Source organism: Bos taurus, chromosome 18 (genome assembly GCF_002263795.3).
Source record: "Bos taurus isolate L1 Dominette 01449 registration number 42190680 breed Hereford chromosome 18, ARS-UCD2.0, whole genome shotgun sequence".
Classification (NCBI taxonomy): Eukaryota; Metazoa; Chordata; class Mammalia; order Artiodactyla; family Bovidae; genus Bos; species Bos taurus.
Window position 1 is genome coordinate 4984301 of NC_037345.1, and position 288358 is coordinate 5272658.

Sequence of the window (288358 nt, forward strand, 5' to 3'; positions counted from 1 at the left end):
AAGGGTTAAAAATCGGGACTGAGAAGATCAGAGCATCATTGAAGAGTTGCCTTTCTGGCAACAGTGTTGAGACTATTTTGCAAAAGCTCGGCACAATTAAATTAACTTCTCAGTTCATTGCAGGTGTTTCAATATATTTCCACTCATCATCCCTCTCATGCAGCTTCACACTCGAACTGCTGGAGAAAAAGGGACCCAGAAAAACAAGGTGTTTTATTCCAATCAGATGCCACTCTGGTCTGAGCTGGGACACAGCTGTTCAGTGATCATCAACACACCAGCTGCTGTTTCAATCCTTTTTAACCAGGGAGGGGATGCCAGATATGAAATGGCAAAGAGAGCTCTGGGCACAGCATGCCTGGAAGGCTTGACTCCTTCAAGACAAGCCTGGTGTGTCTCAGATTCAGAAGGTTCCTGCAGATCTTAGTCATCTGCCTTTCGAATGGGCATCTCCAGGCAGTTCTGACAGTCAGCAGGATTAAGGAGCATAGCCTCAGCCACCTGAGCTGTCCTCTGGTACTCTGAGGTCAATGGACTATTGGTTCCATGTAGATGGATGGCCCATGGATTTTCCTGGCTTCCCTGGACATGGAGGGGACAAAGAGGCAGCTGGTCACAATGATCATTTGACCACATACTATGTGGGTAGGCTTGCCTTATCTTAACTATGTCTAATCTTTATAACAGAGTTTTTGAGACTACTGAATTTCACCCACAGTAAGAAATCATTTGATGTTGCAGTGCATGGTATACATATATGCGGGGGCTGTCCCATCACAGTGCACACTGAGTGTAGGGCACCAAAGCGTTTTCTGTTCCGTTCTGCTCTACTTTATTTCATTTTTAAAATGTTGGTCATCATGCTCTAAATTGATTTAGTGATCTGCAGTTTAAGACTAAATGGAGAGTCTGGTTGTCCCATCATTCTAGCAAAACAGTCAAGGGTGAAGTGACTTAAGCAACACACCCAAGGCAACATGAACCCCAGTCAGCTGCAAACTCCGCATCCTTCCCTCATGTCGTCCTGCCTCCCAAGTCACAGAGCCTCTGCCACTGGGACGGATGCCCGAGTGCGGCAGAGAAGTGATGATGACAGCCGCAACAATTACTTAAGAAATTATATAGCCAACATCTTTTTTGCTTTTTTAAAGATCTTTTTAATGCGGATCACTTTTGAAGTCTTAATTGAATTTGTTATAATATTGCTTCTGTTTTATGTTTTGGTTTTTTGGCCTCAAGCCCCCCAACCAGGATCAAACCCACACCCCCTGCACTGGAAGCCAGTCTTAACCACTGGACCACCAGGGAAGTCGCTAGCCAAAGTCACTACCCAATACCTTTTAAGCCCCAATGACATGGTCACCACTGCACTAAGTGGAAGGGTTATGTGCTTTCTAATTTAATACTTTGGCCACCTGATCCAAAAAGCCAACTCACTGGAAAAGATCCTGATGCTGGGAAAGATTGAGGGCAAGAGGAGAAGGGGCGACAGAGGATGAGATGGTTGGATGGCATCACTGACTCAATGGGCGTGAGTTTGAGCAAGCTCTTGGAGACTGTGAAGAGCAAAGAGTCAGACACAACTTAGCGACGGAACAACAATTTAAGTGAGGGAGAAATAGCACCAGAGACAACAGGATATAATGCAACATGTGCTGACTCAAACACAGGAAGTTTTGCATTTGCTCAACCCTCATCCCCGACTCTTACTAACCAACTCCAGCCTCAGATCACTCAGCTGTACCCAGGGCTCAGTGACTCGCTTGACGCCAGTGAACATGTGTCCCTCCGATTAGTTACATGAAGGATCAAAAGTGCTAAGTCCCTTTGTAAACTGTGCAAACATTACTTCTTATTTCCCATTTTTGAAAGGCCCATGCTGCAAAGAAGATGGAAAAATGGAAAGCTTTTAGCTTTGTCCTTTCATCAAAGAAGGCAAATAGGAAAATCAGGATGTTCCTAGCTTCAAAAAAGAGGGTCTGATACAACAGATTTTTGCCATAAAAAGAATATTGTTTCTTTCCAATATAGGAAATAGAACTGTCCGGTTACCTGGCTGAAGCGTGCCCTGCAAGGAGGGGCTTGTCCCTTCCAGGGTCACAGGGGATGTCCATGCTGGGCCCTGGACATCCATTCCCATCACTGCTCACCAGGAAAGATAGAATGAATATTAGAAACAAAGCGTTTCCTGGCTGGGAGTTGATTGTCCCTCTATTCATGCGACTTCTACCTGCTCTTAGCTCCCCCAGTGAGCTCTGTGTCTTGCAAACTGGAGGACAGAGGGGCAGAAGACGCGTGTGGCAGGTGGCTGTGAATTGAGAAATATCACAGTCCAGTGCCAGAAGGGAGATCTCTGCAGAATCCTGAAGATTCTTGTGCTCCAGATGGACACAGACCAGAAAGTCTGCCAGCAGGGCCGGGTGAGAGTGGCGTGCAGAGGACACACCAGACACGACCGTGCCCCATGCCGTCCCCTCACTGCCAGGCTTGGCCCCTGAAATGTCCTTCCGCTGCAACGTTGGCTCCACGCAGCCGCCCCGCCCTGCTCCTGGCCGGCCTTCACAGCTGCCTTACCTCCGGTGATCTTTCTATCGTGCTCTCTTTCTCTCTCATTCTCCCCCTTTCTCTCTCTTTTGTTCCATGGCACTTTTCGGGTACTTTAACTCAGTGCAACAGAAACATAGGTGCCAAGGTTTTAACACCCTGCATTCCTTAAGAAATATAATTGTGTAAGAAACAAAATGTGGATTCAAATCTCACTCTTCCTCTTTCCGGCTTTATGAGCAAATCCCTTTACCACCATTGCACAGGGCGCCGATGGGATACAACCTGGGGTCTGGGTTTTAATCCTGATTTGAGCAGTCACAGCACATAGCATGTGGCACATGTGGGCAAGACACCAACTAAGTCTCAGCCTCCACAGCTGGATGTGAAGGCAACGCTAGCCCTGCCAGCCGTGTGGGTGGAGGCTTTCACAGTACGCGCGTGATGATGCCAGCATCATCGGAGGCTTTTTCAGCATCTCAGGGCTCTGAAGATGGTGAGGGTGGAAGGAGAGGAGGTGTGGGAGTCCCTAGCTCTGCCAGGTACGAGCAGTGGCTTATAGCTGCTCTCCCTGTCCGGGGCTGGGGAAAAGGGAAACCCTCATTATTTCCTGTCCATTCCTGGGGGCTCAGTCTCTCTGCCTTACGATGCGCTTTGAGCCTAGTAGGCTCCTGGCTGGTATTTGTGCTGTGCTGCGCTTAGTCGCTCAGTTGTATCTGACTCTTGGCAACACCATGGGCTGTAGCCTGCAGGGCTCCTCTGTCTGAGGGATTCTCCAGGCAAGAACACTGGAGTGGGTTGCCATGCCCTCCTCCAGGGGATCTCCCCAACCCAGGGATCGAACCCAGGTCTCTCACATGGCAGGCGGATTCTTTACCATCTGAGCCACCAGGGAAGCCCAGGCAAACCAAGATCAGGCCAGATCTAGCCTCCTAAGGTAGGTTGCAGGAGGGGAGAAGATGCCACAGGGTTTCAACTAAAGCTGGTTGGGGAATGTTCAGGAGATGGGAGGACGGGGACTGCAAACAGTTTGGCAGGTTGACACTCCCCTCTCATTTCTCTGAATTCATTCATCTATCCATCCACTCATTCATTCATTCACTAGTGAATGAGGTCACGCTTTCCTTCTTTAAACCCAAGGGGAAAAAAATGGGTCTTCAGCATCTCCCTCTGAAATAACAACTTGCCCAGACTTAAAGGCCTTCACTCCAGCAATCCAAAAACCCAGAGTCATGAAGTCAGACTGCTCTCACCAGACAGACTGCAGAGTGACGAGCAGGGTCAAAGCTGACGCGGCGTTTCCTCGCACACAGCGCAGCCGGGCCGCTGGTCCTCTGGTCACACTGGGCAGAGGGCCAGGTGCCTGCCCTCTGCTCTCAGATGTCCCCCCACTTGCTCTGTGCCCATGGGTGAGTAGCTTGACGTCTCTGGGAGGCTGACGGTATGCACCTTCCTTGTATGTAAATACAGTGCTGCTGTGAACAGGGGCCCCACACCCAGCCCAGGCCTTTGCATTCCTGGTCTCATCTCATCTTCTCAACAACCTCGTGTTGCTGGAATTCCAACTAGAGTTGGTCTGAGTCCAGACGCCAGGCTTTTCAGCTCTGAGTGTTTCCTATAAAGCCAGCCAGCTTGTGTACCAGCTCCGTGTTGTTTTGTCCTTGCGGTGTCCCATTTGCAAACTGAAATACACTTATCTTAAAGGGAAAATATATTTCACTGCCATGAAAGGAATACCAATATCACTTGCCGCCAAGAGAAGGTAAAGTCAAAGTGAGAGACAAAACAGTGGTATAAATTCCAGCCAGAGAGCAGTGTTTACCAGGCTGCATCCAGGGCTCATCAGAAAACAGAGGACACCCTCCAGTGGGGACACGAGGAGAGTTACTGGAGAAACTACTAACAAAGATGTGGGCAGGGTTATGGGAAACTAACAAGGGGCTGCAAGAGTTGAGAGCAAGGACCCTCTAGGGTAGCTTTAGTATATTGAGCCAATAGAAGTATAGACTGTCCAGTTAAAACAACAAATAATTTGATGACAAAGGTCTGTATGGTCAAAGCTATGGTTTTCCAGTAATCACGTATGGATGTGAGAGTTGGACTATAAAGAAAGCTGAGTGCCAAAGAATTGATGCTTTGAAATTATGGTGCTGGAGAAGACTCTTGAGAGTCCCTTGGACTGCAAGGAGATCAAACCAGTCAATCTAAAGGAAATCAACTTTGAATACTCATTGAAAGGACTACTGCTGAAGCTGAAGCTCCAATACTTTGCCCACCTGATGCGAAGAGCCGACTCATTGGAAAAGATCCTGATGTTGGGAAAGACTGAGGGCAGGAGGAAAAGGAGATGACAGAGGATGAGATGGTTGGATGGCATCACCGACTCAATGGACATGAATTTGAGCAAACTCTGGAAGATAGTGAAGGACAAGGAAGCCTGGCGTGCTGCAGTCCATGGGGTCACAAAGAGTTGACACTACTTAGCAACTGAACAACAGCAATTTTCAGAAAATAACAAATAATTTTTAATATAACTCCACCTAAGGAAATATTTGGTATCTACTTGCACTGAAATTGTTTGTTGCTCTCTGAAATTCAAATTACCTGGACATCCTGTATTTTTCTGGCAACCCTCCCATTAGGAGGGAAAGAGGAGGAGAAGCAGTTGCTGAAACACACAGGGAGAGTGAGGTCTGCAGAAGGAAGGCTGCCTGGAGAGAGCTGTGGCTTCTGTGCATGACAGACAGGGCAGCAGAGGTGCTGGGGAGCAAGGATCCGGAATGTCTCTCCTCCTCCAGGCTTCCCATCACCTGCTGGCATTTCCTGTTATTAAAACCTAACAATCAAGTAAGCCTGTTATGTCTTCCAGTGGTTTCCATGAAGATCAGCCTCCCAGGGCACAGAGCTTTGGTAGAAAGAAAAGGAGAGTGGACACGCAGGGCAAATAGAAGTTACTAGCACACCTCCAGTTATTTGAGCCCAAAGTCTAATCACTTACTGCTAAAAGATTAGCAAGTGTTAGAAAAGTATCAAATTCTTGCTGGCACCTGACCTTCACTTTCCACTTAACTTGGTCAAAAGGTTTGGGGAAAAATGAGAAAAGGAAAAAAAAAATCCCTTTCTCATGAAAGGCTAGTGTTATTTAATGTCACGGCCATGGACAACCCAAAATGATACTGTGTGTGACCTACGTAAACCTTGGGAAACCTTGCTATAGGTAAGCCACCAATGGGGTGCAGTGAGGGAGGCACCCTCCTCAGATACAAGATTTCAGGTGACGGCAAAGTAATCAAGGGAAAGAATATTCTAATGCATTATCTCTAGACATCACAGTGAACACAAAAATCCACAATAACTGAAACGTCAGTATCTTGGTAAAGACCAGATCCATCCCTGGCTTTGCAAAGCTCAGCCCCGCTTGTCCCACCCTAACCCAGGGCCTGTCGGTGGTGTCTGCACTTGGCGTGTGGGTTAGTCATGGTCCTTATCACATCTAGAGGGTCCTCTTATTCCCAAGGCACACTGGCTTGTGTAGCATTCAAAGACACACACACACACACACACACAAACACACTTTTCAAGTGTGGCCAAAGAAAGGATGTCAGCATTTAAATTTGTATTTAAAATTAAATGCTTCTGGCTTACCAATTGGAATAACCTTAAATAAGTTACTGCCCTGTCCAGATTGTCTGTCTTGGGCCTTTTCCATGAGTAGGGATGGTCTTCTCCTGTGAGCTGTGTTTATCTGAAAACGACTTTCATTTCCGAGCATATGCCTTTCCATGAAATCCCAAGTGAATGCCCAGATGCCTAAAAACACAGATGGAAAAATCTTGGATAGATTATGCAGCCCATCTGTTTGCAGTACTCTTGTCATGGGAATAATTTTATTTTTACATAATTAGAGAAAGTTGGTAAAGTAAATTTACCTGGGATCCTAGGATGTTTTATCAAAAATAACAAAACTTCATCCTCTCTACCCTGCAGAAGCTCTAAGGTGTTAACTGAAGTCACCCAAAGCTACTTCTCAATGGGTCTTGATGAGGAGATTTCCTTTGAGTTTCATCTCCAGGGCAAAGACTGTGGAGAGCCAAGTTACCCTTGAGTGTTCCCTTCAGCATGTTTTTCTCTAGAATATTTGGGATTCTTGTAAGTGCTTTGGTTTTACACTCATGGATCTTTCTTCAAACCATAGCTGAGCTTCAAAATACCTTTTCTTAGTCCCTCTTCCCACATCAAGTGGGATTCTCTTCTGTTCTGTCCTAGAAACTGCACTTCTCAAAAGAGAAAGGGCCAAACGGTGCCTTCTAACTCAGTGTCCCAATCTACTCTGTTTAAGAGCTTAACACCTAATGCAAGCTGTTTCCTTCCCCTTCCCCTCGCTACCTCCTTTCCCTCTTTTAGTCAATGCCCATTCTTTTGTGTGTGTGCGTGTTATTGCAGAGAAAAAGCATTTAAATGAGAAATTAATATCAAAGATACTTTTAAAAAAATCCCATGTATTTGGAAATTGAAGGTCCACTTTTAAATGATAAGTATGTCTAAGGAGGCATAACAAGGAAAATTAGAAAACATCTATAATAGAATAAAAATGAAAAGAGAATTTACCAGAAATTGTTGCATGGGGCAAATTTGTTGCATACCAGAATTTGAAGCTGCTTAACCCAATTAAATACAATGTGGAGTCTTGAGTAAGGTATGAAAACAAATAATGGACACCAGCATAAAATTTTGTGAAATTTAAACAAAATATGTAATTTAGTTAGTAATGTTGTATCACATGTTAATTTCCTGGGTTTTTTTTTTTTTTTTTACATCAGAGCATTTCTTTATATGCTCAGAATTGGATTAGAAGTTTCACGCCTAATTCAAAAAACATTAAAAAAAATCACTAAGATAATAAACTTCCTAAACTTTTAGCAGTAATAGTAGATACCAAAATACATGGAACTGTATCTAAGTTTTGAGTGAATATAGCCAATGTCTCGGAGAAGGCAATGGCACCCCACTCCAGTACTTTTGCCTGGAAAATCCGATGGACGGAGGAGCCTGGTAGGCTGCAGTCCATGGGGTCGCTAGAGTCAGACACGACTGAGCGACTTCACTTTCACTTTTCACTTTCATGCATTGGGGAAGGAAATGGCAACCCACTCCAGTGTTCTTGCCTGGAGAATCCCAAGGACAGGGGAGCCTGGTGGGCTGCTGTCTCTGGGGTCGCACAGAGTCGGACACGACTGAAGCGACTTAGCAGCAGCAGCCAATGTCTATCCTTATCCACAGAGAAAAAATAAGACATAAGCCTTTCCTTCTAGGATGATACATAGTAACAGGTACGGAGTTGAGACTAGCCCTGATGTACTGAGCACTTTGCATTTCTCTATTTTGGGAATGTTAAAACAGCTTTTAACAGTTTGACCACTTTGATAATCTTTTGGAATACTTTCAGTGGACTGTGACCAGCTCACCAAGCTTTTCTTCAGCCTCTCTAATTGTGACATGTTAATTTTAAGACTGACAGGTTTGATCTCCTTGCTGTCAAGTCAGTCTATCTTAAAAGAAATCAACCCTGAGTTCTCATTGGAAGGACTGATGTTGAAGCTGAAACTCCAGTATTTTGGTCATCTGATGCAAACAGACGACTCATTGGAAAAGTCCCTGATGCTGGGAAAGGTTGAAGGCAGAAGGAGAAGAGGGCATCAGAGGATGAGATGGTTGGATGGCATCACTGGTGCAATGAACATGAACTTGGGCAGACTTCGGGAGATGGTGAGGGACAGGGAGGCCTGGTGTGCTGCAGTCCACGGGTTGCAAAGAGTTGGACACGACTGGGCAACCGAATAACAAATTAGAAAAGGAAAAGAAAAACCTGTAGTGCACACTGCTCAGGGGCTCAGTCATGTCCGACTCTGTGCAGCCCCATGGGTTGCAGCCCGCCAGGCTCCTCTGTCCATGGCATTTTCCCAGCAAGAATACTGCAGTAGGTTGCCATTTCCTGTTCCGGGAGACCTTCCCCACCTAGGGATCAAAACAGCATCTCCTGGGTCTCCTGCATTGGCAGGCGGATTCCTTACCACTGAGCCACCTGGGAAGCCCAGGAGGACACTAGTCACACTTTTTTGGCTACCTAGCCTCTGAACTTTCTTCCTATGTCTGGGGTGTACCCCCACCTTGAACCTGGAAGTAGGCAAACCTTGAGTCCCACTCTAGAACCTGAGGATGCAACATGTTTGCTTTGCCAGGTGCCTTCCCAGTGAGGGTGCACGCTCATGGTCCAAGCCACCAATCAGACTCACGCCCAACCTGGGCTCTGAAGCAAGGTAGCGGAGATTTGATTCATGTGGTGGCTGGCTGGAACAGTGTCAGCAAGGTCAAGATTTTAGTGGCAACAGCATGATGGAGTGGCAGTGGTACCCAACATCTGTTGGTGGTAATGCTTACACAAACAAAGTGGTCCCACATTTATCAGAAATGGCCAGAGCAGTGCCCTCACCAGACAGATTCTGTGGCTTGTTGTCAGCTGGGGTCCTGGCTGCTCACCATCCTGCATGGTTCTACAGCCTCCCCAGGGACCTTGTGAGCTTCCCAACACCCTCCAAATAATCCCTTTTCTTTCTATGTTAAATCAGTTTCAAGTTTTATACTTGACTGATACAAAGACAACATAAAATAATGCACTCATGTCCCGTGGAGGCCAGATGACCTCATCGCTGCAGGACTGACTTTTTGTAGCGACTAGAATTTAGAAAAGTTGGAGGGAAACTCTAGTTATTGCAAGATGTAACTGGAGTTTAGAGTCCCTTGGACTGCAAGGAGATCAAACCAGTCAATCCTAAAGGAAATCAGTCCTGAATATTCACTGGAAAGACTGATTCTGAAGCTGAAGCTCCAATACTTTGGCCACCTGATGTGAAGAACTGACTTATTGGAAAAGACCCTGATGCTGGGAAAGATTGAAGGCAGGAGGAGAAGGGGATGACAGAGGATGAGATGGTTGGATGGCATCACCCACTTGATGGACATGAGTCTGAGCAAGCTCCGGGAGTTGGTGATGGACAGGGAAGCCTGGTGTGCTGCAGTCCATGGGGTCACAAAGAGTTGGACTGAGCAACTGAACTGTACTGAATTGGAATTCTGGATTCAGAACAACCTACTGCTTTGGAAGTCAGGATCACATTTGTATTGCAAAGCTCGACTTTAGTTGACCAAACACCACCACCCATCATGCGGAGTTACCGTTATCATTTTGATTTATATTGCTTTTTACTGCTTAAAGATATAATACGTAAGCCTATTTGGCTTTTATGGAGTTGTTTATAAGAGCTGTAGGCATAAGGATATTACAGTTGGCTTGCATTCATGTAAGTGGTAGGATGATAATAATAATTTAAATCAATATGTTACAGCAGCTGCCAGCCCTGCCCACCCTCTGCCCTGGACACTTAGCTCTGCACTCCTAAAGCTGCTGCCAGTGAACACCTGCTGCTCTCTGCCCGAGGGCTTTTGCTCTCGGAGCCTGACTGGTCTGAAAGCAGAGCAAGCCAGCCGTTCTGAAAGTCAGTGCTTCTGAAAGCGGCTCGCAAGAACTTCCCAGTGGACAGATGCCCCAGCTTCCTCAGTGCCCGTTTAGAACAACTCAAAAGCATGTTGTGTGCTGCTTTCTGTAATGCCCCCGTGGGGATGAGTCCCAGGTGTCACTTGATTGAAAATGCACCCATTTTCCTGTTTGTCCTCAGTCCCTAACCCTCCCAACTCCATTACCAGAGTTTCCTGGGTTCTTCCCCCAGACAAACTGCTGGGATCAAATCCTAGGGTCAAGAGTCTGTGTTAGGGGAAAGCATAACCAAGACGCCTGCACAGCAGTCAGCACTGTGCCTTGACCTGCACGTCAAGTGTGTTAGCGACGGGCCGGGGTTCTGTGTATTCACTCTTATGCCTGCCATACAATTAGATTGATTTCCTATAGGAAATAGGCTAAGGAGACAGGAAGTTATTGGAAGAGTGACTGACACCCAGAGAAGGGTCAGAGGGAGCACGTTTGGTGCAGTTCCTCTGTCCCCCAGAACCCCTAACAGGGCAGGGCTGCAGATGACACTATCCATCACAGCGAGGTGGGGGGGGAGTTGGCTTGGCCACTGCTCTTGTATCCTCAAGCTCATATCATCCTTCCAGAAGAACCTACTCTAACAATCTCCATGCATTGCTGTTAAAGAAAATGTTGCAAGCACTTGGCTCCCCTGGTTCCTGAAGTTCAGCACCATCAAAGGTCACAACTTCCTCTCTCAGGACCATGGGAAACAGGGTCAGGGTCCAGGAAGCCCTAAACAATATCCCAGCCTCTACCTCTCCAGGGACGCAGAAAGCCCTTTTTCCCTAGTAATTTATCTCTTTGAGAAACCCTGCAGTGCCTTGTGGGAAGGGATGATGTCACACCAGGCAGACTGCGCAGTGGCTGACTCAGAGTCTGGAGATAGGGTCAGAGATGACTTTAGCATTAATGTGCTGAGTGTATTTTTGGAGACTCCAGCCTTCATTACCTTCATTGACTCTGTCCCATCCCCCATCCGTCACTACTTATCCTGGTCAAAGCATCCAACCCCCGGGCCCAGAACCTCATCCTGCAGCCTGCCTCAATTCCACTGCAAACTTGATTGAATTAAACCCTCAAGATAAAAACAAAGAACCAAAAAACTTTGCTCTTGATAACCAACTGGATAAGCAGGCTCACGCGACGCCAAAACCCCAAATCAATATCCACTGGACTATCTTTATTTGGAAAGGCAGTGGTATATTAAATTAAAGTGTGTCCTTTGATTTTTTTTCCTTCAATAAAATATGAGCGATCTCTACAACAAAATTGCCCAGGATGATTTAGCAGCCTTCTAAAATCAGCTTCCAATTTACTCAAGTGTCTGGACTGAGACCTGCAGGAAACGGGCTTCTGAACTCATCAAAAGGACAAACAGTATCCCAGGCTGGGAACAGTCTCCCAGTGTGTGTCATTTCGGGAGCTATCATTTCTGATCAATGTCGTCTCTGCAGAGAGAGCCCGTGTGCCAGGCCACTGCCAACATTGATGACTGATGTGACCTCGGTCCCCTGGGCTGGAAGGTCCCTTGAGCATCAATTAGTCCAAGTATCTTCTTTTACCAACAGGAACAAGGACATTTCCAAAGTCACACAGGCAGCAAGTCAAAACCATGGGCTGCCTCGCTTGCGGGGTCTAAGGAGTCATGATTTAGAGCAAGCTTTATCAACTTTCGCATGATTGACCATGGGTGGGGCTGAATAATCCTTTATTTGGGGGGCAGTTCTGTGCCTTGTAGGATGTTTAGCAGCATACTCACCCTCTGCCCCTTAGACATCTCTAGCACCGTTCATGACAACCAACAACGTCTCTAGACATTGTCAAGTTGTTCCCGAGGGGGCCAAAATCACCCCTGGCTAAGAACTCAGAGCTTAGGGCAAAAACTACAAATTGGTGCTGCTGGGCTAAATCCGGTTCACAGGTATGCTTTGTTCATTCTATGTGATATTTGTCAGGATTTTAAAAATTGGGGCAATTTCACATAAAAACCCAGACTTCTGGCTTCTTTTGAACATTTAGAAGACCTGCCAACATGGAGCACACCCCCTCACATGGCAATACGAGACTGAAGTTGAGCTGATGGCCTTTAGAATGACCACCTGTATCCCTCTTTGCCGCAGTCCCCACCGCTCCCTATTGTTTCCCTCATCAGACCCACTGTATCAGTTTTGTAATCTTTCTGGACCTCAGCTTAGTGTTTTAAGTCTTTTCCCTCAAGTACGGCTCTCAGCTCATTGAGGGCAGATCCTGCTGTTTTCTGCTATCCCTGAACAGACACTCAAAAATAGTTATCCATTGATTTGTCTAGGGCATCTTTTCCCAAAAGACATCTGGCAGAATGCTAGTCTTCAAGGTAAAAAGGCTGGAAGTCAAGAAAATGGGGTGAAGCTGCATTCTGTATTTCCATTTAAAGAGACCCTAAAAGGCCCTGTACTGAAGAAAGCTGCTGAACTGAACTTGACCTAGAGTGACTCAAGACACTTTGGTCATCACAGAACTCTCTTTTACCCTGGCACCAACCGGTATCCCAAGAAACTACAGTTCTATAGAATACAGTTCAAAGTATGACAAAGCCTGTATTGGAACTTTATGAATTAAACACAGTCACTGAAATACTAAGTGCTGTGACAAAGGCAGACGAGCCCAGTCCATGGGATCTCGAAGAGTCGGACACGACTTAGTGAGTGAATAACAGCAAACGACAAAGGCAGCTACAAAGCACTAACGTATAAAGAGTAATTTTTCTAAGCACAGACATTAAATATGTAGGATAGGTGTGATTACTATCCATACCTTACAGAATAGACAATAAAGCAACAGAAAAGGAGTTAGCCCATGGTTACCCAGCTGGGAAGAGCTCACGCTAGGAGTGGGATACAGCCCACCCAGCCGCACAGCCTAAGCACTTATTCTCCATCTACACTGTCCCGCCTCCCAGAACATCATCCCATGCTGTTTGTGTGTCTGCTTCCCTCTCAGGATAAGTACCAGGCCTCACTCGTGAAGGAAGCAGAGAGGAAATTATTATCCATTGATCAAGTGCTTCAGATAATGCTGGGAAGAATTTGACATAGAATGGCATGCGGTTCTTCACATCGTGCCTGAAAATTAGGTCTTCTGACTCTCATCCGATTTGGGCAATTCTCTCAACCTCTTGGAGCCTAGAAGCCAAATAGTTACGGAAAACTGGGATATGAACAAGTCCTGGAAATAAGGTATGTGTTCCTTCCACTTTGCTTATTGTATAGTAAGAATATAGGAGCTGGATAGATGATGGGTGGGTGGATGGATAAATGGATGGGTGATGGATGGATGATGGGTAATTGATGGATAGATGGATGGATGTACATGTGAACGATGGATGGCCGACGGAAGGCTGGCTGGGTGATGAATGGATGTGATTTCTTGCCCACTTACTCTGTGTGAGGCACCCTACTAAATTTTGTGGAGAGGTATTCTAAAAGGAACAGGCTAGGATGCTTGCTCCTAGAGAGCTTTCCCTATTTCCTGGGGCTTGATCCTTTAACCTCGGAAGAGAAAAGGCAAACTGTGCCCTTCTCACATTGCGTACTTTCAGTTTACATGGAGATCCTGCAGTTTCACGCAGTCATTGCTCTGAGAAAGCTCCAACCAACTGGATATGGGCCAATCCAGCAACAATGGAAACAAACTCTCAGGAAAAACAGCTCCTAGCCCAAACCAGAGATGTTAGGGAAACAGAGACTGAGTTAGCTGGAGGGTGATTTCATTCCTGATTTGTAGCGTCAGCTTGGAAGCAGAGAAATGGTGAGGCTGGAGCAGGGGAGGGAATACTCCCTCTTCTGCATTTCTCTTGGACTCCATCTGAGGAGTAAATGCTTTGTTTACTTCTGAACCTAAATTTTACATCCCCATCCCATTACCATTATTCACAATGATCTATAGCAAAGTACTTCAGGGAAAACACAGCTCTCTGCAGCACTTGAAAGAAGCAGACAGCATCATTTTGGTGATGATACATGCAAGAAATCATAAAGTCTCACACTAGGGGGAAAGCCCTCGATAAAATTCAGGGGGAGGGGTAAAAGAAACCACTCACAAATGTTTTAGGGTGAACAAGGCTTCAGAAACATAAGCTACTTGATTGAGATTCCTGACTCATGATGGATAGTATACTCAGTCCCGTGCAGCGTATTGTTCTCCTCACTTAGCTGATTGTGTTTACCAAATAATACTAACAATCGATAAGATCTTGTCTCCGTGGATAGCAGCGACTTATGGATAAATGAGTAAGAGCAGGTGAAACACTACTAATTGTATTCATACGTGATTGGGCTCACAAAGAGCTAAAATGCTCTCAGGAGCAGCATCTTTTGGTTACGGGAAGAGAATTGAGTGTTCTATTAACTTTCATTATAAAATTACAGACAAGTCCTTTTGAAGAGAAACATCCAAGAGGATGAAAACCTCTCTAAAAGGAGTTGTTAGGAGAGCAAGATTGAGTCACAGAATTGAGATCCTTGGACAATGTTGCCCTTTCAGAAGTTATGAGCATTAACCTGTATTCTTATCATTCATTTCTTGAAGGCCTCTCAGTGGCCTCTCTATATACCCCTGCTATACCTCCCAATAGAATCTCTCCTCTTCCCTATCAATGATAGAACTTTGACTGTTACCTCCGGTGTTGTCACTTAATTAAGAAAAAAGCCTGCATCTCCCAGTTTCCTTTGCGGCAGGATATGGCCATGTGACTAGGCTCTGGTTAATAAGAGGTAAGGCTTCCCTGGTAGCTCAGCTGGTAAAGAATCTGCCTGCAATGCAAGAGACCCTGGTTCAATTTCTGGGTCTGGAAAATCCCCCGGAGAAGGGATAGGCTACCCACTCAAGTATTCTTGGTCTTCCTTGGTGGCTCAGATGGTAAAGAATCTGCCTGCAATGTGGGAGATCTGGGTTTGATCCCTGGGTTGAGAAGATCCCCTGGAGAAGGGAATGGCTACCCACTCCAGTTTTCTGGCCTGGAGAATTCCATGGACAGAGGAACCTGGCGGGCTACAGCCCATGGGGTCGCAAAGAGTTGGACACGACTGAAAGACTTTTACTTTCAGATGTATTTTGGCTGTCTCCTCATTCTTTAAAAAGAAGCATGTGGATCTTTCTCCCTCCTCCCACATGTCTTGCTCTCACTACCTGGAACATGGATGTGAGGGGTGTATTTTGAACCATGAGAATGAGGGTCAGTCCCTCATCTGGGTGAAGTACAGAACTGGAAGGAACATTGATCCTTTGAGGAGACTCCACACCATCCTTATGTGTATTCTGTCTTCTTTAAGCCACTTTTTATCTTGAGGCTTTTGTTATTCGTAGCTGAATATTACAGCCTTCCCTGACCTTCCAGAGAGAACATTCTATTTCTTCTTTACAGTGCTTATACTAGTAAATGATTAATTATCTGTGTGATTTTTTGGGGGGGAGTCATAGCAATAGGAGAGATTGCTTTGTTCCACGTATACCCTCTTAGAACGCACCGCTGCCACGAACAGTGATCCAATGGGTTTAAACCAAAACACCTGCAACTCTTTCAGAATAGCTTGGTTAGCTACCAGTTCCAAAACATTCATGTACAGGGCAGACCAGAAAAGGATAGATGCTTAGCACCCCGGAGAAACAGCCCTTGGCCAAGGACTGACAGGAGTTGGTAGTCCATTTACCTTACCTCTCGACTGTGACGCCTTTGAGGTGTGTTCTATAGTGTCATGCAGAGTTCTCCAGCACGATTTAACCTGAGTCAATGACAGAGGTAACCTGCCAGATGGTGTACCTTGCACTAACTTCTTTCCATTCCCTATATCAATTCCATAGACCCCTATTTCCCAGCATCATCACTCAAATAAGCCATTTACACTCAAATCTTTAAATTATAAAAGGTTTGCTTCTGGGGAACTCAAGCTAGACCAATATATGTCACCTCTATTTGTTCCACTGGTGCTGAGAATGCGTGCATGCTAAGTAGCTTCAGTCATGTCTGACTCTTTGCGACCATATGGACTGGAGCCTGCCAGGCTTCTCTGTCCATGCAATTCTCCAGGCAAGAATACTGGAGTGGGTTGCCATTTCCTCCTCCAGGGGATCTTCTCGACCCAGGGATCAAACCTGGCTCTCCTGAGTCTTCTGCATTGCAGGTGCGTTCTTTACCACTAGCACCACCTGGGAATCCCAGTACTGAGAATATGTTTGTCTTATTCCCCATTCTATCTCCAGTACTTAGTAATAGTACAAGGTCAGCACTCAAAAAGTGATGAATATCAGTTCACATTTTCCCTCTGACATGTCTAGAGTTAACCCTCTATGACTAATTCTATGAGATATAAATAGGAAGTTTATTCTGCCTCTTTCAGGATGGGCTGCACACTTATTCAGTACTTCTCTGAAGATAATGCTGTACTTGTGGCAATCATGCTTCATTGACTTTTAAATTACATCAATACAAACTATAAGAAATTATAGCATACATCCTTTAATATGAGCTCTTGGATATTACTAAGATCTTTCAATGGCCATCAACCATTAACTGTTCTTCATTACTGACCTTATGAATTTGTCTTCTTCCTCAATCTCTTCTATGGCATTTTTGAAACCCATAACAGCTTATAAAATCATAAATATTATGCAGGGTGGTTAAGCATCCACACTTTAGAGTCAAATGCCTTGCACTTCAAATCCCAGCTCTGCCAGACTAAGTAGGTGACCTTGGAGAAGTTACTCAGTTTCTATTAAATTTTTTCCTGGGTAAAATGAGGATAATCGTTTCTGTCTGTGGGTCGAGACTATCCCTGAAGTAGGGAATACTGGAACCCACTCCAGTATTCTTGCCTGGAAAATTCCGTGGGCAGAGGAGTCTGGCAGGCTACAGCCTATGGGGCCACAAAAAGTCAGACATGACTGAGCAACTGAGTACACACACACATACACACCGTACCTAGGGCACAGGATTATTTTTTAGATTAAACAATGTATTATAATAAATGACTCTAATTGTATTGAGGACAATACAATAGAAGAAATCTTATTAAAGGATACATTTGAAGACATTGACTATTCACCCCAGGTAATGTATTGCTCTGGAAGATAGATACTTTTCAAGTATTTTAGAAAACCATTCAGAAATCGTACTAAGATTGTTTCCCATATATTATTGCCCAAAGATCTCACTTCTTTTGTGTGGCACTCCCCTAAGATGGCTTATATTGTGAGGGGTTCCTATTTAGACCCCCTACACCCCTCCCAAGGTACACACCCCTGTTCCTACCTCATATACAAGTTAATAGAGAATGAGGTGGATGAAACTGGAGCCTATTATACAGAGTGAAGTAAGCCAGAAGGAAAAACATAAATACAGTATTCTAACGCATATATATGGAATTTAGAAAGATGGTAACAATAACCCTGTGTACGAGACAGCAAAAGAGACACTGATGTATAGAACAGTCTTATGGACTCTGTGGGAGAGGGAGAGGGTGGGAAGATTTGGGAGAATGACATTGTAACATGTAAAATATCATGTAAGAAACGAGTTGCCAGTCCAGGTTCGATGCACGATACTGGATGCTTGGGGCTAGTGCACTGGGACGACCCAGAGGGATGGTATGGGGAGGGAGGAGGGAGGAGGGTTCAGGATGGGGAATACATGTATACCTGTGGTGGATTCATTTTGATATTTGGCAAAACTAATACAATTATGTAAAGTTTAAAAAAATAAAATTAAAAAAAAAAAAAATAGAGCTGAGTTGTAATACTGCATTTCACCAGCAGTGGCCGCTGTGGTGACATTGCCCTACAAAATAAGGTATTTCGCAACCGAAGTTCTAAAGCCAGTGCCCAAGGAATCAATTTTATAAATTGAAAGCAGATTTATTGTGTTTATTTGGACAGATGCCTTGCCGCATAGCTTTTGGCACATTCCACCAAAGAGGAGAAGATTTGAGAGTACTTAACCATCCAGGTTAAGCACAGGACTCAGAAGAAGGTATTCCTCCAACAGCAGTAGACTGTGGTGTGTTTCCTCTTAGCTGTTGTGACAATCAGCTGCAAACCAATTATAATCTGGTGTTTATAAACAGCCAGAAGATTCCCTTGGAGGGAGTAATTATATTCCTTTTAACATATTATAAGGCAAACACTTCTCTTAAACATGCTGTGTACTGAGTGCAAAGTAGATTAACTTTCTATTCTTAATGAAAGCCCTCAGAATCAAGGCAAGGGGTCCTAATGGGACAGAAATATTAGGAGGCCAACAAAGGGCCAGAGAACATAAAATGCCGTGGAGTATTATCCATCCAAACAAGCATGCATGGTGAGAAGCTAAGCGCATCCATTTGGAGCTGGTTATGTATCCCACCACAGTCACTGTGTTCCTTTGAGCAGGATAATTCACCATGTTAAGACTCACTTTTCTCTTCTGTAAAGTGGGAACAATGATGCTTACCTAATAAGGTTTATTCTGAGAATTAAATTACAAAAGATACATAAAGTCTAGATGAGTAGATACCCGCAAATCAAGACCACACCTTGAAGATGTTATCAATGCCAGTCCCAAAGCCCGTCTGAACTCACCATTCCCTGTCTAAGATAACGGCTTTCTATGGAGAGCACCCTGCCTGGAACATCTCAGCACAGGTACGAGGGGCAGGATGAAAGCACCAGGGAGCTAACACTTCCAGGACAGCCCTTAGCGGATCAGCAGAAAGCTTAGTTTAAAGCACCCATGTTCTTACTCCTTGGATGAGATGGTGCTGAGCGTGTCCCACACTGTCTCTGGGCCTGGGGCCCCCATGTTCCTGCGGTCACGCTCCTTGTGTTGGCTTCAATTGCTTCCCTGATCACTTCCTGACTTCCTGATGGAAGCTTCCTGGGAACACCTCCCAAATAAAGCACTGGCACTCCAATGCTTGTTTCAGGATAGAATCCGGCCTGAACACTATACTGCACAATGTCAACAGACTTAATGATTTGGGCAATTTGGTTTACAATCAAATGTTCGATCCACTAGCCAAGTCTTGTCTCTTCAGCCTCCTTCTAATCTCCTCTCTTCCATCCTACAGCCATTGCCTCAGCTGAGGCTCTTATTTACTGACTGATTTGTCGATTGATTGATTTTTGTCTGCACTCGAGTCCCTAACGAATCTCCATGCTTCCAGTAATTCTATTGTCCAAACCGTCACCTGTTTACCTCCAAACTTGTTATCCTGAAATGCAATCTGGTGATGCCATGCACCCCCCCCCCTTTTTTTAAGACTCCAGTGGTGCCCACTGCCTTCTGTTGAGTCAGGGCTGATTATGTCTTAACTTTTATAACACAATATGTAAAAATCCTCAAAAGCTGGTTCCAACCAACTTTTCAAGCCTAGTCTCCAGCAACTGTCAAACACAGCCAATGATCAGCTCACACAGAACAAACCAGTGTCTTCCCAGTAGTACTTTCACCTGCCACCTTGCTATGTGTTTTAAGGTGCTTGAGATCACCTATCTGAGGAACCTGGTTCACCTTCAAGGTCTGGCTCAAGGCCCCTGCTCCCTGAGGTCTTCTTCAAAGACCTAGGTTTTTTGGCTCATAACCAGAATATACACCTATCACTCCTCAACTGCATCTTTCTTTAAACTGCTGCAAGGGAATACCCCATTTTTTTCCTTAAAAAAAAAAAAATCTAAGTGCTTCTATGAGCTTTTTTCAAAAGGGCTCGCTAACAGAAGACAAGAAGCCAGGTATTGCTTGGCGTGTTTGTGTGTGTGTACACGTCTGCGTTGCAGGTGTGTGTGTGTGTGTGTGTAAACAGTGATCTGATCTTCTGTTGAGTCAGATCAAGAACAGAACCCCTTTCTGGTACTGAACTCTATTTTGGAGCCTCTTCAACGGCCCCAAACGGGTCAGGTGGTGAGAGTTAGCCATCGTGAGATGCTCCTCGCGATCCCGGTAAGGGGCATCGCTGCAGGTCCCAAGTGCAAAGACCTGGATCTGGACTCCTCAGGGCAGCCAGTGGGATTTCCAGTTTCCAGTTTCCCGAACCTCTCCGTCCTTCTAACCCGGACCGGTGGTTTGGGAAACAGCGCGTTTCCCGTCAGTCCCCCGGCCCCCGCACGTCGGTGGGAGAGGAGGCCACCTTGGGGAGGGGAGGCGTCCTCCAGGCCCAGACATTCATCTCTGTCCATTTCAAGGCACCCGGCCCGCGCCGTATATAATGAAGTATTGCGTCCACGGCGGAGGACAAGGCGTCCTCTCTCTGTGTGTTTTATTCACGAGTTTTTTTTTTTTTTTTGGCGGATCTGGGCTCTGGGTTCTACGATCAAGAGCTTGGTGTGAAACTGGCTGAGAAGCGGGAGCTGAGGCTTTGCTCGGGCAGGACAGAGAGGAGGGCAGTGAGGCAGGGTGCGCGGCTCTTCGGAGGATTACGGCGGAGTCCGTGGACCGCGGCGCTGCTAGCAGAGGCTGCAGCCATTGCGCCGCCGAGCATCCCGCATTCAACAGGAGGAACCCGCGAGCGAGGGTCTCCGAGCCCCCCAGCGCCGCAGCAGCCGCAGCCCGTGCGCCCCGCGCCCCCGCGCGCCATGGCCAAGGAAGGCGTGGAGAAGGCGGAGGAGACGGAGCAGATGATCGAAAAGGAGGCAGGCAAGGAGCCGGCCGAGGGCGGCGGCGGCGGCGGCTCTCACCGCCTCGGGGACGCCCAGGAGATGCGCGCAGTGGTGCTGGCCGGCTTCGGGGGGCTCAACAAGCTGCGGGTCACCAGGAAGGCCATGCCCGAGCCGCAGGACGGCGAGCTCAAGATCCGCGTCAAAGCCTGGTCCAGTATCCGCGCGTTTCTTGCTTTCTTTCTCTCTCTCTCTTTGCGCGCTCAGAGCTCCGGGGGAGCGGCTGGCAGAGCCTCGGCGGGCACGCTGCCCGAGGGGAAGAGCCTCCCTGGGCGGCCCCCCGCGCGCCCTCACCGGCTCTCCGAGCCTCCCCCGCCGCCCCTTGGCCCGCCGATGCTGGGAAGGAGGCTGGCAGGCAAGCCCTCGCTCTCCCCAAGCCAGATCTGGGGGTGACCGGAGGAGATGGTGAGCTCCGGGGAGGGGAAGGGTGGCCGGTGGCGCCCAGCGCTCAGGGTCTGGATGATCGCGCCACGGGAGCTCTCCGTGGAGTAGGACAGCTCAGGGGCCAGGAGAGGAAGGTTTGATGGTAACATGGTTAGAAAATCGTAACCGTCGGCTCACTGCGTACCTGCCATCGGTTCTTAAAAGAGTTTTATGTGTGCGATCTTATTTAATAGTTCCCGGGACCCAGAGAGTTAGGCATCATCGTTGTCCCCTTGTCACAGGTGCGGCAGCCGGGGCTCAGAGAGTGGTTTGCCCAAGATCAGCCGGCTGCCACTAAGCAGCATGGCCAGGATTTGATATGGCATCTTTTTCAACCTCTAGGCAGTTTTCCCTTTGGGGCTGGGGTCGGAAAGCCTGGCTGGGGAAATGCGTCCTTCTTCCTCACCGCTGTACACTCCCTCCTTGTGGTCTCATACTGGGAAAGGAACTGGGAAGGAAGCATTTTAGGTACCCAGCATTTAAGCCTGGTGAGAGGGAAGGCCGGCACTGCTACTTAATCCCCCTCTTGCCCCCCAGCGTCCTCTGTGTTTCTCTGAAGAGGAAAAGCACAAACAAACAAAACAGCTGAATCTTCTAACTCCTGCTTCCATCTCCTTAGTACCCTTCCTGTCCCCACCCCGCCCCGGGGAACGTCAGACCCTCACCGGGCTGGGATTCCTCCTGGAGTGTTTAAACATCGCTTGTGCTATCACTGTATAGTCATTTCCCTGGAGTTCCAGGGAGAGGGCTCGCCCCGGAGGGCTCACTGGACCAGCGCTGGGAGTCGTATGCTGCAGCGTGGAAAGCTTTCCTGGGGGACTTGCTGTTAGCACCCTGAGATGGGCCCATCCCTTCCCATCACCGTTCTTTAAAGCCCCCAACAGACCCAGCTCCCTAAAAGCAGCAGCCAGCTCACTGGTTAGCCCCCCAAACTCAGCATCTGGGAGCAGTCTAGAGGCAGGAAGAGTGCAGAGGAGCTTCCCCTCTGCTTTGCCACTTTGAGGGCAGGTGCGGGTTTCATTCTTCAGACTGGAAGGTGGCTGGAGAGAGGCAGGCACTGGTCTCTGGCTCACTTCTCACACAGGGGGCTGGGCGCATTTGACTCTAAACACAGGGGCCTCTCCCAGGGGAATTCAGGGTGGCAGAGGCGGCTTTGGCCAACTAGGGGACCCTATACAGTTCTATCTTGTTAACTCTTGCTGAACCAAGCTGGCTGATCCAGAAGGCAGAGCGTGCCTCTGATACATGCTCACTGATAAATTCCCAATGCCCAGCACAAAGCTTGGCACCCAGTGTATCTTGCTGAATGACTCAGTTATTGTTGGATGGAAGGATGGGGGAAAGGTGCCTGGAGGGAGATTGTTGAGTCATGTCTGGTGGAAGTATATCTACCTAGTAAAATTAAACCTGTGTATTGATTAATTCTCCTTCCTCAACCACCAATCAAAAATATTACGTGTGTGTGTGTGTGTGTGTGTGTGTGTGTGTGATTTATGACCCTTATTCAAATTGAGGACTGGGTTCTAGGACTCTTTATCAGAGTGTATATACAGAGAGTAAAAATGTTGAAGCTACTTTTTTGTTAAAAGATCATCATCTGCAGGACAAATAGACCTGGGTTCTCCAGCCTTTTGCTTCCTGCATAAATGCCAAGAGGACCTGAAGGGTTTGGAAATAATAAATGTCAGGATGAAGGCTGGGAGATTGATTTTCAAAGCCAGACACAGAAGCCTGCTGTTTTGGAGCCGCACACACACACAGACACACGCACATACACAGACACAGAGAGAGAGACACACACACGCTGAGTAGAATCACCGCAGATCCCCCTGCCCCAGTTGTTTAGAAAGCCAACAAGCCAGGAGGGGTGGGAGATGATGCTGGACGAGGGAGGAAAAACAGTACTGCAAAGGGCCCAGGTTGATTTTCATTTCACCCAAGCTGGAAGCAGAGTTAATCAGTTTTGCAGGGAGGGATTGGAATAGGTTTGTGAGGATTGCCCGCTGGGCCCTTCTTTCTCCACTGGGCTAGGATTGGCTGGCCGGAGATGCCCATTGATTGTAAGATTAGCCTTGGGAGCCAGGCTGACTCATTCTGTAGCTTTATGAATCAGCTGATGGCCTCTTGGATGAAGGTTCCCCTCTTATCCGTTCTCTCTCGGTTCTCTATTTTTAATGGAAACCTTTTATCATCAAATAGGATCTGCTTTTTGCTGGAAAATAAGGCATAGTCCATCTGAACTAGTATCATTCAGACCTGAAATGAGGGTCCAAGTTGATTACCATATGAATTTTGTGGAAATGGAAGAGAGAAGGCAGGGGGACATACATATTTCATCTCATTTCCCCACTCTCATCTATGGTCTAACACAGTAGGTATTATGGTAAATCAAACTGAGACTTGGAGATGTTGAGCAATTTGCTAAAAACACCACACAGGTAATGAAGCTAGGATTTGAATCCTAGTTTATTTCTCCTTAAAGCTCTGCTCTTTTCCTCTTATTTTGTCTCCCTCTGTTGAAAAGCCAGAAGAGGTGTAGTTTACTTCTCTGGACTTTTGACACATGACCTTGTTTTCTCCCCTTTCTTCAGCGAATGTGGCTTTGATCTGTTTGCACGGGTGCTCAGTCACTTCAGTCGTGTCTGACTCTCTGCAACCCCATGCACTGTAGCCCGCCAGGCTTCTCTGTCCATGGGATTCTCCAGGCAAGAGTACTGGAGTGGGTTGCCACGCCCTCCTCCAGGGGACCTTCCTGACCCAGGGATGGAACCCGCATCTCTTATGTCTCCTGCATTGGCAGGCAGGTTCTTTATGTGCCACCTGGGAAACCCTTTTAATCTGTTTATGTCTGGCTTAAGGAAACGTTCTCTGGCTGTCCCAAGAGTAATCCAGCTTTCTCCCTAAAGTGAAGGCTTGATGGTTAAACATGGCTCAGAAAGAAGCACTGTGGGCTGTACAGGGTGGGAAGGGTAGCCCAGTCTTCTATCTGAATTATTACCAGAACCTCATTGTTTATAGGGAACCCATTTCATCAGCCATTCAGTGAACAATTTGCACAGCAAGTGATTTAACTGGCCAGGTGGAAAAAGCGTGTGGCCTTTGGAGAAAGATAGATCTGTGTAACCATGGTGAGCATCTCTCTTAACTTCTCTAAGCTTTTCCTGCCTCGACTGCAAAATGGAGTTAATAAGATGAACACTATAGTGTTCAGAGGTTCAGATGCAAGAAAGAGATGGGCTCAAGGTTAGCAGCAAGAACTGTGGTGTTGGAGAAGACTCATGAGAGTCCCTTGACACTGAGGAGATCAAACCAGTCAATCCTAAAGGAAATCAACCCTGAATATTCATTGGAAGGACTGATGCTAAAGCTGAAGCTCCAATCCTTTGGCCACTTGATGCATTGAGCCAACTCATCGGTAAAGATCCTGATGCTGGGAAGTATTGAGGGCAAGGGGAGAAAGGGGGCGACAGAGGATGAGATGGTTAGATATCGTCACTGACTCAATGGACATGAGTTTGAGCGTACTCCGGGAGATAGTGAAGGACAGGGAAGCCTGGCGTGCTGCAGTCCGTGGGGTTGCAAAGAGTCTGACACGACTCAGCCACTGAACAACAACAGCAAACAGTAGTTGTGATTGTTGTCACACTGATGCCTGTATGATAGACCCGCTGGCAACCTGATGACTTGGAGGCCATCATTTTAATCATGTATGTCATAATACAGGCAATGTTGCATCACATCTACTTAGAGATGAAGAGTGAGACCTTCCTAGACATGAGCGTAGCTCACCCCCTGCTACCCGGCTGTCCTAGGACTGGTCCCCTGGAGGCACAGCCTGAGACAGGAATGCTGTTTGAAGAGGTTGATGGTTGGGGGAGGAGGTGTCCTTTCAGGAGAAGGGGAGCAGGATAGGACAGGGGAAGGAGTGAAGCAAAGGTTGGTCTCATCTGGATCCCTCCAGGAGTTCTAGAGCACAAGTTGCACCACAGAGTCAATCTGACCTTGTAGCAGTGGGGGGAGCCTTCTGGGCTCCCCGCCCTGTCATCGGTCGGTGATGGGCTCTGGGCTGATTCCTGAGTGGGGGTGTGGAGCCTCTGTAACTCATGGAAGGAGGAACAGGGCTTCTCTGAGCTCCGACAGCCAGCTGGGGGACGGGTGCGTTGCCTGGTGACAGAGATCTGGGTGAGGCGTGAACAGTGTCTCTATACTGGCTGACCTTGACCCCGTCGCTTACTGCTCTAACCATGGGCTTCCCGGTCTATAGAATGGAAAGAATAATAGCACCGCCCTTCAGAGCCAAGCCAGTCATTCCTCAAGATCGACCCTGAAGAACTTCATTGGAAGGACTGGTACTGAAGCTCCAGTACTTCGGCCACCTGATGTGAAGAGCCGACTCATTGGCAAAAACCCTGACCCTGGGAAAGACTGAAGGCAAAAGGAGAGGAGGGTGGCAAAGGATGAGACAGTTAGATAGCATCACTGAGTCGATGAACATGAATTTGAACTAACTTGGGAGATAGTGAAGGACAAGGGAGCCTGGCGTCCCGCAGTCCACGGGGTTGCGAAGAGTCAGACGCGACTTAACAACTGAACAACAAGTGTAGAGTGTTGTAAGGGGGTTTCAATGCGACACGGCGCATCAGGACCTTTGTGGTGATGCCTGACACAGAGCAAGAGGCCAACAAATGCTAGATGGTGTTGTTCAAACTGCTTTCTTGGTTTCCACAGGTTCCCCTTTATAGGCTATCATACCAGCACTCTGGAGAATGAAAGGGACACTGTTGATAACTGCTCTGGGACAGCAGGGACAAACTGGGACTGTTCTAGACAAACCGGGGTTTGTGGTTTCTCCTCCCCCAGTCCCGTCAATTGCTCAGGGTCCTGTCTACACCTTTGCTGCCAGGGGTCTTGCCACAATGGCGCTTCTCTTGGACAGGAGCTGGGAGGATTTGAGGCTGAGGGTCTCCAGACTGTGCTGCAGGAACTTACTTAAGTGGCCATTAACAAGCCTGTCTGTTTGGCTTGTGGTGGAAAGGCTCTAATGGACTGGGGACGTTTATTTTCCCAGACTGATTTACAGCAAGAGGCCACGTGAAGCTGCTGGAATGAGACCAATCGGATGAAAAATAGTTGCAGCCAGTCATGGCTCCATTGGCTGATCTGAAAATGGGCCGAGGGCGGGCCACGCTAGAGGAAAGCTAGGAGATTGGTGGGATCCTGATACATCATGAAGGTCAGGTGCACTGCAGATGGGCTGGGAGCCCAGCCATTGGCTGCTGGTGATGAGGCAGCCACTGAGTTGCCTGCTATATACTTTGCTTCATTTTATCCTTATGGCCACTCAAAAGCATCAACAACATCAGTGTTACAGTCTCCATTTTAAAGATGGGGGAACTGGCATTCAGAGATATGTTAAGATTGCAACTTTTTAGGTGGACAAGCAACATAAAAATCTAAGTCTGCCTTGTTCTGGACTCTATGATCTGAGGGACACAGTGACAAACACAGAGTAGAAAGAGAGAACAGACAGAGGCAGTGAAAGACCCAGGGACTCAGAGAGGCAGACAGACACAGAGACTGGAATTGGAAATACAGAGAAAGAGCCATGGGATGCACTGGACTGACTTGAAGCATAGCTGGTCACCCTCAGAACTGCATGATGGGGCTTCCCTGGTGGTCCAGCGGTTGAGACTCCATGTTGCACTGCAGGGAACACCAGTGCAATCTCTGCTCCGGGAAGATCCTACATACGGCGGAGCAACTAAGCCTATGCACCGCAGTAGGCAACCTGTATTCTAGAGCCTGTGCTCTGCAACCAGAGAAGCCGCTGCAGTGAACAGCTGGGAGCCACGACAAGAGAAAGCCCGTGCGCAGCCACAAAGACCCAGTGGGCCAAAAATAGTTAAAAATAAATATATATTTTAAGTTGCATGCTGTCATCTTGCCTCCCAAAGCAGCCATTGTGGTTCTGGGCCACATCCACTTCCTCACCATTTCTGGGGTCTGGAATGCTTTTGGGATCCACTTAGAATCACATTACTACGGTTGACCCAGAATACCCATGCTGATTAAACATGATCACCACTCAAGACATTTAAGTTCCTTCCTCTGCCGCATTTCCTCCACTGGTCTATGGCTACACCAGCAACTTGAGCTCAGGGTATCCCAAACAAGACAGCATGAAAGGTTAAGCCAGTGAAACATGGCCAATATGCTCTTCCCTGTGTCTGTTCGAATAAATAAGTGGGGTGTATGAGGTCAAGTTGCAAAGAGCCAACTCACTGCAAAAGACCCTGGTGCTGGGAAAGATTGAAGGCAGGAGAGGGGGGATGGTGACAGAGGATGAGACAGTTGGATGGCATCACCCACTGAATGGAATGAGTTTGAGCAAGCTCTGGGAGATAGTGGAGGACAGGGAATCCTGGCGTGCTGTAGTAAATGGGGTCATAAAGAATCAGACACGACTGAGCGACTGAACAACAACAATGCTCTTCTCTGTGTTTATTGAAATAAATAAATGGACTGTATGAGGTTAAGCAATGCAGGTGTTTGTAGAACTGAGAAATTGTTTGGAGGGTCCCAGTACCTGAGCTGGGAGCCACTCTGGCACAGAGACTGGAATAAAGTGCTCTGTGTTGGACGGGGTCATCAGGATTTGATGGGAAAGGGTGACTCTCCAGAGTCACACTGAGCCCCGTTTGGGGATGAGAAGGTGGAGGCGCTGCATCAGGGGTCTTTCTTGTCCATCTGAATTTGCATTTTTCCGTTAACTGTGTCCTCCCCAAGGAGGGCTGGTGATGGTGACAGTATCTGCTCTGATCCAATAACGGAATGGACTTCCCGTCTCCCCAGCACTTTGAGGGAGAAAGGAAGCCCAGGATCAGAGTTTCTTCTACTTCATAGGTAGAGGAGGCACAGAACATCTCATCAGACGTCTGACATAGAGCAGGTTCCCATAAACAGCAGCCTGATCTTCATTAGATGGAAGCCAAAGGCAGGGGGCTCACGGTGGGCAACGGGAGTGAGGACTCAAGTTCACCCTCCCCTGCACCGGCAGCGTCTTTGCAGCAACAAAGCCTATCATCCTTGTCATTTCCCATCCGACCCTCACCCATGAGGCTGTCATCCTTAATTTCTAGGTAACGAAAAAGGGACTCAGAGATGAAATGGGAAGAGTAAGGACCTACAACAGATCTGAGTTCAGACTCTAATCCTGCCTCATGGTGGCTGGGTGATGGTGATGCCCAAGAGACACCTTGCCCATAGCCTCCCCTTGGTACGAATAACACCCTCTCTTTGGTGTTACCGTGAAGACCGGCTGAGGGTCTCTGACCGTCCTCACTGCTCCTCAGACATAGTGAGTCAGTTATTTCCCTTCCTTTATTACTGGACTCGACCCCCATCCTCCGGTGCCCTGTCCTGATCACCTCCCATCCAACAACGTGCACAGCTGGAGTAGGGTGCTGGCTTTTGAGTCTTATGCCCAGGGTTGAGAATGGACTAGGATGAATGTATGCTACCCTGACACCAACTCTCTGCACACCCATCCATGGGTGACAGCACAGATTTCTCTGATAGCTGGGCGTGCAAAATGGCTCAACCTCTGGAGTCTGATTTACACCCATCTAGCAGAACCAAAATCCCATGACATTTGGGCAGATCACTGACATTCATGCCAACAGCAAAGCTCACCCAGGCATGGGGAAGAATGCCCTCGTGACCCCAAGTTCCTGCCACTTCTTATTCTTCATACAGGTCTTTCTTGGCATCTTGGCATTTGTCATAGAAGAAAAAGTTTAATTAGAAACAAGAAGAGGCTCTTCCTAGGAAAGGGCAGCAGGCATGTAATCTCAAATTAGTCTGATTCCTCTGTATGTGATCTCACACAGAACATCAGTTGCAGCCACGGTATTAAAATGAGTAAATTTAATGTTTAATGTTTGAAGGCCCAAGAGACAAAATAGATGCTCCAGTGAAAGGAGCTGTTTCATCTTTGAACGTGATGTTTTTCTAGATGAGAGCCTGCAGGGGAATTCTGTTCTCCAGCTCCTTGGCCCCTAAGCCTTAGCCCCTTCCCCAGCAGTGTCCAGGGGGAGAAACATGTGAGCCACTGCTTCCTCTGCAAATTAAAGCACCGAGTCCTCTTAATGCTGACTGCTCCCCTCCTCCAGAGTCCCTTGTAGGATAGTTCTCTTCTGCGAAAAGACTGATAATGATTCATTTTGGGGGCTGGCACTGACTAGACATCCAAACTGGCTAGGAGGCAGGATGCATTGGGGTTATAAAAGGGTTAATGTTTGGGGTGAAACAGATGTGGTCAAGTCCTTGAAGTGGATCGTTTTTAGCAACCTCTGTCACCTTGGGAAAATGACTTCCTCTTTTGAAACCTCAGTTTGCTAAGCTGTAATATGGGTATAATTATAGTCCTTATGGGGTAATTTTAGATCGTGTCTAAAGTATTTGGCAATGATGTTGGCACATTTCATATCTGTTGAATGAATGGAGTCCTTGTCGTATAGTATATGTTTAATATATATTAATGGTGGTAAGGAGATGAAAAAAAAAATAGGACATTAGAAAGTCCCTCCTTAAGTCATAAAGTTTTCTGAATGGAGTCCCTATTCAGACTCTACGTGTCTCCCCTAAAGGGTATAAGACCCTAAAATCAAAAGTAGCTGAGGGACTTCCCTGAAGGTCTAGGTGGCCAAGACTCTGAGCTTCCAACGCAGGCAGCCTGGGTTTGATCACTGGTCAGGGAACTAGATCGCAAGGTAACTTGAGATGACGTGCCATAACTAGGAGATCCCACCGCATCTGAGACCAAACGCCATCAGATTAAAAAAAAAAAAAAAACAACAAAACACAGTAGCCTGGACAGGCTGTGCCACTATGGCATGACATAAACACGAACATCCAGATGTGTTCCCGAGGGAACAAGAGTGTGAGTGGGACGGTGCTCCGACTGTGCTGCAGGGGCTGGGCCAAGCTCAGGGACCTTCAGGAGGAAGACCAGCCCACTTCTGCTCCCACCTCTCTGTCCTTCCTTTCAGCCATGCTGAAGGAAGTTCACCTTGGTGAACTAGTCCCTGGACTCCTAGGCGCTCCCCTTCCCTTCCCCTTCCCTCTCTTGTCTTCTCTCTCCTCGTGGGTACGATCAGCTGCCTTCCCGAGACCTGGAAAGATGGAGACCTTTCACCCCAGCTGCCTCCTGAGAGTTTAGCAAGCCCCGATGCAAACAGAACTTTCTTCTCCCAGTTTTCATACGTCAGGGAAGGGATCCAATTGACCCCTCATAAATCACAAACCAGCCCTTGGGTCTCTCTCTGTCTGGCCCGAGGGAGTAAGGCGTAATGATTGGCCACATTGGTGTCTCACGCCCTCCTGTTCTGACCTAAAAGAAGGGAGCACTGAGATCAACAGCCCAGCCAGGAACTCATGAAGCATGTGCACGCACGCGCGCGCGCGCGCGCGCGTGTGTGTGTGTGTGTGTGTGTGGTGAATGTGGGGTAGATGCTGTAAATGGAATGGAGGGCAGTTATCAGATGACGCAGGTAGGTAAAAAACACACTGGACTGATCAAAATGGTAGCCATCATGGTGGATGGGAGATGCTTCTTTGTCCAGAAAAAAGTGAAGGATCAGAGGGGGCACTGGGGAAGGCAGCTCCATGCCTTCTCTTGGGACTTGACGTCCCTCAGCACCGAGTCATTGAATCATATTAAATAACATATATACTGTTTTCAACTTTGAGGCCCATCACCTTTTGAATCTCTGGTTGTCTTGGACCTTCCAGAAGCGTTCTCTATTCTCTGATAACTGGTGAATACCATGCCTGGCGCTTCTGTAGCAGTAGGCACACAATCAGTGTTTGGGGGAGTGAATGAATGTGTTACCCAGAGGGTTGGGTGTACATTTCGGCAGCAGTGGCTGTGCCACTTGTAAATGTGACTTTCCTAATACAAACAGTGGCCCGTCCGAGCCCGTGTTCCTTTGTGCTCTCCTCCGTCATCTTAGCTTTCTCTGAGTCTACCTCCCTCCAGCATGCAGGTCTTTGAACAGGGATTTGAAAGAATGCCAAAGGAGCTGTGTTTGGGGGAGTTTTGCTTCTCCCTGACACAGTTTGTTCTCTTGAAGCCAGAAGGTCGCTTCTTGAGCCCTCTCATAACCACTCCGCCGAGGCGGGGAGATGTGGGTCTCTAACTTCTCAAGACGCTCTGTGGTTTCTTCCTCACTGTCAGCCAGCTCCACTGGGGGCTGCAGCCAGCACTCTCTCCAAGAGCCCAGTGTGCTGCTTCTGGCGAGGTTTACTCCAAGAGCAGTAACTCAAGTGTTCCTGCCATGCTCGCACACCTGGGGACCTGAGGTTCCACCAGCCTGGCTGGCGTTTCCCTAAAGTAAACAGTGACGTGACAATCCTTGTGTAAGATACGCACACATCAAATCATTATGCTGTACACCTTAAATTAATACAGTGTGTCAAATACAGCTCAGTACAACTGGAAAATAAATGAATAAATATTTCAAACTATTGGGGGGAAATAACCTTTTAGAACAAGTAGTATGTCCTTGACTCTGTTCTGACCTTCCTTAGTAGGTATCAGGACCCCCACCTTCAATGCCTCCCACATAGTTGGCAGGGTATCTTAGCTGCTGTGGCCTGGACTCTCAGAACACAGTTCTGGTTCCCCTCGATTGTAACCGTCTCCTGTTGCTCTGCTGTGCTCCTCCCAGGACACTGAAGCCACCCAGTGTGCTTCCCGTTTCTTCTCCATCCCGGGTGGAGCCTGGCTTTCTGCTGAGGTGGAGCCTGGCCTTCTGCTGAGAATGTGGCCCCCTTTCTACCCAATACAGGTTCTAAAGCAGCATGTGCCAGCCTCCTTATCAATGTTTCTGCTGTTTGGAGCTAATAATAATGACACTCTTGTCATTCATTATTTATCATCGTTATTATCACAATGACCCTTACTGAGTGATTTCTCACAGCACCACGTTAAGGGTTTTATAGAAATTTCCCAGGTGGTGCTAGTGGTAAAGAACCCACCTGCCAATGCAGGAGATGCAAGAGATGTCGGTTCAATCCCCAGGTCAGGAAGATCCCCTGGAGGAGGGCATGGCAACCCACTCCAGTATTCTTGCCTGGAGAATCCCATGGACGGAGGAGCCTGGTGGCTGCAGTCCATGGGGTCACAGAGTCTGACACAACCCAAGCGACTTCGCATGCACACGTGCACTTAGCATGATACCCAACATTTTCTGATGAAGGGAAAGGATCAGAGAAATAAAGAACTTGCTAAAGATGACGAAACTCTTGAGACAAGAGCTGGGATTTGAGCCAGGGTTTTCTTCACTCACTTTATACCCACTCGTCACGGGCCCTTGAAGTTGAAGGGCTAAGTTGTACCAAAGCCCACATTCAGAGTCAAGCTTCCTGCTTGCATTACCATAGGCTTCTTCATCTAGGCTCCTCTTCTCCAACTCACATTTCCCTTAGCATGAGTGTTTCTCTTCTTTCCCAGGCTTATCTGCTCTTCATGCAAATAGATACGTAGTGGGACAACCCCAGTGGCTCAGTCTAAATTCTACAGTAAGCTCTGATGAAGCTTGCAAACTGCAAAGCCCTCTCCCCACCCTCCCGATGCAGACACATCTCCTTCTTAAAACAGACTATCCATCAAGTAACAGACTTAAAAAAAAAATCCCTAAGATCAGAAAGAATTGCTTTTCATTTATCTATGCTATCCCTAGGTCAATCAGCTAATGGGGAGCTATTAAATCCACTGTTCCTATGACTGGTCTCAATGATTTCGTAATTGGATTCTCTTTATCCTCCAGCTAAACTGACTAAAATTGTTCCGACTGGGGACCTTGTAATAAGCTGTGACTCAGTGTTTCTGCAGCCAGAACCCGGGATGTGTAATACAGCTAAAAACATGCCCCCTCTTCCCAAAACATTCTGTTCAGGTTTATCTGCTTTCAGATCCTGGAGAACCGTTCTCTCTGATCACAGAGGAGATGGTCCGAGCCCTGGGACTGCTCCTTCCTAGGAAATAAATAGGAGAGGCAAATTTGCACCCTCTCACCGGCTTGGGGTCACCATCTCTGCCCTCAGCCTATGGCGCTTACAGGACACTCTTCCTTTTGCTCTTTTAACGTTTTTCATTCCTATTCCTGTTCTGTTTTCCCTTTTGTAGCCCAGATTTAGCTGGGATGATTCACTCTTGAATAGAAACCCAATTTTTCAATATAATTGAGAAGCACTGTCAAATTCTATCGAGTCCTTTAGAAAGTGCCAAAGCTGGAACTATTCGTGCTGCAGAGGAAACATCTCGAAAATTTCTCTTCCCATTTAGACATCCCCCACCGCCCCCGCCAATGCCTCCTCTCCCTCCAAACTCTTCTCCCCATGCTCTTCAGACTCTCCCAGACTCTCAAACCCTGCCCTCGCTCTCTCTTGTCTTTTGCATCTATCTTTGCTCACCTTTCACATCTCTTCTTTTATCTTCCAGGATAAATATTTGCTCTTCCCAAAGCACATCAATCAAGCAGGTCTTTGATCTTCTCAGTTTTACCCTGCCTACTGACAAGGCTGCCAACCAGTAACTCCCTTTAGCAGGAGGAAGGAAAGAGCTTGAATCACTCCTCGGTATTTTCCTACTTAACACCTTCAGTGGAGGAATCCTTGTTGGCAAGGCTAGAATGTGCCCTGGGCTAAGCAGTGAACATCGAAAGATGGATTTTAAGGGCGACTCCCCCTTTGAGTTGTGCATAGTCCACCGGGAAGACAGCAGGGTAGTGATGTTGCTACTGTCTCCTTCTTAACCAATTAAATTTTGTACTGAAGTTTAGTTGATTTACAATGTTATTAGTTTCTGATATACAGCAACACAATTCAGTTTTGCATATATATATATATATTCTTTTTCATATTTTTCCCATTATGGCTTTAGTATATTTTATTTTTGGTTGCACTGGGTCTTCGTTGCTGCATGCAGACTTTCTCTAGTTGCAGCGAGGGGGGCTCCTCTCTGCTTGTGGAGCTCGGGCTTCTCACTGCAGAGGCTTCTCTTGCTGTGGGGCATGGGCTCTAGGTCCACGGGCTTTGGGAGTTGCTGCACGTGGGCTCAGTAGCTGCAGTTCCCTGGCTCCAGAGCACAGGCTCAGGAGTTGCAGCACACGGGCCTAGCTGCCCTGGAGCACATGGAATCTTCCCGGGCCTGGGATTGAACCCACGTTCCCTGCATTGGCAGGCGGATTCTTAGCTCCTGAACTACCAGAGAAATCCTTCCGTTTTGGTTTATCACAGGATTTGAATACAGTTCCCTTTGCTCTAGAGTAGGATCGTGTCTCTTATCTATTTCGTAAACAGTAGTTTGTATCTGCTAATTCCAAACTCCCGACCTGTCCCTCCCTCACCCCCTTCCCCTTTGGTACCCCCCAGCTTGTTTTCTGTGTCTGTGAGTCTACTTCTGTTTCGTTAGTAAGACTGTTGGTGTCATATCTGAGAGTCCACATATCAGTGATCTCATACGGTATTGGTCTTTCTCTGACTTACTTCGCTTGGTTGATAATCTCTAAGCCCACGTGCTGCTGCAGATGCCACTGTTTCGTTCTTCCCTGTGGCTGAGTGGCATCCGTTGTATATGTGCACCACATCCTCTTTGTCCATGTTGCTTCCCAAGCTTTGCTATCGTGAAACTCAGTGAACACTGTGGTACATGCGTCTTCTTAAATTAGAGTTTTCATCTTTTCCATTTATATGCCCAGCAGTAGGATTGCTGGGTCATATGGTAGTTCTATTTTTAGATTTTTAAGGAACTTCCAGACTATTTTCCATAGGGGCTGCACCAATTAACATTCCAAGAAACAGCATAAGAGGGTTTCCGTGCTCAATACCCTCTCCAGTGCTTGCTACTTTTTAATGGTGGCCACTCTGACAGGCATGATAGCTTTGATTTGCATGTCTCTAATAAAGGTTAACTACATTTAAATACTAATTAAAATTAAAAATCCAGCGCCTCACCCACACTGTCCACATCTCAAGCATTCGGTAGTCACACGTGGCTAGCGGCTGCCACGTTGAACAGAACACACACAGAATATTTTTGCCATTGCAGAACGTTCTATTGGACTGAGTTGTTCTAGTCTTAGCCTACTTGTTTCCCTACTGACATAACTGTTTTATGGAGCAAAGCTTTTATCAGCATCAATGACAGGAGATAACTGTCACGTTGTGGCAAAAATGGAGTGTTTCTCTGGGGGAGCCCTCCTCGCCTCCGGGGCTGCAGTGAGAGGTCAGGCAAGAAGCAGTCTGCACTGTCCGGCGATACCGTCTCCCTTCTGCGGTGGGATGACGCCGGAGAGCTCGGGAGAACGGGAGCAGAGGGCGCCGCCACGCCTGAGTGACGCTTTGCTGTGGGATCTGCACGACTGCTGCATGGTGGATTATAACTGCCCGGCCTGTGCCAGCTGTGACCCACGGCCTGCAGGGCAACTGTCATGCTGTGAAGGCACTTATCTTGTTGGTCTCCGAGCTCTTGGGAAGCAGAGGTCCCATTGTCACTGCTGTCACATTAGTCCCGAGCCAAGCCCCAAGTCGTGAAAGGTCTGTTGAATTTAAATTAAATGCGTTTGAATGCTCTGCACAACCCGTCACAGCCAGGCACCTGTTTGAAGTCAGTGACTCCATCAACATCTAACCCGGACGGCAGAGATCTTAACCTTTCTGGGAATCTCGTTGGGAATAAACACCTGCTGTGTTCCCAGGATAGGCTGAGAGTAAATAAATTCCTCCAGGTCCAGAAATCAAGGGGTCCGTCTCAGCATCAGGGAGAATTTTTCCTGGACACACTCATGCCGCACTTTTCGGTTTCTGCTGAGAATGGCTGTTCATATTTAGCTTCTCCGTGTATCTCCTTGGCCATTTTGTTCTGTGTTTGAAATATTAAACCGACATGTGTTTGGAATACTAATGTGGACCTGTGATGGGGACATGTTTCCTATCTCTGAGGAACAACAGACCCGTGCAACCTCAGCTCAAGCTCTGTCAGCGCACCATCAGTCCCTGTGTTAGAGATACAGGCGTCTGGGCTGGGCAAAAACAGCATCGTTCACTTAATAAGTGGTTGATGACAAAACACATCAGATGTGTCCGAGAACTTCAGGCCTCACGTCTAAAAATAATGGTTAAACAAGGTAGGCAGGAATACAAGGACCCAGACATGGAGGAGACTGCTGTCAGGAGCCATGGCCAGGGGTGGGAAGAAGGTAGCCTGAGCATCCATAACACACTTAAAAAAAAATCTTTATATTTATTTTCTATGCGGACAGAAGGAAAATGGTGGAGTCGTAACTGAAAAGTTTTCTGGTTCTGTGGGTTTTGTTGCGTTGTTAAGTAGAGGAGTCAGATTTTTAAGCCAGGAAGTTCATTTTAGAATTTGGACTCTTAACACTATCCCATGCTATGTTTTAGCAGCAAAGATGACAGTCTGTTTAGAAAATACGGTGGAACTGAATATTTTTTTAGTTGAAAATTTCCCTTCTGTCTCTTTTGCTTACATATCACTTGAAATCATTTAGTCAATTCAAATGTCATATTTTAGTTGTTTATTCTTGGTTGAAGGATTTGAAGAGCAGTCCGCATGCTAACTGACTAAGATCTTAGCAGAAGCAAAACTATTTGTTTGGAGGTTACTCCCTCTTTTCTATAATTTTTTATTTTTGCATTCCTTTTTTATTTAGGTATAGTTGATGTACAATATTATGTAAGTTCCAGGTACATAGCATAGTGATTCACAGTTTTAAAAGTATACTTCATGTATAGTTACTGTGAACTGTTGGCTGCATTCCATGTGTTGGACAATATGTACTTGTAGCTCATTTATTTTATGTGCTGTGTGTGCTAAGTTGCTTCAGTCATTCCCAACTCTTTGCGACCCTATGGACCATAGCCTGACAGGCTCTTCGATCCATAGCGATTCTCCAGGCAAGAGTATTGGAGTGGGCTGCCATGCCCTCCTCCAGGGAACCTTCCTAACCCAGGGATCGAACTCGTGTCTCTTATGTTTCCTTCATTGGAAGACGGGTTCTTCACCACTAGCACCAACTGGGGAGCCCGTTTATTTACACATGGCAGTTTTTACCTCTTCATTCTCTACCCCTTCCTTGCCATTCTCCCTTCTCTCCCCACTGGTAACCACTAGATTGTTATCTGCATCTGTCCTAACACACTCTTCCCAACCTCAGATGGAGCTCAGGTGGTTTCTCTCTCCTGAGGTCCACCCAGGACAATTCTGTTTGTTCTCCAGTAAAAGGTGCCATTTGAGATGTGCATGAAAGTTTTCTTTGCTTTAGACATGAGTTTTTCCTTCCGTAGCAGATTTGTATCGATCTCTTTTCATAGTCTTGACATAATAAAATGGGTGCTTTAGTTCAGTTCAGTCGCTCAGTCATGTTTGACTCTTTGCAAGTCCATGAACCACAGCATGCCAGGCCTCCCTGTCCATCAACAACTCCCAGAGTCCACCCAAACCCATGTCCGTAGAGTTGGTAATGCCATCCAGCCATCTCATCCTCTGTCGTCCCCTTCTCCTCCTGCCCTCAATCTTTCCCCAGCATCAGGGTCTTTTCAAATGAGTCACCTCTTCCCATCGGGTGGTCAAAGTATTGGAGTTTCAGCTTCAACATCAGTCCTTCCAATGAACACCCAGGACTGATCTCCTTTAGGATGGACTGGTTGGATCTCTTACAGTCCAAGAGATTCTTAAGAGTCTTCTCCAACACCACAGTTCAAAAGCATCAATTCTTCTGCACTCAGCTTTCTTCACAGTCCAACTCTTACATCCATACATGGCCACTGGAAAAACCATAGCCTTGAGTAGATGGACCTTTGTTGGCAAAGTAATGTCTCTGCTTTTAAATATGCTGTATAGGTTGGTCATAACTTTCCTTCCAAGGAGTAAGCATCTTTTAATTTCATGGCTGTAATCACCATCTGCAGTGATCTTGGAGCCCAGAAAAATAAAGTCAGCCAGTGTTTCCCCATCTATTTCCCATGAAGTAATGGGACTGGATGCGATGATCTTTGTTTTCTGAATGTTGAGCTTTAAGCCAACTTTTTCACTCTCCTCTTTCACTTTTATCAAGAGGCTCTTTAGTTCTTCTTCACTCTCTGCCATAAGGGTGGTGTCATCTGCATATCTGAGGTTATTGATATTTCTCCCAGCAATCTTGATTCCAGCTTATGCTTCCTCCAGCCCAGCGTTTCTCATGATGTACTCTGCATAGAAGTTAAATAAGCAGGGTGACAATATATAGCCTTGACATACTCCTTTTCCTATTTGGAACCAGTCTGTTATTCCATGTCCAGTTCTAACTGTTGCTTCCTGACCTGCATACAGGTTTCTCAAGAGGCAGGTCAGGTGGTCTGATATTCCCATCTCTTTCAGAATTTTCCACAGTTTCTTGTGATCCACACAGTCAAAGGCCTTGGCATAGTCAGTAGAGCAGAAATAGATGTTTTTCTGGAAGTCTTGCTTTTTCGATGCTCCAGCGGATGTTGGCAATTTGATCTCTGGTTCCTCTGCCTTTTCTAAAACCAGCTTGAACATCTGGAAGTTCACAGTTCATGTATTGCTGAAGACTGGCTTGGAGAATTTTGAGCATTACTTTACTAGCGTGTGAGATGAGTGCAATTGTGCGGTAGTTTGAGCATTCTTTGGCATTGCCTTTCTTTGGGATTGGAATGAAAACTGACCTTTTCCAGTCCTGTGGCCACTGCTGAGTTTTCCAAATTTGCTGGCATATTGAGTGCAGCACTTTCACAGCATCATCTTTTAGGATTTGAAATAGCTCAACTGGAATTCCATCACCGCCACTAGCTTTGTCCGTAGTGATGCTTTCTAAGGCCCACTTGACTTCACATTCCAGGATGTCTGCGCACGGAACAAAGGACTGAACAGAGATAGCCGGCTGCAGACCTTCCCCCTCCGGTGACAGGCAGCCAGAGCCGGAAGGGGGCAATCGCAGCCCCAGAGAGACATTATCTATAAAACTGTAAGCAGGTTCTTTGCTAACTAAAACTTCTTGGGGGTCGGGATGGTCAACATCTGCCTGAGAAGGTGCACCGGTTTTACACCCAGATAACTGAGTGGCGGGGAGGCGATAAGTCGCAGCATTGGCGCTCGCCAAACACCTCATCACCTGAGCTGCTCGGACCTGGGAAGAGCACAAAACGCAGGCCCAACTGAGTCTGCGCCTCTGAGGACTACCCGAGTGCCTGAACCTGAGCGGCTTGGACCTGGGAGGTGCATGCAACCCAGGGCCAACCTCGGATTGTTCCCGGCGGAACAACCTAGAGCCCGAGCAGTGTGGGCAGGGTGGCTACACGCGCCGTGAGCGGGGGCAGACCCAGGGTGGCTGAGGCACTGCGAGCCCACGCCAGTGTTATTTGTTTGCAGCATTCCTCCCTCCCTCCCCTCAGCGCGACTGAACAAGTAAGCCTAAAAAAAAAAAAAAAAAGTGTCCTGAGTGATCACAGCATCATGATTATCTGGGTCATGAAGATCTTTTTTGTACAGTTCTTTGTATTCTTGCCATCTCTTCTTAATATCTTCTGCTTCTGTTAGGTCCCTACCATTTCTGTCCTTTATTGAGCCCATCTTTGCATGAAATGTTCCCTTGGTATCTCTAATTTTCTTGAAGAGATCTCTCAAATCTTTCCCATTCTATTGTTTTCTTCTATTTCTTTGCAGTGATCACTGAGGAAGGCTTTCTTATCTCTCCTTGCTATTCTTTGGAACTCTGCATTCAAATGGGTATATCTTTCCTTTTCTCCTTTGCTTTTCACTTCTCTTCTTTTCCCAGATATTTGTAAGGCCTCCTCAGACACCCATTTTGCTTAAACAAAGCCAAAAAAATAGGGCTAAAAAAAGACGACGAAGAAGAATTGGGAGCAAGATTTTCTGAGATCAATGATTATGGTCCTAGATGTTTTTAAGCTATCAGCTGTGATTAAGAAACAAAACCAAAATCTTGAGTTCCGGGGAAATGAGGGAATGACTCAAACCTGTGTTTCTTTGGCGCCACCCCCTTGGGTTCAGAATTCAGTGCTTTGAGGAATATCGCAGCAGCCAGAGGAGAGCTGAACAAAGGGCAAAGCAGTTTGAGGTAACCACCAAATAAATAAAAATTAAAAATGTTAAAAAAAAAAAAAGCAAGGGCACAGCTTCCGGGCTGCTGTGGCTCAGCGCAAAGCCACACATTGGGAGCCTCCGGGCCAGGCTGCAATGGCTGCTGGGCAGTGAGTTCACCAAGCAGAGGGAATTCTAGACTCCCCGCGTGGCGTCTGACCGTGTTCCCTCTGGTGTCTGGGTCTCTACCAGTATCCAGTGATCCCCGCCTTCTAGACACAGAGAAAGCCCCGAGCTACTATTTTTCATGGATTTCCCCAAGCAGTTCACTAACCCTGCGTGTATGGTTTTCATAGCTGAAAATAATCTAGTAAACCCTGTGGAAGACTGTTTTCCCTTTGCCCCAGCGTCACTGAGAGATGACTGATGCATAACATTGTGTAAGTTTAAAGTGTTGATTTGATACGGTTGTGAATTGCAAAATGATTACCACCAACCCATTAGTCGCCTCCATGCTATCAGAAAGTCACCGTTTCTTTTCTATAGTGAGAACATTTAAGATCAACTCCTGCGTGTGTTTTGATAGTTTGTCCGCCTTTCCCCTTCTCTTTTTTTCTTAGTTTGTCGTGTCCTTGACACTTTGATCTCTTCAAGTCCTCCCTTTCCCTTCCCTCTTTGCCTCTCATCCTCAGATCCCAGTTTGAAGATACCATCCTCTTCTTCCTTCCCAGCATTGGTTGTAAGAACCCTACACCTTTCCTTCTCAGAAACCACCATGCAAAGGACACCTCTGTAAATTCTCACCATCAGTGACCACTGCTCTGGGCCAGCAGAGGAATAAAGCCCTGCAAAGGAAGGCCATAACACCCCTCTCATGGTGGATGCTGGGGTATACCACCCAGGACCCCCTTTTAGGACTGAAGAGCGCCTTCCCCCAGCTACAGTGAGTGCTGGCTGCTGGGGGCTCGCAGCTAGGTCCCTGCTGAGGAGTTGCCCTCAGCAGAAGGAAGTACCCTTGCCTGAGATCAGAGCTCCTCCCGGGGACAGCTCTCATCCAATGAGCAGTTGACATGAGGTAAAAAGGTCCAGCCCCCTTGCCTGGATTCATCATGACTTGAGGTCCCATCCTAGCTCTAGAACTTTCCACGGATAAATCGTGTCCTTTTTTACTACCACGTCAGTGTTTCAACCTCTCCATCCACTCAGTCCAGCTTCCCTCACCCCTGGGTAGGTGTTGTTCTCTGGGGTGCCTCCTATCGACCCTCCTGCATGCAAAGCTGAGTCTCGCAGTCTGCTTCCCAGGGAGCCTGACCCATGACGCCTTCTCTGTGTGCTGATGACAACGACAGCAGCTCACGCTCACTGAGCACTGCGGTGTGCGAGGCACCCCGCTTCACAAGGTCCTGTCACGTGCAATCCACACCAACCCTGACAGCGCGAGGCTGCTACCGACGCATGTTTGAGATGAAAGAACTAAGATTCAGGGAGATTAAGCAACCCCCTTGTGGAGAAGCCAGAAAGCAATAGCTAAGGGTTTACGTTTAGCTCTGACTATAGAACTTCCCTGGTAGCTCAGTCGGTAAAGAATCCGCCTGCAATGCAGGAGAATTCCATGGACTATATAGTCCTTGGGGTCACAAAGAGTCATGACTGAGCGACTTTCACTTTCACTTTCTTATGGAAATTGCTCATTCGTGTCTGACTCTTTGTGATCCCATGTCTGACTCTATACAGACCATGGAATTCTCCAGGCCAGAATACTGGAGTGGGTAGCCTATCCCTTCTCTAGAGGATCTTCCCGACCCAGGAATTGAACCAGGGTCTCCTGCATTGCAGTCGGATTCTTTACCAACTGAGCTATCAGGGAAGCCATCACTTTCACAGAGGGTGTCACCAAAGCTAAGAGTTCTTTGAGAAAACCTTGTTGAGGGTCCTTGTTCTGACTCCACGGTTATCTTGTCTGTGAGTCCGTCTCCTGGTGGCCAGGTGAGCTCTCTGGCTACACTTCTATCGAACCACTCATCCCACTGTGTTGTGATCAGCTTTCACGATTCTGTTTCCCCATGAGAAACTGAGCCCCCAGTTCTTAGACATCCAGTACTAAGTATCTGCTCAGGACATAGTAAGTGCTCAGTGTGACATGTGAGTTGAGAAGTCCCCTCTCTGTAACTGGAAACATTGAGTGATGGTCTCTTGAAAGGAAAGCAAAGGGCAGTAGCCTCTGGAGACATCACTTGCCTTCACCTCTTGGCTTTATAAACCTTAATGTGCCTCCGTATTGATCTCTGTAAAATCTGGGCAATGTGTATCTCTCAGCCTTGTTATGGTTGCTGTAAAAATTAAGTATCACACTTACAGACATTTAACACCATGTCTGATACATAGTATGCACCCCATAAATGTTATCTATTACAAGACTTAGCCACAAATAATTCCTTTTCTCCCCATCCCTATCATCTGAAGAATTAAAATAAGGGTTTCTAGAGATCTGCTAGTTTATTGGGCCCCTCAAACCATCACAAAGCCCTACATGAGAACCCATCACAGAAAGGACCTATCTCTTCTTAAAAAGTCTTCTTGTGGGAACAGCTGATTTGAGGCTACTTAGAGCAATTTTTCTCAGTGCTGATCACACATGAGAATGTGTGCCTGGGTAAAACACTCTCAGAGCTAGGACCAGAGTGTGCATATTTGGGGATTTGTGGGCCGGGGAAGGGGGATTTGTGTGTGTGTGTGCACGGGAGGGGGGAGCTTTGATGGTCATGACATGCATCCAGAAAATTACTGTACCTGAAACTTGCTCAGACTGCGCCCACGTGGTCAGCAACTTCTGCTGGGAATGGGGAGGGGGGTTGACTGCCTTGGCTCACGAAGAGTGGGGCTCACTAACTTACACAGATCTTGTTAAACATGAATTCAAAGTATTGGGTTGGCCAAGAAGTTTGCTCTGGAAAAACCTGGAAGGACTTTTTGGCCATGCCAGTATCTTGGAGATGTTTCAGAGAATCATAGAGTCCATGAATTGAAGAAACTTAAAACATGTCCACTGGTTCTATATCTTGAATTTCCTCCATGACATCTCGTTGTGGTCTTCACAGATACCCTTAGTAACCAGGAATGTGACAGCCAGTCCAAAATTTTTATCAGCAATTTGGACAGAAAAGTCAATGGCTTGATATCTGCATTCTCAGAGGCTACATATCCAAAAGGAAGAGCCAATTTTTTGGATGAAAGAATTAGGATCCAGGAAAGAGCCAGACAAATCAGAATGATGAACCTAATCTAATAAGACCACATTTAACAAGAGTAATATAATTCTTTGGACTAGGATCAAAAAATTCAGCTGCCTTAGAGGACTATGAGAGAGCTTTTCATTTTCTTATCTACTTAATCATCATCTATTAATTTTTACCTTGTCTCATCCCAAAGACAACTTGAGATAGCTTTAAAAGAAATGGTACAGCAGCAGCTCTCTAAGTGTGTTTTTTAGAGCAGCGGCGGCAGCAGCAGCTGGAAGCTTGTTAGAAATGCAGATTCTTTTTTTTTTCTTTATTTTTTTAAAATTTTTTTTAAACTTTACAAAATTGTATTAGTTTTGCCAAATATCAAAATGAATCCGCCACAGGTATACATGTGTTCCCCATCCTGAACCCTCCTCCCTCCTCCCTCCCCATACCATCCCTCTGGGTCGTCCCAGTGCACTAGCCCCAAGCATCCAGTATCATGCATTGAACCTGGACTGGCAACAGGTTTCATACATGATATTTTACATGTTTCAATGCCATTCTCCCATATCTTCCCACCCTCTCCCTCTCCCACAGAGTCCATAAGACTGTTCTATACATCAGTGTCTCTTTTGCTGTCTCATACACAGGGTTATTGTTACCATCTTTCTAAATTCCATATATATGCATTAGTATACTGTATTGATGTTTTTCTTTCTGGCTTACTTCACTCTGTATAATAGGCTCCAGTTTCATCCACCTCATTAGAACTGATTCAAATGTATTCTTTTTAATGGCTAATACTCCATTGTGTATATGTACCATAGCTTTCTTGACCCTCGCCCTAGACCAGCTTAGTCAACAGTGCAGGAGTGGGACCCGGCCATCTGTTTTAATAAGAACTCCTCAGAATTCTGGTGTACAATCAAGTTTGAGATCTAAGATAACAGAGCCTAAGACTTTTAAAAATGGCAACCCCAAAGCATTCAGAAAGTTAAGATGATGGTGAGTGTTAGAATGACATAGAGAATGAATTCCAGAAAGCGCTGCTGTTTCAGGGAGGGGTGCTACAACTTTGGCCTGGAGCTTCCTAGTAGCCAATGAAAAGAAACAAATATGATCAGTTTCTAAACTGTGCTGGGCCTGTGAGACCCATGTAAACTAAACCTCTGTGTTGAAATTTGAGGGAAAATCCCCAGTCTTCATAAAGAAGAGAACGTATATTGTAACAAATGATATGTTCAACAATCCCTCAGAAAGTAAAACAGGGGGTTTCTGAAGGTGGTTTCTGTGACCACGTATCTCTCAACTGAACCAGATGGGACAAGATTAGGGATTCCTATTGAGTGTGAGGTCAAAATATATGATTGGGGTCTATTGAGGTGCATTAGTAGAGAAGTAGGATTCTGGAAGATTTTCAAGATTTTCATCACATTGTCCTTTGTCTAGTGATCTGTGCCGAGGACACTGATGGCCTCTGGGAAGAACAAGACGGCAGGAAATCCAAAACCCTTTCCCATGAGCAACCTTCACCTTATCTTCACCTGGAAAATAGAAGGGGACTTTCTCCACATCTACTTGCTCTTCTTTGCTAAATCCCTCTTTGGGCCAATTTTCTCTCAAACTGGAAAATTAATAAACTATAGCTGGGCATCTGGTCCCATAACTTCATGGGAAATAGATGGGGAAACAGTGGAAACAGTGTCAGACTTTATTTTTTTGGGCTCCAAAATAACTGCAGATGGTGATTGCAGCCATGAAATTAAAAGACACTTACTCCTTGGAAGGAAAGTTATGACCAACCTAGATAGCACATTGAAAAGCAGAGACTTTACTTTGTCAACAAACGTCCATCTAGTCAAGGCTATGGTTTTTCCAGTGGTCATGTATGTATGTGAGAGTTGGACAGTGAAGAAAGCTGAGAGCCGAAGAATTGGTGCTTTTGAGCTGTGGTGTTGGAGAAGACTCTTGAGAGTCTCTTGGACTGCAAGAGATCCAACCAGTCCACTCTAAAAGAGATCAGTCCTGGGTGTTCATTGGAAGGACTGATGCTGAAGCTGAAACTCCAGTACTTTAGCCACCTAATGCAAAGAGTTGACTCATTGGAAAAGAGTCTGATGCTGGGAGGGATTGGGGGCAGGAGGAGAAGGGGACGACAGAGGATGAGATGGCTGGATGGCATCACTGACTCGATGGACACGAGTCTGAGTAACTCCAGGAGTTGGTGATGGACAGGGAGGCCTGGCGAGCTGCGATTCATGGGGTCGCAAAGAGTTGGATACGACTGAGTAACTGAACTGACTAACTGAACTGATAGCTGGGCTGATTTTTCAGTCATCCACTTACTGGTGTCCTTGAAGAAATAACTCAGAAGCTTTTGCACGGCAAAGGAAACCATAAACAAAATGAAAAGACAACCTACAGTCTTGGAAAAAATATTTGCAAATGGTACAACTGACAAGTGACAGATTTCCAAATTATACAAACAGCTCATACAATCCAATATCAACAAACCAAGTAATCCAATCCAAAAGTGGGCCAAAGACCTAAACAGACATTTCTCCAGAGAAGACATTCAAAACAAGCAACAGGCAGGTGAAAAGATGCCTAACATTGCTAATTAGTAATGAAATGTAACTCAAGCCCACAATGAAGTATCAGAATGGCATCACTGAAAAACCTACAAATAATAAATGCTGAAGAGGGTATACAGAAAAGGGAGCCCACCTACATTGTTGGTGGCAATGTAAATTGGTACAGCCCCTATGGAGAACATCAGGGAGATTCCTTAAAAATCTAAAAATAGAGTTGCCATTTGATCCTGCAATGCCACTCCTGGGCATAGAACTATACTTTGAGAAGATACACACCCCTATGTTAATTGCAGTGCTGTTTACAATAGTGAAGACGTGGGAAGAATCTAAATGCCCATCAACAGATGAATGGATAAAGAAGATGTGGTACATGCCTGGGCTTCCCAGGTGGTGCTAGTGGTAAAGAACCCGCCTGCCAGTGCAGGAGACATAAGAAACATGGAATCAATCCCTGGGTTGGAAAGATCCCCTGGAGGAGGCCATGGCAACCCACTCCAGTATTCTTGCCTGGAGAATCCCACGGACAGAGGAGCCTGGCGGGCTGCAGTCCATAGGGCTGCAGAGAGTCGGACGACACTGAAGCGACTGAGCACACACACACACACCTGATACATGCATACGTATGATGGAAGATCACTCAGCCATAAAAAAGAACGAAATGACGCTATCTGCAGCAGCATGGATGAGCTCACAGACCATCATACTAAGTGAGGCAAGCAAGACAGAGAAAGACAAGTATCATACAGTGTCATTTATATGTGCAATCTGAAAACTGACACATTTGAGCTTATTTAAAAAACAAAAATAGACTCACAAAGAAAACAAACATATGGTCACCAAAGAGGAGGCGGGGGGTGGAGGGATAAATTTAGGAATTTAGGATTAGCGGATATACACTACTGTCTATCAAATAGATTAAAAAAGGGACCTACTACAGCAAAGGAGCTATGTTTCAGTTCAGTTTAGTTGCTCAGTCATGTCCGACTCTTTGCGACCCCATGAATCACAGCACGCCAGACCTCCCTGTCACCAACTCCCGGAGTTCACCCAGACCCACGTCCATCGAGTTGGTGATGCCATCAAGCCATCTCATCCTCTGTTGTCCCCTTCTCCTCCTGCCCCCAATCCCTCCCAGTGTGGCCAAAGTACTGGAGTTTCAGCTTTAGCATCAGTCCTTCCAAAGAAGACCCAGGGCTGATCTCCTTCAGAATGGACTGGTTGGATCTCCTTGCAGTCCAAGGGATTCTCAAGAGTCTTCTCCAACACCACAGTCCAAAAGCATCAATTCTTCGGTGCTCAGTTTTCTTCACAGTCCAACTCTCACATCCATACATGACTATTGGAAAAACCATAGCTATGTTTAATATCTTTTAATAATCTATGGTGGGAAAGAATCTGAAAAACTGTGTGTGTACATATATATATATATATATATGTATATATATATACACATGATATATATGTATGTATACATATATAAAAAACTAAATCACTTTGCTATATGTCTGAAACACTGTAAATCTCAGTAATAACACTTTAAGCCTCTTATTTGACTAATAATTCAATATGGGAGGGAACAAAAGCCTTACCTTTCTAACTGTGTCAGTCTTGGAGAAACACAAGGTTGCATTTTTGCATCGAGCACCTTGCAGTACTATTTCTTTTTGCAGTGCCCTCAGATGTTTAAGGACTTCCCTGGTGGACTTCCCCGGTGGCTCAGACAGTAAAGCATCTGCCTACAGTGCAGGGGAGCTGGGTTCGATTCCTGGGTCAGGAAGATCCCCTGGAGAAGGAAATGGCAACCCACTCCAGTACTCTTGCCTGGAAAATCCCATGGACAGAGGAGCATAGTAGGCTACAGTCCATGGGGTCGCAAAGAGTCAGACACGACTGAGCGACTTCACTTCACTTCACTTCAGATGTTTAAGAGAGTCACATAAAAAGTCAGCAAGAAAGACATCTGATGGTCACCCCTGGTGTGGGCCCGAATCATCAGGCATAGTCATTGCCCCCCCGCCTCAGAATTCCCAAAGGGGAAAGTGAAGTGGCTCAGCCGTGCCCGACTCTGCGACCCCATGGACAGTAGCCTGCACCAAGCTCCTCCGTCCATGGGATTTTCTAGGCAAGAGTACTGGAGTGGGTTGCCGTTTCCTTCTCCAGGGAATCTTCCCGACCTAGGGATTGAACCCAGGTCTCCTGCATTGTAGACAGGTGCTTTACTATCTGAGCCACCAGGGAATTTTAGAGAAAATTAGAAACTATTATAATGATGATGCATGGCTTGATATGCCCCTGTTTTTTCCTGAGGGAGTGGGAAGAAAAACGTGTTTGACAGACCCAAGTTTAAGTCCTTTCCTTCACCATTCACTGTCTGTGTGGTCTTGGGCAAGGAACTTATTATTGCTAAACAATGTTACTTGTTTTGCTTGGGGGGAAAAAATGAGGTCATTAATGGTTGTCCAGTGAGTGATTTACGGATATTGATTCTAGTATTTGTTTTCATTTGTATTTTGGGTTCATGAGGCAGAAACCACACACATAACCCAACGAAGAGCTCTGTTATAAACACGTATGTGAAGTATCCAAGGACCCCTTAGGTATCTGACGACAGGGGGCACATGGGGCAAGGAGGCACCACAGGTCGAGAGTGGGCTCTTCCATCCTTGGTAATTCAGCAGTGAGGTGTGTATAGCTGACCCTGGTGGAAGCTGCTGGGTTGGCTCTGCGACCTGGCTCAGTCCTATCTTTTGACATCCTCTCTGGTACCAAGTTGTTCTCTTGATGCATGTTTTCCAATTCATGGTTTCTGAGATCCAGTTCTTGGACCAGCTCATTTGCTTTATGCTGCATGCGCTCCTGCTCAAACTAGGATTGGCCACTCCTCCAACACTGGGTCCAACCATTGGTACAGTCAGCTGGCAAAGAGATAGGAAGTTATAAATGTGGGCCCTGGATGTGCCCCCCTTCATCAAGGGCAGTGGATGGAGTCCCTGTGAAGAGGCACTAGGGTGTCATCTGTGAGGTCCCAGGTTCTGGACTTGGCTTGGATTTGAATCCTGACTTCGACAGTTTCCACAGATGAGACTTTACACAAGTAACTTGTTGAGCCTAAGTTTCCTCATCTGAAAAGTGGGTATGATAGTTCATACTTTGTAGGAGTGTTGTTGAGTCTTAAATAACAAAAGGAAAATGTTTATCCCAGTTTCTGCCCCAAATGAGGCCCTCAGTAAATGCTGGCTGGCTCCATTTGAGGAGGAGGTGTGGGCAGACACCATGAAACAGGTCTGATGTAGCATAAAGGTGCTTCGTCACCACCTCGTCACCTCCTCTCTGCTGAGATAAACAACACTGACCCATCCCCCCTCACGTGGGACACACCTCCTTCATGTTTCCATCCTGAAGGTGACTGGCTTCCTCCACAATCCTGAGTGCATGCCTCACTGAGAAAACGGGGTGCTCCTGGCTCTGTAAGGTCTTGGCCCTTATAGAGGCTAAGCCCTTATATAAGGCTCTATAAGTCTTGGCCCTTCTCTCTGGCATTGAGTAGCTGCCTCCTCATTTATAATCACTGCACCCACCTCATGCTGGATGGAAACTGAAGGCTGCCCTACAGAGCAGTGTGACAGGCATCTCGGCTGAAACCTTGTCCAAGGGGCTGGCGCGTTTACAGCACTGTCAAGTCATCTCTTCTGCCATTTCTCCATCAGGGGTCTTGGGAAATCATAAGTTTTCACATGGAGGATATAACACGGTGAGCTGAAATATGTGTGACATGAGATGGAGTGTTTGATTTGGGACGTAGAAATTCCTTTTATTGTTATACAGTGATGTTTTATTTATTTGATTGTGTCGGAAAATGGGCTATTTCACAGAAGCAAAGCTTACAGATAGCTCAAGTTTTCCCATTTCAGCTCTGAAACGATTTTTCACTCTCATTTAATGGCAATCTTCCCAAAATATATCTCACACTTCAGCCTTCTTAATAGAAGACACAGATATTATTATTATTGAATACGTACTTTTTACTTGGCACAATGCCTGACTCTCATCAGTTTTCCCAACAACCCTGTGATACGGGTGCTCTCATAACTCCCATTTCACAGATGAGGAAACTGAGGCTTAGAGAGGTTGCATAACCGACCCAAGGTTACCCAGGGAGAAGTCGTGGAATTGAGACTTTATTCAGCCACATTATTGGAGAACATTTTGGTTACTAAGTGGCCCTAAGAACTATTAAACATCGAAACAGGATCGTTGGAAGTCTACACACACATTTCAGAAGGGTGTCCATGACTCTGAGCATCCCTTGGCTGTTTTCTAAAAGGTGTTAGTACTCAACCTGGCAGCACGTGTTTTTGAATATTCATGAATATTCTTTGATTCAGTGTGTGTTGCTTGAGTACCTACTGTGTTGCTGTGGGTATGAGGCATGCCAGGTATTCTGGGAGCCAAGAAGTGTGAGGCATGCAGCTGTCTTCAGAAAGGGCACACGTCAGAGATACTTCGGTGGGGGGAATATGTGAATCTGGCCTCATTTGTGACTAGAAAAACCTTGAGAAAGGGGTGACTCTAATCCGCCTTTCAAGGAAGTCACCCTCCTTGCCCCTGTCCATTGCTAGGGATGAGACTGACAAGTGGAGACCAGAGGTGGAAGGTAGATGTCCTGTGTCCCTGGCTGCAAAGAGGCTGAGGAAGAAATGGACAAGCTGTGTTTAAGAAAGAGTTCAAGTCTTCTGCTTGCGAGAGAAGCTGTGGTCAGAGGCCAATAGGCCTTGGGCCAGACCGAGGACTTTGGTTTCTCCAACCCATGTCTTCCTTAGATGGCAGCTTGTGAAAACAGGAAGTACGTTAGAGCCACATGTGCGAAAAAAATACATGCTCGTGTATTTCACATACATGCTTTCTCACTTCATTCCTTCACAGCTGTTAAATGCAATTCTCAATTGTAGCTCTTAAAAAAACAACCAATAGTTTGGAACATTGGTAGCATCATTACAATCAAGTATGTGGATTTCCAAGGCAATGACTTTGATATAGTTTAATGATAACTTTCTTACTTCAAAAGTAATATGTCTATAGAGAATACCAAACAATTTCTCTCAGCCAGAGACAACTCAGGTTTTTGAAACAAGCCTTCCAGTCTTCCCACACCCACTGGCCTGTCCCTTTGACCTCTCTCTTTCGAGTCACCGTCCTGCAGGCGCACCCAGCCTGGTCTCTTGATGGCTCACGGTCACCATTACGGCTGGCCTTTATGTCGCGGTGCTGGTGTAAGTCTGTGAGATGGTTGAAAGTGAAAGCGAAAGTTACCCAGTCATGTCTGACTCTGTGACCCTGGAATTCTCCAGGCCAGAGTACTGGAGTGGGTAGCTGTTCCCTTCTCCGGGGGATCTTCCCAATCCAGGGATAGAACCCAGGTCTCCCACATTGCAGGTGGATTCTTTACCAGCTGAGCCACAAAGGAAGCCCAAGAACACTGGAGTGGGTAGCCTGTCCCTTCTCCAGAGGCTCTTCCCAACCCAGGAATGGAACCTGGGTCTCCTGCATTGCAGGTGGATTCTTTACCAGCTGAGCTACTTGTGACAGTCTATTTGAGACCTTTTAAGTTAGATCTTTTCTTCTCTTTCTTTTTCATAGATAGGTGGGTGGCCATTATGTCTGGCTGCTTTCTGTGTTTCTTCTTATAAGCTCTTCCTAGTATTTTTTTTCCCCTCAATTAAGTGCTAGAATGGCTAATGACCAGGTTGGTCAATACATTTTTAGAGTTAGAGTAAGGAGGCTGTGAGTGGGGACAATGAGGCTCTCTCTTGGAATTAGAGCGTGAACGCTGCAGATGCCATTTGAAGGGCTAAGAAAGCATGAGTTGTCTAGAGAGGTAATTGTTTTGCTTTCTTGGTGACATCTAGCTAAGTAACGTTATTATTAGACACATTTTTCCAGAAAGTTAAAAAAGAAAGAAGAGAGGAACTGGGGGAGGAAGGGGAGGGAGGGGATGGGAAGGAAAGAAGAGTCAAGCCAGTGCTTTCTTTCCATCTCATCGTGAATTTCTCTCTTTTCATTTTGCTGTTTACAGTGGTTTAAACTTCATTGACTTGATGGTGCGCCAGGGGAATATCGACACCCCTCCCAAGACCCCGCTGGTGCCAGGATTTGAGTGTTCTGGGATTGTTGAAGCCCTAGGGGACAGCGTTAAAGGATTTGAGGTAATGTTTTGACTTCTGACTGAAAGGGTGATATTTATCTGGAATCTATTGAAATAATACAAGATTAAACAAAACATTATGCAAAATGCATTTGAAATCATCTGTAACATGTCTTCTTGTTATTTGCTTTTTAAAATTTATTTCAATTGAAGGATAATTGCCCGATAGTAGTGTGTTGATTTCTGCCATACGAGTGAATCAGCCGTGGGCACACATATGTCCCCAACTCCTGAACCTCCCCCAGCCTCACCCCACCCCTCACAGAGCATGGCCTGGAGCCCCCCGTGCCGTCAGCGGCTCCCATCAGCTATCTGTTTCACACACGATATTCATAAGTGATAGGACTTTCCCAGTGTCTCATGCCTTTCTCAGGGACCATCTTGTTACAACTCCTGGCAACAGTCTGATGAAGTGGCCAGGGGAAACCTTAACATCCCCTTTATTCACTTTATAGCTATTAAAAAGATTTTTAAAAAGAAAAATGTTTTTTTAAAAAGATTAAAATGAATACAACTATGGATTTGGCCATGGGTTAACCAAGCGTACACCCCTCCTCTCTCTACTCGTGGCTCCCATTTCGCCATCACATCAGGCTCAGAAGTTAATTACAAAATGCAAAGGTTGGTGAGAAATAGCCTCTGTTTCTTCTAATCACTTATAAGTCATTATTTCAGACATTGAGAAAGGGCATTTTTGGATGAAAAATTTAAAGACAAAGGGTAGAGTTATCTGACAATAAGACAGAATTGGCTATGGGTTGGTGGCTTGGGGAGTAAGACAAGTCTACAAAGGGTTATTATATAATTCTGTTTTTGTACATGTACATAACTCCCAATAACAAAATTTTTAATCACTGAAAATATCCTATTTACCATTACCATGCAAATCAAATAGGATCTGGTCTATGAAAACTGAAAAACCTATGGGCAAATCAACTATACAAAATTGTGGTAGTTGAGAGCAAGAAAAGCCATTGGAAATCAGGCATAAGAGCTCTCATTAAACTTTAGTGCTTCCCCACGGAGAGACAAAGAGACCTCACACTTGAGAATCCATCATAACCAGAAACATGGGCAAGTTACTGTTTTTCAGCCCCATCACAACCCTGCAACGTAAAGATTATTATCCCCTTAGAGATGAAGTTCAGAAGGGTTTGGTAGTTTTCCATGCGGTCAGAATGAGAGCAAGTAGAAGGTGAACCTGAATTCAAACCACTAGAGAGTTTTGATTCTTCCTACAGTCCCACAATCTTTACCCCTCCTCCCCACCTGCAAATGCTGCATTGGATGGTTAATACAGGAAGAAAAATCCTGTAAAAGGCAATGCCAAAATCCCCTCGGAATCGATTTTGAGCCTGCTGCTTGGTCTCAGTGCCTCAGAGCCTCAGTATACTTTGAAAATATCAATATGCTCCAAATTCATTATGATGAATGTCTGGACCCCTCAACCAGCTCATCTGTCTTTTTGTCAGTGGTTTCCAGATAACACGGCAGAAAAACGTTCAGAGAGAAGTAATTGTGCTTTTTCTTTTCTTCTCTATGACTTTACATTTTCTGTCCCCAGGTAGGCAATATAACCAGAGGCAGCACCGTCTCTCCCTGAAAATGCTGCGTATAAGAAATACAATCTGTTCTTCATTCCTCCACGTGGTCCCAAAGGAAAAGAGCATACCGTTTGCTCTATCAATCCTGAGCACTGGATAAACAACCCATCATTTTAGGGATGGGTTGACCTTGGTTTATAGGGAGGAATCACTGTGCCTGTTTATATATATTTTCCCTTATGTATGATCTTTCTTTTGCTAGTTAGCCCTGGCTTGCTTATTGTCAGATTGATCCATCATCTCCTCCACCCCTCCTCCAGTCCTTTCAGCTGCACTAATAAAAGAAGCCACCTACGGGTTTCTAGTCAGGGCGTGATTGGGGAGAAAAACCAATACTAATATGCCCTCTATAAGTCTGACTTATGATTTTCAATCATGTTGGAGATAGAATTCCACACAGCAACACATGGAATAGCTAGCTGTCTTGGCTTGATCGATTACAAGGAAGCCTTGAAAAATTATTGCCGGGAGCACTGCAGAAAAGGAATCATTTGGGCTGCGTTGCCAAAAACTAATTTCTTTTCCCTAACAGAATCAAATAATGAGGTGAATTAGATATTTTTTAAAAAGTTTCCCACCTCTGGACTCTGAGATTAGGGTTTATCTGATGGCTGACCCCTCTTTTTGACATTTTGATAATGAAATGAGAGGCCTGGAGCAGACAACTCTGCTGGATGGCACGACCATTACTGTCAGGGTGGTCTGGGGTGGTATGACCATCACTGTCACGGTGGTTGAGATACTCTTTTCCCACACTCTGTTTACACCGCACGTCATCAGCTACTCTGTGGTGCTACGATAGAGCTTTAGGTTTGCATGACTCTGAAAAAGGAGGATGCCGGTATTAGACCTGAGCGATCCTCTGGTCCAAGCCATGATGTTCCTGACAGCATCCTTTGATTCTCAATGCTTCCAAGGATTGACCCTCACTGCCCATGAGACAGCCTCTCCCACCCATCAGTTTCCTCACTAGACAGCTCTTCCTCTGCTTCATGAAACTCAGTGGGTCACAGATTTAGCTTTCGATCATTAAAGTGTGAATTCCATGGGAGATCAGGAACCAGGCTTCTTAAGAGCTGGCACTGACTGTTCTTTGCTCAGTTTACATGCACCATGCCATGTAGGTTGCTTGCTTATTATTTTATTTAATCTCATAAGGAGCCGTTCCTAATATTAAACCCATGTAAGAGCCAAGGAAACTGGAACTTAAAGACCTTAGACTAATATTCCCAGACTTGGTGGGTTTCCCCTGTTGCACACTCTTATATAACTCAGTGTCTTCTTTGTAGCACTTAGGTGTAATGAATGAACTATTTGTATCTGGAGTCAGCCTCGCTATGTTCGCATCCAGGTCCAGCTGCTCTCTGGCTGCATGACTTTTGGGTCAGATCAGTGACGTGATCTTCTCTTTGCTTCAGTTTAAGTGTCTGCAAAAAACTCTCATCGTTCATCTGTAATATGGAGCTATAAAAAAAACCAGTCTCATGGGAGGCTTTTGTTGTAGTTTGTTGAACAGAGGTAAAAGAGAAAGGCTAAACTAGAAGAAAACAGTAGAATCAATTACTAAAAAAAAAAAAAGTAAACTAAAACACAGATATATGGAAGCCATTAGTTTACTGAGAAATCACTATGACAGTAACAATTTGAATATTGCATTGAAGAGTCACAGTACAAGCCTAACGTCATATAGCAGAATGGTTCCATTGAACTACCACTTGGCAACTCATAAGCTGTTCGTGATGGTTTACTTTGTATTTCCCTTGAATAATGATATGTTATGGGGGGGGGGGAAACTTAGCACATGATTATAACCACTTTAAAGGGAAGACCACTCTTTTCTTTTCTGCCTGGTGTCTGGCTATGTAAACCACTGATTAAAAAAAACCGCAGTCTTCAGCCCTGCCTCATCCGATCAGGAGGTAAACCACGTGACAGCCTTAGGACAACGCCTGCCGTATAATACGTGTGCTCCTCACACCCGCGGGCAGTCTCCTATTTCTCTCTGAGCCTGGTTGCTTTTATTCAATTCCCTGCACTCAGATTTACATGACTTTTCTGACGCACCACGTTTCACATCTAATGCCATCGGTAATCCGGTGCTAACCTTTGACGCAAATACTGCAGTGAACTAGCCTGGCAGGGAATCAATACGGGCTGGGAGAGAACCAAAGAGAGCAGACTGACTCCCAGCCCTGCCCCTTTGACCCTCCACGTCCTGAAACAGGGAGATTAGATGAGAGGTCGGATCGGTAATGTGACCTTCTGACGCTAACATTCCAAGGCGTGCAACGTGGTGCACGTCGATATTTATGCTCCGGAAGAGGGATACAGACCGGGGCTTCCATGGCCTCTGGGAAGCTTGCAGAGATTGGTTCAGAGCATCCACAAATGCCTCAAAAGGCAGGTGAGGTGAAGGTGTGCATATTTTAGGGTTTGAGATTTCTTTTTTTTCCCCCCTGGGAAGGACTCTACAGTTTTTGCTAGATCATTAAGTGTACTTGAGAAATCTCTCAAAAAGACTAAGAAACCTCCACTCACGCCGTGCTTCCCTCTCGCCAGATCGGGGACCGCGTCATGGCATTTGTCAATTACAGCGCCTGGGCAGAGGTAGTGTGCACACCTGTGGAATTTGTCTACAAGATCCCCGAGGACATGAGCTTCTCTGAGGCCGCTGCCTTCCCCATGAACTTCGTCACCGCCTACATGATGCTCTTCGAAGTCGCCAACCTCCGAGAAGGGATGTCTGTGCTCATACACTCGGCTGGCGGCGGCGTGGTGAGTGGGCTGCTGTGCGTCCTCCTCCCCGAGGTCAGGGTGGAGAGAGTGGAGTGACACGCGGTTGATGATGTTTCTTTGTGAGCTGTGTCCATTCGTAGAGATGATCACTGTGGTTCTCCTGAATCTCACGTGCGTGGCAGAGTTCATAAGGACGAATGTGTTGGGGTTAATGTGAGCCTCAGAGATGGTTTCTCTGGAGTTTGGAAAGATCTCTTAGATGGTGTGTCTCAGTGGTGGATTCTGTAGAGAAGCACTCACTCTCAGCCTTGGCATCCCAGTGAACCTTCATGTCAATCACTGTGAGATGCTCCGTAGGTCATGTACTACTAACATTATCTGAAATGCCAAAATGGCGGAGGCTTTACTCTTTTCAGTAAGTTGCCACAAATTCGTGATACTTCCCAGAGTAATGGTGTCCTTGTTCATTTGTGTTCTGATATATTTTCTTGAGTGGCAGGGAGGCAGATGGAGATTGTACTAGCACAGTGGGAATGGCACTTTAACCTAAGTCTACCCATGAGAGCGGTTGCTTGTAGGAATGTCACCTGTAAGGCATGTTTTGACAAGGGAAGAAATAAAGGAAATTAAAATTGCTGCCCTGGAGCTCAGGAATGGCAGAGATTTCTTTCATGGTTTGGATGGATCTCAGTACCAGTCACATCATATGTACTGCCAACCTGCCCCAGGGCAAGCACTGTGTTCCCCTAGGTGTCTTGGGGTTGGAGGAGAACTCCAACCTTTGAGAATGAGAGGTACTTGTGCTCAGTCACTAGTCATGTCTTGACTGGAAAATTCCATGGACAGAGAGTGAGATGTTACTCACTAATTCAGTGACTGTGCATTGAATACATACTACGTCTTGGGCTCTATGGGGATAGAGATTAAAAAGAGAGGGTCTGGATACACTGTCCAGTAGGGCGTGAGAGGTTCTTGGGGTTGAGGATTCTGTTGTTTTATGAACTCAGAGATGAACTCTTAGGTTGCGTATATCTTAAAGATTTTTTTCATTGGTGGTTCTACTAAGGTTGTTTTTTTTTGTTTTTAATCTTGGCTTTCTACAACTACCAAAACCTTATATACTGTACAACTCATTTCTGGTTTTCCTTTCCAAGAAGACAAGGAATGCCTTTAAGAAGAATATCTTCAATCACTTTAGCAAATTGGCCAATGTCTTTTGACCATGAGTAAAGATACAATAAAAGTTAAATATCCCCCAGAAAAGAAATGGATTTCAGTGCCAGTGAATCTGTTAACAGCAAGCAAGCCATTTAGAACGCTGGTATTTATGAGCTCGGTGTGCTCGGCACGTAACGTGTGAGACCTGTTTTCCTTTTATCAGCCTCAGTGCCAGGCTTTACAGTGGAGCTGGATTCAGTTCTGCTGAGAGTCTGTGTCGAAACATCGGCATTGACGTTGTTTGGTTATATGTTTTGATTTTTTGTTTTTCATTTGAGTTTGTTCTTCTTGGAACCAAGAGAAATGTATCAGGGACCTGGGTCTCACAAAAGAGAAAAAAACGTCTTGGGAAATAACAGAAGTTCTTACCATGCCTTATTCTGGGCTCACAGACACGAAAGGACTAAACTCTGAACTAAACTAAAGGACAGTAAGAAAAAAAATGTGAAACAGGAAGGAACTGGGGGAAGGGGACAACGAGGGTAGATAACTAATGGGGCATATAATGCAGGCTTTGATGTCTTATAGCTTTGCTGAAGCTTCTTGGCTTCCTAAGAGTGGGTTGTGCAAAGGGAGAAAAATGATCAGCCATGTGCACTTGCGTTCACTTGATGGAGATAAACCAGTCACCAGGAAAACCATAACCAGTACTGGGGTGTTTGTTAGTTACTTTGCTTTTGGCCAGGCCATGCAGGCTGTGGGATCTCAGTTCCTCCACCAGGTATCAAACCCATGCTCCTGCAGTGAAAGCCCAGAGTCTTAACCACCGAGCCACCAGGGAAATCCCAGTGCTGATTTTAAGGCCAGGGATAATTATCTGTCGTTTCTCATAAGAAATGTATGCTGACATGTAATGAACATCCACTCACAGAACAGTTACCATAAATGCAACTTCTCCTGTGATGCTGCTTCTTATGGTGTGCTTGTTTCATAATCTAATAGCACTAAGTAAAGCAAAGTTTAGTGAAAGTGAATAGCCTGGGGCCAAAAGGATGTGGTCTGGCTAAACCCAAGGACACTTGAAGGGTGGGGTTGGACTTCCAGCTCTCAGGTGCTTCGGTCTCTAAGTAGCATTTTTCCCAATCAAGATTTGATGGGTGGTATGTGGCATGGGGGCTTCCCGGGTAGCACCAATGATAAAGAACCTGCCTGCCCATGCAGGAGACAAAAGACACGGGTTCGATCCCTAGGTTGGGAAGATGCCCTAGAGAAGGGCATGGCAACTCACTCCAGGGTTCTTGCCTGGAGAATCTCATGGACAGAGGAGCTTGATGGGCTACGGTCCATAGGGTCACAAAGAATCAAACATAACTGAAATGACTTAGCATGCACAAATACGCATGCAGCATGGAGTTCAAGGTTACCGTGAGAGGAAAGTCTTTTTGCCAAGCACGTATCCACATATGTGAACACTCAAGTGAGATGGGGTGGACTTGACACAGTCTTAAAAAAACCAACAGGTTCTGAAGGGAGCCCAGACCATGTCACCACCCCATGGTGGAAAGACCAGCGGGCCACCTCCAGGGCAGACCTAGATTCCTCCTGAGAAGACAGCCAGCCACTGCCCTCATGATGGGGGGGTGGGCTCCCTGGGGAGTACTTTTCATGTGCTATCTGTGATGCTCTGGAAAGGTACAGGGTGTTGCCCATCACCATTGGATAAATTTGGCTCAGCTGCAGTGGGCAGCAGGAGACATGAGACATGGGTTCAACCCCTGGGTTGGGAAGATCCTCTAGAAGAGGAAATGGCAACCCACTCCAGTGTTCTTCCCTGGAGAATCCCATGGACAGAGGAGCCTGGTGGGCTATGGTCCATAGGGTCACGAAGAGTCAGACGTGACTGAAGCGACTTGGTGCACAGCACAGCTGTGGTAGGCAGGGTGATTCTCTCTTTCTCTCTCCATCCCTGACTCCCCCCACCCCACCCCAGACATCCACGTCCTAATCCCTTATACAGCAAAAGGGATTGTGCAGATGGGATTAAGGAAAGGACCTTGAGGTGGAGAGACCCTTCTGAATTATCCAGGTGGGTCTGATAAAAAGAGTCAGAAGGAGATTCAGAGATGTTACACTGCTGGCCTCAAGGATGGAGGAAGAGACCATAAGCCAAGGGCTGTGGGCAGTCCCTCGATGCTGAAAGAGACAGAGAAAGGGACTCCCCTGGAGCTTCCAAAAGGAACACAACCCTGCTAAAAACCTTGATTTTAGCCTCAGGCAACCCATTTTGGATTTCTGATCTCCAGAACTGCAATATAAAACCTCTGTATATAATGTAATATATATCCTATTACAATATAAAACTCTGGCAGAATAAATTGGTTTTATTTGTTTTTAGCCATGGAACTAGATGGTAATTTTTTGTAGCATCAATAGGAAATGAATTCATAGAGCTACTTTCTCTGGGTTGTTTCCCTTTTCATGGTGAAAAGCCAGTAATAAATTGCAAAACTAGGATTCACACCCTCCTCTGGCTGATTAGAACACACTTCTCTTTCCACTCAACAGCTCCATCATTCATTCCTTCATTTATTCATTCATTCAACACATATTTGTTCATCTTCTACTTTAGTGCCAGCTATAGACATTTCTAAGAGCCAAAAAGGCTGTGGCCTGGGTATATGTTTCCTAACTTGATGATGATGAGATGACAAATCAGATTCAACCTAATTAGGATAAAGTTTGCTTAACTGAGTTTATATAAAGTGTGCAGTCCTCATGGTACCAAGACTTCTTCTGTCTGACTTTATCAGAGGCTGTGGAGCAGAATTTGCAGACAGGAAGTGAGAAATGCCAACCTAAATGTGATTTGGAAAGAAACTTTAATATCGTATAGGGAAATAATTCAATCCAGAGCCAGTCACTTTCTCATCTAAATTGCCCAAGTCTCCACTGCTCTATCCGATCTCTGAAGATGCTGTTGATTTCCTCTGACAGTAGCAGAGTCAGATGGTCTGAGAAGATAACACACCTAATCAAATCTCTGTGTGTACTCAGTCACTCAGTCGTGTCCAATTCTTTGCAGCCCCTTGGACTCTAGCCCGCCAGGCTCCTCTGTCCATGGAATTTTTCAGACAAGAATACTGGAGTGGGTTGCCCACTTCCTACTCCAGGGGATCTTCCCAACTCAGGGACTGAACCACTGTCTCTTGCATCTCCTGTGTTGGATTCTTTACCAGTAGTGCCACCTGGGAAGCCCCAATCAAGTCTTTGTCAGTCGCTCAGTCATGTCCGACTCTTTGTGACCCCATGGACTGTAGCCCGCCAGGCTTCTCTGTCCATGGGATTTCCCAGGCAAGATACTGGAGCGGGTTGCCATCTCCTTCTCCAGGGGATCTTCCTAATTCAGGGATCAAACCTGTGTTTCCTGCATCGGCAGGTGTATTCTTTACCACTGATTTGTTACTGCGACATCATAAATGCAGTAAACACTTGTGAACCAAAACGCTGTTGCAAGCCATTTTTTATGGCCTAGAAAACGTATATGCTGAGCTAAGGAGAGTCCCATCCTTGATTTAATCTCAGAAAAAAAAATCACTCCTAGGGATCTTGTAAATTTCAGCCTAGTAAGCTGTCTTTGGCGGTCTTGCTCATGCCATCCCACATTCTGAATATTGTTCCAGGTTTCCTCTCTGCATCTGGTGTGCATTATTAGTTGAATGAGGCCCCCTCTTCAAGGCCCTGTGGCCGTTTCACCCATATCCCCCTCCATCATCCCATGGTCCGGCCATGCTTAGTCTGTACTCGTCAGCACGCAACTAGAGGGTGCATGCATGAGATCTCAGAGCCAGAAGGAGACAAAGACATCCAGTTGTGTCCCACACCAGTTGTGTACCAGGGTCACTGTAAACAGAATTCATGTAGCCCTCGTAACAACCATCCCCAAGAGAGAGTACGTAGCAGGGAAGACTTCAGACCATGAGTTCTAGAGCTGGGCTCCCTGAGCTTAGTCCCAGCTCCATCTTCCAACCCCTTGGAGAGTCGACTTTCTCATTTGTAAAGCGGGGTAACATTATGGCCAGCCTCAGGCGGTACCTCTGAACTTGAAGCAGTATACTTGCACATGATAAACACCCAGTAAAAATGAGCTATTGTCATTTCCCAGATCCAGAGTTTCAGAGTTGTTTCCAAGCCCATAATCGTTCATTAGATGGAAGGATCAAATTTGAACTCGGAATTCCAGGGCCAGGAACTCCCCCATCCATCGCTCTTGAGATTGCCCCACAGAGCCGGCCTCAAAACTGTCTGCACCGCCCCTGTCTTCTGTCTACCCCCTACCCTATGCCCTGGATAAGAGGGTCTACACCATAGCAAGACCCCCGAATCCCCAGGAGCCTACAATTCTTGGAAACGGAATCTCTGAAAATTTTAAGAGGATAAAGTGCCTCTGTCATATCCTTAAATATCCATGTCATATCCATGAATAATAGAAGAGATGATGATTAACTGCATCTCAGCCATCAGCAGGAAGGGCTGTGGCCTGGGGACCCCCTGGGATGCATAAGACCCTCATTCTGTAACCGCTGACCCCGAGAAACAGGCCCTCACCCTCCTAAATGTCAAAGATGCTGCAGAGATGTGTCGTGGCACCAGGCCCCACCTCCCTGCTTCTGGAAACCTCTGATGCTGGCTGCCACTGCCTGACTTTCACAAGTCAGCAATATACCTTAGGTTAAGAAAAACATATCTAAAAACATTTCTTCCAAGCTGGGTCTATGTCTGGATAAGCCTCACTTGATCTTTATTTTTAGTTGCTTTTAACTTTTTTACAGTAAGTCATGAGTGAGCCAAAGAAACTATCTTTATTATAAACATTATAAAGGTTAAATTTGGCCTCTGAGACAGAGGCTTTGTTTATTCAATATTCGTTGAACATATATATCACATCATGAGGGAATAAGAGCTGAAATAGAGTCCAGTAATTTCCATACAGTGGCTGTGAGGTAGATACTGTTTCATCCCCGTTATAACAGAGGAAATTAAGACACAGAGAGGTTGAGTTACCTCTTTCAGGTCACCCAGCCATAAAGAGGATGGGCTTGCATGTGTACTTGGGTCTCTTTGAATATAGAGCTCATGTTTTTTAAGTACTGGGAGGCCATGTGCAGAGAAACCCAGCTTCTGCTTAGAATGAAGTGGAATGGATTCCTCTCTCTGGGTTTTGTCGGTGAGCTTTCCCCCCACCCCAGGAGCTGAGGACAGCCTGGGGGGTTACTCAGGAGAGTTGAGCTATCTTCAGGAGGAGGAGGGGGCCATCCGTTGATACAACCAGCCTTCCAAGAGGCAGGCGGATTTAGTGCTGGAGCATCTCCTCTTGTTAATTTCCCAGCTGGAAATAAGCTGTAGGTTGCCGTGTCCCTGAAGGCAGGGATGGTGTGAAGTCCTCAACACTATGTCCTGAGCACACAGCCCAGTGCCCAGTATACTGGGGTTACTTGCTGAGTATTTGCAGAGGGAATGAAGGAAGAAAGGGGCAGAAGGAATGAAGGGGGAAAAGGCAGCATTTATGTTAGTTATAGAGACAGTACAGAACTTCAAGTGCTCAGATTCCAAAGTTTGAGCTGGTTTTCATCCTAGCTTCTCTGTTTTCCAGGTGAGAGACCTTGAATAAGTGCTTTAACTCCCTTGGATCTTACTTCTTCATCTGTAAGAATGGATATAATATCGATCTCAGTTTTTGTACAGCATTTTAAAAGAGGTTTATGGAGTGGGCTTTGCAAGCTAACCGGCATACAGGAAAGTCCAGTGTCAGCTGCTATTATTACTATTATCATCATGTTATTATTATCACTCTCTGGTTAGAAAATATTACTCAGTGCCACTGTGGCACTTAAACAGCCAGAAGCAAGAGAGCAACAAATCATACAGTCAGCGGGCGGCTGGTTGTTGGAACCTGGAGCAAGGGGCAGGTAAAGCCGATCTCAGCATCCTTCGTTCATCCTCCCAGACAGGTGTCTGCACAATGATCTCATGAATTAGCGGGGCTGTCACACAAGCCCCTTTTCAAGCATCACTTTCCTCAAACACATAAGACATAATTAGACATGAAGAAAAATGTACCTCCGTAGTTCCAGCCCCTGGACATGTGCTGAGAACTCCAAACAGACAGACTAGTCTTGCTGAGTTTATATAACCCCAGGGACCCATCCACTTCCCAGCAACACACTTGAAAGGCCACACTTGCTTTTCAGAATATTATTGCCCATATTAAGATGAAAAAAAAAAAAAAAACTGTTCAGCTGGGAAAGTGTGCAGTATACAGCAAGAAGCAGCCTCGCCTGTTCTCATGGGCACCCACCAGGCTGTCAACCGTTGTCCCCGCCCTCTACCCATCCCCGGCTGGCCACTGGTCCCTCTGACAGTGTCCATCCTGTGGCTCACTCTATGAGAAACTCCAGAGAATCCCCCACGTAGTCCCTGTTCAAACCGCGCTTGGGCTCCTCAACCGTTTGACTGGATAGAGAGATGAACTCTCAGCCTCACCTTTGCTCACACAAGCCCGAGTCCTTCTCGCACCCCGCTCCCCATTGTTCCCACCCTCCACCCCACACTTGCTCGTAATCCCCTGCCCTCCCCACCGCCAGCCCCTGCCTCTCTCATCTCTCTGTGCCTGGCTCTGCCTCTGTCTGCATCTGTCTTTCTCTGCATCTCTATCTCTTGCTTTTTTTTTCTCTGTATCTTTCTGTCTCTGTTCTTCCCTCTCCATTTCTTTCTCTCCTTCCTTGCTTTTATCTTTTTCTCGTTCCTTCTTTTTTCTTCTTTGCTTTGTCTTTTTCTCTCTCCCCTTCCTTCCATCTTTCCTCCCTTCTCTCTCTTTCCCTTTTCCTCCCTCCCTCCCTCTCTCTTTCTTTCTTCATCTATCTAGTACAAGCCCTGAGGATAGGTAACTGTGTCAGTCTCTGGGTGTTATAAAGTGAGCAACATTAACCCAATGCCTCTGTCCTGAAGCCTGCAGTCTCATGGATATAATACATCTTTACCAATCATCAATGGCAGTGGTGATAGGCACTAAGCAGGGAGTAAATGGTGTTGTGACTATAGAATACAAGGTCTAAGCACCTAGTCTAGGGGATCAGAGATGACTGTACTTAGGAACCAAACTTAGGACTGCTATTTAAGGATGACAAGGAGCTGGGGAGGTGTAAACAGTGAAGGGAAGAGGTTAGGAGGTTACAAGAATAATCAACAATGTGGAATCTGCATATGTTCCGGAAACTGACCAGAATGTGGCAAGAGAGGAGAAGAGAGAAAGAAGGGACAGTGAGTGAGTGGCAGGTGAATGACCACATGGCAGCATGACGACCATTTTTTTAAAAATTTTTTTTAATTTTTAAACTTTACATAATTGTATTAGTTTTGCCAAATATCAAAATGAATCCGCCACAGGTGTACATGTGTTCCCCATCCTGAACCCTCCTCCCTCCTCCCTCCCCATAACATCCCTCTGGGTCTTCCCAGTGCACTAGCCCCAAGCATCCAGTATCGTGCATCGAACCTGGACTGGCAACTCGTTTCTTACATGATATTTTACATGTTTCAATGTCATTCTCCCATATCTTCCCACCCTCTCCCTCTCCCACAGAGTCCATAAGACTGTTCTATACATCAGTGTCTCTTTTGCTGTCTCGTACACCCGGTTACTGTTACCATCTTTCTAAATTCCATATATATGCGTTAGTATACTGTATTGATGTTTTTCCTTCTGGCTTACTTCACTCTGTATAATAGGCTCCAGTTTCATCCACCTCATTAGAACTGATTCAAATGTATTCTTTTTAATGGCTGAGTAATACTCCATTGTGTATATGTACCACTGCTTTCTTATCCATTCATCTGCTGATGGACATCTAGGTTGCTTCCATGTCCTGGCTATTATAAACAGTGCTGTGATGAACATTGGGGTACATGTGTCTCTTTCCCTTCTGGTTTCCTCAGTGTGTATGCCTAGCAGTGGGATTGCTAGATCATAAGGCAGTTCTATTCCAGTTTTTTAAGGAATCTCCACACTGTTCTCCATAGTGGCTGTACTAGTTTGCATTCCCACCAACAGTGTAAGAGGGTTCCCTTTTCTCCACACCCTCTCCAGCATTTATTATTTGTAGACTTTTGGATCACAGCCATTCTGACTGGTGTGAAATGGTACCTCATAGTGGTTTTGATTTGCATTTCTCTGATAATGAGTGATGTTGAGCATCTTTTCATGTGTTTGTTAGCCATCTGTATGTCTTCTTTGGAGAAATGTCTATTTAGTTCTTTGGCCCATTTTTTGATTGGGTCATTTATTTTTCTGGAGTTGAGCTGTAGGAGTTGCTTGTATATTTTTGAGATTAGTTGTTTGCATGATGACCATTTTATCCTTATCCTAAAAGCCATGCAGGGTCATGGGAGGGTTTTGAGCAGAAATTTAACCTGGGGTTGACAGTTTTATAAGATTCTGTATTGCTGAAGGGTGAATAGATTTGAGTGGGTCAGGGTGGAATCTGGGTGATTGAGGGATAGCCAGAGTGTCCTTCAGCTTCTCTTTAGAGTAATTAGAGCTCTGGATACCCGAATGCCAGAGATTCAGGCATGTAGGGCTCTATCCTTTGGTCTGACAACATCACAGTGTAGTCCTAGGTAAGCCTTTTCCCATCTTGTGCCTTAGGTTTTCCTGTAAAATGAGGTAATGCAATGCTGCTTCTGTAAAATAAGGTAGACCAGATGTTTCTCCTGTAAACTGAGATAGACCCATTGGTTTCTAAGGCCCGATGTCATGCTCTCTTGTGATGTGGCCAATCTTTACCTCCTAGATGAAAACTTCCTTACCTATCACTCTCACCAGCGCCAACTCCCCTCCCTATTCATCCACTCTCACCATGATTCTCTTCTTTAAATTCGTAAGAGTCAGAGGAACAGTTAACAGTTGTTAAACGTTCAGTCTTTGGAACAGACTTCCTGGGTTTGAGTCCTGCTTTCTATGACTTACTACTTAGCTGTTTGTTAGTTTCCTTGTGTATAGTAGAGTTATTATACTTATCTCATAGTGTTGGGAGGCTTGAATAAATTAATATATGTAAAACATGTAAACAGTGCCCAAACCTAGTAAGTACCCAAATGTTACCTAATGAAACTGTAGGGGATGCTGTGCTGTGCCATCTAGAACACCCTTCAGAACAGAGGTACACATTTTCCCGAGCTGCCGGAAGCTTTGGCTACTGATGACTCACGGCTGTGTCCCCTCCCCAGTAATAGCTGTCGAGGGAGGGAGCTGCCTTGCTCAAGGTTTCTGCCCCTTGCTGGGGGCACTGTTGGACGCAGGGCTACAGAAACCCGGCCCCCCTGCATCCATGGAGACAGCTCTGAAGGACTAGAGACAGCTCTGAAGGACTCACCCATCTTTGAAACAGTTGTGGGACTGGCATGATCATCTTTTGCAGGTGTGCCACAGCTCAACTTCTCTCTCTGCCCAGTTCTGCTTCCCTCACTCCTTTGCAGATGCTGTTCCCATGAGTACTTCCCAATAAGCACTCTGCACGCAGGTCTGCACTCAGAGTCCTTTTTCAGAGAACCTGGCTCTCGACAGTTATTGTGATGACCATTATGAGTTATCATCATCATATCATCATACCCCACTTGCCTGCCTGGTTGCTTGGTTGAATTTCCAACAATGATCATCCTTTAGACCTTGCTTCTCCACCCTGTGCTTAGTTCTGGAAGCTTATCTTCTCTCCTTTCTGAGAATCCTTCCTGTTGTCTGGAGCACTGCTGAGTGCCCAGAAGCAGCTCGTAAGTGCTGGTGGGCTGAATAAGTGTGTACACAATGGGGCTGGTGCATACTTTCTTTCTCCTAAACCATTTGGGCTCCACTTGATATTACTAAACCCAGGATATACACCAGACAAAACATCAGAATAACTTTGCAATATGGCCCCAAGCTGGGAAAACTGGGCCCTGGGCTTTCAGCTCTTATGGTGGGGTTTGCTTTTAGTATCAGGAAGAAAGAAATAAAGCTATTCTGGGCTTGGCTTAAAGAAGAGAAGCTCAGATTAAAGGCGTATTTCTCTTTATTTGGGCAAGCTACTTAACCCTCAGGACCTTGGTTTCTTCATTTTTGCAATGAGGATGAAAGTGGAGATGTGAGTAGTCAGTGAGTAAATTCATATAGAGCTGTGGTTTCCCACAGCATGGCTCCTAGACCATCAGCATCACCTGGAAGTTGTTAGAAATGCAAGTCCTTGGGTCTCACCCCAGACCAACTATGGAGTCTGAAACTCTGGCATGGAAGCCAACAACCTGAGTTTTAACAAGCCCACCAGGGGACTCCAATGCAAGGTCAAGTTTGAGAATCAGTGATACGGAACTTCTAATAAGCCTGACACTCGGAAGAATTCACTAGGAATTAGATATCACTGTCATTTGGGTGGTGGTGCATTGTAGTGGGTAATGCACACGAAATGTCATGCATTAAAGAAAGAATTAGTATTCATTTCAGTCTTCTGTATTAGTGTATGCTAGTTTAGGTTTAGGGCACAGAGGTTTAAACTCAACCAACCTGTATTTGCGTCCCAACTTCGACAATTTACTGGATGATCTTAACCAAGGTGCTTAATCTAAGTCTCAGTTCTCCGTGTGTAAAATTCACATCACAGCACAACCCTCCTCAGACTGGTATGCAGTTAACAAGAGAATGGAATCCTTAATACAGCGTCAACCCCAAGTGAGAGCACGGTAAATGGTGACTGTGATTCTATCCAAGTCACGCCCTACGTCAAAGAGAAGACATAACGGCATAATTATCCTGTAACATTTCCATGTTTGCTCATAAAAGCAGATGTAGGACCCAGCTTGTCGTGTGTGCAGGAGGGAAGTCCTCATGAAATGGTACCCATCTGTGTCACACCGGAGTGAATGGTTATTTTCAAAGTCTCAAAGCTGTGAGCTCTTCCACTGTCGAGCTTTTCTCAATCCCATGTTGCTGGGCTGCGTGCCCGCCTGGTGGAAGGACTGACTCTTGATAGGAGAGGGAGTCTGTGGTCTGAGAGCAAGGGACGCAGTTTAGTGTAAAACAGCAAGAAAAATAGCCCACAAGGAATATTTGGACGCTAAGGATGCTTTTTATCCTCCTCGGCTTTATTGCTTACTTTGTATCCATAAAATCTGTCTGGCATTCGTGTCCTGTTCCTCTGCCTGGAGCAGGCATTCATTTTTGTGAGCTGGCAGAAGAGGTTCAGACCAAATACTCAGCCACTAAGGAAAGAATATGTCTACTCATGAGGTTAGGGCTCTGGCCTTGGCACCTGGATGTGGGTTCAGACCCCAGCCCTGCTACTTGCTGATTATGTATCATCTCTTTTACAAGTCTCATTTTTTCCCATTTGTAAAATGAGAAAACTCATTCAGTATTTATACAAGTAGTCAACACAGCACATGACGCCCACTTAGTTATTTTTAATTGTACTGTTGGAAATGATGTTAGACTGTCCAGCATGGATTTAAGGAGACAGATATTCAAATTACATAAGCGTGCTTGTTTTTGTACTTTTTTTTTCTGCCTTGTTATTCTCAGGCTAAATCGGGGTTACGATAACTTCACTTCAAACCGGGAGTGAGCTATATGGATTCACATTGATGAATGGCAGAAACCAACGCAATACTCCAAAGCAATTATCCTTCAATTAAACATAATTTTTTTTAAAGTTAACCATCAACTCCAAGCCCTCTTGCATGACGATGACACGTTTCCCCAAGCATCTCTAATTGCTCACGTGTAGCTCTCACATCAGCTGGTGGTGGCCTTTTACTCCCTCCTTGCTGACCAAGGACCATCACCCCCACCAACAATGGTGGTCCTGGGGGCAGTGGAGGCCACCCAAGGGCCCCCTGTTCTCTGTTATAAACGTCGAGCCGTGGTCAGGCTGAGTCAGGGGTATGGGGACGCCAGGTATGTCAGCAAGCTGACAGCAAGTTCCATTGGGCTGTCAGCCTGTCTCCTGAATACCCTGCCTTTCCGAGCTGCGGCTTCATTGTTCTGACAAGAAGACAGAGGGAGGGGACCTTGGTGATGGGAGGGGCCTGGAGGCTTCTTCCTTGGGAGGTGACAGTGCTGAGCTCAGCCTGGGGCTGGGATGTGGTGTCAAAGTAAGAGTCCAGCTAATGCAAGGTCAGGTCTGGACTTGGCTTTTGTGGAAAGAGGGAGTGGTACCTTGAGTGTTTTGCACTGCAAGGAGGTCAAACCAGTCCATCCTAAAGGAAATCAGTCCTGTATATCCATTGGAAGGACTGATGCTGAAGCTGAAGCTCCAATACTTTGGCCACCTGATGTGAAGAGCCGACTCATTGGAAAAGACCCTGATGCTGGGAAAGATTGAGAGCAGGAGGAGAAGGGGATGACTGAGGATGAGATGGTTGGATGGCATCACTGACTCAGTGGACGTGAACTTGAGCAAACTCCAGGAGACAGAGGAGAATGCTGCAGTCTATGTGGTCACAAAGAGTCGGACACAACTTAGCAACTAAATAACAACAACAGCAATAAAAAGTGATACCCAAGACTGTCCATCAGGGGATGCTATCAAGGGCTTTCGAAATCAGGCTAGTCACGCTTTTCCAAGGAAGGAGAACTCTTCCCTGGGGCTGAATAAACCTGAGAGTCCATTGAAACAGAGTGACATATACAGGTGCCCGGCCTGTGCTGGGTCCGGGAGAGGCCTCTGCAGGGACAGAGATGCATAAGACAGCTCCTGCCTTGTGAGGACTCCCAGCTCTCTGGAGGAGATGGATAAACAACTGCATACATGAACTAGAATGTGGAGTCTGCACTAATCGAAGCACTTGGGAGAAAGAAGGGTTAATTCTCTATGTGGGAGGGATGCTATGTCAGCAGAATTCTTACAGATAAAGGTGAGTTTTCCAGGCTGCCGGGAAACATGGCACAGAAGGTCAGGGAAAGCGTGGAGCTAGCTGCAAGTAGTGTGTGGGCAGTGATGAGTGAGGAAGGAAGACAAGGCTCCCTCACAGGGGCCCTGAGCTGCCTGTCACGCTGGTTTCCCAAGACCCTCCCCCACTCGTACTCTCAGCACCACGATTTGAGTTTTATTCATAACTCTTTGAACAGACAAACTGATGAATAAATGAGATCCAAGATAATACCTAGTAGCAGTTTTGAAATTTAGTTATAAAATTTCAATTTTTCAAATTTTGTGAATTGTAATGGCAACCCACTCTGGTATTCTTGCCTGGAAAATCCCATGGACAGAGCAGCCTGGCAAGCAAAGAGTCAGACCCAACTGAGCAACTTCATTTTCATACACAAATTTAAGCACAGGAATGTATGTGTTGCTTAATTTTTTAAAACACGTGCTGCCAAGTACCTTGCACTCATTTTGTGTGGCTGACGACCACCCTATGTGGTATTTACCATTATCATCAACCCGTTTTGCGGTTCAGGATACTGAGGCTTGTGGAAGTGAAGTTCCTTAGCCAAAGCCACATGGTTGGCAAAGACGGAAACAGGATTCACACTCAGAAGGGTCTTTCTCAAAGCCTGTGTTTAAACCTCTAAGGCAGGTCTGGAAATAGGAAGGAGACAGCAGGCAAGGTCTACCCATCTGCTCAGGATTTCTGCCTACCTGCCTATTTTTGGCACACTGAAGGGACCTTGCTACAAGCTGTTTCCTTTGACGGTGTATGGGGTCACACTGGCCTCTGAGAAGCCAGGTGGGCAGTGCGGGGCAGGAGTGAAGTCTGTCGGGGTAGAGGGGAGGGGGCGTGGTACGCACCAAGCCAGCTTGGAGGGACAGCCACTTTCCCCCACAACTCTCCGGGGCCCCAGCAGAAGGTCAAGCCCAGTAGGGTTGCCAGATTTAGCAAAATTCAGATTTGATCTGGCAATCCTTCCTTCCCAGGGGCCACCAAGCTCTCACACAAAAACTCCTAAACCTTCCAAGGAGCTAATTACACCAGTGAGGCTGAAATCCTGGATTTGAGGAGATTAAGGGATGCATCCAGGCAGGAATGCATTAAGGAGGGCAAATATTTTAAGCCCCAAGAGATGCAACTGAAAGGAGCCCTGTTCTCTAGAGCCCATCCCCATGATGACAGAGTGGCTCCGTGCAGTGCCGAGACCTGGACTTCCCTTCCCAGGGCCAAGCAGAGGCTAGTCTTCCCACCCACCTACCACCCCCACCTCCGCCCCCAGAAACCTGCCACTGCTCAGGGCTCTTCCCCATCCCCCCAGCCCCAGGACAATGGGGAAGAAGACTTCCTCTGCCAAAAGGTACAGGAGGCAGGTTGTTGCCCCGATTCCTTTACCCAGCAGACCTCACTGAGCACTTGCTATGTGCCAGGCAACATGTTAGGTGTCTAGAATGCAATGGCAAATAATGGGGATAGGCACACAGCCAAAGACCAAACAAATATATGCACATGTGGACATACGTTATATATATACACAAGCATACATATGCCTGCTGCTACTGCTGCTAAGTCACTTCAGTCATGTCCGACTCTGTGCGACCCCATAGATGGCAGCCCACCAGGCTCCCCCGTCCCTGGAACTCTCCAGGCAAGAACACTGGAGTGGGTTGCCATTTCCTTCTCCAATGCATGAAAGTGAAAAGTGAAAGTGAAGTCGCTCAGTTGTGTCTGACTCTTGGCGACCTCATGGACTGCAGCCTACCAGGCTCCTCCGTCCATGGGATTTTCCAGGCAAGAGTACTGGAATGGGGTGCCATTGCCTTCTCCCATACATATGCCTATACATATGCATATATGCATGCATGAATGCATACTACATGATATACACCTGAAAGGATCAAGATGCTATTATAGAATAATCACAGAGGAAGACGCACTGCAGATTGAATCATCAAAGATGACCTCACTGAGTGGGTGACATTTAAGCAGAGACAGGTTGCAATTACATGAAAAGCAAGAAAGAAGTCCATTGCAGGCTTTAGGAAACAGTGAACACCCAAGGCAGGAGTTACTGATGGTATTAAGTCACTGGAAGAAGATTATTCTTGTATAGTCATGATTGTTTGGAGAAATGTCAATAACCTCAGATATGCAGATGATACCACCCTTATGGCGGAAAGTGAAGAACTAAAGAGCCTCTTGATGAAAATGAAAGAGGAGAGTGGAAAACTTGGCTTAAAACTCAACTTTCAGAAAACTAAGATCATGGCATCTAGTCCTATCACTTCATAGGAAATAGATGGGGAAACAATAGAAACAGTGACAGACTTTATTTTCTTGGGCTCCAAAATCACTGCAGATGATGACTGTAGCCATGAAATTAAAAGACACTTGCTCCTTGGAAGAAAAGCTATGACCAACCTAGACAGCATATTCAAAAGCAGAGACATTACTTTGCCAGCAAAGGTCCGTCTAGTCAAGGCTGTGGTTTTTCCAGTAGTCATGCATGGATGTGAAAGTTGGACTATAAAGAAAGCTGAGCACCGAAGATTTGATGCTTTTGAACTGTGGTGTAGAAGACTCTTAAGAGTCTCTTGGACTGCAAGGAGATAAACCAGTCCATCCTAAAAGAAATCAGTCCTGAATATTCATTGGAAGAACTGATGCTGAAACTCCAATACTTTGGCCACCTGATGTGAAGAACTGACTCATTGGAAAAGACCCTGATGCTGGGAAAGATTGAAGGTGGGAGGAGAAGGGGATGACAGAGGATGCGATGGTTGGCATCACCGACTTGATGGACATGAGTGTGAGCAAGCTCTGGGAGTTGGTGATTGACAGGGAGGCTGGAGTGCTGCAGTGCATGGGATTGCAAACAGTCAGACACGACTGAGCGAGTGAACTGAACTGAACTGAACTGAATCACAGCATTGTCATGCCGAGATCTAGCTTGTTACCCACTAAGCTTTAGATGCCCCCTTGCCCAGCCAACCCCCCTGAGGTCAGTGTATAGCCCCAGGTCATGCCATCAGATTCCTGCAGTTCTCTGCCTGAGGTCGTTTTCTGGTTTGCAACTTGGCCCTGGCTTGATGCAAGGTGGAAGTGTCTAGGAGTTAACGCCCCCAGGAGTGTCCTCAAGTGCATGATGGGAGTTGGCAGATAAATCCCTGAACTGGGAGAATTACCAGGTGTGTCCTGCATGGTTTAGAAGATCCCCACTAGAAGTGCACTCCAGCTAGTCACTGGGCTAAGCTGCTTTATAGGTTGATAGGTTTTCCTCTCTCCTGCCTCACTGCCTTACTGCTTCATCTTACTTCCGGGATCAATTGCCAAATAAACCATGTGCACACATATCTTCATTTTAGGGTGTCCTTAGGGGGAAGCCCAAACCTTTGAACAAGTCATGATCGGCCAAGATGAACTCAAGCACTTCTCTCCATCATCTGCTGCCAACTTCTTCATCTCTAGCCATACTTGTCTGTTCATCTTCCCCTTGCAACCATGCATTTTCACTCCCGACAGCCTTTGCCAGCTCCCCTTATTTCTCTGACAAATTCCTGTTCATCATGTAAAAATCACTTCCCCATGGAAGCCTTCCCTGCTTTTCCATTTCTACAGCCTCGACAGTTTGAATATTCCCAACCATTCAAAACAATGATGTAAAAGAATGTTTCACAATTGTATTATGGATAATGCCTTCATCAGACCTCATGCATCCATTTATCCATCCATCCACCTGTCACCTACATCCATATATCAGGTACTGCAATTGTTCTCCAGTCTTCTCATCTAAATCTTGAGGTTCACAGTGAATCTTAGGCATCTCTCTGCTTCTAGCATGTCGTACAGGGTCCAGTTGGAGTGAGTGGGTGCTTGGCCATTTTTAATTGTTTGATCTAATTAAATTGATGAACTTCACCTGTTCCAGGCAAACAGCATCTGTGCAATGATAATGAGATTCCTAATTACACAGAGAAGGATACATTTATTAAGTATGTGGAATTAACAAATGACCATGTTGTCAAAATGTGAACCACACGTAGACACTGTTTCATTACTTAAACTAGCTTGTCAGCTGTTAAGTCAGGAACCACGATGGATTTCCCGGTTCCTAAATGTATTATTCAAGGCAGAGACGGCTGTCGGCTTGCTCTACTTTATCAGTCCATCGACTCTCTCTGCTTTATCAGTCTGTGGACTCCCGAGTTTGGAATTCCTGCTTTGCCTCCAACATCTCCTCTTTAGAACTATACTAAGCTGGCGGACCTCATAATTTATACTGGTAGGGTTGCCATGTCAACTATAGGATAGAACCCTATCTACTGGCAGTGTCTAATAAGGAAATAATCTAGGAGTTAGTCAAATGAGTGGCAAGTCTGTATTCAAACACTGACTGTCTAGTCTCTCCAACATTGGGCTAGACACAAAGTACGCAGTGGCAGATAAAGCAGATACAGACCCTGCCATCCGAAACTTACCATCAAAGATGTACATTCCAAGATGGTCACTGAAGTATGGCATTATAATTTCCTCTAAGATATGGACTGGTTACAAGGAATTATAGTGTATCCCACAATAGAATATTCCCCAACCATTCAACATAATGATGTTAAAGAGTGTTTCATGCCCACGAATGTGCTCATGGTGTAAGCTTAGAAAAAAATAATCAGGGTACACAGTGGTATATTCAGTGTAATTTCAATTCTGTAGACAACCAGATACTAACCTATACATGTCAGACAACTACTGGGACAAAAGAGTCAATTTATGTAGCGTATTTATCTCTGAGACTGGCGTGATGGTTGGCATTTATATTGTTTTCTGTATTTTCCCAATTTCATTCTTTATGAGGAACACTAACATGTGCGGCTTTCAAATAATATTTTTTTTAAAGAGCTTAGAGGAGATCAGCATGCTGCTGCTAAGTCGCTTCAGTCGTGTCCGACTCTGTGCGACCCTATGGACGGCAGCCCATCAGGCTCCACTGTCCCTGGGATTCTCCAGGCAAGAACACTGGAGCAGGTTGCCATTTCCTTCTCCAATGCATGAAAGTGAAAAGTGAAAGTGAAGTTGCACAGTCGTGTCCGACTCTTGGTGACCCCATGGACTGCAGCCCACCAGGCTCCTCCGTCCATGGAATTTTCCAGGCAAGAGTACTGGAGTGGGGTGCCATTGCCTTCTCCAAGAGATCAGCATAGATCCTGCTAAACGTGCCATCGCGTTCTCTCACCTACCTGGAGAATTTACTAATGTGATCAGTTTGTGCTGTGCTTGGGGAAATAATAGCTTCAGTCTTACCTAGAGCTTTCAGAGAATGAGGAAACATTTAGGAAACTCTGGACCCGTGAGAGCTGTGTACCTTTGTAAGCGCCTTCATTGACTGCAGCCTATAAATATTTGGTGGCCGAAAGCAGTAGGTGTCGGGGAGGAGGGAGGGGACAGAAACCACGCTGTCCTCTGCTCCCTCGGTCCCCCAGGCTTCTCACAGGTCAACCCGCAGCCCCTGAGTGCCGCATGGCGGCCTGGGTGTAGATCTTGCTGGGGAAACAGGTGTTGAAATCCTTAACTATCCTGCTGCCTGGTGCTAGGCCGGATGCCCAGGCCTCCATGGGGTCACATTCTTCTTTCCTCACACCCACCTTTAGCAGGGCACTCCTACCATGCATGCGTGAGAGGTTAGGGTTCTGAGGACTCATAGGACTGGTCCATTTCCAGATGGCTGATGAGTGTGGCCAGGGGTACCCCAAAGGCCAGAACCTCCCACTAAGGATTCCTAGAACCCAGTGCAGCACGTGGCACAGAGGAAATGTGTACAAACCAGCTTGATGTCTATGCACAACACTGATTTATGTCCATAGCACATGCTTTTCACTGAATAGAACAATAAATAAACAGGCAAAATTTATGCGACAGTGAAAAGGATACCATGAAAGAAACAAGGTATTCCCTTACTAAGATGTGTCAGGTCAGTTCAGTTCAGTTCAGTCACTCAGTTGTGTCCGACTCTTTGCAACCCCATGAACTGCAGCACACCAGGCCTCCCTGTCCATCACCACCTCCCAGAGTTTACCCAAACTCATGTCCATCAAGTTGGTGATGCTGTCCAAGCATCTCATCCTCTGTCGTCCCCTTCTCCTCCCGCCTTCAATCTTTCCCAGCATCAGGGTCTTTTCCAATGAGTCAGTTCTTCACGTCAGGTGGCCAAAGTATTGGAGTTCAGCTTCAGGACCAGTCCTTCCAATGAACACCCACGATTGATATCCTTTAGGATAGACTGGTTGGATCTCCTTGAAGTCTCGCAAGAGTCTTCTCCAACACCATAGTTCAAAAGCATCAATTCTTCAGCACTCAGCTTTCTTTGTAGTCCAACTCTTACATCCATACTTGACTACTGGAAAAACCATAGCCTTGACTAGGCAGACCTTTGTTGGCAAAGTAATGTCTCTGCTTTTTAATATGCTATCTAGGTTGATCATAGATTTTCTTCCAAGGAGCAAGTATCTTTTAATTTCATGGCTGCAGTCATCATCTGCAGTGATTTGGGAGCCCAAGAAAATAGTCTGCCACTGTTTCCATCTATTTGCCATGAAGTGATGGGACCAGATGCCATGATCTTAGTTTTCTGAATGTTGAGTTTTAAGCCAACTTTTTCACTCTCCTCTTTCCCCTTCATCAAGAGGCCTTTTAGTTCTTCACTTTCTGCCATAAGGGTGGTGTCATCTGCATATCTGAAGTTACTGATATTTCTCCTGGCAATCTTGAATCCAGCTTGTGCTTCATCCAGCCCAGCATTTCACATAATGTACTATGCGTGTAAGTTAAATAAGCAGGGTGACAATATATAGCCTTGACATTGTCCTTTCCTGATTTGGAACCAGTCTGTTGTTCCATGTCCAGTTCTAACTGTTGCTTCTTGACCTGCTTACAGATTTCTCAGGAGGCAGGTCAGGTGGCCATCTCTTTAAGAATTTTCCACAGTTTGTTGCGATCCACACAGTCAAAGGCTTTGGCATAGTCAATAAATCAGAAGTAGATGTTTTTCTGGAGCTCTCTTGCTTTTTCGATGATCCAATGGATGTTGGCAATTTGATCTCAAGATGTGTCAGAGAAGGAAAAAATGCAGAGATTTCCATTCATTCATTCACTCCCACGTTTTATGAAAGCCTTCTGCATGCCTGTTGCTATGATGGTGGCTCCAGATAAAGAGGTGATCCAAGACATGATGTAGAAACTGGTGGTGTTAATGTTTACCCAAGGGAGATGGCTTGATAAACAATACTAAGAGTTAAATAGCTGTACATTTATTGCATTTACAAAGAAAGTCAGTGGACTTTGAAAGTCTGCTGTTCATATGAAACAGCAGGATGAAGCTTTGGGAAGTGAGGAGCTGCTCTTTAAAGAGAACAGATCATGAGGGTTGGAGAGGAAGAAAAGGTGGATCGGACATGGCTAAACACCCCAGTGGGAATTCCTCTCTGGAGATGGTGCTTCTCTTCCCTATGGGACTGAGCCTGAAACACACTCTCACCTGGAACATCTGACGCCACCTTCCAGGTGTCACGAGCTCCACACCCACACCAGTTTCAGAACCTCAGTCAAGGGATTGGCAGCCGCAGAAAGAGCCCAGACGTCTGATCCAGGAGACCTGGCAGCAGGAGCAGGGGCTTGAGGGTCTGAGTATTTCATGCCCGGGGCAGGGGCTTTCCTGTGAACTTGTCCTCGTATCTGACGGGAGCTGAAAGCAAGGTCCGGCTCTTGGTCCTGCCCAGAGGCCTGACTAATGAGGTGCCTTCAACAAACAGGGACACTCAGAAAAATGCACAAAGCCAGAGCACTGAGTCGTGGAAACCGTCATCCTGAGCAGGGGCTCTTACTGCCTCCCAGGCACAGCCACGAGTTGGTTTCACAAGTCCCCGGGGTTAGGGTGTGGACAGTGTAGTCATCGGGCAGGGAAGTGAACTTTTATTGCCTAAGCCCCCACTTTGTACTTGAACTCGGGGAGCGCTTCTCTCTATTTAGCGCATGCATGTGTGCTAAGTCACTTCAGTCGTGTTCAACTCTTTGCGACCCCGTGGACTGTAGCCCTCCAGGCTCCTCTGTCCATGGGATTCTCCAGGCAAGAACACTGGAGTGGGTTGCCATGCTCTCTTCCAGGGGATGTTCCCAACCCAGGGATCAAACCCTTGTCTCCGGTATCTCCTGCATTGACACATGGGTTCTTTACCACTAGTACCAACTGGGAATCCCTATTTAGCACATAGAGGTAGGTATTATCATCCCAACTCTAGAGGTCAAGCTGTCAGTTGAGAATCATTGGGCCACAGCCCACGGGTGGTAAGTGGTCGATCAAGGGTCAAAGTCCAAGTCTTAATGGATGCCTACACCTTTCCCTTCGCTCCTGGCCACCCTGTTCCTTCTGGTCCTTGACTTGATATTAGGGCACTCACACAATAGGTGTGTGTGTGTGTGTGTGTGTGTGTGTGTGTGTTAGTTGCTAAGTCATGTCCAACTCTTGTCACCCCATGGACTGTAGCCCAGAAGGCTCCTCTGTCCATGGCGTTTTCCAGGCAAGAATACTAGAATGGGATCTTCCCGACCCAGGGATAGAACCCCAGTCTCCTGCATTGCAGGCAGATGCTTTCCCATCTGAGCCACTAGGGAAGCCCAGTAATAGGTGTGGCCACCCAGTTTACCTAGCGCACTTCCACCTTCTGCCTGTTGAGTGAGCCAAGTTAGTAACAGCATCCCACTCAGCCCCTGCTCTCAAAGGGTATCCCGTTTTGGATGGTGCATTATATGCTCACCCTACCTAACAAGTTTTGGGTTGAAATAGACACATTTATCAAAACCACAGCTCCGAAATGTGAGTACAAACTATAATTTGGCTGGGAACCGTGAATCCGGCATCCCACTGTGCACCAGTAATCATCCAGGAAATGTATCCAGATGCACCGCGTGGAAGGCAGCTAGCCTGGAAGTGGCTCTGACCACCACGATTTAGAGCCCTGTGAAGGGGACTTGGCCATCTGGCAGCCTGGACTGGCTCCCTGGCCAGGATTCCAGCCATGTGGTTCCCAGAGTCCAGTTCTCAGTCAGTGTGGGCTCTGGATTGTCCTATGGGTACCTGGGCGTCTATGGGAAAATTGTCCCAATGAAAGATACGGATCCGCAGGTGGGCTGGTTAGCAGAGTTACCATGTGCAGTTGGGCAGGCTGTACACGGCACAGAAACACTCAACCCCTGGGGCAACAGAGAGGAATGCTGTTTTATATTCTTTTATGAGATGGTCAGTCCGATGCAACTCCAGGCGGAGACAGAGGAAGGCTCAGGAAAATGAAGGTTATGATACTCTCTAGTCCTAGAGACAGGAGCACACCACACGCACAAGGAAAAGGAAAGACCTCGGGGTGCTCAGGAGGCAGAAGGACGGAGCGAGGCAGACACTGGCTATGACTTTTACTGGGGTTTCTGTGGGAAAGGCCAGGCTGGGCTGGGTGGATAGTCAAGGACTGGCTATTCTGAAGCATTTCAGCAGGGATTGGGCTATAGGGCCGGTCACTAATCAACCCTCGATATTCTTCAGAAGGACTGATGCTGAAGCTGAAGCTCCCAGTATTTTGGCCACCTGATGCAGAGTGGACTCAATGGAAAAGACCCTGATGCTGGGAAAGATTGAGGGCAGGAGAAGGGGGCAACAGAGGATGAGATGGTTGGATGGCATCATCAACTCAGTGGACATGAGTTTGAGGAAACTCTAGGAGATAGTGAAGGACAGGGAAGGCTGGTGTGCTGCGGTTCATGGGGTCCCAAATAGTGGGACACAACCTAGCTATTGAACAACAACAATTACAGGCCTCCTATCTGGCTGAGAGACAGATAAGGCAGAAGAGAGTTGCCTCGGGGTGTATGAACCAGCTACACAACTGAGGAAGAGAGGGTCCCTGGATTGGTTAGTTTGCATATCAAAGAGTGCCCTTGGCTCCCTGGGGAGCCCTTTGTTATTGAATTGGAGAGCCCAGGAGGGGCCTGCCTCTCCCCAGCCAGTGAGGTTCTTAACATGTCAAAGCATCACATAATATACAGAAAACTTTAAACATCTACAATACAGATGCCCACACTTCGGTTGCCAAGGCTCACAGCTGTGCCTGCCTGGAGGTAGAGAAGGGGAGAGTGGTGGCCCTAAACTAAACCCTTCCAACTCAGCTCCCTGCCTTGCAGTCCACGTGGGGCTTAACCGGAGGCGGAAGATAACAGCACGCACGTGAGGATTGCACAAGGGCACTAATCGTGTGCTGGGCTTCCGCTCGCTGCCTGGCGCTGGGCTGAGTACTCACCTGTCAGCGTGTGAGCCTCAGCCCAACACTGGAGTCGATAGTCCTTTCTCTGTTTTATAGATGAGACCATGGAGGCGCCAAGAAATGAAATATCCTTCCACAGTCACACAGCCCATCCGTAGCATGAGTACATACATTTCCAGCCCATTTCCCGTCATTGATGGAAAGTCAAAACTGCCCAAGGCATGTGGGGCAGATCAGCATCTAAGCAAGGAGAAAGCAAGGAAGCCTTCTGGGCAGCAGCTAGGACCATCCTTCCAAGCCTCCTCTTCTAGAAAGGGCACACGTGTACAGTCCCAGCCCTCAGTCTCCCTCTGACATTGTGGGTCCTCTGTGACCACCTTGCCCTTTGCCACCAAACTTCCATCTCTTCTGCTACTTTATCCATTTGACATGAAGCTACTGAGACCTATGCAATGCGACTCACTGCTGTGGATAAAGGTAAATAAGACATGGTCCTCCCCTATAGGAGCTGATAGGCTAGTGGGAGACACAAGAGAAAGAGATTTTTCAAAAGAAAGAGACAGGAACAGGAGGGAGGAGGAGGGAAGGAGAATCACAGCACAGAGTGGAAAATGGTTGAAGAGTGATGTGTATGAGTTTTAGGGCAAAGCAAGAGATATTTGATGCTTTCGAACTGTGGTGTTGAAGACTCTTGTGAGCCCCTTGTACAGCAAGGAGATAAACCAGTCAATCCCAAAGGAAATCAACCCTGAATATTCATCGGAAGGACTGATGCTAAAGCTGAAGCTCCAGAACTCTGGCCACCTGATGCAAAGAGCTGACTTATTGGAAAATACCCAGATGCTGGGAAAGATTGAAGGCAGAAAGAGAAGGGGGCAACAGAGGATGAGATGGTTGGATGGCATCACTGACTCAGTGGACATGAATTTGAGCAAACTCCAGGAGATAGTGAAGGACAGGGAAGCCTGGCATGCTGCAGTCCATGGGGTCACAAAGAGCGGACACAACTGAGCAATGAGGAGATATTAACTCCACTAGGGATCTCCAGGATGGCTTCCTGGAAGAGGTGGCTTTGGAAGCCTGGTTATTGAGCACCTGTTCTGAGTCTTCTGTGGTGAATCACATCACACATGTTGCCTCCTTTGACCCACAGTTGACCTCATTGAGTAAATGTTATTATCCCTGAATTAGAGAAGAAGAATCTAGGGGTCAACCAGCTTACCAGCAGCTCCAGGACAGAAGTGAGTCTGGGGTCCCAGAGCTCTAGCTTGCTCTGCGGCCATGGATGGGTCTTGTTTCTATGCAGTTGTTTTGGTGTCAGAACAAAGAACTTGGGCTTTAGTGACAGGAAGCTTGGGTTTAGATCCCATCACTTCCTGCCTCTAGTATTAGCCTCTCTGAGCCTCGGTTTCCAGCAACTAGCAGGATAACCTTGATCCTTCTGAGTCTGTCTTCATGCCGGGAGTATTTTGCTGGGAGGGTGAAATGAGGTGTGTGTGGAAGGTCCTGGCACAGTGCTTGGCAAAGAGCACCCGGCCAGTGAGAGATGTTTCCCCTTCCTTCTCTCCTCGTAGCCCCAAGACCCACTACTGTCCTGCAGCACAGGGCAGAGGTTAAGGCTGTGGACCCTGGAGCCAGGCGACGTGGGTTCAGATCTAGTCCCTGTTGTTACTGTGTGCCTTTGGGAGGTTACATCACTTCTCTGCGCCTCAGTTCTTTCTTCTGGAAGATGAGGATGAAGTGGTACCCTCCTCATCGAGGACGGGATGCGGATGGAATGAGCTGGTGTTTGCAGAGCGCAGAGAACCCTGCCCGGTACACAGGAAGCTCTGCGCAGATGACACTGGGTAAATAAATCTAGACTCTTCACCACCTTGCCCCACTGCTTCTCACCTGAGAGCCTGTTCTGTGAGCTCAGTGCAGCCTGAGCGGAGGAAAAACGTAAATATTCACCTTGCCATCAATGGATGGGCAGAGCTGTGGGTGGCCAGGAAATGTCTCTTACTTCCAATCAGTGAAATTGACCTGGGTGTTCAGCAGCCTCATTGAGGCCCCAGGAGCAGGGAGGCTGAACGTCTCCAGGCCTGCAGAGCCTCAGACCATGCTGATAGAGGGGCAACAGTTTTCTCATCTGCCTCTCTGACTTATAGAAGACTGTTAGTCATATCCTCACCTACAGGATCTCACACGCTAAACCCATGGGCTCCGACGTCAACCTCGACTCAGAAGGGAGGAAGTGGATTGTAGTCAAGGCTGTGCTGTGTTCAGTCATCAGTTGTATCTGATTCTTTGTGTCCCCATGGACGGTAGCCCACTAGGCTCCTCTGTCCACAGGATTCTCCAGGCAAGGATACTGGAGTGGGTTGCCATTTCCTCCTCTGGGGGATCTTCCCAACCCAGGAATCGAACCTGTGTCTCCTGTGTCTCCTGCATTGCAGGTGGATTCTTTACACCCTGCGCCATCTGGGAGGTGCATAGTCAAGGCTGTAACTGACCAAATTAGAAGAAGGAGACTTTATAGAGCACTGGATCTCAGCAGACTCTGCACATTAGAATCACCCTCTGGAACTTATAAAATACAGACAAATAACTAGGCGCCATCCTGGCTTGAAATAAAACATGTGCTATTAAGGTATTCAGAGCATCCCAGGGGCCTTAGCCTCTGCATCATGCCAAGTGGAATGGCGCCCTGAAGGATGAGTGGCATCAGGATCTCTTGGGAGGCTTGTTAAACCTCTGATGCCAGGTTCCACCCCCTGGGGATTCTGATTCTGCAGGTCTGGGGTGGGGGCCTGAGAACCTGCATTTCTAACAAGTCTCCAGATGAAGTGATGTGTCACTAGCAGCTCACAAGGAGAAGCACTGAGCTGTATGATAGATAAAATCAATCATCGATCAAAGGTATCATCCACCAGGTCTTCCCAGACAAATGTGTCTACTGCTTTTTTGGATTAAAAAAAAAATCCATATTTTGACCTTCAGTTCAGTTCAGTCGCTCAGTCATGTCCGACTCTTGGTGACCCCACGGACTGCAGCATGCCAGGCCTCCCTGTCCATCACCAACTCCCGGAAGTGGATCAAACTCACGTCCATCAAGTCGGTGATGCCATTCAACCATCTCATCCTCTGTTGTCTCTCCAGTGCCACGAGACCTTGAGCAATTGAAAAAGGCTTGTCTCCATTGATCTTCACTTTTTTCCTCCTTCTCTCTCTTCTCCCTCAGCCACTGCCCCCTGGAACTTCTCGCTATAGAGATATCTGCTCAGCACATACATGTTACAGGGAGTGTCATGTGTAGTTCAAGAGTTTGGCAGCGACGAACAAGATAAAAAGGAGCTGATTCTGAAAACGTTCTAGGGGAAGGCATAGAACGTTCTTTCCTGCCTTTGATGGCGGGTCACATGGATCAGCCCACGCAGTGGGATGTGAATTTGCTCTTCTTACAACAATTGAGTCAAGTGAATTGTTGAGCAGGCAAATGACAGCCTTGATCTGGGGGAAAAGAAGAGTTTCTAAACCCGTGTCTGAATCCCAGTGTGGGAGTCAGTACTGTCATATGAAAAGCATAAGGAGGGCTCAGGTCTCCAATATACTAAATTTTGTGATAACAGTCATTTATCTCTCCTGGTCCAAGTGCCTTTCTGCCTTGACGAAGATGAAAAAGTAAACTGGTGGTTCTTGGGAACAGAACAATCCACCCTCACTGTTTCCTCCAGGCGTCTCCTCTATATACCCCCAAGCTCATTCTTTTCCATTCTTTGACCACAAGAATGATTGGTGGTTTCCAGGAGCTGTTTAAAATCAAAAACAACTTGTGGAAGAGATAACCCTAACTCTCTTCTATAAGTGATCTTGGAAATGTCAAGTTAGCAGTAGAAAATTCCATTTTTCACTAAATGTAGGATACTGTGTAAAGTCTCATTCTCTTTGGGAGGCTTTTCAAATAGATTTTTTTATAGACCAGCTAAGAACCAGTCCGTGTGACCTAGAAGTCACGGCACTTGAGAGACCACAGGGATCAAGTTCAAGTTCCCGTTTGTCTAGTCTCTCCCTCCACATGTCCACATGCGCTGGACTGCATGCCCCCTATTTGCCACGAATTTCCAAGAGTGAAGTGTGCCAACGTGGTCTTATCCCAGTGGTTCAATGGTTGGAATTGGCATTCTCACTCCATTGGTTTAAGTGTATGACTGTACCTTTAATAGTATCTTTATTTTATTCATATCTGTTGCCTCTAGAGGAATGCAAGCCCCAAAGTGAAAAGGACCATTTATAACTTGTTCACCTTTATGTTTCCAGGAACTCCCATAGGGCTAGGGTTAGGGTCTAACCTATTAGAGGCAGTCATGAAATAGCCCTCTAATGATGGAATGAGCAACAAAGAAGTGACAGAGAGGCTGAGGTTCAAAAGATGACGGGGAATCAGCCAAGAGAAAAGACAGGGGAGAGGGCTACCGGTAGGGGGCCTGCATGTGAAAGGTCCTGTGGTCAGAGGGTGTGGTGCTCAGGAAAGACTTGGCATTTTCCCCATATGCTCAGTCTGTCGAAAGCTAGAGTTGTGGTGTACGATGAGGAGGTAGAGAACCTCTGCATCAGAGAGGCCCTTTGAAGCCATCTTTCCATTGTCTCCTCCTTACTTGAGAATCTGATGCTGCATCCTGCATCTCAGTGCCCTGATAGGAGCGCCTATTCCATAATCAAAGATTTTTTCTTTTCTTTTTTTTTTTTAATCAGAGGATAATTACTTTACAATATTGTCATGTTTTTTGGCGTACATCAACATGAATCGGCCCTAGGGCTACATATGTCCCATCCCTCTTGAACCACACCCCCCGCCCATCCCAGCTCTCACGGTTGTCCCAGAGCACCAGCTTTGGGTTCCCTGCATCATACAGCAAACTCATGCTGGCTATCTATTTCACACATGGTAATGCATCTGTTTCAATCCTTTTCTCTCAAATCATCCCACCCTCTCCTTCCCCTACTGTGTCCAAAAGTCTGTTAATATTTTTTAGATTTTTTAAAATTGAACTTTTAGTTTTGTACTGGAGTGTGACCAGTGAGCAGTGTTGTGATAGCTTCAGGTGGACAGCATAGGGACTCAGCCATGTTTCCATTCTCCCCCTAAACCCTCCCATCCGGGCTGCCACATAACATTGAGCAGAGTCCCCTGTGGTATACAGTAGGTCCTTGTTGGTGATCCATTTTAAATACAGCAGTGTGTACATGTCCATCCCAAACTCCCTAACTATGTCTTCCCTCATTCCCCGTCCTCCCCAGCAACCGTAAGTTCCTCTCTAAGTCTGTGAGTCTGCTTCTGTCCTGTAAACAAGTTCATTTGTAGCATGCCTTTTTAGATTCTACATATAAGGGACAGCATCCATTCTAAATTCAGGTTGAGTGGGTAACCAGAATTTCAGCCAGGCTTGGTCCTAATTCCAGGACAGCTGTGTTAAAAATTGTCATTTAACAAGCTGAATATGTCTCTGGCATGTACTAAGCCTGTTACACAGATGTGCCTGCTCCTCTGACCTTCCCAGGTGGCACAGTGGTAAGGAACCTGCCTGCCAAGCAGGAGGTGGAGGTTTGAACCATGGGTTGGGAAGATCCCCTGGAGAAGGAAATGGCAACCCACTCCAGCATTCTCTCCTGGAGAATCCCATGGACAGAGGAGCCTGGAGGGCTACAGTCCACGGGGTTACAAAGAGTTGGACACAACTGAGCAACTAAAACAGCGACCTCCTCCTCAAATTGTTCATCTACTGTGCCCAAACTTTCTGGAATAAGATCTTGCTTTGAACTGCCAGTCTGTTGATAAGAGTCAAATTGCAGGACCCACCCCTCCCCGCCCCCCCACAAACAACTTCCTCACAATTATTGGCCCTGGATTTCCCACTGACTGTGCTCTGCTTGAGGAGACCTCAACAGCCCTGGGATTAGGACCGAGCTGGTTGAAATCTGTTCACCTATCTTAACCTGAGACAGAGCTATCCAGAGTAGACCAATTAAGCCTTCCAGACTGATGTCAAGGACCCATGGCTTTCTCTAAGATTTCCATGTCAGCAACTTGAATGCTTAGCAGGATGGACAAAAAGACAGTCAGGGACAGTCAAGGAGTCAGGGACAGCTGAGTCTGACCCCAGCCTTATCACGTACAGGCGCCAGAACCCTGGACAGGTTCTTTTCCTCTCTGAATCCCCATTTTCAGGTATAAAAGAGAAACGAAGTGTCCTACAAGTGATTTAAGGATTTAAGGCAGCTCTTTAGCCCAGTACCTGGCACAAGGTGTGAGGCAGGAACCACGCCGCTGTCACCTCTGAGGGAAGGGAGGCAGAGGCTTGCTGCGAGCTCTTACATCCTACAAGGGAAGGGGAATCAATCAGAAACAAGTACATGCAAATCTCCATTTACTGCTGTTGCTGGGAGACTAGATTGTCTTGTTCATTTTATGTTCTGGGTCTGCAGGTAAATTGCAAAATCCTTTTTATTGAAAATTCACTCCGTCTTCCGCAAATGTTTATTGAGTCCATGCTGTTTGCCAGGCACATGGGAGAAACCGAGGATAAATTAGATGCTGATCTTGCATTCACCTTGGGAGTTGGAGAAGGGAGGGTACAGATTGTCTATAAATGTGAGGGAGAGCACTTTTCTGCTTAAGTACAGAATGGTGGGTATTATTTATTTTAGAAAATCACTGAGGATCTTGCAAGGGCCTCTCATTGCCTGAGTGAATTAATTAAGAGTTAAAAGAGGGGGTGGGAATGCTGCAAATAGAGGTGCACTGAACTTGTGTTTACTACCCATCATTATTTATATAATAATAGACACTATAATCTCAGACGGTAAAGCGTCTGCCTACAATGCGGGAGACCTGGCTTCGATCCATGGGTCAGGAAGATCCTTGGAGAAGGCAATGGCACCCCACTCCAGCACTCTTGCCTGGAAAACCCCATGGGTGGAAGAGCCTGGTAGGCTGCAGTCCGCGCAAAGAGTCGGACATGACTGAGCGAATATTACATATACTACTTGTATCTGTGCTAATTATATGTGCATTTATATTGTATATATGCATGCATATGTGCTCAGCCGTGTCTGACTCTTTGCAACCCCAGGGACTGTAGCCCACCAGGCTCCTCTGTCCATGGGATTCTCCAGGCAAGAATACTGGAGCGGATTGCCATGCCCTCCTCCAGGGGATCTTCCCGACCCAGGGATCAAACTCAAATCTCTCCTGTCTCCTGCATTGTCAGGCAGGTTCTTTACCACTAGCGACATCTGGGAAGCCCATTCATATATACATATAATTCTAGCTATATATTGTATAACATAATTATATATACACAGTTGTCCCTTGGCATCCACAGGACCACACCCCTCCCCCAACAGAAACCCAAATCCAAGGATGCTCAAGTCTTTTATATAAAATGGGATAGTGTTTGCATATAACCCATGCACATCCTCCATGTACTTTAAATCATCTCAAGATTACTTATAAGCCCTAATACAGGATAAATTCGATGTAAATAGTTGCCAGCATGTGGTAAATTCAAGTTTTATTTTCTGGAACCTTCTGGAATTAATTTTTCCAGAATATTTTCAAATCACCAATTGTTGCCTCCACAGATGCAGAATCAGTATCCATGAGGGCTGACTGTAACTATATTATATAATATGTTTATGTATTATATATTACATTTAGTGCTCACATATATTACATAATAATATAAATATGTAGGTAACCCAGTTACTTCTGTCACTTCATTTTATTACCACATGTATCTTTCTCTTTAAAATGAAAATGGTAAATTTCTGCTTGGGCCAGAGACTAGTAATGCTGAATGTTAAATCTGTGCTTTATTCCTGCTCTGCAAAGCTGAAAAACAAAGAAATCTGCAAAGTGACAAGGGGCTTCCCCATTACGTCAAACCCCTGTTATTTCTTGTGCATCAGGTCAACACACTTTACCAAACACCTGCTTCGTGCCAGGCTCTGCCCTGGGCACTGGGGTGTGGAGCCCACAAGGCACCGTCTCTGGCGCACGGACGGGTCAGCGAGCAGCCGCAGAAGGCGGCGGTGGCTGCTGTCCTGGAGGACGTTCGGTGGTGGCCCTGGAAGAGGGGAGAGGGTCTGCCTGGGATGCTGGAAAACTGGCGGCCTCAGAGCAAGCACTGTGAGCTGCAGAAGGGAGTGGAAAGCCAGGTCGTGACAGGAGAGGGGACGCATTCGGGGAAAGCGGCACTGTTACAAGCAGCATGTGGGGCTGTGGAGTAGTAGTAAACTGTGGATCTGCTCCCACTGCCCATATAACCATAATAATACGGAGAAAAATGGCAATAGGAGTCCTAGTGGTAACGAGTGCAAATGCTTATTGGGTGTTCCGGTGCTAAGCCTGTGGATGCATTATGTCATACAGCCCCGCAGCAGTCTTAGAATTTATATAGTGCCATATGATGCGTATACTGTAAAATGCAGAGGAGCGGACGCTTACTCAGGGTCGCTCAGCCGGCGAGCACAGCACGTCAAGTTCTGCCGCATCGTACCCTGGTGGCCTTGGCCCAGGCCCCCGACCTCCGTGAACCTCAGCTCCTTCCTCAGTAAAGGAAGGTTGAAGGCTTATTCTGCGAACGCCTTGGGATGAGGGTCAGGGCCACTGTCAGTGATGGCGCAAGTGTGTGTAGCTAGGGAGTGGGTATTGGCCAGGCGGAGGCCGTCTCTTAGCGAGGTGACTGGGTCAGATCCCAGGGGGCTGGCCTTGTGCGGTCACGTACAGGGTGTGCATTTCATCCGGAAGTTGGGACAGGCGTTGGGAAGCCTTGCAGCACATGAGGAAATGTTCAGTGGTGTGTTTAAGAAAAATCGTCCTTCACGGTATGAAGTCCACGTGGAAACAGCCAGGCTGGTGAGAAGGGTGTTGTCATAGTCCAGGGGAGGAAGTGGCAGTCACAAGAGATGGTGAGGGGAAGCAATCTGTGCCATTTGGAAGAGGAGTTCAGTACAACTCCTAGATTTCTCTCTTTAGCAATGCGTGAATGGTGCAGCTCCATCCACTGAGGCAGGAAATGCAGCGGGAGGAGTGTGTGGGGTTGAATCATGTCCCCCTGCCCTCGTCCAGTTCATAAATTAAAATCCTAAACCCCAGCACCTCAAAATGTGCCCTTGTTTGGAGGCAGGATCTTCACAGAGGTCATCGAGTTACAATGAGGTCATGAGGGTAAGCCTTAAACCACAAGGCTGCTGTCCTTACAAGAAGGGGGTTTGTGGACACAGATAGGCACAGGGAGAGAAGACCAGTGTGAGGAGACCCAGGGAGAAGACCACCGGGGAGGGAAGCCTGGGTCTGCTCCCTCCCTCATGGTCATTAGAAGGAGCCAGCTCTGCTGACACTCAGTTCTGCTGACACTCTGAGTTCAGACCTCCAGCCTCAGAACCGTGAAACAGCAAAGTCCTGTTGGTTAAGCCGCCCAGCCTGTGGCATTTCGTGATGGCAGCCCTCGCAAGCTCATACAAGGAGTAACTCTTTTGGAGAGAGCCACGAGTTATGTTTTGGATCGCTTGAGTCTGATGTGTGGTTTCCGGAGAGCCGGGTGAAGATGGCTGGTAAGATGTAGTTCAGTACACAGCCGTGGACCTCGGTGTGCCTAGAGAGATGAAGGCGTATCAGGAATCTGCCGCTCCAGCCTCTATTACAGTGTGACGAGGCAGCATGTAGTAGGAATCTGAAAAGGAGTTGAGGGATAAATGTCAGGTTTGCTTAAGGCTTCCCTGGTGGCTCAGATGGTAAAGAATCTGCCTGCAATGCAGGAGACCCAGGTTTGATCCCTGGGTTGGGAAGATCCCCTGGAGAAGGGAATGGCTACCCACCCCAGTATTCTGGCCTGGAGAATTCCATGGACAGAGGAGCCTGGCGGGCTACAGTCCATGGGGCCGCAAAGAGTCGGACACTTTCACTCACTTGCTTAAGGACAGAAGGCAGGAGGGACTACACAGCTATGAGCACCAGCTCTAAGCTCTCACCCCAGCAGTACTAACAGTACCTGTCGAATTTTCAAGGATCGTCACATTGGTTGCTGACATTTACACTCTGGTGGGCTATAGCCCACAGGGTCACACAGAGTCAGATGAGACTGAAGCAACTCAGGACACATGCATAGGAAAGATAATCCCTTTTTTGTTCTGTAAAATCAGGAGATAAAGAAATGAACCAGACTTCCATGGTAGTTCAGTAATTAAGAATCCTCCTGCCAAGAAAAGAGAATCTGCCTGCCAATGCAGGGGACATGGCTTTGGTCCCTTGTTGGGGGCAACTAAGGGGAAACTAAGTGGCCCCGGGGCTACTGAGCCCATGTGCCACGGCTAGTGAGCCCGCACTCTAGAGCCCACGTGTGCAAGCACTGAGTGCCGCACGCCCGGGAGCCCATGCTCTGCACCCAGAGAGGCCGCCTCAACGAGAAGCCCCCACACTGCAGCTGGAGAGGAGCCCCCGCTTGCCACAACTAGAGAAAGCCCGAACGCAGCCGAAACTAAATAAATAAAATGTTCTTAAGAAGAAATTAACCAAAATACCAAAGCTATTCTTAGAGCAGAGAAGTACAGCCCGTCTAGAGTCTCAGGTTCATGGCCATGTTCTGAAATGGTGACCTCCAAGCGAGCATGTCAGTAATGTGTCTATTTTAGACAGCAATGTAAAAGTCCACTTAGTGCAAAATGTCAAAATAAGTAGACAGCGTGGCATAATAGAAAATGGCAGTAGCTGGAAGTCAAGAGACTTTGCTTTGCATCTCAGGTCTGCCTCAGAAGAACTGGGTCACCTTAACCTTTCCGAGTCCCCTGTCCCTGCTCTATAAACAATGAGGGGGAGGGGGTAACTGGATGAGCTTATAAATCTGACATTTTCTGATGCTCTCAATGTTTCCTTTCATTGCAAATGTTGGGAAGAATCGTATTTCCACAAATTGACCTGCCAGCCTGATTTGAGTCCACCAACATGAAAATGTAAATAAAGTGAGAGGCAGTAATTCATATCACAGATGCCTTTGGTGGAATGATTTCCCTCCTTAATAATTTCTGCCTCATGAAGATGGTTGATGGAACACTGGAAAAAGATAGTATTTGGTTTTAGGATGCATCCTAATTAGCAAATTGGGTTTTACTGGAAGGTTTGTGAATGCATGCGATCACAGTATTTTGTCCACTGACTCAAACTTCTGACCATACTGAAAAAGGACATGGGAAGATTACCCATTCCTAACTACTTCTGTGATCTCTCTTGAAACATTTGGTATTTAAATGTACTGGCTTTTTCTTCATATGGTTGGACATCTCAGCTCTAGCTGTAATAAGCCACTATGGGGTACGGATGATTAACAGTGACTGAGTCCCATGTTTTGTGCCAGGCGCTGACCTGTGTCACATGTTACCTCATTCCCCACCCTGGAGCAGAGGCTATCAGACACACCACACCTTCTCTGCACTCAGTGTGGTACAATTTGCTCACTTAGGGCTCCTAACTGGCTGTGGAAGCACGTTTGGTCTCTAAGGACAAGCCAGACATGCCTAAGGGTTACTGCTGCAGAAGCAACCCTGAACCCATATCAGATGGAAATTTGGTGGATAAATACTCCAGCTTCCTCACCACTTGGTTGGGATAATGCAAGGTGCAATCTGCATTTGCTCTTGGAGTTCCTCAGAGGGACCCAGTTCCAGTTACCATGGTGGATGCTGACTTGATAAACACACCCTTTATTGACTGCCTTCCATTTCTGTCCTGATATCCCGGTGTTTCCTGCAACCCTATTCCAGATAAAGGTGGTTGTTGTTTGTTGTTCAGTCACTCAGTCATGTTGGACTCTTTGTGACCCCATGGACTGCAGCACACCAGGCTCCCCTGTCCTTCACTGTCTTCCAGAGTTTGCTCAAAGTCATGTCCATTGAGTCAGTGATGCCATCCAACCATCTCATCCTCTGTCACCCCCTTCTCCTCCTTCCCTCAATATTTCCCAGCATCGGGGTCTTTTCCAGTGAGTCAACTCTGTGCATCAAGTGGCCCAAGTATTAGAGCTTCAGTAACAGTCCTTCCAATGAATATTCAGGGTTGATTTGTTTATTGACTGCCTTCTATTTCTGTCTTAATACCCTGGTATTTCCTGTGATCCTATTCCAGATAAAGGACTTGCTCCTCAGGATCTGCTTCTGGGGAATCCAAACTAGGACATCCTCCAAGATCCCTGGGGTGTAGGTAATATCAGTGCTGATTTATAGATGGAGAACCTGAAGTCCAGATGGTTAAATGATCATTGTTATGTCTTGGTACCAGGGTTTTGCTGGCTCTCCTTCCTCTATGCCAGTGGTTCTCAACTGGGGGAGATCGTGTTTCCCAGGGGACATTTCTAAATGTCTGGAGATATTTTTTTAATTCATTTATTCTTTAACTGAAAGGTAATTGCTCCACAATATTGGTTTCTGCCATCCATACGCCCACCAACATGAATCGGCCATAGATATACATATGTCCCCTCCCTCTGAACCTCCGCCCCACCTCCCACCCCATCCCAGCCTTCTAGCTTGTTACAGAGCCCCAGTCCGAGCTCCCCGCGTCAGGCAGCAGGTTCCCGTGGGCTATCTGTTTCACATGTGGTAGTGTACACGTTTCCGTTTGTCCCACCTCCTTCCTCCCCACCCCTGTGTCCGTAAGTCTGTCCTCTGTGTCTGCATCTCCATTGCTGCCCTGCAAATAGGCTCCTCAGTACCTCTTTCTAGATTCCATATATGTGTGTTAATATACGATATTTGCTTTTCTCTTTCTGACTTACTTTGCTTTGTATAATAGGCTCTAGGTTCATCCACCTCATTAGAACTGACTCAAATGTGCTCCTTCTTATGGCTGAGTAATGTTTCACTGTATATACGTACCACAGCTTCTTTATCCATTCATATGTTGGTAGACATTTAGGGTGCTTCCATGTCCTAGCTATTGTAAATAGTGCTACAATGAACACTGTGGTACCTGTATCTTTTTTCAGTTTGGTTTCCTCAGGGTATATGCCCAGTAGTGGGAATTACCGGGTCCTATGGTAGTTTTATTCCTAGTATTTTTAAGGAATCGCCATAGTGGCTGTGTCCATTTACATTCCCACCAACTGCGCAAGAGGGTCCCCTTTTCTCCACACCTTCTCCAGCATGTGTTTGTGGATTTTCTGACGATGGGCATTCTGACCAGTGTGAGGTGGTATCTCGCTGTAGTTTTGATTTGCATCTAATAACGAGCGATGTTGACTGGAGATACTTTTGGTTGTCACAGCTGGGGGCATGCTGCTGGTACCGTGTAGGTGGAGGCCAGGGATCCTGCTAAACATCTCACAATGCACAGTTCAGCCCCCTCCAACGAAGACCAATCCAGCCAAAAAAAAGGTCAATAGTGCCAAGGCCGAGAAACCCTGCTTTTTGCCCAGCAAGATTAGCTGTCGGGTGGTAGCTCTTCTATGTGACTTGTCTGTTATATTTCACTTCTAGGGCCAAGCTGTGGCTCAGCTGTGCTCCACTGTCCCCAACGTGACCGTCTTTGGAACAGCTTCTACTTTCAAGCACGAAGCTATCAAGGACTCCGTGACCCACCTCTTCGACAGAAACGCAGACTATGTGCAGGAAGTGAAGAGGTAAGATGTTTGTTCTAAAGAGCACCGGGATGGTCCTTGCGCTCCTCTCTTAGAGAATTTCTCTCAGTCGTGTCTGACTCTTTGCGACCCCATGGACTGTATAGGCCCAGGTCTCCCGCATTGCAGGAGGATTCTTTACCAGCTGAGCCACCAGGGAACCCCAAGAATACTGGAGTTGAGTAGCCTATCCCTCCTCCAGGGAATCTTCCCAACCCAGGAATCAGACCAGGGTCTCCAGCATTGCAGGTGGATTCTTTACCAACTGAGCTATCAAGGAAGCCCCTTCTTAAAGAACAGGGGCATTCATTTAGAGGAGGGCTAATAACAGTCATCAGCTCAGTGGTAAAGAATCTGCCTGCCAACGCAGGAGACCCGGGTTCGATCCCTAGGTCGGGAAGATCCTCTGGAGAAGGGAACAGCAACCTACTCCAGAATTCTTGCCTGGGAAATCCCATGGACAGAGGAGCCTGGTGGGCTACAGTCTATGGGATTGCAGAGTCAGACACAACTTAGCAACTGAGCATGCACGCACTCTCTCTTTCTCAGGGTCATAATGCCATAATGATGAACATGCATATTACTAGCTCTGGGCTATTTCACATGTAATTCGCTCATCTAATCCTCTCAACAACCTTATTATTATCCCCATTTTGGAGACAATAAACCCAAGGAACTGAGACGTTAAGTAACTCACCAAGCTGAATTGTGAGAGCTGCTACAACATGACCTTAACACAGAGAAGTTTATCTCTCACGAATTCACATAACAGCCCCAGGGAATGTAGACTCCAACCTGGGTGTGACTGAGAGCCACCAAAGGACCACGGTGGTGACAAATGGGACATGGGCTTGAAACAGTCACTGGTGCTGCAGGGAGAATGAATGGGAGACGGGAATCTGAAGGCAGAGGCGTCAGTCTGCTGGCTGTTGCGGTCTCCACAGGGGAGACTTTGGTTTATAACCAGATCCGTATTTTACCTGTGATCCTGAAGCCATTGATCACGGCTACGTGCACGCCAACACAGGGAATCAGATGGCACACTCAGCTGCTGCCACACTTGCAGATGATCTGTGGGTCTCCCCCTGCTGATTCTGAGCATTCAAGGCAGATTCCCAGGCTCTGCTCCACTCGCAGTCCCTGGGAGGATTCAGCCAGGTCCCAGAGCCACTGTTTATATATTTTCAGTCTCCAGCACAAAATTGTAAGCTACAAAGGATTAAGTTGTCTAGCTAACATCATAACAAAGAAACCATTTTCTCCACACCCCTGATTAAGGGCTGCAAGACAGGAGATCTGGTTGCTTGAAGTGATAGATTTGGACCAGATTAGGTTAAACTTGAGAAGTTTCTTGGAAAGGAAAGCCTTCTGATGGTCTGAATTCCCCGATTTGTTTTTAGATATTGAATGGGGAGATCTACATGCTATTTAAGGTTGCCCCAGTATTTCCCATGAGGTGTGAAAAGAGAGCTTAAAAGCTGGATATTAGAACTTCACCATCCATTTCTCAGATATCCAGAGATCACAGGCATTTTGTAAAAAATTTAAGTATAGATGATTATATTTTCCAGTGTAGGTAATTACAGAATATTGAATAGAGTTCCCTGTGCTGTACAGTAAATCCTTGTTGCTTATTTATTTTATATATAGTAGTCTGAAAGACTCTCAGAATATATTTTTGCCTACTCTTATACCCCTCAGGTGGTTCTTTATTCCTTTTTTTTGGCTCGCTGGGTCTTCGATGCTGCTACTCGCAGCTTTGTCTGGCTGCAGCGAGAGGGAGTGACTCCCTCTGGTTGCGGCTCTCGGGCGTCTCGGTGTGGGGGCTTCTCTTGTTGTGGAGCACAGGCTTTGGGTGCACGGGCTTCAGGAGTTGCAGCACTCAGGCACAGTGCTTGTGGCACATGGGATCTTCTCGGAACAGGAATTGAACCCGAGTCTCCTGCTTTGGCAGGTGGATTCTTTACTGAGTAGCCACCGGGGAAGTTCCTTCCTTTCTTTAGCTTGTATCTTTCAAGCTGTGATCTGATCCCTTCTGTCCTCTTTTCTTTCATCCTCTGAAGTGATATTTTGGCAAGCATCCCTTTCTCTGTTCCTGCCCTGACCAACTTAACTTAGTAAGTCCCAAATATCTGTGGTGGGCCAGGTACTCTGCTAGGGCAGCAGATCCAGCAGAAACTACCTTGAGAATCACTGTCTTCAAGGAACTTAGAGTCTCAGTGGGGAAGACAGGACAAAAGATATTGAAAGGTTCATTGCTTTATAGTTTTGGTATGCACTCTGGTGGAGAAATGCAAGGTGCTAGTGAAATAAGCACAGGCACGTGGGGAAATCAGATGTGTTATCCATCAAAGGGTGAGATTTGGACTGAGAACTGAGGGATGAGCATCAGGCCAAAAGAAGAGCATTTCTGACCAAGGGGAATGGCGTGTGCTAAGGCCCAGGGTCAGGAAAGACTTGGTCAGTTCCAGAATCTGCAAGGAGACCCGTGCGGCTGGAGGATGTGGTGAGAGGATTTGGGAGGTAGTAGCAGAAGAGAAGCAGGGGATAGCAGCTCTTCTGAAGAGGTGACAGTCCATACCAGGGAGCCTCTGTGGTCCCCACACCCCAGGAGCTGCACCATCCCCTCATCCCCTCACTGCACTTGACCTGCTCCCTTTAGCCCAGAATCGATGATTTCTGCTGATGTCAGAAAAGTGGAAGATAATAGCATCTGAGAGTACCTCCTCCGACCACCATCCTGCAAACATGACCTCCAATACTTCCTTGAGTTTTTAAGTAGAGATCCTAGGATTAGCCTAAAAATGACTTGAGAAGTCACAGGTATATTTCAACTCTCTGTCCCATGAATCCTACCCTCAGGAAATAATCCTGAAGAAGATAAAAGCCACAGGTCCATATTGCCTGTTGCAGAGCCAAGTACTCCTTCTGCCTCGCTGTAGGTGCCCAGGGTGGACTGACAGCGTGAATTACAGCATCGTCTATAATAGTGAAAATTCAGAACCAGCCCCCATCAACAACAGAAGGGAAACAGCTAGGTAGATTACACTACACCCACACGCTTGAGTATTATGCAGCCCCTAAAAAAAAAATGCTAGTTATGAAGACTCTGTCAGAAAATGAAAAAAATATCCATAGTAGCATATTGAGTGAAAAAAGCAGTATGCCAAATTCCAGCTACACTGTGATCACAGCTTTGTATAAATCCTTGGCGTGTAAGGACATAAAATGAAAGAGAAAAAAAATCCACCCACTAAGATGCAACAGGAGTGGAATGCAGAGTGACTTTTCCTTCTTTTCTGATCCGTGGATATTGTTTGTTACACAATGTTGTGTGTAATCAACTAGAAAAAAATAATAGTGTAAAATTTCTTGGGACGGAAATTCTTTTATCAACCAGTCCGTCAGTCTGCTTCTTTTGAACATGTCTGCAGCCTAGAACCAGACATTTTAAAGGGAATGGGGGGAAATATTTATAATACAGACCTAGCCTTTATGTCACTCCCCCTTCTCTTTTCAAGAGGAGAGAGATGAGTATGCTCTTTGTTTCAGGAGATGAAACAAAGTGGAAGAGTTCGAAGCTTTGAATTGTGTGCATCTGACTGTAAGGGCTTTAAAAATAAAGAGGAGAGAAAAAAGACCAGAGGGAGCACAGAGGGGGACAGCCCCCACGTGGGAGCTTGAAGACTGGGAAGTATTTTAGTCCTTAGAGAGAGGCGGGGAGTGAGTCCTACGCCAGGTCTGCATCAGTCCTCTTGCTCTTTAGAGCATCTTAGTGAGACCATTTGATGTGTATCCAGCAAGATGGAAATTCCACATCTTACAAAGAAACTGAGGCCAAGTGGAAATTAACAAAAGCCTAGCCAGCAGGAGAGAGCGGAGAGAAAACAATAGAGAAAGGGTTCCTTACTAGAGGTGGTTTTGCTAAGTGAGGTGGGAGGCATCGCAGTGAACTTTTACTAAGCAGCCTACTGTGTGCCAGGCGCGCTGAAATCGCCTCATCCCTGTGTCATGAGTTCAGAGGTGATGGTTAAAGCCATGGCATGGATGAGTTCTCAGAGAAAAGGGGAATCTGAACGAGAAGACTTGCAGGAGAGCCAAGGACCCAGCTGGAAATGGAAGTTACGATGATAAAGGGGAATTGATCTCTTGATTGACAAAGTCGAAGGGCCGCTTACCCAGTAATGACTCAATGGCAAAGGCTACCACTCAGGAGAAATCCCCCACTGATCCGAGTGGGCGAGAAGCAAAGAGCCGTCACTTTCAGAAAAGGAGCAGGGGGTTGGGGACCAAGGACAGACAGACAGGAAAATCTCGGATCAGCAATCCCCAAATATCTTGCTGCTGAATTTGGCATAGAGACTCTCCGAGCTGGGGCTATTTCTGTTTGCTTCTTAAGTCTGCAGAGATTTATGACAGCAGGAGAAAGCAGAGTAGGAACTGCTGCCTTTAACTCTGCCCTCTCTGTGTTTGTGTAATTATGCAGGCAAGGTGCACATTCCCAGAAACTGGGGCCCTGGGGGCAGCTCAGAAATGAGGATGGTCTCTGTGCCTCTGGCGAGCTGTGTAGCTCTGCTTGTGATATTCATGATTGTTCCTTTAAAAGATGCTGCTAAGGTGCTTGTCAATAGAAGGATGAGCAAGGGAGGACCTGACCCAAGCCTCCCTGTGGAAAGAAAGTTGTTCAGTGTTAGTTGTTCAGTCATATCCGGCGTGACCCCATGGACTGCAGGCTGCCAGGCTCCTCTGTCCGTGGGATTCTCCAGGCAAGAATGCTGGAGTGGGTTGCCATTCCCTTCTCCAGGGGATCTTCCCGACCCAGGAGTCGAACCCGGGTCTCCTGCATTGCAGGCAGGTTCTTTACCGTTTGAGCCACCAGGGAAGTCCCTACTTGCAGGACCTGAGCATTTTAACTAGACCCAGTGTTCAGTCCGATCCACTAACTGCGCTTCTAGTGACTAAACAAGGGGATGGAGCGCTTTGCCATTCTGCAGCTCTCACCTGAAGGAACATTGCTGGCCCTTAAAGGAGCAATGTCTGCTCGCAGGTTTGACTTCTATAACCAAATTGGGTCAGTGGCGTGTTCTCACCCTCAGGGCCCCCAGGAATGACACCAGCCTGTACCCAGCTTCTCATCCACAGAATCCATCTCCTCCCTTCCCTTCCTCCCACTGCACCACTGACCTTCAAAAGGATGTGATGACAGCAATGCGTGGCGAATTTTTGGCTTATTTCAACCTCCATGCATTGCCCGACTCTCTGCTCAGCCTCCACTGGGGACTATGAGTGGCAGTGGCAGTCACCCCCGGCTGGCCACCCCGCCCTACAAAACCTCCTCCATCTCTGGGGCTCTCACTTGGCGTCCGGTTCAAACCAGGGCCCTCCTATTCCCCACACAGTCAACTGACTCTGCTGAGCCTCAGTTTCCTCATCCATCAAATGGGTATAACTGGCCCTGAGTCTCAGGACTGACACGAGGTCTCATGAGATGAGACAGTGCTGTGCCTGGCACACAGTAGGTGCTCTTGAATGTGGGGTTTTAGGAATAGCTAGAAAGTCAGGGTGTCTAGGGTGGTGAGTCAGAGGTGAGGATGGGGAAGTGGGCAGAGCATATGGTCACGTGTTTCTGTGGGTGTGCCCTGCATTTCTGCAGAACCACAGTCCAGAGGCTGGAGCCACAGGCCGAGGCCAGGCAGCCAGTGCAAGGAACTGGGATGGGCAGAGGGGAGGTTGTGGGCCCATGAGCAGAACGTGGATGTGAGGTCCGGGAGGGCAGGCTCTCACTTCCACGGGAGGGAGCAAAACTGACCTGTGGACGTGAGAAAGGAGGGTGCTCAGCTCCCCAGCAGGCGGCTCAGCCCGGCCTCAGCAGCGTCTGTGTGCCGCCTCCCGCTGCCTCTCCAGCCCCGCTGTGCAGCAGGCTCCCTCCCTTTTTTTAATTTTTTAACATTCTAAACAGCTTCATTTCAATTAGTGTACAAACCAGAAGAAAAGAACATTTACCAAGGAAAGTTTGTAACCACTTTTTTCTATTATTACACACCATGAAAAATTCATCTTATAGTGGTTCAGACTTAGTACTTATTTATACACACATTTGTTTCATGCACATATCCTTCTGCATGTTCATATAAACTCACACACCCTCATTCACATATTTTTAAAATATGTAAATGGAAATAAAAGTTTGATGAAATGAAATACCCTTACTCCAATTTGTTATTTTTTTTTAATCCCAATCTCCTCATTTATTCCTCCCCCAACCTTTCCCCTTTGATAGCCATAGTTTGTTTTATAAGTCTGTGAGTCTGGTTCTGTTTGGTGAATAAATTCATTTGTACCATCTTTTAAAATTCCACATGTAAGTGATATCATACGATATTTGTCTTTCTCTTTCTGACTTACTTCATTTTTATGATAATTTCTGGGTCCGTCCATGTTGCTGCAAATGGTATTATTTCATTCTTTGTCATGACTGAGCAATATTGCATTGTGTGTCTGTCTGTGTATCCTACAGCCTCTTTATCCATTTCTCTGTCAGTGGGCATTCAGGTTGCATCCATGTCTTGGCTATTGTAAATAGTGCTGCAATGAACATTGGGATGCATGTGTCTTTTTGAATTGTGTTTTTTTCCAGATAAATGCTCTGGATTGCTGGATCATATGGCAGTTCTATTTTTAGTTTTTTAAGAAACCTCCATATTGTTTTTCCACAGAGTCTGCACTAATTTACAATGCCACCAAAAGTGTAGGAGGGCTCCCTTTTTTCCACACCCTCTGCGGAGTTTATTGTTTGTAGACTTTTTGATGATGACCATTCTGACCGCTCTGAGGTGATACCTCATTGTAGTTTTGATTTGCATTTTTCTAATAATTAGCAACATTGAGCATTTTTTTCACATGAAGCAATCAATTTTGTTCATTCAGTTCAGTTCAGTTCAGTCGCTCAGTCGTGTCTGACTCTTTGTGACCCCATGAATCGCAGCACGCCAGGCCTCCCTGTCCATCACCAACTCCCAGAGTTCACTGAGACTCACGTCCATCGAGTCAGTGATGCCATCCAGCCATCTCATCCTATGTCGTCCCCTTCTCCTCCTGCCCCTAATCCCTCCCAGCATCAGAGTCTTCCAATGTTCATTATGGAGAGTTAATTTTTTTTAAGATTTTAAAAAATGAATGTATTTATTTTAATTGGAGGCTAATTACTTTACAATATTGTGGTGGTTTCTGCCATACATTGACATGAATCAGCCATGGGTGCACATGTGTTCCTCATCCTGAACCCCCCTCCCACCTCCCTCCCCATCCCGTCCCTCAGGGTCATCCCAGTGCACCAGCCCTGAGCACCCTGTCTGCGTGCTGTTCCCTCTGCCTGGGACCCTGTTACCACCTCTCTTGACCCACATATCTGCTCCACCTGCCACTCTTCACTTCCCCAGGGACGTCTTCCCTGGCAGCCCTGATTGGGCAGATCCTCAGTGTAGACGGTCTCATGGCACCTTTGTGGCACTGGACCCCACTCAATTTCAATTTAATTTTCATTTGTATAATGTTTGATTCATATCTGCCTAAAGTAAGCTCCAAAAAAGAGGGAGAAATCAAATCTGTTCGGGTTCACCATGACATCCCCCATGCCTAGGGCAGTACCAGTGCTCAATATTCAATGAACAAATTAATGACTAATTAAACAGTAAACCAGGGGCTTCCACAGTGTGGAACTGAAATCAACAGCAGCAGCAGCAGCTGGAAACTTCTTAGAAATGCAAATACTTGGGCCCCACCTCAGACCAAGTGAATCCTAGAGCTGGGGTTGGGGAGGGGGGTGGGGGTGGTCGTGGGGGGATCGCAATCTATGTCTTAAAGAGCCCCCAGGGAGATTCTGACACACTGAGGTTTGAGATCCACTGGCCTAATTTTCTCAGTTCAGTTCAGTCATTCAGTCGTGTCTGACTCTGCGACCCCATGGACTGCAGCACGCCAGGCCTCCCTGTCCATCAGCAATTCCTGGAGTTTACTCAAACTCATGTCCATCGAGTCAGTGATGACATGCAGCCATCTCATCCTCTGTCGTCCCCTTCTCCTCCCACCTTCAATCTTTCCCAGCATCAGGGTCTTTTCCAATGAGTCAGCTCTTTGCATCAGGTGGCCAAAGTATTGGAGTTTCAGCTTCAACATCAGTCCTTGCAATGAACACTCAGGACTGATCTCCTTTAGGATGGACTGGTTGGATCTTCTTGCAGTCTAAGGACTCTCAGGAGTCTTCTCCAACATCACAGTTCAAAAGCATCAGTTGCTAATTTACAGATGGAACTTGAACAGACACACCCATGAGATAAGCCCTCTATTGGGTAGAAAGCAAAGCTGATCTCTTTGGAAGGGCCTCTGTAATGGGCTGGGTTTTGGACAAGGCCTGGGGGCTTTTAAAGGGCACACTCTTGTTAGACTCAGCTCTTGCGGGCACGAGAAGGTTGCCTTCGTGTCTGAACCCTGGAGGTGCGTGTGTAATTTCCTAGTTGGTGCCACTGTGGACACAGCTGGTGACATCAGCTAGTGTTGGTGGCTGAACTTTGCTGAAGGATTGGGGAGGGGGTAGAAAAACTGAGTGATGTGCTAAGGCAAGATAGCCCCTACAAACTCACAAACCTGAGGAAATGCCTTTCTTGTCTGCCCAGAGCAGGGTCCAGCCACAGCTGGTAACTCCGTGGGCAGGAATATTTTCCCTACACATCTCCCGAGAGTTCCAGTCCTACAGCCCCTCCTGCATAATCTCTTTTATCCCAGGAAGCCCAGTACGTGTTTATTAAGTGCATGAGTAAGTGAATTGCTAAATGTTAAATAAATAAACGGATGAAGGAATCTTCCTAATAGAGGACGGATGTGGATTCCCTCTATGCTGGAACCCTCCATCACTGTAGGAAGATCCCCTCTATTTAACCCTCTTCCTCTGAGAGTGTACTTATAGGTTGAACCTGGAGATTGGACAAACAGAAGTTTGCAAGTTAAATTAGTGTGCCTTTATAGATTCACTGAGGAGGGACGTGGAGAAGGAAAAAGGCAAACCCTGCTAGACTGGAAGCCCCACGAAGATAGGGAGCTTGCTGGTTATAGCACTCTGTCTTCAGCACCTTGGACAGAGTTGGGCACGCGACCCAAGCTCCACAAATATGAGTTGTTGATTGGCTTCCAGAGTGACTGTTTTGTGGTTGGCAATCGGCCAAGTATCACATTTTTCATCTCACTTCATTCCTAGCACAAAAAGACATGCTAGGTCCACTTTCCAAAGGAGAAAGGGGAGGCTCAGAGATGTTGAGTAAGGTGGCTAGACAGACTGTGACTTTCCACGCTGGCACCACCCTCTGGGCTTAGCATCCTCCAGCTTTGTGAAATTCTTCAAGACGGACTCCAAGGCTTCTGCTGTACATCTTGATGCTCTCAGAGCTCTCTGTGTTCCTGAGAGTCAACAGTATGACATGGGAGGGGAGAGGGACTGACAGTTTGTTCCCTGACAGGTTACAATATTTTACTTTGTCGTTTTGCCATTTAGAATCTCTGCTGAAGGAGTGGATATTGTTTTGGATTGCCTCTGTGGGGACAACACCGGGAAAGGCCTCAGCCTTCTCAAACCACTGGGGACCTACATTTTATATGGTGAGTGCTCAACAGAAGCGGGGGCAGGGAGCACTGCGTGTGTGCTTGCAAAAGCTCTGAAAGACGAGATGTGCTGATATGTTGGCAGAATAAGATGGGGGTATTCTCAACTTTTTCATATTTTCTATGATATTGCTATGGCTGTTCATTGTTTTCTATTCTAAAAGTGCCTACTGCACTATTATTCTATAAGCATGTCTCATTCTACAAGAAATAAAGCAAGGCCAAGCCAAGGTAGTGATGAGATGAAACCTGACCACAGTAGGTGGCACAGGAGGGAAATACTAATAGCTTCAAAGGAAGTTCCAAAAACGAAGCAACAAAGGACCCAAAGGAGGATGGAGAGGAGTGGATAGGATGCAGGTGGGGGTGGGTGTGGGGATAAATGGGAAGATCTTCATTACTGAAGATGAAGTTGCAAAGTACAGGATTTCCTTCCTCTAAACTACTCCTGTATGTCCCAATCAAGACAGAAGCTCTGAAGGGATGAAGTCCACATCTGCCTCTACATTCACTTATATGCTCTCGGGTCTGGGGGGATCTATGAAGGACATCTGGGAGAGGTTTCCTCCAGAAGAATGAGACCCCAGAGCCTCCTCTTTCTCTTTTGTCCCTCTTCTTCTTCCTCGCCTCCTTGTCTTCCTCCTCCAACACCACCTCCTCTTTCTCCCCCTTCCCCTTCCCCTTTTTCTTCTCTTTGTCATAGGCATAGAAAGCAATTTAAACATTAGTCTCTACAAAGGGAAAAAAACATATCTGAAGCCAGATGTCACATTCCAGAGCCATATGATCTTAGGGTTCTCCAGTGTGTGAGATTTTTGGCACTCTGTTCCATGGGAATAGAGTACAAAATTGAGCCTTAGTTCTGTATAGCTTAGGAAAAAAATACTCAATTCTGTACTGTTTGCTGAGAAGTTTATAAAAGAGATCTGTGAGAGGAATAAGCAGCCAAGCATCATTTTGTCATCATCAGATCATTGTGACAGAAAGAGAAGGAAGAAGCTTTCACTGCTGGAGTATTCTGGCATCATCAATAGTGGCCATGTATTAATAGTTGAAAGGGGCAGATGCATAATTTTAAAATTATTACTATTGATAAGAGAAGCTATGAATGTCAGTGTACAATATATGGATATTGGCTATGACCGACATGTGAGTCAAATGCAGATGACACTTTATCCATCTTTGCTCATGTACTAGCTGTTTTTTCGCCTTAGTTTCACGATGTCACTCTGGTGTAATACAACTCGATCATATCACAAGTATCTAATTCATTGTATCAATCACTTGACTACTAAGTAATCAAAGCCTAGTGCCGTGATGTTTGTATCCCGTAAAAGCCATGCCATAAAAGGAGAAGCAAGTTCACCAATGCCGAAGAAGTGAGTTTAAGACAGACATTGATTTTCTCATTTACCGGTTCTCTGAGAAGATCCTAGTCCCAAATCTGTGGGGACAAAGCAGAGGAGTTGTTGAAAAGCCACCAATATTGTATAGTATCTCTCACCTTCCACCCAACCCAGAACCCAGGAGGAGGTCTTTTCTTTCTGCACGAGTAGACTCAGCTTCCTGTCTTCCCTCTGAATATCACTTGTTCTCACTAGCAAAGCTCGGTTACCTACACCTTTGGTCTCAAATGGTTTTCTCCTTTCTGCCCAGACTTCTTTGGAGGTAACATGAGTCACACCATTTCCTTGGCTTCTGAACCTGTTTTCACCCTCACCTGTTGCTCTGTACCCTGTATTTCCATCCATCTAAATTCTAGCCCAGCCCCGCCTCTCCCCACCACTTAAATGCCCAGTCAATGTCATCTCCCCAAACCTCTCACTCACCGAGGAATCAAATTAAAACCATAAAGGAAGCTCACAAATGAGTTCATTTCTCAGTCTCCAAGAACGGAACCAACAAGACATTTTGGCAGCCCATCACTTTATTAGAATGTTGGCTTAAATCACATTTTTGCCGCATGACCAATTTTCCCAAGCGATGAAACGGTCGCCTTGAGAAATGTTACTTCCTCTTTGATCCAGTGATACTTAGTTAAAATTGTTGGCTTGACACCACCCACCCCCTCCATTTCCCTCACTTTTCCAAGGCTGAATTAAATTTCTGTTCAAGCTCTTGACAGTTTGGGGCCAAACAACTGCCATTCTTCCATGTGAACCAAGAGATTGATTGTCATGAGCTTGACTTAGGAGTCTTCCCTTTGCAGGTTCATCCAACATGGTGACTGGAGAGACCAAGAGCTTCTTCAGCTTTGCAAAATCAGTAAGTATCCATGCACGTCTAACGAACGGGGGTGGTGTGGTGCTTGGCATGCTGTAAGCTCTTCTAAGGACATGGACCTGATAGGCCAACTCTTGCTTGTCTTTCATCTGCATCATTCATTTGCAAGACAGCCTGTGTTCCCACCCTGCTCATTACACATGGTCAGGACTGTGACTTGGGGCGCTTTTGTTCAAATGAAGCAGAGAGGTAAGAGAGTCAGAGAAACTCCAGAAAGCTTTGTTTCTTATTTCAACAGAGATTGTTGGTGTTCTTAATCATTGGTCAAGAATAAACTTAGCATTAGTGAAGTTTGTTTGGTCCGTGGAGAGACCAGCCTTTCAGTTTGGCTACTTTCTAACCGGGTCTCCAGGGCTGCCTGACATTTCTCCATATCCTTATTCTACTGGCTTGGAGATACAATGGGACCTCAAATTTTCTCAAGCTCCTGGGGCGGTACTGTGATAGGGGCAAGTGTGTGAACCCTAGCATAGATGCTCATGTCTGAATACAGTGGTTACTGTGTCTGCAATTGAGAAGCTGCGTTCCTGGTACATTCACTGCATCACGAACCTACTCAGGTCTGCATTCCCACCTAGAGCTACAGTTGCTGGAATTAAACTAATTTGGACTTGAACCTGCATTTTTACCTCCACACCCACAACAAGGAGTGGCAGCGTCTCATCAGAGCCTGCCTTCGTCCTCTCTCCTCTACCCTCCCCAGCAGCCAGTGAGATGCTGATGGACTCACTCACTCTGTGAGCATCTTCTGAGCACCTACTATTTGTGGTGCTGTGCCAAGCACCGGGTACCGCAGTGAATTAGGCTGGCACACTTGATGTCCTTGGGAGGGAGGCAGACAAGCTGAAATAAGTAACACATATTAATAAGATGCTTGGCAGAACATCTCTGAAAGGGATGAAATAGGGTGTTGCAACAGAAAAGAACAGAATGGGGTAGAGGCATTATGAATAGGGCAGTCAGACAAAACCGGGGCAAGGGGTTTAGAATTTACTCTCAGCATGACACTGTGGAGGTATCCAGATGCCCTCAAAGTGCCAACTCTGATTGCCAAAGGCTTTATTCCCAAATGGCCCCTGATTGTGGAATGATCAATACTTCCTGCCCTGAGAGTGGAATGAAAGGGCCTCTGCTTGCGTTTGAACTTCAAAGTTCAGGTCAAGGATTACGCAGCCATGGGATAAACAGGGGAGCAAGAATGGAGCCTAATGAAGGATGCTGTCTGGATCATGTCCCCTGAAGACAGGCTTTGTGTCCTTGGCAGCTGTTTCATTGCTGTGGCTGTAATTAATGTGATGCTGACGGCCTGCTGTGGGGAACCAAATTGCTCTGAAATTACATACAATTGTAAGAAGTGTTTTCCCTTTCTCCCCTACATGCACAATCACAACACACAGTGTTAATGAAATAATTGCAGTGTGCCCAGGTTCGATGAAGGCGCTTGTAAAAACAGCCAGGATGGAGGGTAAGATTCTCCTGCCCAGAACAAGGCTTCTGATTACCAGAAGGCTTTATAGCTGGAGGTCAAGAACAAAGTTTGTTCCCTTTCAGAGGCCAGGTTCAATATTAGTTGGTCGGTTAGAAGCAAATTGAAGGTAGGGCATGCTGAGGCAGTGGAATGATGGCTTTGTTCTGGAAGGTTCTAGAAAGGCATTTTCTTCTGTACATTGGAGAAAAGCTTAGAAATCGAAGGTATAGTTGGACTCATACAGGAATTTCTCACGCAGCTATCCTACTGATGTTCCCACTTAAAACTCTTACAGAGTGTGTGTTCACATGCCATTTGTTTTTAGATCATAAGGGTAATGACAATAACAATTGAAGTCAACATTTCAAGAGCAGTCTGACTCCAGATCCAAAACTCTTACTCACTTAAGCCAAAATATCTCTCCAACTTCCGATGATAAAAAGGTTTCATACTTATAGACCACATACTACGTGCCAGATGCTGAGCTAAGTCATTTGTACGTGTTAACACACTTATTCCCCATGACGACCCTGCGAGGTATGGTGGGGACACTGAACACAGGTTAAGCGATTTGCTCACAGTTGCACGCTGCGTGACAGAGTGGGATTCAGAAGCAGGCGCTGGACTCTGGAACTCACTTAACCACGACTGGGCAGCAACGATAGGCTCAGTGAGCTTTCATTTCACAAATGCTGCTGGAAGCACTATGCATACACTATGAATCAAGTTATTAATCGTTTCTCTGCCTCCACGTCTGTGGCAAGCAGCCCAGGCCAAATACATGTCTCTTCTAGAGCCGGCCCTGGGGCCGCTGGGGACTGGGTTTTGGTGAAAATGTTGGGCATGAACCTTACCCCTGTTGACAACCTGTCTTTCTTAGACGTATTTTCCAACCATCTCATGTCCCCGCTTTTAAAAGTATTTTACTTTTTTGAGCTTCCTCAATCCTGGAAGGAGGCAGGATGTAAAGGAAACAAACCATAACATAAATGTTAATATCATAAATGTTCCTAAGTATCCATCACATGGCTCTTTGCCTTCTGTATTAAACTAGTTAGTAACCATTTTAATCTCTTAAGAGTCTTCCAGAAGCTGGAACTTCAAATTTCTAAAGTCTAACAAGAACCAAAGGGGACATAATCAAGACAGAGAAAAGCAATTGGATAAATATTTCTGTGGTTTGCTAATGAGTTATCTACTTATTTTTCCTACTTATGGCTTCCCTGATAGCTCAGCTGGTAAAGAATCCACGTGCAATGCAAGAGACCCTGGTTAGATCCCTGGGACGGGAAGATCTGCTGGAGAAGGGATAGGCTACCCACTCCAGCATTCTTGGGCTTTCCTGGTAGCTCAGCTAGTAAAGAATCTGCCTGCAATGCGGGAGACCTGGGTTCAACCCCTGGGTTGGGAAGACCCCCTGGATAAAGGAAAGGCTACCCACTCCAGTATTCTGGCCTGGAGAATTCCATGGACTGTATAGTTCATGGGTTTGCAAAGAGTCAGACACGACTGAGTAACTTTCACTTTCACTCACTTATTTTTCATGTCTAAAGTGGAAGATGGGAGACAGGAAATAAGGCAGCCGTACTTGTCAGGTGTGGCTTTCCCACTTAGGACCTTAGTGCTAGTGACATTTACGGATGGATAATTTTGTCTCAAGGACCTGCCCTGTGTATTGCAGGATTTTAGCAACATCCCTGGCTTTTTCCCAATTCCCAGGTGGTGCAGTGGCAAAGAATCCACCTGCCAGTGCAGGAGATGCAAGACATGGGTTTTACCCCTGGGTTGGGAAGATCCCAGAGTAGGAAATACTCCAGTAACCCACTCCAGCATTCTTGCCTAGAAAATTCCATGGACAGAGGAGGCTGGCGGGCTGTAGTTCAAGGGGTAGTAAAGGGTTGGACCCGAGTGAGCACACACACACTGGCTTCTTCCCAGTAGATGCCAGTTCATTCCCTGCCTTGAGTCATCACAACAAAAAAAAATCCCAAACATTTACCAAATGTCCTTTGGGAGGGGGGAGGGTAAAACTGCCCTTAGCTGAGACCCACCAATTTAGTCCCAACGCTCTGGCTTCATCACTCCATCATGCTGTTCCTTCTTCCTCCGTTATGCTTCTCTTCTCTTTTTTATCTGGTGTTTTCCAACCCTGTCCACCCGCCCCCCCCCCCCCCCACCCAGCCTTGCTGCTGTGCCCTGCAAGGAAAGCTGCTTCCACAGGCACCCCACCGCACCCACACCTCGCTTGGACTTCTCTGCCACTCTGCTCCCTTCACCAGCCCATCACCACCACCACCACCATCCACTAAGCCAAGTGCTTTAGGCTAAACTCTCCCAGGAAACCTCAGAGGCAGTATCCTGCCACATCCCATCACTGAGAAAAATGAAGCCTGGAGAGTAACTGGGAGCAGATTGTCAGGCAGGATCCAGCTCCAGATCACGATTCCAACTGTGTGACTCAGCAGTCTGGTCACATGTGGCCTAGGAGCTGTCTTCGTAAAGGGCTCTCCCCGATCTAGATCCTGAGCATCTTCGAAGCATCACTGTGCACTCATGGCAGCGCCCAGCATAGGAGGCACTTACAAAAATACACCAGCCAGAGGTACCTCCTGGCCAACGGGAATCCCCCCAGCCTGCCCAGCACTGACTCCTTGTCACCCACACCTTCTCTCTTTCCAGTGGTGGCAAGTCGAGAAGGTGAACCCCATCAAGCTATATGAAGAGAACAAAGTCATCGCAGGGTTTTCCCTTCTAAACCTGCTCTTCAAACAGGGCCGTGCTGGCCTCATTCGGGGAGTGGTGGACAAGCTCATTGCACTCTACAACCAGAAGAAGATCAAGCCCGTGGTGGACTCTCTATGGGCCCTGGAGGAGGTAAGGATGATGTTTCCCCCAGCAGATAGTCTTTTCCTTTTAATTCTGGCAGATTTGGGTAGCCAGATCCAATCTTTTATTAAGGGATTCTTACCACCACCACCACCCCCCACCAGGCTTGTTTGTTTTAAATGAGGATCCTAAATGTCATTGTCCTAGAGTGTGGAGTGCTATGAATGTAAGATATACTTCAAGTTTCATAGTGGTTCTTAAACCACGTGTGTCAATTTGCCTCTTGTGCCATGAACCTTTCCCAGTAGGTCACTGAACTTTGATGGGTATGTAGGATTCGCCTTGACTCCAAGAGAGCGTGTACCTTGTTGCAACATCAATTACATCCTCACTTGCGGGTATATGAGACCGAGGTCAGAGCAGACAATGACTCAGAGCTGAAATAATTTGTGTGCCAAGCCTGGGTGCTTGGATCCCCTTCCAGACGTCGTTAACTTCACCCTGGGCACTGTAATTATTCATGAATTGCTAGATCTAGTGTTTGAGTCTTTTTATTAACTGATCTGCTGAAGTTCTAGTATTTGAAAGCATTCCTTGATTACACAAAACAAGAACTCCTCAAATACTGAAGTGTGAACTGGCTGCAGTGGTTCAGGGGAGATGGGCTAGGAGGAAGGAGTGTCTAGAAAATTCTTCAGGACAGGAGTGGTTTTGGATATTTGGGAAGTCAGTCATGGGAGCTACCCGTGAGGAAGAAACGAAGAAATGTGTTCTAGGCTTCAAGAGACATTTCATTAAGAAATCTTCCTTGGTCCGGATGTCACGAGCTTGGCTTCAGGCAGCCAAGAAGCCCTTGGAAAATACTGTGAAAGATGTGGGCTTGTGTTCTTTTGTTTGTTTGGTTGGTTTTTGCATATAGCATGAATGAATGTCTTGTATTTTGAGGAATCATGGACACTTATGAAAAATCTAACAAATATAAAATATTCTTTGGGACAAACAGTAGCCGTCATCCTGGCATGAAACTTGGTGCTGTTTGCCTAATGGACTAGGTTGGCCAAAATCCAATGGCTTTCCTGAGCACAGAAATCCCTCCCACCCAAAATATTTTTGTAGGAATCACCATGTAATCAAATAGGGCCAGTCCTGGATCCGTGGATCAAGCCTATATATGCCTCCTTGACACAGCAATATCATAAATGGTGCTTTAAAAACCCAGCCACCAAAACCCCTTCTCTTTTAGGGTAAAAGAAATATGTGTTTATTATAAGAAACTCCTAAATTACCCAAAGACATAGGAAAAAATAAACTGAAAATCTACATTCCAGAGATGGGTAACACTGTTAATATTCTGGTTTACTTCCTTCCAGTCTTTTTTCTTCTGCCCGTGTTCACTGTAATTCCATTGATTGCTAAGTCAAATCAGATAATCATACGTTTCCTCTGCTGTGTAAGTTCCAAGATGGTTAGCCTACGGTTATATTTTTCTTGAAAATGTTTTAATTTAATGGGTCAGACATCTGTGTCGTATTCACTGTGGCCTCTCATTGGAAGAGGAAAGGGCTAGACTGTAGAATGGCTGGTCTCAGAGGTCGGGGAGAAGGGTAAACCTGGGCTAGTGGAGACCAGGTATAAGAGATTAACTTGACCATGGAGCAAAGAAGAGACTTCAGCTTACTTTCCAGAAGGGATCCAACAAATCTGGTAGCATTGAAGTGAGGCTTACAATTGAAGAGGGGTCTGGTTGATCCAGTGGGTCCTTGGTCTGGTATTGGAAATCATTCCTTGCTTACAATGCTCTTGAATCAGCAAATGTGAACTGAATAACAATTGCATGCCCAACACTATGCATTGTTGGGGGTCACAGTGGCAAGCAGATGGCCAAGGTCCCTCAGCTTCAAGCTCACTTTCAGAGCGGTGGGGCAGAAGAACTCAAGTGACACCTTTAGACATGACATGTTTGCACCTTGTTTTATGTCCCTGGATATGTTCCAGTGTCTCCTAGTTTATAGTCTATGGGAAATTGAATAGAATCTGTATCCTACTGTTGTGTGAAAATTGTATAAATCTGAATTATGTTGAATTGGTTCATAGTGCTTTTCAGGTCTACTATATCCTTCAACTTTTCTATATATTCATTCTATTAATTTTTGAGAGTTTGATATTGAAACACCAACTAAAAATATTAATTTATCTCCTTAAAAAATAATTGTAATGTATAGTGGAACTAAATGTAACCTTGCTCCATATTTTCCAAGTCTCCTGTAAATGTGTTATCACACTTTCATAATTTAAAAAATAACCACCTGCCCCCCCAAAAAAGAAAAACCCAAGTGAACAAAATTAAGTAGGGTGTTCTCCAACTGCATTAAGTTCTGGAAGGAATAAACTACGGTATATGTTGGCAAGTAAGTGGCAGTGGGGGGAGAAGTTTCTACAAAGCAGTCTTTCCAGCCTTTTAAAATTACTGTCCCATATGGAGTTTTTTTTTTTTAATACTTTTTTCTTAATTAACCTCCTCTGTGAAACTTTAGTCCCACAGATATACCATCTACCTACCTACCCATCTATCATCTATCTATGTCCTGTATGTATATTTGTGCTTTACACATATTAAAAGTGTAAGACTTTTTAAAAAATCCACCAGGAACCAATTCTCACCCCTCTGGGGGTGGTTTTGCTCCCACTAAACCAATAGCTCCCTGCCCCCACTGCCAGCTATGACAACAAAAACTGTTTCCAGCCATTGCCAAATGTTCCCCAGGAGGGATAGGGAGAAGGCAAAACCTTCCCTAGTTGAGAACCACCACTTTATATGAAGCTGTATTGAGGCTTCCCTGGTGGCTCAGTGGTAAAGAATTCACCTATCAATGCAGGAGATTCAGGTTTGAACCCTGCTCAAAGATCCCATATGCCTCGGTGCAAATAAGCCCTTGCACCACAACTATTGAGCCTGTGCTCTAGAGTCCAGGAGCTGCAACCACTGAAGCCCGTGTGCCCTAGAGTCTGTGTTCCACAACAAGAGAAACCACTGAAATGAGAAGTCTGAGTACCACACTTAGAGAAAAGCCCGTGCAACAGTGAAGAACCAGCATAGCCAAAAATAACTAATGAATTTGATTTGATTAAAAAAAATCAAAGACGTCATATTGGTTAAGACAGGCACCAGGAAAGCAAAGGAATTACAGCCCCTGCAGCAGGCTAGTCATTCACAGAGTGGGGAGGGGCAGCTGCCCTGTTTGCTAACAAAAGCACCCACAGTCACTCATCAGCAACACCCACCAACGTTTTGATGGTCTCTTCAGCAGTATTTACAGACAGCATTTTAGAAGCTGCACTTGGGCCAAGCTTGGCTATTTATCAAGCCCACACAGCTCTTCTGGGCTTGAAGAGAACAGAGCATGCTTATTACTTGCAAACCTCTGAAGGATGACTACAGTGAGTCTCCCCCATCCCCTTTGGTAAATAAGTTTACAAAATTACTTCTCAGGCCAGCTCTATAACTTCATCTATGGGACAGAAAGCCCATAGAGATTAAAAGAAAATTTTCTTGGGCTCTCTGAGAACTCAAACTAGAGGAATTAATAATATCAGAGATGATTAGGGTTCCTTTTTAGCCATCTATCTTCAACTTTATTGTAAATGTTATACACACCTTGGGTGATATGCTGCAGCCTCAGATTTGTCTCCAGATAATAAATGTGCAGCTGTACATAAAACTGTAAAAACAGTTCAGAGATGGGAAAGGGAGAAAAAAATACATCTGTCAATCAAGCAGCAGAGACATTATTGGGCACCTACTATGTGCTCATACTGTATTAAGATGTCACATCTACAGAAGGGATAGGTCACTTGTTCCCTGACCCTTACGTTTATGATTTAATTCCTGAGACAATTCCTAAGACCTATGAAACAGAAGAACTGCATTTTCAATTTTGGGATGTCAGTTTCAAGTGTGACTGGAATTTGAAAACAGAGGAGAATGGTGTTAAGGAAGAATGAATGTTCAGAGATGGTTTTGAGAATGAGTTAGGGCTTGGTAGAGATTAGTAGAATATAGATTCTTAGGATGATGTTGGGGTTTATAAAAGCAAAGTATTGCCCGCAGGAAGGACAGTGTGAAGACAATCAGAGAAGTGGGAATGAGTATGGGGTACTTGGGGTAGAGAAGTCTGAACAAAGCCGATGAACAGGAACAAAGAACGAGAGGAAATAAGGCCGATCTGCTCAATGGAGTCTAAATCTCGGGTTTGAACTGGCCTTGCCTTTGCTGCCAGGCTCAGACGGTAAAGCATCTGCCTACAATGCGGGAGATCCCGGTTCAATCCCTGGGTCGGGAAGATCTCCTGGAGAAAGAAAGGGCAACCCACTCCAGTATTCTTGCTTGGAAAATCCAGGCAAGATGGATTTGCAATCCTCAATGGATGGAGGAGCCTGGTAGGCTACAGTCCAGGGGGTCGCAAAGAGTCGGACACGACTGAGAGACTTCGCTTTAAAGGAGAATGAGTTGACATTCTGGGTGAGAAGATCGTTATTTAGAGACTGTGGCCTAAGGAATATGACATCATTTCATCTCTCAATTCCTGGAAGCACATCTTGGCACCAAGTATGGCACTAGAAGGACACACACCTGGAGTACACAGCTATGGCTTCTGATCACAAACGCCTTTACCTGTCTGCTATTTAATAGCACACAGAGGAAACCGTTATGAGCTGAATTGTGTACTCCCTGATATTCACACGTTAAAGCTGCAAATCCCAGTACCACAGAATATGACTGTATTTAGAGACAGGCCTTTAAAGAGATAATTAAAATGAGGCCTTTGAGTAACCCTAATACAATCCAACTGGTGTCCTTATAAGAAGAGAGATTAGGTTGAAGAGAGACATGAGGGATGTTTGCATAAAGACTAAGTGAGGACATGGTCTTAGGAAAAGATGGCCATCTGCAAGCCCAGGAAAGAGGCCCAGAATGTGTCCAACCCTACCAACACCTTGATCTTGGACTTCCAGCCTCCAGGATTTGAGAAAATACATTTCTGTTATTTAATACCACCTCCAAGTCTGCAATATTTTGTAATGGCAGCCCTAGCAAACAGATACAGGGTTACAGGAAGGTCTTGACAATTTTATAATATTCCATTAAAGATATTTTACAACATTATTTACATATAAGTCTGTGATTACACTCTAATTATGGTACCAGTAGCCACAGATAGCTATCCAAATTTAATTTAATTTAATTAAGTCAAATGAAAAATTCAGTTCCTTGGCCACATTTCAAGTGGTCAGTAGTTGCCTGTGGCTAGTGGCTACCATATTGGACCATGCAGAGATGGAAGGACATTCCCATCACTGCAGAAATTCTCCTGGAGCTGGTCTGTGAGATGATGTCATCCTCCTGTTTGAAGGTAGGAAAGGAATTTGTTTCCCTAGCAATCTGGTATGATTACCCTTAGTAAATTATGTTAATTATGCCCTTCCTTGTGTATCTCTCTTTGCCTTGGCTGTAGTGAAGTTCACTGCCCGAATGCATTCATTTGTTTGATTTGAGTGCTCCAATCTCTCATTACGGGTCCCCTGCGTTTTCCCCTTCATGTTATTAGCTGAGGCTTAATTATACATGTGTCTTTCATTCTATGACATCACGAAACCTACAAAGATAGAGGTCTGCCTAAAAGAATAAACGAAGGAAAAATAATGTGATGCTGAGTTTGATTAGGGACCCTTATCTGACACAGAGCAAGAGGTTGACATGATAAAAGGGAGATTACTGTTGAACCAGTGATAGGGAGGGTGGAATGGCTCAAGAGACAAGGATGGGTGAGGGTGTGGTTGTCGCTTTTAAAGAACTCCCAGACTTCAACTCCAATACCAGACTGGGAAGGTAAAAAAGGATGAAGCTGATTATCTGAAACAGATACCCAAGCCAAAACCAAGAAGCAAAGACTGAAGAAGAAACCACGAAAAGTCCCACTTAATTATGGCAGATGGCAGTTGGCTGGTAGAGACCTCTTTTAAAGATTTACAAGCTCCTGGGACTTCCCTGGGTGTCCAGTAGTTAAGAATCCGCCTGTCAATGCAGGGGACATGGGTTCGATCCCTGGTCTTGGAAGTCCCACGTGTGTAAGGCAACTGAGCCCGTGCACAACTACTGAGTCCGTGCGCCGAAACTACTGAAGCCCGAGTGCCCTAGAGCCTGTGCCCCAAAGCAAGAGAAGCCACCACAATGAGAAGCCCTCGCTCCACTACAGAGTACCCCCACTCGCCACAACTAGAGAAAGCCTGCGTGCAGCAACAAAGACTGCACACAGCCAAAAATAAATAAATGAAAAGATTTAGGAGCTCCTTCAGAGGCCCAGCTGGGTGTAGGGAGAGTACTTGGCAGCGTCATGTTGAAGCACGTAATGCATGCAGGTATGTCGTGTACTCATTGGTTTGGAGGATGGACTAGGGCAGGCAGGAGGTAACTGCACATTTTTACACCTGGGTGGACAAGCCCCACACAAAAGTGGAAGCTGTGGAATGGGAGAGAATGAGTGAATCCAAGTCACTGGGAAGGATGGAAAGCCGATATAAAGGACAAAGGGGATGCGAGTCTGGGAAACCAGGACTGCGGTTGCTAGCAGTGTGATTCGAGTTAGCAGTGATGGAAGCTGCTGTGAAAAAACTAACGTGCTCAGATGTGGGTTTGGTTTAAAGTGATGGTAGAACAGCAAGTGATGTCCCTGGGCAAGTCAAACGCACCTGAACTCGAGAGAAGAAGGCAGGATAATTACAACTACCACTACTGCTGACATTTCTAGAGGATTTGCTACATTCCAGGCATTGTTCTGGGGCTTCCCTGGCGGCTCAGCTGGTAAAGAATCCGCCTGCAATGCAGGAGACTTGGGCTCAATCCCTGGGCTGGGAAGATCCCCTGGAGAAGGGATAGGCTAATGCCAGTGTTCTGGCCTGGAGAATTCTATGGACTGTATACTCCATGGGGTTTTGCATGGATTAATTTATTTAAATTCTCCAAAATCCCTAAGGCTTCCCAGATGGCACAGTGGTAAAGAATCCTCCTACCAATGCAGGAGACATGTCCCTGGATCCCTGGATAGGGAATATCCCCTGGAGAAAGAAATGGCAACTCACTCCACTATTCTTGCCTGGAAAACTCTATGACAGAGGAGCCTGGTGAGCTACAGTCCATGGGGTTGCAAAAGAGTCAGACACAACTAAGCCAGAGACTGAGCATGCAAAAAGCCTAAGACCCAGCTACTATGATCTTCATCTTATAGGTTGCAAAAGTGAGGCTTTGGGGGGAGTTATCCATGTCCAAAGTCCTTGCTTACAATTGAATTTAATGGAAATTTGAACCCCAGGGAAGTCCAATGCATAGAAGTTATTGAAAAAAAAATGACTATGAATAAACTCATTGAATAAAAGAAGGAGCAAAATAATATTAGCAGACACTTATCATAGCATGTTTGTATGTGCCCAGCGGCCTGGGAAATCCCGTGGACAGCCAGGAGCCCGGCGGGCTACAGTCTAGGGGGTCGGTCACAAAGAGTCGGACACGGCTGAGTGACTAAACAAGAACAAATGTCCCCAGGAGTTCTCCAAGCAAGCACTTTCCATGAATTAACCCATTTAATCCTCACGACAACCCCAGGGGGTAGGTACTGTTACTCTTCCTGAAGCACCAATAAAGAAAGAGGGCTTAGATGAAGTAAGCTGCCCAGGCTCACAGGGCTGGTGTGCGGTGAAGCTGGCATTCAGATCATAGGCATTAGCTTCTACTGAAGAAGGAAGAGGGTAAGACCAGAACCCCATCCCCTCCCTTCACACTGCCCGTAAAAGATGAGGCATCCCAGGCAGGGGAGGGCATGGGGGCCGGTAAAGGGACCACCGTGACCATCGGCAGGTCCTTAGTGTCCAGACTGCTGACCAGTTGGGAGGTACCAAGGAAAAGCCTTTGAATCTGGCCCAGGGGTCACCGTTGACCTTTCAGAAAGCCTTTCAGTAGAATGATGTGGGCAGAAGTCTGAAGGCAGAGGGTCAGGAAGTGAATGCGTGGGTAGGATAGGCTGACAGCCAGCGTGAGCCTCCCATTTGGCAGCGAGCAGAGGAAAGGACTGGCAGAAGCCAGGAGGAGCAGGCCCACAGAAGGGCTGCTTAGCAAGTAGGTCATGGGTTCCATGGGCTCGGGGGCATTTCTGTTTAGCGAGATAAACATGTTCTAAAGTTAATGACAGTTGCACAACCCTGTGAAGATGCTAAAAACCATCGCTCTGCACCCTCTGAACCAATCGTGTGGTGTGTAAAGTGTATCTCAATACAGACACACACAGGAGGAGAGAGAGAGAGCAGGGCTGTTTAAGGATGGGGTAAGAGGACAGGAGAGAAGGGAAGGGGCTACAGTTTGGGCAGTCAGATCCCTGGCCTCGGGCCCTACTAACATCCTAGCTGCACGGCCTGATGGAACCAGACATTCAGCCTAGCCCATCCTCCCAGTTTTCAGACAAGGAAACCAAGGCCACAGAAGTAACCAGTAGGCTTGCTTTATGTCCCTTCCTTTTTTTTTTTTTTTTTTGCAGCATGTCCCCCTTTCTTTCAAGTGAAACCCTAGACCGTTTGGTTTAACATAATCAGTCCCCCATGCACAGCTTTCCAATTTCCACACGCATTCTCCCGGCATGCCCTGCTCACAGGTGTGAAAGTGGAAGTGAAGTTGCTCAGTCGTGTCCGACTCTTTGCGACACCATGGATGGAGGAGCCTACTTCCGTCCATGGGATTTTCCAGGCAAGGATACTGGAGTGGGTTGCCATTTCCTTCTCCAGGAGATCTTCCCGACCCAGGGCTTGAACCTGGGTCTCCCACATTGTAGGCAGACGCTTTACCATCTGAGCCACCAGGGAAGTCCTACCTCACAGGTTTTCTGCACCTCAAACGTGTCAGCACCATCATGCCCCCCAGCGCTGCCATGCATCTGCTCTCACCCCACTCTAGTTGTCCAGCAGATTGAGCCCCCTGCGTTAGCATCCTCATCCGTGGCAAGATGAATAACAGCCCCTTCAAGATGTCCACATCCTAATCCCCGAAGTCTTTGAGTATGCTCCCTTATGTAGCAAAGGGACCCTGCTCATGTGATGAAATTAAGGGTTTTGCAATGAGGAGACTTCCCTGGACTGTTTGGGAGAGACTGATCCCATCCCGCGAGTCCTCACGAGGGAGTCAGGGGAGTCGGAGGAGACGTGAGCAAGGAAGTGGAGCAGGGAGAGGCCATGTGATGTGGGGACACAAGCCAGGGAGGGCAGGTGGTCTCTAGAAACCGGAAAGGACAGGGAAGCCCCGGCCTCCAGAAGAAACCAGGCCCGTGGACGCCTTGGTTTCTATGCACTTGGCCGATTTCCAGCTTCTGACCTGCAGACCGTAGAAGAGTACATTTGCGTTGTGTTAAGCTGTGAGTTTGTGGTGATGTGCCAGAGCAACAATTGGAAATCAGCACACCATCCGTTCAACAGATACTTAACAGGGGCTGGGCTCTGAAAGCTGAGAGGAGCAGTCAGATAATGACACGAGCGGGAGGTGAGCCGTCGAGGGGTGCAGCTGGATGGGAGCGTGACCAGTGCACACTTTGGCCTGGAGAAAAGCCTGGAAGCTAGAGAGAGACGGAGGTGGGAGCATCCAAGCCTTGAAAAGCGTGCATTGGGTGGAACACAGAGATGGGGAGGCCAGGAAGGCAGGCCTTGGGAGAAGGTGGGGTAGGGAGAAACCCCCACCAACCGCCCAGCTCCCCATCACTCCAGCCTCCAGGACCATAGTGCTTCTTCCGAGACCCAAGTCTCTGTTGCCTCCTTGCTTTTATCCCTCCTCTTATCTCCACCTGCCATGCCCTCCCCTCTTTTTTGTCCTTCTGCATAATTCCTGCTCACCTGTCAAGACTCAGGGACACTGCTGACTCCTCTGCAAAAACACCCCTGACATCCCCTAAACTTGCCCTGACCCAGCCCCCACTTAGGAACCCTGCTTTCGGGTCCCAGGGGTTAGCCACCCTCACTGACACGCTCACAGACAGTCACCTGTGACGATAACGGTACCTTCCGTCAGTTTGGTGGAACCAAAAGGCGCTGCGCCCACAGTTGGATGGAGAGTAAGAGCTGGCAAGCTGGTATTACAGCCCCGTCGCAAGTGTGTTCCCCGTGGGGTCATGGTCTTTGCAGTCAGGGACTCTCAGACAAGGTATCAAGCAAGGATGCTCTGTGCAGAAGGTGCCTGGGGTCTCAGGCAGATTGCGTGCGCCAGTGGTGCAACCCCGGCCACTCAGGCCCTAGCCACACAGACTCATCTCCGCCAGAGGCCCCGGTGTGTTGCAGGATTAGGTTTTTTGCAGTCTGGCGCTCCCCGTTAAGAGGTCTGGGAGCTCAGCTCCGAATACACGTCTGTTGTGAAGGAAATGATTGTTCTCGCCTTCACGCCTGTTGTCTAGCTGAAAACGAGTCACAGAACTGGATTTCCTCGCGCCAGGGATGGAGTCAGTGTAGGCTGCTCTTTGCTGTGTTCTTCCAAGACCTGGATGAGATTCTGTTGCTTCCGGAGGCTGGACAGGAACACGTCTGTCTGCTTCTGCTTGCCTTCCTAGGAGGTGGGGGTCAGGGTGCTTGTCTGACTTGCAAGGTGGCATCAAAGGACTGTTTCAAACATTTTTGAGGGACCTGTCCTGATGTGTTCATCACAGATTCTGGCCTATCCGCTAGACCAGAGAAGAGGGGTAAATAACTATTCTTCAGACCAGGATCGTGTGAGCAGGAGAACAGACATTTAAACCAGGGAACGCAGGAATAAAGGTCACACCACAGCAGGTGAACACACTGCGGATGTTGATTTCAATTTCACCTTCTGAAATCCATCCTCCTCCCTAAGCACCCCTTTCCTCCACTGGAAATGGGGCTGCTACCACGTTCCCTGTAATTGCAAAGGATTTTGTGGTTCTTGTGCCATCGACGGATAGATGTTGAATCCTTGCAAACTGAAAAGCACTCTGCCAATGTTGCTCAGCCACTCAGTCATGTCCTACTCTTTGCGATCCCATGGACTGACTGCAGCACACCAGGCTTCCCTGGCCTTCACCATCTCCCAGAGCTTGCTCAAACTCATTGAGTCAGTGATGCCATCCAACCATCTCATCCTCTGTCATCCCCTTCTCCTCCTGCCTTCAATCTTTCCCAGCATCAGTGTCTTTTCTTATGAGTCAGTTCTTTGAATCAAGTGCCCAAAGTATTGGAGCTTCAGCTTCAGCATCAGTCCTTCCAAAGAATATTCAGGACTGATTTCCTTTAGGATTGACTGGTTGGATCTCCTTGCAGTCCAAGGGACTCTCAAGAGTCTTCTCCAACACCACAGTTCAAAAGCATCAATTCTTCCACGCTCAGCTTTCTTCACAGTCCAACTCTCACATCCATACATGACCACTGGAAAAACCATAGCTTTGACTATACAGACCTTTGCTGGCAAAGTAATGTCTCTGCTTTTTAATACTAGGTTTGTCTAGGTTGGTCATAGCTTTGCTTCCAAGGACCAAGTGCCTTTTAATTTCATATTATAATATGCGAGAGCAGCACCAATCAGATGGGGTAAGCTTTGGGACAGTAAATAAATGCATTGGGTTTCCTGACCCTCTTACTTCTGGCTGTTTGGCCTATAACACTTCTTTTCTCTGAGTCTCCTTTTCCTTACCTATAAAATAGGAAAAACTGGGGGCTTCCCTGGTGGTCCAGTGGTTAAGACACCCTGCTCTCACTGCATGGAGTACAGGCTTGGATACCTGGCCAAGGAACTAAGATCCTTCATGCTGCGAGGTATAGCCAAAATTTTTTAAATAAAAAAATTTTTTAATAAAATAAAATAGGAACAACTGACCCTATTTCTCAGAAGAGTTATATATTTGTTTCCTAGAGCTGGCATAACAAACTATCCCAAACTGAATAACAATAGACATTTACTGTCTCCCAGGTCCGGGGGCCAAAAGTCAGAAATCCATATGTCAACAGAATTAGTTTCCTCTGAAGGTTGTTAGGGAGGCTGTTCCAGCCTCTCACCCCATGTCTGGTGGTTTGCTAGCTGTCTTTGGCATTTCTTGGTGCGTAGAAGCATCATCATCCCTCTCCGCCTTCCTTTTCACATGGGGAGCTCTTGTGTGTGTGTGGGGGGGTCCACATTTCCCCTTCTTCTAAGGACATCGGTCATATTGGATAAGGCCCACCCTGCTCGAGGGTAAACCCTACTAATTTCATTTTCAGCGACCCTGTTTTCAGACACGGTCACATTGTGAGGCCCTAGGGGGTTAGGACTTTGAGGGCTTCCCAGTTGGTGTTAGTGGTAAAGAACCCATTTGCTAATTGCAGGAGATGTAAAAGATGCAGGTTTGATCCCTGGGCCAGGAAGATCGAATGGAGGAAGTCTTCACTCCAGTGTTCTTGCCTGGAGAACCCCATGGACAGAGGAGCCTGGTGGGCTACAAGTCCATGGGGTTGCCAAGAGTCGGACACGACTGAAGCGACTTAGCATGTATGTGAACTTGCAGGGGGTGGGAGAGGATGGGACACAATTCAATCCATAGCAAATGGTGAGTCAGACAAGATCAAACAGAAAAATATTTCGTGAACTATGAAGGGCTACAGACGTACAATTTCGCCTTGGGCTTAAAAGGGCAGGTTCCTGAATCATTCAGGTCCTCCAGTGATAACTGTGAGTTCTTGAGAAAGGTATTTCACTTCCTGAGGCCTCGCTTTCTCCATCTGTGAGATGGGGTAATAGCAGTGCCTCCTCTGTGGGGTCATTGTTGGGGCAACGCAGGTGAGCAGTACCCAGCCCCGAGTAAAAGTCAGCCTCTGTCACCATATCCAAGGGGTGGGATGGGGGCGTTCCATCTTTCTGTCCCTCAGCAGGTGAGCCCCCGGGCTGATTTCCCCCTCCATTTGCCACTGCGTGATGTAGACAGGCTAACCGGGGCCCTAGCCTCATGCTTTCCCTTCATTCCCATGGGCGCCGCTTTGAGGCACAGAAGCTCAGAGCAGCATGCATGAAAAATACATGCTGCTGTTTGGATCCTCGGAGCCTCCGCCTGTCTCGTCTCGGGTTTCTAAACTGTCAGCTTGTTGGGGGAGGCTGTGCCAGGAAAGTCATTTAATAAACTCTAAATGTGCAGCTGCGAGTCCTGGACAAGTGCAAAGTGGCAGCGGTGGGTGCAGGTGGCTGTCTGCACTGAGCACTTCACTCGCCTAGACTCCCGACTGTCCTGGAAGGAGACATGTCGCCCATTTTACAGATGGGGAGACCGAGGCTCAGAGAGAGGGCTACGTGGCCCAGACGGGGTCACACAGCGGAGAAGCGGTGGAGCCGAACCTTGACTCCCAGGCTGGCTCTGTCCTTCGTCTGATCTCACAGCCAAGGCTCAGCCCCTCCTGGAAGGGGGTGGCTACCCCAGCCCTACGTCCTGCTCACCCCAACTCCCCGACTGGATGCTTCCTGAGTCAGGGGTGAGACTGGTTTTCAAAGCCCTTGTGCATCCATCCCGAACTTCTGTGAGTGCAGACAGTTGACTCTGAACTGCAAGCCTTGGGTTTCTTCCTCTGTAAAGTGGGGCCGATGACCCTCATGCTTTCTGCTGGTGTCAAACTCTGGGGCAGCAGTAAAGCAGGTGCTGTGTACAGATGCCTCGGGGTGGGGGCTTCCTCTAACTTTTTGTTCATTTCTTCCTGTCCCCATCTCTTCCCAAACGTGTGTCATTTATATCACCTCACACGCGTTGTCAAACAGCTCTTGGGTGAGGATGGGGCCGTGGTGAACTGGCTTCAGTCATGTGATGCCCACCTTGGCCTTCTGGGGTGGGTGTTGCTCTGCCCACGTCTCAGACGAGAAGACTCAGGTGAGGGGTGCTGACCCTCCTCCGGGACGTGAGACTTGAGTGACAGCACGAATTCCCGTGACTCCCAGGCCAGCACTGGGTCTCTCGAGCTCCCTCTCTGCCTCGCCCCAGTGGCCGTGAATCATGAGCTGGTGGGCTGATCACTGCACTTTTATTCTTGGCAAGTGGACATGTTCCAAATGATCCTCTTTATCATCCACATCACTGTGTCCAAGGCTGTGGTGGGAAGTAAGGTGATGATTCAGAGGCTGCACCCACCATACCCCTTCTATCTACACAGCATTTTACTTGCCTTGTGGGCACTGAGCCCCACAGTTATCCCACAGAGATAGGCAGGTCAGGAGTTGTGCCCATTATACAGATTTTTACAAAGAGGGACTGAGGAAGGTAAATGGTACCAATGGTAGAACCAGGAATCCAAGAAAGGTTTCTTACTTTGGAGTTCATGTGTCTTTGTGTGTTCATGAGTATGTGTTTGTTTGTGTGTGTGTGTGTGAGATGTGTGTGTCTTTGTGTGTTTGTATGTGTATGTTTATGTGTTTGTGAATCTGTGTGTGTTTGTGTGTAGGGTGTATGTTTGTGTATTTGTGTGTGTGCTGTGATTATGTGTGTTTTGCCTATTTCCCCAGCATAAATTTTTCTTGCAATTAAAAGATTAAATGATATAAATTTCATATGACCACAACACCCATTTAGGAAACAGAAGAAAAAGAAAAAAGATCACTCATAATTTGGCTACCCTAAGGCTTCCCTGGTGGCTCAGCGGTAAAGAATCCACCTGCCAATGCAGGAGATGCAGGTTTGATCTCTGGGTTGGGAAGATCCCCTGGAGAAGGAAATTGCAGACCACTCCAGTTTTCTTACCTGGGAAATCCCATGGACAGAGGAGCCTGGTAGGCTACAGCCCATGGGGTCACAAAAGAGTTGGGCATGACTGGGCAGCTAAACAACAGCAAACAAAACCACTGCTGTTGCCCTAATGCACTCCATTCTTGGTTTTATTCCTGTACATCTTCTTCCCCTCCACCATGACAGCTGCAAGCGGTCCAGATCCCTCCTGAGCCTGTGTGAGCACGTTAGAAGAATATTATGATGCTTGTCTAAGGAGGGACGTGAAACTGCAACGAAATGGAGGAGGTCTTTGCTTTGGGCCATTGCAGGGTTAGGGCATCAACACAGGAATTTTGCAGGGACACAAGCATTCAGTTCATAACACTCCCTGATTTACCTAAAGAGACTTAGTTTAATCCTTCTTTTCTTTCTAATATAAAAATGGGGTAAAGCAATGTGCCTCCAATACTGTTTAGGTGCCTTTGGATTCCTTCCTTGACTTGTTTTTCATTTAAGGTGTTTTATTTTTTTTCAATTTCCATATAGTTGCACATAATAATTTTTCAAACCAGCTTGCATTTACTGAGCACTTACTATTTACCAAAGCCCAGAGTTAGGCCCTGAAGAGACAGAAAAGCAAGGTACCCTAAAGGAGCAAACACCAGCTGGTGGTAGACATGTAAATAGACAATTACAGTATTTCATTGCAAGCTCACTGATGAGAACATTCATGAGAAATACTGGTGGCAAATGGCAGGCATTCAACTCTGCTTGAGTGGTCTCATGGTGGTGAGACCCTTATAAACCACACCCTCCCCGTCAGGGTTGCAGGCTTTATTTATCCACCTCTTGTTGGCAACTTGTTAGACAGCTAAAGGTTTAGGTGCTCTCGATCTTGAAATAATTTTCCAATGTTTTAAAAGAAGAAAAAGGTGCATTCAATATGTTGGTAGATCTTCATTGTCTTTAAAGAATAATAATAAAAAAAAAAACCAAAAACCTAAGGCAGAATCAAGACAGAAGAAGTTAAGAGCTAAAAGGAGATACCTTGAAATTACGTTCTCTCTTTTTTTTTTTTTTGTCAAGATGTTTATTTTTCGTGTTTAAAAATGGGACGAGGAGATTTCTTCAGCTCCTCCTTGGAGGATGCTTCTACGAGCAAGCACGGAGTAGCCTCTGCTACCCCCTGCTGCGATGGTTTTCCTGTTTGGGTCCATTCTTAAGTTGCTTTCCTGCCCCTGGCTTCCACGTGGCTGCCATTTTTCAGCGTCCTCTGCTGCCTTATTATTTACCCATCAGTTGACTCTCTTTCTTCTCGTTCCTAGGCTGGCAGGCTTCCCCACATCATTATTCTGTTTATATCATTAGCTGCAATTTAGGTTTGTGGTGTGATGGGATCATCCTCAAAGCGCTGCAAATAGGGCTCCCTCGCTGTAACTTTCATCACCTAGGTTTGTACTTCCCCCAAAGTGATTATAAACTTATCACACACCTGCAGTGTTGAGAAACATGCCTTTAAAAAAAGAGTGATCGGTCTCCCCTGGTGGCTCAGCAGTAAAGAATCCTCCTGCCAGTGAAGGGGGCGCAGGTTCAGCCCCTGGTCCAGGAAGATCCCACCTGGCATAGAGAAACTAAGTCCCTGTGCCACCGCTACTGAGGCTGCGCCCTGGAGCCCAGGAACCACAAGACAAGCCACTGCAGTGAAAAGCACACACACCACAGCGAGAGAGTAGCCCCCGTTCTCTGCAACCAAGATGAGCCAGCACAGCAGTGAGGACCAAGGCAGCGATACATATAAAAAATACTTATGCAAACTAGTTGATGGCTGCTTCTCGCGCTGACATTCCAAGCGTTTTATTGGCTCTAGGAGGTGCTGGCTGAGTATTTTCTTGTTTGCTGAGGGTTTAAATTTGCACCTTTCCTTGCCTGTAGTTTGAGTTTCTGCTCACCATCACTCTGTGGTGTTTGGATGGCCTTGGCTCACATCAGGAATGCCCTTCCCCACCTTCTACCAACAATGAGTGTCAAATGAACGACCTTCCCTAGTTGTGCTCAACAGTAAACATTTTTTTTTTTTTTTGGTGGAGGGGGGATGCTCTCTGCATTCATTCTTTAAAAAGTTTATTTACTTATTTTTAAACATTATTTATTTGGCAGAGCGAGGTCTTAGCTGCGACACGTGAAATCTTCCCCCTTCATTGCAGCACGCAGGATCTTCTGTTGTGTCACCCAAACTCTCAGTTGCAGCTTGTGGGATCTAGTTCTCTGACTGGGGACTGAACCCAAGCCCCCTGCACTGGGAGCACAGAGTTTTAGCCAGTGGAACACCTGGGAAGTCCCCCCAAAAGTTTATTGGTACCTATTTTGTGCCAGGGAATGTTGTAAGATGAAGAAAATAATGTTTCATCTTCCAGAATTTCTAGGGAGAGAGGTCTGATGTATAAATCGCTCCATTCCAGTGCAATTGGTTCCCATGGGAACAAAGTGTGACCAAGTCTTGGGGGGAAGCAGGCAAGACTTCCTTTAAGAGGAGGTCAGTCACCTTGACCTGGTTCTTCATCACCAGGCCACTTCCTGCTTATGACTGCTGTCACAAGGGGAGAGTCCTGTGAGTGACGGACAGGCATCAACAGACTCAGACGATGTCTTAGGCTGAGATCCCTTCAATGCAGAGCCTGGGGTACAGGCTTGGGTGCAAGAATTTATGTGAGAAACGATGGCAGGGAGGAAAAGTGAAAGGGATACGTAGCATTCAGGACATGACGGGAAGACTGTTATCAGAGGCAGCTATTGCTATAGCAGTTTCCAACTGCATAATTCCTAAAGCCTGGAGTGTTCCCCTAGGAGCCACTCTAAGGAGGAAAAAAGGGAGGGTGAGCTGGCAAGACCAACTTGACAGGCAGAGGCAATGCGCAGGTGTGGAGAGACACACTGTCCCCGGGAAGTGGGTTCAAATCCCACCTCTTCCACCACCAAGAATGGTGATCTTAGACAAGTCCCTGACTCTCCGAGCCTTCATCTCCTTACCTGCCTTAGTCAGACTGGCTGCGATGGGTGGATGGCATGAGAAGACGCAGGAAGATGGCCAGGTTCTTGGGGAGACTTAGGAAATGCATCTCAGAACCGTCTCCCTGGGAAACCACAGGGTGTCCATTGACTGTCACTCCCCATCAGTCAGGTGGCCCCACAGGCACCAAGCCCCCAGGACTTGCGTGACTGTGCGTGTATGAGGATGGCTTCCCCTGCGCGCACATCAGGGACACTGCAGGTGAAGGCCAGGTATGGGCAGGGCCCAGAGCACTGTCAGCTGCGCCTGCGTGAAGCTGGTCAGCATTGCACAGAACGGGTCCCAGCAGCAATAGCTGGAGAATGAAGGGCACCCAGAGGATTTCAAGTGCTGTGCAAGAGGGGTCCAATCCAACGGATGGGAAGTTTCTTTAGCAGAATAAGATCTGGAGACATGGAAAGCGGTAGGTCTTGCAAGAGGCAGCACTCGAGTGCAAGGTGCTCAGAGTGGTGCACTGCAAGCTGTTTAACAGCTAGCCTTGGAAAAGAACTCCCTGATGGGGAGAATTTGCCAATTTCCCTGTTGCAAATGCTTTCCATCAAGACCAGGATCGAGTTACCATCATGAGTGCACAGTTGGGGAGAGATGCACACCATCAGCTGTCAGAGCTGACTCCCCTGAGACACATCTCCTGGTACCAAGGTCCCCGGGTTGGCCAGTGATAGGATAGCGCTTGGAGGGTGGGGTCCCTCAAGCACTGTCAGGCAGAGACCTCGCTTCTGCTGGTCTCCTATGTGGAGAAACCCTGGCTCCGTGCTGGCTTGCCCACCTCATGCAGTGCAACTGGGGGAATCATCTCAGAACATTCCGGAATGTTTACTAGGAGACTGTATAAAAAAATTAACATTTGACCAACAAGAACCTCCTGGATAGAGCAGGGAAGTATACTTGGTATTTTGTCATACCCTCCAAGGGAGAAGAATTTGAAAAAGAAGATGTGTATTGTTGCTGTTGTTCAGTTGTTAAGTCGTGCATGACTCCATTGCGACCCCGTGGACTGTAGCCCGCCAGGCCCCTCTGCCCACGGGATTTCCCAGGCAAGAATACTGCAGCAAGGTAAAGAGTCCTCCTGCGATGTGGGAGACCTGGGTTCCATCCCTGGGTTGGCAAGATCCCCTGGAGAAGGGAGCAACTACCCACTCCAGTATTCCGGCCTGGAGAATTCCAGGGACTGTATAGTCCATGGGGTCACAAAGAGTCAGACACAACTGAGCGACTTTCGCTTCATGTGTACATCATACATATATTTAGCATAACTGAATCACTGTGCTGTATACCTGAAACTAATAAATATCAGAAATCAAATAAATATTTTAAAAATCAATATCCAGGCAGAAGCTCCCTCCCTGAGCAGTGCCAGGCCTCAGGTCTGTTTCTCCCTTGTTCTTCAAGTCTTGTTAAGCTCTCCTTACGCAGACTCCCACCTCCAGCTCCTGAATACACCCTGTGCTTCCAGATACACTGTCTTCTTATCTTCCGGTTTCCCCACCAAACCCTAAACTTCCTAAAGACAGGGGCAGACACTGTGTTGAATCGATGTTCCCGACATTGGATTTACTTCACAGGGCCTGAAACTTCCTTAATCTTTGCTTAGTTCAGTTCAGTTCAGTCTCTCAGTCGTGTCTGACTGAGAGACTGAACTGTGTGACCCCATGGATGGCAGGCTTCCCTGTCCATCACCAACTCCCAGAGCTTACTCAAACTCATGTCCATTGAGTCAGTGATGCCATCCAACCATCTCATCCTCTGTTGTCCCCTTTTCCTCCCACCTTCAATCTTTCCCAGCATTAGGGGGTTTTCCAGTGAGTCAGTTTGTCGCATCAGGTGGCCAAAATATTGGAGTTTCAGCTTCAACATCAGTCCTTCCAATGAATATTCAGGACTGATTTCTTTTAGGGTTGACTGGTTTGATCTCCTTGCAGTCCAAGGGACTCTCAAGAGTCTTCTCCAACACCACAGTTCAAAAGCATTAATTCTTCAGTGCTCAACTTTCTTTATAGTACAACTCTCACATCCATACATGACCACTGGAAAAACCACAGACTTGACTAGATGGACCTTTGCTGGCAAAGTAATGTCTCTGCTTTTTAATATGCTGTCTAGGTTGGTCATAGCTTTTCTTCCAAGTAGCAAGTGTCTTTTAATTTCATGGCTGCAGCCACCATCTGCAGTGATTTCGAAGCCCAAGAAAATAAAGTCTCTCACTGTTTCCATTGTTTCCCCATCTTTTTGCCATGAAGTGATGGGACCAGATGCCATGATCTTAGTTTTCTGAATGTTGAGTTTTAAGTAAACTCTTTCACTCTCGTCTTTCATCGAGAGGCTCATTAGTCCTTCTTTGTTTTCTGCCATAAGTGTGGTGTCATCTGCATATCTGAGGTTATTGATATTTCTCCTGGCAATCTTGATTCCAGCTTGTGTTTCCTCCAGCTCAGTGTTTCTCATGATGTACTCTGCATAGAAGTTAAATAAGCAGGGTGACAATATACAGCCTTGACATACTCCTTTCCTGATTTGGAACCTGTCTGTTTCTCTCCTCTCCTCTCTTCTCCCTCGAGGAAAAGTGCTGAGGAGAGTACGTGCTCTTTGCCCCCGAGCGGGGCAGCTTAGGTCTGCGGAAAAGCTGTTTCTCACCATCAATGATTAAAGAGAGGGCCTGGAATCATTGCTTAGTGCTTGTGTAGAGAGAATGGTAATACAAGCACAGAGTTGCAGTGAAAGACTGGGATGACAGCTCAGACAACAACAGAGGAGCCACCAGAAGGCTCTCTGTGATTAATTGCCAAGTGAAAGCCCAGACAACAGCAGCTGTCAGAGCTTGGAAAAAGTCAAGAACACTTGCGGAGCCTGCAGGAGGTTGGGTGTTCATCTTCTGACAGTGAGGCTCTGTTAATGGCTTAACCAATGAAAAGGAAAGTAGAGCTGAGGGAGAAGAGAGGGCAAACAAGAGGAGCCAGGCAAAGGATGCTGATGATAATAATAGTGACGATGATGGTGGAGAGAACACTGTGAGCATTTGCTACAAACTGGGCACCATCCTAACCCCTTCGTGTGCTCCGTACCTCATTTCATCCTGCCAGTAACCACAGAAAGTAGGTGGTATTATTTATCGATATTCAACCAGATAGAAAATGAGACACAGAGGAGGTAAGTAACTTGCCCAAGGTCACACAATAAGACATGAAAGATAAGACAAATCACTTCTTTTTAAAGAGGCTTTCTTTTAAAAGTAGGTGATGACAGTTCTTTATGAAATTGCCTGTTTCCTCCAATCCTTACCTCCCTCTGCACTTCTTTTTAAAAAGTATTCATTTATTTATTTTTGGCTGCACTGGGTCTCGGTTAGTATACACGGGCTTTTCTACTTGCGGCGAGCAGGGGCTGCTCTTCGTTGCAGAGCACTGGCCCTAGGGCATGTGAGTTCAGTAGTTGGGGAGCTTGGGCTTAGTTGTCCTGCGGCAGGAGAATCTTCCCTGACTGGGGATTGAACCTGTGACCCCTGCATTGGCAGGTGAATTCTTAACCACTAGGCCACCAGGGACATCCCCTTCTGTGCTTCTTTTCCTCACTTCTCTGCAGGAAGACTCGTGAAGACTTATGAGCTACTAAGTGTTGAGCACTCTACCTGTATTTTCTTGTGCAGTCCACTCACAACCAGTCCAGCTGTGGCAGTTCAGGAGATGCAGGCTTAGAAAGAGTCAGCCTCTGGTGTAAGACTACCCATCTGCTCAGTGGGGGAGGTGGGTGTGAACCCAACCACAGGGCTCTCACCCTTTCCATGTGTGCATGCTACTTCTGCCTGTCAGCCCAGCCTCCAGCTCACCCTCCCCTCCTTCGTCCTGAGTGCAGTCCTACAGGAACGTCTCAGGCTTCTGGAAGAAAGCAAATGGAAGCCACATCAAGACTATGTCAACAACCCAACTGCTAGAGAGGGCAGTCCTAAGAGATTCCTCTTCTGATGTCTTTTGGAAGCCAAGAAGGACCAAAAAGGTGAAATTCAGTCTGAGTTGGAATACTCTTTGCAGACTTGTGAATTCTTTCAATAGGAAGAATGACGGTCCCTATAACTCTGCTTGACTCTCTGCATCTGGGGTGTGGGGATCAACAAGAATTCTGCCTCAAGGGAGGGAAAATGAAAAGCTGGGGAACAGCAGCCCCTCTTTTCTCCTGAAGGGAAATTTCAACAAATGCTAAAAACGGACATCTCAGGGAGTGTTTCAGAAATGCCAGTATTAGTGGTTTTGGAAAGGAGCATGCAATATTGCTTCTTAGTATGACAGTAGGCATTCTGAGATTTTACAGAGACTTTTTGGAGTCCTGTATTAAAGAAACCTCATTAATAGTAGTTGAACTACCATTTTCCAAAATTGTTAGGATACTACTATAGTACTGTTATTATCATCATTTTACATCATTTGAGCTCATACTATCTGCACAGCACTGTGCAAAGAGCTCTAATGTGCAATTTCATGTTGAATCTTTACAAGATTATAAGGTACAGTGACTACCCCATGTTATAGATGATGAGGCAGAGTCTTAGAGAAGCTGAATAACTTTTCTGGGGGCACACGGCTAGCCACTGGCATCTGAACGCAAGCAGTCTGACTCTGAAGCCTTGCTGGTAACAGTTATCTGTGCACATTTACTGTTATCCAACAGGACAGAACCCCCGAGCTAGTTTGCAATGGCCAGCCAGTGTCTAACTCAGCCTGCACCACCCAGTAAGACCAGTGTCCAAACCAGAATGCCAGTTTGTTAACTGACCGTGAGAAACATAACCTCTGTCTCAGACACACAATTGCTCTGGTTGGCCCGTGTCCCTGCTGAGGAGAAAACAGGGGAATCCAACTGCTAATCAGCCAAGCTCCTTGGTTATATACAACAAGGAAGGAACCAAGAGGCGATGGGCAGCTTCCGTGACTTGACTCGTGCCTCCACTATCAGCCCAGGGACCATCCCTTCCCCTCGTCCGGCTTGGTGCCTGGAGCAGTTCGGTGAGAAAAATGTCTGACAGTGGCCTTATTTTCTCAAGCTCTTTGCTCACCAGCCCTTTTGAGAGCTAAAGAGCCACTCACACAGCAAGCACTGAGAACTCTGACTGCTGCCCAGACCACGCTCAGCACTCGGAATCCCAATGCCGATGCCGTGGTGTGCTGGGGCTGGCTCCTACCTGCTCACAAGAGCCTATTGTCAGACGTTCGGGAACTTGGTGAGCCGGTCAATCAACATAACTGTTATATGAAATACTGAAGTATATAAACTTACGATAAAAAATTCTATTGCAGACAAAGGTCACAAATACTTAAAACTCACCACTTCTTAATTATTTTGCTACGCTTGACCCTGTATGCGCTTGGGGTTCCTTAATGCTTGCTTTATCTGTGCGGGGAAAGTTCTGCGAAGTGGCCCGCTGTGTGCACTGCTTCCTAATTGCCTGCACTGATGTCACTTGGGAAAGCTCGTAAAACAGCCTGGTTGGGAGTATTTACACCACAGAAATCAGCGCTTGATTTATCATTTATCTTTCTGTTGACTGTCCAAACTTGGGAAAGGAATGGAGAAAACGTGACTAGCGCAGGTTAAACTTTTAGAATGTGTCGTGTCTAGTGCGGACTAGGAAAGAGATTACAGGGGACCGAGTACAGATTTATAGGCGGGTAAGGAACAGTCCAGCAGCAGATCAGAGATCAATCACATATCAGGATCAACAACAACAAATCTATCGGGTAGTGAGTAATTGGATTAGGGTAGGGCAAAAATCAATTTGTCAAATCATGATTGAATTGTGGCCACAGGTTGGCCACAGGTTGGTTACAGATGGGCCACCATGGGTGGGCAAAAATCAATGAGAGCATTCTGTGGGGTTCAATTCATTATATAGATTTCATAAAGAGTACATTACATATTTTATGATCACTTAAAATTGGGGACTATACATATTTTATGTCAGTAATGTTTCTAGTAAGCATGTGTATGTAAATATAGGAGGCTTCCCAGGCTGCACTAGTGGTAAAGAACTTGCCTGTCAATGCAGGAGACGTAAGGGACGCAGGTTCCATCCCTGGGTCTGGAAGATCCCCTAGAGGAGGGCATGGCAACGCATTCCGGTATTCTTGCCTGGAGAATCCCATGGACAGAGGAGCCTGGCGGGCTATACTCCATAGACTGGCAAAGAGTTGGATACAGCTGAAGCGACTTAGCGTTCATGCGTGTATACTTACGGCTGACTCGTGCTGTTGTGTGGCCCAACACAACATTGTAAAGCAATTATCTCCAATTACTTTTTTAAAAAATTATTTTAAAATACTGCAAGAGTTTCCTCTAAATAATATTTTTGTTGTTTGGGCCCCAAGTGTCCATAAATAAGGTGATTTAAATAAGTGAAAAGAATACATGTGAGGGAGTTTTATAAACTGGCATTTGGATACTGTTATCACTTGTCAAAATTTCAAAGAAGAAAAAATAAGGTTTGCAAAAGACTCTATAGCAGAGGTTATTCTTTTTTAAAACCTATGCCTAAGAGGATCCTTCTTAGGACATACTGAATTTTGTTCCTTTTTTTTTTTCTTTTAAGGTAGGCATATGTTCAAACTGACCCCAGCCTTCCCTCCACTGTTGTGGGCATCCTGTGTGGAGAGTGACCTCTGATTCACGATGATGGCACTCTGGGGACATTAGTCATTCTCACTGTTATACCCAGGCAAGCAGCAGCTCTAACAGATGCTGCTTTGATTAAACTAAAAAAAAAAAGTCTCAGTGTATTACTCCAGTGAATCACAGTTTATTATTCACCCACCAGCAGTTGAAGGATTTAGATAAGAGATACTCAGGAGTGATCGTCTCCTTGGCCTATGGAGCCTCTGAAAAATAACCTGATTCTCAGAGTCGTCTTGGAAGACTCACTTCATTAATTGAGGGCCAATTTGGAAAGAGGATGAGAGGAGAATAGAGGAGGAGGTTAGAGGAAATCTAGGCTCATGTGCTAAGAAGTATTAGGATGGGAGGTAGAATCAGAAGGGGAGGAGAATCGAATAAGATGAAAAAGGGAGGGGTGATCTATCTTGAGTGCTAAGATACAGCTATTACAGGGGAAAGACATATCTATGCTTTATAATTTCAGCGATATTACCTTTTATTAAAGTACTTCCTTTAACTGTATCACCTTTAATGCTGGGTAATAAAAATTGCTAAAGGGACTCGGCTGGATCCCACTCCAGATTTAACAGAGATAATAAAATTCATCCCAAAGCAATCCCAAAGACCCCCCTGTTCAACTTCAAATCATTGCACTGAAGAAGGCAATTTTCAGTGCAGCTCAGAGACTTAACCACGTTTTCTTTATGTTTTGTTTGTAGTTTCTATTAATAGGCAGTTTACAAGGCTGGATAGGACAAAACCGAGGCTCTAAAAGACTGAGACGGCGTGCAGGGGGATTCAGGTCCTTTCTGTCTAATCTGAAGGTCTTTCTACTCTGCTGCCTTGCTTTTTGGTTCCAGTGAATTTCTTGGAATGGGCTTCCCAGGTGGCACGATGGTTAAGAATCTGACTGCCAGTGTTGGAGACGCAAGGAATGAGGGTTTGATCCCTGGGTCAGGAAAATCCTGTGGAGGAGGAAACAGTAACCCACTCCAGTATTCTTGCCTGGGAAATCCCATGGACAGAGGAGCCTGGCAGGCTACAGCCCATGGAGTTGCACAGTCAGACACGACTGAGCACACACGAGACATTATTATTATAGAAGTACACTAAGGAGTGATGAGGAAGGCATATGATTTTGCTCTGCCTTTCAGCGGGAGACTTGCGGGTTGCAAGGATTCTGAATTTCCAGTCTCCCCATCTTCATACGTAAGGGAGCCTTGGGAATGGAGAAATCAGCTGATTTGACCCTCTAGAACCTAGGCAGCCCCCTGCCATCATCCTAGGAAATGATCAGTTATTTGTCCCCCAACGAGGCAGGGAAATAAAGGACAGAGACAGAAGCCCAAATCTTTTCTATCCAAAGACACACTCTGAAGAATTTCACGGCCCAATAAGCATGTGAACAGGGAAGTTACGGGAATGCAAAGTGGAAGCACTGAGGAACTTGCTAATTGGCTGAAGAAGCTGGAAGGTTCTCTCGCTGACCCCACTGCAGCTGGCTCAGCAAGCTGCTTATTCTGTGTTGTCTCAGAGTTCAGGAAAAGGTGATACAGTGGGTCCAAGAAGCTTGGAAATGTTTTCCCCATTATATCCCACTTAATGGTACTACCGTCCACACGAGTGGCCATGGGAGAGACGTCTCTGCCGCCGCACACACCTGTGCACTGTTTGGGCCATTCCTCCCTCTACGTTCCTCTTGAACCCAGTACTTTCTCTTCACTCCTACAGCCACTGCTATCATCCCCTGTCATTTTCCCTTAGTTAGATGCTTTCACTGGCTGTCTCTCTCCCTGCCTGTGTTCCTAGACCCCCGGTCTTCCCTGGCCAGCCTGAGAACATCAGGGCCAGATGCATGCTGGGAATCTAGGTGCTACCCATGGTGCACTTGGGCAACCAGAGCTGTGGGATGATGGGAAGCCTCCTTTCCAATTATTCCTCAACATCCAGCTCCATCCCTGAAAATACAGGCTTAAAAGGGGAAGGAAGTGTATCTGCGCTGCTATCCTCCCCCCACCCCCAAGCTGACCATTAGTGTGCCTCCTACAGGATGGCAAACAAGGTGCCTTGAGTTTGCAGTCTGTAAATGGTCTAGTCAAAGCTATGGTTTTTCCAGTAGTCATGTATGGATGTGAGAATCAGACCATAAGGAAGGCTGAGTGCTGAAGAATTGATGCTTTTGAACTGTGGTGCTGGAGAAGACTCTTGAGAGTCCCTTGGACTGCAAGGAGATCCAACCAGTCCATTCTAAAGGAAATCAATCCTGAATATTCATTGAAAGAACTGATGCTGAAGCTGAAACTCCAATACTTTGGCCACCTGATGAGAACTGACTCATTGGAGAAGATGCAGATGCTGGGAAAGATTGAGGGCAGGAGGAGAAGGGAACGACAGAGGATGAAATGGTTGGATGGCATCACTGACTTGATGGACATGAGTCTGAGAGAGCTCCAGGAGTTAGTGGTGGACAGGGAACGCATGCTGCGATTCATGGGATCGCAAAGTCGGACAACACAACTGGGTGACTGAACTGAGATGGTCTAGTAGGTACGCGCTCCAGGGCTTCCTCGTCTGCTTCCACCCCACCGTCTCCCGGGTCATTCTGCTCCCCTGATACCCCGCAGGGCCCTGGCTCCATCCTGGAGTAGCACTGCTGCATATCACTCCAGTCTTCAGCCTGCTGTGTAACCAGAGAGGCATGTTGCCTTGCGTGCAGTACAAAACAGCATCCACATTTCCTCTTACTGACACTGATGCCTGCCATAGAATACAACTTCAACATGTTACTATTCTACTAAGGTGCCTGTTTCTTGCTAGTCTCTTACCCAGAGGCTAGCCCCTCACACCACACACACACACACACACACACACACAAATAAACACCATGGATAAGGAGGGTAGGGAGGAAGGGCACAAGCAGAGAAAGAAAATCTTGTTCTACCAGGAATTCTTTCAGACTCAAACCAAATATCACCTCCTCCAGGGAGTCTTACTTGTTTACTCCCCAACAAGAGTCAACCATCCTTCCACTGTTTCCGGGACCCCTGATTGACTTTGTCTTACCTCTTACCACAGTCGACATAGTTCCTACTTTGCCTTCAATTTTGAGCTCTTTGGAGGGGGAACCTTTCTTTAATCATCTCGGGGTTCAGAATGCATAACAGAATATTTGGCCAGGACAGGGTCTGAGTAAATATTTGGAATATGTGTGTGTGTGTCTCTCTCTCTAGCTTCTTGTTTAAGAGAGCCTTGGCTCCATAAGCGATGCCCAGGCATCTGTATCTTCTTTCACAGTAGAGGCTGTGCCAATGGGGAAGGGAAGGAGCATTGAAACCAACCAGCCACCAATGAGGAGTCCTCTCAGAGCTCTAGATGAGCATGTGTGTGTGCATGCCTGTGTGTGTCCAGATGCTTTGCTGACAACCTGGGTACCCAGAGAGAAACACAAAGCTGCTTGTGCTTCCTGATTGGTAAACCCAAGGGGGCCCCTCGGTGATGGGTGTTGGACCCAGACCAGAATTCTGTTTTGATTGGAAAGGATGCTGGGCTGATAAGTGGAAACAAAACACTCTCTAATTAACAGAAATAAGAGTCTGGAGCTGGGATGGGAACAGCAACTGTGTTGCCAGGCAGAGGGTTTAAAATGAATTTGAGATGCAAATATGTGGCCCCTAGAAGACCCCATTCCCTGCTTCTCAGGGCTGGGATTTGGGAAACAGGCTGTGGGGCTATGTGAGGGTTCCTGGGGGAGCCTGAGCTGCCTTCTGAGGTCCCATTCCTTCAAGTGATGGCTCTTAGGTAGCATGAGCTAAAGTGAATCTCTGTGCAGGAAAGAGGTAAGACCACTGTGACAGGGAAAGGGAGAAGCATTGTAAGATATCCCTTACTAGCTAAATCTCCTTGGCTCTTGGGTGTACAGAGCAGCAGTTCAGAAAGAAGAAATACCTGGAACTAATAAGACAGGCTCAATATATGTCATTTATCTAAAAAGCAAACTGTATCTGAATAATGCAGCCAGAAGTCCAGATGGAATGGCAAAGTGACTGCTGTTGGGACCACAGAGAGGGGCCAAAAGCATCTGCCCAGTCAGGCAAGACCTAGCTCAGCTCCTGGGGACTTGTACTTTTCACACAGTTCTAACTGCTGTGCATCTTGGTCTGTTATGGTATCCGAAGTTTCAAAGGTAGAGGAAACTGATGGAGTCAGGTCCAGAGCGATAGCCAGTAGCCCAGCAATGGGGGAGGGAAACGCAGAGTAGACCTCCAAAAAGCTGCCCAAAGCCCTCCCCCAAACACAGCTGCTGTTAATAGTAAGAGCAAAATAACTCCATAGGGCTTCCCTGGTGGCTCAGATGGTAAAGAATCTGCCTCCAATGCAGGAGACCTGGGTTCGATCCCTGGATCAGGAAGATCCCCTGGAGAAGGGAATGACTACCCACTCCAGTATTCTTGTCTGAAGAATCCCATAGATAGAGGAGCCTGGCGGGCTATAGTCCATGGAGCTGCAAAGAGTCAGACACGACTGAGTGATTGACACTAATTCCATGCACCTAATTAGTGCTTGGAAAATCCCCACTAACTTATTAGAATTGAAGACATTACTTGACAATCATAATGATGACCTTGTGTTGTATCTTCTCAGAAGACTGAATGCTGTATCCAAATGTATCCAAATTCGATTCTCAGAAGACTATACATATGTAACTGTATGTGTGTATATATAATATGTCTGGGTAGGTATTGTTGTTGTTCTTTAGTCACTAAGTTGTGTTCAACTCTTTTGCAACCCCATGGACTGTAGCCAACCAGGCTCCTCTGTCCACGGGATTTTCCAGGCAAGAATGCTGGAGTGGGTTGCCATTTCCTTCTCCAGGGGATCTTCCCAGCCCAGGGATCAAACCTGAATCTCCTGCTTGGTAGGCAGATTCTTTCCCACTGAGCCACCTGGAAAGCCTGTTTATGCATTATACATATATAATATGTGTATATATGGATATACATATATATAGTGTGTATACACACACACACACACACACATACATAGAGTGAATCCATCAGAAGTTAACACAAATATCCATCCTTCTAGACCAGCAGTAGCCAATAAATTTTATCTCATATACCAATGTCAGTAGGTTGCCAATAGCTACCTGAAGATCTGCTAGGAAGGATTCTGAGGCCAAAACTTATCTTAGAAGAAAAAAAGGCTCCTTCTTAGAGGTGATAACGTGTGTCATGGGACCTGGGAGGGAAGCAAGTGGTGACGGTCTTTCTACTCTTTTCTGGTGAGCACGTCAGAGCCCAAGAACACGGTTATAAATCAAAACCCTGTTGCTCCAAGTCCTCGTGGAGCTGCTTTTACTCGGCTATGCTGACATTTTTCCTATCTTGTAACCAGAGGTATAGTTATAAGAAGAAATTCCGCTGTGTATCTTCTAGGGGTGTTAAGGACTCATCCATTCTAGAGAGTCCCAGTTATGAGGACACATGCGAGGAAACCATCCAGCAGGAGATGGAACTGTGTTTCTCTTAAGAGGCTGGTTGGTGCTGGTCATCGGGGGACCCCGAGTCCTGTGATGAACTGTGTCCCCCTCTCACGGTGCCGGTGAGACCTGGATGTAGGCTGCCCTGTAAGCCTGCACATGGCCTGTTCTGTGCGTTTTACCTGCCCATCCGACCCCTGGCTTTATTTTATCTCTCTATTAATATCACTCCTTTGTCCTAATGTGGTCACTTTGAGACTTTTGGGCATATGCATTTTTCTCAGTCCTCCCCAAATCCTAATATTTCATTTATTTCAAATAACAATTAGGGAATTGTGGACACTTCAGATAAATTTTTTTCAAATTAGCATCTATTGAGACAGGTCGTGACTACCTGGAAAATTCAAGCATTTGGAACATTGCATTTGCTAAAAAGAATAACTCTGTGTGTGTGTGTGTGTGTGTGCGTGCGTGTAAAATTCAAGCATTTGGAACATTGCATTTGCTAAAAAGAATAACTCTGTATGTGTGTGAAATAATATGCGGCTCTTAAAATGTCTGGGAATTAAAAGGCATCATCTTCAAGCTGAGCTACACAGAATTACAGTAATTACCAAGGCCAGTTCCTTCAAGGCAGCTGAGCTAAGACAGGTTTCAACTGAACAAAGAGAGCCTGGACCATTGTTAGGAACGCGCTGCCTACTGATGGCTGCAAGCGAACGTTCTTCCGCCTCGGCCTCAGAAGGGGAGGCAATTCATTCCTTAGGATGAAAAGACAGGTGGCTGCTGGCGGCTCATCACGGCTGGGACGCCATGGGAAGAGCGGTGACGTGGCCTTTGCTGGCAGGGAAGGGTCATAGGTGGGAGAAGCAGGAAAGGATTCAGCTCTCAAATAGGGGCCAAGAGGGAGAAGGGTCTGTGTTTCCAAGTGCCTCCCTACTGTGTGCCAGGCCCTATTGGGCACTTTTCCTAAAGTCTCATTCAACTTCCTGAAACACTTCCCGTGTGATGAGAGAGGAAGCTTAAGCGCAATCAGCAGCCTTTTATTTTATGTTTTGTAGTAGAAATTCTGTTAATGAATTTTGGACTTCCAGTTGGATCATAAAGGTGGAGGAGGAGAAGGAGAGGAACAGGAAGAGGAGGGAGAGAGGAGGAAAAAGAGGAGGAAGACGCAGCAGCAGCCACAGGAGATGCTTCACTGAGCACAGAGGGGGACCAGCCCCTTCCCCACAGCCACGCAGCCATGTAGCTCCTAGCCCATCCAGCTTGCCCTGTACCAGTGCCCTTCCAAGTGTGGTCTGCGAACCACCCAAGGGGGAATTTCTGGGAGCTTTCTAATGCAGATTCGGGGGGCCCCGCCCAGATCTATTCAATTCAGAATTTTGGGCAGTCTCTACGCGCACTCCATCTTGAGAACCCCGCCCCAGCCCCGGTGGCCTCTCAGAGGCAGCGCTGTTCTGTCACAGAGGTGGGCTTTGGAAAGCTCCCCGAGCTCACCATGCCCTCCGCCAAAGTGGGGCCTGAAGACCTCCAGGTCTTCAGCTTCCAGAGGGCAGCTCCATGGCCAGGGGACAGCTGGGGGTGGTTCTCAGGCAGCAGAATGGAGCAGCAGTCAGGGACCCGCTGGGCAGCCAAGAGCACCCACCCAAAGGAGCACCCACCCGAAGGAGCAGCCACCCAAAGGAGCACCCACCCAAAGGAGCACCTACTCAAAGGAGCACCCACCCAAAGGAGCACCCACCCAAAGGAACAACCACCCAAAGGAGCGACTCCAGGGTCCTGGAATCAGGTCTTCAAATCCCTGTCCCCTGGGGGGTTATCAGGTTAAGCAGATTTCCTCACTTGCCGGGCTTATTCTGCTCTGTTCTGTAGAATCCCTTTGGCGTTTTTCAGAAGCCAGCCTCCCACCTGGGCACGGGGCTTCCTGCTCTGGGCCTCGATTTCTTGAAGTGTAAAACAAAGCAGAAGGGCCAGGACACCTACCAAGGCCTCCTTTTGGCCCAAAGATTCTACCCAACTTGGGAGCGCAGCTTCTGAAAACACACAGTCTTCATTGAAAAAAAAAAAAAAAGTGACCATGGAGAAAGCCGTCCAGGGCAGCTGCTGTGGGCTTCCCAGGCACATGCTGGCCTGCACTGGGCTTGTGTGTCAGGCTTGCCCCTCGCCGCCAGCCCTGCCATCCCCCTCCAGGTTTGGGCCCTGGCCCCACTTGCCCTTTGCCCAGCATGGGTGACGATGCCCGTCTCTGCAGCTGTGAAATGGGCATGCTGGAGGCTGCAGCCCACCTCCGACTTGCTCTGGGGTATTGAGCACTTGACTCAGCCTCTCTGAACCTCACTATCTCCATTTCTCCATAATTCAGATGTCTGTCAAGGGCCCCCACTTCCCCTTAAAGAGCTGTACTGACTCAGCCTGAAACTCTTCCTTCCATATTTGCTATTTCCTGGGGCTTAGGATCTGGTGGTCTTCCCTGTGTCTGTGGGCAGGGTCTCTGTTTCACCTGGCATCACACAGGCACCAACACAGCACCTTCACTGAGCCCCGTAATACACCTGCCACCCTGCCCCCACTGCACACATACACACACATTTTGAACCTTAGTAAATCTGCTGGCAAGTCAGGAGCATTTGACGATGGGGGTAGGGGTCACATCAAGGGGCAAGAACCCCCAGTCTTTGAGCTGCCACCCAATCCCTCTTCTCTCTATCTCCTCTCAACCTGCCTCCCGGACTATCACATTCATTTCCCTCTGGCTGGCAGAGTAATTTCTTTTTTCCCTTTGGACTTGGTCTTAGCAAATACCTAAGCTCTGGACCAAGGAGAAGGCCAGCTCATTCTCTGTCCTGTTTCTTTTAATTAAAGGATTTCTTTAAAAATATACGGCCCTCTTGGTGGAAGAGGCACTCTGGTGCATACAATTGTTTCTACCTAAACATGCTTCCCAGGTGGCTCAGACGGTTAAGAATCTGCCTGCGATGCAGGAGACCCGGGTTCAACCCCTGGTTCAGGAAGAGTCCCCTGGAGAAGGGAACAGCTACCCACTCCAGGATTCTTGCCTGGAGAATCCCATGGATGGAGGAGCCTGGTGGGCTACAGTCCACGGGGTCACACAGAGTCAGATACAACTGGGCGACTAACACTTGCACTTTTTCACAAGCATGTGTACATTGCAGGTAAGGCATGTGAGAGGATGGGCGGTCCTTTGTGTGCATAAAGCTCCCGGCAGTGTCCGGCTCACAGGAGGCTCATTTGCCTCCCCGCCCCCCACCATCAATCAATGCTGACAGCTGGGTGGATGGGTGAGCAGGGTGGATGGACGGACTGGGTTGGCACTGTGAAGCACACAGGGAGCAAAAGTTAAGGAGATGCTGACTTTCTCCCGGGTTCAGGTACAGCCTTGAGCCTCTGGGAGCCTCCTTACATCTCACCTCATCCTGGTTCTAGCCCTGGTTACAGCACTCTCTGTCCCCTATGTTGATTGGAGTCTGATCTCAGCTTAACCAAATAGTTATTATTTGAACTTGATCAAGTTGCTTAAACTCTTTAGAAAATCAGGCTGCTGCTGCTGCTGCTAAGTCACTTCAGTCGTGTCTGACTCTGTGCAACCCCATAGACGGCAGCCCACCAGGCTCCCCCGTCCCTTTAAGGTAAAGGCTTGTTGAGGGGATGAAAGGGGTCCATAGATGCAGAATTCTTCATTCAGTAAATGCTGCTCATGTCTGCCCAGAACTAATCTAAGAAAAAGGGACCATTTCAGCTTCCCAGGCTCTGGTGATTTTTCTGCTTCGTTTAATAAAATGAACTCAGCAGGAGATGAGACTAACCCATACCATTTTTCACAGTTTCCCTTCCTGAAATCAATTTTGCTTTTTCCCCAGCATTGCAAATGATGTAAAGTCTAGAGGGGAGACTAAAGGAAATTGAAAGAATAAAATAGATTGTGGACTTAGGGAGTCATTGCTAGATCACAAGATGGGTGCCCTTTGAGAAATCTTTAAAACAACATAAAACGCCGGAAGCATCATCTTTCTTTAATTCCCTCCCCCACCTCTTGCTTTGAAAGTCCTTGACCATGAAATTGACTAGATGCTTTATTTGGTCCTTTGATGATCAATGGTACGTGTTCATTTGATCCTTCCCTGCCAATGATTCATCATTAAAAAATAATGGGAAAAAAAATAGAACACTCAGAGATGCGGTGGTTGATTAAGCGCATGGAAATGCGGCCAGATTTTTTCTTATGTATCTCAGAATAGAAATAAAGTTGGCTCCACAGCTTTCCCCAGACCCTCCTCCTCCCACGCCCAGTGGCTTTTCTGACTGAGCACTTTCCCAACCTACAGCTCTGACTGAGCCTTTGCTTTCGGCCCAGAGACTCGACCCTGTTTCATTCTTCTGCAGTCTCTTGTGCTGGGGTACCTCTCCCTCTACGTGTGACCTGGAAAGGGACTCTGTCTCTGTAGGTCACTCCAACCTGGCTGCCCCTAAAGTTAGAGATCAATCAACCGCTTCCTCTGGAGCTTTAAAGTCCTCTACACATTTACATATTTCAGCTGTCTGCCTAGTTCATGAGTGTTCAGTTACTAAGTCGTGTCCGAGTCTTTTGCCACTCCATGGACTGTAGCCCACCAGGCTCCTCTGTTCTTGCAAGTTCCCAGGCAAGAATACTGGAGTGGGTTGCCATTTCCTTCTCCAGGGGATCTTCCCAACTCAGGGATTGAACTCGAGTTCCTGCATTGGCTGGTGGGTTCTTTACCACCGAGCCACCAGGGAAACCCTGTCTGCTTAGTTAGGAATGTCTTATTTATTTATTGAGTGCAGAACTTAGTACCCATTACATGGTTTAGTGGGCTTTGCATACAGTGAGTTTTGCTATTGTGCCCATTTTACAGATAGAGAAACTGAGGCTCAGCAAGTTTCAGTAATATGATAGAGGTTGAACAGCTAGTAAGAGGTAGAACCAGCATCAAAACCAGTGAGTCCATCTCCAGAGGCTGCACTCTTAGCCACAAATCTGTGCTGTCTCCCTCTGGTTGCCCATTAATTGGCATCAGGCCAGCTGTCCTGATCTGCAGTTTAGAAAATAAAACTGCCATAGCCATCAAGTTTTCAAAATTCTTTTCAAATTCTTGGCATTTCTGACCCCTGGTTCTGATCCTTTTTGTTCATGAAAATCAAGTCCTTTGACCTCCAGTTCAATCCTTCCCTTCACAATGAGATGCCTCCTCTTTGCACTGTCAGAATAATAGAGCAAAATTTCATATCTTTGGTGTCTGTTTGGCTCAAGCAGAACATTGTCACAGCAGGACTTATTGGCAAAGTCGTTTTAATGTTGAGCCCAATCAAAGACCCCAGAGTTGGTCTCCCTCTGTGAAGGCGTCAGGACAGCGGGACCTGACTGTGGATCATTTGTTACCTTTAAGATGCCAGGGAAATCATCACTTCTCTGATCACCAGCCTCCTTTCTGACAAATGAGCATCAGATAATTTTCAATGAGAAAAGCTATATAATCACCTAGCACAGTGCCAAGCACGTATGAAAACGCATTCATTGTTCACTCATTCCACTCTTGCTACTGCTAGTATTTCTCTCTTACTACTATTTGAACTCATTGGAAAAGACTCTGATGCTGGGAAAAATTGAGGGCAAAAGGAGAAGGGGGTGACAGAGGATGAGACGGTTGGATGGCATCACTAACTCAATGGACATGAATTTGAGCAAACTCCGGGAGATAGTGAAGAACAGAGGAGGCTGGCATGCTGCAGTCCATGGGGTCACAAAGAGTCAGACACAATTTTTGTGACTGAACGACAACAATTATTCTAATGTGGATGGGGCAGGACTCAGAAATGGAGGGAGGTTGTCCCTCAGCTTCTAAAAGCTCATCCATCAAGTGTTGAACTTTTCTATAACACCACGTTATTGTGAGACAAAAGTCATGTACAAATGTTCTGTCGCTGACATCTCAGAAACCTGGAAAATCTTGGGTTTTACATCCAACCTTTTCCCCTTAAGTCACCTGTCCCTCACTCTCTCCACCACAGTGACATGTGGAAAAAAAAAAATACAGTTATGGTCAAGGAAATAAGATATGAAAGCAAGTGCTCCTTGAATGACTTGTTTGATATTACTCACCAAAATCAGTTATAAAACCAGTTGCACAAAACATCTTATCTTGATTAAGAGGAGTTGATTAATAGTGGAGTCAGAAAGGTAAGTTTATTTTTCTTTTAAAATGAGTGTCTGCCACGTCCCGGTTGCTGTACCAGGATACCCTTGTTACTTTTAAGCTGCATGGTACTGACACACTCTGGTCCTTATTTGAGCTCTGACTTCTCTGGATGGATGGAATATGACATCCTTCTGTTTCCAGAAATCCTCCTCCCTCTCCATCAATAATCATTTGCTAGACTCAGGGCCACCTCAGCAGTGGGGCACTGTCTTCCAGATGGGGGTCATTAGTGAGGGAAGGATCAGTAACATTTTTTTCTGCTTTGATAGAAACTGGAGTTATATGATCGCTCTGTGCATTTGTTTTTAAGGCCATCTATTTGTATTATTCCCTAAGGAGTTTCAAGGCATGGTGAATTTCTTTGGGCGTTTAATACTTCATAAATAAAGCCTTGGCAGCAATTCTCAGCTCTAGCAGATCGTGGATGTGTTCCAGAGAATATTTAAAACATAAAAGTAAATTTCAAATAAAGAAGAGCCCCATTTTCCCAAGCAGTCGGCGTTATCTCAAATCACTGATGTCTGCAGAACAGGGAGGGTGGCAGATAGGGGATCAGAAGAGAACTGTTTGGTGGGATGGAGACCCCCAACAGAATGACACCAAGGCCACCCTCATCCCTCCCAAGCGCTTTAGTCCTCATAAGATGACGTAGTGTAAGGGGCTGTAATTACCGCCACGGTATAGTTGAGGAAATACTTAGAGGTTATGCAAATTATCTGAGAAGACTCAGATGGTAAGTGATAGGATTTGGACTTGAAGCCAGCAGAATGAATCCAAAACCTGCCCTCCAAGCCGCTGTCCAACCCAGCACAATGCACTCTGCTTCCTGCATGTCCTTCCAGAAAAAAAGCCCCATATTTCCAAATGAACCTCCAAGCCACATCCAGAGCCCATGCTCTTTACCCTTTCTGGAATGCACCACCAACCCAGCCCCTCCTCCAACCCACACCCCTTATCCTTCTTGGCAGGAGCCACTGACACCTCCACCCACAAGCCCAATTTCTGATCGTGCTTGGCATGGATCACCAGTACCCCCAGCTCGTATTCCTGATACTTCCTGGGGTGAATCACTCAGCCACCCCCATGCACATACTCATCATTCTTGGGATGAACCACCGAATTTGACCCCTAGCCTGTATTCTTTCTGTTTCCTGTTCAGTGGCAGCCACTAGATATCCCCCACTATTACCACTACTGGTGTTCTTAGGGATGTTGGGGTCAGCGCTTTCTGCACAAGGGGCACCTCCTCTTGTCCCGTCCACTGGCCCATCTCTCATCACAGCGAGGAGGACCAGCAGGACTTGTGTCTGACCTTGTCCTTTGAATGACTCTCTGCCATGGCCCATGAGACAGACTCGGGGTTGGGGGGCGTCATATGGATGACACCTTGATGTCATGTCCAGTTGTTCAGCCACTAAGCTGTGACCAACTCTTTGCAACCCCATGGGCTCTACCCACCAGGCTCCTCTGTCCATGGAAGTTCCCAGGCAAGAATACTGGGGTGAGTTGCCATTTCCTTCTCCAGGGGATCTTCTCGAGCCAGGGATCGAACCCACATCTCCTGCATTGTCAGGTGGGTTCTTTACCACTGAGCCACCAGGGAAGCCTCCATTCAGCAGCTTGGCTACATACAAAATGACATTCTTGTACACTGAAGAGAGGATGCTGGAAGATTCTGGGCTTTAACTATTTCAATAGCTTCCTTTTTTATAGAGAAGCTAACTGAGGCCCAGAGATAGGAAGTAATTCTGCCAAAGTTACACATTTTCGGTCTGTGAAACAACTGATAATGGTTTACATAGAATTAACTTTTACATCAGATTTTCTGAAGTGTGTTCCCTGGAAGAGTACGGCCTGGGAAATGTTAAAAAGTAACTCAGTGGAGGGAAAGAAAAGGGTTCTGAGGTCAAATACTCTATTTGCTGTGTGCAAAATTCACCAGTTAGTTATATGAGACCTATGAAATGCCATTTTCATACTGTTCATGAGGTTCTCAAGGCAAGAATACCCAAGCGGTTTGCCATTACCTTCTCCAGTGGGCCATGTTTTGTCAGAACTCTCCACCACTCTGGGGTGGCCTGTGGTTTCACTGAGTTAGACGAGGCTGTGGTCCATGTGATCAGTTTAATTAGTTTTCTCTGGTTGTGATTTTCATTCTGTCTACCCTCTGATGGAGAAGGATAAGGGGCTTATGGAAGCTTCCTGGTGGGAGAGACTGACTAAATGGAAAATTGTGTCTTGGGCGGGGCCATGCTCAGTAAATCTTTAACCCAGTTTTCTGTTGATGGGCGGGACTGTGTTCCCTCCCTGTGGTTTGACCTGAGTCCAAACTATGGTGGAGGTAAGGAAGATCATGGTGACCTCCTTCAGAAGTTCCCATGATGCACTGCAGCACTCGGTGCCCCCAGCCCTGCAGCAGGCCACCGCCGACCCACGCCTCTGCCAGAGACTCCAAAGTCAAAGCTGTGGTTTTTCCAGAAGTCACGTATGGATGTGAGAGTTGGACCATAAAGAAAACTGAGCGCCTAAGAATTGATGCTTTTGAAATGTGGTGTTGGAGAAGACTCTTGAGAGTCCCTTGGACTGCAAGGAGATCCAACCAGTCAATCCTAAAGGAAATCAGTCCTGAATATTCTTTGGAAGGACTGATGCTGAAGCTAAAGTTCTAATACTTTGGCCACCTGATGGGAAGAGCCAACTCATTGGAAAAGACCCTGATGCTGGGAAAGACTGAGGGAAGGAGGAGAAGGGGACGACAGAGGATGAGATGGTTGGATGACATCATCAAATCGATGGACATGAGTTTGAACAAGCTCTGGGAGTTGTTGATGGACAGGAAGGCCTGGTCTGGTGTCCATAGGGATGCAAAGAGTCAGACACATCTGAGCAACTGAACTGCTATACAATGCCATAAATTTTATGCAAAATCACAGTTTTAACTATACTTTTTAGAAAGTGACTTCACAGAGGGATAAAAATTATACATGCAAAAAAACTCTACATTCCACTATTTGTATAGTGGAATCCTAGTTGGAAATTGCAAAGTCTAGCTATGTAGTTACACCTTACAAAGCCCTGAGGGGCATGGAAGTCACATAGCTATGTGAATGCTGGCACCTGGCAGGCTTAGTAGTCATATGTTAAAATTTAAAATATAGGGAGAAAACCCAACTTCTACACTTAAGCAGCTGTGTTGATTTTAACTTGCTATTTTTGATAAGAAAATTTCTGATTGAATGTGGTGGTGGGGGGATAGGGTGTATAATGTATCATGACTGTCATGGTTTTAGGCTGCCTGTTTCACCACTAATGGAGTTACCAATATATTATTTTGCCTTGGGTTCTCATTATTCATCCATACCTGGACATAGAGTGCAAGGCAATTTTGGGATTCTTATTCTTTTGTTGCAAGGTAGGGAGGAGAAATCAGGGAATGTATCCTGTGAGTTTGAAACAAAGTTTAAGAAACGCTAGGTGAAACAAAGTTCAGCAGATTTCTTTGCCGCAGGACTGCTTGATCAGAGAATGTACTGCACTGTCCTTATTTGACTGTGGAAGCCTTTTTCTTTGCAGCTCACTTAATGCAATTGCCTGAGGCACAGGTGTTCCCTGGAACACAGCTTGGAAAACTAATTTCTTTACAAAGAGATAGCTCTGTCTCTGCCACCAGACTGTCAAATCCTAGCGATGCAATGATTCCGACTCGAGGGGAAGAACACGTCGGTGCTTTGTCATTTGGGACCCACAGTAGAAACAGAGAGTGTCAAGGAGAAGGACATAGCCTCCTACCAGTGAAGCAATGGCTGAGATGTCATGGCTCACGGCTTGTGAACCCCCAGGCTCGTCTCTTTGCTCTGCCCACAAACCTGCATTCTTATTTGCCTCCATGAATTCACAGAAATCCAAAGGGGAAAGACAAAGGGGGCCTTTCTTAATCAGGAATGCTGAGCTGGCACACAGGAGGAGGAATGTTAAGATGGGCGCATGCTAAGTCTCCACGTGGTTGATGAGGCAGTGAGATTCTGAGGACTTGGGGCATTCCTCCCATGCAAATCTCATTGGCTAAATCTGGTCATGTGGTCCCCCTCACTGCAAGGAGGCTGGGAAATGTAGTTTTCCTGGATGTCCAGGAAGGAGAGGGCAACCAGATGTGGGTAGCACAAGCGTCCCTACCTCAAGCCCCTAAATTCTTGCAAATTTCAGTAGGCAGAGGAAGAAATGGAAATTCACTTGATAGCTTAATTCAGGTGTCACATCCTGTGGTTTCATGACTCTGTCTCACCTGAACTTATAACAAACCTGCAATATATCTCGGTTCCTCTTTTAGTGGGGAAACTGTAGCTCAGGGACCGAACCCACATCTTCTGTGTCTCCTGTATCGCAGGCGGAGTCTTTACCACCGAGCCACCAGGGACGCCCCATAGGTAGAATAGTGGCCCCCAAATATGTCCACGTCCTAACCCCTGGAACTTGTGAGTATGATATGTGACAAGAGGGAGTTTACAGAGGTGAGTCAGGTATAAATCTTGAGACGGGGAGGTTTTCCTGGATTATCCGGGGTGGTCTGTTGTAATCACAAGGGTCCTTGGAAGATGGAGCATGAGGGTCAGAGAGGTTTGAAGATGCTGCTGGCTTTAAAGATAGAGGAAGGGGCCACAAGCCAAGGGATGCAGGTGGAATCCAAAGAAACAGATTGTCCTAGATCACCCGGAAGGAACACAGCCCTGCTGACACCGTGATGTTACCCCAGTGAAAGCCATTATGGGCTTCCGATCTCCAGAACCGTAAGATAATAAGTCTGTATTGACTTCAGCCACTAATTTTGTGGTAATTGGTTACAGCAGCAAAAGGAACTACGATGGTATGTGGAACAGTCTTCTGAAAAACCTGAACAATAACCACCATGAAAAACTAGGAATGACATCAGAGAGGACAGAGAGAGACAGGGTGGTTTATGGTTCAACAGTAAGATGAAAAGTGCTCAGTTGGGTGCTGTCTTAGAGCTTCAAGGTCAAGCAGGAGGTGCCAATTATGGCACGTCCTGCATAAGGCGATGGAAGTGTCAGGAAGTGGGCCAGGTCTCGTGGAGAAGCACAGGCTGGGGAACAATTTCATGGAAGCTTAATGGACCTGCCTCTCACACTGCCAGCAAAAGGAACTCTGATCTAATCCTCATTTCTGAGTGAGAGAAAAATGCATCAAGATGCTCTGTTTCCTTATGGTCCCAAAGAACATTCCTTCAGGCAATTTTTGTTTTCTCTCTTTCTTTTGCCTCACCAAAAGTAGTTTATTTCACTTGGTTCTTCCTTTCAATTGAAACCAGCCAACTGATTCTAGAGCGTAGGGCATCTCTGAAAAACATAATCAAAGTTTCATTTGAAGAGTGAAATTTCTTTCTGGTTGTGGGAGATGTCGCTTCATCTAATCTGATGTAATTCTAAAGTGATAATTGAGATTTTTATGGAATGCAATTAAGAAATGTCATTACTGCTTATTACAGATAATGAAATAAATTGGCAGTGCAGGTAACAGAACTGATATTCTACAGAATTACAACTCTTTGGGAAATCAGGGGAAAGCCACCTCTTCAGGGCATCAAGAATTTTTAACCCTTCCTAATCAGAAGAAACCTTGTCCCCCGTCATTCTTCACTGACCATTCAGTAATGTTTAACAGAAAACCTTCACCTTACCCCAAATCTCAGAGAGAGAGAGAATGAGAAGGAGTGGGGGGAGAATGAAGATCAGAAAGGGAAGTGGGAAATAATACAAATGAATTTATTTACAAAACAGAAATAGATCCACAGACATAGAAAACACGCTTATGGTTACCAAAGAGGGCCGGGGGAGGGGTAAATTAGAAGTTTGAGATTAACATATATACTCCACAGTATGAAAACTAAGCAGCAAGGACCTACTGTGTAGCACAAGAGAACTACACTCAACTATACTCAGTAATAACCTTTAAGGGAAAAGAATCTCAAAAACACAATACGTGTATGTGTATGCACCACTGTGCTGCCCACCTGAAACTAACTCAACATTGTAAACCAACTACACTTCAATTTAAAAATTAATAAATAAAATTAAATTAAATGGAGCAGTTAAACCCATGTGCCGCAGCTGCTGAGCCTGCACTCTACAGCTCGGGAGCCACAGCTACGGAAGGCCGAGTGCCCTCGAGAAGCCCCTGCAATGAGAAGCCCAGGCACCACAACCAGAGAGGAGCACCCCCACCCCAGCCCCTGCTCGTTGCAATGAGAGAAAAGCCCAAGCAGGAGCAACGAAGACCCAGAACAGCCAAAAGAAATAAATCCATAAAATTATTTAAAAGGTTTTTTTTTTTTTTTAAAGAAAAGTGGAAAGCATGAGAAAGAGGTTTAGATTTCCTGGGTTGTGTCTCCAGCCATTATTGCCAGAGACAGAATTGCTCAGTAAAATCAATACTTGGTCGTAAAGTTAAGCTGACCGGAATTTGAAGCCCATCTCTGGCATAAACTACCTGTGGGACCCTGGATAAGATGTCCACTCCCTCTGAGCTCCAGCGTTTCCATCCATCAGAGTGAAGTAATAACATCTGTTTGCAGGGCTGTTAGACTTGTGGTGTATCTAGAGTGCTCTGCACTGTCTAAAGCATACTAGTTACTTAATGAATAATCATTTCCTTCTCCAGAGCATCCTGCCTCCCTCTCCTTATTGACACCTCACGACTTCCTCCTCCAAATGCCAGTGACATATGTCTGGGGGGTAGGGGGAAGCAGGTAGGAAGAAGGTGGGAGGCAAGATAAGGTTGTAAAGAGATCATAGCACCAATGACTTACCTTACAAATTCCCTAGACTGATGGAGGAAAGACCTCATGGTACAGTTGCTGCTGCTGCTAAGTCACTTTGGTCGTGTCCGACTCTGTGTGACCCCGTAGACGGCAGCCCACCAGGCTCCGCTGTCCCTGGGATTCTCCAGGGAAGAACACTGGAGTGGGTTGCTATTTCCTTCTCCAATGCAGGAAAGTGAAAAGTGAAAATGAAGTCACTCAGTTGTGTCTAACTCTTCGCGACCGCATGGACTGGAGCCCACCAGGCTCCTCCATCCATGGGATTTTCCAGGCAAGAGTACTGGAGTGGGGTGCCACTGCCTTCTCCGCATGGTACAGTAGGTGCTTCCAAACTCTGGATCCTCCTGGTTATTGTAATATCCTGAGACTTAAGGTTAAAGAGCACTTGTACTTCTGTAGCCAAATTCCCTCTAAACCTCTGAAGCAATATACTGCCCATGTTTGAGCTGAAGAAACAGAGCCTCAGAGTGGCTTCTTGATATGCCCGGGATTACAAAGTCCGGTGAGAGGAGCCTGAATCTTCCCAAATCACCACACAGCAGCTCTTTATGCCACATCACACCTGCCTCCCCCCACAACCTTGCCACCTTAGGGTAAAAGCCAAGAGCAAAGGGAAGGGGCCAAGTTCTGACACCAGGAGAAAGCCTCTTGGACCAGGCAAGGTGGGTCTCTGGATTCACACAAATTGAGAGACAAGCCGACGCCCCTACCAGGTGAAAATTCAAAAGAGGCTACTAAGCCTATGGTATAGAATCAACAATCACCGGAGAAAATGTGCCCAGAGATGTGAGACAGAACGACAGTCATATGAAGGAAGATGCTAAGTCACTGAAAGTTTAGGGACTGGGAAAACGTGCAATTCTAGACTTCAGCATTGCTCTCAGCAGGTGGAATGGGTGCTGATTTCATCACCAAGCCTACTGGATGCTGAAGCCATGCACTGGAAAAACCCCGATACTGAAGTGGGTCTGAACCCACCCAGAGAGACCACACAGCTTGGCTCCTTCCCCTCTGCCCGGGCACCTACTGGGTCCGCCCAGCTTGGAGCTACCGCCTGGGAAGGGTGACTCTGAAATGACGGGCAGAAGCCTTTCTCCTATGAGCAATGGCCACAGTTGCTCCCTTGGACAGGTAGGGTTTTTCAAGGTGTGCACTCCTTGGGCCAATTTCTGAGCCCTGCCTCCAACCCAGTGAGTTAGAGGAGACTAGAGATAGGAAATGGCAACCCACTGCAGTGCTCTTGCCTGGAGAATCCCAGGGATGGGGGAGCCTGGTGGGCTGCTGTCTGTGGGGTCACACAGAGTTGGACACGACTGAAGTGACTTAGCAGCAGCAGTAGCAGCAGAGATAGGTCTGGGGTCTTCCATTTTATTATGCGTCCCAGTGACCCTAAAGCCCACTGCAAGTTGGGAAGCTGCTCTAAGCTCTGTCTTATGTCTTTGCCTACTAGATATTAATTTGACAGATATTTATTGAAATTCTGCTTATTTGTCAGGCTGTTTTAGGCACTTTGGCTACATGCAAACAAAATGGAACCCCCCCAAAAAATATCTTCAGTGCTTACATTCTACTGCGTGCAGGGGAGGTGGGAGATGAGTGAGTAGTGGAGAGAAAAATAATGAACAATAAACCCTGGACAGTGGAGTAACCCGTCCGTTGCTGGCTGGCATTTGCCATCACCTTTCCAAGCCTGTAAATGGTGAACTACCCTTTGTGAAAATGAAGGAAAACTCATTGTAAATGGAGTCAGAAAGCCCTGAAGGGGGCTTTCCCACGCAAGTGCCACTCAGCCAGCCTCACCGGCAGGGAAAAGGAAGATTGGAATTGTTTTGACAAGGAAGGACATTTCTTACCTGTAGAATTTTATCCCCTGCTTGTAAGAAAAAGGAAGTTCCCTCCCTGCCCCCAGCAGCAACGCTCTAATAACCACTTGGAGCCAATGAGAAACTGCCACAGCCTCCAACTCTTCTTCTCCAGTGAACGTTTCCTTCATAACTCTCCCCAGTTGCCTCCTAAAGCCAGAGAAAAGCTGACCTTCTCTTTGTCTCTCCCAGCTTGCCTGCAAATTTCACCGTAGCTCACCTGTTCCGTCGCATTGCAATTCCCTGCTATTCCCAAATAAACACATTTTGCTGGTGAAACAACTGGCTGGTTTATTTCCGAGGTCGACACCGTCTACAGCTCTCTGAAGGAAAGAGCACCTACCTACCAGGTCTCCGAAACGTTGGAAGGAAAGGAGATTTCTCGGAGCTGCTCTCTGTGGTGGTGAGTGCTGAAGCCTGTGTGCGCCAGCTCCTGAGGGCTTCCAGCTCTGCTCCCGTGATGGTGCCCAGTAGATTCAACTCAGCTGTGTTGGGAGCAGTTCCACCAGAAATCAGCAGGGCGCCCACTCCCCACCCGTGAGATCCATAACAAAAACGTTGCTGCACATTCACCATCGCAGTAATACGACAAAGGGGAGAGTCACAGGGGATAGAAGTCAAAGGGGATGGAAGCTAAATTCCAGAGCCCAACCATTTCCCCCAAATCAAGTGACCAGGGTGTGTCTCCCTTTTGCTTTCTGGGTAAATAAAGATCAGGGCTTCCCAGGTGGCACAGTGGTAAAGAACCCGCCTGCCAATACGGACTCAAGAGACTCAAGAGATCTCTAGATCTCAAGGACTCAAGAGATCCCCAGGTCAGGAAGATCCTCTGGAGTAGGAAATGGCAACCCAGTCCAGTATCCTTGCCTGGGAAATCCCATGGTAAGAGGAAGCTGGCGGGCTTCAGTCCACAGGGTTGCAAAGAGTCAGACATGGCTGAGCACACACACATGCATGCATACACACAAGTAAAGACCAAAGGAGTTGAGGCTCTGGACCAAAACATACGCAGAAAGGCTTGGAATAAAACATATGGTAGTGACACGAGGGATCACCAAGGGTGAAGCTTTCTGCTCTCATTTCATCGTCTTGTATCTTGCATGTTTGTTGTTGGTGCTTTTCCCCTAATAGTCAGTCATTGATTGCACCCTTAGAAATTGATGAGTTTCCAGGGCATTATAAATTCCAAGCATTTAGCAGAACCAGCACTAAAATAGCTCATTAAAGAGTGTGGGTTAGAAAGGAGGATTGTCAGTGTACTTTATATACAATAATCAATTACGGCAATTTCTCAGCAGTGGTTTCTATCACTCCTCTTTAAGATGCTATAATGGAAATTAGCTCATCAGACTTTAAGGATGTTTGTTATTCTGTGTATCTCAAGTTGTTGCACACAAACTCTCTGAGGTAAGAGAAGGAATGGATGTTCCTGGCTGTCTAAGGCCATAACCTAAAGGGGTGTGTGTGTGTGTGCCTGTGCTGGTCACTCAGTTGTGCCCGCCTCTTTGAGACCCTATGGACTGTGGCCCGCCAGGCTTCTCTGTCCATGGGATTCTCCAGGAAAGAATACTGGAGTGGGTTAGTGGGTTGCCATGCCCTCCTCCAGGGGGATCTTCCCAACCCAGGGATTGAACCCATGTCTCCTGCGTTGTAGACGGTCTTCTGCATTGCAGGCAGATTCTTTACTGTCTGAGCCACAGGGATGCCTTAAAGAGGTTTAAACAAGTTCAAAATAGCATGGAAAGCATTAGCGAGTAGCACACTTGTGAAATGTTTTCATAATCAGATCTTGGGGTTGTGGGAAGCTCTGATTTGTAGTGTTTGTCAATTTCCATCGTGTAAAAGCTCCCCCCTGGCCAATTCCAAGCAACGGATGTGCTGTCAACTGATTAGCTAAATCCCTGAAAATTTAACCATTGAGCCCCATGAGCCAGTACAAGCTGGCTTCAACGTGCCACTGAAGTTAGCTTTAAAGTTAATATGAACTTTGCATTTGGCTCAATGATGCTTCATTTTTTTAAAATGATCATTTTTTTTTTCTGTCTTCAAATCTTCTAGCATCATCTAACACAGTGTTTCCCCAAGAAAGCTCTCCTTTCACCAGCGGAGTAGGGCTTTGATGTAGACTAGCCTCACATTGAATCATGTAATGAGAAGAATATGACCTTTGCATTTCCTCCCTCAATCCTCTGATTACACCAGGAGAACAGTCAGCAGGGAGCCCGTGTGCTTCCACAACTCTAGGACAAGTGTCCTCTCCTTTTTGAACCAAGAGAGAACAGACCCCGGGTTCTCATCTTCAGGTAGGCAAGGGCATCAAGCTAGAGTATGACAAAAATGTTTCCTTTTGTCTTACTCGTTATGTTTGGCTTTCGTAAGTGTCACTCAGTTGTGTCCGAGTTTTTGGTGACCCCATGGACTGTCGACCACCAACCAGGCTCCCCTGTCCATGGAATTCTCCAGGCATGGAGTACTGGAGCGGGTGGCCATTTTCTTCTCCAGGGGCTCTTCCCAACCCAGGGATCTAACCTGCATCTCTTGTGTCTCCTGCATTGGCAGGTGGCTTCCTTAATGCTTTCCATGCTATTTTGAGCTTGTTTAAACCTCTTTAGGGATTCACTAGTGGCTCAGACAGTAAAGAATCTGTGCCACCTGTTTGGCTTTTAATGGCAAACAATACCAATCTTCTCCCTCCCCACCCCCACACTTATGGAAGTAGCACGCAGTTTTCTTTTCAGTGTGTTATTAAATATGTTCCCTGTACTTAGGAGGAGGTACCTGGATGAAGCAAAAGTCGCTGGCTATTGAGCACCTTGAAGATGAGACCCAGCCTTTCGTGGGGTCTGCTTGCTGGGCCCTCTGGAGGCAGAATGGGCCAGAGGCAGCTTGGGTGCCTCAGCAGTTACTCTCTGTCTGTGGGAGCACCTGCCCCACTTTGTCTAAATCACAGATTGAGGCTCAAGCCATATGTGCTATCACACGCTGGTTTGTCGCTGTTTGCCTGTTTCTCTGGTGTAAATATTCCCACCGTGGCTGATTTCAAGCAACCGACATGACTTCACTGTACTGAGATTGGGGAAGAAATGTGCGCAGGCGACTTCCCTGGACCAGTAAGAGTGGCTCCAGCACACGCTGGATGTGGCCACCGCTTACGGTCGTTATGAGATTATGTGGAAGGCACCAGGCAAGAGGGCCTTCCTGCTGGCTCGGATGGTAAAGAATCTGCCTGTGATGTGGGAGACCTGGGTTCAGTCCCTGGGTTGGGAAGATCCCCTGGAGGAGGGCATGGCAACCCACTCCAGTATTCTGGCCTGGAGAATCCCCCGGACAGAGGAGCCTGGTGGGCTACAGTCCCTGGGGTCGCAAAGATACTTTCCAGGTAAGATGCCTTCTCATGCCAGCTCATGCTGGCCCCCAAGGCCATAGTTGCTGGTAACGATTATCACTCTTCTGCAGATAAGCAGCTTTGGGGCAGAGAGATTACAGAACACACCCAAAGTTATAAAGCTGGTGAGTGATGGAGCTGGGATTTAAACCCAGGTCTGAGTCAGCACTCGGATTGCAGCCATGAACTTAAAAGGCACTTGCTCCTTGGAAGGAAAGCTATGACAAACCTAGTGTGTGCACGTGTGTGTGCTCAGTCGCTTCAGCTGTGTCCAACTCTTTGCAACCCCATGGACTGTAGCCCTCCTGGCTCTTCTGTCCATGGGATTCTCCAGGCAAGAGTACTGCAGTGGGTTGCCATGCCCTCCTCCAGGGGGTCTTCCTGATCCAGGATCGAATGTGAGTCTCCTGCATCTCCTGCATTACAGGTGGATTTTTTACCACTGGCCACCGGGGAAGCACTGACCAACCTAGACAGCATATTAAAAAGCAGAGACATTACTTTGCCGAAGAAGGTCCGTCTAGTCAAAGCTATGGTTTTTCCAGTGATCATGTATGGATGTGAGAGTTGAACCATAAAGAAAGCTGAGCACTGAAGAATTGATGCTTTTGAACCGTGGTGTTGGAGAAGACTTGAGAGTCCCTAGGACTGCCAGGAGATCAAACCAGTCAATCCTAAAGGAAATCAACCCTGAATATTCTTTGGAGGGACTGATGTTGAAGCTGAAACTCCAATATTTTGGCCACCCAATGTGAAGAGCTGACTCATTGGAAAAGACCCTGATGCTGGAAAAGATTGAAGGCCAAAGCAGAAGGGGGGTGACAGGTGATGAGGTGGCTGGATGGCATCATGGACTCCATTGACATGAGTTTGAGTAAGCTGCAGAAGATAGTGGAGGACAGGGAAGCCTGGAGTGCTGCAGTCCATGGTGTCGCAAAGAGTCGGTCACGACTGAGTGACTGAACTGAACTGAACTGAACAGCGCCAGGCTTGCGGCAGACAGTGAAGGACATCAGCGCCCTCTAGAGGTCAGAGTGGCAATGACAGCGGTGACCTGTGAAATCTGTGTGTGCTTAGTCACTTCAATAGTGTCCAACTCTTTGCAACCTCATGGACTGTAGGCCGCCAGGCTCCTCTGTCCATGGGATTCTCCAGGCAAGAATACTGGAGTTGGTTGCCATTTCCTTTTCCAGGGGATCTTCCCAACCCAGGAACTGAACCCTTGACTCCTGCGTCACCTACGTTGGCAGGTGGATTCTTTACCACTGAGCTATCTGGGAGTTTGAAATCTTTGAAGGAGAGATAATTCCTTGGGGGAAGAGAAGCCTTGCATCCACAGCCCTCTCCCTCCCCTTCTCCACTTAGTGACCTCCTGGCTTAGAAGGATCAAGTTAAACGGGGGGCCCAGGATGACTGACAGGCTCCCCTCCAGCTTCTAGTTGCTAACGCCTACTTGCAAGGCAGTGGTTCCCATCTGGGAGAGATTCTGTCCTCCAGAGACTACTGGCAGGGTCTGGAGGCACTCTGGGTCCTCATGCCTGGGAGGACACTGCTGGTGTCTAGTGGGCAGAGGGCAGGAACGGTGCTAAACATCCTGCAACAGGCAGGACAGCTCCACATGCAACAGAGAGTCATCCAGCCCGGAATGTCACTAATGTCGAGGTTGAAAACCCCCCTGTAAGGAGTTAGGGAGCTGGGCCACTCAGGAGGCTGAATTTATTCTACTGGAATAAAGGAATGCCTGGCACAGCCTCCGGGTGTTGGAAATAATCTCAGGCTCCCTTGGGAGGGTTGGGGACCATCTCCTCGGGATCGCAAGGGGGCTTCCTTCATCTCTCCACTGTATCTTCCCCTCACTTTCTCCAACCTGGTGACTGCTTCCTATCTGACATTCAGAGACACCTCCCAGCAAGGCAACCCCATGGAGCAGCACCCAGTTTCTGGAAGAGCAAAACTACTCACTCAGGGGGTGACATATTTCTTTAGACCTCTGCAGTCATAGGTGTGGATGGACACTTTGATGTACCCACTCCTTCAATAGTGATTCCAAGATGCGTGATTGCCAGTTGATTGTTTGGTTTGAGATGGATAGAGGCTCCTTGTCTGGCTTTCAGTGTCTCGACACTTACCTGTCCATTATTCATCCTTTCCACAAATCTTTTTAAGCATCTGCTCTGTACTACGTCTGATGTTAAGTGTTTGAAATGAGATACTTGCCTGACATTATTTGTCACGCTAGGCGACAGGGCCACCACAACGCAGTCGCAGGGAGGAAGGAAGCAGACTGTAGAGACACTGGCTGGGTTCGAATCCCAGCTATGCTGCCTTCTAGCTGTGCGATGCTGGGAAAGCTTCTCAACCTCTCTTAGCTTCGGTTTCCTCACCCTTTAAAATGGCAGTGCTGCGTCATGTCCAGACTTGTTAGAAGCTAAATGACTAAATGGTCTCAACGGAACAGGTTTTAATCCTCTAGTTCCCGTCTTTACATCCTAGCTCTTCTAGTTTTTTTTTTTTTTTTTTTAGCTGTGTCACCTTGAGCATATTCAGTTCTAGGGTTCTCAGTTTTGTCTTCTGTAAAGTAGAAATAATGACCCGCCATGTACAGAGTCCATGTGGAGATTAAGGGAGATGATGCCTGCAAGCCAGTTAGCATGTTACTGCTGGCATGTTGCAAGCACTCAATAGACATAACCATTATAGTCATGACTATCTATTGCTATTATATTGCCTGCAATAATCCGAGTTGAAGTAGCTATTTTCATCCACATTATTTTAGATCTGTTTCAGTGTTTTAAACAGCCGTGAGTGGCTGAGAGGTGCGTATGCTTGCCTCTTCTTTGTGCCAAGACTGTACCCTGATGAGCAGCAGGACGGGAAAGCAACCCAGGCTGATGGGTCCTCCACGGGGCGGGTTGCTCAGTCCCACCTGCACTCACGCAGTCATGAGCTGAACCCTCTCCCAAGCTTTCTTCCTCCATGCGATGATTTCCTAAAACTTGTCAAGAATCCCAAGCAATGAAAACCAACGAGCCTGATTATAAAGACTCCACGTTGTACACAGGCCTGTCTGCTCTGGTTCGTACAGGTGATCTGGGTTGAGTCAGGGTCTGCTCGGAGTGCTCAATTATGGAACATCAGGAAGTGAATAGACCTACTCTGTCAAGTCCATGGGGGCCAAAATACTGTATCATTTGGTTTTGCAGCAATGCCTAAGATTGCATTGACAATAGAAGTGTCTAAAAAATAGTGTAATAAGTGGCTTCTGGGATCTGTACTCGGTGAGACTATTGACTCATTCACTTGGAAGCATGACCAATTCCAGACTGTAGAACTTTTTAAGAAAGTTATTTTCTTCCACATACAGATGGCCAATGGGCACATGAAAAGATGCTCTACATCACTAATTATTAGAGAAGTGCAAATCAAAACTACAGTGACCACACATCAGTCAGAGTGGCCATTACTAAAAAGCCTATAAAAGTAACAGATACTGCTGAGGGTGTGGAGAAAAGTGGAGCCTCCTACTCTGTTGGTTGGGATGTAAATTGCTACAGCTGCTATGGGGAACAGTGTGGATGTTCCTTAAAAAACTAAGAAGTGAAGTGAAGTCGCTCAGTCGTGTCCGACTCTTTGCGACCCCATGGACTGTAGCCTACAATGCTCCTCCGTCCATGGGATTTTCCAGGCAACAGTACTGGAGTGGGTTGCCATTTCCTTCTCCAGAGGATCTTCCCAACCCAGGGATTGAACCTGGGTCTCCTGCATTGTAGGCAGATGCTTTACCATCTGAGGCACCAGGGAAGTCTTTAAAAAAAAAAAAACAACTAAAAGCTCCAGCAATTCTCTCCCCCAGGAATGTATCTAGACAAAACTGTAATTGGAAGAAATGCATGCACCCCAGAGTTCACAGCAGCACCATTTACTGCAGCCAAGTCATGGAGACAACCCAAGCGCTCACTGACAGAGGAGTGGATAGAAGATGTGGCAGATGTGCACAATAGACCACCGCTCAGCCAGTAAGAACGGCATAGTGCCATCTGCAGCCACCGGGGTGCGCCCAGAGACTCTCATCCTAAAGGAAGAAAGTCAGCCCGAGAAAGGCAAATCCCACACATCACTTCAGTTCAGTTCAGTTCAGTCGCTCAGTTGTGTCCAACTCTTTGCGACCCCATGAATCGCAGCACGCCAGGCCTCCCTGTCCAGCACCAACTCCCGGAGTTCACTGAGACTCACGTCCATCGAGTCAGTGATGCCATCCAGCCATCTCTTCCTCTGCCGTCCCCTTCTCCTCCTGCCCCCAATCCCTCCCGGCATCAGAGTCTTCTCCAACGAGTCAACGCTTCGCGTGACGTCACTTAAGAGTGGAATCTAAACCTGACATGTGAACTTATCTATAAAACAGAAGCAGACTGAGAAACACAGAGAACAGACTGTGGATGCGAGGGGAGAGGACGGGAGGGGTAACTTAGGAGTGTGGGGTTCACAGATACATGCTCATGTAAAACAGATAACAATAAGGACCCACGGAGCGCACAGGGAACTCTGATACCCTGTAATACTCTCTCTCTCTCCCTGCCCTCTCTCTCCCTCTCTCTCTCTCTAACTGAATCACATGGCTGTACACTAGAAACCAACACAACATGGCAAATCAACTATACTTCAATAACAAATAAGTTACAAAAAGAAAAGTGCTAAAACCATTGAAGAAATGTTTTCTCCCAATAGGAAAAATGTCATACTCAATGCAGACATTTAAAAATATACCCCTTCGGAGAAAAGAAAAGAAAAGCGGACAAAACTGTCTAATTCCCATCATCCAAAATAACCTTTTTTTTTTTCCTTCCAATATTTTTATTTTGTGCATTTGGGGGTTTGTTTTGATTTTCTTTTTTCAGGGCATTGACATTTTTCAGAAATGATAATCACACTGTAAAAACTTTTACAGACTGCTTTTCCCCCCTCTAATAGACTCTCTCAGCACTTTTAACCTTTACTGTTCTTCAGTTGCTAAATCATGTCTGGCTCTTTGTGACCCCGTGACTGCAGAACACCGGGCTTCCCTGTCCTTCAGTATCCCCCTGAGTTTCCTCAAACTCATGGTCACATACTATTCTAACAAATGTTTATGTCAGAGTTTATTCAACTGCCCTCCCCACTCCTGGACATCCAGGTCACTTTTATTTTTATTGTTATAGCTGCAATAAGTATTTTGGATATAAAGTTTCTTTCTCTTCTTGTTATTCCAAATGTAGGACTACTTCCTTAAGATATATTCTCAAAAGTGGAATTGTTAGGTCAGAGAATTTTAAATACTTTATAAGGTGCTTTAAAGACTGTGTAGACTCTGCAAGTATTTCCTATGCTGCTTGGTGTGGATATGACTTCAGTTTTGTATAAATGTGGGTGAACTGCCACCCACCTTCCCAACCTCTACCCAACTCTTAGCTGTGGGGACCTTCCCAGATCCACCCTCATTCCATGACTCCCGAGGGTCTGACTGTTGTCCTAAAGCTGTCCCCTGGGTTTCAGTCCCTGTGACCACCTGTGAATTCAGAGTAGCCTGGTCACCCCGGCCCAAGGCATGGCCCTGCCAGCTGAGACAGTGGGCCCCTGAGCAGGAAAGGAAAGTGTCTGCAAGACAAAACCTCCCTCATCCCTTGACTTTTTCCCCCCAGTGTATTGAGCCTGTTTTCTGTCTCGTTGCCATAGCAACGCAACCTCAGGCTAATAGATACTCCTTGGTGCTTAGAGGAAAAATCTCAGCTGACAGACAAGCCAGGACAATGCAGGAAAGAACAGGTTAGGCCCAGATGCCCCTCCACGCCTCGGCAAAGCTGCAGAGATAATTAAAAATTCGACTTTAGGGTCACGCAAACTCCAACAGAAGGCAGGTTCCAGGCCTTAGCAGAGTCATCTGTTTCTAACGCTGATTAAAATGGACAAAGATAATTCAGATGACCTCAGCTCTCCTCTCTGCTTTGATGGAGAACCTTTCCAAGCATAGGTCTTTTTAGAGGCTCTTTCTTCCTTTTGGGGAATTAGATGACTTCCAAAGAGCCTGAAAAGATCGCACAGGTTCAGTGGGATGGACAGCCTATTGCAGTATCCCACCATGGATCTTGTCAGTTCCACTTCACAGCCGCCCTGACTCCCAGGTCCCGCTGGTCTCCCCCTCTCTCCTCGTCCCCTGCCTCACCTGCGGGCATCCCTCCTGGGCTGTCTTCTCAAGACTCACCTCCAGTTAGGTCCGAGCCCCCCAGCCCCGACCGAAGAGAGCCCTGCAGACACAGCTCGGCACAGTGTCCCTGTCACTGACTGTCGGGTCCCTGCATGAGCCATCTTCCCCTTTCAGGATTTGGTGTGCGCATTTTCTCTTCCAGGAAAACGCCACCCAGCCTTACAAGCCCCGGGAAAATGCCATTTTTCTCTAAGTAGCGTCATTTCCCACCCCCCTGGACTCTTCATTCAGGCCCAGAACGTAGGTCTCCCCACGCTGTTCTGGATGGACTGTGTGGGTGGAGTCCCCACCGTGGCAGCCAGTGGGGTGGAGGGCATTGTCTGGGGAAGGGGTTGCCTGTGTGTGTTCATCTCGCTGAATGCTGCCTGGCGCGGGGTAGGTATCCGATACTGGAATCTATTACTCTTATAAAGCCGTGTTATTTGCTGCAAAGAATAACATGATTCTATCTGGGGAAATGGGCGAAGACCTCCACCTTCTCCAGCCCAAACCCCTCACTCATAACATCAGCATCCAACACACACCGTTGAGCATTTGGGTGCTGCATCTGTTGATACAGTTGTTGTTTGGGGAACAGAACTCAAAGTTCATATTTTAAAACCTTTTTTGGGAAATTTCAAACAAGCAGCAAATCCTGACCCACCTCCGCCCCCACCAGCCAGGTACCCATGGAGGCAGCCTTCACGTGATGAACCCCTGGTCAGCTTGTCTCCTTTGCTGCCTCCCCTCCCCAACGGCTTTTCTGGAGTATTTTAAGGCACATCCCAGACACGATGTCATTTCATCTAACAATATTTCATCAGCCGTCTAGGTGAAAATCCTACTCCTTCTGCCTACACTGCCTGTGACCTTGGGCAGATTAATTAACCTCCCTGGTCCTCCTGTTCCGTGTATGTAACATGAGAATAATCATGGCACATCCATCAGAGGGTTACAATGAGGAGCAAATGGACTATTCTGCAAAAAACACTTGATGCTTGGCATTTGCCCAGCTTGTGTGCTAAGTGGTTGGTGTTAGCCATTAAAATCACCATCATACCATCATTATCATCATCTTTACTGATGTTAGCCATTAAAATCACCATCATTACTATTTTCCTTACTGAATCTACTGCCCAAGTCCCAGGCATTTGAGACACAAGAGACATACAAATGTATCGACCACTAATCATAGCTCTGGCAGTTGAAAGAGAACAGATTGGAACGTGGAGACACTGGAGCCCCAGAGATCAAATAGGAGGCTGGAAAAGTCATCCCGGAGGGAGGTGATGGGGCCTTGAACTAGACAGTGAAGGAGGTGGAGAGAACACACCGGGAGGTGAGAGCAAAGACCTGCGGGGGGTGCTCGCTGCAACTGAGGTCGACTTTGGGTATCGGTGACTGGAGAGAGTCAGCTAAGGGAGGGGAGAAGAGGTGGGACGGTGAAGTGTCCTCTGAGAGCCTCTGTCTTTTCTGCACTGGTTGAGGGACATCCTGGGGAGGCGCGCGGCGCGTGAGGCTGCTGATTATGGCAGCACACGGCTTCCCTTGCGCAGCTGGTGGTGTGTTTCACTTTGAAGCCACTTACACAACTCTGTGAAAGGCTCCAGACCCCCCTGAGCTTCCGTCCCCCTCCCCCCTGTTCTGCAACCTCCCTTCACTGTCCTGGTAATCAAAGTGGAGGTGGTGCTTTACCCACCACCACTTTTAAAACGTATTCTCCATGAATACATGCTCACCGTGGACTTTTTAAAAAAGACACACACACAAACATGATCTCGCTTGTATGTGGAGTCTAAACTGGCAAAATCACAGAAGCAGAGAGCAGAGGGTATGTACCAGGGGTTTGGGTCGATGAGAGAAGGAGAGGTGGTGGTCAAAGGGAACAAAGTTTTATGCAGGATATGTAAGTTTTAGAGATCTGCTAATGTGGCGTAGTGCCCATAGCTAACAATACTATATAATGTACTTAACGTCTGCTACAAGGGTAGAGCTTATATTAATTGTTCTTGTGTATGTGTGCTCAATTGCCCAGTCATGTCTGACTCCTTGTGATCCCATGGACTGCAGTCCACCGGGCTCCTCTGTCCATGGGATCTCCCAGGCAAGAATTAAGGGATCGTCGCAACTCAGGGATTGAACCTGCATCCTCAGCATCTCCTAATTGTTCTTACCCCCAAATAATAACTGTGATAAAAAGAGTGAGAGAGAATGGTGAGGGGTGATGGATATGTTTATGGCCATGACGGTGGTGATGGTTTCACAGGTGTACACTTATCCTCAAGTTCATTGAGTTGTAACCATTAACTATGTACAGCTTTTTATATGGCAATTATACTTTAATAGCATGGCTTAAAAAATAAAGATAGAAAGACCGAGATGTGCTCTGGGCCCCAGCACTCGGATCTGCCTGATCTTTGAGAGACCCGCTTCCTGGGGTTCAAATGGGAAGAGGCATTTAAGGTTCCTGCTTTTGCAAACCAGGAAGAGTGCACAGAGCCATGGACAACAGCCATGCTCCAAACCACTTGGCCTCAGGAGCCAGTGACCTCTGAGAACGTGGCTGTGTGTTTCACTCAGAACCAGTAGGCCAGTCTGGATTCTGCACAGAGGGCCCTGTGCAGGGAGGTGACGCTGGAGAATTATACAAATGTGGCTTCCCTGGTGTCTCCATCCCCCACATTCGATCTGGTCTGCCAGCTGGACAGAGGGTAAGCTCCAGGGGACCCCAATCCCTGGGAAGCAGAGGTTTTGAGATGGCAAGTCCCTCATCAAGACAGGGGAGCTGACGGTAGGACCCTACGAATGTAAGGAGCCTGGGGAAGGCCTGCGTTCCAACACCACCCTGACCCAGCATCAGAGGATCTGCACGGGGGAGAAGCCCTGTGCGTGTAAGGAGTGTGGCAGGCTTTCTGTCGGAGCGCCACCTACCTGCAGCACCGAGGCTACGCACGGGGGAGAAGCTAAATGGGAGGAGTGCTGGAAAGGTTTTGGGTGTAGGTCACTTTTGTATTGTCCAGCGGCGCATCCACGCCCAGGAGAAACCCTGGGAATTTTCTTGTGTATGATACAGTCGTAAAAGTGAAAGTGAAGTCGCTCAGTCGTGTCCGACTCTTTCCGACCCCATGGACTGTAGCCCACCAGACTCCTCTGTCCATGGGGATTCTCCAGGCAAGAATACTGGAGTGGGGTGCCATTTCCTCCTCCAGGGGATCTTCCCAACCTGGGGACTGAACCCGGGTCTCCTGCATTGAAGCCAGTTTCTTTACCGTCTGAGCCACCAGGGAAGGCCGATAAGGCGTAGCTGGACTCGAACGCTTTGCCGCGGTCCTTACACTTGAAGGGCTTCTCCCCAGTGTGGTTCCTCTGGTGCCGAAGGAGCTTTGAGTTACATCGGAGGATCTTCCCACATTCTTTCCATTTGTAGAACTTCATGCCGCCTCGAAATAGCAGATGGGGATTCAGACTGGAAGCCTGACACAGGGCCTTACTTTCAAAGCCCGAGTGCTGAGGCAGATCTGAGAGACGCCCTCCGCAGGCCTGCCGCGGCCTCTGTGCCCTCAGAGGCTTGCTCCTCTGCTGCCTGCTGCATGCACTACGGTGCATGGGAAAGCCTGCAAGTGCCACGGCTGCGCGTCCGGCGTCAGCACGTGCAGCCTGTGGAGGAGAAACGCAGCAGGCTCTGGGCCGGCCCTGCCGCGGCCCCGGGGCCCCTGCATCCGCCGCTCGCGGGGTCTCTAGGCCCGGGCGCTGCTCCGGCGGGGCGGGGCCGCGCCTCGCACCGTCTTCATTCCTGCTTCCCCGCCCGTGTTCACGCTGCTGCCTCAGGGGTTCTTTCTTCCCCCATCCAAGTAGTACGTGTCTTCCGGGGTCTTCCTCCCGCCGCGAAGCCTTCCCCAGCTACTCTGACCCCTTCTCCTCACCACCGCCCCGCCTCACTGTGGCCTCTCTCTTGGCACATCTCTGGAGGTTAGAGCAGATCTCTAACCTACCTTCAGCTTGATCTGTAGCTTTTACACTGTATCTGTGTTCTTACTATTTCAGCATAAACTCCATTGTAATTGAAAAAAAAAAAAAAAAGATAAAAAACAGGAAAAGTATATTGGAGAAAATAAAAACTAGCCATAATCCTGCTACAGATATATCCAAGGTAGTTGGGTTGATATAAGCTCTCATTTATTCTTTATATTAATATGTATTCTATGAAGGTATGACCACATTGAGTATATAATTACTCTTTCTCCTTAGCATGTCAATAAGAAATGGGATGAGGTGACCTTTCAGGGTTATCCTATAATTCCCTTAACCATCCTGATAGACATTGATAGACATGTTTTGCTTCCCACTTTTTCCTTTTAAATATCAAATAAGAATTTAGTAATATTCAGTTAGTGAATGTTTTACACATAAAGCTTTACTCAAGTTCCTTAATTTTGCTTCTTTGAAAAGGCTGCTGCTCCCAGTAAACCCAAGGAAAGAATCATGTATTTATCCTCCCATTCCTATAGGAGCTGTTCACCAGTCACAATCAACTAAACAGATGAAGGGGCGTGGCTCCTTATAAAATGAAGGCAGGTAATAAATGAACACAGAGTCTTGGAATCGGAATTTCACAACCCCCACTAAATTAACGGGTCTGGGCTCTGAATATCAGGAAAAGAGGGCCAACCAGCCACGTGTGTCTCCCAGAGGACACAACAGCGCCCACAGTCTCAGTCTGATCAGACCTCCCACCAACCTGAAGGAAATGCAGAGCACAGGGGGCCCTGCTGGACAGTACTGGTTGCCTGCAGTTCACAGAATCCAGACCATGGGAAGGAAACCACCGCCAAGCAACCCAGACTTTTCGACCTGGAAGGAACAGCAGCAATAATGAAATAGGACAGCCTGTAGATTTAAAAAGACCTGAAGGTGTATGTTTTTTCAAATGGCACAAGACAAATCGCTGGTGCCTAGGGATGTACTGCGGCTGCTGCTGTTGCTAAGTTGCTTCAGTCGTGTCCGACTCTGTGCGACCCCATAGCGGCAGTCCACCAGTCTCCCCCATCCCTGGGATTCTCCAGGCAAGAACACTGGAGTGGGTTGCCATTTCCTTCTCCACTGCATGAAAGTGAAAAGGGAAAGGGAAGTCATTTAGTCCTGTCCGACTCTTAGCGACCCCATGGACTGCCGCCTACCAGGCTCCTTCGTCCATGGGATTTTCCAGGCAAGAGTACTGGAGTGGAGTGCCACTGCCTTCTCCTAGGGATGTACAGTTAGGTGAAAAACGAAAGAAATACGAGGAAGTGGTCGCTCTAAAAGTCAGGATGCAGTGGTAACATCTGGGGAAGGGGAGGGAGTTGGGGCTGTGACAGAACATACAGGGAGGCTTTGGGGACGTCCAGCAAAGTTCTGTTTCTTTACCTGCGTACTTACAAACTATACATGTGTGGCTGTCTGTGTATGTGTTTTCTTTTATAATTTTAAAAAAGTTTAAAAAGAAAAACTTAAAGGTGTTAGTACCTGTCTCAGCTTGGATAGGTGTGTCCTTCAATTCATGTCCTTCCCTGAACCTTAGAACACTAGTGTGGAGCTAGGCTCGCTGCAGATGTATTTCAACACAGCTGAGCTGCAGAGGGCTGAGCTCAGATGAGGTCATCCTGGAATAGGATAAGCCCTTAATCTGATATGAGCTGTCCTTATAAGAAGAGGGGAGACACAGAAACACAGAAAGGAAGGACACGTGATGATGGAGGCAGAGATCGGAATGCTGTGGCTGCAAGCCAAGGACAGCAAGCATTGTCAGCAACCCCCAGAAGCTAGAAGAGAGGCTGGAAAAAGATTCTTCCTTGGAGTCTTTGCTAGGAAGCCATCCTCCTGACACCTTGATTTCAGGCCTTTAGCTTTCCTGAAGCTTTCTTCATGCACTGAGCAGAAAGCAAGTTGTCTGATGTCCACACAGGTGTGCAGAATCAAAGCTGAGATAATTCATTCTCAGTTGCCCTAGAATGAGAAGGGCTGTAACTGTGACTTTCTGCTACTTTCCTACATGCAGTGATGTTTAAGCCAAGTGCCAAACAGGTCCTATCCAGATATTAAAACATGGTACACCAGACCCCACCCCTTGCAGAGAGATCTTAGCCCTCCTGGGGAGGGACTGGTCTTTCTTATTTCTCGCTGTGAGTCAGTCAAGCCCAGAGCCTCAGTTGTGGTGGGCAGTGGATATTTGGTACATGAAGCACCATTTAGGTCAAGAGTCTAAAACATCAGACCCCCAGAATCGCCTGGAGTGGCATGCCTCTGCATTCTCAACAAACAGGTCTAAGCTGAAGCCAACACACTTTTCTAAAAATGTATTTAACTGGAGGATAATTGCTTTACAATATCGTGTTGGTTTCTGCCATACATCAACATGAGTCAGCCACAGGTATACACATGTCCCCTCCTCCCTCTGGAACCTCCCTCACGTCCCACCCATCCCACCCCTCTAGGTTGTCACAGAGCACGGGGTTTGAGCTCCCTGTGTCGTCACAGCAAATTCCCGCTGGCTGTCTTTCCTACACATGGTAAAGTGTATGTTCCCATGCTACTCTGTCAGTTTGCGCCCCCTTCCTGCCCCCACTGTGTCCACAAGCCTGTTCTCTATGTCTGCCTCTCCTTTGCTGCCCTGCAAATAGGTTCATCCGTGGTGACCCCCTGGATACAGATTGTCTTCCGTCCACATTTTACGAAAACCTGACCTAACCAATGAGTGTTTTGAGGTCAGAGACCATGCAGCACCCACCGTGTGCCACAGTCTCTTCCTAGTCCTGAGGATGGAGCAGAAACCAGGCTCTGGGGGCGAGTCCCTGGCCAAGGTGTCCTGTGCGCACCGTGCAGGGGCAGGCGTCTGCCCTTGCATGGGAGGTGTGGAGAGCGGACTGAGACCTCACACCGTCCCAGCTAGAGCCGATTCTTTCCCTCCAGGGGGCATCTGGCAAATGCCTGGGGACATTTTCCTTTGTCACAAGGGGGTGCTACCGGCATCTAGTGAGTAGAGCTCAGAGACGCTGCTACATGTTCTGTGATGCACAGGACAGCCCCCGCAACCAATTCTCTGACTCCAAAAGTCGGTGCTTCCTAGGTTGAGAAACTCTTCAAGAGAGAGTGGAATTAAGTGTTACAACCCAGGAGCAACAGGGTGCGTGTGGAAGTGCGGAGGAAATACCACACCCTACAGGGCGCCCCTTGGCCCCTCCTCTCCAGCTCCTGCCTCCTCCCGGCTCCACACACCACGCCCTGGGGCTTCACAGGGCTCGGTTTGAAGCTGACATCATCACATCCCACAGCTTGACTTGGCACAAGCCACGTCACCTTGCCAGACCTCAGTGTGATCTCAGCTCTCCTCTGCAAGCAACAGGGGCTCCAAGAGAAAAGAGAGGCTATTTGTCCGTACCCTTGATTGACAGTCTGACAAGCTACCTCTCCCCTCACAGAGATCGGGCGCGGAAAGTGCTCTGCTTGGTGAAGCGCCTGCTGAGCATCTGTCACGTGCTGGCTGCTGTGATGAGAGCCAGCATTGACCCCCACAGCCCCAGGGGGATGCACCGCCACTGCCTTGCCGTTTACAGTTACCTGAGTTTCAGCTTTGGCCCTTTCCCTGAGACTCTCACCTTCTTCTAATGTAACCTGAGGGCAGGTTATATCACTGCCGTCCAGAGCCTAAAACCTTCCTTTCCTTCCTGTCTTAGTGGAGGACCCACAAGATCCCCTTCAAAGTAGTGGAGGACCAACTTTCTGCTGGAGTGCTTTGCTTGCAAATGCCTCTTATACAAACACAGTTACTCTTCTATTTCTACTCCTTGAATCCTGCAGTCCCCAGACAAGCTGTCCCAGGCGTATCTGCCTCTGTTGGCCACCGCTCATTTTGCACCCTGGACATCCTAACCCTTATCTAAATGACAGCCATGTCTAGATGAGACAATGTCATCTCAGTTCCCTTAGGTACAAAAATGCTCCCCAAACAGCCTGCTGCTGCTAAGTCGCTTCAGTCGTGTCTGACTCTCTGTGACCCCATAGACGGCAGCCCACCAGGCTCCCCCGTCCCTGGGATTCTCCAGGCAAGAACACTGGAGTGGGTTGCCATTTCCTTCTCCAATGCACGAAAGTGAAAAGTGAAAAGTGAAAGTGAAGTCTGCAAACAAGCCCTTTCTATGGAAGTCTAAGGAAAGGTCACCTCTGCCTTCTAAACTGTAGTTTCCTAAATGCCAGCAGCTCTGGCCATCATCCCTTTGGAAAGATGAGAACTTTCAAGATTTTGAAGGGTCTTTGGCCTCCTTGTAGTTCTAACCCTTTTCCATAACTTCCACATTTCACCGTTTCAGGGGAAATCCTTCAAGTGTCATGGAACGCAAAACCTTCAGGTGTCATTATCCATCAGGGAATGAATAAAACTAGTATTATCTGGAGGCAAGGGGATGACCTTATTAGTGAGGAACTAGAGTCCTCCAAGCAGGAATAAGAGTTTCTCTCCCTGGCTGGAGGATTTTGCTAAAGGATTGGAAGCAAGAATCAGTTGACACAATATTCTGTAAGTTCTACCACTGCTGTGTGGGATTTCAGGAGTGGCAGGAGCTCAAGCGATGATGTAACCCATCTGCAGCAGACTTGAGAATCTTAATTCAAGAGGATTTTGAAAGCATCGTCACCAGCATCGCCCTCAGAGTTCTGGTGGCTGTCAATGACTCATTCTTGGAGCAGAGCAATATTTCCTTAAACTCTTAATATTTCTATGTCCTTCTCCTTGGCTGAGTGACAAACTTCTTGACCTTCAAGTCTCAGTCCGTAAGTTCATCCCTGCCAAGAGTTTTCCCCTGATTTTCATTCTTCTCCTAACCCCAATTGCTTCCTCTTCTGTGCCCGTCACACTTCAGACATCTCTCTTACAGATTGTACAGCAGATATTTTTTTCTGCAGGGAACAAGAATCATTTCACGCATTTTTTTTTAATCTTCCCCCCAGACCTCACTTATATGTTGGAATAAGCGTCCTCGAAGTGTCCAGCTTAATTCTATTCCACCATCCAAATTTGACACTGGGGAGCATTGTTAAAGAAAATCAAAGAAATGTTGGAGGCATTTCACTGATTTTTTTTTTCATCTTTTGCTTTAGTTCAAAATACAATTCGACTAGAATACACAGTGCAGCTTGATTATGGGTTGTAGGTTTCTGCAGAACAATTCTGGCTTTTAACTCAATGTTTACTTCATTTGAACTCCTCATGACCGCAATGCATACTTGATCATCAGTGTCAACGTCATCTAGGTTCCCAAGGAAAAAAGGACCAGTTGCTTCATCTGATTCTACTGTCTTGCTGTTTTGTCTTCCCTCTTCCTCCCTCTCCAAATATCCTGTCCCTCTTCTAAACCCGTGTTCCTACCAGTGGCCCTTTAAAAATCTTCCTGGACCATCCACACTATTTTGTGGCCAAGCAGACACTTCTTTTAAAATGACGACTTACTGTCTCCTTCTATTGACAATATTTGGCTTCCACGCAGTGCCAGAACTAGAATGGGGCAAGGCACGTGACTAGGGTGCAAAATTTAAGGAAGCACTCACTCTTGGGTGCTAAACCACCACTCAAATGACCTTGGGAGTGAGCACCCCCTTAAATGCCCCACCTTAACTCATGCCTTGCATCATTGCACAGATCCATTTGCATCTAATCCAAACAGGAACTGTGTTTGATTTTTTTCTCCACCTTCCCAGTGGGTCAATCCATGATTCTGGACATTTTACTTTTTCAGTCACTCTTCCATATAGGTCAAAATCTCAGGGCTCACTCACTTTAGATTCTCACAGCTTCTCGACAGAACATAAACCCCAGATTTCAAGTCTACCTGCACTGAATGTGTTACTTTTCCACACCCACTTTGGATTTTAAGCAATCATCCATTCCCCCCAAAGATGAATGCCGTTAATATGAGTCATCTTCCAAATACGAATTGGGTAGATGTGCTTCTTAATTAGAGTATTACTCATTTCTTCCTTTTCAAAGCTTTTAATTTATCATCTAATAGACACAGTGATCCATGGAATAATCCATCTTAATTTTTTTTCCTCTTTTAGATGGCTAGGCTTATTACTATTCATAGCACAAGCCAAATGCTTTGGTTATTAAGTGGTATCATTTGTACTCTAATGAATTTGTGCCTTTCACAACATGGAAAAGGAAATGAAATATTGGGAAACATTAAATGAGACCCCAAACAAAGATGGAGCATCATTAACCCTCATTGCTCAAGCATGAAGGAACTGACCAGTCTGAAGATGACTGGAGGGTGTAGATCTGTGTGAGCGGCCCTGGACAACTGCACCCTGGCAGGCTCTGGAATGTACTGCCAACATCCCCAGCCAACTTCCCCAGCATCTTGCCCGATGCTCACTTTTGTTCTCTGTCCTCATGTCCGCTGGCCTCTTTGCAGTCTCTTCTTTCATACTTTGTCCCCTCTTCTTGTGATGGTCCTCTCCCTTCTTTTCCTAGTCATGTTTCTACTCATCCTTTAAAACCCAGCTCAACTGTCGCTTCTTCAGAATTTTCCATGATCTTCCCAACCAGGTCAGTTCCCCTATCCACGTTCTCTTAACACCATCTCAGAATTACCCAGTGGCAAGCCTACATTTATTTGAGTCATTTTGATTAAGACCATGAGCTTCATGATGGCTGGGATCTTGTGGGTTTGCTCATCGTCATTTTCCGCAACTTCCAGAAAACCACTTCTCCTAGATCCGTTGCAGGAGGAAAGAACGACCACAGCTAGTGTTCCTCTGTGAACACAGTCTGAGCCAATCACGTTTCCCCAGGGGTCATGCGTGGACACCAACTTGAATGCTACGGGACTTGGTTGGAACGCAAACTAGGGATACACGACCAACTCTGATGGACTGTCACCCACTGGGGTGAAATAAACAATTTTTAGATCGTGGAACTCTTCTTATGACGACTAGCCTGTTTAGTAAGTGAAACTGTGATTCCTTCTGGACAGAGAGAGTGTCTGTTTCGACCACCACTCCGCACACAGCTCCTGGAAAAGGGCTTTGGCACTGTTGGCTGAGTGACCAACCGAATGAACAGGTGGACAGAATAACATATCAAGAAGATGGGGAGCAAAGAGGTGAAGCAGCTTGCTGGAATGATGTTGCTGAGTCAAAGCAGAGCCTGGGAAGTGGGGATATCACGCCTGCCTCCTGCCACCATCCTCTCGGGCTGCAGAATCCAGCTGCTGAGACCAGCTCTGGCCAGCCCCACAGCTGGGATCCTGGCTGCAGTCAGTCCATCTGTCCCGCAGCTGGCAGGGGTGTCTCAGCCTGGGTGGGGGACCACGCCCTGATTATGAGCAGACTGCACTGGGCCACCCTGGCAGCCACCAAGCATGCCGCCTGGGCCAGGGGCTCTGGAACGTGGCATGGATCAGACAGAAACCTCTGGGCAGGCTCAGCCGTGTGATGTCTTACTCTCTGCACAAATCGACTCCTTTGTTCGTTCATTCGTTCGTTCTGCAAGCTGTCATATGCCAGACGCTCCTTTGCACTGGGATCCCTGAGGTTGGTGTCATTGTCATGCCATCCAGGCTGCACTCTCCAATACGGCAGATGTGAGCAGCTGAAGTGCAGCTGGTCTGAACTGAGACATGTGCTAAGAGGAAAGTACACCCTGGCTTCCAAACACTTAATATTTCATCCATAGCTTTTATTATATTGAGCATACATTGAAATGATAGTATTTCAGATAGATAATGATGCTGCTGCTGCTGCTAAGTCGCTTCAGTCGTGTCCAACTCTGTGCGACCCCATAGACGGCAGCCCACCAGGCTCCCCCATCCCCGGGATTCTCCAGGCAAGAACACTGGAGTGGGTTGCCATTTCCTTCTCCATAGATAGATAACAGATAAGATAATAAGATTATAGGTATAAAGTATATAAGATAATAGATAATAATCTAGTTAAAGAAAATATATTATTAAAGTGAATCTCAGCAGCTTCTTTTTACACTTCTAATTGGGTCTAATTGGGGCTTCCTAGGTGGTACTAGTGGTAAAGAACCCAACAAAACCCAAAAAAACCTCCTGCCAAAAAAACCAGGAGACATAAGAGATGTGGGCTCGATCCCTGGGTCAGGAAGATCCCCTGGGGGGCACTGCAATCCACTCCAGGATTCTTACCTGGAGAATCCCATGGACAGAGGAGCCTGGCGGGCTGCAGTCCATAGGGTGACAAAGAGTCAGACATGACTGAGCAACTAACATTTTCACTTTCACAGACAGAAATGTAGAAATAGGTGAAATTAATTTTAATCATATGTTTTCCTTTACCCAGGATACTTAAAATGCTATTGTTTTGAAATTTTTAAATTAATGATTTTAATTGGATGATAATTCCTTTACAATATTGTGGTGGTTTTTGCCATACATCGACATGAATCAGCCATGGGCACACATGTGTCCCCCATCCTGAACCTCCCCACCGCCCTCCCCACCCCATCCCTCTGGGCTGCCCCAGAGCACTGGCTTCGGCGCCCTGCTCCATGCATTGAGCATGTACTAGCCATCTCCTGACATGAAGCAGAGAGTCTGCACTCCTTTTTATTATGATTAAATCACTGAAGTGCATTGTGTATTTCACACTCCAGCACATCACAGCTGGGATGGCCGTGGTTCAAGTGCTCAGTGTCGCGTGCTCAGTGGTCACTGTGACAGGCTGTGCCACATTGGCTGGATGTTCCTCCTGAATGCAGTGGGGAGAGGCTCCAAGCAGAGGTGTGCTTTAGAAAAACTCCCTGGCAGCCACAAGGCAGATCAGCAGCTTTCTGAACGTTGTCACTTCCATCTTCTGGGCACTGTCACCCACGCAGGTGCTTCACATAAACTGGCAACTTGGGAGCAACATCTCTCTTTGCAGATTTTATCTTTTGATGATGTCGCTGGAGGGAAGCTTTGGGGTGCACACAGCAGAGACCCATCTGCTCTGGTTTTCCCAGAGTCCTAGAAAGGGCAAGCTGCAGTCTCAATTCCCATGTGGTTCCCACACCATTCAGATGATGACTTGCCACAGACCCCTTCGATTTTTCATCTTCGGGTTTCTCCTCTGTTGAAACTCTGATGCCTGCCTGTGGTCACCTAAGAGGCTTGAGGTGCAGATAAAATGAAGCAACATGTGTAAAATGCTTCACGCTGTGCTTCATAAAGAATTGATCAAAAAACGGTACTGAGTTTCTTTCCCTCTGAGAGCTGTCATAAAAGATTCTTCCCACCCCCAACAGCAGCCCAGGAGGACTGTAAACTCAAACAGCATGACTGGGGATCAGATTCCTAATCCTTTCTCCATCCCCCATGTATGGAACTTCAAGGCGTCAGTTCATTTCAGAAAGCAATCTACAAAAAATATGCAGATTAGAGCCAGCCCGGCAGGGAGCTCTTTCCCTAGCGCCACAATCAGCTTTTCTGTCTCCCTGGGCTCTACCTTATTGGAGAAGCAGTTTAAAAACTGTTCCTAATCTCCAAGGAGTTTCCAGGTGTTTAATAACTTGCCTGGGTAATAAACAACTGAATTCTGGGAAATCATTATGTGAGCATCAAAGGAAGCGGCATGTTCTGGGCAGAACTGGGGAAAAGCATTGGTTTTTGAAGTCTGACAAAACTGAGTCAGAAACACGATTCTGTCGCCCACAGCCATGTAACCTTTGGACAAATTGCTCATGTCTTTGAGCATCAAGGTACTGATCTGTAGAATGGGATAATATGTACCTTGCAAGGGAAGAATTATACGTTCCAGCTAACAATGTATTAATTATCTGTGGCTGCATGACAAATTATCCCTAAGACTTACTGACTTAAAATAACTCCATGATCTCTGTTCCTGTGGGTGAGGACTCTGGGCAGGGCTTAGCTGGGTCCTCTGGCTGCAGTCAAGGTGTCAGCCAAGGCTGTGGCCTCATTTCATGGCTGGACTGAAGGAGGATCTGCTTCCAAGCCCTCTCATTGGCTGTCGGCAGGATCCAGAGCCTGGGGGCTTTTGGATGGAGGGGATCAGCTTCTCATTGGCTGTTGGCTAGAGTTCTCCCTCCATTCCTTGCCACGGTGATGGGGGGACCTCTCCATAGAGCAGCTCACAACATGGCAATTTGTGTCATCAGAACAAGAAAGCAAGAAGAGCCAGAGAAAGAGACAGACTGCAAGACAGAAGTCAGTCTTTCATAACCTAATCAGGAAGGGACATCCCATCACTTTCGCTATACTCAGTTTGTTAGAAGCAGGTTGCTGGGTCCAGCTCACATTTAATGGTGAGCGCGGGGATGGGTCGTGGGGATACACACGGAGGTGAGTCCCAGAAAGGGGTTGGGAGCAGTTTTAGAAGCTGCCTGCCACAATATTTAAAGATTCTTAGTAAACAGTAGTTGTCAGCACTGAAATACGAAAGCACTTGGAAAGCAATGTTCATCACAGAAATGGGAGAAACCTCCTGGATTATGTACCAGGGGCAGGGAACTCAACAGTCACATGATGCCATCAGTCTACAAAAGAGGCTGATTCCGACCAACGCTACCTTGTCCAAAGAACGCGTTTAAAGATACACTGAATTTACAATGACCGCTGGTTTGACAACAGGTTACCAGATAAACATGTTTGCACATTAGAATTGAAAGGCGCCTATTTCCCCTACATCATGTTTTATATCTAAATCTCTTTCTAGTTACTGTAGGATGCCCACGTTTTTATGGAGATGTAAAGATATGCACCTCGGTTTTCTCATTTAACTGTATTATAAAGGCATTTAATCCTACTGCAGTGTTTATAATTAGCACTTTAACAGCCACAAAACATTTCCAATCGGTAGATATATGTCAGAACTTCGGTTTACTTGACCATTCCCTTATTCTGTGACATATAAGTTGCTCCAATGTTTTGCCATTGAAAGCAATTGAGTATCTTTTCTGTGGTAATTTTTTCCCCATAATTTGAATTGTGTCTTTAGGACAAAAGTCCTACAAAAGCAATTAGAATATGCACCTCTTAATGGCTCTCTCAAGTTTTCATTCAAATGGGAAGCTGGCTTTGGTTTTTCTATAAGCAAACACTGCTCCATAAACCCCAGATTGAGTTCCTCAAAGGCAGACAGACACCCTAATTTACTTAAAAAAAATTTTTTTTTAAGATATGGCACCTAGCCTATAAGCAACAATTAGTGAATATTTGTGGATTGAATGAATGCATGAACAAAGATGTTTAAAACTGAAACTTCAGGGAAAATATTTTAACTAGATCTGTTGTTTCCTTGAAAAAAAAAATCAAGAGATGTTGCACTCCCATTTAGATTTTACTGCGATGCGGAGGATTTATCCACGCCAAGCTTGGCGTTGTTACCATTTCCTTCTTTTATTTCATCCCCACAGCACCCCCGAGTGTTCATTTTCCATACGGCAACAATGAAATGCTGGAAGCCCCCATCACGCTCCATCCACACCTGCCTTTGCAAAGGGGGCCCAGGAGGCGTCTGTGTGCTTGTCTGACAAGCCCTCGTCACTTGGGGAGAAACAGGAAGCCCCCTCACTGGAGAAAACGCTAGTCTGGAGACGCCTCCACTCGGGTGGGAAAAATGTTCCTGGGTCATGGGCCATTTTAGCCAAACTGCGAACCAGATTATGTAACATTGGAGTAAGCTGGGCACAGATGACCCTAGAAAAATAATTTTACAATTTTATTGGTCAAAATTTGCTCTGGTTAATGGGCCCTGACACGTTCTGCAGCATGTAACTCTTGGAACCCCACAGGCCTTTCCTCCCCCAGTTCTTTTTCCTTTTTTAAAGAAACGTTCCTCTTTTCATTTCTGGAGCTATCACGCTCATTTTTTTAGACACAGGAAACCTAACTGCTTGCATAACAACAAAGAGTGTGAGTGACAACCAGAATTTAAGTTGGGAACCACCGCCGGTTGAGCTGCTAAACCTGGACTGCAGCGCCCCCTGGTGGACAGCGAGTGGTTTGGCTTGTCCAGGTCCTCTCGTCACCTGGATGGCATCACCAACTCGATGGGCACGAGTCTGAGTAAACCCCGGGAGCTGGTGATGGACAGGGAGGCCTGGCGTGCTGCAGGCCATGGGGTCGCAAAGAGTCGGACACGACTGAGCGACTGAACTAGCCTGTCACCTGGGTGACGTCTCACCTCACCTTTGTCTCCCTGTCTCCCAGGTGAAGGAGGCCATGCAGCGAATCCACGACCGAGGGAACATCGGCAAGTTAATTCTGGACGTAGAGAAGACCCCGACGCCACTGGTGAGTCAAAGGAGAGGCATCTGTTCACTGCGGCAGGAGAGGGTTTTCAGAGGCAGGCACACGTGCGGTGGAGGAGAGCTCTCTGCTCTCAGCTCTCTGCTGGGGCTGGTGGGGGAGACCCCAGGTAAGTGGGTGAGGGATTAGTCACAGATGGGATGAACGCCAATAAGGAAAGGAAAAGGCTTCGGCAAGAACATTTCCAGAGCCATCCGAGGGCAGAGGGGAGAGGACAGAAACCACAGCCCGGGCCTGTTACCTGAGCTCACTCTTGGCTACAGGTGGGAGGAATTCCTGGTAAAGGTTCATAAACTCACATTCAGATCCCCAACAGAGTGATGCCACCTGCCTCCGAGCTGCCTCCTGCTGGCCCCAGGGCTTTTCTCTTACCAGGACCACACCCTTACATGTGGGGACCCCCCATACACACCCTGTCCCTCAGGAGTGAAGCATGTCACACACACATCCCAGACCCTCTTGCAAGGGTCCCTTGAGGGGCTCTGCAGTGTGGCGGTCAACACACAGACTGCCCCCAGGCTGCATGGATCCTGAGCCCTGCTCTGAACCCCTGCATGACCTGGGCAGTCGTCACTCTGGCTTCAGCTCCACTGTCTGTAAACTGGATCTGAATACGCCCTCATCAGTCAGTTACAGTGACGTGCATAAAACTTTGTTTCGTACAAACTAAGTTCTAGGAAAGATTTAACCAAGAAAATACTCGGGAAGACTTTTGGTTTCTCACATGTTTAGCTTTGGAGCTGCATCAGTGGTTGATGAAAGAGGAAGAACTAAAATCCTGGCACGTTTTAGTCCAACGTGCATGCTTTAAAAAGTGTTTCCTTGCTTTTGAAACCAGAATGTGGTTTGGGTATAATGGCCATTTCACACAATGAAGGACAGTTTAGTGAGAGGATATTTTACAACATGGAAGTGACTGATAACAATCTGGATATAATTTTCTAAATGTTTTCTAAGTCCCAGGACTGGGCCAGCAAGTGTTTGGAGGCAGATAAGGGGTTACGGTTAGGCTAGAATCGCAGGGCTTCTGTGCACCTGTGTTCTGTTTTTTAAACCCGTGACCGAGTCTATCTCAGTCCCATCAGAGGAGGGGGTCTAGAGCCCGGCTGGACCGCTTATTGCTCTCAAGCACCGGAGTTGTTCCTGGCTTCCTGCCCTCCATTACACCTGAGGTCCTGTTGGGTGGTGGGGCTGGTAGGAAGGCCTGCTTGACCACAGGAGGATTCTCAACAGGACAGGAGCTGCAAAGCCACCTTTCTGAGTGAAAGCCCAGGCCGTACCGTGGCAGGTGTCGCTGTCCTCGTTGCTGGAGCTCAGGGGGGCTTTCACCCCTGGGACCTGAGCTGACAGCAGATGGGCCAGCTCAGACCTGCGGTCCGGGGAGCATCTCTTGGCGGGAGGGGCCCGTCCCTCCTGGATGGAGACGAGGCTTGAAGGAGAGGCAGCCAGCGGTGAGGGTATTTCTAGGGAGAGCAAACAGCACAGGGTCCGGGCTCTGTGGGGCCGCGTCACCGCCCTGCAGCATGTGTGGGGGGGATGGGTGCAGCTAGGGGCTCCTGGGGCACACTCTCCTGGCAGAACGGCCACTGTCAGAGCTCAGGGGGCATCAAAGGCCCCGAGTCTGCCCCACTGAACCCACTGCAGGGAGCACACCCGCCACTCGAAACCGTCTGGGCTACAAGGCGTGGGGGCAGCAGGCTGCCCGAAGGTCCGGAAGCGGACGTGCCTACAAGCAGCGGGAACATCTGTTCTGCTGGGGCCTTCTCCTGATGGGGACGGGCGAGCACAGCAGGGCTCATCTGACACCGTGCGTAGGGTCAGAGCCGAGACGGAGCTGCTGCCTGCACACCCCGCGGCGTCAGACGGCGCCCCCGCCCCAGGCCTGGCGTCTGCCCCGGGCCCCAGAGAGGGCTAGCGACCTTCTCTGCAGCCTGCTGACCTCCGCTGCCTCACGACTTCCCGCTTACACGTCACCTCTGAGTCTCCCTTTGCACCGCTGCAAAACGAGTGCCAGCAATAGTTATTGCTATGGCTACTACGTCATGGCTGTTGAGAAGAGAAAAAGTGGGGTGATGGACACGAGGTACCTGCATGGTGCTGAATATGGCGTGTATACTAATAAGGAAGAACTCTCACCACTATGTGTTCACTGTTCTAAAACGCACATTGCCTTCCTGTGTGTGTCCGGAACTTTGCTAGCTGCAGGAGATAAAATGGAAGAAAGCAGGAGCCTGGGTCATCTGCCCGGTCGCTTGCAGTTCCCACAGCGGGGCAGGGTGTCATCTGTTCACAAGCCGTGTGTATAGATGGGACACGGTAGCCATGGATCCGGGCCACAGAGGCGCTCATAACAGGGGGACTGTTCCCATTAGAGAAGTCTGGGAAGGCTTCCTTGAGGAGGCGGGCTGTGTGCTAAAGGAGAAGCAGGCTTGCGCAGGCAGGAGGGTGGAGGGGTGGAGCTCCAGGGAGAAGGCCCCGCATTCATCAGTAGCCGAGAGAGAAAGTCCAGCTCCAGGTTAGACCACGAAGGAGGGGGTGGTGCCGAGAGTCAGGGGCCTATCCCTGTTTCTGTTGGATTACAGATGGCCAACGACAGCACAGAGACCAGCGAGGCGGGCGAAGAGGAGGAGGACCACGAGGGAGACAGCGAGAACAAGGAGAGGATGCCCTTCATCCAGTAGCCCGCGGCCCGGGCAGGAGGACAGAGGGATGCTCTGGGAGAAGAGGACCCAGCTGAGAAAACCCTCCTGTGCCCCAGTGAACAAACGCTGTAGTCCAGTGCGTGTCGTGTTTGTCTGCTGTCAGCCGAGCTAAAAAAAAAAGCTGTTGATCACTGTTGTTTTTGAAATTAAGTGCCAAGCCCATATCATGCGGTATTACATCCCTTCCCCATCTGTGTATTTTACACTCTGCCCTCTTCTCTGTTTCAAAACCATCCATCTTTGGGTCCTTCTCGACAGTTCTAGAACAGCCTTGAAAATCGATACGAGCCCACAGGTCCGTCGCTTAGGAGGCCAGACGTGGGCAAAGACGAGTTTGGGTTGAAAGGTCCAGATCCGAGAAATCTTCGGGCCAGTGATCCTTTTTGCTGCCAGCCGCCCATGCTTCCGACAGGAGCACTTGCCGGTTTGGCCGGCAGAAAGAGGGTAGGCCGGGAGATGTTTTCACGAGCCCATTAACTGTAGGATCTCCCCAAGTCATACTCTACTTCCTCCCACTGAAGAGGCAACCTCTTCACCTTCATTCAGGTGTTTCATGGTCAAAAGGTTGGAAGACCCTCCTCCCACCCTCTGATGCTTGATCCCTTCACTGGTTCTTAACCACAAACATAGGGGAAGAGATGTGCATTTTTCAGGACAGAAGATGGGTCAACAGCAAAGTGTGAGGACCAGCCACGGGGATTCCTCCTCTGAAACCCCATCACGAGAGCAAAATCCTCTGGCTGCGTATAGATTTCATTTTAAGAAAATGTGCCAGGTGCAGGACTATTTCCGAGTCACTCCTGAGACCTGCCTCTGTTTGCACACTTGCCATGGCATTACCCTTCTTCCTCTTTTCATTTCCAGGTACTGGATAACCACCTTTACCGTAGATTCCCCTCCTCCCCCAGGGAAGACCCCCTTTTTGAGCCCTATTTGGGGGGAAAAATCAATGAGTATCTTTTTTCTTGCCAAAGCATGTTCCTACATGTAACAAACTCTAGTGATACAAAAGGTTGATGTTTATTATCTGATGCCAAATGTGCGTTCCTCTCCTCTGAAATAAAAAAATCATGGTGCAGACTCTTTGCAAGACCCTGCTTTTCAGAAATCAGGGACCAAACTACTTGATCACACACCCTTGATGAACTTTCCAGCTCCCAAATTCCTAAGGAGCCCACCCCTAGCCCCACCCCACTTGATATGGCTTGAGGCGAACAGTTCCCCTGGAGGAAGAGAAAGAGAGTCAGATTGCGGGGGGGTCCTCATCACCTTCTCCCGGTCCTGCTGTCCCAAGGGGTCGATTCCATCACTAGCAGACCAAGCTGCAGACACAGGAGCCCACACGGTTACCAAAAGGCTCCCACATTGCCCGATCTCTCCACCACTGAGCCTTAGGGTAGAACCCACTCTTTCCCCAAGTGATGGCAATGAACGCATCTCAGCAATTACCTGTTTTATTCCCTAAGTCCCTTTGTAACAAATGTCACCTCCCTGAACATGTGCTTTTTTTCCCCCTATCTTAAGCTTGTGATGATGACTTATTTATGCCAAATATTTATCTGAAAGAAGTGTCTCCTCACTGTACGTACACATAAACTATGAAGATGAGAAAGGGTGATGCCATCTGATGAGCAAAGGGACATGTGTATCTCAAAAGGAGACACCAACATCAGCGTCTCTTCCTACCCCAGGACACGCCAGTATTCCAGGTCTTGGCCACTTTAGAAAGATCACATAGAGGTTGTATTGCCCCTTCTCCCAACACTTTTGCTAAATGCTGTGCTACTGGTCCTGTTTCTCCCACAGCCAAGTGTTCCATGAGGTCTTAAGAAGAGCCGCTACCCAAGTGGCATTCCTGGTGAGCTAGACAGAAATGGCGTTTTCTTGGGCTGGGGGAACAGACACCTGTGAGCATCCCAAGTCTCTTCTCTGGCTGGGGAGACAGAACTGTCCGTTCAGAAGCCAAATGCCCTTTGTTATGTCCAGTAGGTTAGCATGAAAAGACCTTCTTTCCCAAGTCTGTTTTTTCAACTTTAATCACAAATTGTGCTGGTGAGTTAAAGAAAACCCTTTTGTCTCCGTGAAATACAGAAGGAGAAGAGAAAACTAGTGTTTGACCAATAAGATCAACTAATGCCATGAAGACCGGGGGGAAAAATTAAAGTATCAAAATGAACCGTTTAACACTCTTGTTTGAAGCATCTTTGCCGCCACGTGGTTGTTTTCCTGAAGGAAGTGTACAGAATGTCTCAGGTTGCCTTAAAGGAACTGTGCAGGCTTCACCGTAATGTCAGCTTGATACGAGGGAACTGAAGCATTGTCTAATGTATTTGTGGCTTTAGAGCTTTCGTTATATTGTGCCTACAAAGCAAATCATGTTTACATTAAAAAATACAAATAAAAGTATTCAGCATAGCATAACCTTGCCTGGCATCAGTTATTCTACATACACAGTTGTTGCAAAAACAGCCCTGCTATTAAAACGCAAGGCACCAGTGGCTAAAAAAGAAAACATTAAAAAAAAAAAAACACATCCGAGAAGAATCCTCCGATGAGGGAACTAGAGGCTACATAGAAAAAATAGGAGTTGAGATGAGACAAGCCTTTAAAGGGGCTTCTCTGGTGGCTCAGATGATAGAGAATCTGCCTGCAATGCAGGAGACTGGGGTTCAACCCCTGGGTCAGAAAGATCCTCTGGAGAAGAGAATGGCAACCCATTCCAGTATTCTTTCCTGAAGAATCCAGTCCATGGAGTTGCAAAAAGTCAGACACGACTGAGCAACTGAGTGAGTAAGCAGAAGCTTTGAAAAAAAGCATTTAGCTCCCCTCAAGCTGAATATATATACATACACACACACACACACACACGCACGCACACACACACACACACACACACACACCCCTTGTATATATATGTATATATAAAGACACTCTCTTACCCTCCCAACAACCTTAAGAAGCAGGATCCATCATTATGCCCATTTTACAGGTGCAAAAACTGAAGACAGGTTTTGCACTGAGACCACACAGCTAGGAAGTGGTGGAGCCAGGATTTAAAGCCACAGTAGAATCCTTGCCCTTTCCTGCCCCATATGCTTCCTGGCTCAAATAAGGGGTAACATACAATGCACTTCAAGTTACCATCTCTTCTCACTAGAAACTCTTCAGGGATTCCCTTTCCTCTGATTTCAAGGATACATTCGGCAATGTGTTTTGTTTTGCAGCAAATAACATGCACATCAAGAAGCATTTTTTTTTTTTTTGGTCCAGCCTGTGATCCAAGTGCGCAGTGAAGTGCTATTTTAAACCTCACACATTTCAACCATTTTCCTTTTCATGATCAAATCAATATCCTCAAGGTTATCAAAGAGAGGCACAGAAGTGAATCTCCAAGGGCAAAGGTTTTGTGAAGGAGGAATTCATGATCAGGGAGGCTTCTTCCTTCCTTCTGGGTAGGAAGCCCAAAATATTAGAGCTAGGTCGCATGTTAATAAAATGCCACATACATAAACTTGAGTTAACAAGGCAGAAAAGTTAGTCACATTGTGCGTGGAAGTCTTACAAGATCAGCGTGCAAAGGGTGTTCTCATTCTGTTCTCACTTAATGCTCCTGTACTCCGTGTAAGGCTCATGACCTTGCATAGCCAGGGTTGGTGTGCTGTCACAGGGAAACCCAGTTCAGCAAAAAAACTGCAGCATAAACTAGAACCTGTGTCTTCACTTGCAAATCTGAGAGTGGGGAGCAGGACCTGTAGCTGGGAACAAAACTTTTTTCAGCCACGTGGACGAAGGTAGACCGGAAATGGAGGTAAAACTTTTACATGCCATTTGGGGCAGAGGAAGACATCTGTGCAAAAGCCAGGAGGTGGGATCACTGAAGGGCATTTTGGCAGGATGGGGAACAGAATCCTGCAGCTGAAATACACGCTCCCCTGTGTGGGGCTGGAGTGGGGCTGGAGAAAGGCATGAGGCGAAGCCCAAACAGGGCACGGAGGTCTTTGAATGCCAAATGAATAGTCGTGGATTTCCAGGGGAGGGAACAAGGGTGTGCAGTGGGGTGACATGAAAGCCTGGGGGTGTGGGGGGTGATTACAAAGGGTAAATGTGGGGTTCAGTGGGAGGAGGGATAGGAGATAAGCCTAAAGGTGATCCAGAGGTAGACAGCCCTTTGCCCTGGTTTGGGTCCTCCAGAATCAGACACTGAAACAAGGATTTGAAAGTCAGCAGTACTGGGAGGTGACCCCAAGAAGCACAGATGGGGGCAGAGCAGATATAAGACTGAAAGAGGAGAAGCCACTTCGCGTGCGTCTGTGAGCAAGTGACTACAGGAGGAAACCTACAACTAACTCACCTGAGGAAGAGGATGTATTTCTCCATTAACTTCCAAGTATCACTGGATGGATGAGAGCAACTCCTAACAAGTGTGTTGATTCCCTGATGCTCTTCCATCTTGGACAACAGGTCTAGAGGAAGGGCAGAAATGGACACCAAGGGATTTCCCTGGCAGCCCGGTGCCTAAGACTCCATCCTCCCAATGCGGAGGACCTGCATTCGACCCTTGGTCAGGGAACCGGATCCCACAGGTGGCAACTGAAGATCCCACGTGCCACAACTAAGACCCAGTGCAACCAAATAAATAATTTTAAAAAAATGCAATGTTTTTCAAAAAGAAATGTTACACCAAGATATGTAACACAGATTCAAAGAGGTAATGTTAGGGGGCAGAGGGCGGGGCAAAGCAGAGGGTCCGATGCTGATGGAAGACAATGCTGAGGACACTGCGCACGGGGAGGTGATGGCTGAGTGCATCTCTCTCTTTTTCTGACAGTACCAGGGAGCATGAGCTCTTAGTTCCTTGATCTGGGATCAGACCCACGCCCCCGGCATCGACAGTGCAAAGTCAACCACTGGACCACCAGGCAAGCCCTGAGTGCAGTGTTTCAAGCTGACTTAGTGTTGTTCATGAGAATAAAAGCACACGGCACAGAGCTTGGTACCTTAGGTTCAGTTCAGTTCCGTGGCTCAGTCGTGTCCGACTCTTTGCGACCCCACAAACCACAGCACTCCAGGCCTCCCTGTCCATCACCAACTCCTGGAGTTCACTCAGACCCATGTCCATTGAGTCTGTGATGCCATCCAACCACCTCATCCTCTGTCATCCCCTTCTCCTCCTGCCTTCAATCTTTCCCAGCATCAGGGTCTTTTCAAATGAGTCAGCTCTTTGCATCAGGTGGCCAAAGGATTGGAGTTTCATCTTCAAAATCAGTCCTTCCAATGAACACCCAGGACTGATCTCCTTTAGGATGGACTGGTTGGATCCCCTTGCAGTGCAAGGGACTCTCAAGAGTCTTCTCCAACACCACAGTTCAAAAGCATCAATTCTTCGACGCTCAGCTTTCTTTATAGTCCAACTCTCACATCCATACATGACTACTGGAAAAACCATAGCCTTGACTAGACGGACCTTTGTTGGCAAAGTAACGTCTCTGCTTTTCAATATGCTGTCTAGGTTGGTCACAACGTTTCTTCCAAGGAGTAAGCGTACCTAGTGAGCATGACAAGGGCTGGGAAAATGGGGTGATTAGGAAATACTCAGTAGCTTCCTTTTCTTAAACAACAGATAATACATAGATCTCACTATTTCACTTTCAGATTTATAAGGGTCACTTATAAGGGTCATGAGGGGCTTCCCTGGTGGCTCAGACAATAAAGAATCTGCCTGCAATGCAGGAGAAAAGGATTCAATCCCTGGGCTGGGAAGATCCCCTGGAGAAGAGAATAGCTACTCACTCCAGTATTCTCCTGGAAAATTCCATGAACAGAGGAGCCTGGCAGGCCCCAGTCCATGGGGTTGCAAAGAAGCGGACACGACTGAAAACTAACACAGATAGATAAAACAGTCATGAGAAAACTGGCTCCCTCCGCTCCCTCATTTACTGGCAGTCCTCAACCCAGAAGAGCACTCTCTCTCAAAAACTCGACCATGCTGGCACCATGAAAAATACAGTTTTGCTGTTTGGAGGCTACCCAGTCTATGATATTTTGCTATAGCAGCTTGAATTCTCTAAGGCGTAAATGTTTTACCTTCTCTGTCTTGAGCAGAATGAGCAAAGCTCTTATTATGATCCAATCAAATATGCTGGGAAATTTGTCTTATGAGTTATTCAAATTGGCTCCCAAACACCCAAACAAAGGAGTGACTCAGATAGGAGCAGAGAAACCCAAACACACCACACGCGTATGCTCCCACGTGTGCAGCGACCGAGAGCACACGCCTTGGAATCCTGCAAATCAAGAATCAAATTTGGGTAAAAGGCTTGGCATTTGAGCTTGCCCCTACTGAAATGAAGGGAATTTCCTTCCTTGGAGAAGGAAATGGCAACCCACTCCAGTAGTCTTGCCTGGAAAATCCCATGGACCGAGAAGCGTGGTAGGCTACAGTCCATGGGGTTGCAAAGAGTCGGACACGACTGAGCCACTTCACTTCACTTCACTAATGAAGATGATCATATGGTCTATGTCCTAGAATTGTTGTGAAGATGAAGTGTTTATATAACCAGATTGAAACTATGACCCACATGTTCCAATCTGGAAATCAGATGGCAGATGCTTTCAAAACAAGGGTTTTTTTTTTTTCATTCATTCAACAAACATGTTCTCAGCACAGTATTTTTAGTATTTTAGCAGGAAAATAAAAAGTAGACAGTCTCTTCCAGCCCTTCCGGAGTTTACAGTTGAATGATGTAACAACAAATAAGTTTTCTCACTAGTGCAAACAGCAGTCTATTTGTAGATCCTGCCTTGGTACAGAGAGGTGGTGTGGTCTGAGCAGTTAACAGTGCTATATTTGATGAACCATGTTCATCAGGAACAGGGGAAGAGAGTGGTCCAGGAGAAGGAACTATCCTTAGGCACATTAGTGGGAAAGTGCAGGCCGAGTTCATGGAATGGTACATTTAGCTACTGCACGCATAGGGAGAAGAGACAAATGATCAATATGGCTGAATTATAGAAATACACTAATATCCTTTCAAAGATTCCGGATTTTGTACTAAACAAAGGGATTAACCCAGGGATTGATGGAGAATGTTCTCAAGTAAGAGGAGATCATGAGAAATCTCCCCCAGATGAACACCATTATTTATATGGTCCAGGTGGTTCAAGTGGTAAAGAATCCACCTGCCAATGCAGGAGATGCAAGGGACACGGGTTCAATCCCTGGGTCAGGAAGATCCCCTGAAGGAATGGCAACCCACTCCAGTATTCTTGCCTGGAGAATTCCAGGGACAGAGGAGCCTGGTGGGCTGCAGTCCTTGGGGTCACAAAGAGTCGGACACAACTGAGCATGCACGCACAGAGCTTCTTCTAGCTTTGGGAGGCAGATCAGATTGCAAGGGGTCCTATCAGAATCACGATTCTTTAGCAAGTCCCCCCCACCCCCACCCCAGAGTCCATCCATAACACGTTTGATCACGAATTTCAGCAGCACTAAACTGACATGAATGTGGGGGGGGGGGAACCTCTTCCTTTCAGGAGTGAAACAAAGAGGCAGGTGATGTAAGCTTTTCCCTAAGAGGGGGGCCACTTGTCCAGAGGTGCCCCCCCAAATGTAAATCACTACTGGAGCTGGGAGTCAAAACCAACAGAGGACAATGACCCAGGTAGCATACTTACAAATGCTCATGGGCATAAAGCTTGGGATCATTTTCAAAATACTATCCCACCTTAGAGTTTGGAGATTTTCATAGAGTGAAATCAAATCAAGGCAAAGCATGAAAGTGAATCACACATTTACTGAGGATTTGCTCTTTGCCAGGCATTTTACACATGCTCTCACTGAATCAAAACATTACCTCAAAATATAGATATCGTTCCTGCTTACAGATCAAGGACATTAAATTCCAGAGAGGTAGCTTGCTCATGTTCACTCGGTCACAGAGTAAAGTTCTGTCTATAGAGTCCAGGACTCCATATAACAGAAAGGTTTCTTCCCAGAAGCTAGGGAAGATGGGGACTAGCAGTTCCAACCTCACAGCCTCCTGGGGAGGTGGTCCTTCCTCCCTTGCATACTTTCCTCCACACTCCCTCCACCACCCCCTCCTAAGCACAACTTCCTCTCCATTAGCTCTGGTGTGAGCCAAAGCACTCTCAGGAAGGTTCTGATTAGCCAGCTTGGGTCACATGCCCATCCATCAACCAATCATTGAAGCAGAGGGATGGCTATTCTCATTGGTCAGTCTGGGTCATGTGACCACCTCTGTACCTGGTCATGGTAGGTACAGACAACTTGAATGACAGTCCTACCAGAACCATCTCAAGTCACAGAGAGTTAGATCCTCACGGGATAGGAGGCTGGGCAGTTAAAACTGGGTCTACTGTAGCTCCAGTCTACTGAACACTGATTGTATACCAGACACTGGTTTTTTTGTTTGTGTTGGTGTTTTACTAGTTTTATTTTCTGGACTCTGTTTTAAGCCCCTGTGGGAACCACCACTGACACCTCCCCGCTGTGTTGTCTTGGCTCCCTTGACACCAGAGTCCACTATGCCTGTGGGCAGTTCCTAGCAAGCGCATCACTCAAGCACCTGCCTTGGTCTTTCTTCTTTATGCTTTCTTTCCACTCCAGTGCCACAGGGCACAAGTGCGCCAAGGTAAGCCTTGTGCACCAAGGTAATTCTTACTGTGGTGGGGACTGGGGGCAGGTGAGCCACACCCCCAGGGGCAGCCTCAGCCATGCAGAATGGCAGCCAGTAGATCAGTGCTCAGATTCCCTTGCCATGCTCCACATGGTGTCTGAAGGGCCCCCTCGTGGGAGTCAACCCCAAGTTGTCACAATTGTGACTTATTCATTAGCAAGCGCACTGGCTTTTCTTCCTTCCTTATCTCCTTCTCCCTACACCCCCCACTCCTGCTTCTAGAGATCACCAAATAAACCGCACCCGAGTCCTCACCTGGGGGGCTATTTTTGTTGTTCAGTCGCTCAGTCGTGTCCAACTCTCTGTGACCCCATGAACGGCAGCACGCCAGGCTTCCCTGTCCTTCACCATCTCCCAGAGCTTGCTAAAACTCATGTCCATTGAGTTGGTGATGCCATCCAACCATCTCATCCTCTGTCGTCCCTTTCTTCTCCTGCCTTCAGTCTTTCCCAGCATCAGGGTCCTTTCCAATACGGTCTGCTCTTTGCATCAGGTGGCCAAAGTATTGGAATTTCAGCTTCAGCATCAGTCCTTCTAATGAATATTCAGGACTGATTTCCTTTAGGATTGACTGGTTGGATCTCCTTGCAGTCCAAGGAACTCTCAAGAGTCTTCTCCAACACCACAGCTCAAAAGCATTAATTTGGCATTCAGCCTTCTTTATGGTCCAACTCTCAGATCCATATATGACTACTGGAAAAACCATAACTTTGATGACACATGGGATTTCCCTGGTGGCTCAGAGGTTAAAGCGTCTGCCTGGAATTCAGGAGACCCGGGTTTGATCCCTGGGTTGGGAAGATCCCCTGGAGAAGGAAATGGCAACCCCCTCCAGTACTCTTGCCTGGAAAATCCCATGGAGGGAGGAACCTGGTAGGCTACAGTCCAAGGGGTCGCAAAGAGTCAGACATGACTGAGTGACTTCACTTTCACTTTGATGACACATAGGACCTTTGTCAGCAAAGCAATATCTCTGCTTTTTAATATGCTGTCTAGGTTTGCCATAGCTTTTCTTCCAAGAAGCAAGTGTCTTTTAATTTTGTGACTGCAGTTGCCATCTGCAGTGATTTTGGAGTCCAAGAAAATAAAGTCTGTCACTGTTACCACTGTTCCCTATCTATTTGCCATGAAGAGATGGGACCAGATGCCATGATCTTCATTTTTTGAATGTTAAGTTTTAAGCCAACTTTTTCACTCTCCTCTTTCACTTTCAAGAGGCTTTTTAGTTCCTCTTTGCTTTCTGCCATAAGGGTGGTGTCATCTGAATATCTGAGGTTATTGATATTTCTCCCTGCAATCTTGATTCTAGCTTATACTTCATCCAGTCTGGCATTTCGTATGATGTACTCTGCATATAAGTTAAATAAGCAGGGTGACAATATATAGCCTTGAAGTACTTCTTTCCCAATTTGGAGCCAGCTCGTTGTTCCATGTATGGTTCTAACTGTTGTTTCTTGACCTGCATACAGATTTCTCAGGAGGCAGGTAAGGTACTCTGGTATTCCCATCTCTTTAAGATTTTCCCACAGTTTGTTGTGATCCACACAGCCAAAGGCTTTAACATAGTCAATGAAGCAAAAGCAGACATTTTTCTGGAACTCTCTTGCTTTTTCTGTGATCCAACGGATGTTGGCAATTTGATCTCTGGTTCCTCTGCCTTTTCTAAATCTAGCTTGAACATCTGGACGTTCTTGATTCATGTACTGTTGAAGCCTGGCTTGGAGAATTTTGAGCATTACTTTGCTAGCGTGTGAAATGAGTGCAATTGTGCAGTAGTTTGAGCATTCTTTGGCATTGCCCTTCTTTGGGATTGGAATGAAAACTGATCTTTTCCAGTCCTGTGATCACTGCTGAGTTTTTCATATTTTCAGGCATATTGAGTGCAGCACTTTCATAACATCATCTTTTAGGATTTGAAATAGCTCAACTGGAATTCCATCACCTCCACTAGCTTTGTTTGTAGTGATGCTTCCTAAAGCACATTTGACTTCACATTCCAAGATATCTGACTCTAGGTGAGTGATCATCTAGATAACCATCGTGGTTATCTGGGTCATTAAGATCTTTTTGTATAATTCTTCTGTGTATTCTTGTCATATCTTCTTAATATCTTCTGCTTCTGTTAGGTCCATACAATTTCTGTCCTTTATTGTGCCTATCTTTGCATAAACTTTTCCCTTGGTATCTCTAATTTTCTTGACAAGATCTCTAGTCTTTCCCATTCTATTGTTTTCCTCTATTTCTTTGCCTTGTTCACTTAGGAAGGCTTTCTTATCTCTCCTTGTTGTTCTTTGGAGCAAAGGGCTACTTTGGGGGAACGCAAATAAAAATAGCATTTTGCATGTATTAACTTGGCCAAATACTCATAACAAGCCTAAGTTAGTGACACTATCCCCACCTTACTGATGAGAAAATGAAGCCAGGAAATTCCCTGGTGGTCCAGTGATTAGCAATAGGCGCTGTCACTGCCGAGGGCTGAGATTCAATCCCTTGTCAGAGAACTAAGATCCCATAAGCTGCATGGCATCACAAAATAAATAAATACACACACACACACACACACACACACACACACACACACACATGAAGCCAGAGAAGTTAAATAAAGTGCCCCAAACTACATATAGCAACTGAGTTTCCAGAATTTGGGCCAGAAGTCAAGCTAAGCTCTCTCTAATGCTCAAGTCATTGAGAATGCTTAACAAGTTGGAGACAATTATTCCAAAGCACAGCGAATGACAATTAGAGAGACTTTGGGGGCCAGCCCTCCTTAGCTTTTCAAAAGCCTGCCCAGGGAGTAAGAAGGGATTAGTGCTGTCTCCCTGACTCTGGGGCATTCTATCCACGGCAGGCAGGATGGTGCCCAGCCACCCTGATGAGTTAAAGGGCTGTGCTGTGAAGCGGGGGAAAGACCATCGCACAATGGCAGTCAAGCTGATCTCTTCATCCTTCACAAAAACAAGCACAAACACTTATTTTCTGAGCCAAGGCTCAGGCTCAGGTTGACTATGGATGTTAAGAGCTGGTTTGTCTATTGTTTTAGGGGCAGAAGTCAGAAAATTCCAAAGATTCTTCAGATTAGTCAGCTAGCAAGGCAGGAAGCCCATGCACCATCTAATCGACACTGAGTTTTTAATTATTAACTAGCTTTGTACAACAGGGTAAATGTACTTTACCACTAGTGCCGCCAGGAGATATAAGAGACCCAGGTTTGACCCCTGGGTCGGGAAGATCCCCTGGAGGAGGGCATGGCAACCCCCTCCAGTACTCTTGCCTAGAGAATCCCAGGGACAGAGGAGCCTGACAGGCTACGGTCCATGGGGTTGCAAAGAGCTGGACACAACTGAAGCGACTTAGCATGCACACACACGCACGTGAATGCACTTAGTACCACTGAACTGTACAATTAAATATGGTTAAAATATTTTATGTGACTTTTACCACAATAAAAAAAATTTTTTTTAAGGAGTACATCAGAATGCCCTTTCTTACTCAGGATCTCTATCGCTATCTATCTATAAAACTAACTCTACTAAGGTAAAAATTACTAAGGTGACTCAATTAAATTCTACAAATATTTACCAAGCTTTGCCTAAGTGCATGGCCCTGTTCTTTGTGTTCTGAAGGATTCAGAGGTAAATACAGCCTGGCCACTGCCAGGCTCGTGAGTGAGAGAGGAACAGCAATGACCAAGAAAGGCTAGCAGGCCGGAGGGAGGGACGCAGGGGACTGCATGGTACGGAGCTGAGAAAGGGGGTGTCTGTCCTGGGGGTAAGACAGTCTCCCTGGAGTGAAAGTAAAGGCTTCGCCTGTCAAGAACTGACTCCACCCTACTTGTATCTTGATGGCCAAAGGCAGGGACTCTGAAGACAGACGCCCCGAGTTAGGATCCTGACTCTTACAGTTGCATGACCTCGAACAGGTGATCCTCTCTAGGCCTCTGTTGCCTCCTCTGTAAAAGGTAAATGATAAGATGAACCTGGGGATAAACAATAAGGGACAGAGTGTACATGTCCAAATGTAGCCACTTGGGAAATGCTCCAAGGTCTTAATTGGGACACAATTATCAAATATTTAAAGTACAAAATTTTAAAAATTAGAGCCAACATACCTCCTAATACAAGAGCAGTATCTCCCAAATTTCAGCTATTTACATACCAACCTTTTGATGATTTAAAATACGTATTTTTAAATTTCCTTCCCACCATAAATGGAAAATCAATACTGCTTGCCAAGAATAGAAAAGACAGAGCAATCATAAGCATTAATACCTGGAGCCAGATTATGAACTCCCACTGCCCAAACATCAAGTAATTTGAACCTCAAAATAAATAATGATAGTAATTCAATTTAAGCCATGAATAAAATAAAAATCTGTGAGTCCATCAATAAACAATGTGCTGACTGCAATAAAATGCCAACAAACAAATGCAAATGAAATGATAGAGTTAGAAAATTAGCTACTTGGTGAAAATTTGATGAAAAACAGTTTATTTACCTAGTCTCAAAATATTTTCCCCCCAAATGAGGGAAAAAGTCATAACCTTGTAGTTGAGAAACCTGGCAGGTGACCTTAACCAAGTGATCAAAGGCATTCTCATCCAAAGGGACCAGTTGACAACAGATGCTTCCTAATAGGATGGACTGAGAAGGACACAAGATCACTTCTATGATATTCCTGCCAAAATACGCGGACTGAATTTACTCAGGAGGAGATAGCAGACAACCCCAAACTGAAGAACATTCTAAGAAAAGAAAGAAGTGCCCTGCTTTCTTCAGTAATGCTCCAGAGAGTCAAAGAAAGGCTGAAGAACTATTACAAACTGAGAGCCTAAGGAGACAACGGAACCGCTACGGCTGCTGTGTGACCCCGTACTGGACTCTGCGCTAGGTGGCAGTGCACGAGCCGTAAAGGGACGCTCCTGGGACAGCCGCTGAAATCAACTGGGAACTGCAGGTTCCACAGTAACAGCGCATCAGCAGCACACTGCCTGCTTTTGACAGCTGTGTTGTGTCTGTGTTAGAGAGTGTCCTGGCTCTTAGGAAACACACACTTAAAAAAAAAAATGACAAAGCCAGGGGGGCAAAATGTAGGCAGTACGTGAAACTGGATCATAGGTAGAAAGGAGTTCCTTACACTGTTTTTGCAACTTTTCTCTAAGTTGGAAATTATATCAAAATAAAAATTGACCCAAAGAATAATACAAGATTAATATAATAATACATACTAGTAGAGTCTGGTTAAAAACTATTGTCCATATGGGACTTCCCTGGGAGTTCAGGGCTGAAGACTCTATGCTTCCACTGCAGGGAACACGGGTTGGATCCCTGGTCAGGGAACTAAGATTCCACATGCCTTGCAGTCAGGAAAGAAAGAAAAAAACTATAGTCCATTGAAGTCTCTGAACTTGAGGCCAGTGCCTGGTTAATAAAAAAAAGATTAGCAAGTCTTAGAAGAATTATAAGCCAGAATGACATGAAATTTAGACTGTCTGCTGGACACCATCATCAAGAGTGAAAGGGAGCTGGCAAGGGGAATGGCCGTCTCACTGTGTCATAAGACATTCTTTAATGTATGCACCCCAGTGCTCTGCACACCAAACTGCAGGGAAGCCTGCTGTCCGCAAACAAGGTCTGTAGAAGCTTTGGTCTGCCCGGCAGCTGGAGGCCTTGTAGGCCGGACGCTGGGGCGGTCTGACTTTCCTGCAAGCACTTGACTGAGAAGACGGGCCAGTGCATGTAACTGAACACGCTGGTTGTCACCTGTGAGAAATCCACTTTGCTCACAACAGTTTTAAACCAATTCTCACTTCTGGGTGGTGACAATATTTTCTTCAGCCAGCTGTTCCTACTTAAATGCTGGCTACGGCCAGCTTCAGCAGTGACTCATCAACAGAAGTTTTGTTTCCTCCACACCAGAACACTCAGACGGAAAGAGAAACCATCTGTCAGCCACCCTGACAGCCCCTTCCTAGCACCTGCAGACCCAAGATGGAGACAGAAGCCTTCAAATGGCCCCCCAAATAGCCCCAGGGCCCTGAAGGGGCTGAAATTCAGTGTTATCAAATAGTGCTCCTCCTGCAAAGGAAGCGAGCTCTGAGGCTGGACCGGCCAGTGTCATCTTACCCCCAGGACGCCCTGTCCATACCTGACTCTGCAGGTCAGGGGCGCAGGATCTCTCAAGTGTGGTGGTCTGGGGAGAGTGTAGGAAGAGAGAAAGGAAAGCTTGCCACTCCTGTTTTTGAGACTATCCATTCATTTAAAGAATGTAAGAAAGGCCATATTTACAAAAATGCACAGATCTGTTGTTGCTGTTGTTCAGTCACTAGGTCGTGTCTGACTCTTTGCAACCCCACGGACTGCAGCACGCCAGGCTTCCCTGTCCTTCACCATCTCCCAGAGTTTGCTCAAGCTCATGTCATGTCCATCGAGTCAATGATGCCATCCAACCATCTCATCCTCTGTCACCCCTTTCTCCTCATGCCCTGAACTTTTCCCAGCATCAGGGTCTTCGCATCAGGTGGCTAGAGTATGGGAGTTTCAGCTTCAGCATCAGTCCTCCTAATGAATATTCAGGGTTGATTTCCTTTAGGATTGACTGGTTTGATCTCCTTGCTGTCCAGGGGACTCTCAAGAGTCTTCTCCAGACCTGTAGTTGCATGATTTTTTCCCCCAATCCTATCTATGAATTTCTATGGCAGTGGAAATACGTGCATTTGAAGATAAGGTGAAAAGTCTAAATGCAAGGCCTTTTGTAAAACAGGCCTCCTCCATTTCTCCCCACCCACTACACCACAACAAGCTTTAGCCTGGAAGGACATTCAAGGCTGGTCAAGGAAGCCTCCCAGGCAGCCCCCAAGCCCCGCCCCAGCCCCGCCTCCTGCCCCGCCCCTCCCCAGAGCAGCTTGGACTTGCCCTTGGTGCTCCTGCCACCTCACCCTCCACTTGGCTCTGATCCACTGGTCCAGCATCATGGTCAGGCTCCTACAGAGGTTCTAAGGCTTTGCTGGGCTGTCTTGTAGAGCTGGAAGGAACCTTAGCAATCCTTTTAAGTCATTCCCAGCGATGGAACTGAGGCCCCAGAAGCAGCGGAGTGACTTACACAAGATCCCACGTCAACTCCTCTTATAGCTCATCTCAAACATCTCTTACTCCACATGATACAGGGTATATATACATCAGAAGCACCTACGGGGCCTTTTGACACTACACCTGTCCAGTGAAAGTGAAAGTCACTCAGTCGTGTCCGACTCTGTGACCCCATGGACTGTTGCCTGCCAGACTCCTCTGTCCATGAAATTCTCCAGGCCAGCAAACTGGAGTGGGTAGCCATTCCCTTCTTCAAGGGATCTTCCCAACCCAGGGATGGAACCCAGGTCTCCCACATTGCAGGGGGATTCTTTACCATCTGAACCACCAGGGAAGCCCTCACCTGTCCAGGGAGGGGCTCAATCCTGGAGTTTCAGATTCTAAAAGCCTAGGATGGGCTTCCTCACTGTGAATATATTTTTTTAAGCTCCACAGATATTAATTTCTTATGTACACACATACACACACCAAGTTGAAAACATTTTTAGATTACTAGGCTCTGATCCAATTTTCCGTGTGATGATGATCATCGTTTATGTGGTACTTTACTGTTTACAAACTCCCTTCAAATCCATTATTGCCTTTGATCATCACACAACACGGTACAAGCATAATCTCCCTCTTGCAGATGAGGGAACTGGACTCAACAGGTTAATCCTCCAGGGTCACATAGCTCATCAGTGGCAAGGTGGGACCCCCAATCCAGGTTCTGCCCGATTCCAGATGCCATTGCTTTCTACTATATTAAGCTGCCCCTGGACCACTGTTTGGACAAGAGGATGCAGGAGGCCACGATTGGAGGACTGATTCTATTTAGACAGCTGCTAACTAGCACATTTAAAACTTTTATTTAGTAATTGTGAGCATTTAACTGAGAAAACACATAATAATTCTCAAAATAGCCAGCATCAGGAAACATTGGAATTTAAGTTCTACATGGGCAGAGGTTGGGTCTGTGAGTTTACTCTAGTATCCTTGAACCTAGAACCCCTCCTGGAAGGAGTCAACTGATACTTAACAAATGGACAAGTCTGAACGAGGTATGCAGACCGGCACCATATTCCAGCCAAAACCAATCAGTGGTCCCAGCAAACCAGGTGTGACACATGTCACCTTCCTCCCGCTACTCTATCTATCCTCCCTGACCTGACAAGCCTTGGGGGAAATGGCATTATTATTCTGGAGGAAGCAGTAAGGAGCATGAAACCTAAGTTATGAAGATGAGCCTCAATTATAGCACTAAACTCTGGCCCTGTTTCCAGGAGAGTCAATTAATATTCAATCGAGCCCTGTCAGTTAAATAAAAGAAAGGAGAAGCACGAGCCCCCTGTCGTGGGATTTATCACTCATAGCAGGACATTCCACTTGCTAAACATCCAGCATCCTGGTTCATTAAGCGGTTATGCCCAACAAGTCAACTGAACATCCCTGGGACAGATTTACAAATAAAAGTCAGTGGAAAACTGAAAAATAACCTGCTTACAGTGATTTCTATTGAATGGATTTCTATTTCTGAAGAGCAAAAAAAAAAAAAGAAAGAAAGAAAGAAACGAGAGAGACTGAGGAGGCATGAGAATGGACTTCGTGGAGTCACTTATTCCAGAGCCTGCATCCTTGAGTACGAACCAGGAGATGTGCAAGCTAACAAGATATACACGTGTTGTTAAACAACAAACCACCCAAATCACAGTGCCTGGAAGTTCTGTTTTATAACGGCCTTTTCCCTTTTAGAAATATACTGTAGGAATTTTCCATGTTGATCAATATTCTTTTACAGCAGAATTTTAACGATGGTTTAAAAGTCCAATAGACTAATTCCCCTTTGAGTAATCCCCTTTCAATTTGGGGCATTACAAAAAATTGTTTTGTTTACTCCTTCTAAACTACTGTCAACAGATGCAAGCCAGAGACTTGTTTGCTCCTTTATTTCCAATAAGGGATACTCAAGGCAAGTACTGGGTTTTTCAACAACAATTCCAGCTATCTGTTATATATTTTGGAGGATGGCCTGGTCGCTTTGGGCAGACATAAATTACAGACGGAAGCAGGCGTGGTGAAAGTGGGTCTTTCAAAACCATCAGACTGTCCCCTGGACTTGCTGTCTCCACAGCCTAGCGGCCGGGCTCTGGGAACATTTCCTGTCTGGTTTCCACTGGAAGGAGCCCTGCAGCGAGGAACGACATCCAATGCAAATTGGATGTCCCGAGATGAAAACTAGACACTCATAAAACACTGACTCCTTCATGTTTACCAGACTTTCAGAATGGATGTGCAAGTGGTTTCCTGAAAGGAAAGAAACGCTGGTTCATATTCTAAAGCCCCAAATCTTTGACTCTGAAAATAAGACCAGTATTTTCTGGATGCCAGCACCACTCCCCATTACGCCCAGTCATCCTGCTCCCTAACTTGAAGGACCTCTCCACACCACTAAGAAAAAATATAAAATTGAAATCCACCTCTTACAGATTTTTTCCTAATGGGAAAATGGACACAGCCTTTTAAAATAGAGCTAAGGATGATGGCCCTGGGGCACTATTATGGTCAGAGAACATAGCAATACCTGCATCCTGCCTTGACCCACCCATCCCTCCTCCCCAATTCATGAGGGACAGTGGGGAATGGACACAAGAAACAACTCGGTTAGAAGACAGCTTGAGGCTCAGACTCTACTACAGAGCACCCCAGTGTCCTGGGCTCTGAAACCTACCCTGAATTTAAGAGCCTCTGTGTCTCCCTTTGGCTGGATCCACATCTCAGGACTTTACTACCATGAGAAGAAAGCTCACAGGAAGAGGCAAAAAGAAAGAGCTAGCCATTTCTATGTGGGACCCTTCCAAGAACTAACAACCCTGAGGGCTGATCCACGCGGCCTGATCTGTCCTGAAGTTGACCCGATCCAATCACTGTCCCCGCCTCCTGGGAAGGAGAAAAGCTAAGACCTACTCCTCTTTCCCATGGGATATAATTAGCAATACGTATTAAGAATCTTAGAGTAGTCATTCCCTTTAGTTCAGCAATATTGCTAAACATCGTTCTAAGTAAGTGCTTTAAAAGTACTAACTTATTTAAGCTCCACAATAAACTTGTATTTTAAGTACTACTATTGTCCTTTTTAGCTCAAATAGTAAAGAATCTGCCTGAGATGCAGGAGACCAGGGTTCGATCCCTGGGTTGGAAAGATCCTCTGGAGAAGGGAATGGCAATCCATTCCAGGATTCTTGCCTGGAGAATCCCATTGACAGACAGGCCTGGCAGGCTACAGTTCATGGGGTCACAAACAGTTAGACACGACTGAATAACTAACACACACATTGTCCTTTTTAAAGATGGGATACAAAGACGTGGAACAGCTCAAAAAACTGCCCATGACCCGAGAGCTGGGGGCAGAGCCCAGCTGTGAGCCCAGGCAGTCAGTCTCTAGTCTGTGTTAAGCATCAGACTCTATTGCCCTTCAGTAAATCCACTTACAGAATTGTGCCTCCTAAGACAAGTACTGGATGCAGGGGGAAAAAAAAGGATTAACACACAAAGATGTTCATCTCATCATTATTTACAATAAAGGAAAAATTGGAAATTAAAACAAGTGAAGAAGTTTTAGTAAAGTAGGGCACATAAAATACTCAGTTCAGTTCAGTTCAGTTGCTCAGTCATGTCCGACTATTTGCAACCCCATGGACCGCTGCACGCCAGGCCTCCCTGTTCATCACCAACTCCCAAAGTCCACCCAAACCCATGTCCATTGAGTTGGTGATGCCACCCAGCCATCTCATCCTCTGTCATCCCCTTCTCCTCCTGCCCTCAGTCTTTCCCAGCATCAGGGTCTTTTCAAATGAGTCAGCTCTTTGCATCAGGTGGCCAAAGTATTGGAGTTTCAGCTTCAACATCAGTCCTTCCAATGAACACTCAGAGCTGATTTCCTTTAGGATGGACTGGGTGGATCTCCTTGCAGTCCAAGGGACTCTCAAGAGTCTTCTCCAACACCACAGTTCAAAAGCATCAATTCTTTGGCACTCAGCTTTCTTTACAGTCCAACTCTCACATCCAAACATGACTACTGGAAAAGTAGCCTTGACTAGACAGACCTTTGTTGGCAAAGTAATGTCTCTGCTTTTAATATGCTATCTAGGTTGGTCATAACTTTCCTTCCAAGGAGTCAGCATCTTTTAATTTCATGGCTGCAATCACCATCTGCAGTGATTTTGGAGCCCAGAAAAATAAAGTCAGCCACTGTTTCCCCATCTATTTGCCACAAAGTGATGGGACCGGATGCCATGATCTTCGTTTTCTGAATGTTGAGCTTTAAGCCAACTTTTTCCACTCTTCTCTTTCACTTTTGTCAAGAGGCTCTTTAGTTCTTCTTCACTTTCTGCCATAAGGAAGGGTGGTATCATCTGCATATCTGAGGTTATTGATATTTCTCCCAGCAATCTTGATTCCAGCTTGTGCTTCATCCAGCCCAGCATTTCTCATGATGTACTCTGCATATAAGTTAACTAAGAAGGGCGACGATATACAGCCTTGACGTACTCCTTTTCCTATTTGGAACCAGTCTGTTGTTCCATGTCCAGTTCTTCCTGACCTGCATACAGATTTCTCAGGAGGCAGGTCAGGTGGTCTGGTATTCTCATCTCTTTCAGAATTTTCCACAGTTTATTGTGATCTACAGAATCAAAGGCTTTGGCATAGTCAGTAGAGCAGAAATAGATGTTTTTTTGGTACTCTCTTGCTATTTTTGATGATCCAATGGATGTTGACAATTTGATATCTGGTTCCTTTTCTAAAACAAGCTTGAACATCTGGAAGTTCATGGTTTACATATTGCTGAAGCCTGGCTTGGAGAATTTTGAGCATTACTTTACTAGCGTGTGAGATGAGCGCAATTGTGCGGTAGTTAGAGCATTCTTTGGCCTTGCCTTTCTTTGGGATTAGAATGAAAACTGACCTTTTCCAGTCCTGTGGCCACTGCTGAGTTTTCCAAATTTGCTGGCATATTGAGTGCAGCACTTTCATAGCATCATCTTTTAGGATTTGAAATAGCTCAACTGGAATTCCATCACCTCCACTAGCTTTGTTCGTAGTGATGCTTTCTAAGGCCCACTTGACTTCACATTCCAGGATGTCTGGCTCTAGGTCAGTGATCACACCATCATGATTATCTTGGTCAAGAAGATCTTTTTTCTACAGTTCTTCTGTGTATTCTTGCCATCTCTTCTTAATATCTTCTGCTTCTGTTAGGTCCATACCATTTCTGTCCTTTATTGAGCCCATCTTTGCATGAAATGTTCCCTTGGTATCTCTAATTTTCTTGAAGAGATCTCTAGTCTTTCCCATTCTGTTGTTTTCCTCTATTTCTTTGCACTGATCACTGAGGAAGGCTTTCTTATCTCTCCTTGCTATTCTTTGGAACTCTGCATTCAAATGGGTATATTTTTCCTTTTCTCCTTTGCTTTTCACTTCTCTTCTTTTCACAGCTATTTGTAAGGCCTCCCCAGACAGCTATTTTGCTTTTTTGCACTTCTTTTTCTTGGGGATGGTCTTGATCCCTGTTTCCTGTACAATGTCATGAACCTCCATCCATAGTTTATCAGGCACTCTATCAGATCTAGTCCCTTAAATCTATTTCTCACTTCCACTGTATAATCATAAAGGATTTGATCTAGGTCATACCTGAATGGTCTAGTGGTTTTCCCTACTTTCTTCAATTTAAGTCTAAATTTGGCAATAAGGAGTTCATGATCTGAGCCACAGTCAGCTCCTGGTCTTACTTTTGCTGACTGTATAGAGCTTCTCCATCTTTGGCTGCAAAGAATATAATCAATCTGCTTTTGGTGTTGGCCATCTGGTTATGTCAATGTGTAGAGTCTTGTGTTGTTGGAAGAGGGTGTTTGCTATGACCAGTGCAGTCTCTTGGTAAAACTCTACTAGCTTTTGCCCTGCTTCATTCTGTACTCCAAGGCCAAATTTGCCTGTTACTCCAGGTGTTTCTTGACTTCCTACCTTTGCATTTTAATGTATCCATTAAAACAGTGTATAATAACTTGGGTCACTGGGTTGTTGCAGACCCACCTGCAAACCTGCTTCTCAGGGTTTCTCTGAGCTCTCAGCCAGCCTCCTCCTGCCCCTATAATATTAGGGGAGAATCTGGAGGCCAGGTTCCCGCAGAAGGTCTGAGAAAACTCACTAAATGGAGAATCCGCCTCACTCTGAAACAAAAACTTCAGCCCAGGGTTAGAATCACTCGACATTCCCACCTACTTCATAAGCATTGTTAGCACTTGCCATTGGGCAGGCTCTATTCTAAGCGTTTTCTGTGTTGTGACGAATTCAGTCTCCACCTAAGAGGCAGGTACTGTTGTTCCACCTTCTCTTGCAGCAATGACACACAACTGAAAAGTCAAAGCTGGGACTCAGTCCAAGGCCGTTTGGTTCCAGAGTCTGTGGCTTTAACCAGCCCCTCCCAGCCCAGAGCTTGCAGGGGGGCCGCCCTCTGGTCAGCAGCCTGTGGGCATGGATGTGTGTGGCCGTGGCCAGCACATTCCTGCACCAGAAGTGAGGTCTGTGCAGGACTGTGAGGCTGGATCTGGGTGGCGCAGGGGACGAGGGAGAAGCTGGGCCCGGGGGGGGGGGGGGGGGGGGGGGGAGCCTGCGGACGGGGGCCAGATCCCCCTGTCATCTTGCACACCAACACGTCCTCTGCTTCTGACCCAGCACACAAGCGGGGACCTATGCAGGGCACAGAAAATCTCTGTACCTTTCAGTTAAGTTTGCTGTGAACCTAAAACTCCTCTTTCATAAAAATTCTATTTAAAAAATTAACTTTTTAATCTCTACTTAATTGCAGTCTGGCTTCCATGTCTAATGCATTACAGAAATTGCTTCAAGTCATTTTCTTACTCCCAAGACCAGTGTTTATTTTAGTCTTTTTCCTATTTTGCTTCTTTGACCTATTTGCCAGTTCTTTCTCTCTCCTCCCTAGGAAACTTCATCTGAGATTTTTAAAACACGGTCTGTTGACTCAGTAGAGGGAAATACAGGTTTTCTCTGGCTTTTCTGGCCACTGAAGCCCTTTCCTGTCTCTTTCCAGCCCTTCAACATCTGGGACCCAATAGATTTGCCTCTGATTCTACTCTTTTCACCATCTGAGTATCCTGGCTTCATCCCCATCATCAATTTCCCACTATTAACATATCATTGATTCTCTATTAACAAATGATTGATGCATTTATGGAACTCTCTTTTTCTATCTCATTCAAGTGTCCAACCATCATATCCAATCATCTATGAGACAGACGCAGCTGAGTGTCCCATAAAAACCTTAAGACTGACTCATCCAACATCAAACTGATTTTCACCCCCTCCATCTGCTTCCCTGGTGGTTCAGCTGGTAAAGAATCCACCTGCAATGTGGAAGACCCCGGTTCCATCCCTGGGTGGAGAAGATCCCCTAGAGAAGGGATAGGCTTCCCACTCCAGTATTCTTGGGCTTCCCTCGTGGCTCAGCTGGTAAAGAATCCACCTGCAATGCAGGAGACCTGGGTTTGATCCCTGGGTTGGGAAGATCCCCTGGAGAAGGGAAAGCCACTCCAGGATTCTGGCCTGGAGAATACCATGTACTGTATAGACCACGGGGTCACAAAGAGTCGGACATGACTGACTTTCACGTCTTCCCCATCTGCTGCTTCTCTTCCTCACAATTACTTAGTCAAAAGAAGTACAAGTAACGCCTTGTACCTATAACCCACCCAGTGATTTTTCCTTTTCCTATTCTTTCTCAGAATCGGATCCCATGGACCTGGTTTCCTCTGGTTAAGCACTTAGGGTTTCAGTCTCAGGAAGCATGTGCTGGAAAAGTGACCCCAACGCCATCCTTTTTACATCATCTCAACCAACAGGAATAGCTTGACTGTTTACTCAAGCCCACTGAAGGGGAACACGAGGTGACTCGACTTCTGTTGCTAAGCTTCCGCCAGTAAGCTGTCATGGATTTAAAGCTGGAAACTGAGCTAATTTTCCAGAGAGGCGGGCCTTCTCAGAGGGTCACTGCAGCCCGCTGTCGCCTTGCTTGGAGCACAGGCGGGGTCACAAGCCCCTGAACTCCGAGGGAGAACAAGGGCCTCACTGTTGCCCCCGGAAGGCTGAGCACGATGTCCATGGAGCCCCCGGGAGACCCACAGAGAGGAGCAGTGGAGGCTTTCCCACTGCGGACCCACCTTGTTCTCGGTGGACAGGGGGTGAAGACTGACTTATTTGTGTTCTCAAACTACCTTGGCAGCAGGGCCAGGCACAGCTCACAACAAATCTGGACCATCGGCACACCTAAGAAAAACAGACCGAGAGACCAGTGTTTGCCTTCCATGAAAAGTGCACTGTTTGCTGCAGTGAGTATTTGGAGGATGGGACAGCGGGGGTGGCCAGGGCGGGCGCAGGGTGGGCGACTTCACGGTGAAGTCGTTAAAAGCTGGGACAGTGTAATAATGACGGATGATTTATTAATAGCAAGCCCGCATATGAAATCTCTCTTCTGTACCAGCCACTCTGTTGATTGCTTGTAGGGGATCTTTTTAATCTTCCCAATCATGTTGGCATATAGTCATTATGGTCCCCAAATTACAGAAGCATGAGGATCAGAGAGGTTAACGAGCTCGCCCAAATCACAGAGCTAGCAAATGAGCGAGCCGCCACGACTCACCCCCAGGTCGGGATGATGTCGTCTGCACACTTTCCACGACTGCACACCAGCGTGGGAAGCAAGGACACAGTGAGGTGTCTGATTGGGGCCAAGGATGCGGCGGCCTCAGCCACCATCTGAGAGGCTCCACACGGAGGCAGGGTGGATAGAGCCAGAACACTCGGTCCTGCGAGAGGGGAGGGAGCTGGGTGAAAATGACATCACGCACCACACACTGGCCCAGAGGAGTGACTCCCACAGGCCTGGGGCAGAGCAGAGGGATTCGGCCTTGGGAGGGGCCATGTAACCAACGTCAGGGAGAACCCGAGGAACTTGGGGCAGTGGCGGGATAGTGGCAAATGGGCAGGAGAGACAGAGCAACCTCAGGGGCCTTCATGAACTAAACTGGGGCTGGCATCCAAGAAAGAAAGCTGGGAGAAGGTGCGGAGGAAGGAACGGCAGGACTTCCTAGCCGAAGAACCAGGTGATCTGATGGGTAGTGAGCCCTCCATCATGAGAAGCATCAAAGTAGACTGGACAGGGACTCATGCCTCAAGTTCAAATATATGACTACAAGTGTCTCCTAAACTTGAGATCCACTACCCCAACTTTACCAGAAATTTTCACACTGATCTCCTAGGTAAGCCCATGAAGCCCCAAATCCTCCTTCACTGCCAGGTGGGCCTCACCCCCTGCTGGTTCCTGAGTGGGAGACCCCTGTTTGATGGACGCTTAGAAACTGAGGATTCTAAGAAAAACCGTTTCACTCTCTAAGACTACGTCTCACCTTCTACAAGACGAGGATAACAATGCCTCCTTACTGCCTGCATGCACGTGTGCTAAGTCGCTTCGGTCGTGTCCGACTCTTTGTGACCCCATGGACTATAGCCCGCCAGGCTCCTCTGTCCATGGGATTCTCCAGGCAAGAATGTTGGAGTGGGTTGCCATGCTCTCTTCCAGGGCATCTTCCCGACCCAGGGATTGAACCTTCATCTCTTATGTCTCCTGCAATGGCGGGCAGGTTCTTTACCACTAGCACCACCTGAAAAGGCCCTTTCTTACTGCATTTAGGTAAAAAAAGAAACTCTTAGCACAGTAGTTCAGATAAGATTGTGTGTTGCATGGTCAGTTGTGTCTGACTCTGTTGCAACCCCATGGGCTGCCAGGCTCCTCTGTCCATGGGGTTCTCAAGGCAAGAATACTGGAGTGGGTAGCCACTTCCTTCTCGGGGGACCTTCCTGACCCAGGGATTGGATAGCATTGAAGGAATATAAATCACTCATCTCTTTACTCCAAACCCTCTTGGTTGGTCATTTCATGCAACACACGTTTGTAAGTGTCCGCTAAGCATCAGCCAGTTTTGAAGCTCCAAAATTGTGCTCTCCAACCTGGCAGCTACTAGCTGCAAGCGGCCACTGAACACTTACATCAGACAGCGCTGGTCTAGGAAATCAGAAGGGAATAGGACAGGATCCTTGTCCGAGATAACACATGTGCGGAAAACAAATACAAGATAAGTACAGAGTGTGTAGAAGCCCTTAGATAGAAGTATGGTCTGTGCAAGAACCAATGGGACCAAATCTGTAGGGCTGGGGGTGGGGCGGGGCTGGTGCCTCAAGCATCTATATGACGCGAGTGAGGGAAGCCCTTTCATCCATCACCTGTTGCGGTAAGTTGTGGCTTGTATGTTTTATACACACGCTCTGGTTTTCTCAACCATTCCACAAGGCAGATGAAGAAACCAAGGTTCAGACAGTTGACAAACTCTGACCGTTGTCATATAACTAATAACTTATATGAAATATTTTTTTTTTTTGGTCATGCCATGTGGCCTGTGGAATCTTGGTTCCCCAACCAGGAATCGAACTTGCGCCCCTGGAGCAGACGCACAGAGTTTTATCTGCTGGACCAGATCTGAAGTTTTAACACCAGAAGTATCAGTGCCCTTGCGCTTTACCTCTGTTCAACGCTGGAGCCTTTACTGTCTCCAGAGCTGCCCCAGCCTTCTCTTCAAATTCCAGGCCCATGGGTCACAGCTACAGATCAGAGCCCTGCATGGGAAGAAGGCAGCTTGCACATCTCCCGTCACCAGTCTTTCCTCCAAACAGCTCAGCCTTGCTCCTGCCATTTCCACGTTCATTCCATCACTTCCCCCTGAATGCTGCCCCGGGTTCTGAATGCAGCCTTTGCGTGTGTTCCACCTTGAGGATGAACAGCAAACAGACACGGCGCCAGATGGACATTTGCTAGAATCTAATCCTCGGAAAAACAGCCTGAAGCGACTTTAAAATAGCAACACACCGGTGACACTGGGTGACCAGGGGACCTGTTGTAAACAGCAACTTAATAAAATAAAACCCTGGTGACAGTTTTAAAATCCTCACCAAACATTTTGGGACTAAAGGCAATATTTTTATAGCTCCTATTCCCTGGCTGTAAATGTCGGCTTTTTCTTAAATAGCCCTTTCAGAGGCCCAGGTGCAGCCCAGGGGACAAGCTGATGACAACATGCTGCTCCATAAAAGAGCGACTGTTCGGCCTCCAGGAAAACCCAGCGAGGCCCGTGTTTCCCAAGGGCCAGGTCGGGGCGGCCCAGATCCCCCGTCCGCCCCGCCCGCCCCGTCACTTTGATGTGTGTGTGGCTCACGACAGCCTTCTTTCCAGGTCACCGTCATTTCTCTTCCTGCTTTTCCTTTGGCAGTCTTGGGGGTGGGGGTCCACCTCAAGGGGTGGGCCATGTCTGATGGGAATCACACTGGGGACAGGGACAAAAATCCTTACCTTGAGACTACCCTCAGATCCGACTCTCCCCCCCACCTCCCCTCCCCCCTTCTCCTAGCCGATTGTGCAGACGTTGAGTTTCCACTGTTTCCCCTGGACCGGGCGTCTCTCCGGGAGGAAAGGAAAGTTCCCACCCGTCTGGTCTCAGGGCCAAGCACCTGCAACGTCCCAGTGCTGAGACGGGTGGTTTCTTAGCATGACTCCAGGTGTTATTCCTCCAAACAAGAGCCTCGGGCTCTTTGCTCTTCCATGAGTTGAGATGCGGTTTCCTGGGCCAAGTGCCTTGCTATTGGAGCCTCGGAGGAGAGGTGGGAAGGCAGGGCAGCAAAGCAAAACTGTCCTGCCCGACACGAGTACATGTTTTATTGAGCAAATACTAAGTGTCAAATACCACATGCAAAGTCGAGTTAATTTGACCCAGCCCCAGCCCTCTGGGAGCTTACAGCCTAGCTGGTGAGACTGACATCCTGCAGGAGATCAATGAAGTAAAAACGTTTAGAAGTCAGTCCCAAATTGTGACAAGGGCTATAAAGGAAGCAGAGTCCTTTGGTGGATAAAACAGGGCAGGACCTTCCTAGACTGGGCAGTGAGAGAAGACGCGTCTGGGAGTGCAGACCTGAAAACAGGAAGCCGTACACTGAACATTACCCATCTGGGCACATGTCAAGTTTGGGAAGGGATGGTATGCAGGTGTACGCGTAGGCTCAGTGGCTTCATTCATGTCCAATTCTCTGCGACCCAATGGACTATAGCCCGCCAGGCTCATCTGTCCATGGGAATCTCCAGGCCAGAATACTGGCATGGGTTACCATGCCTTTCTCCAGGGGGTCTTCCCAACTCTGGGATTGAACCCCCATCTCTGCCTTGGCAGGTGGTTTCTTTACCCACTGAGCCACCTGGGAAGCCCTAGGGATGAGATAGGGTGGCAGGGAAAAAAATATGTGGAAAGGAATGGTGGGGTGGATGGAGGAATTGAAAATGAGTCAAGGCTGAAAAAAGGTCTCGATGACTGGAGAAAGTCAGCAGGAAGAACCAGGTAAGTTCTTGGCAGGTAAGAGGGCCTTAGAAACTACGGCGAGAAGTCTAAGCTTCCATGGAAAGATGTGGAGTGTTTTCAGTAGGAGTGCTATGCTATGCTATGCTAAGTCACTTCAGTTGTGTCCGACTCTGTGCGACCCCAGAGATGGCAACCCACCAGGCTCCCCCGTCCCTGGGATTCTCCAGGCAAGAACACTGGAGTGGGCTGCCATTTCCTTCTCCAATGCATGAAAGTGAAAAGTGAAAGTGAAGTCGCTCAGTTGTGTCCGACTCTTAGTGACCCCATGGACTGCAGCCTAACAGGCTCCTCCGTCCATGGGATTTTCCAAGCAAGAGTACTGGAGTGGGGTGCCATTGCCTTCTTTCAGTAGGAGAGCGATGATCATATCAGTGACCTGTGGCTAGTTCCTGTGAGTTGGACAGGAGCCCAGCTCCATCTCAGGGATGAGACGGGTTAGGGTGGGAGCTCTTAGTGACTCGGGGCAGGATGATGGCAGGAGAGATGACAAAGGCATGTGGAGGCAGGAACCACAGCAGCATGTGCTTTTGACCAGGTTGTGGAGAGGGGTGTGGGGGGCAACAGTGAGTGCCAATGGCTCCAAGACGACACCCAGGTTTTGGAACTGGCGCACGATGGAACATTAACTCTGATACGGGGGGCTCAGGAAGAATGGGACCTTTTAAAATTCATGGGGGAATCCCCTGGTGGTCCAGGGGTTAAGAAGACTTGGCAGTTTTATAGTGGTGGCCCGGGTTCAATCTCTGATCTGAGAACTAAGATCCTGCAAGCCATGAGGTGCAGCACACACAGAACAACAAATAAATGGAAGTAAATTTAAAAACCACGGGACATGAGTAGGGGAAGAATGCAGAACTGCATTTAAAGCATCATGAGTTTAAGGTGTCTTTTGAGATCCAGCTGGAAGCATCGCATGAGCAGTAGAGCTGTGAGGCTGAAGGAGGAGTTCCAGGTGGAGAGGTCAGAGTGGAGAGTCCCAGACGGAGTCTGAAGCCTGGAGAAGGAACTCGGCCATCTCAGGAGAGTGTGCAGGAGATCAGGACAGACAGGAGGGAGTCCTAAGCAGTCTCAGGCAATAGCAGTGAGGAAGAGGTGGATACTCAAAATATTTAATTAGAACAAAAATTGTGCACTTTCATGAAACTATCCTCCATGCTACTGTAATGCTGGCTGCAACATTATACGTTTATTTGCCCAAACCTGCAGAACTCTCCAAGTGAAAAAGTGAATCCTAATATAACTACAGACTTCAGTTAATAACATGAGCTTTCCAGTTGGCGCTAGTGGTAAAGCACCTACCTGCCAAAGTGAGAGATATATAATGAGACATGGGTTCGATCCCTGGTTTGGGAAGATCCCCTAGAGGAGGGCATGGCAACCCACTCCAGTATTCTTGCCTGGAGACTCCCACGGACAGAGGAACCATACCACACACACATGCAAGGCGGTAATAATAAGAGAAACTGGGGTTGCGGGGCAGGGTGGGAAGAGGAGATCTATGGGAATTCTCAATACTCTCTGCTCAACTTTTCTGTAAATCTAAAACTGCTCCAGATATAAATGAACTTATTTACAAAACAGAAAGGGACTCACAGACATAGAAAACAAACTTAGAGTTATCAAAGGGAAAAGGAGATAAATTAGGACTTTGGGATTAACATACACATACTACGCTATATAAAATAGATAACTACTATTACTACTGTATAGCAAAGGAAACTATACCCAAAACCTTGTAATAACCTATAATGGAAAAGAATCTGAAAAAGAATATATGTACATTTACTGAGGGCTTCTCTGGGGACTCAGATGGTAAAGCATGTGCTTGCAATGCTAGAGACCTGGGTTCGATCCTTGGGTTGGAAAGATCCCCTGGAGAAGGGAATGGCCACCCACTCCAGTATCCTTGCCTGGAGAATTCCATGACAAGAGGAGCCTGGTGGGCTACAATCCATGGGGTCACATACAGCCAGACACGATTGAGTGGCCAACGCTAGCTAACATGTATAACTGAACCACTCGCTGTACACTTAAAACTAACACAGAATTGTAAATTCACTATATTTCAATTAAAATAAAAGATGGGTGATAAAAAATAAACCTGGATTTATGAAAAAAAAAAAAACTGCTCTAAAAATAGTTTGCTAGTTTTAGAAGCAAGCATGGGCTTTCGGATCTGGCTAACAAAAAACAAATCAGGAAAGTGTCAGAGGCTTTCCTGGAAAGGGAAAACAGCTTAAAACAATACGGATTTTTTTTTTTTAAGATAAGCCTAGCTTTAGCACAGGACAGACCAAAGATCTAAGAGGAATCATTAGCTATCCACCACTGTCTATAACTTGAAATCTCTTCTCAGAGTAAAGGATTTGAGAAGCTGGCAGAAAGCTTTTGGATCAATCACAAAATAGTTGTAAAACATCGATCCTTTTTCCCTTGTCAAATCAAACACATGTTTCCCAGGTCAAAAGAAGTATCTTCTGGGTCACTCAGAACTAGATTTTAAATTCAACTCCCACTCTTGGGACCTGAGTGACACTGAACAAATCTGGTTCGATTTTCTGAGGCTCAGTTTCAGTCATCCGTAAAATGCAGAGAATGTTTATACCACGGGCTTGCTGTGAAGACTAAAAATGTGTGGCATTACTGTACTATTATAAATTACGTTAAGGAAATTACAGGCATTATTACTATTATCATCATCGCTATTATCATTAAGCACTGGACATCAGACTGAATGCTTATTGTCATAACTTTGTTGACTCTTTCCAACAACGCTGTAAAGTTAGCATCCCTAGGTAACCCATTATTGAGATGAGAAAAGACTCAGAGAGGTTCGGTAACTTGTCTAAGAGCACACAGCTGCTAAACGGTTGAGAGTAAAATATGAACCCAGCTCAAGTTCGTGTCCAAGATGCTCTCAATGGCCTATATACAGATTGCCCACATCAGTACGAGTTTACATTATAAATAAAATCTTTATTTTTAAACTAACACATTATTTTTTATTTCATATATTACATTATGTTAGACTTCCCTACGTCACCGGTCTTACTTCAACATCAATATTGTAGGTAGTCTACAAGGTGGCTTTAGCAGGAGGGAAATCAAGATGGATTAGACTGGTTTTCCTCACTAAGATTCAGAAGAAATTAATCACCCCTTGATTCTTCCTGTATTGTCTCCAAAAGAAAGAGATACAATGAGTTTGGTCCTTGGGACCTTCCAAAATCTACAAACCCTGCCCTCCATCCGCACCTGGTCATCCAGATAGTGATGTCAGTTAGTCAGGACGGAGGTCTTTCCCCAGGGTCTACCTTGGACACACTCTTGGAAGTTCCTTATTTTGTCATAAGAGTCTACCTGGTTCTCAGTTGTTGCTACTGTCGTTTAGTCACTAAGTCATGTCTGACTCTCTGTGACCTCATGGATTGTAGCCCACCAGTCTCCTCTGTCCATGGGATTTCCCAGGCAAGAATACTGGAGTGGGTTGCCATTTCCCCTCCAGGGGATCTTCCCAACCCAGGGCTTGAATCCAAGTCTACTGCTTGGCAGGCGGATTCTTTACCACCTGGGAAGTCCCTGGTTCTCAGTACTTTTCCTAAAGCCCATTTCTTGCCCAGGTAAGAATAATTACAGCAAGTCTTTCACTGTATTTCTCTGTTATTTCTGTATTTCCTTTGAAAGTGCTTTTTAAGTGTTTGAGATAATTTCAAAGGAATAAAGTGTTAGTTGGTGGAGACCTGCGAGATAGTGATGGTTGACATTTTACATTAATTTTTATGGAAAAAATTCACTGTCTTTCTTTTTTTTCTAAGGTGTGTTTCCACAAGAATTTAACTCTTGCTAAACCCACAAAATCCTAACAGAAGGCCCTCTGACCATCCCCATTACTCCGTGTGAATAAAATCTTCCCAATCTCCATATGAGCTGTGTAGACACACGGGTGTGTGCAGACACACAGGTGGTGCTCTGGCATAACATGCACATACTCCCACAGTAACTTTCCTAGATGTGTGTATGTCACTGAACGCACTTCTCAGAATATTAAGTGAACTGCAGAGCTCCAGGCCAAAGACTTCATCAGTCTTCACAGAGAGACCCCAAGCTTCCCGGACTTTAGATTGGAAAAAAAAAGAAAGAAAAGAAAGACAAAACTTTTAGTCCCTTTATAAATTCTGATATGCTCTGAAAAGGCAAGTCAAGTAGGAAAATTTTTCTTCGCAGGAAATTTTTTTTTTAATGCCTAAATGAGACGTGAGAACAGGGGCCACCTTATGCGGCAGCCAGCAGAGGCACTCAAACTTTCCGTCAGCAGGATCCCAGCCAAGCTGCTCAGCGCGCTTTTATAAAGCTGGCCCCAGGCATCTCAGGGCAAGATGTGGCTGTGACGTCTACTCTGCCCTTAGTACTCCAGAGGCACTGGCACGGTGGCTGTCAGACTCGCCGCACAGCCATGGCGAAGAACGGACTTGTAATTTACATCCTGGTTATCACCTTGCTCCTGGATCAGACCAGCTGCCACGCATCCAAGTTCAAAGCCAGGAAGCACAGCAAACGCCGAGTGAAAGGTAACGGGGTGCCTTCATCCAGCAGAACTCTAGGCTGCTCAGGGTGGGGAGGAGGTGGACGACGTTCATTTCCAGACTCCCCCCGGAGACCATCTCTGCTGGCGGTTACCATGGCTTCATGCGGATCTGGCATTTTCAGGGGACAGAGTGACCTCTTAATTCTCTGGGACTGTTTGACATTTAAGGAATCATATGGTAGGATTCTGGTTTCGTACAATAAAAAAGGCTCTTGCAAAAAGACTTTCTGTATTGTATATCCTCCATCAGGTGAGCTTAGGCAAGAAAATGTTCATTAGAGTGTGACAACCTGGATACAACGTCTGCTATTTGGAATGAGGGATCAAGTAGAACAAATCGATTAACAGAGTACACTGTTTCACTCATAGATATTGTACAGCTGTTCAAATTCATCTGTAAGATAACTATAACCTTATTCAATGTGTAGTAGAGGATAGAGCTATTGGTAATGTGACTTTCGTTTCATCAATAGATATATTTTCATATCCCTGGGAATATAAGGACAGTCTATATTATATGTTTAAGCTTCTTCATGTCATAGAGAAGTTTTAAGTCTTTCACTTAAAAATATTTCAACACACAAGTCATACAGCATTTGAACATATGTTAATGCAAAACAATCTCCAAGCAATTCCAGTTTGGGGTGCCTTGAATTGGATTGAAACAGTCAAAGTGTCAGTCGCTCAGTTGTGTCCAACGCTTTATGACCCCATGGACTGTAGCCCACCAGATTCCTCTGTCCTTGGGATTCTCCACGCAAGAGTACTGGAGTGGCTTGCCATTCCCTTCTCCAGGAGATCTTCCTGTCTCAAGGATCAAACCAGGGTCTCCTGCTTTGCAGGCAGATTCTTTACCACTGAGCCACCAGGGAAGCCCTGAATTGGTTTAAGAGAGCTAAAAAGTCTTGCAAGGAACAAAGATAATGGCAATGTACACGCAACGCACTGAACCTAAGTCAAAACTAAATCATCGAGGAAGGCGTGGTGTGATGTGCATCTCATTCTGAGTTCTTTTCATACAGGAGATTTCAAGGTGAATACTGGCACTATTTCCTCATCAATTTCACTTCATCAAGAACAACACACAAACAGTAATACCAGCAAAGTTGAAGTCTGGATTTAACACAACACGAATGGCTGGCTGGTGAGAAGGGAGCTTCTCTTGCTGGTCACGTTGTTAAGATTATGAAGGGCCCTGCTTTAGGTCTGATGTAAGGTTCCTTTTTGTTTCTTTGATAATTCTTTATAACACTGTGCTGGCCTCTGCCACACATCACCATGAATCAGCCAGGTATACACGTCCCCTCCCTTCTCAACTCCCCTCCCATGGCCCACCCCAGCCTGTCCCTCTTAAATGCAATTTTTTTTCCCTAAAGAAATACTACACTTCTCTGTTACCTCCTTTAAAGAGAGATTAAAATATCTCTCATGAGCGATGAAGCATTTTGTGGAAGACGAAGGCAGGGAAAGGAAGGGGAGAGATGTGGCATTTCTGCTGGGTGATGAGGCATGTTTTGTCGCCAGCCTCTCTTTGCCACGAAGAAGGTGTGGTCAGCTGGTGATCACCTAGCAGGGGTGTGGGGAGGGGTGTGAATATGTGAATGTGTGTGTGTGTTCTCTGTGGGTGTTTCTGAAATAACTGCAGTTCAGGGCATCATGTTCTATCCTCCAAGGCACACACACACAAGTGCACACACACGCTTTTGTTTGCTTTTTAACCGACTGGGTCCAATCCTAGACATCATCCTTCCAAAGCAGTTTGGCTCATTTTTTGCTGTGAGACCCAAGAAAGTAGATTCTACAATACGCAAAGCCATTAGCCTAAACCTGTTAAACAGTTCTTTTAAACTGCCTGGAAATAATACCAAATCTTATGAAAGCAAAAGCAAAAGTCATTTTTTTCTCTCTCAATTCTTTCCATAGAATTAACCATGATTAACTGCTAAGAGATAATATTCCCAGAGTTTTCTTTAATGCCCAATTAAAAATTGATTTGTTGTTGTTTAGTTGCTAAGTCATGTCTGACTCTTTGTGACCCCATGGACTGTAGCCCCACCAGGCTCCTCTGTCCATGGGATTTTCCTAGCAAGAATACTGGAGTGGGTTGCCATTTCCTTTTTCAGGGGATCTTCTCAACCCAGGAGTCAAACCCAAGTCTCCCACTTGGCAGGTGGATTCTTTACTACTCTGACACCCGGGAAGCCCTACTTTTAACAAAATAAGTGTTGGCTGTCTAAAGTACTTGGCAGACAAATTAGCTGATTTTATCTGTTAACTCTTGGATAACCTCACATATAAGGCATTCCTCAGTTCTTTTAAAAGCTGCCTAACATTCCATGTGTGGATGGGTTATGGCTTATTTAATCTGTTCTTTCTTGGTGAAGCTCTATGTTAATCAAATCTATCTCTTTTTGATCCAATGCCTCAGTGAATTGCTTTGTACATAGATATTGATCCCAATGCTAGAATATCGTGATGATACTTCTCTAGAAGTAAAATGGTAAGTTAGTTACACCATCTGTCTTTCAAAACGGTAGCATGAACTTGTGTTCTCAACTTCAGTATATGAGAGCACCTACTGAGTTTCTCTTGTGGCTCAAAAGTTAAAGAATCGGCCTGCAATGCAGGACAGGAGACCCAGGTTCAATCCCTGGGTCAGAAGGAACCCCTGGAGAAGGAAACGGCAAATCATTTCAGTATTCCTGCCTGGAAAATCCCATGGACAGAGGAAACTGGTGGGCTACAGCCCAGGGAGTCTCAGAGTCAGACACGACTGAGTGCCTAACATGCACACACACCTTGACAACCTGACCTATCGTCAGTTTAAGCTGTGCCAGCCTAACAAAACCCCAGAAGACTTTAAATTTGCATCTCTTTGCTTATTAATGAGGTTGAGATATTTTTTCATGTATTTACTGGTCATTTTTTCCAGCAATTATTTTTGCATTCTTATCCAGTACCTATTTTTGGAGAACAACAATAATAAAATGAAAGGGAGCCTTTAAAAAACTCAAAATGGTAATTGAGCGATTTAGCTCCAAAAACAAGTTTCCCCTGCTATTCACTTCACGGGCCTCAACAAATTAGGTTGAGCAATGCAAGTTATGTTGTAGTAATGAATTAAATATAATCTCTATTTAGTGATATAGTTGTTCCCTGTATTCATTTTGACAAAACACAACCACATTTCTCACAAAGGACAGAAGCAGACTCCAAGCCACCTGGATAACAATTTCCATAATGGTCTCCCAGGAGCCTAATATTAATTCATGTGCCTTCATGTTAATTACAATGTTTACAGCTCCCCTGTGGAGGCCAGTTACTTAAATAGTGTGGAGTTGGAAGCTGGGAGGAACTGGGGTGACATCTGTATGGCTCACAACTTGTAACCTGGAAGAAAACTTAGCAGTCTTTGCAAGTCCGGCCTCCAACAGCCACTGGCTTTGCATAGTGAATGCACCCCTATATTTATTCTGGGTTGAATGGCCCTGTTGAGGAAACCCTTGTTATTGTGCTTCTCAGCTGAGCTATCGGAGAAGGCAAGGGCACCCCACTCCAGTACTCTTGCCTTGAAAATCCATGGACAGAGGAGCCTGGTAGGCTGCAGTCCATGGGGTCGCTAAGAGTCGGGCACGACTGAGCGGCTTCACTTTCACTTTTCACTTTCATGCATTGGAGAAGGAAATGGCAACCCGCTCCAGGGTTCTTGCCTGAAGAATCCCAGGGACAGGGGAGCCTGGTGGGCTGCTGTCTCTGGCGTCGCACAGGGTCGGACACGACTGAAGCGACTTAGCAGCAGCAGCAGCAGCAGCAGCTGAGCTACTGGATGCCTTGAGAATGGATGTCCGTGCCTGGATACCCCAGGAGGCATTTCCCAACCTGAATGTGGAAACACCTGACTTGCAAAGCACATGTTTAAGGGGGAAATGAGTCAGCCATGTTTGGATACTGGCCTGTCCTGAAAACACCCAAGACAGAACACAGATTCTCCATGTGGTACCCCTGCAAAGAGGCAGCTGGGAACAGCCATATCAAGCTTTAAGCGTCTTAGCTGCTTGAGGCTACATAGTAGGGACCAAGCAGGTAAAGGTCGTCACTGTGCAGAAACAGATGGAAGGGGTGGAAAGAGAACAGATTTGAAGACAGCAAGATTCGAATCCAACTCTGCACCTTACAGCTGGGTGGTCTTCGACAGGTTCATTCAGTTTTCTGTGCCTCTCTTTTTTTCTGAAGTGATATTGTCTATTTCATAGTAACATTGAAAGAATTCAGCTCCTGGCACACAGTGTATGGTGGCTTTAATATTCTTAAATGTGTATTAAGATTTATTTATTATCATTCCTGCTTTTGAAGAGCTCACAAGTTGTCAGTTTCTAAGACACTGCCCAGCAGGTCTGGATTTTTGATTCGTCAAAGTTACTAATTTCCTACTCCTTATTTATACCCAAGGAGAGCCATGGGGACATCCAAGACTAAATAAATTGCTAGTCCTTAATACAGAAGCATTTTCATAGGGCTGTTTATCACTGCCTTTCCATACTTCTCCCTGCTAAGAGCCATTACACCTGGAGCATCAGTTGAGTAGGGGTATTGAGGCCAGGGGACCTGGAGACCCAATTAAGTCTGAGTATGAGTTCTACCATTTACTTGCCAATTATGCTTATTGAGTTCATTCTCACTCTTCAGTGGGAATCTCATTTTCCTCCATTCCTAACTATCTTTGAAGAGTAAGTGAAAATAACATGAAAGTATTTTGTATGCCACCATTTATTCACTCAATAAACGTTATGAGATTGATTATGTGCCAAGCATCATGTGAAACATCAGGAATACCACGGACAACCAGAGAGATAAAATTAAGTAAAGAAACATGATTATAGACTGGAGAAAGTGTGTGGAAGAAAAACAAAGTTTCAAGGAAAGAGACCAGCCAGAGAGATGTAGAGAGGATGATCAGAAAGTCTTCTCAGAAGAGGAGATGTTTAAGCTTGATAAGACGATGGATAAGGGAGTTCCCTGGCAGTCCAGTGGTTAACATTCCACGCTTCCAATGCAGAGCGTGAGAGTTTGATCCTTGGTTGGGGAACTAAGATCCCACATGCTGTGGGGCCAAAACAAAATAAAACTGAAGTCTTAAGAAAAAGAAAAAGGACAAGACCTGGGCCAAGAGTGTCCCAGGCAGAAAGATCACACTCGAAGGGTCCTGTGATGTTCTAGAGTGCATCGAAAATCAACCAGTCTAAAGTCTAGTGATGGGCAGGGAGTCACACGGGATAGGGCTGGAGAGATAGACAGGCGCCCCACCTCACAGAAGAAACTCCCAGTATTATTACCCCCACCAAACCCTTACAAATCTTCCTGAACAACTTGCGTTCATTCATTGTTTTTCATGTACTCTGGGCTCAGTTTCATCAAAATCACCCTCGGCTTATGTTCTGTATCCCTAAACTTTATCTTATTTTGTTTTATTTGTACTTTATTTTAATCATATGTTGTTTTATTCATCCTATCCCACCCCACTCTAAAAAATCCTCAGAGAAGGATGGAGACCTGAAGACTCAAGTGGAAAAGCTCTGGAGAGAAGTCAATGCCCTGAAGGAAATGCAAGCCCTGCAGACAGGTGAGACTCGTCTTATCTCAACAAGATAGGAAAAGAAATTGTGATTAGCCGGCAATTCAAACCACATTGAGAGTGCATGTCATTCTAGGTGACATTTAAAAAAAGAGAGAGAGAGAGACATTGACAAGGCAGAGATGAGTCCAGGACAAAGGATTCAAAAGCTGGGAGGATGAATGTTTTGGGAAATCAGCTTGATTTTCCACTTCCTTCGCCTCTCAATGAGTGGAATAAAAATCAAACCAAAAACCAAATCAAATGTATTATTGCATTTCAATAATACATTTTGGAAGACCATCCTTTTTTTTTTTTTTTTTTTGCTGTGCTGTGCGACATGCGAGATACCTGATCTTAGTTTCCTGACCTAGGATGGAACTCTTTCCCCCTGCTTTGGGAGCACAGAGTCTTAACCACTGGACCACCAGGGAAGCCCTCATAATTCTTTATTAGGCAATGGAACACAATTGAAGCAAGTATTAACTAGACAAAATAACCAGCATTTCTTAGCTGTTTACTAAGATGTTTAGGTCTCCAGGCAGCTCAGTGGTAAAGAATTCGCCTGCCAATGCAGGAGACCTGAGTTTGATCCCTGGGTCAGGAAGACCCCCTGGAGGAGGAAATGGCGACCTACTCCAGTATTCTTGCCTGGGAGATCCCATGGACAGAGAAGCCTGGAGGACTACAGTCCATGGGGCCACAAGAGTCGGACATGACTTAGCAACTAAACAATGACAACAAAATAACCCACTGAGAGCTCAGCTGAGGTGGAACTAAACCCAGGGTCACAGGACTCAGCTCTGGCCACACTGAGTGGGTCAGATGCTCTGGAGAAGAGCTTGCAAGCAGGGGGCAGCAGTGAGTGTTCCTAATGGTAACCCACTCCAGTGTTCTTGCCTGGAGAATTCCAGGGATGGGGGAGCCTGGTGGGCTGCCATCTATGGGGTCGCACAGAGTAGGACACGACTGAAGCAACTTAGCAGCAGCAGCAGCAGCAGAGCTCCCAGCAGCCTATGAAGCTCCTGGGGCGAGGAAATGAGAGTCACGCTGGGCAGACTCTGGAACACCCCTGGCTTGCATGTTCACATCCTCAGGGAGGAATACTGTCATAGCAACTCCAAAGGCAGAGCTTTGAGGGTCCCAGAAGAGAGCTGCCCAATTACAAGAGTTAATGCCTTTAAGGAATACCAAAGTTACAGCTTTTTCATCAGCTATTTATGGCCCCCAGGGCTCCCCAGGGGGCTCAGTGGTAAAGAATCCACCTACAGTGCAGGAGACACGGAAGACATGGGTTCGGTCCCTGGGTCAGGAAGATTCCCTGGAGAAGGAAATAGCAACTCACTCCAGTCTTCTTGCCTAGGAAATGCCATGGACAAAGGATTCTGGAGGGCTGCAGTCCATGGGGTGACCAAAGAGTCAGACACACCTGAGCGATTGAGCTCAGCACACTGATAGCTCCCAGGCCAGCTGTATGCTACCAGTCTTGAGCCATTTTTACCATAAGCAATATTGCCTAGTTACACTGCTGGCAGGTCCCTTTATCAAGTTTCCTGGGGAACAGAATCAGGAAGTTAAAGGAAGGTCAAATGAGTTTTCAGAAGAGGAAAGAGCTTGGTTAACCCTTCAGCCATAGTTGGGGGCTATAATAATACTTTATAAACATCAACACAGTTCAGTCACTCAGTCGTGTCCGACTCTTTGCGACCCCGTGGACTGCAGCACACCAGGTTTCCCTATCCATCACCATCTCCCAGAGCTTACTCAAACTCATATCCATCATGAACACATTAATCCTTCAATAATTTATGAGACAGATGCTGCTATAATTCTTCTCAGTTTACAGATGAGGAAACTGAGGCACAGGGAAATTAAGGCTGACACAGATAATAAATATCAGAACGGACACCTAAGCTGAGGCAGTACAGCCCTGAAGCCTGATTCTCCAATGCTATGCCTTAAAACTATCTTTATATTTGGCTTATATCCTGGATAAGATAAACAATATTTAGCTTATTGTTATCTGCTGTGGGCTCAGTTATCTGCTGTAATCTTACGTGCAATGTAAGTCACCTTTTTATATGCTAACAACTCTTTTAGGCTTCATTATATTGTGAGCTCAGTTGCTTCAGTCGTGTCTGACTCTGTGACCCTATGGACTGTAGCCCACCAGGCTCCTCTATCCATTGGATTCTCCAGGCAAGAATACTTGACTGGGTAGCTATTTCCTTCTCCAGGGGATCTTCGGGATACAGGAATCGAACGCATGTCTCCTGCATTGGCCGGCAGATTCTTTACCACTGAGCCACAGGGAAGCCCCAGGCTTCACTACCCTGATATGTAAGGACAGGTGTAATAAGAATCCCACATCATGGGACAGTTGTGATTATGCTATGGGTTCATTTATGTAAAATGCTGGGCACAGTGTCTGCCTCTGTGCACAGGGTCTTCATTACACGCTGACTCACCATTATCTCCATGCATCGTCCTTTCCACCACTGTCTGCTGCTACTGGCCAGGGCCAGTTCTAGATTCGGAGAAGGCAATGGCACCCCACTCCAGTACTCTTGCCTGGAAAATCCCATGGACGGAGGAGCCTGGTGGGCTGCAGTCCATGGGGACGCAAAAAGTCAGACACAACTGAGTGTATTCACTTTCACTTTTCCCTTTCATGCACTGGAGAAGGAAATGGCAACCCATTCCGGTATTCTTGCCTGGAGAATCCCGGGGACGACGGAGCCTGGTGGGCTGCCACAGAGTCGGACATGACTGAAGCGACTTAGCAGCAGCAGCAGTTCTAGATTATTATACTCCCACAGCATGTTAACATGTCAAATCTCACATCTTTACAGTCTGTCTCCGAGGCACAAAATTTCACAAGAAGTGCTACCTTGCCGCAGAAGGCTTGAAGCACTTCCACGAAGCCAATGAAGACTGTATTTCCAAGGGCGGGACCCTGGTTGTCCCCAGAAGCGCGGATGAAATCAACGCCCTCCGAGACTATGGTAAAAGGAGCCTGCCGGGGGTCAATGACTTTTGGCTGGGCATCAATGACATGGTCGCAGAAGGCAAGTTTGTCGACATCAATGGGCTTGCCATCTCCTTCCTCAACTGGGACCAGGCACAGCCTAACGGTGGCAAGCGGGAAAATTGTGCCCTCTTCTCCCAGTCAGCTCAGGGCAAGTGGAGTGACGAGGCCTGTCACAGCAGCAAGAGGTACATATGTGAGTTCACCATCCCTCAATAGTCCCTTCTCAGGTACACCTTCCCAGAAAGACCGGTCATGATTTACAGGCTGATGGTTCTCAAGAATGGTTCAAAATCGTCATAGGGGAGGCGATGTCCCTAGGAAAATGAGAGGCAGCCAAGCTTGCTACCACACTGTATTGTGATTTTTGCCCTCCACGGGGATTGGGGGATCGGAAAATAATCATTCCGTCATGTACACACTGCTCAAGCAGCTTCTGCAAAAATGGGCTATTAGACCTTTCTCATTCCTGGTCCCTCTTCCTTGTATAGACCAGGTGTGTATTAAAAAGACAATGGCCAGAAAAGCAAGCTGTAGGCTACCTGGAAGATCTTCTGTTAAAGGTTTCGTATGTATCTGAGTGATGAGGTGCTACATAATCCAAAACCTTTTCAGTCTGATGCTCGGTCTGCTCCCCCCTAGTGACAGCATCTTATTAGCCGTCACCCTTTCCTTGAGTCGCAGCATCCCCTGGTGGGACATGTAACTGCTCTGTCACATGGATACATAGAAGTCTCAGATAAGCTCTGGTTTAACTCTGTTTTCTTCAAACCCACCCAACTCCTGCCCCCGCCCCCAGTGATATATATACATGGTTGTTTTTTTTTTTTTTTTAAGTTCCCAGTAAAGATCTGAAAGGAAATGTTAAGGCAGCATAATATTTGGTCAGTTTCCACCCTAGTATGACATTACAGTTTCCAACCTGAATAGGTAAACCGAAGGCAGAACAGAGTAGCAGACTGTATAGAAAAAGAGAAACTTTTTAAAGTCTCCTTTTCCCCTGCTTTAGTTTTATGAAATCAACAGCGGATATTATACATCTTAGTTTCCTTTTTTAAAATATATTTTACACAGATATATATTTTAACAATCATATATTTAAGTCTATTAGGAGAAAAATCTATATTTAGATTGAAAGTTGGAAGGTGGATTTAAAAAACCTTTTTTGAGTTACATGTACATCTATACTTTTATTCTGCCAAGTGCTGCTCCCCCTAAATTGTTTAGATTGTGTAATGTAATGCCATTGCTTAATAAGAAATTATGAAGTTAAGACTTGGAGAAAATGGGTTTTTTAGAAGCAAACAATTCTAGGTACATTCTGTTCTTCAAATAAACATCCTTTTTTTTCCCTTTAAATGTTGAATATGTTTTGGGAACAAAATCCTTCTTTATAAACTTAATCATGTATGCTTGGAATTAAGTTTTAGTTCTTCACACTGCACAATAATAATAAAGCCTGAATTCTGATCAATGTGGGGTTATATGGGTCTTGTCTGGAGTTATTCAAACTATGTTGGTTTATATCAGACTTGAAGAAATTGGGGGATAAATGCACTAGATTTGATCAAACTGGTGATTTAGATGTGCTGTAAGGATAGTTTTACTTGAGAATAAAGAAGTAAAGTGGAGACGGAGGAAGAGAACTTTTTAAAAGTTGTACCTGACCCTGATCAATTTCCTCTTCCAACGCAACCACAGTCTCCGCGTGGGAATCTTATCAAATTGCAGATCCCATAGGTCTGGGCTGAGGTCCCAGATTCCTCACTTCTAAAAGCATCTAGTGGAAGCCAACAGGGCTGGACCACACACCACAGTCTGAGAGCAAGGGTCTGAACCTGTAACTATTGCCCAGAGACAGTCTCTGCTGATTCAGGTCTGTTCCCCTTTAACTCAAGTCAAGGGTAGGACCTACAGTTAATCTGTGTGAAGAACAATACTGAGAGAAATTTTTCTACCCATCACAGATGCTTCCAGCCATATCATTACATGATCTACAAAATAAAAGTCCATTAGTTAAAGGAAACAGTAATTGATACTCAACTTAGTGATCTGAAGGAAAATGTATCTCAAGGCTCAAAGGCATAAGTTGAATAGAAGTTCTTACGCTAAAAATAAAGATACAATGTCTTTCCTGCTCTCTGATTACAGAGAACTTTTATATTCTCACCAACTTAAGTACATGTAACAGATAAAGAAGCCCACTAATTTTAGCTATTTAAGTTATTAATTTAATCTGATGTCAGAGATTCAAAGGACACCTACTAACTATAAAGCACCATGGTACATAATACGTAAGGACAGAAAGGAAGTAAGTGATGGTATCTATACTAGCTCACAGGAGGAGAGCAGGACTTGTCTCTGGAGTCCAGGAAAAAAATATTAGTAGCTCTAATTATATATGAAAATTGTGAATGTACAGATTATTACTATCTAGTTTAACCTAAACTGAAACCCACAAAATGGGCACTGATTTAAACAGATTCTCACAAAGAAACAGCACATTGAACATGCACTAATAGTAAGAGAAAATGTGCCCACATTCAAACAAGCAGAGCTAACACGTCTACTGATTCAGAGAGGCATGCATATTGCAGGCAAACCCATTCAGAATCTTTCCCAGTGATTGCCAATGCCACTGGGAGTCATGAAACGCTTTTTGCTATTTTATTTTTGCTAGAAACATTAAACAGAAACAAAGAGAATTTAGGCTTTCTTCCCTTCCAGTTGGATGCAATGTGCAGAATGAAGCCAAACATAGATAAGCCGTGATGAGAAATGACAGGGTGGAGAGGGAAAACAGGGAAGGGGAGAGACAGAGAGAGAGAGAGGAAACGAATGTGTGTTTTCACAAAATGCTGAGTTTATCATTCTTAAAGCCCTGGTTTTTATTTCTGCAAATTCTCTGAGCTACTGTACAATCCCTTCCTTTTGCATCTGAGCTAGCTGGAGTTGGCATACTGACCAGGATAGCCTAGGTTATGACTTTGCAGAGCTTACATCTAGAGAGGCAAAACAGTGAACAAGCAAAGAAAAAAACAAGATCAGCTCAGAAAATATGACAAAATGTCAAAGGACTGACATGACCATGCGGCATAACAAATGACACAATTAAAATGACACAGGAAGGAAATCAAACAAGGAGATGAAAGATGGAGTGACGAGAGGGAGTACTGCCAGATAGAACAGACAACTTTTGTAATACACTCCCCCGCCTGTTGAAAGAGGATGGAAAAGAAAGCGATCCATCAATCTTCAGGGCAAAAGTCCAAGAGAGACCCCAAGAACATTGACTAACCCCAAATCACCCAGCAAGCTGGGGACAGAGCAGGGGCTGGAATTCAATTTCCTGTCTCCCAATGCCAGCCCAGGTCAAGGTCAGTTAAGGTCAAGGGACTTGGAGTCTGAAGACCTAGACTCCACACTCACTACATGTGTGATTTCAGGTAAGAATAAACGTTTGGGTCCTCACTTCCTCCTCTCTCAACAGAAATGATAGATCATCCATAGAAATCTGAAAATATAATTGCCGAGCAAGCAAGCACTCTGGATATCACATCTTTAAGAAAATGAAGAGCTTTGTTCCATTAAATAACCAAAACATCTCACGAAAGAAAAATCTGTAGAGTAGGGGGAAAAAAATTAGAAATTATCCTTTATCTTGGTCTTTTTCATTCATTTATCTAGTTAATAGTTATTCAGCACATGTATCCAGCAGTATCTTTTTACCACCTTCCATGCAAGGCACAGGTTACATCATTAGGCAATGTTATATCCTGCTTTATTTTACTTATAACCATTTTCCTAGCTTTTCCATAATGCACTTTTATGGTTCCATAATATTCCAATGTTAATTGAGCACATAAATGAATGAACGAAGGCTCAGTCGCTAAGTCATGTTTGACTCTTAGCAACCTCATGGACTGTAGCCCACCAGCCTCCTCTGTCCATGGGATTCTCCAGGCAAGAAGACTTAAGTGGGTTGCCATTTCCTCCTCCAGGAATCAAACCCACATCTCTGGCCATCTCCTGCAGTGGTAGGCGGATTCTTTACCATTTCGCCATTTATGAGTGGAATTTCACTTAAACTTCTAAATATAAATGTTTAGTCTTTATGTAAATAAATAGAAATTTTGCTTTTCATTTTTATTCTGTAAATAATGCTCTAATGAATATTTTTTGGTGATATTTTTTCTCTTTGACTGTAGATTTTTCTCCCTTGTTAAGATAGATTTCCAGGCAGTCCAGTGGTTAAGACTCCACTTTTCCACTCCAGGGGCAAGGGTTCCATCCTTGCCAGGGAACTAAAATCTCCGCATGCAGTGCTGAGCAGCCAAAAACAAAATAAAAATAAACCTAAGCAAAGAAAGACAGATTTCCAGAAGTGGAATTGTTAAATCAAAGGATAGGAATAATCTTAGCCACTTTGGATCATGGTGTGAAATTGCTTTCCGAAAGGACTGTGCAAACTGAAGAGGCAGCATGCCCTGTAACACCACCAAATTTGGAGTCAGCTCGTCCTGGGTTTGAATACCAGCATGCATGCTCTGTGACCTGGAACAAATCATTTTACCTGGCTGAATACATTCCTAATTTATCAATAAACAATAAAAGTAAAACAATGTGAAGGGATTCTTAATATTTACCTTAGAAAATTGTTAGGATTAAAAATAAAGACAGAGTTAATAGCTGGTAATAGTTGATTTCGGATATATTAATTATTCAGTTAAGAGTGGGATGGTGGAAGTGAGAGAAGTACTTGGAAGAAGCCTCACAGGTACCAGGTAATATTATATTTGTTATATTCATTTGGCTTCCCTTGCGGCTTAGCTGGTAAAGAATCCACCTGCAGTGTGGAAGACCTGGGTTCAATCCCTGGGTTGGGAAGATCCCCTGGAGAAGGGAAAGCCTAGCCACTCCAGTTTTCTGGCCTGGAGAATTCCATGGACTATACAGTCCATGGGGTAGCAAAGACTTGGACGCGACTGAGTAACTTTCACTTTCATTTTATATTCATTTGAGTTACACAAATTCAAGCTGTGCTAAAAACTTGGAGTGAAGACCAGCATGAAATAAAAAGTTACCAGAAATACATATAATTACAAAACAGGATGAATGCATTTTAAAACAAAACAGGGTTTTAGAAAATCTCCAGAAGCAAGACAGACTTCAACGGGGACTAGAGCCCTTTATGACGTGAAGGGGTATACTTATCAGCACCAGCTTGGGGAAGTTTTTACATGTTCTTGCTGCCTCCCCACGGACGTGCCTAGAAGCCCTGAGAGAGGCAACAGAGGGGGCCACATAGGGAGCCCTGCCTTGGGGAGCAGCTGCAGCTCTGGACACGCGCACACAGCTCCTGGCAGGCCTGGGCAAGGAGGCACAGGGAGATGTACAAGGCGATCGCGTGGCCAGACAGCGCCGAGGTGCTGGCGCTGGACGTGGCGCTGGGCACGCTGCTGGCAGGGGTCAGAGGCGAGGCGCGCGCAGTGGCCGCGCAGGGAGGGTGAGGCGGGCTGCTGCGCTCGTCGCTGTCCACCTGGGCCGGGTGCTGAAGCCGATCGTTCAGAACCCCCACGCAGCGCGCATCTCTCGGTGGCATTTCCGGCCACTGGGAGTGAACCTCAACGACAGAGAGGGCTTCTGGCCCAACAGCCAGGCCACTTTTTCATCTAGGTCGGAGTCTTCCAGGAGCACCTGGGGGAGGAAAGGGCAGCGGTCTGGCTTCTGCCTTCTTTTGGGCACCAAGGTGAAGGAGGAAGGGGTCTGGGAAAATCCACTGCTCCTTGTCTTACCCTTTCAACTGCCAACACCAGCTGACCACAGGGGTCCAGTGACAGGGATGGACATGACTGTCTTCTCTCCTTGCCTTGTAATGGCAAAGCTAATTATCAAGCCACCTTTTTGACAGGGAGGAAGCAACCCACAAGCTGACTCGGTTTTCAAATCTGTAAAATGCAGATAATATTTGAGGACATCTAGAAAATGAAATTAATATTCCCACTCAATTGAAGTTTTGTGATGATTTCATGAGATAGTGCAGGCAGAAGGATATTGCCCAGGTTTGTTGCTCGCAGGAGATGCTCAGAAGATGAAAAGCATCACCATCCACTGCAAACTGAGTTCTGAGGCCTGGAGATGGGTGGGCCTCATCTTTTTAGAGGTAAGTACTCAAAACTCAAATATCAGGTGGCTCTGAGAAAGGAATTTCCTGAATATTCAGAGAACAATGAGAAGAAGATTAAAATGACAGGAAATTTTTCCCCAAGGTGTAGATTTAGCCAGAATAAGCAACCAAAATCAGTCCTAGAGATTCTTTTTTAACAGTGAACACTCACTTTTAACATGTGCTGTCTTTTAGCATGATATCAAAAACAATCTCAAATAATATTGTAATTTTTGAGTTAAATTTCTTCTTGTAAAATCTACTTATATCCTTAGGTCCAAACTATAAGTTAACTGGGCTGATTATGGAATCAAATGATATTAGTAAATTAATATATGTGGGAATAAGGTCTCCACTCCAGTTCATAGTCAGGAGTGAGGCTGGTGGACTTCCAATGTTACCCTTCATCACTGACTATCTTCATGGCCTAGGATGAGAGAGAACAGCCTTCCAGTAGATGCAGCAGTGCACCCAGACTCCCTTCTGGGATGCAGGCACTCACCCCAGCTGCTGGGAGTGTTGACTCCCAGCTGCTCACAGATGAAGCCCTCCTGAGCAACTGCCCTCCACTAAAGGGAGCTGCTTCACTCAGGTTTACACCATGTCCCGGGGAACCTCATAATGATGAGCAGAGACAAAGACCTGCCCCCTTGCCTCAATTCTGGGCCTTGCTGAAGGGACATCCCAGCTTTAGCTCTTTGCACAGGGTCAGTTGAGGCCTCCGTTGTAACTGCATTCCATTTCAACTTCTTCCTCTCCTTCCTTGGTGCTGGTCCTGGAGACATCCCCCTCACCTGCCCCCAACAAAACTGCAGCATGAAAATCTAATTTCTGAATTTATTTATTGAGAAACCTGACTTCTGGCACTCTAAAAGCCTCTCTGTCCTCATCTGTAAAATGCACATGGTAATCACTACATCACAGGGCTCTTGGAGAATGCAGTGAAATAATGCCAGTAGAGTGCCCAGCTTGGAGTCTGACATAGACTGAGTTCTCCCTACCCCGAATCCCCAAATTGATCTAGAGAATCAGTGCAATCAGGGTCAAAATCCAAATTGGCATCTTGGCAGAAGCAAAAACACATATAGAAATTGACAAGTTGGTTCTAAGATGCATATGGCAACGCCCACAACCAGAACATACAAAACAATCTGGAAAAAGAACAAAAAAAGAGAACTTACAAAAAACTGGAGAACTTACATACCTTGACCTCAAAGGTTACTACAAAGCTGGAGTAATCCAGATATTGGTATAAGCATGGACATATATCAGTGGAATAGAGTTCAGCAATAAACTTGCATACTTATGGGTAAGTGATTTTTGACTAGAGTGCTAAGATCATTCAATGGGGGGAAATAATCTTTTCAATAAACGATGCCAGGACAATTGGACAGTCAACATGCGTCATAATCAATTTGGAACATTTCCTTCCACTGTATAGTAGATTAACTGAAAAGAGATCCAAGACCTCAATGGAAAAGCCAAAACAATAAAAATCTTAGAAGAAGATATAGGTGCAAATCTTTGTGACCTGGATTACACAACAGTTCAAGCAACAATGTGGAGAAGGCAATGGCACAAACTCCAGTACTCTTGCCTGGAGAATCCCAGGGATGGGGGAGCCTGGTGGGCTGCCGTCTATGGGGTCGCAAAGAGTTGACACGAAATTGACAAGTTGGTTCTAAGATGCATATGGCAATGCCCACAACCAGAACATGCAGAACATACAAAAGTTGTGTCTTTTTTGGACATGACTGAAGCGACTTAGCAGCAGCAGCAGCAGCAAGCAACAATGAAAACAACAGATAAGTTGACCATCAAAATTAAAAATTTAATTTAAAAAATTAAAAACTTCTGATTTTTCACAGGACACTATGAAAAAAATGAAAAGACAACCAACAGAAAGGGATAAAATATTTGTAAGTCATGCATCTGATAACAGATTTGTATCTAGACTACACAGAGACCTATTTACAAGTCAACAATAAAAATATCATCCAATTTAAAGATGGGCAAAAGATTACATTCTACTTCAACAATTATTTCTGCACACGAGTCATCTAACTTTCCAGGTCTGAGGGCAAACTTTGTGTTTTCTTGCTTTCTGCAGCTCCAGCACCTACCAAAGGAGAGGCAAAAGCATTGGCTTCAGTAGGAGACCTATGCTTCCGTTATAACTCTGACACTTAACTAGTCCTTTGATACTGAACAAGTCACTTCACTTCTTCAATCCTCATCTTTCTCAACTATAAAATGGGCCTAGTAATAACACCTACTTCATGGAACTTTGGAGACTGGATGCAAGAGTGCATGTCAACCTTTTAGCACAATGCCTAGGATAATAACTAGCATTGTTGTAAGTTGTAGCTATAATCCTGAGTTAATAAAATTATTGTGACAAATAAAATTGTTTCTTTAAATTAATTTTTAATTTTTTTAAACTGTGGCTGTGCTATCTCTGCTGTGGTGCTTGGGCTTTCCTCAGTTGCAGCCTGTGGGCTCAGTGGTTGTGGGACACAGGCTCTGTTGTCCCGCTGCATGATCTCAGTTTATAGATGACCTTATGAGAATGGTGATAGTACCAGTCTGACCCCAAATCTTTGTGGGGAGACCAGCTATGTGCTGGGGCTCAGTACAGACTGTGTGGTGGCCTTCTGCAAGGCTTGTGGGGCTAATGCTGCCATAAGCCTTGGGGGGTCTTTTACATTCTGTTTTCCCCACTCATTTCAATCTAAACCAGTAAAAGTGAAAGTGTTAGTTGCTCAGTCATGTTTGACTCTGTGTGACCCCATGGAAGCCTGCTAGACTTCTCTGTCCATGGGATTTTCCAGCCCAGAATACTAGAGTGGGTAGCTATTCCCTTCTCCAGGGGATCTTCTCGACACAGAGATCGAACCTAGGTCTCCAGATTGCAGGTGGATTCTTCACCATTTGAACCACCAGGGAAGCTCTCATTCTAAAACAGAAAGTTGATTATTAGCTCATTTATTGTCTACAGACTAGTCTGTCCTGCCTCTGGAAACTTGTTTACAAAGAATACTTGTGGATGGCTTCCAGGACACATTAACCAAGTGATCGTCCTACTGGACTGCATAATGGCACCTCCATGGCTGAGTAATCAGCAGTGGGAGTGTTAGGGACTGTGACTTCTCTAATCAATTTGTGCTAATGATGCAATGAACATAACCTGACACAGACCCAGAATGCTTGAGGTATCATTTCATTCCAATCGCAATGCCCATCATCAAAAAGTCTACAAATAATAAATGCAGAAAAGAACATAGAGAAAAACGAGTGACCATCCACCTCCTACACTGTTAATGGGAAGGTAAATTGGTGTAGCCATCATGGAGAACAGTATGGAGGCTTCTTAAAAAATACTAAAAGCAGGCTTACTATATGATGCCGCAGTCCCACTCCCAGGCATATATCTGGGGAAAAAACTATAATTCAAAATGATACATGCACCCCAATGTACTGTGCACGTATCACTGTTGTGCAATTCACAACAGCCAAGATCTAGATTAACCTAAATGTTGACTGACAGGTGAATGGATAAAGATGTGCTACATACCTACAATGAAATATTACTCAGCCATAAAAAGAATAAAACAATGCCATTTTCTGCAACGTGGATGGCCTAGAGAGTATCATACTAAGTGAAGTAAGCTGGACCAAGAAAGACGATTATCATGTGATATGGCTTATATGTGGAATCTTAGAAAAAATCAAATCAAGTTATATACAAAACAGAAATAGACCCACAGACATAAAAACAAACTTATGGTTACCAAAGGGGAAAGGGGTTAGGGAGGAATAAATTAGGAGTTTGGGATTAATACATATACAATACTATATATAAAATAGATAATAAACAAGGACCTACTGTATAACACAGAAAACTATACCTAATATTTGTAATAACCTATAAAGGAAACTATCAATAACCTCAGATATGCAGATGACACCACCTTTATGGCAGAAAGTGAAGAGGAATTAAAAAGCCTCTTGATGAAAGTGAAAGAGGAGAGCGAAAAAGTTGTCTTAAAGCTCAACATTCAGAAAACGAAGATCATGGCATCTGGTCCCATCACTTCATAGGAAATAGATGGGGAAACAGTGGAAACAGTGTCAGACTTTATTTTTCTGGGCTCCAAAATCACTGCAGATGGTGACTGCAGCCATGAAATTAAAAGACGCTTACTCCTTGGAAGGAAAGTTATGACCAACCTAGATAGCATATTCAAAAGCAGAGACATTACTTTGCTAACAAAGGTCCGTCTAGTCAAGGCTATGGTTTTTCCAGTAGTCATATATGGATGTAAGAGTTGGACTGTGAAGAAGGCTGAGCGCCGAAGAATTGATGCTTTTGAACTGTGGTGTTGGAGAAGACTCTTGAGAGTCTCTTGGACTGCAAGGAGATCCAACCAGTCCATTCTGAAGGACATCAGCCCTGGGATTTCTTTGGAAGGAATGATGCTAAAGCTGAAACTCCAGTACTTTGGCCACCTCATGCGAAGAGTTGACTTATTGGAAAAGACTCTGATGCTGGGAGGGATTGGGGGCAGGAGGAGAAGGGGACAACAGAGGATGAGATGGCTGGATGGCATCACTGACTCGATGGACATGAGTCTGAGTAAACTCCGGGAGTTAGTGATGGACAGGGAGGCCTGGTGTGCTGCGATTCATGGGGTCGCACAGAGTCGGACATGACTGAGCAACTGAACTAACTAAACTAATAAAGGAAAAGAATCTGAAAAGAATGTATATACATTATACTGTTGTTGCTGCTGCTAAGTCACTTCAGTCATGTCTGACTCTGTGCGACCCCGTACACAGCAGCCCACTAGGCTCCTCCATCCCTGGGATTCTCCAGGCAAGAACACTGGAGTGGGTTGCCATTTCCTTCTCCAATGCATGAAAGTGAAAAGTGAAAGTGAAGTTGCTCAGTCGTGTCTGACTCTTAGCGACCCCATGGACTGCAGCCTACCAGGCTCCTCTGTCCATGGGATTTTCCAGGCAAGACACTGGAGGGGGGTGCCATTGCCTTCTCCAGTATACATTATATACATATATTATATGTAGATATATCTGAATCACTTTGCTGTATACCTGAAACTAATACACTGTAAATGAACTATACTTCAGTTAAGTAAATAAATAGATAGTTAAGCATCTAATTAAAAAAAAAAAACCAGAACAATCAGTCTTTGGGCAAAACACTGGTTATCTCAAATAATATTGGCCAGATAATTCATTACCCTGTCTTGTAGGAACTGACTGACCATCTTACGCACATTAGGCAGTAACCAGAGGCAGAGTGCACACAGCCACTCATGACCAAAAGAAAGTCAGTGTTTCATGCCAAGCATGAGTTACTGAAACTTGCCTGCCTTATCTGACAGTCTCCCTCTTGAAACCTCCCTTTTGTAGCCTCACAAGTTTCTAGGAATCACAGGAGTTCACACCATCCAAGGGAAATGGGGTGGAGATGTGTCAGTTAACTTCTATGCTTGTCTTAATAGCAGTCCTGAGACAACTGTTGGGGTGTCTCTGTCATCCCCAACAAAAGCACCTTAGTAACAAGACTTCCTTCGGTCTCTATAACAATAAAACACTGAGGAACCAGCCAACTTTCCTTCTCTTCTCCAGGGGATCTTCCCGACCCAGGGAATGAACTCAGGTCTCCTGCATTGCAGGCAGATTCTTTACCGTCTGAGCCACCAGGGAAGCCCCATGACAAGTACACAGTTGTTTTTAATTCTTCAAAGAACTGGCTTGCAACCTGAATGATACCATATCTTGATGCTGACCCAGCCATTAAAAGACAGTATCCTCGCTTTTTCTTATCAGGAAGTAGACCTTCCACCAAGTGAAAGTGAAAGTGAAGTCACTCAGTCGTGTCTCTTTGTGACCCCGTGGACTGTAGCCTACCAGCCTCCTCCGTCCATGGGATTTTCCAGGCAAGAATACTGAAGTGAGTTGCCATTTCCTTTTTCAGGGGATCTTCCCAACCCAGGGATCGAACCCTGGTCTCCCACACTGCAGGCAGACAGGGTCTGAGCCACCAGGAAAGCCCAGACCTTCTACCAAGATGGACATAAAAAAATTCCTATATTCTAGACCTTAGAGCTGTGTGTCTTTAGAATCCTTTAGTAAATACTTCCCTGAAGGCTTTGGGATATTTTTCTTTTGCTCTGGGTCTTAGTTTCACTTTAGTGTAAGAGAGAACGCCTAAAAAACAGTTTCTGAGTCTCTGAATATCAGCTTCCAATTTGGGCAACTTGTGACTAAGGGGAGGAGAATATGCTATCCCAGTATGTGCCACTTTGGCATGAGGGTTATTTTGAGCTAAAACAATTAGATCCAGCAGATCTAAGAATAATCTTCTCCCTCCCTCAGTTCAGTTCAGTCACTTAGTTGTGTCCGACTCTGAGACCCCATGGACTGCAGCACGCCAGGCTTCCCTGTCCATCACCAGCCCCCAGAATTTACTCAAACTCATGTCTATCGAGTTGGTGATGCCATCCAAACATCTCATCCTCTATCGCCCCCTTTCCTCCTGCCTTCAATCTTTCCCAGCATCAAGGTCTTTTCCAATGAATCAGTTCTTTACATCAGGTGGCCAAAGTATTGGAGTTTCAGCTTCAACATCAGTCCTTGCAATGAATATTCAGGACTGATTTCCTTTAGGATGGACTGGCTGGATCTCCTTGCAGTCCAAGGGACTCTCAAGAGTCTTCTCCAAAACCACACACAGTTCAAAAGCATCAGTTCTTTGTTGCTCAACTTTCTTTATAGTTCAACTCTCACATCCATACATAACTACTAGAAAAACCATAGCTTTGACAAGATGGACCTTTGTTGGCAATGTCTCTGCTTTTTAATGCACTGTCTAGGTTGGTCATAGCTTTTCTTCCAAGGAGCAAGCATCTTTTAATTTAATGGCTGCAGTCATCATCTGCAGTGATTTTGGAGCCCAAGAAAATAAAATTTCTCAGTGTTTCCACTGTTTCCCCATATATTTGCCATGAAGTGATGGGACCAGATGCCATGATCTAGTTTTCTGAATGATGAGTTTTAAGTCAACTTTTTCACTCTCCTCTTTCACTTTCATCAAGAGGCTCTTTGGTTCATCTTCACATAAGGGTGGTGTCATCTGCATATCTGAGGTTATTGATATTTCTCCCAGAAATCTTGATTCTAGCTTGTGCTTCAACCAGCCCCACATTTTGCATCATGTATTCTATATATAAGTCAAATAAGCAGGGTGACAATATACACCCTTGACAAACCCCTTTCCCGATTTGGAACCAGTCTGTTGTTCCATGTCCAGTTCTAACTGTTTCTTCTTGACCTGCATACAGATTTCTCAGGAATCTCAGTCTGGTATTCCTATCTCATTAAAAATTTTCCACAGTTTGTTGTCATCCACACAGTCAAAGGCTTTGGCCTTCTCCCCTCCCTCTGAACTGCCTTAAAGAGTTTAGATAGGGTGCTGGTCCCAGGAAGAGAACTATCACCAGAGATAACTTTTTACACAGTGTCAACCACAACTTTGCACTTGCCATCTATCTCTACAAGGACTAAATCATGTGCTTCCATAGCTGCTGATTTTCAACATCTCCAAAAGGAGTTCAGGGTAGAGAGCAGAAATGAGGCACTCTGTGCTCCATGGAAAAATTGTCCAGACAGGTTCTTATAGTTAGGTATTTTCAGGAGTTGATTTCATGAGCCCCGTTCTTGTATCTCCTCATATTTAGAAAAGCACTAAAATCCCTGGTCCTCATGATTATTAGAAATACTCTGCAAAAAAATGTGAGTGTGATTGCACGTATCCCCCCTTCACCAAAATCACATGTATACTGACCTCCCTGCCGCCCTGCACCACCCTACTTCCTGCCTCTTTGGAGCAGTTTCTTAGGGCTATCTGCAGTCCTCATCTTGCCCCAAATAAAACTTAACTCAAACCTCTCAAATTGCACATTTTTTAAAGTCAACATCACAAAGTGTTATCAGCATGGCAAGGCAAACATTTGTTTACCAAACAGGTGTTCTTCTCATCTTGTGAACCATCTCCCACCCCTTTGAAGCTCCTGGCCCTTACCCCTTTCTGCTTAGCTAGGCATGCAAGCCTCAGCTACCTGATTGCCAGAGAACCTCACATTTTTGTGGGGCTTCCTGATGTATGACATTTATTTTTCTTCTGTTAATCTGTCTTATGCCATTTTAATTATCAGATCAGTAGAAGAAATTAGAAGGGAAGAAAAGAAGTTTTCCACTCCTGTATGACCACAGAGTTACTTTAAAAAAAAAAATCCTTTCAAATACATTGTCAGGTTTCAGCTGAGAAAGCAGTAAATATGCCTGGTAGTACTGAACAACTGCTTGAATACAAGAGACGTCCCCAAAGAGAGGGCAAAAGCTACTGCCCTCTGCAGATCCAGAGTCACTCCCAAAGACAGCTAAAAGGAAGAAGGACTTAGACAATTCTCCTGAGAGGTGGTAACAGTCAGTAGGACCCCAGCCACAAATTGAGGTGCAATGCATATTTTAGCCATATTTTTGGGGTCCCAACCTTATGGTTGTCAAGCCAAGTTCTCAGGACACAAAATGAGACAAGGCAGGAGCTGTCCTGGGAAAGAAAGGACGATAACCAATGTTTGTCCTGCCAGCTGAACTTGGATCAACCAGACACCCGGATTGCCATCTGCGAGAGCTGACTTTGGTAACAATTCTTACCCTTTGTCAGCTTCCGCCAGCTTTCCCAGGATGCTGTCTGTGGGCTCTGGAGTGAGTTGGGTGTCCCAGAGGGTTCCATTCTGGTCACCAGAAACTGTAGAGGAGGTAAAGTTATTATTCCTCTGCTTGTTACAAAGAGTGCCTGGCTGAGAACGCCTTCTCTGGGCATTTCACAGATGGATGAGCTTATCTAAGATGGTTAAGTGACCCCACTGAGGGCACTGCAATTCTTGATTATCTTTAGTAACTTTAACCTATTAGCTCAGCCTGAAAAATTTTATTCACCAGCGACATCACATTGACTCCATTCCAGTTTAAGTCAGACCCAGTCTGACTCCAGATCCGATCCAGTTTCTGGACCTGATTAGCCTCCAGCGGGTTTCTGGACCCAGGCCAGAAAAACATATGCTCAGATGGTCTGGAAGCTCATGAGGCGGAAGCTGGGGACCCAGGACCAGGAGGACTTGCCCAGCACCTCCAGGGACTCAGTTCCTGCATGCTGGGGCTCCTGGCAACTGTCTGGGGTCTCCTTCGGTTCCCTTCCTGATATCAGTTTTAGTTAATATGCACTAAATCGGGCATATTAAAAAAAAATTAAAAGCCAATGAACAGGACCTCAGCCAGATGATCAAGGTCAGCCTCAATGCTGATAAGTCACGGGGATGTCAGACCCCCTTAATTTGATGTGATAAGAGTGGCAATGTGTCTCTGTGGTCTTCTCCCCAAACACCCATAACCCCAGGTGAATCATGAGAAAACCAGCAGGGAAATCCCAGCCGAGGGACATCCTGCAAAACACCTGACCAGCACTCCTCAAAACCCTCAAGGTCAGTAAAACAAAAAAGTCACAATCTAAAGGACCTAAGGAGCATGAAGACTAAATTGTTCTTGGTGGACTTACAGGAGAGAGAAAGGACACGGGAAACACTGAGGAAATATGAATAAACTCTGGACTTTTGGTGATAATATCATATCCATATTGATTTGTTAATCATAAAATAAATGCACCATATTAATGTAAGATGTTAACAGGGGAAATGTTAATACAAAATATTCATTGGGTGTCAGACATATGCAAATTTTTTGTAATTTTTCTGTAACTCTAAAACGATTCTACAATTAAAAGTTTACCTATAAATATCTAGAGGAGATTGCTTTTTTTGAAAACAGCAGTGGCTTTCTAAAGCAGTGGCCCGCAAACTTTAAACGTCAGATAAATCATCTGGCAGCCTGCTAAAATTCAGATTCTGATTGGGATGGGGTCTGAGAAGTTGTATTTCTAATTATCTCCCCCGACCATACTGAATGGGCTTCCCTGGTGGCTCAGATGGTAAAAAATCTGCCTGCCCATTCAGGAGGCCCAGGTTCGATCCCTGGGACCATACTGAATGAAGGCAATAAGCACCCTTCATAAAAGAAACGCGTTGTCAGAGGAATCATTTCCAATAAGATTCCTTCCCCTCATCTTTTATTAGTGGAAGTTACGAGGGAGTTGTATGGTTTTCTGGAGTGGTCTTAGGATGTGCCCTTTTCTCTTTGTGCAATAAAATATGCATTTTATGGCAAAATAAGAAAAATTTAAACATTTAAAAAAATTCTCTTTCGGTTTCTTCTCTCCTCCAACTATGCATATATCCACACCATACATTGGCCAAAACCTCCCCCATTAGCAGGAATATCTGCTGCTCAACCATAAACAGAAACATTCTCCTAGCATCAACAAGACAGCTCATTTTTGGAGTTCCTGGTAGTTAAGACTCTGCACTTTCACTGCCGAGAGCCCGGGTTCAATCCCTGGTAGGGGAACTAGAGATTGATCCTGCAAGCTGCATGGCTCAGCACCCCCATCTCCAAAAAAAAAAAAAAAAAATTAATGTACAGCCTTCTGTTTAAAACAAAAACAAAACTTATGTAAACTGTCTTGACTTCTAACGGGTGAAACAGTTCTCAGAGATTTCTGAGATACTCTTCTTAGGTTATTATAATCCTCAAATTTGGTTCGAATAAAATATACCAATTCTTTCTTAGACTAGACTGGTTAATTTTTTGCCAACACCCTTTTGCTGCTGCCAGATAACTTTGTACTGCTCAGAATTTAGGTAAGCTGGTACATCTTTTAAGTTTGGGCAGTTTTACAACTTCAGAAGTCAGGAATTCCCTGGCAGACCAGTGGTTGGAACTCAGCGCTCTCACTACCAGGGCCCCAGGTTCAATCCCTGATCAGGGAACTAAGATTCTGCATGTTGTGCAAATGGCCAAAAGAAAAAAAAAAGTAACAGCCGTTGATGGAGGGAGGGAGAAAAATTCAAATATGCCCAATAACAACCAACTAAAGAACAAGTCCAAAGAGCAAAGAAAATACCATGTCTCTTTTAGTCCCCTAGACTCTCCCTGTCCTCACTTAACCTGCTGTAAACTAATATTTACCTTCTGCGGCAGAGCTTCCTCAGAGCTGTTTGTAAACAGGGAGTTCAGAATTTCACACTATTCTAGTCATCCGCTCCTACCCTCAACTTCGATTTCCAAGGTTCCAGCTACCCACGGTCAAACTTAGCCAGAAAACATTACCTTGGAAAATTCCAGAAGTAAACAATTCCTGCCTGTTAAATTGGGTGCCGTTCTGAGGAGTGTGATGGAAACTCCCGCTGCCTCCCTCCGTCCAGGGTGGTGACTCACCCCTTTGTTCAGCGAGAGGAACGACAGACCCGGGAGACCTCAAACACCGGCTTGAACCCAGGCTTGGCCCGAGATGGCGGAGGATCCGGCTTCCAGGAGCCTGCCCCTTATTATGCGCACGTGGTAATACACTAGCATGCGCTGGAGGACCCGCCGCCAGCGCCAAAGCCCCTCGGAGACCAAGCGTAAAAGGCCGCAGGTGGGCGGGGCCCGACTCCTGAAAATCCCCACCCCTTCTCCAAGACAGTTGCAATAATCCTCCCACTCATTAGCCTAGATTACCTAGCCCATAAAATTACCCAGCCCGTGAAACCGAACCACCCCATATTTCCAGGCCTCTTGCCTTCCAAGATGTCCAACACTCTGTTTGTTGGATGATGTGTCTCCCAGGGCCTTTTTCCTTGCCTTTTGCAATGGACCACATCCTCTCTATGGAGTATCTCTCTAAATAAATCCACTTCTTATCTTTCACTTTGTCTCTCACTGAATTCTTTCTGTGGTTAGACATAAAGAATATAAGCTTCCTTAAGTCTTGAAACCAGATGGGTGATTTCAATTAAAAGACAGTGGGTTTGGGACTTCCCTGGTGGTCCAGTGGTTAAGAATCCACCTTCCAATGCAGGGGAGGCAGGTTTGATTCCTGCTTGGGGAATTAAGATCGTACATGCTGCGGGGGCTACAGAGCCTGTGTGCTCTACAGTTCAGGCCCTAAAGCAAGAGACGCCTGAGCACCACAATGGAGACCCAGCGCAGCCAAAAAAAAAAGTGGGTTAAGTCTCAGTCTGGGTTTTGTCTGGGTTTGAGTTCCAGTCTGTGGGTTCAAATCCCGATCTAAATTGTGCCATTTCATATCCATGCTATATACGTTACCCACCCACTGCTGCTGCTGCTAGGTCGCATCAGTCGTGTCCGACTCTGTGCGACCCCATAGACGGCAGCCCACCAGGCTCCCTCGTCCCTGGAACTCTCCAGGCAAGAACACTGGAGTGGGTTGCCATTTCCTTCTCCAATGCACGAAAGCGAAAAGTGAAAGTGAAGTCGCTCAGTCGTGTCTGACCCTCAGCAACCCCACGGACTGCAGACTTCCAGGCTCCTCTGTCCAAGGGATTTTCCAGGCAAGAGTACTGGAGTGGGGTGCCACTGCCTTCTCCGACCCACCCACTAGTATAGAAAAAAACAGTGTATGCAGTAGTAGGTCCTTTGTATCTGTGGAGCCTGCATCCTTGGATTCAGCCAACTTCAGATCCAAAATACTCTGGAAAAGAAATTTCAGAGAACTCCAAAGAAACAAAACTTGAATTTGCCACCCACCAGCAACTGTTTACATAGTATTTACATTGTATTTGGGCTTCCCTGGTGGCTCAGATGGTAAAGAATCCACCTGCAATGCAGGAGACCCAGGTTCCACCCCTGGGTCAGGAAGATCCCCTAGAGAAGGGCATGGCAACCCACTACAGTATTCTTGCCTGGAGGATTCTATGAACAGAGGAGCCTGGCGGGCTACAGTCCATGGGTTCGCAAAGAGTTGGACTCGAGTGAGTAACACTTTTTGCTACATTGTACTTGCTATTATTTACATAGTATCTACATTGTATTAGGTGTTAGAAGTAATCTAGGGGTGATGTAAAGTATACAGGGTCCTATCATATGAAAGCAACTTCTACATTATTTTATATGAAGGACTTAAGCATTGGCGGATTTGGGGATTGGCGGGTGGGAGTCCTTGGCCAATTCCTCATGAATACCAAGAGAGACTGTATGGGACTTGGTACTATATGCAGTTTCAGACATCCACTGGAGATCTTGGAATGAATTCCCCTCGGATAAGGGGTGGGAGGGCTAGTATATTTCCTTGGCAGTATTCAAAATTCAGGTGTCCTTTCTCAGATTTCAGGAATAACCTGAGTTATCCCTTCTGTGCTGCCGCCGCCGCTGCTAAGTAGCTTCAGTCATGTCCGACTTTGTGCGACCCCATAGATGGCAGCCCACCAGGCTCCTCCATCCCTGGGCTTCTTCAGGCAAGAATACTGGAGTGGATTGCCATTTCCTTCTCCAATATCCCTTCTGTGCTGCTGCTGCTAAGTCGCTTCCATTGTGTCCAACTCTGTGTGACCCCATAGACGGCAGCCCACCAGGCTCCTCCATCCCTGGGATTCTCCAGGCAAGAATACTGGAGTGGGTTGCCATTTCCTTCTCCAATATCCCTTCTGTAGTACATCCCAATAAAGTACCCGCTCCAACCCCTGCCCCCCTTTCTGTTTAGGCTTGTATTGAACAATTGCCTTTAAATTACCTCGCAGTACCCTAGGCCTGAGGGCAGGGAGCTCACCTTTTCCCAGAGTGCAATTAAGTTCCTCTGAGGGGAAGAGCCCTTTTTTAACCTCTCAGACCCACCTCGGAGATTCTGATCCCTTCCAAGTGGAGCGGGAGCCTGGAGTCTGTACACCCTCCCCCAGCATTGTGATCCTTATGCTCTAGCAAGAAGACCTGGGTTCGATCTCTGGGTTGGGATGATCCCCTGGAGAAGGGAAAGGCTCCCCATGCCAGTATTCTGGCCTGGAGAATTCCATGGTCTGTATAGTCCATGGGGTCGCAAAGAGTTGGATTCGACTGAGTGACTTTCATGTAGTTTCTTTAAAGGATCAGATTGACTCCTGAAAAAGAGTAACAGCAACAGCTCAGTGTAGCCTCTTGGTAAACGTACTGGCTAATCTATGCATCACAAATCACACACTGCGCTCTGGATGATCCCTACTTGCTTTCCGTCTCGGGTTACCAGGGCTGCCTTGGTTAGTAGGTGGGGTTCCAGGGAACTCTGCGACCAGAGATGGGATCCCAGCTCTGATAATTACCATCCTTGTGACTTAGGTATCTGCTTCCTAGCCTCTCTGTGCCTCTTGTCTTCTGCAAAAGGGCCCTAAACTGTCCTACAGTAGAAATGAGCCGAGCCGACCCCAGTGAGAATGAGCAGAGTAACTGACTCAGACCTTGCTACTCAGGCGAATCAGCCACCACCACTTGGGTTAACTTTCTAGTAAGGAAAGAGAGTCAGCTGTGCTCTGATTGCAGGGTATTGACTGGGAAAGAGGAGGGAGTGTGGCTAACTAGAATCGGGGCATACTTTGCTATGGGTTTTCAGCTCATATTGGGCTTTCTCTGTTTGGTCCTGAGTTGGAAGTAGAAACAAAATACAGGGCACTTGGGTGTCATTCGTCAAATCCTGGCCAGTCTGGGTCAATTGTTGCAGACACTGTGGTTTGGCTTCTCGGAGTGGCTGCTGCAGAGGTCGTGGGTCAGAGTTCACTGTTATAGACGGTCCGGCCATTGTCTGTTTGTGTATTCAACATCTCACTACCTATTTCATGATTGTTCTTCCCAGAATTAAATGAGCTAAAGTCATTGCTTATAAAGGGCGAGACAGAGCCAGGCATGTGGCAAATACGCAAAAATGTTAGCTGTTGTTTTCCCTGTTTAAAAAAATTTTTTCTAGGTTTTAAAAAAATATTTATTTTTGGCTGTGCTGCTTCTTCATTGCTGTGCGAGGGTTTTCTCTAGTTGCAGCGGTTCCCAGGTCTGCTGGGGAAGTCTCCTGAACAATCATTCTTGATTCATACTAATTACTCAGTATTGTTTACCTTACTCCACTGCTTCTCAATTCCCTCACTGTAACTGTCACTGATATTAGTACCTGTGTCAAAATATAGGTTGGATAATATGTGTGAAAGACTTGACCAGTGCAGCAGCACCTATTAAATATTTGATAAATATTAGCTGTCATTATTAAAACCTCATCTCTGCAGCCCTGGGTGGAAATATATATAGTCGTCCCTCTTATTCATGGAGGATACATTCCAAGGCCCCCAACAGATGTCGGCAACCAGGGCTGGTACTGGCCCATGTACATATACACTTTTTTTCCTGTATATACATCCCTATGATAAAACTTAACTTACACATTTGACACCGTCAGAGATTAACAACAATTAGTAACAATAAAATAGACAAATTATAACAATATACTGTGATAAGTTATGAGAATGCAGTCTCTCTAAAAATACCTTATTGTACAAAAGCAATGCCTTTTCCATTTTAACTAAGCATTTAACACATACTGTGGCTGTGACTTCTGCAGCCTGAGGGGCGACAGCAAAATTGTTACAAATTTCTTTCTTCTTCACAATTTCATGGATAAAAGATTTGTTCCTACCGTGGATCTTAGTAACCTCAGCATAGGATTGTTTTCTTCCCTCATGAGGTCAATTTCTGTCTCTTCTCTTAAAGGAAACACTTCACGGCTTCTCCTTACCATATTCGAACATCCAGCATCACTCCTCGTGCACTTTGGGGCCATTTTTTCAGTAAAATGAGGATTATCTGAACAGGAGCACTGGGATATCTGGGACAGTCGATCCGGATATGCTGGACAAATGGGATTCTCGTCCCGGGACGAAGCAGGATATCACGAGATTTTGCCTCGCTATTCGGAGTGGTACAGCAGTTTAAAAACTCAGGCGTTGTTTCTTTCTGGAATTTTCCATTTAATATTTTCAGAAGATACAATTGACTGCAGGTAAGCACAGCTGGGAAAACAGAACCATGGTCTAGGCGGGAGTTAGTCTATTAGCAACAGAATCCAAAAGTCGAAGGATAGAAGAAAATGCTGTGGAGCCGGGGGTCCCCCGTGCCCCACTGCTGACTGGTTCTTGAGGCGGTCGGCGGGCGAGCCAGCCTGGTGTCCTCTGCCGCTCCCCATGGCTCCTGAGCTCGCCTCACCACCTGAAGCATCTCTACCACCCCCACTGCCCCTTCTCCCCTCCTGTCTGTGGTAAAACTGCTTTCCGCGAAACCGGTATTTGGTGCCAAAAAGGTTAGGGACCATTGCTGTAGAGCAGTGTTGTTGTTTTTTTGCTTTTACGGTTTATTTATCTGGTCAAGCAGCATGTGAGATCTTAGTTCCCCAACCAGGGATCGAACCCGTGTCCCCTGCTGTGGAAATATGGAGTTCTGACCACCGGACTGCCAGGGAAGTCCTGGTTGAACATCTAATTACTTACTTAATTTGAGGCTGCGCTGGGTCATCGTGAGTGCCCATGGGCTTGTTCTCTAGTTTCCGCGAGTGGGAGCTACGTTTTGTGGTGGTGCACAGGCTTCTCACCACCGTGGCGTCTCCTGTTTCAGGGTACAGGCTGTGGAGCACTGGCTCTGTAGGTGTGGCTTTGGGAGCTACGTTTTGTGGTGGTGCACAGGCTTCTCACCATGGTGGCATCTCCTGTTTCCGGGTACGGGCTCTGGAGCACTTGCTCTGTAGCTGTGGCTTAGTTGCCCCAGGGCAGGTGGGATCTTCCTGGACCAGGTATTAAATCAGTTTCCCCTGCATTGCTAGGCTGATTCTTAACCATCAGGTAAGTCCAGAACATTCTAAAAAAAGAGAGACTTGGAGGTTCAGAGAGGAATAATAAGTGATCCTCCTACTCTGAGCTGAAGAACTGCAGGGCCAAGTTCAGGCTCTTTCCCAAGCACCCAGTGGACACAGCAGGTGAAACGAAAGTTCAAGTGCTGGTTGTTCCATCGGACTCTATCAACATAATCCATGGTATCTTCACGGCCCCCATCACCTCCTCCTCCACACACATGTGCACAGACTCACACAGCAATGAGGAACAGACCTAACCTAGCATGCCTCTCTCTCTCTGAACTTTATCATAAGAATTGGATTGTAGTTTCAAGAACCTAGCCCAGGAGGAAATGAGATGGCAGAGAAACAACTTTTTTTTTGGCATACGATTTGTTTTATTTCTGCTTGGTCAACAAAACATGCTTTGTTGCCTAGAAGAGCTAAATCAGGCTCTTTAAATCCCCTGTCACTACAAATATTCTCTTGATTTATTAAAAAATGTTCAATACATTTGTGATTTAGATTAGCACAGCTACAAAATACATACAGGGCATAGCATTTGTTTTTCAATTGGCATTTTAGTGGGACCTTTAGATAAAGCATTTCAAATAATAGCAATTGTGACAATGATGATGAGAGAGACACAGTGATTACTATTGTTTTTTGAGTGTCTGCCCTGTACTAGGCACTAGACTGCTGCTGCTGCTGCTGCTAAGTCGCTTCAGTCGTGTCCGACTCTGTGCGACCCCATAGACGGCAGCCCACCAGGCTCCCCCGTCCCTGGGATTCTCCAGGCAAGAACACTGGAGTGGGTTGCCATTTCCTCCTCCAATGCATGAAAGTGAAAAGTGAAAGTGAAGTCGCTCAGTCGTGTCCGACTCTTAGCGACCTCGTGGACTGCAGCCTACCAGGCTCCTCCGTCCATGGGATTTTCCAGGCAAGAGTACTGGAGTGGGGTGCCATTGCCTTTTCCGGCACTAGACTAGAAACTTTCTATCCACTGCTGCTGCTAAGTCACGTCAGTCGTGTCCAACTCTGTGCGACCCCATAGACGGCAGCCCACAGGCTCCCCCGTCCCTGGGATTCTCCAGTCAAGAACACTGGAGTGGGTTGCCATTTCCTTCTCCAATGCGTGAAAGTGAAAAGTGAAAATGAAGTCGCTCAGTCTGACTCCTAGTGACCCCATGGACTGCAGCTCACCAGGCTCCTCTGTCCATGGGATTTTCCAGGCAAGAGTACTGGAGTGGGGTGCCATTGCCTTCTCCTTCTATTCACTATGCTGTTTAATTGTCTGAAAAACATGTGGGCAGACTCTGAATAAAGATGGTAGACTGGACACATATTTATAGCCACATTCTCCCCAAAGCTCAAAATATCAAAAAGCAGTACTTTTTATTTCGTTTGGTGAATAAATACTTAAGAACAAAGGGGAACAGGAGAAAAGTTTATAGAAAGGACATTTTGGAATCTGGAAAGTAAAAAGATACAAAGAAAAAGAAAGTAAAAAAGGCATAACCTTTGGGATTAGGTTCAACTCAAGTGGCAGTACAGCCAACTCAACAATGGTTTAAACACATGAGGTCTATTTCTTGCAGGTAAGTACGGGATTTGGAGAGTAAAGAGTAAATATGAGAATTCCATAAAGTTGCCAGGGACCTAGCAACTTGGTAACCTCCCCCTCCCCCTGCCCTGCCCCGCTCCCCAATCTCTGGGTGTGACTCTCATCTCATGGTCCAATGTGGCTGCTTGAGCTCCGTGCATTGCATCATTTTTTCCAGATGGCAGTAAGGAGGAAAGTTGGGTGGAAGAGGCATGCATATCACCTTACAGACACTTCTTTCAGATTTTTCTTATCACATGTCTTCCACCTGCAATAGCAATCTCTATCAGAGGTAGATGTTATCTAGGTTAACTAAGCTATTTTAATATCTGTCTCTATGATTAACCAAGCCTAATGGACTGACAGTGACTGAACCACCGTCGCCGCCACATGAACGGACATTTATTAAACAAATACTGCACCTGAGCACAACTTTGGAGTCTGAAACACAGTGTGATAAGGACTTGTCAGGAGTGAGGACTTCAGAAGGAGGCCACGGGGACAGAGCCATAGCCATGCGATTTTATTTCCTTAGTCTTGGGCACTTGTTTTATGCTCCTCGGTTAGCACAATAGAGGAGAAAGACCCTTCTCTACTCAGTGGCTCCCAGCTGTCAATTTCCTGTCCTTCCTTCACCCTCTGAGGGGTTCCTAGGAGTACAGCACGTTGGTCAAGGGCAGTAAGGAGTCTGTCTGAAACAGTCTATTACAATTGCCAAGTTCATAACCACACTCTCTTTTGGACCCTGCGATGTATACATTGCCATAGCGAAGAGTCATAGAAAACTAGGTTCTAGGGCAACACCACTGCTTCTCTGATTTGGAAGCAGGTTTCACCTCCCTAAGCCCCAGTTTCCTCATCTGTAAGGTGGTTAATAATTGCACCTACCATACAGTGTGACCGGTAGAGTTACATAATTCCTGGTAAGTGCTCAGCACACTGCTTTAACATAGTAATGCTGAGGGAATGTTAGCTCTTATTATACAGTGGGGACAACAGACCCATCAGATGACAGTCAGACCTAAAATCAGAGTTGTGCTTCGTGGTTGGATTTTAAAGCTCTCCTGGTCCCGTTTTAATTACCAGTAACAACAATGATAGTAGCAAGCATTTAATGCTATAATATTTGATAACAAGAGCTAGCTTTGCGCTTGGTGCTGCGCTGAGTGCTTTGGAGTCATCACTTCTGTTGTTTCTTTCTCTTTATGCCTCTCCCCACACTCTGCCCCTGGTATGCATGTGTATATATAGCCCACCAGGCTCCTCTGTCCATGGGATTCTCCAGGCGAGAATATGGAGTGCGTAGCTCTTCCCTTCTCCAGGGGATCTTCCCAGCCCAGGGATCGAACCTGGGTCTCCTGTATTGCAGGCAGACTCTTTACCATCTGAGCCACCAGGGAAGTATGTATATATACACACACAATAATTTTACTTTTTGTTTTTATTTTCCCCTGGCATATTTACATGCACAGTCTGGCAGGATTTGGGGTGAATCTTGGGCTCCAGGACACGAAGTCTTTGGAAGAATTATTTGCAAGTTCATGAGAGCTGCGGATCAGAGCCACGTCTAGGAAGCTCTGGCTGTCAAAATAAGACACTCTAAACAGGTGGTGGAAGATTTTAAACAGAATGGACTTCTCATGGCAACATGACTGCCCCCAGAGGGGGCCCTTCTCTCTGCAGGACAGAAAGGAGCCAGGGAAGAAGTTAGGCTGAAATAGAATTTTGTGAATGTTGGCAAGTTAGCAATTACAGCCACACTGACACTTGGGCCTATACACATGAATTAAATGAGTGATGTTTCCAAATGTAAGGGTCTAATTTCTGCAAGTCCCTGCAATGGTTGTGATGAGGTCTCCAGGGGAGAGTGCCTACTTGTGGCCCAGGAGATTTTTCTTAGTCCATTTGTACTTATTCCAGAGAACTTCCAAAACAATACAAAATCACTCTCTCCTAAAGTTACGGGCACTCAAGTTCCCTCTGATTAAAACAAATATGGCAGAAGGTTAAGTGTGACTACACCTATGTGTGTGTGTCAGGGGTAGGGTAGAATGGATATTCATTGTGCTCATCTCTCAACATTTCTGGATGTCTGAAAAATGTCATTATAAAACATGTTGGAAAATAGGAAAAGAATAGATTACCGAAAAAATAATAGAAGTAATCTCATAGAAAGAGAAACACAGTACTTTAACTGGAACATATTTACCTTTAAGAAAAAAATTCACTTCTTTTTAACACTTATCTCACTTTCCCATGGAGGATCAAACCCCCCCGGGCATCCACCTGAGAACCAGCACTGGGGATCCCTGTTCTGGAAAGGCAGCTCGTGGGGTGGTGGGTTGAGAGGATGAGTTTGGGGTAGGTGACCTTGTTTGTGTTCTATTCCAGACCTTGCTGGCTTTTGCTCACCCAGTGACCATGGACATGCTACTTCAATTCTTTGTGCCCCATTTGCCTCCTCTGTAGAAACTGGGCTGATACTCATGGAACCAGGTAAGTGACGTGGCCACTGTCACAGCTTGCAAGTGACAGTAACTGAGTTTGGTTCCCAAGATAAATGATAGGAAAGCCTGTCACCAAAGCTCTCCCCCATCTCCGCATACCTCTAGGTCTTGGCTGGCTCTGCTCTCAGAACCCTCATCATTCTTTGTTGGTTTTATTCTAACCAACTGATTTCTGGATGCAAGGGGTATTTCATTTTTCTTGACTTTTCTAAGAGATCTAATACAATTTTTTGTTATCTGTGTGTTTGAATGAATAATCAAAATACAAAAACACTTTCTAACTAAGTCCACATTAACCAGGAGAGTTTTCCCTGAGAATCCTGTTCAATATTCTTGCTTATTAATTATAGCAGGTTTGCAGAATTGTTGGGGCATTTGTGTGTCTGAAAGGAAAGGAAATGACCATCACTGGTAATAACAATGAACTCAAGAAATGTGGCTCTCAGGAATGTTACACCGAACCTTGTGCCCACTGCATGAGTAATGCCAAATTGTTTTCGGCAGAAAATGTACCAGTCTTCTGTTCGTAAACTGTGTTATTGCAGAAGTCAGAAAGAAAACTTCAAATGTAGAAAACCATGTCTCAAATTGGGCTTTCGCCCTAAAATTGTGGGTAACAGCACCATCTGGCGTGTAGTTGTATAACTACATAGTTAATTTTTTTTTTTTTAATCAATGTAATAATCAATTGATTCAGCTGGCTTTACAATAAGAAACCATTCTTTAGGCTTTTGTAAGCACATGCTGAGGATTTTGGCTCATTCCCAAGCTTAAGACTCTGCAAACCCATAATAATCTTACAAGCTAAACAGGGTTCACCCTGTGACAGATCCCAAGTCAAGATCACATCCAAGTTGAAGTCCAAGGGGAGCAGAAACTATGAATAAAGGAAGCTAGTGAGGAAACAGGGGGAAAAAAAAGCTTGCCCATGAACACAGAGCAGGAGCAAGAGATCGTGAAACCCATGAGAGAAAAAATCAGGCTTGTCCTTGGGCTCCTGCAGGTAATGACAATATTCTTATTTAGCTCATTTACATCCTGATCATAAACTTTTGAGTGAGTCTCTGCTGCTTGCAATCTAATAAGCGTAACTAAGACAGCATTAGTTTCAGTGAAGTCCAAAGACTTAAATAGTCCAAAGACTTTAGTCCAAATACTAAATCTGACTTGCTTAATTGCACAATTCCCCAAATGCCTGAATGCCTTTCTTCATTGACCTCTGATCAAGGCCAACAGTTAGAGGCAGGAAGAGAGGAATAAAATGAGGTCATCATAACCATTTGGGACCATGATGGGTAGTCTGGGCCACCCAGTCAGACTTGTCAGTTCCTGTCTCTCACCTGAGGATGGGCCAGGAATTAGACAGGCAAATGCCCTCGGATGATGCTAGAGAACTCAGCAACCAGAACCAGTAGGATCTACGTAGCACCTCGTGAATCTCTGGCCAGAAATGGGCTCTTCAATGCCTTCAGTAAATCTCATCAAATCATCAAATCAGCATTTGATTCACAAGCTAGTAACTTCCAGATTTACCGTCAGTGCAGATCAGCCGTTCTTAACTCCAGGAACAACTGGCAATGCCTGGGGACACTTTTGGTTGTTGCAGCTGCAGGAAAGGCAGTGCTACTGGATCTAGTTGGCAGAGGACAGAGCTGCTGCTAAACATCCCACAGTGCACAGGAGAACCCTGCAACAAAGAATACGGGATCCCCAAATGTCAGCAGTGTTGAGGTTGAGGAACCCTGGTGTCCATGGCAGAGAAGCCTAGAGGAAGTTTTAAAGTGGTAGGAAGGGCAGAGGTTCGAACGAGAAGTTGAGAATCCTGCCAAGGGGAGTACTACCCAGCTTGGAGAACACCATACTATATCACCATCTGTGGAAGATGTCAAGTCATGGGCAACAGGTGCCAGTAGAGGGTCTGATGAGGGCAACCTGAGATAAATCTAAGCAGCAGGTCCTTGAGAAGCTGAGCAGAGGCTATGGATGATGATTGGAGAAACTGAGGCTAAGGAGATTGACTCTATTCATCCCCTTCCTCACCACTAAGGGATTTGGGGATCTAATTTCCTATTCACATCAAAGGAATAAGTTGGCTCGGGTGACAGGGGCAAGGGGTTAAATTGGGATGAGCAGAAGCTGGCAGATTAATAGTAGCTCACTTAAATGTACATGGATTTGGAAAGAGTGATGTGATGGATCTGCGATGGGATAGTGGGTCTGTCAAAACTGAAACATGCTTACCTTAGGTTAGCTTTCGATTGGGTAACTTCCCAGGAAAGCAAGTCTCTCCTCTAAAGAGCAGGCAGTGCAGAAATTCCAAAGCAACATCAATCCCAGGACTTGAAGATAAAAGTCCTGATAAAAGGACTTGAAGATAAAACTCCCTTCTTCCCATTTTCCTCACTTTAAAACCCGTGGAGTCTTGCATTCTTCTGTAAACTAGGGCCAGAGAAATCACAGTCAGATTTCCCTGTAACACTAAGAAGAAAGTTCTAAGTAGGGAATGTTCTGGAAAAGTCTATAAACGGCAGGCATTTGTAACCAACAGAAACATGCTGGGACTGGAAGAAACTTCTCCATGAAGAAACACCTCCATCAGCAGGTGCGTGGGAATTTGCTTTTTTATAGCGTGGAATAGCGTTGACTTTATACGCATAACAAAATCTGTGACTTAGCCTGGGAAAGTTCTGGAAGGCTTCTGAGCAAGACCCTTCACTTCCTGCCATAAACACCGGACAGGCCCTGTAGCCTTAGAAAGCCAACATCACTTGCCTCCTCCCTTTCCGTGCGGTGCGCTAGTCCGGCCAGGCCCGGGACTACATTTCCCAGGATGCCCAGTGGCGGGAGCTCCTGCGGGATAGGCCAGAGCCACGCGGAAGTGATTACGGGTCGCCCAGCAACGGGGGCGGAGCCCTGGGCTAGGATTGGATGCTCACGCCCCCGGCCTGGGGCGGGGCGGGGTTAGGAGCTCGGCCCCGCCTCCGGAGCCCCGGGGCGCTCGCCGGCTTTTACTTCCAGCCGAGCGGCCGTGTGTGTCGCTCCGCGCTTTCCCCTGAGTTCCCCCGAGGCCCCGCCCTCCTTTGCTCCGGCAGCTGCGAAAGTGCGGGCCTCGGATTCAGCGGCCCGGGCGCTGAGGGGCCCCCGGGCGGCGCGGTGCGCAGGCGCGAGCGTGCGGGGAGCGCGGCGCGCGGTTGAAGCCGGAGTGAGTTCCTGGGCGCGGAGACCGGGGGCTGGCGGGCGAGCGACCGCTTACCCCGCAGCCATGGCAGCCCTGCGCTACGCTGGCCTGGACGACACCGACAGCGAGGACGAACTGCCCCCGGGCTGGGAGCAGAGGACCACCAAGGACGGCTGGGTTTACTATGCCAAGTAAGGGGGGCGTCCGGGGCGCGCGGAGAACCCTGACCGCTCCGCGCGCCCCGGGACACGTGCTGCCTTTGGACCCCTGCCCGCGCGGGGAAGGCCTGCGCAGTGAGGGCTGCCAGCCTCCTGAGGACGGGCCCCATCCCGCTTTCTGGCCCTGCTGTCCAGCGTGGGGTCACCTGGCGGCGCCCAGACACGCCCTCTGCTGCCCAGGAGGCGGCAGTGCCCGGCGGTGCGGGGATGCACACGCTTGCATCCCCTTTCCCCAACATCAGAAAAAACGAGCACGCCCCGCTCCTTTCTCGGATAGAAGGGCCGCCTGGGAGTGTGTATTTGTAACCGACGTCCTAGTAGAGCTGTATGTGTATGTATGTATGTATGCACGTATATGCTTGTATATAAAATGTAGCTAATACAGCTTTACTGTAGTTCTCGGGAAAGTTTTGGAAGCCCCAGAAGGCCCTCTCTCCCGCCTCTTACTGTGTGCCCGTGGGAATAACTGTCAGGGGTTACTCATCTGTTAAGAGGGTTGGTTGGAGCGTTTTAGTTGAGGCCTGAACAAACTCTGCTGGGTCCCACTCTCGGCAGCTGACAGCACCGTCTCAGCCTGACACTAGAATCATCTGAGGACCGTCATAACTAGATTTGGGGTCTCAGCGGACACCCCACGTAGGGACTCTGTTTTTTAAACTTCCAAGCTAAGGCAGGTTGTGGCTTTGAGAAACACGGAAGTAAATCAGTGGTTTTCTACTCTTGGGAAACTGACCGGGCTCTGCTCCAGGCTTCCACCTGCAGGTGATTCTTCTCTTCATTTGCTTGCTCTGCCTCCAGCCCCCTACTGCTAGTTCGTGAAATCTTTCCCAGGTGATTCTGATCTGCCCTAGGTTGTGAGCCACGGCTGGCTGCCTTTGGTGGCTTTCTAGAAAGAAAAGCAGGAGCAAAAGACCTTGCTGCATTCTTTGAAGACACGTTGGGAAGGTATCCTATGCCAGGCCCTTTGCTGAGCGCTGGTTTTACTGAGATAAATAAGACCGCATGGTGGGACTTCCACTTGGTGGTCCAGTGGTTGAGACCAAGATCCTTCAAGATGCCTGTTGTGGCCAAAAAATAAAAAAGGTGGTCCTCACACGGTCTGTGTGACCAGTGGCAGCATGCCCAGCATGAGCTGTGTGGGCAGGTGGTGAGGTGCCTGGGGTGGTTGGCCCCTGAGCCCTGCCTTTGGGCACAGGTCGAAGTTGGCAGGTCCAGGGGCAGCCCTGGTAGGAGAGACAGAGGCCCCGCCCATGCCGTGGTGGTGCAGGAACCTGAGCACAGGTGAGGAGGAAGGGCCCTGCTGTGCCTCAGGGGAGCTGGGCTGCATGGTCAGGACCCCGAGTGGGGTCCACTGAAGCTTTGCGGCCAGGCAGTGAGCTCGGCTATGTGTCTTTATTTATTTGTTGGAAATGGCAAGATTTTATTCTTTTTTATGGCTGAGTAATATTCCATTGTAGGTAGATAAATAAGTAGATATAGAGTAAGCAAGATGAGTAGATATATAGTAGATAAGTAGATACAAATTTTTGAATCATTGTGTTTCATTGTATTTTCATTTTAAAACTCAGCATTTAAAAAACTTAGATCATGGCATCCAGTCCCATTGATTCACTTCAGTTGTGTGTCTTTAGAAGGATGATTTCTGCTCTGGAGGACTGCAGGGAGCCAGGGGCTCCGGGTGGCTTCTGAATGGGCGTTGGTTGTGGCCAAGGCCCCTGCCTGAAGGGCTCTTTGATCCCTGGGAGCTGAGCTTCAGTGTCTCTGCCCACGAGGGCGCCCCCGTGCGTGGGCCCTGCCCTCTCCTCCCAGCACCTTGCGCTCCCCCGTCTGCAGTTCTCTACGTGCCACTCGGCCTTGCCTGCTGTCTGTCCCTCCCCAGATTGTCAGCGTCGTGAGCACAGGGACCGTTCCTCGTTCCCCTCCATCCCCCATGCTTAGCATCACGGAGCTGTAAGCTCAGTCCACGGGGAGTAAGGAAGTTAGCTCATCAAGCGAAGGTCTCCTGGGCCTCCCTGGGTGGGTGGCCTTCTGGGCCCTGGGGATGTGAAGAGGCACTGGGCCTGCTTCCTGGCTTCCGGGGCCTCCCTTGCTCTGGGTAGGGCCTGTCCCTGTTCTGGCCACTGTCCCCAGAGCTCCCGGACTCCCTTTCAGGTTTGACCTGGGGCCTCATGCTTGGTCTGGAGGCTCCTGTGGCTGTGGTCACTCTGCTGTCCCCCAGAAGGATGTTGCTGAGCCATGAGAGACATCAGGATTCTTGGCCTCCAGAGATGAGGATTTCAATCCTGGGCCAGTGACGAGGCTTGATCACTCAGAGCTTTTGTGGGATAAAGTGTTATTAAAGTATAAAAGAGATAGAGAAAGTTTCTGACATAGACATCAGAAGGGGGCAGAAAGAGTGTCCCCCTGCTAGTCTTTAGCTGGATGTTTTATGTCTGTTAGAAGGCTGTTAATCAGATAAGTAGCTCAGTCAGTAAATCATCTGCCTACAGTGCAGGAGACCTGGGTTCGATTCCTGGGTTTGGAAGATCCCCTGGAGGAGGGCATGGCAACCCACTCCAGTATTCTTGCCTGGAGAATCTCATGGACATGCAAGAGTCGGACACGACTTAGCGACTAAAGCATCACCAGTCGGATAAGAGAGACACCTCAAGGCTGAGGGAGTTTCCCCAGGCCCCTCTCCCACAATATGCATTTTTGAGATAGGATGGTGTGTCATCCCCCAGCCATAAAACAATTGGCATGAATACTGGTTTGTTGAGCTACTATCAGCCCAAGGTTTGAGAAAAGAAAAAAAGTCTTAGGTGGAGCCATTTTGAAGAAAGGCACGTTCCACAGCAAATACATAGTCTCATTAACATAGCTTAAGGAAAACGTGCTGGTGACCTCAGGGTTTGAGAAAAGTAAGTTCAGGTGGAACCAGGTGTCGTGGTGGCAACACAGAATTTTGGGAGAAAGCATCTGACCCTTGTAGTTTGTTTGTTTCCTCCTGCCGTTTAAGGGAGAGAGAAAAAATGTCTGCCGCTTGCAGCCTCTTCCCTCCGTTTGGGGACCCCTGCCCGCCTGGCCACCCGCCTCCCACCCCCCGCGCCTTGCCTTCTGCCGGGCAACCCTTCCCTCCGCTTCCTTCCTGGAAGGCGTCTGCCTCCTTCGCTCAGTAAGGCCCGCAGGCTCCCGCCGGCTCCACTGAGGGCTTCCAGGAGCCCACAGCGGGGGACTCCGTGGTGCCTGCGTGGTCCCTGGAAAACACCCCGGGGCCCCCAGTGGTGTTTGGCCCTGTTGACTCTGGCTGTGGTGATAGAGCTTGGCAGGCTCCCGGCCGGAGTGGTGGGTGCCTCTCCACAGACGCTCTCCCCTCCTCCCAGCCCTTGATCTTTGCTCGGGGTGAAGGATGCCTGAAACGACCCAGGCCCTGCGTTCCCAGCAGTCCCCCTGAGCTCTGCCGACCTGCAGGCATCCCGGGCTTTTGTTCATTCCCAGTTCTGGAAGCTCATGCGCCCTCGGGGTCTGGGGAACCTGACCGATCTCTCAGAAGGTTGCCCTTGGAGTCCTTCCTTCTCTCCAAGGCGTTCCTCCCACTGCGGCGGGGTGCCCCCCACCCCGGCCAAGGCCTGAGGCTGCAGCTCCCAGCTGGCCCCTGGGGTCTCGTGGGAACCCCCCTCGCAGCCTCGCTCCTTCTCTCCCATGTGGGTTCTGTCCGCCCCTCAGCCTCCCCAGAAGCAGACCTCAAAGGCTCTCATGGCTCAGTGCCCCCAGGCTGGGCCCCCAGAGAGGCCCGGTATTGTGGCGGAGGGTGACCGGTCAGCAGCGTGAGCTGGGGGGCCTTTCTCACTGCCCTGACACCACCCAGGGCAGTCCCTCTGCCTTAGCTGGGGAGGGGACTGAGGGGCGAGGGCTCGGTGCTGAGGGCCGTGATGCAGTCCTGGGGGTCCTCGGGGCCTCAGGTCCTGCCCCCCTTTGCTCCTGAAGCCCTTGGGCCTGAAGGGCGATGGCTGGCCTGCCCAGTGGGTGGCGGGTCCCCGTCTGCAGGAGGCTCTGGGTCTCCCTGTTGAGCTTCAAAAAAAAACCCCAAAACCTTAGAAGAGCATACTTAAAAGTGATAGCCATGTAATGTGGTGTGAATTTAATTTTGATCCCTTTGTTTTACATTAAGATCACTGTTAATTATCTCTTTAAATGACAAAAAGAAAAAGAGAAAGCTTGCTGAAAGAAAAGAAAAATAAAAGGACTTCTTTTTGAAGGAGAATAAGATAACAGTGGGGACGTGTTGTAATTTTCTGTTCATTAAAAAGTCATTTTAGGTTACAGTGGAAAGGGAACAGCTTTTAGTTAACTTTTATATGAAATTTATTTCAAAGAATCCTTTTCTGTCAAAGGCACAGTTCTTAGTTCTTCACACATGTAGACTGACTGAGGCTTCTCTGACCCCAGGAAGGGGCCGCTATTACTCCCTTTGTACTGATGGGGAAACTGAGGCTCAGGGAGGTTTAGTGACTTCTCCAAGGGCACAAGGCTGGTGAGCGGGAGGACCAGGAAGTGTGGGCGTCAGGCCCGGGACCCCAAGTCTGCGGGAGATGGGGGCAGTGTCTGCAGAGCCTTGCCGTTGCCACAGCTGTGTTGGCATCTGGTGGGTAGAGACCAGGGATGCTGTTCATCACCCTGCTGTGCCCAGGATGGTCCCCACTGCAGAGAGTGATCCCGCCCTCCAGGAGTGCCAGGGCGGGAGCAGGGTTACGCTTCCTAGGGAGTCGGGGCTTCCTTTCTCCTGGCAGGGCTGCCGGTGCCCTCTGTCTGCAGGGATCTCATCCATCACCGGTGCTGTCCCGGGCCCGCCTCTCACCCTCCCTGTGCTGCGGGGAGACCGGCTCACCGGGTGCGTGCGGTGCGGGAGCTCAGGTGTGTGGCCTGAATCCAGAGTCCACAGTGTCCTTGCGCTGGCCGCTGAGAGTTTGCAAAACACCAGAAGCCGGCAGTTGCTGAAAAGACCCTGCTTTTGATGTGCAGCATCTTACAGGAGCATTTACTTGCTCTCTGTATTTATTCTCTTTAAAATAATGGCTCCGGAAGAATGTTCTGTTATCCGGTTGTCAGTGATTTCGTGTTATTTGCTACTCTGGCCTGAGCATGTGAACTTGAGTGCTTCTTGCAACATGCAGCTTTTTTGGCATTAAGTAATTTTATGTTTTTCTTGATGATAGGTCACCTGTTGACAGATGTCTCTAGTCTGTTATTGGCTCGTGGTGTGAATTTGAATGATAACTGTATATGCTCTCCTGAGATGAAAGGCTAGTTTGGCATGGAAATCAGACCAGCTTGTATATTTGATTTGTTCAAAATAGTAGACCTTTTGAGGGCTTTTTATATGTCAGATACCGTGTCCAACCCTTTATGTACAGTATCCTCATAACATTCTCCTGAGATCAGTACTAAGATTATTTCCATTTTGCCAATGAGGAAGTTGAGGCCCCAAAGCTAAGTAACTTAACCTATGGGGCTGTCTTACCACTTCTTAATTTCCTCTTGGATGAAATTAGGAATCAGTGCTTAAAAAACACTTTGAAGTTCAATTTGTGAAAAGAATACAACATTTAAGAAGATTTGTGACCCCATAGACTGTAGCCCACCAGGCTCCTTTGTCCGTGGACTTCTCCAGGCAAGAATACTGGAGTGGGTAGCCTTTCCCTTCTCCAGGGGATCTTCCTGACCCAGGGATTGACCTGGGTCTCCTGTGTTGTAGGCAGCTTCTTTACTGTCTGAGCCGCCAGGGAAACCACTAAGATTAAGGTTTATCTAAATTATATTTACATGTCAGCATTATCAATTAGACAGAATTTTCAATCCGTCCTGGAGTAAAACTGAAGCAAGTACAAAGCAGAACACTTCTCTAGATATTTTGAGAAATTCAGTGAGATTTCTAGAGTTGACCCACAGCCGGGGTCCCGTCTTCTTCCTCTGGCTTCCCCATCGGTTCATAAATGCAGGCTTTTACCAGACTGCTGCTGCTTGAAACCTAGAGAGTTTGACCTGTTGCAAACAGACATCTTATGTTCTGAATATTTCTTTGTGAATGTCTGACTTGACTACTCTTGAGAGAGAATTATGTTGGGGAGAGAAAAATCTAATGCCATGGATTAATTTTAGAAGTGTAACTTTTCTTATTGTTCTCTGGATTTTTTTTTTTTTACACAGTCACACGGAGGAGAAGACCCAGTGGGAACATCCGAAGACTGGGAAAAGAAAGCGAATCGCAGGAGGTGTGTATGCCGGTGTCATAAAGCAGAGACCCTTGTGTGTTAGGCATGGTTCAGATGGGGAGACTGTCACAGGCAGAGGGTCTGTTGAGGAACTGGACCTTCCCTCTCGGGAGCTTGTAGGATTCGGTAGAAGGAAGTGATGAGATTTTTGAGTGAAATGCTGATTTCTCACTGGCCTTAAAAATAAAGTATTAAAATAATAGGGCGCTTGGACTGACAGTTCATGAGGTTTTTCTGTAGTTGTGCTGTTTGTGCAAATGTTATTGGCTCCTATCCTGGAATTAAGTACACCAGTGTTGGATAGAATTCCCTGAAGCTTGTGGTGACTCGTAGGCGTTTCTGAGTACGTGTGTCATCCATGGAGTAGAAACGTAAGAAGGTCCGGGCCTTCAAGAGGTTGAGGGGCTGTTTGAAAAGACAGCATGTACCCATGGAAGAAAAAGGGAAACTGCTCTGTAATGGGAGTCATCACAAGCCAGCATACAAATGGTACTGGCTGCCTGCTGTAGAGCAGATACATTCTGGGAGTTCATTCACGGGGTAATTCATGTTGATTGGAGCAGCCAGGAAGGATTTTGTGAAAAGCAGGAGCCGAAGGGAGTGTTGAAGAATGATCAAGAATGAAATCGTTTTAAAAATAGAGTTGCCATATGACCTAGTGGTCCCACTCCTGAGCATATACCCATATAATACTCTGTTTCGAAAAGATACACTCGGCCCTGTGTTCACCGCAGAGCAGTCACGATAGCCAAAACATGGAAACAGCCTAGATGATCATCCGCAGATGAATGGACAGAGGTGTGTGTATACAGTGGAGTACTCTTCAGCCATAAGCAGAATGAAGTGTCCTTTGCATCAGCGTGGGTGGACCTAGAGATCGTCATTCAGGAGAGCAAGTCAGAAAGAGACAGGTACCATATGATACCACTTACACGCGGGATCTAAAATACGACGCGTGAGCGTGTCTGTGGAACAAACAGGCTCACAGGCAGAAGAGGCTTGTGACTTCCACGGGGAAGCTGGAGGTTAACAGATACACATTACTGTGTATAAGGTAGATAAAAAAGAAGGTCCTACTGGATAGCATAGGGAATTGTATTCCGTATCCTGTGATTAAACCATAAAGGAAGAGAATAGAAAGAAGAATATGTGTATATGTAAAAGTTGAGTCACTCTGCTGTGCAGCAGAAATTAACACAATATTGTCACTCAACTATGCTTCAGTAAAACTAAAAAGAATGAAATAGTCTTACTTCCCAAGCGAGAGACAGAAATGTGGAGTCTGGTTGGGGTAACAGGCGTTTTCCTCCTGCCGTGGTTGGTCCGGTGGGAGACTGGGGCTGTGGCTGAAAGGGCGGGGGCTTCAGTTAACCCCTCCCCCAGGCAGACCTGTCTTGCTGTTTTTCAGATTTGCCCTACGGATGGGAACAAGAAACCGATGAGAACGGACAAGTGTTTTTTGTCGAGTAAGTTGTCTACAAAGAAACTACTCTCGGGCTTCTTGCTTTTGTAATAAGTGTATACACTGTAGAAAAATAGTATGTAGTATGTAATCTTACCAGCAGGAGCAACTGCTGTTAACGGTTTTTGGATTTTTTTCTTCTGTATTTTCTGTACATATACTTAAAAAGAGAGAATGTATTGGGTGAACTGTTTGGTTAACTGTTTTTGGCACATAATTCGTGTGAGCTTTTTCTCATATCCTTAGAAAGTTTTCAAGAAAATGATGTTTAACAGCTAAGTGGTATCATTTTGTATAGATATACTATAATTTATCAAATTACCTACTGGGCATTGATGCTGTTACACTTCTGTGATGTGGGGTCCATACAAGCAGATCTTGTCATATTGTACTTCACAGATACTTTTTTTTTTTAATATAAATTGGCAGCCCTACCCTGAGGGCCTTTTGGCCCCATTTTCCCAATAACATTTGCTCAGTTTGTGTCTGTGTCACATTTTGGTGATTTTTGAAATATTTCAAACCCTCCACTGGCATAAGGGCTTCCCTGCTGGATCAGAGGTTAAAGCATCTGTCTGCAATGCAGGAGACCTGGGTTAAAGCATCTGCCTGCAATGCAGGAGACCTGGGTTTGATCTCTGGGTTGGGAAGATCCCCTGGAGAAGGAAATGGCAACCCACTCCAGTATTCTTGCCTGGAAAATCCCATGGACGGAGGAGCCTGGTGGGCTGCAGTCCATGGGGTCGCTGGGAGTCGGACACGACTGAGCGACTTCAGTTTCACTTCTCACTTTCATGCATTGGAGAAGGAAATGGCAACCTACTCCAGTGTTCTTGCCTGGAGAATCCCGGGACGGGGGAGCCTGATGGCCTGCCGTCTGTGGGGTCTCACAGAGTCGGACTTGACTGAAGCGACTTAGCAGCAGCAGCAGCAGCAGCAGTGTGAACGTAACTTTCACATACACTGGAAGCCGCAAAATTTGTACGACTCAGTTTATCGCATGCGACGTGCGTTTTGTTCCTTTGGTCTGGAGCTGACCCCACAATGCAGGATTTCCACGGTGTGCCCATAATTACAGTGTTTTGAGCACCCTCGTCTGTAACACCATCTTTGGAATAAACTACAATAGCGGACAGCAGTAGTGACCGTGTGTCTGGCGCCTGGCATGGTCCAGGTGCGCTCCTGCTGCCTTATACCCGTGGTGGTAACTCTCAGTCCCCAGAGTGCTCTAAGGGCGGCCAGTGCTCAGCGGCCTGGCCCGTCATCGCCCGCCCTGATCCTGTGAGAGTGCTGATAAACTCAGCGGCAGTTCCCTGGGGGAGGAGCCCAGGTTTGTTGCCCTGGTGTAAGGACGTCCGCCATAGGTGATTTCTGGTTACCAGGGTGGAGCCACTGAGGGGCTGGGGGAGAGGTGTAAGCCAGGGTGACCCTGTCTCCAGGGAGCTCTGCCATCTGTATGACTGGAGTCAGAATGCTTACCAGGCAACTGTGGTTAAAAGTCAAATGAAAGTCGGGTTATTCTTGGGTCTTAGTGTTTATGGGGTGGCGAGTATAGGTTTTTAATCTGTATCTAGTTTTATACACAGATACACATTACAGATACATTTTTTTTTACCTATATGTATATATTTTTCGCTGCACTGCAAGGCTTTTGGGATCTTAGTTTCCAGACTAGGGATCAAAACCTGGGCCAGGGAGTGAAAGCCCTGGGTCCTAGCCACTGGGCCACCAGGGAACTCCCACAAATACATTTTCAATCATGAAATCTTTATTTCTGGAGAGTTCTTCATAGCTTTCGAGATATGTTGAGGTGTACCTCGAATCCCAAGGTTACATTTAAAATGTGAAAAGCAATTCCTATTCAGTAGGAGCAACTGGTCTTTCTGTATGAATAGGATGTATTAGTGTGTTTCAATACATTGTTTACAGTACCGATATATTTTATTATTGTTTCTACAAGATTTAGATCAGTTCCAAATCAAATTAGAGTGCGAGTATAGTCTTAAAATGAAAATGTTTAGAAATTTTAGTAGTTGACCACTTTCATATTTATTGTTGCAACTTTTATCACTTTGAGTTTCCTACTCAGAATCTTCTTAGGCCCTTACACGTGAGAAATTTAACTGAAATCCGCTGACAAGAGTGACCAGCAGATCTTTCAGCCATGTTTGCATGACTTAATTAAAAAGCCCCAAGCCTCCTGCGTTTTTGAGATCTGGGGATACAGGGCAGTGCTTATGGTACTTACAACCTCTTACAGGCAGTTCCGAAGAAAAAGCTTGGATGCCTATCTTCCTAGGCAGGATGGTAATCCTTCTGGAGCCCAAATCATAGATCAAACAGACCCCAGGTCTTTCCAGGGTTAAGAAAGAGCTTTTCTAGTCCCTGGAAAATGGAGTTTGCCTACCCTGCGCCGGAAGATTGTCTTGTGGTTGTAAACGCCTCCGTCCCCTGCTGTGGGCTCACTGCTCTCTCCTCTCCTCTGCAGCCACATAAACAAAAGAACCACCTACTTGGACCCAAGACTGGCGTTTACTGTGGACGACAATCCCACAAAGCCGACCACCAGACAGAGATACGACGGCAGCACCACGGCGATGGAGATCCTGCAGGGCCGTGACCTCAGCGGCAAAGTGGTCGTGGTGACCGGGGCGAACTCGGGGATCGGTGGGTCGTCAGCCGGCAGTCGTGATTGTCGCTGCTGTTCTTTCCACTCTAGCTGGGGGGAGGTTTTTTTCAGTGCTTCTCTGATTTAAAAGATACCTGTAGGCTCTTCAGCCTTCGGGTCATTAAAGTCCTGGGCGCATTTTCGGTCCCGGTGTTTGCGTGGAAGGAAGGCCACGGAGGGGCTGACCCTGAATCCTCCGAATGCTGCAGTCACAGGAGACAGTGGTTATTTTGGTTCTTAAGGAAGAGAGATGGCATGCTCCGTTGGGGATTTTTTGAGCTGGTCTGCGTGCTGTGCAGACACAGTCCGGTCACCTGGCCCCTCGAGCCCAGCGTTGGTGGGTAGTGGGTTCTCGGAAGCAGCAGTGTGTGGTGCCTGTGGGACAGAGGGCACAGTGGGTGTCCGCTGGTCACCGAGAGCATCACTTTCCTTGGAGAGCAGGATCTGGTTTCTTTGCAGGGTGGCAGAATCGGTCCTTGTCTTGACCTCTCGGTGGCCCGTGTTTCCCCAAGGTGACCATCACGAGGGCAGGGGCTCCAGGGGGTGTCACAGGCTGTAAGAGAAACTGCGGCCAAGCAAATGGCCCCGCGGTCACTCTCCGTGTGATTTCATTCTCATCTCACTTGGTTCCGGTGACGTGAACATCTGAGTCTCTAGGAACCAGCTGCTTGGAGTGAGGATGCGCATCCCCAGGTTAATTTGCAGGAACAAGACATGGAATTGTGTTCCGCTGTATTCTGGCAAGTTCTCTGTCCCTTCGACCCTTCGCAGCACCAGCCCCCTTCCCGACCCCCGCTCCCAGCCGCCTCTCTGACCAGCTTTGGGTCCTCAGCCTTTTGTGCCCTCCAGCTTTGTTAATTTTTGGTGACCCCTTCTTGAACTCACAGAAGCATCGCCTGGTGTCAGCGGGGCAGGTCTGGGTGGTGACATTTTCTTAGAGCATCAGTTGTTACAGAGTGCAGTGTCAAAACTCTTAACAAGCTACAGTCCCAGAGCAGAACTTTTTTTTTCTTTTTAAATAAGACTAGACGTCCTCTTTTATCTGTAGCTTTATGTATTGGCTCAGTTGCTTTTTCGGCGCCCTGGGGCTCTGTTGCTGCGTGCGTGTGGCTGTCTCTGGTCGTGGTGAGCGGGGGCTGCCCTTCCTCGCGGTGCACAGGCCTCGCTGCCGCACTTCTCGTGGAGCGCCGGCTCCGCGGTGTGAGGGCGTCAGTGGTTCCGGCACACAGGCTCAGTTACTCCGTGGCAGGTGGGGTCTTCCCGGACCAGGGGGTCAAATCGGTGTCCCCTGCGTTGCAAGGCCGACTCTTAACCAGGGAAGCCCCGGAGCAGAAGTTTGGACTGTTTTTTTTTTTTTTTTTTAATTGAAAGGGATTTATTTAAAAATCAACTCTCGGACCTCATCCTGGACTGAGAATATGTTCAGTCCAATTTTCTGAATCACATTGGCATCAATTCTATGTCTTTTTCATAGATAGAAAAAACTGATGCTTTATTGACAATAGCTGCTAGATCCCCAGTCATCCAGGAAACAGTGTCGTGCTGATGTGTCGACCACTCTCTGTGAGGGTGTGGACTAAGCGTAGGATAATTAAGAAAAAAAATAAGGACTGAAGTCAAATCTCTTTATTTAACCCTCAGTTACCCAGAGAAGTAACCAGAAGATCTCATTCCCTTAATCTTGTGGCTGGACAGTTTTTCCCTTTCGTTAGATGTGTGACTTCTGATGGTCTGTGCGTGAGCGGTCAAACTTGGCTCTGCATGACACGTGGCACGCCTTCACGTCTGGGGAGGCTCTGCTGAAGTTTGCCACAGCAGGCTTATGACGTGGTTGTTGTCACTTAGTTGCTAGGTCGTTTCCGACTCTTGAGACCCCATGGACTGAAGCCTGCTAGGATCCTCTGTCCATAGGACTTCCTAGGCAAGAATATTGGAGTGGATCCTGCCCCTGAAGTTTCCTTCTTCAGGGCATCTTCCCAACCCAGGGATTGAACCCACGTCTTCTGCTTGGCAGGCAGATTCTTTATCATTGAGCCACCTGGGAAGCTGTAATATGGGACCAAAGGGGTCGGTCCAGAATATGCAGAGAGCTCCATGCAGTGGGGGGTATCGAATCGTGGTTGGAAGGGAGGAGGAGGTTCTGGAGCGTGGAGGAGAAACGTGCTGCGGGTCAGCGTGGGCCTCGGGCCTCTCGGAGGGGGCTCTGGCCCCTCCCAGCCCTGACCTCTCACCGCCCCTGTCTTGAGCTGCCTCGTGGACCCTGCAGGGCTGCCTGTGGTCCATTAGCATGCGGGGGCCAGTGGTCACGCTCAGGCTGGGAGGGCGGTGCGGAGGTCTCAGGGCGCCACGCTGCCCCCGTCCCCAGCTCCGACCTCAGTTGCCTTCAGCTCTGCCTCCTTGCCCTGGGGCCCCTCCGCCCTTGAGAAGCCCAAGCCTGGGGGAGCTCCTGAGATTTGTTTCCTTAATTTTGTGAAATGATATTGGACCGAACATTCCAGGTAATCAAATCCTTGCAAATAGCTGTCACACTGCAGCCCCTCCAGCAGGCTTAAAGAGAAGGGCTGAAGGCAGGCCTGTGGCTTTCTGGTCGTCTCTAAGGTGGTTTTGACATCCTGTGCGCGGCCTTACAGAGTGTCCCTGCCCCAGGAGGTCGTGCTTTCCCGGTGAAGCCCTCCCTTCTCCTGAACTGTGAAACACGCCAGTTTAGACATTGCTATCACTGCTCTGTTTCTGCCGCTTCACATGGAACCACTTCGGGCAGAGCGATCCACTGCGGGCAGAGCGATCCAGGCGTCTTTGTTTCCAACTCTCCCGGGCACTCAGGACTCACCTTCTGTGGGAGCTTGGACGTGCTGGCCTGCCCTTGCCGCTCAGGGGGCCTGTGACCCACGTGGGAACTGCCCAGTCTTTAGCCTCCTGGACGTCTGTGCTCTTGGGAGCAGAGGCGGCCATCACAAAACGTACCAGCCTTTATGTTGGGGGTGGTGGCCCCACAGCTGGAAACACAGGTGACCCGATCGGCTTTACAAAGGCGGGCACACACATCCGGTGTTTCCCGTGATGGTCTGGCTGAATTCCTGACAGGGCGCTGCTCTGTTGGACTTGCTCTTCGGGGACCCAGGCCCCCGGCCACAGGAGGGTGATGATGGCATCCCGCTGTCTCCTGGGGACGCCCCGCCAGCGCCCTCTCCCCCGGCTCTCGGGAGCTGCAGGCCCTGGGACGTCACCTCCTCTAACACTCGCCGCCTTCTCTCCTCGACCTCTGAGCACATTCTGAACCCGGAGGACCTTGTAGATGGAGCGCTGTGGCTTGTGGGCCTCTCTGGAGCTCAGCATTGCAGTGTCTGGGCCAGTCCCCCCCGTGCACCAGAGCCGCTGCTCACAGACCCAGCAGCCCAGAATCTGGTCCTGACCGCCGACCCGTAGAGACGAGGCGGGAGGTCACTTCTGCTTGTGCTCGCTGTGGCGCTGGCCAGGAAGGGGCAGGCGTCCGTAGCTCCCTGGAGTCCGTGGTACGACGGAACTGATCTGGTAAAAGAAATGAATGAAAGTGGCTTCAGCACAGTGATTGTTAAACGCAGACGGAGTCTCCTGCCAAGTCCCAGGAGAGAGGGTTTTGGAGACTGGGGGTCTCCCATCGTGGAAGATCCCATGGCCGCTTCTCTGGACTCAAGCCTTTTGGCCGAGCTTCTTGCTGACCTCTTGCCTGTCAATAGCTCAGGGCAAACTGCTGCCTTCTCGCACCTGAGGGCTGACCGTGCTCCTCAAAGGCCAGACCCTTCCAGCGCGGGGCTGCCTGAATGCCTCAGCGTGGGGCTGTGCCTGCCCTGCGCGCCGTCTGTTGTGAGCAGGTGCGTCAGTTGGGAATCGTGCAGATGTTGCAGGGAGCAAAGTTACCATCATGGCGCCTAAGGAGAGAGGTCCAGCTCCTGTCAGACATGCACTGAAGAGCTGTTAACAGGGATGTGCGCGCAACATTGCTATTCTCAGCCTGCTCTTCACTGGCAATGATGATAGAAATTTCTTCCCAACTTCCAGCTTTTTAAAGATTCGTTTCATTTTGGCCGTACTGGTCTTGATTGCTATGCGGGCTGTTCTCTATCTGCGGTGCGCAGCTCCTCACTGTGGTGGCTTCTCTTGTCGCAGAGCATGGCTCTAGAGCCCTGGGCTCAGCCGCTGTGGCTTTGCGGCTCTGGAGCCCAGGCTGAGAGCTTGGCCCATGGGCTTCGTTGCTCCACGGCATGTGGGATCTTCCCGGATCAGGAATCAAGCCTGTGTCTCCTGCACTGGCAGGCGGATTCTTTACTCCTGAGCCACCAGGGAACATCTCCAACTTCCAGTCTTAAAACCAACAGTGGTTAAAATTTGGTTTTTAAATCCCTTTCAGAGTGTAGTCAGGATGAAACATTTCTTTGACCTTCTGAGCCTTGATAACGCTGGGCTGTCTCAAAGGTTGTGACTCCAGGTCTGGAATAGCCTGGCCTGCATTTGATTTTTGAGTCAGATGACCCATTAACAAGAACAAAACTGTTTTTTTTCCCCTGAACAAATACAAGCTGACCACCTCAGAATATGCCAGTAAAATATATTTTAGGACCGACACTTCAATTTTCTGTTGATATTCATGTTATATATGATAAATCTCTTTAAGGTTCATTACAAGAATTCTAATAATGTGTGTACATGTGTGCACATGGTTATATACCCACATTTATATACTTTGAGATACAAAAAAAGTGTATGTTCACACTGTCAAAGTCAACCCCAAATTTGTTCTTGAAACAAAATGGAGGTATAAGATTTCCACCCTGGAATCCCAGAACATTGGAGTTGAATGTTGAAACTGGTTGTTTTGGTTAGAGCCGTGTTTTAGAGCTTGGGGTCTTGTTCCAAAATCATGTGTTGAAATTCCAGTGTGAAGTGTACTCGCTGTATTCTTTTATCCTACAAATCATCACCACGATGAATTCATCTCTGGCGTAAATTCTGCCAGTTATGCGTCGATACTAGAAGAGTGCTTTTCTTTGTGTAGAAAGGTGTGTTTGTCCTTCAGGTTTAAACCCGCCGGAACCCCTTCCGCTCCACCCACAGGTCTTTGGCTTTCTTTTCCACACCCAGTGTAACTAAATTTTGCCTTGCAGCCTAAATCACGCCATTGACTCCCCCCCGTCCCAGTTGTTCCAAAAGATCCCATATGTTCAAGGACAAGAGGGTGCCTTGGAGTCGTTTTCTTGTTTAAAACTCCCTCATATGGTATCATTACACTTGAGATCTTGAAATGCCTGATTACAGTCTCCTTTCCAGTTGTCAACAAGATTTAAACTAGTGCGATCGTGACGTTTATCTTCTTTTTAAGAACCTGGTGCTCATTAAGCGGAGGGGAATTTTTTGAAGTAATCTAAATGATCTTTTGGGAATTCAGACCCCCATTTTAAATGAAAAACATTTGTGACTATCTCTATTTTATGATCAAATACACCCATGTAAGTGAAATGATTTTGCAGTTATTCCAAGAAAATATTGAGATTTTTGACAGTGTTGGAAGAAGTCCTTGAATAATATTACATAAAGATTGAGAATTAGTACTTAAAATTAAAGAACCTTTTTTGCATTTAAATATTCTTAGACATTGAATATACATGGGAATCACATGATCAGAATATTTGAAAAGCCGTATATCTAAAGGAAGAGGTCAACTGAAATATTCTAATGAGCCTCATCTCATAATTTGGTAATCATATTTAAAAACTTATTTAAAAATGTATGCAGTAGATAATATGTAAATGATATATGTGCCTCAGTAGATGTCAACTAAAGCTTTCTTGTCAGATGAGGTCAAGAATTTCATACTTGCATGTATGTTGAGATTTTAATTTATTTGTTATAAATAAGCATAACAAACGAGGTTCATACAAGCTGCTATTCATTGCCAAAGTGGTTTAAAATCATCACTCAAAAAGAAGTACTTAAAAATAGTTCCACCCTAATTGAGATTACAAGTGTTTTATCAGGTTTGAAAACTTGACAGTTATTTTACTTAACCCCGAATATAAGATATTTGCTTTTTTGCTTTTGCATAGTACAATGACATAGCAGTTGTGAGGAAAGAAAGGGTTCTGTGTATTTTGTGTGAATTACCTAAAAGAGAAATGTCTTCCTGTAGGCTTATATTTTCTCTCCACTAGAGGGCGCTGTTGCCCTTTGATACAATTAAACAAAAGCAGTAGCATCTCAGCAGTTTTCTTCCTCTCAGCGGGCTCTTGCTTTCATTTTTGTTAAATAATGCCTTTTACTTTCCTAACACATCTTTCAGGTCTTGTATGTCCTGGTGAAAGAGTTCACACTGAAGACTGTTGCTAGTGCCAGGCTTGCTTCTCTTTCTTTCTCACCCCTTCCTCTTGCCTCCCCCTTTTTTCCCGGTATGAAATTCCAAGGATGAAGAGATCCATTTAGAAAAAGGCCCATTGTGTTCAGGGAGCAGCCCATTCTGCCAGATTACACAAGGGCTTGTGTTCTCGTGACATTATTGGTTTTGAGTGTGCTGGCCTATCAATAATGTGGTTTTTAAATTTCTAAGTGGAAATTGTAATATTTAAATACTAATACCTCTGTTTAAGGTTCATTTAGAAGGCCTTGGTGATCTTACAGTTTTTTCTAAGAATATAGAATTTCTCTGCCTCCCTCCCCCAGCCTACTCAGTGTTATATAATTTATTGTAATTAGATTGCTTAGTAATGATACGTTTTTGCAGTAGAAAGAAAATGTGTCCTTTTGGGCTTAGTATATGTTTCTTAACTGAGAGGCCCTGTTAAACCAAATACTTAATATGAAGCAGATGGCCTGTATCTTCACGTACAAGATCTGAAGGAGGGTAGTTTTTATTTTGGCTCTGTAACCCAAAGTTGGAGGCAACACATTAATTGTATGCTTCAGCTTTCAAACAGAAATTTGACCCAGAAGAGAAAATCCTTTTGGCTTTATGAAACTACTTATTTTCAAATTTTAAATGGGGGCAAAATGAATACACCATATTACATGCTTTTACTTCTATTCTTTCTCTCAGCAACCTTTTTCTCTCTCCAAAATGAAAAGAGCCAGCAAGAATTGCGAATATACTTGTAATGGTGTGAAACTCCTTCACCAGTCTTAAAACGTTCTGCTCATTGCTTTACAGATGTTTTCATTGTCTGTCCCGTAAAAATGGTTAAAACTCTGTGGCAATTGTGGGAATCATTCCAGACTTGACAATGAAAGGCCTGCTGGCTGTCGGAACCCCCTTGACTGTGTCTCGTTCAGGATGACACAGGATGATGCGGCCACATTCTTTATTCATTCTCTACAGTGTTACACACACACACCCCGTCTGGATCCGAGTCCTCCGCCTTTTCCAGAGTAATTTCTCAGGGTGGGGCGTGGTCAGCAGAAGAAGGGCCTTCATGCAAAGATCTCTTAAATTAAGTCCATAGATTGATGAAAAAGCAAATTCCAGAAACTTAAGTGATTCTTGCCTGACTCTCTGATTCTCCCTCGGCTTAGCAAGTAAGCAGCACTGCGTTCCCTGAAGGGCCTGTGTTTGTGTGCATGGCGCCCGATAGGTGAACTGAATGAGAAGCGTCCTCCTGTTTATGTAGCGAGTTGCGTGACAGGGATGGGCTCTGAAGTGTTACGTGTTTACCAGGCTGTGCTGCTTGGTTTTCGGGATCCTTCTTGTTAGAAGCCTCACTGAGCAGTGTTGTCACTGAAAGCAAAGCAGGTTCCTCGCTAGACCCCGAGAGGATGGCTGAGACAGCGTGCTCCGGGGAGGCGCAGGGGTATCGGGGGGTGGGGGCGCTGATGTGTGTGCGAGGGGGGAGGCAGTCTCCCCGGCGTCTGTAATGTTCCTCCCTCGGTAGGCTGGGAGGCCCAGCAGGGCGGGGGGACCCAGGCCTTTCACAGGAACAGATGACCTCCTGAAAGAGGGGCACAGTTCAGAATCAGAGAAGTTTCTGGTGTAGTTGTATGGAAACTGAAGTGAAAACAAGCAAGGCGTTTTTCATTTTCACCCTTACCTCTGAAATGTACTTCTTTATTCCAGGTTAGTGTTGATTGATCACTGTCATTTTGGCTTATAGTAACAGCTCTTTAGAATTTGCAGATATTCTCTACCCCTTGTCTTATTTAAAATTCTCACTGCAGTGCTCACAAGCTCTCCTGAACTTGTGTCTGGCTGAAAGCCCAGGGAGGTGAGGTAGCCTGCCCAAGGTCACACAGCTCCTGAGCCACGGGTGCCTGCAAAACCAGAGCAGAGCACGTCCGAGTCCGTGCCCGGGGCCCTCTTCCCCTCGCTGCTCCCTTCCTGCGAGGAACAGTGCTCAGTCCTGACCACGCTCTTCCGCAGCAGCTTATCCAGTCTACCTGAGGTCAACAAATTTGTCTTAAAAATCTGCCAGAGCCCGCTCTGTGCCAGGCTGTGTGCTGAGTGTGGTGTCTGAAGGGAAGGTGGAGACCTGAGCTCTTGGGACTGCTGGACAGTCATGGTACTTGGACACTTTCTCGGTCAGAACTCCCGTTTGCTGTCACTGTAAAGTTAGCTTGGGGAAAGCGCTGCAGGGGACAGGAGCTGGCACTCATCAGACTCAGACACGTGCCAGGTGCTGGCCTAGAAGTATTTGTTATTGTTGTAAACATGTGCTCCTTATGGAAAACTTAGAAAATGCAGATAAGTAAAAGGAAAAATAAATGTAGATAAGAAAAAATCGCCTCAAATCCTTACCAACCAAGAATCACTGTAATATGTAGTCTATATGACTCCCAGCATTTTTCTTTTGCTTCTTTTCTTCTGTGATTTTTCTCTTTAAACTGTGGTTATGAGCACCTTTCCCTGCCATAGAATATTCTACAGCATCATAAGGGGTCGCATAGCCATTATATGGTTCTAACCATTTCCCCTCTACGGCACATTTGGGTGCCTTTCAGCGTTTGGATGGCTGTGGAATGGAGATGAACATTTTGTAATTAAATGTTTCTGCCCATCGGTGACTATTCTAATAGGCTTATTCTCTGGAAGTGGAATTGCTGAGTCAGGGGATGTGTTTCTTAACCTTAAAATCTTGATTTGTTCTGTCAAACCACACCCGTGGAAGCTTGGAGCAATTTAAACGCCCCCGTTTGCTCTGCATCCTTGTCAGTTTGGGCATTTAGCATTTTTTTAAACTATCACTTAAATTTGCACATCTCTGATTAATCAGCTCTTCCATGTTTGGCCATTTGTATTTTTGTTTTTTTTAATGATTTTAATTCTGGTTTTTAAATTTTTTTGGCTGTGCTGGGTCTTGCTGTTTGCACGCTTTTGCCTAGTCGTGGTGATCGGGGACGACTACTTGGCTGCGGCGCGCAGGCTCCTCACTGCGGTGGCTTCTCCTGTGGCGCACGGGCTCGGGGACTACTCCCTGGTTGCGGCGCGCAGGCTCCTCACTGTGGTGGCTTCTCCTGTGGCGCACGGGCTCGGGGACGACTCCCTGGTTGCGGCGCGCAGGCTCCTCACTGCGGTGGCTTCTCCTGTGGCACACGGGCTCTCGGGCTCTGGGCGCGTTGGCTTCGGTAGTTGCCGCACCAGGGGCTCAGAAGTTGTGGTGCGTGGACTTGGTTGCCCCGAGGCAGACGAGATCTTAGTTCCCAGACCAGGCATCCAACCCTTGTCCCCTGCATTTGAAGGCAGGTTGTTAACCACTGGACCGCCAGGGACGTCCCTGTATGCATTCTTTTATGAATTGCCTTTACAGGCGTAACCGTTGGATATGTATTGATTGCTAATTGATTGCTTGATTCATGTGGCATAATTTAATTTTCAAAATGTGCCTTCGTCTCAGGAGTTAATTTATCTCAGAGTGTCTGTCGTTTAAGGCCACATTCAGTGTTGGGATCCAGAGGTAATTCACGAGAAGGAAGTTGGCCTCACCCCCCCAGCTGGCTTTGCTAACAACTTGTAAGCCTGTATCTTATCACTCAGGCCAGCTACAGCTCCCATCACAGGCACCCCTGCTTCACACCTGTGTTTGTGGATGGGGGCACCCAGAGAATTCAAGGTTGGCCAGCTTGCGGTGGAGCTTGAATCCCACGATGATGCACAGCTCACATCCGGTCCTCTGGGTTTTGCAGATCTCCCCCCAAAGCATCTCTTTGTGGCCAGAGCCCCTTTTCAGAGCCTTACTGTGCATTATCTCATTTGATGAGCCTGGCTTCCATGTGGTGAAATCATACCACTACTGAAAATAGTTGTGCTGACGGTCGGGGAAGCCGGATAGGTGGCAGGTTTCTGTCTGGAGAGGCAGCAGGGTGCCAGGGAAGAGCTCGGGACTCAGGAAGCAGACGTGACCCAGTTTCCAAACCTGGCCTAGGCCACGTCCCGTCTGACTGACTTGGGCCCAGTTCCTCTCCTTCTCTGAGCTCTGGTTCTGCATCTGGGAGACATGGGCACTTTTTCTGCTTTGCAGAGTTGTTGAAGATGGGAACTCCAGAATGCCCAGGGAACTGTCTGCCCCACACTGCAGGGACTTAATGAACTGCAGTCATTTCGGTAATGGGAGGCAGGGCGATCAAGTTACTGAAATTAGTTTGGTATTTTCCTGGCTTCCTGGTTCTTGGATACTCCAAAAGCTGCTGTCATATCTGTGAGTTTGTCCTAAAATGACCTTTTTCAATAAACTGTTTTAGGCATCTACTTGTCTTTGGTATGAAGGGAAACATTTGAGTTTTTTTTTTTTTTCCTTTGGAGGTCAGATGGCAGATGCATCCAGAAAAAAAAGAGTCAAGGGAAGGATGAGGTTATTTTTTTTGCAGGCATGGAAGAAAAAAAAAAGATGAATTAAATTTGGGAGGAAAAAAGGACGGGAAACTATTAAACTTTAAACGGATGCATTGTAGTAACATCTTTATTCCAAAAGTCTAGCATCAGAGCTCTGCTTCATTTGAGTTTGTGATGGTTTACAGGGCTGCCTGGAATATCAAGTATAAACTCCCAGCTTGGCTGTCTCATTCACTTGAAACTGTAGAAGAACCCATCAGCGTGGATCCTTTTTTGTTAAGACCCGCTGAGAGGTGTCGGCAAGCATTTCTCCGGGTTCAGAAAGGTAACCAGACGTCAAGTACCTTTGCTCAGCCTTGGACCCTCGATTTGGTGATGAGGACTAGGAAACTTCGAGGGGGGCTGTGCCACCCGGGGTTGACAGGCTGTGTGATGCTGGCTGGATCCTGGGAGTAGAGGCCTGGGGTAAGAAGGGCGTTTCTGAGGAGGCTGTCACCATGCCGACTTTCCGTAGGGGAAAGCGTTGCTGGTCCTTGGATGGCACGTTTTCTGGATGCTGTAGGCTGCAGCCTCCCCGGCCCTTCTGTACCTCTGCTCGCAGTGCCGAGCAAAGACAGAGGCTCACGGGGAGAGAGGACGGGGTGCTCTTGGCTTACGTAACATCGGCGAATTCGCCAGCAGCACCTCCATCGTGGAAGCTGTTTTCCTGGTGATCACACGAAGCCAGAGGATGAAAATAGTCGCTCTTTCACACGGGCAAATTCTGCCGTGTCAGCCACCGGTGGCCGGAAGGATGGGTCTCAAAACTCTCTGCATCTTTCAGGTCTGTTCACTGCCTTCTGCTTTTCTGCCTGGTGCATCACACAGGAGGGCAGCTGTGGCGTCTCCTCTCCGCAGCTGGGTTTGAGAAGCTTCTTTCTATCAGCTGAAATATGATCACTGTGTTCCAAGTGGCATTGCTATGGGGGTAAAAAAAAAAAAAAAGAAGAAATGCTGTTACAGCTTTCTCAGGAAAGGAAGTTTCCATTCCAGGTCCTGGTACCAGCTTGAGCGTGTGACGAGGTGGAGAGTTAACAGATGCATGCAGGGGGACGTCTCAGTCAGGGAGCGGAGTCAGGTTTTTGGCAGAATATACCCTGCTTTCAGCCTAAGAAGCTGACTTGGGAGCCGCGGGTCTCTGTGCCTGAGGGCCTTTCTGTACCGAGCCTGGCCATGGCCAGTTGCCTGGTGTTTCTCTTTCATGGTCCCATTGGCCTGACCAGCAAGGGACTTGACCAGCGGAAGCCCGTGGTGTCCGCGTGTCGTCATGGGACCCTGTCACTTACCCAGGGGCGCACACGCATCTGTCGCCATGTCCTTACAAGTTAACAGTACCATCTTGCTCACCTGCAGCCCTGGAGGTCAGAAGTCTGAAATCAGTCTTGCTGGCTGAAGTCAGGTGGTCTGGCAGGGCCTACATCCCTCCGGAGGCTCTTCGGGAGTCCCTCTTTCCTCACCTTTTAATTTTTTTCTATTTTTTTGCCACACCACGTGGCATGCCGGGGGATCTTAGTTCCCTAACCATGGACCGAACCCACGCCCCCTGCAGTGGAAGCATGGAGTCTTAACCACTGGACCACCGGGGACGTCCCCGCCTCACCTTTTTATTTTTTGTTTATTTTAATTAATGCCCGGCTGCGCCGGGTCTTTGGGTTGTGCAGAAGCTTCCTCTGGTGGCGGTGGGCGGGGGCTGCTTTCTGGTTGAGGTGCGCGGGTCTCTCATCGCAGTGGCTTCTCTTGTTGCAGAGCACGGGCTCTGGAGGACGCAGGCTCCGTTCTCGTGGCTCATGGGCCTGGTTGCTCCATGGCACGTGAAATCTTCGCGGGTTGGCAGGTGGATTCTTAACCACCGGGCCACCAGGGAAGTCCCCTCCTCGCTTGTTGAGCGGCTTGGCCCGTGGACGTTTCCTCGACCTGGAACGCGTATCACTCCCCATCACGTCCCCTCCTCCTCTTGTAGACGGGTCTCCCTCTTACAGCAACACCGTTCGTCACCTGGGGTCCACCTGCACCAGCGGCAGGACGTCCCCATCTCCAGACCATCATCGTGCTCACATCTGCAGAGTCCCTTCTGCTGTAGATTGACTCAGCGTCCGGGGCTTGGATGTAGGCGTCTTCGGGGGCCGCTCCTCGGGCGCCGCAGCAGGAGGCAGGCCGTCTGCAGGGCCTCCTCTCCTGCAGCACCGACACCTTCTGCCCCGCGCCTCTCCCCTCCTGCCGTCCTCTGTGCCAGGCAGCTGTCTTTCCCAGGCTGCGTCCGGCCCGGGGCCTGGCTGTTCTGAGTTTGGGAGCAGCCCTGTGATTCCCTTTGTCCTCCATTCGGAGTTTGTGCAGGACAGGGTGGTGTCTAAATGTTGCTGACGCACTGTAGCGCTGCTGAGTGACTTCCAACCCAGCGTGACGGGGACTGAGGGAGGGGGACCCTCTCCCACTCGCTCGTTCCTCTCTGGGAGCCATTTGGTCACGAGTGGAGCCTCCCAGCTGGGACACAGGGGTAACCGGGGTGTGTAGCCTGGATCTGGCCCTCAGGTGGTTGGTTTGGTCTGCGTAGAAAGGACCTGTGGTGTTTGCCGGTTTTGTTTCAAATGAATTGCCAACACGTTAAAATCAGGAGAGTTAGCTTAATAGTAGTCTTGAGTTGGGGCTTCCCTGGTGGCGCAGCTGTAAAGAATTGTCCTGTCAATGCAGAAGATGTGGGTTCGATCCCTGGGCTGGGACGATCCCCTAGAGGAGGAATTGGCAACCCATTCCAGTATTCTTGCCTGGGGAATCCTGTGGACGGAGGAGCCCGCTGGGCTAGAGTCCATGGGGCGGCAAACAGTTGGGCACGACTTAGCGACTAAACGACAACAAATCTTAGGGTTCTGACTCTCAGAAAGGTCAGAGAGCAGGCCCCAGTGGGCCGTGTGCCCCGCAAGCAGAAGTGCACCCAGCCTGTCTCCTGGGAGCATGTCCTGCTGCCCTCCCGGTCTGTATGGATTCTCGAGGCTGGAACCCTGGTGTGGGGTCTGCCTTGGGGGCTGTGTAGAGAGACAGGGCTGGCTGGCTGGCAGCAACAGACGCGTCCTCAGTTTGCTCACCCGTGCAGTCAGCACACTGACTGCTGAGAGCCGGGTGCCAGCTTGTCACGGATGTGCCCTCCGTCCCATCATTCGTGCGGTCAGCAGGCTGACTGCTGAGAGCTGGGTGCCAGCTTGTCACAGATGTGCCCTCCGTTCCATCATTCGTGCGGTCAGCAGGCTGCCTGCTGAGAGCCGGGTGCCAAGTCTTCAGCGCAGAGCCGGATGAGACACCGCGCCTCTTTAGAGCTGTAAGCTGCCCAGGGTCTCAGCCACTTGGCCTTTCTGTTTCTAGAGGACGTTTGCATCGGTTTGCTTTAGGGTATAATTTTTTTTTTTTTAAACCACACATTTCCATGTACACATGTAGTTTCTAATTACTTCTGTAATTCTCTGTTTGTATTTAAAAGCACTGGATACTAAAGCCTTTTCTGTTTAATTCTTGAGATGTCTGCAAGTGAATCACCAGGTAGGTTCTTATAAATGAAAGACAAGGTTCGCTGGCTGGACTGATGTTCTAAGTCTTCCTGGCAGTCTCCGATTCCTCTTAAGCTTCATCTCCACTTCGGCCTCTTCTGAGTAACTATAAACCTGCAAGTAAGTGCAGGGTGAGCAGAAAGTCACTGTTACCTTGAACGAAGTGTGGCTCTGTGGTCGGGTGCCACGGCTTTTACCTGTCATTTGTATTAATCCACACTTTCTTTTCTTGCCTCGTGCTAATAAGCGTACAGCTGTATTAGGATTTTTTTGTTTTTAATAGATGCCTCTCTGCCTTTTAATGTTTGTATTTACAGTCTGAGCAGCTCGGCATACCGCTTAGATAGTATGTGCTAAAAATTGGAGGTTGGTCTGAATGGCAGGCTTCCTCGTTTGGTTTGTGGGCTGATTGCCCTCCCGGTCCTGGCTGGCTCTCCTGTCTCTGCGTTCTGCGCTTCCTTCCGCGTTTGGACTCGGCCCTGCAGCTCTCAGCCCTCCCTCCCTTGCTCAGCCCACCGAATAGCAAATAGCGGAGCTCGGCTAATGCTGTTATTAACCTGACGGCGTGTATACCAGCGGGATGTTAGGATTGCCGCGGTTCTTCCCTACTCCTTTCAGGTTCTCAGCTCCTCAAGTGGTGTGGCCGCTGCAAAGCACAGGATTTGACCACGAAGTGGAGAATCGTCTCCCAGACTTTGAATTTTACATTCTGTCGAGGCTTCAGGGAAGGTGGTCACATTTTCAGATAGTGTATTTGGGTTTACAAACTCCAAGCAGATTTTTAAATTATTATCCATTATATAAAATTTAAACATCAGCTGAATTGCAGACTTTTGAAAATTTTCGGATGGCACACGCAGTCTTCAGGAGTGACTTCCAGATTTCGTGTTTCAGTGACTGTAAAGCCGGTGTGGTCTGGACTGAAGAATAATGTTTAAAGGCTCCAGCAGTCATCATCATGTGTTCTGTTTAAACTGTACACAGAGAAGTAACTGAAAGTGAAATAGTTTTGAACTAACTCCCAAAGAAGAAATGCCAGTGGCTTTACAGGAATGTAGAAGCTGAACTACCGAAGCTTCTAGCCTGCACGTCCTAGGAGGTTAACCCGAGGGACGCTGGCTTACGTAAGAGAGGGTGCGCTCAGGAGTGTGAGTTGAGCTGGGTAGGGACGGAGTTGTCACGTGTAGACTAACAAGTGGCTCCAGGTGTACGCTTCTGCGCTCCTAAGAGACTGTGTGCGTGTTGCGTGGTCTTAGGGGGCTCTGTGTGTTCTCTTCAGTGCTCCTGGACTGTTTGCTTTAGGAAACTGGGCTTTACACCGTATGGCGCCCTGTGTGTGTGCACGTGTGTGCACGTGTGTACCCTTCTGCATCAGTGGGCAGAGTCAACTCTTGTGACAAGTAGGAAACAGCAAACATTGTTCATGTTGACTCAGCTGTTGGCTTAAATATTAGTAGTGAATCTCAGAGTCAACATGCTTGCAGGTGGGCTTTGTTTTAAATGAGGTCCATGATAGAAAACTCTCCACTCTTTCTGATAGCATTTCTGCATAGCTCTCGGAAATCTCTGCTTAGAAATTTACTGATATTCCTAATTCTGGGCGTTGCCATAAACGATCATGTGGACGTGGCAAAGACTGTCTTCTGTGCACAGAATGCTTGTAATGTTAGCCTGCTGAGTTTTACCCATCCCTTGAGCCTTTGGGAAGCCATTAAGCCCTCTTCTTTAGTTTCCACGAGCTTTTTTTCTTCATGACAACCAGTGTAAGAGTTTTCTTTTTCTCCTGTGATTCAGAGTCTGTCTCTGGCTCATCTCTGTGTTCTCTGTTCAGTTTCATATTTTACTTTAATCTTCCTGAACATCAGTATCTGTCATTATGGTATTTAAGCTCTTGGAAGAGTCCGGTGGTTGCCAACTTTTTGAGAAAATAAAGCACTCTGCTGTTGTGATGTCCTGCTTAGGCTGAGTTAACAACTCCACGGTATTTGGCGAAGGTCGTGATGAGTGGGTGCTGCTTGTTTAATTAATAGTAGGGACTATCTTCCTTGTTTTGAGGAGCATAACTTGGATTTTGGAAAGCTTGATTGTGTTTTTTTTTTCCCCTCCACGGTAGACGTGAAAAGAACCAGGAGGGTATGAGGATATTTATAATAATGTCACACGCTGATCCTGCTGTGCTGATGTGTACAAGAGAGAAAATCCAGAAGAAAGCCTTCAGCTGCAAGGAGAGGGCGGTTTCTGGTGTGCATGCTGCGGGCGCAGCGAGAGAGAAGAGGGCAAGAGTGAGTCATTGAGCGAGGGGAGGGTGTCGCTTGCACACTGAGGACCCTGCAGCGTGGACCCCACGGCCTCCTCTGTCCTCAGGGGAGGAAGACAAGCCCTGCTGGGCGGGGAGGGTACAGAGTCCCCCCGCAGGGGTGCCGTGCCTCCAGGCGCTCTTGTTTTTCCAGCAGAGGATTAGCAAGGACAGGGCAGCACGCAGCCTGACTTTTTAAAATTTTTAATTGAAAGAAAATTGCTTTTCCATGCTGTGTTGGTTTCTGCCATACCACCGCCTGAACCGGCCATAAGTGAGCACACGTCCCCACTCTGGTGAGCCTCCCTGCCCCCTCCATTTCACTCCTCTAGGTGGTCAGAGCCCCGAGTTGACCCCTGTGCTGTAGGGCAGCTTCGCACGCGTCGCAGCACACACACATCACCATAGATAGGTTTCAGTGCCGCGTTACGCGTCGTGATGTGCATGTGCGTTACGCGTCGTGATGTGCATGTTTCAGCGCTGCTGCCAGTTCGTCCCACCCTCTTCTCCGCCCGCTGGGCCTGCAAGCCTGTCCTCTGCGGCTCTGTCTCTGCTCCTGCTGGGCAGTTTGGCTCCCCGGTGCCATTCTTGCGCATCTGCTTCGAACAGCTCCAGTGTGGTTGGCCGGGTGCTGGGGAGGACTTCTCTCTGAGAGGGGAAGGGTTTTGTTTCCTTGAACGTGAATGTCTGAAATCGTGTCCGCATTTCTCTCTAGAAGCCCAAGAGAGAGAGGCAGCAGGGAGAGCGTGGACTTTCAGCTCGGTACTCGCTCAAGTTTTCTTACCCCATAAAGGGATTCTGTTAACTGTGCTCTGATCCTGGAGGCCAGCTCTCTCGACTCCTGTACATTGGATCACAGGAGACTCTCTTTGTTCTGTGAACTGAGACGCTTTCTTCCATCCATGACATTGATCTAAATCAGGCTTTCTTTTCTTTCTACTAAATTTTTCAATTATCAAGAGGCTAAAAGAATAATTAGACTGAAAGTATTACTGGGGGATAAAAATTAAACCGCTTCTGCTAAAACTGACCCCAAAAGATAATAGGAAGGAAAATGACATTTCTAGGCGTGTCTATCTGATTTCTCTTTCTACTTGATATGAATTCTTTCAGGAGTTGAACACGAGCTTTCCTGATGGCTTAGTGGCAAAAAAAAAAAAAAATCTGTCTGCAATGTAGGAGACTCAGTACATGTGGGTTTGATCCCTGGGTCGGGAAGATCCTCTGGAGGAGGGAACAGCAACTCACTTCAATATTCTTGCTTGAAAAATCCCATGGACGGAGGAGGCTGAGGGCCTATACTCCATGGGGTCGCAAAGCGTTGGACACGACTGAGTGACTTAGCACTCACACACAGACATTGAACACAGAAGTGTGTGTGCATTCGTATGACTTTCAAGATCTCTAGGATAGAGAATTTGCTCCTGTAACTGGAATTTATCCAGCATGGAAATGCAGGTAGCTGATTGTCTTATATGTGCTTGCTGTTGAATGATGAGTAGGTGTGATAACTATATATAAAATAATATTAAAGTCCAAGAGGTGCTTTTATGGCGTCAGGCTGGAAATGGGATCCGGTTTTCTTATGGCTTTTTCATGTCCATTTTGATGAATCTATTTATTACTTCTATAATGAGTAGTACACATGGTTGGTTAGCCAAGTTATTGAACTTTATCAACCTTGGCTGAAATTCACAATGCGTGCCAAATTTGTTGTAACATGTAAGAAATTACATCTGGGCTAAAAGGTTCAATAATGATTATTCTTATAATGGAATCTTTTACAAAGCATGGGATTTCACGATATGCCTGTGCTTTTTAAAAATTATAGTGATACAGTGAAACAAGGAATGATGCAGAGCTGAGAAAAAGGATTAGCTTGTGGAATAGATTCAGACTTGGGACAGGTGCCTGCGACTCCCAGGACGTGGTGAGAAGATTTTTGGGTCTTGTCTCCTGATTGTGTACTTCAGTGTTGGTTTTCACATGGCTCTCAACTTAAGTTTTTTTTTTTTTTTTTTTCTTCAGTGTTGGTTTTCACATGGCTCTCAACTTAAATTTTCCTTTAAACCAAAATTTATTGGTATACAGAACTCCGTTTCATAGATAAAGTGGCACATCATTGCCACTTCTATCGCACCAAGTAGTTAAAAACACAGAAAGAAACATTTGGTTTTGAAAACACCGCAAATAGCCAAGACCTCACTGGAGCGAGCCTTAATCACGTGACTTGTGAGCTCTTCTGGGTCTAGAGGACAGACCCTAACAGTGTTCTGTTATACCTCATCTGTTTATAAATTCCACACTGATTTGAAGTGTGCGGCCGCACTCTTCTTAAATTGCGGTGACTTGAGGTGCGTAGAACATCTTACTCTCAGCGAGAGGAATTTGAGCTTAGATTGGTCAGGTCGCCCATAAAGAGGTGTGGGGCTTTGCCGGCCCCAGCGAAGAGTGTATTTCCTCCCCCTGCACCTTTTGTAAGTTCTGCACCGAGAGTGAAGCGGGACCCTCGGTGTGGCCAACGGAAGGCTGGTGCCTCATCTGCGCACGCGAGGGAGCGCGGCCTTCCAGGTGGCTGTGGGCTTTCTGATGCTCTAGTTGGCATCGGGCAGAGCCCACCCCTGCAGCAGGCACAGGGGGCACAGGAGGAGAGGAGAGGTGGGCTTGTGGGCCCCGTGCTCACTCCTGGACGTCCCACCACGTGGCTGCCCCGGCCTCCAGGGCCAGGGGTCAGTGAGGGCAAGGGGTAGTAACACAGCTGGGGTCCGCACCCAGACACATGTGTCTGAAGTGGGAAGCTGGCCACAGGGGTGACGCCTTGGCACAGCAGGACTGCAGCATACACGCGTGTCCACTGCCCGGTTTTATTTTGGGTGGTGAGCCCTCGCTCTTAGGTAATTAGATATGCTTTTTTTTTTTTTTAATAAAAATAAAAAAAAGAAAAAAGCTCTGTGCTCTTCAACTTGCTGACGCTCGAGTCCTGCACCGCGCCCTCAACCCACAAGTCTCAGTGTCCTCGCTGTGAAGCGGGCGCCGTGACACCAGCCTGGCGGTCTCGAGAGAATCCAGTGAGGGGCAGTGATGGCACCCAGTGCGGTGTCTGTCGCCTTGTCTTGTCCAGCATGAGTTTCCTTCTCTTTGGTTGTTGGGACTTAGTTTTAATTAAATTTCTTTTCTTAACTTCCCAACGGTGGGCATGATCGCGTGGAGGCCAGCACATAGGGAGCTAGGTTTTTTCTTAAGAGGTTAAGAAAGGAGCTGGTGTCGGGCACACTGTTGTACGAGACGGGGAAGAAAAGTCACTCAAGTTTTAAATTCATCGACTGACCTGCTGCGGGACGCCTTCATCCATCAGTCTCTGTCGCGCTTTGGGAGTTAGACAAATATTTGCTGATTTTGTCTGACTGCCCTTGGGCAGCAGGCGCAACCGCCAGTGGATTGCAGAAGGGATTTCTGCAAAACCCTGGCTTCCCGCGCCCAACTTGGACCACATCCATGCTTTTAGCAGAAGAGACAGAATAAGGCAGGCCTGTCTCATTCCACATCCTCTGAGTGCAAGCCTCAGCTTTTCACCTGTAGTGAGTGAGCGTCGCAGACCCAAGTGGGAGAGGAAAGCACAGAGCAGGGAGAGTGCGCCTCGCTCCAGGGAAATGGAAATGCCTTGCTTGGCTTGGCTTTCCCAGGGGCCCACATACCGACAGCTGTCCAGAAGGAGAGCACGCTGGGGGCGCCCGCTCTGAGTAGTCAGTGGACGGCCGCTTGCCTTCAGTTGCAGTCCCCCTGCTGCTGTGGACGGTAACCATGCTTGCACAGGCCATGCGCTCAGGCTGAGGGAGCAGGGTGGAAGTGCTTAATGCCCCCCCACCATGTGCGGGGTGCTGGTGGTAAAGGCGGGCTTTCTCAGTTTCAGCCGGCATTGGGCATCTCTGTTACCTTCAGCTGCTTAGAAGTTTCTAGCGGGCAGCGTTCATGGTATCCCTTAGCATCTGCAGCAGTAAAGCCAGCATTCGTGGTAGCCCTTAGCATCTGCAGCAGTAAAGCCAACGTTCACGGTAGCCCTTAGCGTCTGCAGCAGTAAAGCCAGCGTTCACGGTAGCCCTTAGTGTCTGCAGCAGTAAAGCCAGCATTCACGGTAGCCCCTAGCATCTGCAGCAGTAAAGCCAGCGTTCACGGTAGCCCTTAGCGTCTGCAGTGGTAAAGCCAGCATTCATGGTAGCCCTTAGCGTCTGCAGCAGTAAAGCCAGCGTTCACGGTAGCCCCTAGCATCTGCAGCAGTAAAGCCTCTGAGGCAAGACAGCCTGCTTGTGTATTTGGGTGGCTGACGCTTTCGTGGTTTGGGGGTCAAGAAAGGTGAACAGCGCCAGTGGTCAGGCCACACGTAGAATATTATGTTCACTTCTGGTTTGAGCCCAGACAAGCCGCGGACTGGCAGATCGAGTCACGTCCTCAGAGTGCCCGTTGGTTAGCTGGTGGCAGAAGAAAAGTGAAAGTGAAGTCGCTCCGTCGTGTCCGACTCTTGCGACCCCAAGGACGGTAGCCTACCAGGCTCCACGGTCCGTGGGATTTTCCAGGCAAGAGTACTGGAGCGGGCTGCCATTGCCTTCTCCAGGGGATCTTCCCAACCCAGGAATCGAATCCGGGTCTCCTGCATTGCAGACAGACGCTTTACCGTCTGAGCCACTAGAGGTTGGCATTAATTAGTCCTTGTGATAGTCCTGCTGGAGAGAGGTGGACCCGGTTTCCTTCAAGGGAAAGAGGTGGATCAGTGGACTGAGTTCTATAGGGAAGCAGAGTTCGGCCAGTTAGAATGGCAGGGGGAGGGGGGGAAACTTGTGTAATGAGTCGGGTTTTATAAAAACTAAGCTAGTAGTTTGTGTTGTGTATCGA

At 46.8% G+C, this 288358-nt stretch overlaps 3 protein-coding genes and 1 non-coding gene across 11 annotated transcripts in view; 3 read left to right on the forward strand and 1 right to left on the reverse strand.

Moving 5' to 3' along the window:
• The first annotated feature begins 20569 nt into the window (after positions 1 to 20569).
• On the forward strand, positions 20570 to 185522 carry VAT1L (vesicle amine transport 1 like). 2 transcript variants are annotated; one of them, NM_001046624.2, is made up of 9 exons: positions 20584 to 20940; positions 52229 to 52358; positions 56521 to 56736; positions 94614 to 94756; positions 104298 to 104401; positions 106614 to 106669; positions 110835 to 111029; positions 181639 to 181722; positions 184320 to 185522. In NM_001046624.2, exons 1-9 carry the CDS (start codon positions 20708 to 20710, stop codon positions 184416 to 184418), a joined length of 1260 nt encoding a protein of 419 aa, NP_001040089.1. In that variant the 5' UTR covers positions 20584 to 20707; the 3' UTR covers positions 184419 to 185522. The 2 variants fall into 2 exon arrangements, with proteins under 2 accessions (XP_059732974.1, NP_001040089.1); XM_059876991.1 differs by lacking the exons at positions 181639 to 181722; positions 184320 to 185522 and adding an exon at positions 151525 to 151644 and having other exon boundaries at positions 20570 to 20940.
• Positions 55709 to 55864, reverse strand: LOC112442427 (small nucleolar RNA SNORA15). Its single transcript, XR_003030521.1, has one exon. It is a non-coding gene; the product is annotated as a small nucleolar RNA SNORA15 (small nucleolar RNA).
• Positions 185523 to 217103: 31581 nt separating the features above from the next.
• CLEC3A (C-type lectin domain family 3 member A) lies at positions 217104 to 226590 on the forward strand (the record flags this gene model as incomplete). Its single annotated transcript, NM_174633.2, is given in 3 exon segments — positions 217104 to 217298; positions 222852 to 222935; positions 225779 to 226590. Coding segments are annotated over 3 exon segments (594 nt in total). The 3' UTR covers positions 226174 to 226590.
• A 29609-nt stretch (positions 226591 to 256199) lies between these two features.
• Positions 256200 to 288358, forward strand: part of WWOX (WW domain containing oxidoreductase) — a 930720-nt gene continuing 898561 nt past the window's right edge. For 6 of the 7 annotated variants that reach the window (XR_009491178.1, XR_003030202.2, XR_009491177.1 and 3 more), the window contains exons 1-4: positions 256200 to 256409; positions 262623 to 262687; positions 264096 to 264153; positions 266638 to 266816. Coding sequence is in view for 4 of the 7 variants with exons in the window: in XM_059876988.1 (XP_059732971.1) it covers positions 256303 to 256409; positions 262623 to 262687; positions 264096 to 264153; positions 266638 to 266816 (409 nt within the window). In the remaining 3 variants the exon portion in view is untranslated. 7 annotated transcript variants of the gene reach the window in all.

What these genes read in the sequence shown, in the direction of transcription:
- VAT1L (NM_001046624.2), top strand. Translation starts at nt 20,708, where the DNA reads ATGGCCAAGGAAGGCGTGGAGAAGGCGGAGGAGACGGAGCAGATGATC. An exon ending in AAGATCCGCGTCAAAGCCTG is followed by an intron (nt 20,941 to 52,228) that starts GTCCAGTATCCG and finishes TGCTGTTTACAG; the next exon opens with TGGTTTAAACTTCATTGACT. An exon ending in TATGTGCAGGAAGTGAAGAG is followed by an intron (nt 94,757 to 104,297) that starts GTAAGATGTTTG and finishes TTTGCCATTTAG; the next exon opens with AATCTCTGCTGAAGGAGTGG.